The sequence below is a fragment of the Pempheris klunzingeri genome, chromosome 3, assembly GCF_042242105.1.
Source record: "Pempheris klunzingeri isolate RE-2024b chromosome 3, fPemKlu1.hap1, whole genome shotgun sequence".
In the NCBI taxonomy this organism is placed as follows: Eukaryota; Metazoa; Chordata; class Actinopteri; order Acropomatiformes; family Pempheridae; genus Pempheris; species Pempheris klunzingeri.
In genome coordinates this window covers 17,550,725-17,835,085 of record NC_092014.1, presented here as the reverse complement: position 1 = coordinate 17,835,085, position 284,361 = coordinate 17,550,725, and the positions used below count along the sequence as shown (strand labels likewise).

General features: G+C 42.2%; 18 protein-coding genes, 2 long non-coding RNA genes and 1 other non-coding gene across 26 annotated transcripts in view; 8 read left to right on the top strand and 13 right to left on the bottom strand.

Annotated features, from left to right (window-relative positions):
• myh10 (myosin, heavy chain 10, non-muscle) overlaps positions 1-24,140 on the top strand; it is a 55,186-nt gene extending 31,046 nt beyond the window's left edge. The window contains exons 16-45 of the mRNA XM_070828355.1: positions 1-159; positions 355-528; positions 2,100-2,214; positions 4,946-5,139; positions 5,498-5,619; positions 5,710-5,779; positions 6,519-6,679; positions 8,234-8,342; positions 8,727-8,858; positions 8,993-9,199; positions 9,851-9,988; positions 10,089-10,212; positions 10,705-10,876; positions 13,565-13,777; positions 14,366-14,510; positions 14,666-14,872; positions 15,076-15,180; positions 15,617-15,769; positions 16,515-16,763; positions 16,856-17,068; positions 17,319-17,531; positions 17,714-17,875; positions 18,551-18,679; positions 18,928-19,016; positions 19,104-19,227; positions 19,440-19,529; positions 19,768-19,886; positions 20,078-20,186; positions 20,301-20,473; positions 20,853-24,140. The exon at positions 1-159 is cut by the window's left edge and continues 15 nt beyond it. Of these exons, the coding sequence (XP_070684456.1) occupies positions 1-159; positions 355-528; positions 2,100-2,214; positions 4,946-5,139; positions 5,498-5,619; positions 5,710-5,779; positions 6,519-6,679; positions 8,234-8,342; positions 8,727-8,858; positions 8,993-9,199; positions 9,851-9,988; positions 10,089-10,212; positions 10,705-10,876; positions 13,565-13,777; positions 14,366-14,510; positions 14,666-14,872; positions 15,076-15,180; positions 15,617-15,769; positions 16,515-16,763; positions 16,856-17,068; positions 17,319-17,531; positions 17,714-17,875; positions 18,551-18,679; positions 18,928-19,016; positions 19,104-19,227; positions 19,440-19,529; positions 19,768-19,886; positions 20,078-20,186; positions 20,301-20,473; positions 20,853-21,000 (4,518 nt within the window). The 3' untranslated portion in view covers positions 21,001-24,140. The remainder of the gene's footprint in view (positions 160-354; positions 529-2,099; positions 2,215-4,945; positions 5,140-5,497; positions 5,620-5,709; positions 5,780-6,518; positions 6,680-8,233; positions 8,343-8,726; positions 8,859-8,992; positions 9,200-9,850; positions 9,989-10,088; positions 10,213-10,704; positions 10,877-13,564; positions 13,778-14,365; positions 14,511-14,665; positions 14,873-15,075; positions 15,181-15,616; positions 15,770-16,514; positions 16,764-16,855; positions 17,069-17,318; positions 17,532-17,713; positions 17,876-18,550; positions 18,680-18,927; positions 19,017-19,103; positions 19,228-19,439; positions 19,530-19,767; positions 19,887-20,077; positions 20,187-20,300; positions 20,474-20,852) is intronic.
• Positions 24,141-25,305: 1,165 nt separating this feature from the next.
• On the bottom strand, positions 25,306-45,343 carry ubn2a (ubinuclein 2a). 2 transcript variants are annotated; one of them, XM_070827485.1, is made up of 17 exons: positions 44,704-45,343; positions 43,705-43,821; positions 42,543-42,644; positions 41,619-41,729; positions 40,531-40,634; positions 38,257-38,851; positions 36,766-36,836; positions 36,282-36,411; positions 35,069-35,175; positions 34,762-34,872; positions 33,728-33,871; positions 32,927-32,977; positions 32,749-32,791; positions 30,788-32,359; positions 30,435-30,642; positions 29,547-29,615; positions 25,306-27,889 (listed from the first exon to the last, which is right to left on the bottom strand). In XM_070827485.1, the coding sequence occupies exons 1-17, from the start codon at positions 45,004-45,006 to the stop codon at positions 27,843-27,845; spliced, it is 3,885 nt and encodes a 1,294-aa protein (XP_070683586.1). In that variant the 5' UTR covers positions 45,007-45,343; the 3' UTR covers positions 25,306-27,842. The 2 variants fall into 2 exon arrangements, with proteins under 2 accessions (XP_070683586.1, XP_070683587.1); XM_070827486.1 differs by lacking the exon at positions 29,547-29,615.
• Positions 45,344-46,586: 1,243 nt separating this feature from the next.
• On the bottom strand, positions 46,587-55,248 carry ift56 (intraflagellar transport 56). The gene is made up of 19 exons (XM_070827578.1): positions 55,195-55,248; positions 54,975-55,059; positions 54,677-54,820; positions 53,681-53,773; positions 53,414-53,528; positions 52,621-52,670; positions 52,274-52,419; positions 50,966-51,137; positions 50,740-50,814; positions 50,397-50,499; positions 50,196-50,251; positions 49,537-49,590; positions 49,381-49,444; positions 49,197-49,285; positions 48,879-48,962; positions 48,712-48,781; positions 48,254-48,360; positions 47,239-47,372; positions 46,587-46,977 (listed from the first exon to the last, which is right to left on the bottom strand). The coding sequence occupies exons 2-19, from the start codon at positions 54,975-54,977 to the stop codon at positions 46,863-46,865; spliced, it is 1,674 nt and encodes a 557-aa protein (XP_070683679.1). The 5' UTR covers positions 54,978-55,059; positions 55,195-55,248; the 3' UTR covers positions 46,587-46,862.
• A 519-nt stretch (positions 55,249-55,767) lies between these two features.
• Positions 55,768-55,840, top strand: trnar-ccu (transfer RNA arginine (anticodon CCU)). Its single transcript has one exon. It is a non-coding gene; the product is annotated as a tRNA-Arg (tRNA).
• An 884-nt stretch (positions 55,841-56,724) lies between these two features.
• On the bottom strand, positions 56,725-58,333 carry LOC139199282 (uncharacterized). The gene is made up of 4 exons (XR_011584116.1): positions 58,194-58,333; positions 57,837-57,935; positions 56,974-57,112; positions 56,725-56,866 (listed from the first exon to the last, which is right to left on the bottom strand). It is a non-coding gene; the product is annotated as an uncharacterized lncRNA (long non-coding RNA).
• Positions 58,334-62,284: 3,951 nt separating this feature from the next.
• On the top strand, positions 62,285-62,602 carry LOC139199373 (dromaiocalcin-1-like). Its single transcript, XM_070828436.1, has one exon. It carries the CDS (start codon positions 62,285-62,287, stop codon positions 62,600-62,602), a length of 318 nt encoding a protein of 105 aa, XP_070684537.1.
• Positions 62,603-63,132: 530 nt separating this feature from the next.
• slc25a38b (solute carrier family 25 member 38b) lies at positions 63,133-70,953 on the bottom strand. Of its 3 annotated transcripts, none has more exons than XM_070828395.1 (9): positions 70,785-70,953; positions 70,566-70,650; positions 70,336-70,431; positions 67,906-68,030; positions 67,260-67,344; positions 66,556-66,735; positions 65,762-65,930; positions 65,126-65,289; positions 63,133-65,014 (listed from the first exon to the last, which is right to left on the bottom strand). In XM_070828395.1, the coding sequence occupies exons 3-9, from the start codon at positions 70,348-70,350 to the stop codon at positions 64,892-64,894; spliced, it is 861 nt and encodes a 286-aa protein (XP_070684496.1). In that variant the 5' UTR covers positions 70,351-70,431; positions 70,566-70,650; positions 70,785-70,953; the 3' UTR covers positions 63,133-64,891. The 3 variants fall into 3 exon arrangements, with proteins under 3 accessions (XP_070684496.1, XP_070684497.1, XP_070684494.1); XM_070828396.1 differs by having other exon boundaries at positions 70,886-70,953; XM_070828393.1 differs by having other exon boundaries at positions 70,566-70,953.
• Positions 70,954-72,297: 1,344 nt separating this feature from the next.
• Positions 72,298-97,248, bottom strand: myh9a (myosin, heavy chain 9a, non-muscle). Its single transcript, XM_070828033.1, has 43 exons — positions 97,059-97,248; positions 92,690-92,880; positions 92,372-92,512; positions 92,128-92,284; positions 91,567-91,594; positions 91,010-91,103; positions 90,578-90,598; positions 89,243-89,335; positions 88,814-88,877; positions 88,337-88,435; positions 87,858-88,001; positions 87,357-87,452; positions 87,140-87,216; positions 86,677-86,871; positions 85,832-86,005; positions 85,436-85,609; positions 84,653-84,767; positions 84,341-84,531; positions 83,910-84,031; positions 83,462-83,531; positions 83,196-83,356; positions 82,964-83,072; positions 82,181-82,312; positions 81,773-81,979; positions 81,541-81,678; positions 81,287-81,410; positions 80,703-80,874; positions 80,319-80,531; positions 80,044-80,188; positions 79,747-79,953; positions 79,551-79,655; positions 78,997-79,149; positions 78,006-78,254; positions 77,637-77,849; positions 77,183-77,395; positions 76,913-77,074; positions 76,452-76,580; positions 76,176-76,264; positions 75,909-76,032; positions 75,327-75,535; positions 74,911-75,019; positions 74,605-74,777; positions 72,298-73,362 (listed from the first exon to the last, which is right to left on the bottom strand). Exons 2-43 carry the CDS (start codon positions 92,873-92,875, stop codon positions 73,254-73,256), a joined length of 5,886 nt encoding a protein of 1,961 aa, XP_070684134.1. The 5' UTR covers positions 92,876-92,880; positions 97,059-97,248; the 3' UTR covers positions 72,298-73,253.
• Positions 97,249-104,362: 7,114 nt separating this feature from the next.
• Positions 104,363-119,510, bottom strand: map2k7 (mitogen-activated protein kinase kinase 7). Of its 3 annotated transcripts, XM_070827537.1 has the most exons (13): positions 119,349-119,510; positions 117,215-117,262; positions 114,013-114,157; positions 113,548-113,614; positions 112,276-112,389; positions 111,284-111,403; positions 110,981-111,088; positions 110,711-110,890; positions 110,361-110,441; positions 109,575-109,717; positions 109,180-109,225; positions 108,929-109,064; positions 104,363-105,815 (listed from the first exon to the last, which is right to left on the bottom strand). In XM_070827537.1, the coding sequence occupies exons 1-13, from the start codon at positions 119,470-119,472 to the stop codon at positions 105,790-105,792; spliced, it is 1,338 nt and encodes a 445-aa protein (XP_070683638.1). In that variant the 5' UTR covers positions 119,473-119,510; the 3' UTR covers positions 104,363-105,789. The 3 variants fall into 3 exon arrangements, with proteins under 3 accessions (XP_070683638.1, XP_070683639.1, XP_070683640.1); XM_070827538.1 differs by lacking the exon at positions 117,215-117,262; XM_070827539.1 differs by lacking the exons at positions 104,363-105,815; positions 117,215-117,262 and having other exon boundaries at positions 108,660-109,064.
• A 1,768-nt stretch (positions 119,511-121,278) lies between these two features.
• pkn1a (protein kinase N1a) lies at positions 121,279-167,149 on the bottom strand. The gene is made up of 23 exons (XM_070856375.1): positions 166,280-167,149; positions 140,305-140,499; positions 138,713-138,818; positions 137,922-138,070; positions 137,201-137,321; positions 134,129-134,274; positions 133,265-133,478; positions 132,434-132,628; positions 131,762-131,871; positions 131,524-131,667; positions 131,184-131,259; positions 130,629-130,764; positions 130,254-130,338; positions 129,458-129,537; positions 128,843-128,918; positions 128,301-128,392; positions 127,776-127,952; positions 126,511-126,573; positions 124,321-124,397; positions 124,056-124,198; positions 123,699-123,806; positions 123,387-123,467; positions 121,279-123,055 (listed from the first exon to the last, which is right to left on the bottom strand). The coding sequence occupies exons 1-23, from the start codon at positions 166,298-166,300 to the stop codon at positions 122,852-122,854; spliced, it is 2,799 nt and encodes a 932-aa protein (XP_070712476.1). The 5' UTR covers positions 166,301-167,149; the 3' UTR covers positions 121,279-122,851.
• A 2,234-nt stretch (positions 167,150-169,383) lies between these two features.
• On the top strand, positions 169,384-172,215 carry c3h19orf67 (chromosome 3 C19orf67 homolog). Its single transcript, XM_070828435.1, has 7 exons — positions 169,384-169,510; positions 169,669-169,861; positions 169,948-170,092; positions 170,580-170,680; positions 171,332-171,553; positions 171,751-171,903; positions 172,089-172,215. Exons 1-7 carry the CDS (start codon positions 169,384-169,386, stop codon positions 172,213-172,215), a joined length of 1,068 nt encoding a protein of 355 aa, XP_070684536.1.
• Positions 172,216-172,727: 512 nt separating this feature from the next.
• prr36a (proline rich 36a) lies at positions 172,728-204,991 on the bottom strand. Its single transcript, XM_070856228.1, has 6 exons — positions 204,741-204,991; positions 189,450-190,130; positions 189,194-189,287; positions 182,413-182,594; positions 179,436-182,090; positions 172,728-177,288 (listed from the first exon to the last, which is right to left on the bottom strand). Exons 2-6 carry the CDS (start codon positions 190,030-190,032, stop codon positions 176,183-176,185), a joined length of 4,620 nt encoding a protein of 1,539 aa, XP_070712329.1. The 5' UTR covers positions 190,033-190,130; positions 204,741-204,991; the 3' UTR covers positions 172,728-176,182.
• A 2,736-nt stretch (positions 204,992-207,727) lies between these two features.
• mcoln1a (mucolipin TRP cation channel 1a) lies at positions 207,728-224,361 on the bottom strand. Its single transcript, XM_070828102.1, has 14 exons — positions 224,221-224,361; positions 218,114-218,391; positions 216,830-216,997; positions 215,877-216,033; positions 213,829-213,910; positions 213,460-213,556; positions 212,465-212,564; positions 212,075-212,181; positions 211,746-211,895; positions 211,514-211,615; positions 211,188-211,310; positions 210,238-210,444; positions 209,984-210,114; positions 207,728-209,826 (listed from the first exon to the last, which is right to left on the bottom strand). The coding sequence occupies exons 1-14, from the start codon at positions 224,249-224,251 to the stop codon at positions 209,790-209,792; spliced, it is 1,770 nt and encodes a 589-aa protein (XP_070684203.1). The 5' UTR covers positions 224,252-224,361; the 3' UTR covers positions 207,728-209,789.
• Positions 224,362-226,138: 1,777 nt separating this feature from the next.
• On the bottom strand, positions 226,139-228,337 carry trappc5 (trafficking protein particle complex subunit 5). Its single transcript, XM_070827877.1, has 2 exons — positions 227,872-228,337; positions 226,139-227,305 (listed from the first exon to the last, which is right to left on the bottom strand). The coding sequence occupies exons 1-2, from the start codon at positions 228,139-228,141 to the stop codon at positions 227,009-227,011; spliced, it is 567 nt and encodes a 188-aa protein (XP_070683978.1). The 5' UTR covers positions 228,142-228,337; the 3' UTR covers positions 226,139-227,008.
• A 1,362-nt stretch (positions 228,338-229,699) lies between these two features.
• On the top strand, positions 229,700-234,071 carry LOC139198821 (N-acetylmuramoyl-L-alanine amidase-like). Its single transcript, XM_070827778.1, has 5 exons — positions 229,700-229,772; positions 230,789-231,649; positions 232,535-232,745; positions 232,834-233,157; positions 233,898-234,071. The coding sequence occupies exons 1-4, from the start codon at positions 229,700-229,702 to the stop codon at positions 233,135-233,137; spliced, it is 1,449 nt and encodes a 482-aa protein (XP_070683879.1). The 3' UTR covers positions 233,138-233,157; positions 233,898-234,071.
• Positions 234,072-238,226: 4,155 nt separating this feature from the next.
• On the bottom strand, positions 238,227-239,555 carry LOC139199371 (lysozyme g-like). Its single transcript, XM_070828434.1, is given in 4 exon segments — positions 238,227-238,615; positions 238,618-238,789; positions 238,885-238,996; positions 239,503-239,555. Coding segments are annotated over 4 exon segments (540 nt in total). The 3' UTR covers positions 238,227-238,412.
• Positions 239,556-239,596: 41 nt separating this feature from the next.
• Positions 239,597-241,699, top strand: LOC139198700 (lysozyme g-like). The gene is made up of 6 exons (XM_070827626.1): positions 239,597-239,906; positions 240,508-240,549; positions 240,643-240,720; positions 240,827-241,041; positions 241,137-241,287; positions 241,377-241,699. Exons 1-6 carry the CDS (start codon positions 239,654-239,656, stop codon positions 241,511-241,513), a joined length of 876 nt encoding a protein of 291 aa, XP_070683727.1. The 5' UTR covers positions 239,597-239,653; the 3' UTR covers positions 241,514-241,699.
• A 1,923-nt stretch (positions 241,700-243,622) lies between these two features.
• Positions 243,623-244,214, top strand: LOC139199150 (uncharacterized). The gene is made up of 2 exons (XR_011584113.1): positions 243,623-244,066; positions 244,156-244,214. It is a non-coding gene; the product is annotated as an uncharacterized lncRNA (long non-coding RNA).
• Positions 244,215-245,349: 1,135 nt separating this feature from the next.
• Positions 245,350-246,832, top strand: LOC139198754 (lysozyme g-like). Its single transcript, XM_070827687.1, has 5 exons — positions 245,350-245,485; positions 245,808-245,885; positions 246,042-246,256; positions 246,357-246,507; positions 246,598-246,832. Exons 1-5 carry the CDS (start codon positions 245,482-245,484, stop codon positions 246,732-246,734), a joined length of 585 nt encoding a protein of 194 aa, XP_070683788.1. The 5' UTR covers positions 245,350-245,481; the 3' UTR covers positions 246,735-246,832.
• A 2,948-nt stretch (positions 246,833-249,780) lies between these two features.
• On the bottom strand, positions 249,781-253,446 carry LOC139198687 (zinc finger protein Gfi-1-like). Its single transcript, XM_070827608.1, has 5 exons — positions 253,185-253,446; positions 252,695-252,903; positions 252,385-252,498; positions 252,094-252,259; positions 249,781-250,161 (listed from the first exon to the last, which is right to left on the bottom strand). Exons 1-5 carry the CDS (start codon positions 253,444-253,446, stop codon positions 249,983-249,985), a joined length of 930 nt encoding a protein of 309 aa, XP_070683709.1. The 3' UTR covers positions 249,781-249,982.
• Positions 253,447-262,231: 8,785 nt separating this feature from the next.
• evi5l (ecotropic viral integration site 5 like) lies at positions 262,232-279,933 on the bottom strand. Its single transcript, XM_070827607.1, has 19 exons — positions 279,692-279,933; positions 276,664-276,853; positions 275,554-275,778; positions 274,620-274,694; positions 274,215-274,340; positions 273,897-274,040; positions 273,716-273,805; positions 272,832-272,929; positions 272,216-272,276; positions 272,045-272,098; positions 271,464-271,496; positions 270,662-270,802; positions 266,588-266,704; positions 266,132-266,272; positions 265,874-266,050; positions 265,464-265,610; positions 264,877-264,972; positions 264,592-264,687; positions 262,232-262,549 (listed from the first exon to the last, which is right to left on the bottom strand). Exons 1-19 carry the CDS (start codon positions 279,931-279,933, stop codon positions 262,232-262,234), a joined length of 2,571 nt encoding a protein of 856 aa, XP_070683708.1.
• Between the last annotated feature and the right edge of the window lie 4,428 nt (positions 279,934-284,361).

The window sequence follows — 284,361 nt, the reverse complement described above, 5'->3', positions numbered from 1 at the left end:
CAGCTCTGTATCAACTACACCAATGAGAAGCTGCAGCAGCTCTTCAACCATACCATGTTCGTCCTGGAGCAGGAGGAGTACCAGAGGGAGGGCATCGAGTGGAGCTTCATTGACTTCGGCCTCGACCTGCAGCCCTGCATCGACCTCATTGAGAGGCCGGTCAGTGTGAATGATTAGCCTGTATCTATCTATCTAAGAAGAAGAAGAATGAAAACATACCTATTTAAACTCTTGATTCCCACTTACTCTTTAATTATTAAGCTGTGCTGCCTAACAATTTAGCAACTAAATGATAATGCAACATTTACTGTTCACACTCTCTGAAGTCTCTGCCCTGTGTTAATATTACTTCAGGCAAACCCTCCAGGGGTGTTGGCTCTGCTGGATGAAGAGTGCTGGTTCCCCAAGGCCACGGACAAGACCTTTATAGACAAGCTGACCCAGGAGCAGGGCACACACACCAAGTTTCAGAAGCCCCGCCAGCTCAAAGATAAGGCCGACTTCTGCATCATGCACTACGCTGGCAGGGTACGTTAATTTTATCGATTTGAAAATCACACTCAGCATGTTTCTGTCTTTGCTTTGCTGAAAATACACTATTGGAGTGTGTTTCTTTTCCAGTCCACACCTGGTGGGTTTTCAAAACAAATAATAATAATAATAATTAGGTCTCCCCTTGGAAATTACAGTTTACTGAAGGTTAAAGATTTCATTTTATGGAGCTTATTTTTATGGCACAGGTCAGGCTCTCACTCACCAATACAGACTCATAGGAAGAAGGCAACTGTATTCGTAGCTGTAGCTGATATAACTGATACCATCACTCTAATGTTTCATTGTTACGGTACGCACTTAGACTTTAAGTTCAATTTACCATCAACTTCTATGGCACATAGACACTTGCCTTTAAATGGTGGCATTTCCTGTAAGGCCGGTACGCATTAGAATGATCAATTTCACCTCCATATTACACAGACTTCCTTACTACTTATTGTATTTTTTTGTGTTCCCTGATCTTCTTCAAAAATGAAACAGCAAGTGAAAAGTTGCTGCCAGTCAGTGCTCGGATTAAACAGTGACACACGATTCTCTTGCGGTGGGATTTCAGGGAAATACTGAGTACTGGTTTGATTTATATGACATTGTATGCAAGTGGATTTGGATGTTTTCAGTGGCGTTATGCAGTAGGACTCAGCATTTTTCTTGCAGAGAGACCTGCCAAGTTACACATCTGCTTATCATTACAGCACGTGGACTGTTACACCGCAATCAGTCAAACACTGAGAGATTTGAACTCTGCTGTGGAGAAAAACTATAAACACATGTATGCAGTCTGAATCACTGAAATACCAATATGGACATTTAAGAGTTAAAGTACTGTATATCGACTGATATTCTTTTTTTTTTAACACAGATCTATAACAAATATTTTCCCAAAATCCTTTAAGGGTTTAGATTCTAAACCCTTAAAGCTCGACACGGGTGATGAGTCAGTATTATTGTTTCTTTCTCCATAAACATTGATCAATAATGAATAATGTGTTACATTTGGCCCAAAATCTGTCACAGATTGACGACTTGAATAGCCAAGAAAATATATATTTTTAAGGCTCTCTGGGACTTCGATTTATGTTTTGCCAGATGATTTTGAATGGTGTTAAATATCACAGCTTTTCCATTTTAACTAGATGCGATAAGTTGACTGGCCCCATCTATTGGCCAATATTAGCTTCTCAAAGATATATTGGTATCAGCTGTATAGCTATACTGACATATATGCATCATATTTATTATATTCTGCATTTTTCAAAATATATGTCATATGCCAACAACAACTGAAGTACAGAAATGCTAAAACTTTGCTTTAGATCCTTGTCACAGTTATTTAGAACAGCAAATAGAAGGAACATTTTATCAAAAATGTTTGTTCCCTTGTGTGAATGTAAACATTTTATCATGGGTATATAGTCTCTGGATTGCTCATAGTCTCAAACATCAATTTCGTATTAGCTTCAAAACTCCAGCATCAGTCAGACTCTAATAGTGGTAGAGTGTTAGTGAGATCCATGTTGCTGAGCTGTACCACTTCATTGTTACAGGTGGACTATAAGGCAGATGAGTGGCTAATGAAGAACATGGACCCCCTGAATGACAATGTGGCCACACTTCTGCATCAGTCAACTGATAAATTTGTGGCCGAACTTTGGAAAGATGGTAAGCTGCTACCTACGTATCTCTGCACACATAAAACAGTACTACATACAAGAAGGAATCAATTTTAGTAACACATCCTTTAAGATTCATTATGAATGTACCTGTTTGCTTAATCAGTTTACAAGCTCATCAATCCAATGTCTCCCATTCCCAATACTAACAACAGCTGTGTGCCTTGTTGACTCCGGCCTACACATCTACGATTTCTAAGAATTAACTGAACATCACCCTCCCCTCCCTGTCTCTTTCTCTGTGTTGTAGAGATTCAGACCATTCAAAGGGCTTCATTCTATGACAATGTCTCTAGTCTGGATGAGCCGGCAGGTGAATGACTGGGTCGTGCTGTAGCAGACCTGGGCCAAAATAATAATGGCTAAAACTTAACAGTTTTTGGTTGTGAAAACAAGTTGCTCAAGGTGCTTGGTTGGCTAAATATAAGTGCTTGCCAAGCAGGTTAACCTCTACAAAGTGTATTTTTGCCCAGATCTGGCTGTATGTTTCATGCTTCAGCCGGTGCCGTGTCCTTCATAGCTACAGTGGCTCCCATTTGCTTCCAGGCTGCATGGCTCCCTTGTCTCAGCCAAAAGAAATGGTGCCTGATTCCTGAGGTTCAAGTAGCATATAGTCAGCTGCTCCCTCTAGTCAAACTAATGTGCTTTTATTTGTTTCAGTACTTTAGTAGGCTGACATGTGTCTTGTGATCGTTGTATGGTCAGCAGCCCTAGAGAAAGCCTTTTGGATCTAGTGCAGCTGTTTAGACTCCTTAGCTTATTTCTGTCTTTGTCCCCCCTGATGTGATACATCCATGAGCAAATTAAGGATTTGGAGCTCGACTGAAGAAAATTTAATGACATTAATTTCCCGCCTTCCTCCTTCCTAGATAGGATCACAGTAGTGGGGAATTGAATCCAGATGTTGTTCTTGGTATTTGCTTTGGCTCTGAGCTTAGACGTCAGTGCAGAGGGTCCAGACAACAGGCCATACATCACTTCACTTTAAATGTTGAAACAGCAGCAGTCTGTGGCTCATCAAATACTTGTAAATTTAATTTAGTTAACTGGACTTTAATAAGTCACATATTTTGTATTTAATTGTGCGTTAAGTCATAACTCTTGCTGTCATTTTGTTAAGCTTTTTAAAGAATAACTCTACTGACATTAGGGCCAGATTATAAAAAGCTGTAATGTTTGATGGATAACCCTTGTGATATTCTGTATTTTTCTTATTATCATCAGTTCCCATGAAAAGACCAAAACCAACAATGAATTGACCTCACAGCAATGATTGTCTCTGTATCCAAAGCCTGATTAATCTTATTCTTTTGTGCCAGAGAGCCCTATTGTTGTCTGAAAATTATTAAAAGCAATCGGTGAGTCACACTGTTGCACTGGCTGACATGTTTCTGCACAATGAACTCGGGCAGTATGGTTTATTCTGAGTGAGTCCCACAGATGTGTACGCTTCCAGAAATATTCACTATAGCAGCACAATTTATTCCTGCTTAAATTACGTTAAAAATTGTCTTTTTTTTACAAATGAAACTATATAATCTTGACTACTTTTTCGAAGATTTTTATCTTGGTATGAACAAGTGGACATGGAGCTAAGAGCCACAGAGCCACAGACAGGGTAGGGAAGTCAAAAAATATTTGTCCTTTCAAAGGGATACTCTGGTTTTGTATTGCACTTTCAAAAACAAAATTGTTAGATCCTGACTTTTACTCACTAGTTTAGATCAAAAACTATAAAATGCAAGATCCTACAGTTTCTGTAATGCTGATATTTGCCCACACCCTTGAAATTTGACACAATGGTTTCTGCTTAAACAATTTCCTGTCTCCAAGCCCACGCTGAAGTAACACTCAATTAGTTGTTTGGTCTACAATGCATCAAAACTGTGAAAATGGCCATCACAATTTCCAAAGTGATGTCTTCAAATATCTTGTTTTGTTCAACTAACAGTCAGAAACCCAAAGATATTCAACTAACTTTAAAGAAAAATAAGAAAAGCAGCAAAGTCTCACATTTGAGAAGCTGGAACCACCAAATGTTAATCAAGTCATCATTTAAGTTTTTTTTCACGTCAAATTTTCTTATTAAAATAGTTGAAGACTAATAGCTGCAGCTTTAGAGGGGATTTAGATTGGGACTGACCATGAATAGGTGAAGTTCCTCTTTCATCTAAGTGATGACCAGAGATGTTGCATTATTTTTGCATTCAGTGTTTGTAACCCCTGAAATGATGCCAAATGTGTTTTACATGCTGTGAGGAGAGCATGAGAGATGATTTTCCTGGCAGTATGTTGATGCAGGTTTTGTGTCATGGGCAGTAAGTGTACATCAAGCATCATCTCTTCCAGTAGGACCAGAGAAGGTTATTTCAGTTCTTGCCTTAAAACTTTGTTAATGATTAAGTGAATTATAATAAAAATGCATCCCTTCATGGTAGCACAATGTGTAGAGCGCTGTATGTAAAGACCCTTAGTCTTAGGAATTGATAGGCTACACGCTCCATCTCCATCTGCAGAAGCTAGTGATAGTTCTAGACTTTGAATGCGACTTTGTTAGACTGCTGTTGTTTGACAGTAGTGCATAATGTCTCTGTCATCCATTTGCATTTGGTGATGTAGCTACGTTATGTCACTGTGTTGCTGTGGCTGTTCCTACAGTGTTTCTCTGCTCCCCGTGAAGTCCTCCCCGCTCTAACCAGTTTTTCTCATCTCCCCTCCAGTCGACCGCATCGTGGGCCTGGACCAGGTGGCAGGGATGAATGAGACAGCCTTTGGAGCCACCTATAAAACAAAGAAGGGCATGTTTCGTACAGTGGGACAGCTCTACAAGGAGTCCCTCACCAAACTCATGGCCACACTGAGGAACACCAACCCCAACTTTGTCCGCTGCATCATCCCCAACCACGAGAAAAGAGTAAATACATAAACTTACTTGTTAGAAGCTGTTTGTCACATGAGGGGCCTGTAACTCTTTTTATTTTATTATGATTGATTGTCTCAGTAGCAAGTTATTTCTACTGTAATTCTATTGTTTCGTTATCACTGGATTCTGGTCCCAGTCTGAAGTGTGTATTGCAGCAATAATTGTTTGTCTTTTTCCTAAAAAAAATCTAGTTATCTGAGAAAAGTCTATGACCTTTGTGTTGTTTTCTCATGCTCAGACTCTCCTTGTAGAGGTTTTTTTTGTTTAGAGTAGAAATTGTATGATAGAAATGTGAAAAATATACATATACTTGTTTTTGTTCTTAATGGCCTGTTTGTCGTCAACTCAGGCAGGAAAACTGGAGCCTCACCTGGTTCTGGACCAGCTGAGGTGTAACGGAGTCCTAGAGGGGATTCGCATCTGCAGACAGGGCTTCCCCAACCGCATCGTCTTCCAGGAGTTCAGACAGAGGTGACACAACAAAGAAGTGTTTTGAACTCTGTAACACAGGGAAAAATGGCTTCTATTTCGGTTTATATTTATGTTTACTTTTGTTCACAGATATGAGATCCTGACACCAAATGCTATCCCCAAGGGATTCATGGATGGGAAACAAGCGTGTGAGAGAATGGTAGTGCTTTTTATTTCGCTGTATTTCAGTTTTAAAGTGCTACTGTAGAAACGATAGCATAATGTGTATTCTGCTGAGCTGGTGAATTTGAAGAACGGATTATAAGCCCTTTTAGACCAAAACAATCCAGAGGAACTAAACGTGGAACTAAAAGTCCATGTTGCCTATTCGTGTTTGCATCCCCACAGCGTTTGAAGAACCATGAAGATTGAAGATTAAAAAATGACGGCGTGTTTGAAATACAATTTTACAATTTTTTACACGCGAGGAAAGAACAACATAGTGATCCAGAAAATTAATTTAAATTTTTTTCATTCACTCTCTAGCTTTCTAGTCTGCCTCTCTCTTGCATTTGTCTGCTTGCACTCTCAGCTCTTTACTTTGAACATGAGTAAACAACAATAAATGTTGCCCCTTTGGTTATTGCACCAAATGCTGATTACTTTGTTGCTTTGGGAATGAAACTGCAAGCTAAAGCAGCAGTGATGTCTGTGTTTGATCAATCAGCGATGGTCAAGGCTGCAATCTCCTTCCCAAAGGCCCTAAACCATCAGAAAGTAGTCTTATCTTACCGACACAAAATGTAGTCCTGGTCCCTCCACTCAAAAAGTGGTTAGTTAGTTCCTCCAAAACGTGTCCTTGACAAGAGACATTTCCTGAATTCATTAAAACACAATGTGATTTTGACTCTGCCCATAGAGATAAAACCTTAATAACTCATTAATGAACGTCTTTATAGATCCAAGCGCTGGAGCTGGACCCCAACCTGTTCCGTATTGGTCAGAGCAAGATCTTCTTCAGAACTGGTGTTCTGGCTCACCTGGAGGAGGAGAGAGATCTGAAGATCACAGACATTATCATTTATTTCCAGTCTGTGTGTCGTGGATACTTGGCACGCAAGTGAGTGTCAAATCTTACTTATTCTCCAGTATGAACCTGTATCTGTGTGAAGAGTGATGTGTAAATGTATCTGTCATGTGAAGTCATATTGGTGTATTTGAAACTCCCCCTGGTTGTTCCTGCCAAATAACACTGAAGCATCAGCATTTAAATCAGATCATAAAGCGGCACAATGAGGGAAAAGGCATTTGGGTGTTGACTGTGAAAGACACATTCTTAGTTCCTCAATTAAAGCTGTTATTATATGTGAAAACAATATGTCAATGTGAAAGGGGTCGCTGGTAGTGATGAACCTACAGATAATTATTCCCAAATCACCCTAATGACAGACAGGCTGACCAGCTGGTGAACTTAATGGAACATTTAACAGCTAAGAACCAGATACAGTGCTGTGAAAAAGTATTTGCCCCCTTACAGATTTCTTCTGTTTTTGCTTTTTTGTCACACTTACAGGCCAAAGGTTTGGACACACCTTCTCATTCAATGCGTTTTCTTTATTTTCATGACTATTTACATTGTAGATTCTCACTGAAGGCATCAAAACTATGAATGAACACATGTGGAATTATGTACTTAACAAAAAAGTGTGAAATAACTGAAAACATGTCTTCAAAGTAGCCACCCTTTGCTCTGATTACTGCTTTGCACACTCTTGGCATTCTCTTGATGAGCTTCAACAGGTAGTCACCTGAAATGGTTTTCCAACAGTTTTGAAGGAGTTCCCAGAGATGCTTAGCACTTGTTGGCCCTTTTGCCTTCACTCTGCGGTCCAGCTCACCCCAAACCATCTCGATTGGGTTCAGGTCCGGTGACTGTGGAGGCCAGGTCATCTGGCGCAGCACTCCATCACTCTCCTTCTTGGTCAAATAGCCCTTACACAGCCTGGAGGTGTGTTTGGGGTCATTGTCCTGTTGAAAAATAAATGATGGTCCAACTAAACGCAAACCGGATGGGATGGCAAACCCTCCAATGTGGCTGAATTAAGACAATTCTGCAAAGAAGAGTGGGCCAAAATTCCCCCACAGCGATGTGAAAGACTCATTGCCAGTTACTGCAAAAGCTTGATTGCAGTTGTTGCCACCAGAGGTGGCACAACCAGTTATTAGGTTTAGGGGGCAATTACTTTTTCACATAGGGCCAGGTTGGTTTGGAGAGCTTTTTTCCCTTAATAAATGAAATCATCATTTAAAAACTGCTTTTTGTGTTTACTCAGGTTATCTTTGTGTGATATTAAAATTTGTTTGATGATCTGAAACATGTAAGTGTGACAATAAAGCAAAAACAGAAGAAATCTGTAAGGGGGCAAATACTTTTTCACAGCACTGTATTTCGCTTGGGAGTTGGTTGAAACCAAAAACAGAACTAAAAGAGAGGGAAAACTAGACTTACATTCATCAGGTAGACAAGAACCAACTCTAAAAAATCCTTAATGTTGCTTCATAACCACTGAATGTGTAAAAAAGTTGCTAAGAAGTTCATCAAAAGGAAACACATCTATACAGAGCAGAGACATTGATTTGTTGCCTGTTAATTTACTGTTTTTTCTTCCCACAGGGCCTTTGCTAAGAAGCAGCAGCAGTTGAGTGCCCTAAAGGTCCTCCAGAGGAACTGTGCTGCTTACTTGAAGCTGCGACACTGGCAGTGGTGGAGGCTCTTCACCAAGGTGACAATCCTGACTTCTGCTTGATTCTCTTATGTACTATGCAGATGATGCTGAGCTTTTTTTGGAAATTAGTGATTGGATGCCTCAAAAATGTATTCAGTTAAATAAGGACTAAACACACAATAGACAATAATGATAAAGTACCACTAATTATATAGTACTAGGAATTATTATCTACTGCTGGGAAGTACTGACAAAATGTGATATGTGTGTCAATAAATTCAATTACTGGTTTTCCTTCATTCTTTGACCAGTATGACCAATAAATTCGTATTAAGATGTGTTCTTTGTGATATTAAAAAGGTCTTTAAACTGTTGGATCTAATCTGGTGAACACTGTACAAACCCTGTAGAGATTTATTTATTTGTTTCCCTCTCTCTCAGGTGAAGCCTCTGCTGCAGGTCACTAGGCAGGAGGAGGAGATGCAAGCCAAAGATGAAGAGCTGGTAAAGGTGAAGGAGAGACAGCTGAAGGTGGAGAATGAGCTGGTGGAGATGGAGAGGAAACACCAACAGGTAAACATGTCCTCTGTTATGACAAGTAAATATTTTCTAATGACTGTACTTGCTGTATGCTGTACATCTTTGACAGACAGTTGAAGAAATCAAGAAGGTTGGATATATTTTTACAAACTGTTGCCTCTCTCCAGCTCGTGGAGGAGAAGAATATTCTAGCAGAGCAACTACACGCGGAGACAGAGCTGTTCGCCGAGGCCGAAGAGATGAGAGTCCGTCTGCTTTCTAGGAAGCAAGAGTTGGAGGAGATCCTTCATGACCTGGAGTCCAGGGTGGAGGAAGAAGAGGAGAGGAACCAGAGCCTGCAGAATGAGAAGAAGAAGATGCAGTCACACATTCAGGTTAATATGTTATGTAACCTTAACATCTACATACCCTAGCATCTGTCCTACTTTTGTTTTGATGGATTGATGCTTTGACCCGAGGTGTAGCAAAGTTTATCCTCATTTTGGTGGAGGATTATTTTAAATACTTGGTGCACTCAGTGAGGAAGTGAAGCTGTGTCAAGTCACAGTGACAGCACAGCCTCTCCGCTGTTGGTAGCCATTTTTGTCTATGTCTACCTGTTTTGATGGCCAGGCTGTGCTCCCTGAGTCAATGTTTTCTTCAGCTTTTTCTCATCTTTAGTGCTGAGATACAGGTGCCAGCGTACATCTGCATTTTAGTCCCAAATAACAACTGAACGTGCGTTGTGTTTTGGTAATTTTATTCCAATAGATCAAGCAGTTTTGGTTTCAGTTGTGTATAGTTTGATCTCGTCAGTTTTTTTGCGCTGATGTTCCTTTGTGTGTTTATTTCAAATTTTTCTGTCGGTCCATCTGACTAAAATTGAAGGAATCTGTGGTTATCTGATTTTCTTTATCCAATCAATTTTTTTTCATTTGATTGTTGCTAAATTTCCATTTCTTAATAAACTTCAGTGTTCAGATTTCAACATCATTGCATTAGATTAGTTATGAATCTTTACATGTGAGTATGTGATCTTTGGACAGGATCTGGAGGAGCAGCTCGATGAGGAGGAAGCTGCGAGACAGAAACTACAGCTGGACAAAGTGACAGCGGAGGCAAAGATCAAGAAAATGGAGGAGGACATTCTCCTGCTGGAGGACCAAAACTCCAAGTTCCTCAAAGTGAGTGGATTCATATCTGCATATGGTGGCTCAAACAAGAACCAGAAAGCAGTTGAAGTTCTTGAAGTTGGGACACTCACACTTTGATTTTACCCAACAGGAGAAAAAGCTGCTGGAGGACAGAATCGGCGAAATGACCAGCCAGCTGACAGAGGAAGAGGAGAAAGCAAAGAACCTCAGCAAGGTCAAGAACAAGCAGGAGCTGATGATGGTCGACTTGGAGGGTAAGAGACTCACAGCGACTCACAGCAAGCTGCTGTTACTGGCTCCATTTTGTGTCTGAGAGTAGGGAACACTCATTACAACAGACTCAAAGTCAGCTTCAAAATGGTCAGCTGAAAGTGTAGTTGGTTATGGATGCTGTGCTAAAATGAACTGTCCTCACAGCAAGAGGAAGAATAAAGGTTTTATGTTTGAGCCGAACAACACATAGGTCAGACATAGGGCATCCAGTCTGACTGTTCATGAGCCCTAATCTGATTACCGACAGTTGTATCAGACTGTCAGCAGTCAGGTGTTTGTGGTTTGTCACTTTCTGTGACCTCTTTGTACCTCGTACCTTCTGTAACATGTGCTTCTGTCCAGTTACCTCTTAAGATTAACTTGAGCTAAAAGTTGTTGTTTTTTTATCAGTTTCATAAATTATTGGCCATTTGATTTTTCATTATGTTTCTTTGCGTCTTGTTTATGATACACATGACTGTGCATCCCTGCAGAGCGTTTAAAGAAGGAGGAGAAAACACGGCAGGAGCTGGAGAAGGCCAAACGCAAGCTGGATGCTGAGACAACGGACCTGCAGGACCAGATTGCTGAGCTCCAGGCTCAGATAGAGGAGCTGAAGATCCAGCTGGCCAAAAAGGAAGAGGAGCTACAGACCACTCTGGCCAGGTCAGTGATGGACAAGAAGATCTGTAAAAGTACAAACAACTGTTGATACTCAAAGAGTTTAAGATATAAAACTCTAATGATTTAAACTCACACATGAGGCTTTTGTGAGTGTACTGTACCATCAGATGAGCTGTATAATCACCACTTAATGCTGAAACAAAAACACTGAAATAACACTCTAATTTGTTCATTCTGTACTTTGGCAGTGGACATTTGACTCTTTGAGTGTTATGAAAAAACAGTTATGAATCCTCATATTTTCTCTTTCATTCCTTCTACTGGTCAAACTGGGAGTTACACTGAATACACAACAAATATTAACATCCAGTGTATTTTTAAATTTATTTTTATGCTCGTCAACATGCAGACCTCTTTATCTCATTACCTTCTCCCTCTCAGCCTTGACGTGCAGTTCCCATTGACATGTTACAAAAATAAGAAGTCTTTTCAAAACCCAATGATACAATTACTGAAATGGAGGAGAGGATATAAAAAGAAAGAAAATTGAGAGGAATTGAATAAAGAAAATGTAAATCAATTTTTTTATTATCAATGGATTGGATCATACGACCCAAAAACTCTAAATCGAAAACTTCATTTTCAAGTCTTGAAGCCAGAAAAACGCTTTTAGTGAAGACTGATGATGAATTCCAGTTTAATATATTTTTTGTTTTTGCCAACAATGAAGCAAATACTATTAAATCCTTAATTTATTTTTCAGAGCAGCTGTCCAGTGTTTGGCCTCAAGCCTCAACACAAAAATAAGAAGCAGATGATGATAATGTCTCTTACATCTTTTTTTTTTCAAATTTTATGTAACATGTTAATCGTTGTGAAGGCTAAAGTATTATACTTTTGTACATTTGTCATCATATCTTCTCAGTTCTTGTATTAACTTAAAATCTAACTTTATACAGCCACTGCTGTGCAGATGTACTTCTCTGAACTCACAGCACTGCAAACCCAAACTGGTGTAGTTAATGTACTGTTGTATGTAATGTACAACTCCTCATACATCTTCTCATTTGGCGCAGTACATCTCATTTCCATGACAACTGCACTCCGCTGTGGTCCAGCCAAGTCAGTAGGAAGACCTAAAATAGATGTTGAAACAAAGACGACACACAGACGAACACTGACTCAACTCTGACTTAAAGCAGCTAACATCTGCCTCAGCTGCTGCAGTCAGAGTTTCAGCACACAGACACACTCCTCCGTCTTTCACTCACTTCAGCCTCTCTCTGCTCACAGCTGCTGTGTTTTCTCTCAGCGACACTGGCTGAGTCCTTTCATCTTGGAGGCGGCCGTGTCTGATTACAGGCAAATTGATGTTGATTGATGCTCTCAGTCTTGAGCTTTGCAGTATGTATGTTTTTCCACATGAAGCAATAAAGAGCGGAGCTAAATCAGGCAGTCACTTCACAGTGGAGGAGAAACCACTGACGAGGCTGCTCTTCATCGTCAGAAGATTTCTGTCTTTTGTGTCCTGACTGTGAAAAATGTTGCTGGTTATGGCAGTAGAAGACCTGCATCTTCCCACTCTATCCCTGTCTCAAAATATTGTGACACATTTATCCCAATTTTCCACACAGTGGGAAAAATATTCTGAGCAACACTTTTTCTGCCATATTTAATTAGCTTCATGATTAATATGCAGATGAGGTAAACAGCTGTGGAGGCTATTGCTCTGACTTTGGAGGTCAGCTCATATTATTTTGATGTGGCTTCTCCTCAGTTTTCTTCCTCACCCCAGGAAAACAGTCCCGACTACAGAGCTCGATGGTGAACGTTTGTCTGGTTAATTTCACACACAGAAATCATCATTTTAGTCACAGTCCAGATAATTAAGCTTTCATTAAACTTGATGTGCCTCAGTCTAAATTCAGCAGCTATTTTGAGAGCAATTGTCCTATCTTTGTTTTGAAAACGGAGAATTACTTTAATGTGGGAGTCATTAGTGGCCTTAATCAACGCTGTAGCATTGTGTTAATTATATGACTGAGTCATTATGGCATTCTATGTATTTAATCAGTGGGTTTCTACTTAAGAGAGGATTGTTACAGGAGTGTTGCAGCCAGCAGCAATTTCACTTGTATTTACAGCAGTAAACAAATCAACAGTCTCATTATGGTGTTCATTTTCTGATGGAGAACACACACATACACACACGCCTTATGTGAACAGCTTCAGCAGTGAACAGCTCACCACACTGCCACCCTGTGTGCACAGGTGGCCTCATTTCAGTTTTTAATGTAGATATCATTACATTAGGTAGACAATAAAAGTTTGAATAACCACACACTGAACAAAGTTTAAATGGTTGAAAGAATTTCATATTATCACTGAACGAAGCTGAAGTGTCAGTTAAAGTGTGAGTGCTGAGTGAAGCTGAAGTGAATGTGCTAAAAGTTTCAGTGAAAGATCAAGTACTGAAAGAAACTTACATGTCAGGTGCTAAATTGATCTGGAAGGGTCAGTTGAAGTGTAAAAACAGAAAGTAGTTGAAGTTAATTGTGTCCCCATAGATTTTTATGGTAAAACCGAAGATGTTAGAATTAAAAAATAAAGATATCGACTTTAAGACTCTCAGCTGAAGGTCTGAGCGAAGGAGATATTTTCATTGTTTTCATTACAAGACTGAGTTAAATTATCTACTCTGAAAGACTGTTCTTCTGTGTTTCTGATCAGGAGTGACGAGGAGACCATCCAGAAGAACAACGCCTTGAAGCAGGTTCGGGAGCTGCAGGCCCAGCTAGCTGAGCTTCTGGAAGATCTGGAGTCGGAGAAGATGTGTCGAACTAAAGCCGAGAAACTTAAGAGGGACCTGAGTGAGGAGCTTGAGGCTCTGAAGACGGAGCTGGAGGACACACTGGATACAACCGCTGCCCAGCAGGAGCTAAGGTGCTTGTTTAGAGCTGGTTTACCAATAATGATGACGGAGAACTCCACCATCTTTAGACTTCAGAGTCTATTTCCAGGTCAAAACTATACAGCCTTTTATGGCGGAGGGAGCTGCACAAAAATAAATTGCCTCAACTGTTGTCACTAGAGGCAACGTCAGTTGGGGATGAAGACTACAAATTTGAAAGAAAAAAAGAATCGGATGGTGTGGAATTACAAAAAAGTGAGCTGACCGGGCGTCTGCAGCTCACTCTTCATCTCTGATTGTGGCTAAAGCTTGAGGCTGCGTTTGTTATTAGCATAACACTCCTGAATCTCTGAACTGTCTGCAGCCGTGTTGTATTGTGGTGTCCACCGTGAGTCTGACAGTATTTTAGAAGTGCAATGCTTAACAGGATTGGACAAAAGCTTTTATTTTTATATTATTAAATTACTGAAATGACTGCAGTGTTTGATATTTGCCATTAATTTACTTTATGCTTCCAATGTTTTAAAATTGAAGTAAAGTAAAGTACGTTAGATGTTTTTGTATTGTATCTTGGAAGGTGTCTTATCCTCTTAACCTTCTTCCTTGTGGCCGAACTCCAGGTCAAAGCGAGAGCAAGAGGTGGCAGAACTGAAGAAGGCCATAGACGAGGAGGCCAAAAACCATGATGCTCAGATCCAAGAAATGAGACAGAGGCACGCCACAGCGCTGGAGGAACTGTCTGAACAGCTGGAGCAGGCCAAGAGGGTGAGTGGGTCGTACCTGTTTGCAGTCATCTGCCCATACTGTATACATTAGTTCTATGATAGATTTATCCAAGTCTAAATTCATGGTATTACACAGAAAACGTCTATAACTACAAACATAAAACCATGGAAGCTTTATTTTTTTGCCCTGCGCAGTTCAAAGCAAACCTGGAGAAGAACAAGCAGAGTCTGGAGAGTGACAACAGAGAGATGGCCTGTGAGGTGAAGAATCTCCAGCAGACAAAGATGGAGTCAGAACACAAACGGAAGAAACTGGAGGCCCAGCTGCAGGAGTTCATGACCAGGGCCTCTGAGGTAGAGAGGACCAAGGGAGAGCTGGCTGAACGCCTACACAAACTCCAGGTAAACACCTCCGTAGGCAGTGACCCTCACCAGAGAAGATTTGGAGCAGTTCTGCTATAAAATGAAGGGATAGAGCCCTGATTATTCGACTTCATTTTAAAATATTTGGTCTCTAGAGTTTTGAGGACAACTGTGTTTTTCTTGTAATTTTCATGGCATGCTTTGGATTAGTTTATTGTGTAACCATGTTTGTCTTTTGTTAGTCGGAGATGGACAATGCAACCACCTTGCTGGAGGAGTCGGAGAAGAGGGGCGTCAAACTTACCAAGGAAGTTGACAAACTGAACAGCAAACTGCAAGACTCAGAGGTATGAAAAACAGCATCAACAGCAGCCTTTCTGTCAAGTTTAAAAGTTACAAAAGGTAACAAATATTTGTCGCCATAACTTGGTCTGAAGTCCAAAAACCTGAATGAAATCAAGGTCTATGAATAACTTGAACAACATAAAGATGTCGTCCGGCCAGAGCAAGAGCTATAACAGGCAAATAAGATTGTTTGTTCAAGGTGTTTAATTACTTTAACATAATCTCAGCAAAATTCACAATTTATTTGGGGAAAAAGTCACCTGCTGTTGAGTCCTATAGAACTGTTACACGCTGTCCTAAACCCCAATCAGTTTTTGCTCTGTGATCTTATCTCACTAATTAGAACATTGAAGGTATCGATTGTATATGAGCATACACAAAATGTCTCCTTGCTTCTGTTGTCTGATCATCATTTCTGGTCATGGTCCGGTTTTGTAGGAGTTGCGGCAGGAGGAGACGCGTCAAAAGCTGAACCTGAGCGGCCAGATCCGCCAGCTGGAGGTGGAAAAGAACACCTTGCTGGAGCAGCAGGAGGAGGATGAGGAGGCACGACGCAACCTGGAGAAACAGCTGCAGACGGTGCAAACTCAGGTACAGTCGTTAACGCATGCACACACATCTGAAGGTTTGACGCGCACACACCTTTCAGGTACCGCTGATACTCCGCTGAGTGCCAACAGAAGGCCCAGGCAAAGTTTCCAGCTGTTTACCAGCTGTGAACACCTGTCGTTGATGTGCAGAGCAGCATGCAGACAGCTGTAAAGCTGTGAGGTTTTGCAGCAACCAGAAAATCTGAAATCAGCTCAAGATGTGTGGTTCAGATTAACAAGGGGTGAGGGCAAAGGTATACAAGTTGAATGGGGGAAGAACTTGATGATGGCCATTTGGCAAACAGCAAAAGCACAGCAGATGAGGCAGTCCAAACTTCTAATAATTTATTTTATGTAGATCAACGAGGGTAGACTAAATCCAGCCACACCTCAGTGTAAGAAAAATTCAACTACATAGTAGGGTTTAGGCGTGTTATTTGGCAAATGAGCCTCTGAATAAAATGATGGTCCAAGCTCTTCTCCTCATATTCCTGGCAGCTGCTGGTAAATATTTGTTTGTCAGGAGGCTGATGGATCTCAGTAGTGAACTGAAACTTAACAGATAAACGCTGAGTCGCTTCTGAGATTGCTGGTAAAAGACAAATCACACAGCTCATTATTTCGAATTAGCCGTTGTTCCCCTGGCTTTGCACATCTCAGTGACCACAAGAGGGCAAGATGATGACTTGTTGAAATGTTGTCTTGTTTTTATGTATTCACCGATTTAAAAAATGGCCGTCCTGCAGCTGTTTGAGACAAAGAAGAAACTAGAGGAGGATGTTGGAGCAATGGAGGGCCTGGAGGAGGTGAAGAGAAAACTGCAGAAGGACATGGAGCTGACCAGCCAGCGCCTGGAGGAGAAGACCATGGCCATGGACAAGATGGAGAAGACCAAGAACCGACTGCAGCAGGAGCTCGACGACCTGACAGTGGACCTGGACCACCAGAGACAGATCGTCTCCAACCTGGAGAAGAAGCAAAAGAAGTTTGACCAGGTACACCGGACTACCACAATGTTTCAGAAATGACAGATTGTGGTCATTGTGTGGTGTACTGAGGACAGTTGTTTTTTTTCTGTCTACACCAGCTGCTGGCCGAAGAGAAAACCATCTCGGCTCGCTATGCTGAGGAGCGCGACCGTGCGGAGGCTGAGGCCAGAGAGAAGGACACCAAGGCTCTGTCTATGGCCAGAGCTCTAGAGGAGGCCTTGGAGGCCAAAGAGGAACTGGAGAGGTTCAACAAGCAGCTCCGTGCTGAAATGGAGGACCTGATGAGCTCCAAGGATGATGTGGGGAAGAATGTGAGTGACCTTTGACCTCTTAAATGATACTTCTGAATGCTAAATTTGCAATTTTTTCATTTAATTTAGTATCAGAGCAAAGTCTGACCAGCCGGGGTAGTTTTAACATCGGGTACACAACACTCACACAACAAATCTCAAAAAGCATTACTCTCTGAAAATCCACTGAGGGCCTGCGATCTGGTTTTGTTCAGCTTGTTTTGCTAATGTTGTTTGCTAATGGCCTTGCTCTTCCTGATGCTGCTTACAGGTTCATGAACTGGAGAAGTCCAAGCGGACGCTGGAGCAGCAGGTGGAGGAGATGAGAACTCAGCTGGAGGAGCTGGAGGACGAGCTGCAGGCCACAGAGGATGCCAAACTTCGTCTGGAGGTCAACATGCAGGCCATGAAGGCCCAGTTTGACCGAGACCTGCAGGCCAGAGACGAGCAGGGGGAGGAGAAGAAGAGGGCGCTTGTCAAACAGGTACACAGGGCAGACGCATGACGACCATCATGAATCGGCTCCTTTTATATTTGTCTTTAAATACAAAACGTTGAGTATGGAACGATTTGAGAAATGAATATATTAATCTACAACATTCGTTAATCTTAGAATTCCAAAACGTGTTTTACCCAGACATGCTGGATGCTGTTTTACTCCTGCAGGTGCGTGAGATGGAGGCAGAGTTGGAGGACGAGAGGAAGCAGAGAACGCTGGCTGTTGCCTCCAAGAAGAAGCTGGAGATGGACCTGAACGAGGTGGAGGGACAGATCGAAGCCGCTAACAAAGGCAGGGACGAGGCTATTAAACAGCTCCGAAAACTACAGGTACACACTCCAAACACACACACACACCTCTGTTCCGTGCGTAGAAACATATTTTGATGGCGGAGAGTCATTGAAACATGATAGAAGTGATTTTTCTCTAGTTTTACCAGCGTCTGACTAGACCAGAGTCTTACACCTGCTCCACCATCAGACAAAACAGCTTTTCAAATCTTCACAGGTTTTCAACACAGGACAAATATTTGTGTATGAGTGGACGGAGGAGAGCGTCGGCTATCTGGGAATGTCAGGACCACATTGATTTGACATTCTGAGCATCAGCACTGTCGACAAAAAAAACATTTGTGTTATCACCTTACTTTAAGTTTTGAACTACAGCTCGCATGATGCTTTGGGGCATGTAAATAGGAAGTATAATGATGCCATGGAGTCTCTGAGGTGCCACCACTAAAACTATGCTGATCAGTTGTTTTTTGGTTTTTATATGATACTGAAGAGAGAAACTTGAAATGTGGCAATTCTCAGACAAGCTCTGGCGTTAGGGAGCATCTGGTTTAAGGACGTTCATGCACAATGGAGATACAAACAAAGATGTTTAGAAGTAACTTAAATGCCTCCATGTTGCCACTATGGTTACTTGGACCAAACTATAATGACAAACTCTATTGTTTTTCCACCTGTGTCTCTGACTTGATCCACATCGTTTCTGTTGTGAAGGCTCAGATGAAGGACTATCAGAGGGAACTGGAGGAGGCCAGAGCCTCCAGGGACGACATCTTCACCCAGTCCAAGGAGAATGAGAAGAAACTCAAGAGCCTAGAAGCTGAAATCCTGCAGCTACAGGAGGTCCAGACTTTATTTTAAACTGCTTATTTAAACTGCTTTGAGTTAGAGAGAGCTAATTGTCTGATATGTGCTGCTAGTAAGTCTTTCATTCATGACAATTAAAGCAGCAAACATAATTTCTTTTTATCAGACTTGTTCCAGTTAGACTTTACTACAACATATTTACTGGCCAAGGATGGGAGTTCAGATCATACGAGACCTTCTTCATACCGACCCCAGTGTGTGTGTGTGTGTGTGTGTTTGCACAGGATCATGCAGCGTCAGAGAGAGCCCGTCGACACGCTGAACAGGAGAGAGATGAGCTGGCTGATGAGATCTCCAACAGTGCTTCTGGAAAGTTAGTGTCACCATATTTTTTATATATATATATACACATTTTTTTTTCTCTGAGAGGTTTAAATTAAAATGTGTGTGTGTGTGTCAGGTCGTCACTGCTGGAAGAGAAGAGGAGGCTGGAGGCTCGCATCGCCCAGCTGGAGGAGGAGCTCGAGGAGGAGCAGGGCAACATGGAGCTGCTCAACGACCGCCTCAGAAAAACCACCACGCAGGTAAACTGATGACACACGACTCATCATTATCAAACTGATGTTTCCTTTACGGTCACAAAAAAAAAAAAAGACGTTGAAACATCCTCATTTACTGACATTTTTTAGTAGCTTTGGCAAATTTTAACCATTAAAATTCCCAAACATTTATGCTGCATCACTCCCTCGCTCATCAACCATCTTTTTTTTTTCTCACCTTCATCTCTCTTGTTCAGGTCGACAGCCTGAACGCTGAGTTGGCCGGAGAGCGCAGCACTGCACAGAAGAGTGAGAACGCTCGGCAACAGATGGAGCGGCAGAACAAGGTCTCATTTCGTTTCTTACCACATCAGCATATATGAATATGTGCTTTTGTGCGTACAGGAGTTAGATAAAATGAGAAAGTAAATTATCACGTTCAGAATCTGGGCTTTTTTCCCCACTTCAAGTAACATTTGCTATTTCCATAACTGTGAAAGCACTTGAACATGTAGGAATTTACAGTAAATGAAAAGTATCGTATTTAATGCTCACAATCGTAACTGTTCCTTATTATCAATGCAGGATTTGAAAGCCAAGCTGGCAGAGCTGGAGGGGACTGTCAAGTCAAAGTTTAAGGCGTCCATCACTGCCCTGGAGGCCAAGATCCTGCAGCTGGAGGAGCAGCTGGAGCAGGAAGCAAAGTGAGTGACCGTGATTCATTATGAGTCATTACAACATCAATAAATCATGATGATACTCATTATTTACTCATCAGTGGTGGAAGATGGACCAAGTGTGAGTCAAGTGTGGAAGAATTAGCACTTTTTAGCAAATAAAGTTGGATAAAACAGTAAGATGCTAATTGTCTTACCTTTTTCTGCTAATATTCCAGGGAGAGAGCAGCAGCCAATAAAATCGTCCGTCGTACGGAGAAGAAACTGAAGGAGGTGATGATGCAGGTGGAGGATGAACGTCGTCATGCTGACCAGTACAAGGAGCAGGTACAGACTCGAGGAGCAAAGCTGCACGCACGGAAAGATTAATTTCTACTGAGGACGGTCACTTGACCTCTCACTGTCTCCATCTGTCACCCCGTGTGTTCGTCCTCCTCGCAGATGGAGAAGGCCAACTCTCGTATGAAGCAGCTGAAGCGTCAGCTGGAGGAGGCCGAGGAGGAGGCCACCAGGGCCAACGCCTCCCGCAGGAAGCTGCAGAGGGAGCTGGATGACGCCACAGAGGCCAGCGAGGGTCTCACCCGGGAGGTCAACTCCCTCAAGAACCGCCTAAGGTACGAGGACGACTCTGGAGTCAGAGATCGTCAGATACCACCTCCAGATAAACTTAGAGAAAAATAAGAAATAAAAAAAATACATCACAAAAGGGTTTCCACGATTCCACAAACAGAAATGTAAAAACAAGTTGTGATTTCATGGCGAGTCACATTCTTTAACAGTTTTACTGCATCTGTCTGCTGGTCGCCAAGAAATAGTTCCTGCATGTAACTCCACCTTTTTACATTTCTGTCTGTGTATAAATTAAAGAAACAGGATCCAACTGAGTCCAGTCAGTGGTTCTGTAGACAGGGCCATGCCCGCAGTAGTCTTTCATGCTAAGCTAACCACAGACATCAGAGGTTTAAACTTGTTTTCTCTTTTTGTTCTGACCAGACGCGGCGGTCCGGTCAGCAGCTTCTCCTCAAGCCGTTCGGGCCGCCGCAACCTCAATCTGGACGGTGCCTCTGTCGACATGTCAGACGACGACGCCGACAGCCGCGCCGGCGACTTCAACGAGACGCAAACCGCCAACGCTGAATAAACTTGGCGACCCTCTCATTCCTCGCTTTTCCCCTCTCCTCTTCTCTCCTCCACCCACCACCACCCATCTCCACCTCATCCACCTGAGCCCAGTTCTCCCCTGAAGATCCTCTGCATCACCGTTGTCTTTATTCATTTCAAACCACTGACTGGACAGAAGATTTGGAACGATGAGCCGTTTTTGGTAAAGGTGGGCGGAGTGCACCGGGCAGCACGCCTCTGCCCTTTTTTTTTTATCAGTTAACACTGCAGGGAAAATCCAGCGCCCTCCCCTGACGTGAAGCCTCCAGCCCCGGAGAGTCACAGGGGCAAACGGACAATTCTGCCTTACTCTGCTCTCCTCCGGCAAGCTGCTAGTCCTGGCTCGTCTGTCGGCCATGTATCATCTCAGCTTCCTAACCTAACACCCCCCCTCCCCCTCCCCCTCCCATCAGGCGTGAAGTTATCTGCTCAGCTTATTGAGAAAGTATGCATAGGTGCAAAGTGCTTTTTATACGTATGAAACTCTGCGTGTGTGACGTAGGCGGAGGCTGAGAGGTGTTCACACGTGTATTATGTAACGTATGTGAATGCACTCCATACTGGAAATGCAGGACTACAAGGAAACGTACTTCACTCTGGTGTCGTCGTAACTGTTCCACTCACTAGTTGTGTAGAAACCATCTCGTACTCGACACGCTCCTGCCTTCCACTCTTCAAACAGACTGTCCTGTCAAAATGGAGAAGCCCCAAACCAAACCAAGGTCACGGCGGCCTGTCGAGTGGCTGCTGTTGTTGCATGAGTCTCCCCCCCGACGTACAGCTCTCACCACAGCACCACAGGAGCGGCTGACACCTCGGGACACACAATAGAAGAAACACGGACTGTGAATTGAAAGTGTTACTGTGGAAGAAAAAAAAAAGAAGGTATTTTATTTTCTCTGTTGCTTCATCTCAACGTCCAGTGCAGGAAATTCTAGCTGGGTTTTAACTGCACAGCTCACAGCCTGTTTAGTGTTGCTGACCACACTGTCAGGTTTTTATTGTCCTCTACTGTGGATCGATGCCAAGATGCTGGAAAATGCACAGAACTGCATGGGAAGATTTGACTGGAAACCAGCAGGGAGCTCTTACTGGAAGCACTAAAGTGGCGCTCGGTCCACGTTTTCAATGTGACACTACATGGTTACCGCCGAGCTAAAACGTGTAGTTTGATTAGAAACTGAGGCAGACTGACAACAGTTGCCTTCTCACTACATTTCAGTGTTTGTGCCTAGCCCCAGTTTGTATTATGTCGTTACACTGGAGTCACTGAGCTGAAGCGTTGCTTTTTCTGAAAAATAAGCTGCCGATCTTTGGAAAACCACAAGGTCATTTAACAACACTAACCACTGCTGTGACTGCATTTCCAAAATCCTAAAACACTCTTCTAACCACCTGGGTGAAAAGAATATCCAGTATAAACCAGCATGGATGAGAAGTCCTTAAAGTGCTCAGAAAAAAGCTAATTTGGCAACTGATTTTTAACCCGTTTCCCAAGTTATGACGATATGAAACAAAATTAAAGTGTTATTTTTAGTTACTTGTCCATATTCTCGCCACATTTCATTGTTTTATATTTTCATACTGAACGACATGTCGATATTTTTCTTGTGTTGTACTTAACAAGCTCGGAGACGTGTTACTTCTGGCTGCCTGGAGAGGAAAATGGAGAAACGGGTTAAAAATCTGATGACGAAACAAACTCACCACGAGGTCCGTTGTAACGCAGCTTTGATGGAGTTGTGTCATCCAATCTGGCTAGAAGGTTAAAAAGAGGATAGAAAGGCCTGATATTTTTAGAAACATTAGAGTCAGAGGAGTCTTTGGGATTTGAACAGTACGTTGAGAACAGCGGTCTGAGTTTTTCAGAGATGCTCTGTGGTCATTTTTCAGGAAACCTCTCAGAGCAGCTCGGTGACTTGAATGTGACGCTGACACGTGGTAATGAAGAACAAACGAGGGCTGGTTTGTGCCATGATTGTGAGTTGAAGCCCGACTCTTCAGACCACCGACAGCCCTGATCAAGCACTTAATATTCACAGGTGACCGTCGTCTGAAAATAATGTTTTGTTTGTCTGTTTGATTTTAGTTCCTTTAATAGCGTTTTAGCAAGCTGGAGTACGGCCCTGTGCTGAACAGCCACCGCCTCAACAGTTAAACCACTACAGTGTGAAAACTACATGCCAGGGCACCAACATTCATCCATCCACTCTTAGTTTAGTCTTTTCCTTTCTTCTGGATGTACGGATTAGGATGGTTGTCTACAGCGGACTCCTTCGCCCCTCTCCTCAAATGTAACAGTATGTTTCTTTAAAAGTGCCTTAGACACTAAATAAGAACATAAGCGGGCAAGGATTTCATTACAGACCTGAAACAGTGAACAGGTACACCAAGGAGATATTCAACACTAAATCTTTTTTCTTTTTTTCTCGCTGTGCTTCATATCATGTCCGCTGTGTACGTCTACGTTCATAATAACCTGTTTGGCTCAAAATCATTATTCCAGTATGATTAACTACATGAGAAGCGGAGCTCGGCAGCTGCGTTTCCCAAAATGATGTTTGTACCGATGATTTTCCCCTGTGAGCACTCACAGGGAGAAGGTTTAGTACGCAGGTTATTTTGGGAAAAGATGCACTGCATGAGATTTCATTTGGTTGGAAGCTTTATCATCCACAAGTAGTTAACTCATTTTTATTTTATTTTATTATTATTATTATTATTATTATTATTATTATTAAGCTGGCTGTTGACAACCAGGCATTCAACTGCAAATACGCCCATCATATTATTTCCTGTATACCTGTATTTCTAGATGGTAATTTTTTTGTTTTGTTTTTGTAAAAGGAAAATAAAGCATATTCATTGTAGCTCTGATGCCGTTTGGTTTTGTTTCTGGCGGACTGGACCAGAGGGTCAGACAGGTATGTTGAGCCTTAAGCCTGAAGGGTTTTCAGTGTTATGAAGGTGTCTCTCTTTTAACCAGACGAGATCACCATGGTAACCTAGGCTGCAAACTTAACCTGGTGTGGACCAGGTTAAGTCCAAAGTTTCAGCTTAAATCGCCTGTAAAAATGGCAGCCTTCCTTTTTGCAACCTTATTATTCTCCTTGAGCAATGCAGATTTTCAGCCTTATTCAGCAGCTACAGACCTCTTGTGGATCAGATTCTTATGTTTGTTCCTGAAACTGTTTGTATTTATCACATAATATTTAATAAGTAAAATTCATTTCACTTTGATTTGGCCAATAAATAAACTGATTTCCACGCCTCCATGTCAAAAACAGCTGTTTTCAGCCTCACGTCTTTTTTTCCTGACAGTGTAAAGTGAATATTTGGCTAGACAACACAAGACATATGAAGATCAATAATGAAAATAACTGGTAGCTGCAGCCGTCGCTTCCTGTTTCTATCACATTTATACTTTTCTAAATCCACAAGGGCCGTACAGACTGATGCAAGTTAAACCACAGCTCACTCTCAATCTTTTGGTCTCGCCTCAAATCTCAAAACTGCTCAGAATTCAATTAAAAGATGATTCTCATCATATTATTACATGTATTTATCACTCAACAACTGCTGCTCAAAGACCAAAACCAGCATTGAGCTGATTTTACCGATAAACTAGTACAAATGTCTTAGTATCTAGTGCACCAAACATGTATGAATCCACTGCTGAAAGTAGTCCCCAACAAAGAGTCCAGACATTTTAAGAGAGGACTTTAAATTTTTAAAGAATAAAACTTTGATCTGAGGTCAGTTTAAAGATTTATTTCTTCAGCAGGAACCAAAAGAGGGCAACGCTGCTGAGAAGAAGTGAATAGTTTGACACCAGTCACGTCCTGTCCGGCTGAACCAAACTGAAATGTGGCTTTACCTGGTTGGAGATGACACCTGCTGATCCCCGGGGTCCCGGCCTCCTGCTGCTCCAATGGGTCCAGTTTCCATGACAACCGGCCAAGCAGAGACACTTTCTAACTCATAAACCTTCAACACTGCAACAGAGCCTTTTCCTCCGAGTACACGACACCAAACAAAACCAGAATGACACCAGGAGAACAAAGCCTCCCTCCACTCTGGCCCACAGGTGTTTCCAGTTCACCTGACGCTCCCGCCCCCTTCATCCAGTCCAGCCAATGAGGACGAAGCACATGGGCAAAGCGTTAGCAGGAGCATGAGAGCTTGCTGGTGGCACAGAAAATGTGCATGAACAGTGATTGTTCATGTGTTCAGTGACTGAACGTTTCAGCACAAGATGGAGGAAGAAAAAAAAAAAGAGCCGTCATGAAAACCACCTGTTGTTTAATTTCATAATTGACACACAAAAATAATCTACAAAAGACCAAATTAAGTAACCAGTTAACCACGAAATGTCATTTTTATCCTGCCCCAACCCCAAAGAAAGCACAATTTATAAGATGTCACCCACTGCTCCAGTCACATGACTTCACAATGACATCCTGAAGAACCACACGTTGACACTCATGGGTTACATTAGGGGGGAAATAATCAAACACACACACACACACAGAGACCAGCAGCACCCCATCTTATACACTGTGAGTGTGCTACAAGAACAATCTTTGGCGCCATTCTCGGTGCCGCCGGTCGGTCAGTCACACTCACACACACAAGGGGAGGGCGGGAACTAGTCAGAGGAGGACAGCGAGAGACCCAGGAAGAACGGTTTTGTTAACAGAGGTATTCAGCAGAGGGAAGGTATCTCTACAGGTGTGCTCAGACAGACAGTGAAGGGGATTTTCCTCTCATGTTTGCACGTATATGAAGCAGACTGATAAAACCCGGAGTGCTGCATTCATGTACTATCAGCAGGACGGGAAGAACAGGAAAACAGTAGCCATTAGGGAGTGTTGACACTTCTTTCCATGATGTTTAGCCCTGCTGCTAACCTTGTAGCCGCACCAGATAAAACTGCCTAAATTCACTTCTTTTGTCTTTGTAACAGTTCATTATCAAGTGAAACTAGATACAAACAGTGTGCGACTTCTGTTAAACTCACTCAACATATTATATTAATGTTTTAAAATTTTAAATTCTATTTTGATGCAACTGCCGTAACTTTTGCAGCCATTTTGCCAACAGTTCATCTGCAGTTCTTTCACCAAATGGGTGTCAGAAATTCTTCACGTCTCCAACTCACAATTACAAGCTGGAGGCTTTCCACTCTTGTAATTACACTTTAAATCGTATGGCGTGCACGTGGCAAAAGCGCCACTTTACTCGCTAAAGTTGAAACACTTTCAACACTCCGCAACTCAAGTATGGAAGGCCAACAGCTCAAATACACACAATGTTCAACATGTTGAGAACACCTTAAATAATAATAATAATAATAAGTTTAAAACACAATATAAACACACTGACATTATGCTGAGAACATTTGACTGATAATGTTAAGAACGTGCTAATTTTTCCCTCGTCAACGTGTTGTCACAGTGTGAAAACTCAACATGTTGACAACACATTAACACGTTTGCATGTGGGTAACGTGGTGTGTTGACCAAAATAAAAACTTTTTTTTATTTTTTTTTTTTTTTTAAAAAGGCGTGTATTTGAGCTGTTGGGCTTTCCGTATCCGTCACCTTTTGTAGGCCCGCTTTTAAAATTCGCTTCGCTCTCTGTCTGAAGACACACCTGGAAAAAAAAAAAAACGGAGTCTCAAGTGACGTAATAACATCTACAAACATTCACAACTCCAGAAATGCACTGACAAGTTGAGTAGAGGTTGAAAGCCAAGCGACGACTTGCACTTTTGCATTGAGCGTTTTACAGTCCTGCATAGATCTTTTTCATACTTTTTCAATATAAACTAAGGCGTTGTGTTATATTAAGTTGGTTCGAGTCAATAAGCAGAGAAAGTAAATAAAAAATCTTAACCAAAAAAAAAAAAAAAAAGTTTCAAGTAGGCTACAATCTTGACGTTTCTCCCCTCTCTCACAGGCAGCTCCTCTCTCCTGAAGAGGAGCCCAAAACTTTTTCAATTCAAGTCTTTTTTCCAGAAAAGGTCCAGTGTGATTAATCAGCACCAAAAACACACTGAGCAAGAGAGGGGCATCAAACTTACACTCGCTCATTATTGTGAAAGGGGGATACACGTCTTTACCCATTCATACAGAGTAATCTGGAAAGAAATTAACAGTATATTGTGTTTTCTTATGTACATACGCACATTCAAATCAGCCTCACCGCTCACACTCTCTCTCTCACACACACACACACACACCACAACATGTTTTTGTCCCTGTGTAAATTACAAATAATTTATCGATATTAATTTAAGCTACTACTTAACAGTCATTTGTGGGAGCAGAGGTGACCAACAATAAAATTTCTACGGACACGACGATTCCCACATCTGAGACAAAAGACAGAAAAATAAAAATCCATTACTCCGTCTGTTTTTCTTTTTTCTTTTTGTACTGCAAGAAACAAGAGTCCTGTTATTCCACATAAGCTTAAATACAAATTATATTACGTAGCGTTACGACTACTCTCATCTGTACCACACCTCGCTCACACTCATTCCACAGTGATCAAGGTCGGTCGTATGTAAACATGTTGACAAAAATAAAAATAAGCTGAACAAAAAATAAGTTTTCTCGTCATTCACGCCGTCTTGTTCTCATACCCGGTTCTTTAGAAAATACAGTTAAATTAATTCGTCATTGCCACTTGTAGCGAGGATTAACTCATTCTCCTTTAGGTCCGTTTTCGTGCCACGTCACTGTGTCAGTCATTCAAAGTGAAGATTCCTATTGGTGGAGGCGTCCAGGAGGCCACGGTGTCCTGCGCTGTTATTGGTCAGTGGGATTTCCTCTTCATGTCTCCACCCTGGCTTTGGTTCGCGTCTGAGCAGAGAGGACAGAGAGGATTTTTAACGACTTTGACTTTGTCTGGACGAGAGTGAAACGTCTGACAGCCTGCTGCACCAGCTCAGCGCAAACCTTCGACTCACTCACCTACTACCTACTCATGTCTCAGTGTTTACTGGAATATTTGACTTTAATACGACATCTTGATGATTAAAATGTCATCATTTGTTTCTTTTTTGCTGCCTCTGTCTCACTACTACCTCGTGTCTGAGTCCTTATTTTTATTGTTTCTGTTATCAATTGATCTGCTGATTATTTTTGAAATTATCGTGAGATAGTGTAAAATGGCCGCCACTATAACCTCCAACACAAGCTGCATGTCTTTAATGTCCTTTGTCATACGTTCAATGATGAACAGTCACCATGAACCAAAACATATTCAATCGACCGTGATGTAAGGCTGAGAAAAACAGCAAAGTCTCACATTTGAGAACCTGGAACCATCCGTGTATTTCACTGAACAATAAATAATGAAGAAAAGACAACAGTCTGCAGAGAGCAAATATAAATGTGCAGGAACCTCTTGTCTTTTTGCACTTTTTCCATCACTTGATGAAAGATTTAGCCGGGCAGAGCAGTGGTTACCCTTCATTACTATTTCTGCCTTAAAAATGACTTAAACAAGCAATCAATTATCAAATTGCTGCCAATAAATTCTTTTGAGTTCTACATTACTTTATCATTTATTTACTTTACTTATTACTTTGCCTTTTTCTCTACATGCACATTAATTGTGCTCATTTATATGCATCTGGTCAACAGTGGGCCTAATGTTTGTTTCTTGTTTATTAGCTTATCGATCAACTAAAAAAAAATATTCTTCTGAAAAAGACAAGTTTCAGGCTTTTTTATGTACAACTAATATTTTTTTAAATTCTCACCAATTGATATTGGCCTCAGAAATTAGAAATGTTTAACAGCTGTTAGCATGTTGGACACATTTCATTAGATTAAATTAGCAGGCAGCACGCTGTACCACAGCCTCATTACTGTGTATGAACAGAAGAATATTTAGATGACGTCCTGTTATTGAGGATGCACCTTTTAATCTCAAGCACTAATGTCTTTGTTCAGTTACACGTTTTAGTGTCAAACTAGCTTGATTATGATATTCAGTGTAAAGTTAGTTTGTGAGTTGGTGCGACAGGCTGCTGTTGTTGCTGCTGGTCTGACTGTTTGAGTTGTATCTCCTCGTTCAGGTGTTCAGGCGTTCTTTGACTCTATGATCCGGGTGGGACTGGACTGAAATCAGCCGCAGCCCACTTACCCCTGGAACATCAGCAAACAAGTGCTTTCCCATTTTTCATAATTCATACGGTCAAATCAACACACTGCAGTTTCTTATGGTAATCAAGCAGCTGCTCTCGAATCAAAGAACCATCTGTTCACCTGGATCCTTGCTGTGAGTTCAGTTAACTGCTGAAAAATCTCTGAATGGCTTCAATAGCTTTTCTGCATGCGTCTACTGGCTACAACCACAGAGGGCAACCCAGAGGCATGCCAAACACCAAATACACTGAAGCAAGCAGAAAGTTACAGAGCAAACAACAGAGCAGCCGAACAGAGGACGACAGGTCGACTTGACACAGACAGATGGAGAGGGAGCACGAAGTGGAGGAGGAATGCAGATTACCTGAGAAAGCAAGCTGCAAGTGAGGAGGTAGGGCAGCCTGCGACCCTGACTGGAGACTCTTATACAGATCTGAGGAGAGATGGAGGGAAGATGAGAGGGAAGAAGGCAACAACAACAACAACAACAACAACAACAACAACAACGATAAGGGAGAATATGGAAAGATGACGGGTGGATGGGGGGGGGCAAAATGGAAAACCAGCAACAAAAGAGAGGAGCGGATCAAAGTGAAGTGACACCGAGGCGCACAAGTACAAAAGGTTGAGATGACAGAGACGGACACAAAAGATGGAGAGAACAAAGGAGGGAGATGTGGTTTATGGAGGAAAAAAGGAGACGGGGTGAGAGGGTCACAGTGAGAGATGTGGAGCACAGCAGGCACAGAGGAGGAGGTACTGCTGGTACACTTCAGTATGAGCGCACACAAACACACAGAGGCTGGAATTAAAATATAAAGACTATGAATATGTAAATAGTTCCTCTTTATCACCCTCAGCCCTCTCCTGCTGTATAAACAGTAAATCTGTTTCACACAGGGCTGAATGATTTGAGGAAAATATATGATTTGCTATTTTTCTAACAAATGTTGTTATGTTAATTGTGGTTTTTACAAATTAAACTCCAGCCCTGTAATGGCGGCTGACATAATATTGAACTAAGGAAGTTTGTGCCAAACACAATCAAACTTATGTCTCCATGAAAAGATAAAATGATAATTGCCAAGTTTCCAACTGTTCCTGTCTGTTCTGTGTCCCCTTGTGTTGTTGCATGTGTTTTGTAAAAAGGCCCAACATTTATTTGTCTTTGCGCTTCCAAAATGTTCAAAAGTCAGAAATGGCTTAATGTTAAAGGAGAAACCGTGTTTTAACGAGTTGTGTGTCCACTCACCCATTAGGTCGCTCTGTGCTAGGGGGTATCCTGAGTTGGAGCTGGGGGCTGAGCCCATGCCAGCGGACCCTGGGGCTCCTGGCGGGCTGAAATTGAGCAACGAGGGAAACTGGAAGGGCAGCGAGACGGGCACCAGGCCTCCCAACATCCCAAAGCCCAGGGGCAGAGCGGAGGGGCCGCCCAGGATGGGAGTGCCTGCTGTTGAAACCTGCAGAAAAAAGATAAATGAACTGCAATATCAAAGTTTGTTTTTCGCATTTACTCACAACTGTGACTCTGCTGTCCAACGCAGAGTGAAGCTCAGTATAAAACATCCTTTGTCTAATGTTCTTCTTGTTTCCCTGGAAACTAACCTGTGAGAGGTGTGACGTTGTGGAGGACGTGGCCAAAGTTCCTGAAGCTGCCCAACCGTTTCCTGCCTTTGAGATCTGGTTAGCCCCGCCCACCACCCTCTGCCTCTGCCCATGATTGGCTGAGATTGAAGGTGCAGGGGATGATGGAGTTTTGTCTGGGTGACTGCAGACAGCTGATACCACTCCCTTGTTGGAGCTGTTGTTGATGCTACCGATGCTCGTGGTCGACTGAGCTTTCTGGCCTCCAGCGAAGCTGCAGCTGCCCGGCGTCTGCTTCACCTGTCCGCCACCCGATATACTGAAGGGGGGCCGGAACGATTTGGGGGTTTTGGGAGAGTACTGGTGTTGTTGCTGTTGGCTGGGTATCATCTGATGGGAGAGCGGGTGTGAGGGCGAGGATGTCGGAGAGGGGGAGGACGAGGAGGAGGAGGGCGGCGGAGTGGGTGCAGGAGGCCGAGGAGTGAGCTTGATGATGGGGGAGGAGTTGCTGCTGTGGGAGGACTTGGTGAGGGTGGCCTGCATGGGCGTGATGAAGTTGGGCTGGTGGTGGTGGTGTGTGTGGGATTTACCTTGGGAGGAGTGGGAGGAGTGGGAGGAGTGGGAGGAGTGGGAGGTGGGAGACGGCGAGGAAGCTGCAGGGGATGGAGGGCAGAAAGACTGCAGGTGGGTGGTGGAGTTAGAGCGGGAAAGTGAGGAGGGTGAGGAGGAAGGAGTGATGATGCTGCTGTGGCTGCTGCTCACGGTGCTGCCGTTGCTGCTGATGCCGCTGGGTTTAGCGCTGCTCTTAGCCAGTCCTTGAGGAGCTCCCATAGTTCCCAGAATCCCAACTGGGCTAACAAAGCTCTTCTGATGGGGGGGCAGCAGAGGGGAGGCCGTGGGTGGGGGCCGCTGCTTCGGAGGCGATGGGGAGGGATGTGGATGCATCTTGCCACTCCCGCCCATCACCAAGCTTGGCCTGTGATTGGATGATGCCATGGTAACAAGTCTCTGAGTCTGGGTTTGGCCCATGGCGCCAGATCCTTTGATCAGGCCGTAGGGACCATTTGCAGTCCTTGAGGCGAGCGACAGGCCGGCTGCCTGCACACGAGCCAGGGAGACGACAGTGGGAGACGAGGAAGAGGAGGTAGAAGAGGAGGTTGGTAGTGTTGTTGTTGTTGTTGTTGTTGTTGTTAAGTTCCCGGCAGACGCAACTGCCAGTTGACCGGTCTCCACCTTAGACAGGGAATGTTGCTGCGTTGTGGCTGCGACCGAGGCTGAGAGCTGAGAAGCTGAGGGGTAGTGAGGGGTGACGGGAGGAGGAGAAGAGGTGGGCATTTGCAGGGGTGGAGGCGACAGGGGGCTGTCTGAGGGGCCCAGGCCCTTGGATGCATTGCTGAGGAGGGCCAGCGCGTGGGAGATGGAGTCCAGAGAGGGAGCAGTCAGGTCCTCATCCAGAGAGTCCGACAGACAAATGGGCTCCGACGGCGAGGAGGAGGAGACCGGCTGGCGGTTGGAGGTCAGAGCAGACGTGGAGGTGGGCAGAGACTGGGTGGAGGTCATGGCCGGAGATGGTTTGTGGATCCAAAGACCCTCCTAAAGAACAGAAGACACCGTCAGTGTCAGTAACCCATAACATACTGTAAATTCTCAAGTTTTCTTCAGAGGCAAAAAGAACCAGGCCTTCATTTCTAGCTTCCTCAGATAATGCAAAGATTAAGACAAGACATGGAAATAATAAAATAATACATACATCAAATACTATAGATTCATTTCAGTTTTGTTATATAAAATCAAACTAAAGTTAACCAGCAATTCTGTCTTCAGAATTGAGCAAATATGATTCTCACAGCCTAAAAGGCTGCATGGTAGATTGTGTTCAGATTAAAATCATTATTGTGGGTTTAGGAAATACTGTTAGAAAACAATTACTTTGGATATTTTTTTTAAATCGTATACAGAACGAGATCTGAGTAGTCACTCACCTTGGCTTTGGCCTTGGGCCCTGGCACCACTCTCCTCTTGACTCTGTGTGGAAACACGGCAGCAAATATTCAGTCTTTTCTATTTACAATTTGCATTCAAGCCCAGTCTCGCAGAAATCCCTGAGTAGTTAGTGTTATTGAGGAAACACCAGCTGTGTGAGATAAAGAAAATACTTACAGGTTTCCAGTGAGGTGACTGTGAACGGAGAGACTTTCCTTCAACAGAATCCTGAGCGGAGGAAACACACAGCGATTACAAACACACATTGTTCATGCCAGAGGACAAAAATGGCAGCCAGAAACTAGGGCGCAGGCTAATACTGGCACATTTACAGAAAAGTCTATCACTTCCAGTTGTCTTTACAAATAAAGAAACAAAATAAAAATAGATAATCAGCAACCTCAGCTTCTGCATTAGCAAACTTGCCGTGATACAACCCTGACAAACGGTAGTTTCCTCTTAAATATCCTAATACAAATATCTCGTCTAAGTGACCTGTGTTTGCCTTTTAAAACATTATTTTTGCATCTTGAAATACAACTTTTAATACACACACAAAACTTTCTGATTAAGTGTTTTCATACTGTACAGCTACTGTACACAAGGTTAAACATGCTCATAAGATAAACCCCACTCACTATATGAGAAACCAGTAGGAGTAGCAGAACCAGTGCAGGTAGTAGAAATGAATAAATTAACAATAAAATTATGTCAAAATTGGTTTGATGGGTAATGAACACACACTGACTAAACTAATGAACCTCTGAACAGTGATGTATAAACAGCTGTGACTGTCTCACTCACACACTCAAACCTTACTAAATTCTATTTTCAAGGTTAACTCCTTTGTTTTCACCCTGGAGAAATTTCAGAAATTGTCTCATCACCACAAAGGATTTTTTCAGCAGCTGTTATATATATCAAGACTATGTAAGCAAAACTACAGACAGACAGACAGACAGACAGACAGACACAGACCTGGCCTGCATCCAGCCCTTGGGCCACAGTGGTTTGACCTCATTCTCTAAGAAGGCCTTGAGGTAGTCCTCCACAGACAGAGAGCACTGGTTCTCCATCTCATAGCAGCTCAGCTTCACTCGCACCAAGCTGCACAGCAGGTTCCTGCACAAACACAAATGTTCATTCAACACAAATCATCCAGTACTGAAATCTAAATTAGGCTGCAGGTGTTGAGCACATAATGCCTGAGGAGGCTGTTATTCTTCAGGGAGTCAGGAGTAATAATGACTGTGTAAAAAAAAAAACTGTGGAAGCTTCTGTGAAAATGAACAATGATTGAAAAGAAGCTGCGAGTCAGTCCCAAGAGTTTTATCATGTCATCAGGACACTAATTCTTCATCATCCAGGGTTTCCACATTCGTTCAATCCTGAGCTTTCCACAGTAACTTTAAAGGGGAACTCCACTGATTTTACACATCCTGCGTCTGTTTTTGTGGCTAGTGGGCTGAGGCTACGTTAGCCAGTACTCACGCAAGTAACCCAAATCTCTGACAGAAATGTCAGAGGTTGCGTTGCATTGTGGGTAATGTTAGTGTCAGGTTTAGACATTGAAGTAGCATGAGTGGAACAAAAGAATCTCCGGTTCTGCTGCATCTATTGTTCACGTTTTCTTAAATTGTTCAATGTCATAGGAGCGTAGTGCTAAATCAACGGAGGACTCTTTTAAAGGTCTGTTGTTGAAATTTAGGAACAATATCGCATATTTTAAGCAAAAATCCCATGTGACAGATTTTCATGCATGATGAATTGAAGAGTGTTAATCCAAAGAGTTCCAAGCAGAATAAAAAAATATTCATGACACTTTGCTATTTTCACCCCTCATTCATTCTTAAAACTTCTTCATGGCCTTTGTAAGCTCCCTTTACCAGATTAAACACTGGCATTGGAAAGTCACAGGAGAGATGAAGACAAAGGGGAACAGTGTATAAAGAAAATTTGTCATGAGTCAAAGTCAAATCAGCGGCACGCCATCCAGCGTCCTGGATCATTACCTGAGCTTGTCATCCCAGACAAACTTCTTCCGCGGGCCCATCACTCTTTTCCCAGGCTTCTCCTCATCTTCCTCCTCTGAGCCATTCCTGTCACCCTCTTCTGACTGCTGCCTGCAGGACAAACACGCACACACAGTGATCAGTCAGTGATATACTCTGGTTGGTTGGTAAACATCATGAAACAGCCATAAAGTCAGACCTGATGAGAGCGAGGGGCAGAAGACAAAGGGTGCAAAAGGCTTTAGTTAAAGTTCATCTGCTTACTTTCTTCAGTGTCTGTTTTCTGAAACAAAAAGGATCAACTTACTTTGCAACCTTAGCCATGCAGTCCATGTTGTATCTGGCTATCTGCTCCGGCATCACACTGCACACCGCCAGCTTCATCTTCAACAGTGGCGCCCGTAGTCGATCGTCCTGAGACAGACAAAGAGAGAGAGAGAGAGAGAGAGAGAGAGAGAGAGAGAGAGAGAGAGAGAGAGAGAGAGAGAGAGAGAGAGAGAGAGAGAGAGAGATGGGGTGCATTAAGGACAGAGGACGACAGAGGGGTAGAGGGAGCAAAACAGGAACAAAAAGGTGGGGAGAGCAAAAATGTTGGAGGGGGGAGGAAAATGAAATCAGAGTGAGGAGAGCGGGAAAAGAGAGAGTCAGATGAGCAGTGGGAGAGAAGGAAAAGAAAAGAAAAGGAAGGAAGAGAAATGGTAGACAAAAAAAACAGGGGTAGTAAGAGTAAGTAAGAGTAAGAGTTGAAGAGGGAGAGAGTGGAGGAGTATGTAGCTGTATTTTATCAACAACGCTACTTTAATGATCCATGACAAAAGACATTTGGAAACCTGTTTTCAGTGGCAGCCTACACTGAGATCCCTGCACATTAACCACTGAAGCAGTGAAGATGGCTGAGGATTAAAAGCTGCGTGAAAAGGCACAAATAATGTGGAGAAATGAGGATCGGTTGTGGGGTTAGACAACAGAGGCTGAACGAAGCAGCTGAACTGCTAAGAAATATGTAAATGCATATGCAAATCAGAAAATAAAGACCTCGAAGGAAAAATCACCAATCTCCTAATATTTCATGGTTGCACTGGGTGAGTGTGTGGCCAAACAAGCAACAAGGGGATATAAAAACCTCTGGTATGATGCAACAAAAATCAACAAATCAACAGGAAGTAGTTGAACAAGTAGAAACACCAGAAACCTCACCTGCCCAAAACATGACAGACATGTATGTTGTACAAACTTGATGGTGATTTATTAAATACTTTCATGTGCTAAAACCTAAAAGGTATTTACGGTATAGACTGTTTTTAACCAAGAACAGACAGAGGGTTCACATAAAACCATTTTTGCTGTGATGAGTTTTGATAGTACCCTGGCACAGAAGCTTCAGTTCTTCCTTAATCTGGCTTTTTAAGACCACAAAGGAATCAAAAAGGCTGCTGTGGGAAAGATGCTTTCGAATCAAATTCTAGATCGATTTAAATTGAAGGGATTTCTCATTTTCTGCCCAGATAAGTCGCACTCACCTGGATGTTAAGACTGAGCTTCTTCATGCGTTTGAGGAGGGCTTCTTTGTTGCACGGTACGAATGCCTCCATGTGCGAGTAGATGCCTGAACGCACCTCGGGAGGCTGCTCCTGGACCTGCAGCTCAATACTGAGAGGAGGAAGAGGAGGGAGAGAGAGTCATCATTGTGAGATTCAGGGGGACTGATAAATAAAGGGGAGGGATGGTTATGTCGGTGGAAGGGGAGAAAAGACGGTGGGTTACAGAAAGACAGAATGGAGGAGGAGGAGGAGGGTGAACATGAAGTTGAAGAAACAACAGAGGAATGGGAATGAGAAGCATGCCATCAACACAGATGATGAGACGGAGAGAAAACAAAACACTTAAAAGCCAGCAGGCGAGGTAGCGAGGGAAATCTGTTTAAAATGAGTGAGAAGGAGTTTAAGGGAGGAGGAGAGCAAGCTGGGATTTGGCTGACGGTGATTTGAAAGCTGTCCTACTCACTCCAGGAGAATGTTATTCATGTCCAAGGTGAAAAATTTCTTCCTGCCCTCTTGATCAAACTGCCTCGAGGCCTGTGGGAGAAAAGCTTGAGTCAGCACAGCGGCACCGTTTCATACAGCACAAATGCATACATGCATATCTGTGACTCTGCTCAGAAACACATTTCCTTACGTCTCCTCTACTTGGCTGACATGGACCCTCATCAGACTCTAATTTTAGCCACAACCTTTTATCCTAATTGATGTGGCTGGTTTGCCTGTTTTGGTTTGGTTAATTTCGGCTGGTTCAGACTAAATTAAAACATTTTCTGATAGTAGATGTCAGAGTAGATATTTGTAGTAGATATTTGATTGTAACTTCGGTTGAAAAGTAGAACCACTGTTAATTCCACCTGTGAGTCATGAGAACTGTTAAGGATTTCCTGATCTGTGTGTATGAGTGATACCTGTAGACAACGTCATGAAGAAAACATGGCAGTAACTCACATGTGCATCACAAAGTGAAAGCACAAGTTTTTGCTGGTCAGTCAGAAAGTGTAAACAAAGCACAGGCAGCATGTATTGTGCTTGTGTTCTGCTCCGTATTTTGTCAGTTCCTCAATAAAAAGGGAGAAACATTGCAACCACACAGTAACAATGACATCAGGGTACAAAAATGGCTCTTTTTGATCATTACTTAGGACATAAAAGGTCCAGCTGCAATCTTGACAAACCATGCTCATGATAAACTATGATCTATATTATACACAAGGAAAGAAAAATAAACACAAACGAGGCAGTAAAGTGCAGCCAGTCTGTTACTGGTAATTATTTCCCCCTTGTGTGTCCACAGAGAGCTGATAACAGTGAGATAACAGACACCAAGAGTTTCCTGTTGCTCTGTATAACTTTGTAAAAAGTCAATTTGAACACAAAACGGGACGGAAACTAAAAGCCAACAATATTTTTTTACGTTTTTTCCCCTCGACTAAACCAAACTACAGGTCATGCGACTTAAGTGACACTTCCATTAATGAATTGAAGTAAATAATTCTTACTTGTGTTGGATCTCCCAAGCTGTCCTGATATGTTGTCTTTGTAGGCAACAAAAATAATCCACCATTTCTTTATTTATTTCTCTGCCTGCCTCCTTTTCACCCCTGCATGCATCATCTCCTTCAATTGCTTCTCTCCGTCTCTCTTTACATTTTTACCAACATCTTGAATAATATTTCCTGTAACGGATTGACTCTGTGGCTCCGAGATACGAGAGCAACGAGAAAAACAAGAACTTTTTCAAAAGGCTCTGATTCAAGCCGTGCTGTTTTAGTTACATAAAACCCCTCAGGGTTCTGCGTGGAGCGATGTTCAGTACTTTTTTTACAGACTATTCTCGTTGGACTAAACAATAACAATAAACATTTCCTGAGATGATTGGCGTTTGTGTTTAACTTCAGTGAAGCGGCTGCACAGGTAATTGCAGCCACCTACAGACAGGCTACAGCTGACTCACCGCCCGCAGGTCCTCGATGCGTTTAATAAGAGGGGCAGGCAGTCCATCAGGCAGCGGGGGCGGAGAATACAGTCCACTGGAAGACCCCAGGCCTCGCCCTTGGCCCCCGCCCCCTCCTCCTCCTCCTCCTGCTCCTGCTCCTGCTCCTCCTGCTGCTGCTGCTTTATGAGCCGGAACGCCGACTCCCAGAATGCCGTTCTCCCTGGCCGCCACCATGGCATGCTGCTGGTCAGTGTCCAACAAGCCGAAGTCCAGGTCGCCAAGGAGATCCTGCAGCTCCTTCTCATTGGCCGAGCCCAGCAGTGACATCACAGCGGGGTCTGAGGTGAGGTCTGCCAGTGAGAGGTCGTTGCTGGCAGTGTTGCCCTGCGTGTGGGTGGAGTTAGAGGCTAACAGGTGGTTCGTGGAGTTGTTGGAGTGCAGTTTGTTAGCCACGCCTCCTGCCAGGCCAGGGTGAGCCATGTTCGGGTTTCTTTTCTTCAGCTCCTCCTTCTCCCGGGTGAAGCGGCGGAGCATGGCCGCCAAGTATAGCGAGTCCTTCATCAGCTTCTTCCTCTTCTTCTTCTCCGGCCGGTGGAGGTTGAGGACTGCCACTCTGTTGGAAGGAAACCATTTTTAGCAAAATGCTGAGTGCTTGTTTTTGCATTTTGTTCATTCATTCAGTCTGACACAGAGTACACTTACATGCACGTTTGTGTTGCATTTTGAGTCTTAACCTGGTTTTGGTAGTCAAACATCATATATCATCAAATATCATTCATATTCAGGATATAACGTGTACACGGAACACGAGAAATCCAGATATTAATCTCCCTGTTTCCATGATTTTTACAGTAATATCAATAATATCATCTGTTTGCAGCTGTGTCGTGATTCCTTAACATCTCAGCTACTATGATCAGAAAGCTGGATAATGTGTTTACGTGCACAGTATCCCTCTTTCTATCGGAAAACTCTATGGAGAAAATCTGCTACCAGGATACAATGTTTACATGCACAAATAGGGATACTCTTAAAAACTGTGCAAATGAGTGTGCATCTAAACGTACTCGTGTGAACCAAGAAAGGGGTACTTTGTTTTGCCGTAACCAATCCGCAGTGAGTGACATATAATCCGCTAACATCATTTTCAGTTGACAACTGAAGTAGTGGTGTGATGATTGTTTATTAGTTAATCAACGTTTTCCGCACTGATCAAGATTTACAACTACGTCAATCTCAACCACACTTGTTGCCATTTTTCTGTCACTATTTCAAATCAAAGGCACTAACTAGTGATATGATATTGCCTGTCTTAGTCCTGCCTACTGAGCCGTGATTGGTCGATTGTTTCTCCAACTGAAAGAAACTACCATAAATCAGCACCACATTAAGCCAATTTGAATTGCTGAACAAATGTGAGAATTGACATCCCAATAAAAGACAGACAATTTCAGTGTCAAGCAGGTAAGAAGATAAAGAATAAATGAAACTCATGTTGCAAATAAGAGACAGTTTCACTGGCAAACTGAGGCATCGACACACGCTGACAAAGACGACGCAGAGACGTGGGAAGAGCGTGGAGCTGTGGGGATTCTGAGAGATTAACCTGCAGTCTGTTCTGAAAGATCTGACACACACACACACACACACACACACACACACACACACACACACACACACACACACGTATATAACATCATCTGTTTCATAATGGCACAATTGCAATAGCTGCTGCTATTTTTGGAGGTTGTTTTCAGAAAAGCGGCATGACTATTCGGCCTATCTGAGCGTAGATAATGGAGCGTTTTCTAGAAGGCGGCTGGCTTGTCACAGCAACTAAGAGCAAGTCAGAGTCAGCATCCCTGCCTCATGATAGATGTATGAGAGGATCCGCACAAAAGCCCAGGAGTATAATGTCACACAGGGAGGTGGATTATTAGCACGTTAAAGAGTGGACAAATGCGTCATGACATATTCACAGTTGCCCACAAATCCACGGGTGTCCAAAAGGTCAACTTTTGAAGCACTGGAGAAAAACTTTCCCATTTACATAACAGTATCTGTGTGTTTTTGACATTTTAAAGTGACATTTTTTCAATAGCTTGGCTTAATGGTAATGAATCATTTGATTAAGTGGGACATTTTTTAAAGGTCTATTTTACAGATGCGTGGAAAGCGATGGCCTCCTGACGAGAGACAAGTAGCTTGCTCAGCTACTCATTCAGCTTACAAATTGCACTATACTATACTACTTCATGCAGGGACTTTTGGAGTCATATCAATGATTCTCACCCTTGTTTAGGTACTCTGTTCTTCTTCGGGTTCTTCTCTTCAAGATTGTTCACTTCCTTCTTTTTCCTCTTCTTAATCACCTGCGCTTTGGCGTCATTCGGCTTCTGAAACAAGAGCAACTCAAGTAAGCTGATGACGACAGTGCACAGTGGCAAACAATCAATGCTGTCTGAGGAACACACACAGCGCTCTGTGAGTGAGCATGCACCATTATGTCCTTCAGAGATTTCTCTTGATGTGGTGAGAGATAACATCTACATCACATCTCACTAAAAATAATGAAAGTCAACCTCCTGTTGGGAGGACATTCATACACTTCATCAGGACTGTTGACATCCTGCTGTGTCACGGTTTGCAAAGATCATGGGACAATTAAGATTTTAGTAGCCATACCATTTATCAAAATGACACACACAGAAATGCTTTATTCACCACTGAATAAAGCACCATTTGGCACTGAAGCTCACACTTCTCAACGTTGCAAAATTAAACCACATCATACATAACCTCTATGCAGCATTACAATTTCCTGGACCACCGTTTGTCCACAGGGTACAAGGCGCTCTTTAGCTTCACTGAACTTGGCCCGAGCAGATATGGTTTCTTGCATATTTGGAAGGTGAAGCATTAAAATAAAAAAAAAAAACACATAGTCCGCAGCCATGCTAGCGGCTCTGTTAGGCGCTACTTAGGCACAGCAGTGTTCTGAGTTAGATGTTAACGTCAGTGCGCCAACATTCTCTCAATGACAAATATCAACAACATGTTATATATTAATATCAACAACATGTTGATATTTGGCAGGTTTTGTATTTACCCTTTTAGCACGCCAACATCTGCTAATTAGCAAAGGCAGGAAAAGAGATTTATCTTCTGAGGAACATGAACATCTGAAGTTTTTGTGTCAATTCGTTCATGAGCTGTTGCAAGATTTCAGTCTGAACCAGATTTTTACCAACATGGATACTTGATTCTTTACATCCTGTGGCGCAAATGATTACCTCTGCATATCTACCTAAATTACAGTTTACCATTTGAGTTTTTGTTAGTGTGTATCATTCCTCATGTTCTTGTTAAGGAAGCCTCACCTTGTCCTCCTCTCCGTCAGAGTCGGAGGTTGCTCTGAACTGCAGCGTGCCAGTGTTGATGTAAAATCCCCCCAGCTTTGTGGTCAAAGAGGCAGGCACCAGCTCATCGTACTGAGAGAAAACAACAACATAAGACATTTTGTGGTATAAGATCACAGGAATCACAGGATCACAGAAATAATAATATTCTCTTACTGATAATGCTTTTTGTTAGCATTTCACAAAGCAGCCTGTGCTCCTCTGTTGGTCAGTTAAAATGGATGACTTGTAGTGCGCCAAAATAAATAAATCACCAAAAAGAATCACAATCCCCACCCCCAGGCCACAGATGAAATAGTTTCCCATCATGGAGCATATCAAAGCAGAAAAAAAGGGTCAAACAGGCGCTGCCAATTTGTGAGTGCAGAGAGGACAGTTATAAAAACAACAAAACAATTATCAGATAACGGCAGAGAATCCACACAAAGAGCAAAATGCTAACTGTTACAGTCGGACTGAGCGATATCCTCTGAATACTGAGCAACAAACAAACTGAGAGAATGACATATTCCTGTGTGGACACAGGGAGCACGTATATATTCATGAGTCATGGGGATGATTTTAGACCGTAGTCTCAGGTTGGTTGTAAGAAGGGACACGCATCTATCTTTAGAAGTGGCACTGAACCGCAGTATTGAAACATCAAGCCTGGAAATAAATATTTAACCATAGAGGAATAACGTCGACCGCAACACAACAAGACAAGAGAAATGCAGCTTAGAAATGTGATGTGGATGCAAATTAATCAGTAGATAATAAAGGGGAAAAGAGAGTGATGTCCAGTGTTGTTAGAAAGACTAAAGTGGGACATGTGACTAAACTAAAGTGACATTCTGGGGGAGGGGGGGGGATCACCTCATTATTCATAAAGTGTGGGACACTCACAGCTTCTGAGTTATCGATAAAGGGGTCCGTCTCATCATAGCCAAATCCTATATCGATCAAATCTTGCATTCGGTCCTTCCTCTTCTTTTTCCCTGTGTTACCCTAAAAAACAAAAAAATATTCAAGATATTAAGTTTTGATTTTGACTCCTTACGTTTATATATACGACCCTTTTTCAGAGCGAGGACTGAAAAAAATGTTGTCACTTTCCCCTGATTGCTGTTGTTTTAGGGACACGAACACGCATTAGGTAACGAGAGCCTGACTGACACATCGAACACGCCAATATATCGGCCGATATCAGACCTTACAGATATGTTGTCATTGGAGTATGTGTTGGCCAGTATGTGAAAAAATACTGCACTAGAAAAATGCCAAAGTCGTGTTTAAGATCACACAGAAAGAAATGTTCACAATTACAGAGTCTATCCACCAGAGAGCACCGACCAGTTTATTTTTCAACCATAAAATGTCCCACCATGAATCTCACTCACATTTCCTTAAAAACACAGACAAAAATGTGACTTTTTTTCTGATTTGTGTTAATGTAAAGTGAATCAAAAAAAAAAATCTGACATTATATTGTTATTGGATATTTTAAATGTTCAAATCAGCCTCAAAAATCCCACATCAGTCGAGCTTTGGAAACAAACAATAAGTGCCTCAAAATATGGTTAGACGCATACAAAGGTTTCCCCCCTTGTCTCCTCATGAAAAGGTTTCTGTTGTTTGAATCTGAATTGAGGGTCTGAGGGCGTCACCTGTTGTACAGACTGTAAAGGTCTTTCATGCAAATCTATGATACTAGATTAAATTCACTTGACTGTAACAAGTTACTAAAGTAAAAAAGCACAGTACTGATGTATATGTTGGTCAATGAGTGACGAGAAACTGCAGTCCAGAAATACCAAAGACAAACATAAGAGGCCAATTAGAAACAGAGTCATCGTCGCACCGTTTGGCCCCCAGAGAGAACAGACAAGTTCATTTTTCCAGCTGTTAAAAGAAATTCTCAACTCTCAACTATCGATATTGGTGTCAGCCTCAAATATCCCGTATCGCTCAGGCTATATTAATAATAATATAATAATTTCAAGATGATCAGATTAGAAACACTTCAAATTCATAAATAAAAAAATAAGATAAACAAATAATAACTCACATATTTATTTTCAAACTTTTTAGCCAGGGCCTCAACCTTAAGCCTCTCTGTCTCGTCGTCGTTGAAGGGATCGTTGGGATTGTGGGATGAAGTCAGCCTTGCAGGATTATTCTTTGCCTGGAACATATAATTAAAAGGGTATTATTAAAAGATTATGAATAGACATGATCAGATGGCAGCAGAGAAACACAATTAGCTTCTGTGTAGCAGCTTGTTACTGACTCTGTGTTCAGATCAATATGCATTACCACGATGTTGGCTGCAAACTTATATAAACTGAATCAAAATAAATAAATAAATAAATAAATAAAAACAATATGCCAAACTTGGTGATGGCATGAACACATATACGAAATATTTTATTGTCCTGTGGTTTGCAAACTTTTCCCTCCACATATTTCTCAGCCATGTTGAACAACACCGGAGCAAAAGCAGCTGCACAGAGTCAAAATGAGGCGAGCTTGTGTGTCTGATCCCTCAGCTCTGACATTTGCCTCGCTCCCCGTGCTACATCCTGGTACTTCCATCAGCTATGCTCTCTCATCTATCTATCACCCGCAGCCAGAGGGCCAAACTGCATGTGGCATTTCCAAGTGCTGTAATGGCTGTGTGACTGGGCTGTTGCTGGGCAAGTCTGAGTGAACAGGACACAGGTAGCAGCGTGAAGACGAGCTTCATCTCTGCATGTGCATTAAAGAGCAGCTCCAACAGTCTGCTGCTGAAGTTGGAAAGCACACGGAGTGGACCGGCTGGCTGCGTGGCCAAAAAATAAAAAAAAAACACAACAAAAAACCCCCCACTGCCGCTCGTCTTTTGTGTGGAGTCGCACTATAATGGTCACTTTCAAAGCACGCCAGTCCACAGAAGGACAAGGTGCATTTCCCCTCCATTACTTCGCAATGACAAGTCCGCACAAACACTTCCACAGGAGCGATAAAAATCAACTCCAGCTCCAGTCTCCGCCGGCCTGGCACTGCTGGCCAAGCTGCGCGGTCCTACCTGGAGGTTTTGGATGAGTTCCCCGTAATTAAACTCGACGGAGGAGCGGTCGTCGGGCTCGCAGAGGGACAGGTTGAGCCGCACCGTCGCCCTCCTCTCGGCTGCAGCCTTGTCCCTGTCGCCGGCTTTACCGCGACGATCGTCGCTGGCAGCACCTCCTGCCCCGGTCGCCGCCTCGACCTCCCCGGCTCTGGCGAAGTTGAAGTCGGCCTCATCCTCCAGCCGGCGTTTCCTTGACTCCGCGGCTGCTCCAGCTGCGAAGGCCGAGAGGGTGACAAACTGCACTTTTCTCGGTTCGGCCATTTGGATGAGCAGCCTGCCTGTCTGAACCTCGCTCCGGACAGACAGCGACAGCGAGGAGAAGAGCTACTTCGCGAAACTACTCCAAATTGGAGGCTTGAAGAAGGTTTCGCGGAGCTCCGACGGCTGCTCAGTGCCTACACGGACCACTGGGCCTCCTCCGCACCATACGAAGTGAACTCCAGGGGATGCGACGGTCGGGGGAAAGTTGTTTTTTCGGCAGCTACTCGCATCCTCGATTTGCTATGGGACCGAGACATTCACAGGGGCCATCTTGGGTTTCGGGAGTAAATAAAATATCAGAAGAGAGGGGTCGCTGCGCATGCGCGTACGCACGGAACGGAAGCATCGTGACACAGGGGAGGTCATCACGTCCAATCAGCGCGTGCCCCGATCCTAGACCCGCCTCTGTCACAACAGGCGATAATAACAACACTATCAGGACTATTATGACCTTTATAAAGTGTCTGGGTGAAGGACAGGCGGCGGACACACACACCACATGTCGTGTGTGTACACGCGTCGACCAGCAGCTACATTTCACAGTCCTCAGCCTTCATTTCAGGCCCTTTTCTCTCCGTCTATTGAGGAGGAAAATGCTGAATTGTGCATTTTTTCCCTACAATGGCACCAAGCACACACTCAAACATAAAATCCTAAACGGAAGAAAGCGAGGCAGGTGATTGGCTGTGTCAGTGAAGCAGCCCCACAGGGCTGGTGTGGCATTAATGGCCACCTGTTGATATACTGTGTAAGTGCAGCATCACAATGAGCTGCGAGAAAACACAGTTACCTTTGACATCAATGCATGTATCTGTGCTGGTGTGGTAGAAAACCATTGCTGGATTAACCTGTTAGAGAGTCCCTGAACATTGTTTTACTGTTGCATTATGGGGATTGTAGGATCTAGTGTGTTTGGAGCTGGACTTACACTAGATACTAAAATTCACAATTTCTCGGCCTGTGCTGCTTTGATTGTGACCATTCCTGCTTTAATATGTCTTTTCCCAAACCGCTAACTTTACGGAAGTGCAACACTAAATCAGCAGAGTGGTCCTTTAACCTTATTAACCGGAAACAGTTCATCTGATGCACCAGTAATCAAACTGCAACCTTTAGATGCCAATGCTGAACAGATTTCACAAAGAAGAGAGCTTAACATTTCTCCAGAGATTTACTCCTTACTAAGGATTACTTCTGTCAGTTTAGTAGTTTTTTACGAATATCTGTCTGCAGCTGCTTCACCAGCATTCCCAGTTTATTATCATGTTTTGCAGCTGTGAGCAACTTCTCCAGTTTATCTGTTCACTGCAGTTCAGTGTGTCAGCCATGCTCCTAATTTCATTAAACTGTGTGTGGAAATCTAAGTCGGAGGTGAATCCTTTAAACAATTGAGCATCTGTTCCCTCAGTACATATGCATGCATTTTGAAAGTGTGCGTACATTTTTCCCCATTTTCTATTTCTAAATTCCACTGGATAATTATCACATATGCAAGTAGACAAACAGATGCTTATTTTTTAAATTCATTTCTACTTTATTGTAATTTCATTCATATCATATGAATAGAAAACTATGTTCAACAGACAAAAACACAAGTCATTTAAAAAAATACATTGTCACATTTTAACACAAATATACAAGAACATAGAGAATTGCAATCCTTTAAATCTTTCATTTTTTCAATGGTGTAGCAGAGATGATAGCTCAATATGTCTTTGCTTCACGTGGCATAGTTATCATTCATACAATTCATCACGTCAAATGACCAGATGCGCTCTGATGACTGCTGATGTCTGCATAATGGAGCTACTCTTGATGTCGGCCTGTAGTGAGCTGCAGCCCGGTGCTGAAGGCAGTCAAGAGAGGAGGACTCTGTTGTCTTTCGCCCACTTCCTCAGAGCTCGGATGATGTATTCAACCTGAGGGTTTCCTGAATTTCGCAGCAGGAGCACCACCTCTTTAAGTGTCTCCCTAGAACACAAACAGGATATATGAGGAAACAAGATTAGATCAAGAATGCACCATCTCCCGTGTTTCTTCTATTTCACCAACCCGCCCACTGAAACAGACCACAGAAGATGTGAGTCCTGAAGTTATTCAGTTTGACTGGGTAATGACAGGGTTTTCTTTGACAAACTACGACTATAAAAAACACTACAAAACCTTTATTGAATGCATAACGCTGAAATTAAGATCCACATCTTTGCGCAGGGAAAAGAGACACACACATACTTGGACTCCTTGTTTGCCAGTATGAGCTGGAAGATGCCGACACATGCCCCTCTCTTGCCCTCCCAGTAGTTGGAGCCTGGGTCCAGTTTCTCCAGTGCATCAAACGCTTTGGCTGCATAGTAGAACTGACCCATCTGGAACGACAGGCTGTGATCATGAGCACTCATGTGCAACATACTGATTTCACAGGCACAGAGTGAACCCCTGCAGTGAAGGAGTTTACCCAGAATACTACACGTCTGCGACGTCTGCTCACACTTTTGGGTGTATTTCATAACAACATAAACACAGCTAAATGCTAAAATGTGCTTGTGTAAGATGTGACAACAATAGCGGAGCCAAAACTGGTGAGAGTAGAATCCCACAAAAACAGGCAGATAGAGAATGAAATGTGCTGCTTTCTCCATTTAAGGTGACATCTGGGAATAAATCTTACATACTGTAAATACATTTGACAGCATAACAACAACAACATAATGTTAAACAATATTATTGTTGATAATATTTCAACAAAGGAGCAACTAGATGGAGACACTGGTGCATTTGTATTTAAAATGTAGCTGAAACAATTACTCCATTCACAGGAAAGTCTCCTGCAACTATTTTGATAATCAGTCAATTGTTTGAATCACTTCTCAAGCAAAAATATCAAAGATGAGATGGTGCAAGCTTCTTAAATCTGAATATATTCTGCTTTTCTCATTTTGATCCTGCTGAGGATGTCACCTTGGGCTCTGGGAAATTTTTATAGACTAACCAATAACTGATTAATTGAGACAATAATCTGCAGATAAACCAATAATGGACATAATGTTTATTAGCTGCAGCCCTAATACTTACCCATACTTAAATCTACAGGTAAACCTGACCCTTAAGGATAAGCGATGTGGATAATGAATTACTGAGTAAACTACAGAATTAAGTGACTAATTGTTTCAGTGGTACTTCTCACATGTTCCCACTACAGCAGTCACCACAGATGACGTGCGAGGCAGAGGACAGAGGATGATGTCACCTTGTAGCAGTCGTTGGCGATGAGCTGCAGCAGACTGAAGGAATCAGAGGACGTGCCCATCTTCAGGTAGAGCTCCCAGGCAAGCCGACCCTTCTGGTTCATTATGTCTGACAAGAACAAGACCAGTGTTCGATAATCCATCATTAACAGCTACGGAAACCTTCAGATTCAGATTTAGGACGTATTAAACACCTGTTATTGATGTGGATTAAGCCGACACCAGAAGAGAGATCTCTTAATGGACATATCCATTTCTCAGTAAGTGTAACACTAGCTAGATGTAAGAGTGACCCTTAGTTCTTGAGGCTAGCCTGAGGCTAGAAACATCTCCTAAAAATCTTGTGCATGAATTGTGCTACATAAATGAATTTACCTTACAGAAAGATTTTTATAATGAAATAGTATATTTAATATTTAAAAATAGTACAATATAGGTAGATTAGGACTACTATACATACAGCACCGTGCCAGCCAGCTGAGGTAAACGTAATCATTCTTGATCTTTTCACTCTGAATCAGCAGAAAAACCTGAAAGAAATATTAAAATTGGCCCAAAACTATTGTCAACAACTTAATAAAAGTCTTTTGTGAAGCAGTTGTGTAGATGTGTGCTGGAGTAAAATACCTCCTCTGCTTCTTTGTAGTTGCCAAGGGCTGCTTTAGCCTGAGCATAGTTAAAGTTGAATGTATCGTCATTATAGAAGTAACCCTGCACAGAGAGAAGCACAATTAAGCCTAAAGAAGAAGGTTAAGTGTCCAAAAAAAAGTGCATTCAAAGTGTCTGCCTTTTATTGGTAGAATAAATCATGGGGGAGAAAGAAAAACTGTGTCTTTTTTTCAACAGTATATACACACTGACACCACAGCTGACACAAGTATTATCACTGTGATTCTTCACAGCATTATACAATATAATGGAGGCCTTGTATTGAGCAACACCGACCTTGACTGAGTTTAGATATATGAGAACATCTTCAAACTGTCTCAAGAGGAAGAAGCAGGAGGCCATGCACTGTCTGCCAGGAATAGTGTCTGAAAGGGAAAAATATGTCACTCACACACACACACACACACACACACATTGCTGCTGTAAAGGATCGCATTGATCAGATTTCTTTTCATCGTACCACATTCACTGGCCGAGCCTCCAACCAGCTGAAAGAACTGCTGAGCAATTTTCAGGTGATCTCTCTGAAATATAAAAGCACAATAACAAACACTTGTCTCAGGCTCACCGTTATCACATTTGCTTGCATGTGCATTTATTTCACAGAAATACTCACTGATCCAATTTCTTGTCCCAATGCGGCATTTACCACTCCTTTTAAAATATACTCCTGAGAAGATAAATGATCAAAGTCAAAAGACTTCATATGCTCGCTCTCTCTCTCTCTCTCTCTGGTTAAGTCCCTTTATTGTGAAAGAGAGATAAAAGACAGAAACAAGAGAAATATTTCTTCTAAGATATTTGTCATTTTATCAATCATTTGATGCAGCTTTTCATCACAATCTTCCTCAACAAGTAAAAAAATGCATAATAGAAACACAAAAATCAAACACTTTGCTTTCAAATTCAAGCGACACACAGGTGCTTCTGAAGATAAAAAAAACTGGCTACATAAAAGAAAAGGCTCTTCAGGAGCTCCTCAATAAGTCAGGATAAGAGGCTTCTTAACATGCTTCATTCAATCTGGCATGATTCCAGTTTTTGTTGCACCTTTTGTTTTTAATAAAAGAACATAACCTGAAAACCTTTGAGCACACAACAGTCAATACTGGCACTGGTTGTGGTTAAACACGGCTACTGCTCACGTTATAACTACTAATGTTAGAATGAAATGAAGTAGATCTGGAGTCTCTTACTGAGGCCAAATGTCGGCATCGAGCTTTAGAGAACGAGTGCGATATCACATTAAATCTCAATGTCACTTTGACTCATTACCTGAGGTGTCGTGGGCACCAAATCTTGGATGAGGTTGTAGGCCTCCTGGACGTCATCTGGGACATGGAAAAAAAGACAGTGATGTCATTGTGTTGTATACTATTTCATCATTAGTTTATTTCAAACTTAGACTGTAGACTCTATTCCAAAATAAAGTCTAAATAGCTTGTTTCAGAAAGCCACAATGCCATGGACACACACCTTGTCTGAGATAGTAGATGACCAGGTTGAGTCTGGCCTCAGGGATCACATCGATCAGTGGAGGCAGCACCTGCAATGCCCCCTCCCCGCCACGAAACACCACCTACAGCACACAGAGGACAGATTCACAGTGTGGAGAAGTAGCATGTTAAGTCACTAGTGCATGCTCACACGCACACGCACACGCACGCGCACACACGCACACACGCACACACGCACACACACACACACACACACGCACACACGCACACACACACACACACACGCACACACACACACACACACGCACACACACACAGGCACACGCTTACACACTTACTAGTAGAGCTTGAGAAGAGCTTACCAGGTTGTGTCGGATAAGCTCCTTAGCAAACTCAAAGGAGCAGGAGGAGATGTCGATTAGGTTCTTCAGCTCAGCCTGAGAGGGAGGGAGTGCACACATAAGTCAGACTCTCACCACAGAAATGAGCAGGGAGAGCAGTTACTGACTCCACCGAAATGAGAAACTAGAAAATAAATGCAAACAAAGATATCCAGTAAAAACGGGCAGGATGTGCAGCAATCAGTACCTCAGCTGCCTTGCCATTGTAGAGTCTGAAGTGGTTGCAGGCCTTGAGGTTGAGGGCAATAGTGGAGTCGGGCATGCTCTGCAGGTACACGGCCAACACCTCCTGGGACACATCGTAGTAGTCCAGCTTGTAGTAACAAAGTGCCACGTAAACTTTCAGGGCCAGGAAATCTCTGAGAGACAAGATGTAATTTGATGACTTTCTTTTAAATTAACAGCAAATTCTGCAAATGTTACCCATGTCATGAATTTAATCACTCGCCTTTTTCTTATATTGCTTGAAGTAGTGGCATGTGTACACTAGTCATTATCAGTGAGGAAATCAAGAATATATTCCAATTCATAGCTTAGTAAAAGTGGTTGGACATTTGATGGTATGGACTCAAATGTGATCTGTTTTAAGTATTAGATTTGTATCTAATGGGACTCTGCAGAGCGCTCCTGCTGCTCCTCTGCACTGACGTAGTGTATCCCAGCTGGCTCAATGGTAATTTATAAGAACTGTCTTCGCTTAAGAGCGTTAACCTGTTGTTCTGTGACCTGTGGTACACACAGCATTTCAGCGAATGACAGATCTTGTTATAACTATTTAATTATGACAACTAATATCTTTATAAATGAAAAGATTATTATTTTCATAATAGGCTTTCATTGAAATCCTGCATAGTGCGAAAAAGACAAGAGACAAGAGGATATCACTGAAACATCTGAATGCAAAGGAACGTATATTTGCAGGCTATATTGCACCCAACAACACAACAAGGCTTTGGGAAAATGGGCTGGTGCTCTGGGTTTTTCTGCAGTCTTCTCTGAGGAAAATACACAAATAGAACTTGTTTTGGATATTTTTGCATTATTTCTGTTAGCATTCAGAAGAGGTACAACCAGTAATAAGGCTAATTTGCATTCCAAATAATGTGTTAAGAGCTGCAGCTGTGGCCCGCTACTAAAGCTGCTGTCAAGCTAGTAAAAAACCCCAGATGCACGTTGGCCCACAAATGCCACAAAGCCATGAAAAGATCTGTGAGTGAGGAGGCGCAGAATATCTAGTCATATCAAAGTCTTTCATTTTCTTCCCCTTGCTACTACAGATACAGTATATCATCGTTAGAGGAAGCTAGCTCAGCAGGTCTGCGGCAGCGACACTTGAATTATCTTTATGGTTCCACAAGGCACGAAGCACATGAAATCTAACACTCCTCCATTAACGGCACACACCTGTCAAGGTGGTGTTAGGGAAGCAGCGGCGCCCAAGTGCAGCAGGACTGTGAAATTAATTTAAGACTAAAAGGCAGCGGAGAGCACAGACCTGTTCTGCAGCAGGAGACGCTTATAGATGTCTATAGCCTCCTGATAGTGGGAGCGCATGTAATGGATGGATGCCAGGCTCAGTTGGTCCTCTGTCACATCCTCCAGGTTCTGGTGGAAACCCATCAGCTTCTTCTCATCATTGAACTGAGACACAATATGAAGACACGATGACACAGAAAGCTAAAACATCTGAGGGGAATAGCAGGAAGACAAGTTCATAAAAAGTGGCAGAGAAGGGTAACCCAAGGGATTTCCTCAGGTCTGTGTTGAGATGAAAATCAAGACACAAAATGTTCCTCATTAGAACAGTAAAAACACATTAATATGATATATTAGTTTTCCAACCTTATGAGCCAAGTGGAAGAGTAGTCGGTTTTGGAGGGGGGACATTGGCCCTACAAACGGCAAGAGACACCAAATTTAGTTCGATAGCAAACCACATGAGAATTAGAGGCACAATTCATTAACATCCTAACCTTGCTCTCAGCAATCACTGTGTACAAAAAAAATCTCTTCCCTTTGTGAACGTCACAATAACAGCTGCTTCACAATAAAAGCCTGCAAATAATTATTAGACTTCCTGAATGAAGCCCGGTCCACAATTTCTGTTTTAATTAACTCTGTGAACAAAAGTTCTTCCTTCCATATGTGCATATTTTGGTGACATTTGGATCATGTTTTGGTGAGCTAAAAAAAACTCAAAATTACATTGTATAATATTGTATATCAGTTCAATTCATGTTATTTTCACTGAAATGGCACGAGTGAGTACATCATTGAAAAATGATCATTATCATTATATTTAGCACCCACGACATCTTGACACCAATTTGGGCCATATCAATTGGGAAAATATGATATCAAAAATATAATATATATAATAATATATATATATAATATAATATAATATAATATAAATTTGGTATGTCAAAAATGGTTGGCATATTAGATATTTATACCATATTTGGTTCAAATTTTGATAATGTTCTGATGAGATACAGACAATCAAATGCTTAACACACTGTGCTGGTTAGCAGGAGGGTTGTTTAACAAAACAACACAGCATAAAATGTGGGTCAAGTGGTTGGCATACAGTACAAAGGACGCATGTACTCGTGTGCTCAGCTGGAAAGCCTACCCTTAGATGCAGCCTCCTCAGCCTCTTTATAGAGGCCCAGAAAAAACAGTGCACAGGCCAGATAGACCCACACATCAGCAGGGCACTCAGGCTTCACGGTCAGAGACTTGTACTCCTGTCAGAGTGCGATAATGAAGTTATAGAGACATGATCTTTCAAATAACTGTCAGTCACATCCTTATCCATTCAGCCAACAGGCACTCAGAGTTAGTTATCTAAACAGCTAGACACACTCATTCAGACACACACATACACAACAACAAATACCTCCATAGCTCTCTTGTAATCACCCAAGTGAAAGGCACAGTAGCCAATCCAGAGGTCTGCATGCTCCTCTTTCTCGCCAACACTTCTCTGAAACTGGAGATGACACTGCATTACTGAATGCTGCTAATGTGCTGCTACGTTATCTGCAGCATAGATGTGTGGGAGTGAGTGTGTTTCTCCAAATGTTCATTTGTGGGCATGACACAGAATAATCTGCAGGGGGCATTGTAGTTAAAAAGATAGTTAAGTTCAAGTTTATTACTGTCATAGGCAAAGCAATTACAGTGATGACGTTGTTGGCCATGCAATTCTTTGCTCGCCCCTCTGTGAAAGTGCAGCAGTTATTTATTCAGCCACAAGAGGGAGGTCAGCCCAGTAGTCCCATTTCAGTCAACAGAGCTTGTCAAACTGAACCATCACATGTGGATATTTTTCATAATAGGACAGCACTGCTGCCCACTGCAGCATAGCGGACATTTGAGGCAGATAACAAAATTAATATTTGAGAGTTTCAAAAATCCAGTAATGATATAACGGCTGGTAATAACTTTTTACAATATATTACAAAACCTTTGACTTAACCATTAGACTTGTTTTTGAGTTGACTTTTTTGTGAGCATGTGACATAGTGAGCAGCTCTCTGGTGGACAAATGTAGTATATAGATCCGTATGTGATGGTGAAGATGTTTTTAAATGATCTCAGACCTACTTGCCGTCCTCTAAGCAGCCCTGTCTGCTCTTACTTCCCCAAACCACCAACATGAATTTGGAGCGATGTGAAGAACTGATGATAGACTGGACTTAATGTATTGGAGTAAATTTCACTGAACCAATTTCTCTGGCTTTTTAAAAAGTAATTATGAGGTGACACTTTTTGGTGATCTTTTGGTGCGTTTCCTCTAACTCTGCAAACAGTTCATGCCAATATTATCTACTTATATATTACCTACCCATCATTTGGAAGTCTGTCTTTCAAAGTGTGTGTTTGTGAGTACCTCTAACAGCGTCAAGGCCCCAAGGTAATCTCTCTGTTGCAGGTATTCCTCCAAACAGGGAACTTTTGTCTTGTTCTTCTTCTTTTTCTCACTGATGCTCACCGGTGTCTCTCCTCCCACGGCTGGCTTCACCCGAGACAGGATCTGAACAGGTAAATATTGTGATTTTCTCAAATGATCACCTAACTTAGAGTGAGTCAGGGTCAACATGCAGAGCAATTTCAGAATTAGGTTAACTTTTGAGACAGCTAAAGCGTCATAATGGCCTAACATGAGGTATGCAATAAGGTTTACTCACCATCCCGACGGATGTTTGTTGTCTAACAGCTAGCTAAGACTCGTTTATCACGAACCAAGGTAACGTCCTGTCCATGAAACACAAACTGTTAGCTGTTACGTTAGGTTTTAGCTGCTAGCTAACTAAACTACCTAGCAATATTTCTCATTTATACCAGCTAGATTACACTACCAACGTAAACTTAAATGCCTTCCGACTAACATGGCCGTGGTAAAAGCACAGTTTAACAAGTTTTATCCCCGTGTCGTGGTGGATGTTGCTATGTCTGAGATGGGGTATCGTTAGCTAGCTGATAGTTTGCTAGCAGCATACATTAAGCCTTCTGCTCTCATATTTTCAAATTAAAAGCACGAGCAAATTACCTCACACTGTAGTAAGTCATTTCAAGACCCGTTTGGGGTGAAACGGTGACGTAACCCCTATCATGGCCCTTATTTGAAAACATCTGAGTGGGCTGAACCTCAGGTCACAAATGCCAACTAAAAGAAAAGCTCAGACATCGAGACCGTTTTTAAACACTGCTTTCGAGAGGCATTTATTTTGTAGTTAAAGGGCGTTTGGGGCTGAACAGGAAGCAGTTCGACTCTTCCGTGTCGAACTTGATTCGATGTTTTCTTTGTTGCCTAGCAACTGGGCAGAGCGATATGGCTGCAGATAATTTTGGACAAAAATGATTTCTTATACAAGACACAACCATAAAATATATTGATAAACCACTTACACATCCAGGCACTCATATTTTTCTTATTTATGTTTTAAAAATTGTTCATAGTTCTTCCATATTTGTACGTTTGCCCCAGTGGCCTAATGGATAAGGCACTGGCCTCCTAAGCCAGGGATTGTGGGTTCGAGTCCCATCTGGGGTGGATACTTTTACAGGCTATGACCTTGATGTCACTATAGTTTCATGCATTGGCCCAAATACTGCTAATATGACTGTTTGATCATATACAAAGAACAGAGAATTCCTAAATAGGTTAGTGCAAGTGGCACTAACCTATTTTACTGTCTTCATGATTGAATCAGTTATTACTCAGAGTGCAAGTACTAAAATACCATTTGGCATCTAACCAGGAGTGCAAAAAGCAGCGAAGCATAGAGTAATGAACGATATAGTGCAAGTTTAAGTACAAGCATAAACAAGTAAAAGTATGAGAACTCTACAGGTCTGATATGGTAAGATTAGTAGTATAACTATGTATGGACATGTGAGAGCACACACACACACATATACACACATACACACGTGTATATCTATATACACTTGTATATAGATATACACAAACATATATACATACTCACAAGTCCATACATAGTTATACTGTTCTTACCATATCAGACCTATAGAGTTCTCATACTTTTACTTGTGTATGCTTGTACTTAAACCTCCACTATATATACATTGTGTGCGTATTCATATATTTATACACATACACAGGTGAGTGACAGTGATTTAGTCAAGATCTCAGGCTTAAGCAGTTTTGTCATTTTTTCTGTGTTTTGGTTTGCATTTCATATCCTAGTGTACAGGTCTTCCTATTGGGTTTTGAACTAATAAAGTAATGACAGGTGTTGCAAACTGGCCCAGACTATGAACACTGTAGTATATAGAGTTTAAACATCCTATGCACTTGTTTGTGAAAACATTAGACATTTAAAATATTATACTTGTGTAAAATACTTGTATAGTGCGTACATTATGCATATTCACTGAAACAAAATGAAACAAGACGGTTTTAAGAATAACCCAATAACTTTATTGATTTCTCAGCTCATAGTTCTGCGCATTTCTCATGCGTTGATGGTGATGACTTATGTCCGGTGACATGAGGCACCGCCTGGGCCTGTGCAGTCTGAGCTGTAAGCCAGTCTTCAGTGGCAGTACTCCAGCCCTGTAGGAACAAGAGGTAACCGTGAAAAATATTTCACTAACAATGTTGAGCTAAACACAAATGGATCCCTGTGCACCATACCATTATACAAGATAAGCTTCTCTAACCTTCAGTCCCACTGGATGGGCAGAGAGGGCACCTGATCGTCAGACCAGTCGGTCACTCAACTGGAGCGCAGTCGGGGTCTGGGGTGGTCCACTCACTCAAGTGCCTCTTCAGCTGCTGCCAGCTCTTCTCTCTCCCTGTCTAAGGCAGGAATCAGAACTGTTTTACAAAGACACCAACACAAGCAGATACATGAAAAACATAAGATGGCACCTGGTCTCACCAGAGAGTCACTGGTTTGAATAGTTTTCTGAAAATGTGTCTACTCTGGCTAAAAGCTCAACTTGTTGGCCTTCCCAACTTTCATCTTTCTGTACTGAAGAGAGTAATGTCTGGTAGCAAAGCACAGGTGATTGATGGGTAATTATGCCACATGAGGACGATTTTAATCTGCTGGTCTAAATTTTATAAACAGCTGCAGGGGAAAAGGATGACAAACGGCCTCATGGCTCTAATCCTGTCAGTGAAGAATCTGCTGATTCAGCGAAGCCAGAACAATTAGTTCTGGAGACAGTGCTCTGGGGGCTCCGCCTGGAAACATGCTGCCGATTTGATCTGAAGAAGCATGGCAACAAATACTGCAGAGGACATAGCATTGGGTGCAACTGGGCCTGCAGGAGGTACCAGGCAAGAGAAAAAGGACGTGTGGCTCAGGTCACTATCAAACCCCAGTCATAGGACAGCAGTCCTCGTGGTGTTAGCGAAAACCGGCCATAATCACTCTGGCACACTTCCGACACCTCAACACCGACAGGACCGGTGCCAGGCTTTAATGGTGTGCTGTGAGGCCATACAATCAGCGCAGCATTATCAGTACACAGATCATATCCTGAGAGGTGTTTGGTGGTTTTCTCCATAAACCGACCTGTTCTGAGCTCCTTCAGGAGACGACACACACACAAGCAGCAGCTGGATCCTCCATGGCAACAACAGCTGGCAGCAGTCAGGTTAATGATTTATACATCTGGAGGGGGACAGACAGACAGACAGAAGGGAGGAAACATTACTGCCTGCATTCATCCCAAAGTTAGAACAGACGGCTGAATGAACCTCAATGAAAAGGTCAAGCCTGTGTGTCCACTTGCTACTAAAACAAGAGTTAAAATGTTTAAAACCAAGGATGAACCGTGAGGAAATAAAGATAAAGATAAGAAAACTTTTTATTGATCCCTCAGTGGGGAAAGTTCAAATCAAGACTAAAGAGAAATAAAGTTTGACTCACCATCTGTTCAGATCCTGCAGACACCCTGCTGGGTGATCAGCCTGATCGATAGTCACTGATATTGTTTAATGACGGATTGAATTTAGTTAGTTCAGCCATGTTCGTGTCTTAGCACGAGGCAACACCGCGTGGTGACTCGTAGTTCACAGCAAGAGGGAGACGGAGCGGAAGCTACGTCACATTTATAGTGTAATTTACTTCCGTTCGCTAAATCGGCCCTGTGCTGTGTCTGCCAGGTACGCTGCGGACAAGTGGGCCAGGCATAGACTGTATAAAAGGAGATATATATTTATATATATATATATATACACACACACACACACACACACACACACACATATATATACATATATACAGTCTAAAGAGTGTATTTATACAGTCTTATACGTCTATGGGACCAAAACAAAGCCTGAGAGGCTGAGCTATGCAGTGTCACTTTTTCACATATCCTCATCTCCATATGTATATAATTCTATATTTCATTTTATATTTATTTCTATATTATTGCATCCTATCTTATATTATTGCTTTCTTTGCTGAGCTGACTCTCTCACCCTCCACATTTCATTGTACCGTTGATCCCGTGTTAACCTGCATTTAAAGTGAAACTTGAAACTTGTGTGGGATAATATACAGTAAGGCTGTTATTGTCATTGAAATTCAGCTTCTCTCTGTTAAAACAAATGCACATTTACATTAAAATATTACATATTCTTTTATATATTTATATTCCAGTTGACAGGACTATCCCTAAAATTTTGCCAAAACCATAAATTTATCACAAAAAAGTCAACTTACCAGCATTTTCTGGTTTTTAACTGTATCTGCAGCACAGTTAAGGAGATTTTATTTAATTCTGTTTTCAGTGTCAAAAATGAACTCCGGAAAATTTTTTTCAATTTTCTTTATCAATGGCTCAAATTGAAACTCTACACTTGGTATCAATAATTATTATTATTATTATTACAAATGTCTTCATGAGCCCCTCTTTAGTTATTCTTTTTTCTTGTCATTGCCTCCTGCCCCCGACCAAATAATTTGTGCAAATTAGTCGTTTTTTAGTGGCAAACAATAAGATCTGCTCACCATCCGGCAGAAATAACAACAACAGGGTAACAGGTGACTCCATAGGCAACAAGGTCAGCTTTAAAACACTAAAACAGGTTGAAGGTGTATGTAGCAGATTATCTGTATCGTAACTTTTTTTTTTTTTAAATGTACTTCATTGTGGGACCACAGAAAGTCTCATGTAATTACAGAAGCTCTCTTAACATGCAGATGCTCGTTCTTTATTCTTTGTTTGGCATTTGGATCCTTACCTTCCCGGGGTTAACACAAAAGCAATAAAAACAATAAAAGCAAGCAACAATATAAAACAGAAACCACAAGAAAAGGCAAAACAAGAAATATATACAGATCAGAAAATAAGCGTACTATGAAAACGAATTAAAACAAAAAAACTGTCACTTATAAATAACAACAAAATATAAATACAAGCAATGAAAACGGTTCAATAAATAACTTAAGTAACATCTACGCTCATGATGACTGACAGCAGGACTGTAATTTAGTTTCACAGAATTCTAATTTCTATTTTAAGGTGACAAATTCTTGACCTGTTATCTTATCATTTGGCCTGCAATAAACCTGTATGGGCTGTTGTTCTGTTGTTATGTGCAGTGTAATGTTTATTCAGACTGTCTCAGTGGTCCTGGTTTGACAGGAAAACATGGCGGCATGTGTCACTCAGTGTCACAGTGTCTCGTGAGGCTTCAGAAACACTCACCGCTCCTCATGCAGCTCAGGGCTCATCGGCGGACACAAGGCTCTGCAGCTGTCACTCTTAGATGATAAACCGTATCAATACTTTGATCTGTAGACCACAGTCTGGTGCACCAGACCTGGTGGCCTGGCTCTGGGGGTGCACATGTTGGTCAGTCCGCCACCTTGGTCCAGATCTACTGGATCTATTGGCTAGGCTGCTTCAGTCCGTAGAGAGTGAACCCAAAAGTTCCAGTGACTCCTCCTCTAGCGCCACCATCAGGCCAAACTGCACTTAATTTATCCAATTTGTATGACCAGTGCCTGCAAAATGATTGACATTCCCATCACAATCTAATCTACTAACACAGTTAACTAAACTAGAAGTATCATAAACATCAACCTGTTAGCTTTGTCTTTATGAGCATTGCTGTGCTTTATGTACGGCCTCACAGAGCTGCTAGCGTGGCTGTGGACCGTTCGTCTTGGTAACTTATAAATCTTTTCTTTCCAGTGTTACAACATGTGACCCATCAGAGACTTTTCATTCCATCAGAGTTTTGGACCATGACTATGAATTTAAACATTTTTACCGTGATCACAAAGCTAAACCATAATCTAACTGCAGGCACCACAGGCTGTAACATGCTGCAGCTGTGAAAGCAGACACTCTTGGTAGGTAGGTCTGTCTGTCTGTCTGTCTGTCTGTCTTCACCCCTCACCTCTTCAGCCCATCAGGCTTTTCATCCAAAGCTGATCCTCTAACATTAATGAATCTGATTCTCCACAAAGTTCAAAAGACGATACAAAGCATTTGACTGAAGTTAGTAAAGTCGTCCAAAGTCAAAAGGCAGCCAGGATGTGGTAAGTTTAGACAGGACTTGCTTTCACCTTTTATTTCTCAAGGTCAAATGGAAATTGTTTAGGAAAATACGCAGAGGCTTCACTGACTTCAGGTGATGCCTTGCAAATGTAGTAAAACCAATGTCATGGTTTCTTGCACAGCGAGATTAACCCATTGCATAGCCTCAGCTGATTATTGTACCCAGGGGTCTTCTGATTTCTGCCTGTTTTGTTTGCTACATAATCCAGATTTGTGTGTAAACATGGTGCAGCTTCTAGTCTGTGCTCCTGCCAGCTCATACAAAAGGCTGTTAATGTAATGAGAGGCAATCAGTGGCTTTTATCATAAACTGCAGAAACACACCGAATTGCGTGCCTCACCCAGAATATTTTACTCATCATTTGATCCAAACCTTCATTCATAAACATCATACTTCACCAACGAGGTGATTAGGTGACTCCTGCTTCACTCATACTTTCCTCTCTGTATATCGAAGATATTAAGGTACATGCACACTTTCTCTAAAGAAAATTCCTTGACATTTATTTACCTTTTGGGGGCAAATGTTCAGTCACAGAGCGCAGTATATTTAACAAACTCATTCCTATTCACATTTTCCACTTTTTCATCAAGAATTCCTGATAATAGTGTCAAATGTGCCTCTTCTCCCTGGTTCTGAGCCTCACCAGCAGAAAACAGAAAATGTCAACATACAACTAACTAATGAAGCAACAAACTAATCCAAACCGTAGGATTCTTCTCTGTGACTATCTATGCCTGCGCTCAGGTAAAATTAAGATTTTCAATATTCTAATAGTAATGTTTTATGGTATTTCATTTGGTCCTTTTTGATGGTAACAGACAGGAAACATGGGAACAGAGCCAAGGATGTTGTAATCACATGGTTTGTTTCCCAGCCACGAGGCTACCAGGGTGTCCCGGATATCAAGGTTTAGGCAAATTTTTATGCAAATAATGATACAAAGTCATTATATGAGGCAACATGAGGATGGACCACTGTGATAAACAGGCTTCACCTCGAACAGAACCCTCTAATTACTCCTTCACTATGGACACTGTGGTTTTGAAAATGCTCTTTATTGTAAGTGTGTCAGGACAGTATGGAAAGCATGTATACGTGCAGAGTAGGTACGAGTGGCCTGATGCTCAAAAGCACTGCAGAGATCATTTCACTGATCTTTCCCCCATCACTACAAAATTGGAAGAAAGGAGGCTGCAAAGACAAACAGAGGGGAAAGTCAACAAGTTCTGGATCGGTCTCTACAGAAATGTGACACACTGGAGTTGGTCAGGAGGAGGACTTGCGAAATACATGTCGTGGGATTTGGGGGAACCAGAAGTCGATCCTCATAAGATCTCTACTTGTGTTTGTTGGAGCGGCTGTGGATGGAATGGGTGGCACAACTACCCATTTAGGGCAAGGCTACCCTTTCTGTGCCTAAACCTGATCTTGGTGGAGACGACAATGACCTGGGAGGACGCGCAGTGGTACTGCAGAGACAAACACACCACACTCACGAGCCTGGTCTCTGAGACCGAGAACCTCCTGGCTCTGCGGAAGATCCGGCAAGACATCATCACTGAGCGGGTGTGGATTGGCCTGCGTTACCTGAGCGACCGCTGGCTATGGGTGGACAAACACCCTCTGGTGTACCAGGCCTGGCCCCAAGGAGGAGATCAGGACCATCAGTGTCCAGCGTGGAAACGCTGTGGAGCTTTAACCAAAGGGGGACTGTGGGAGAACCGGGACTGCCAGGAGAGACTCCACTTCATCTGCTACTAATTCTCATTCATTCGTTATTTGACTTAAAATAAAATATATTGTTACATTTTGTTTAAAAGCCAGTGTGTTAAATGTTATTTTTATATAAGCTAAAGGGCATACGTTTATGAAGAGCCATGAGACTATGTCAACATCTATCTAATTCTCAAACCTAAATTTTATATTATATTATATTTCGTATTATTATTATATTATTTAATATAAATTATATTAAATATTTAATCAGAATGTGAAAGAAACTAAGAATGTACAGCAAATCAGACTTAAATCTATTTCTTTTACAAACTTTCTGCTTTTTAAACCTCAGTTCCATATATTCTTGCAAATGTATTGTGATTTTAGTGGTTGATTTTGTAGTCATTTTGTAGTCATATTTAGTGACAATGTTTAGTAGCAGCTTGTGGTAGCATATGCTTTGGTTTGTTAATAACACGGCAGTTGTTATGTTTGATTATTATTATACCAGTTGCTATCTAGAAAGTAAAATCAACAATAAAGCAAAGCCAATCTCTGAAAAAAGTTGAAATTACTTAAAAAAAAAAAAGAAGACTTTATTGACGTTAAAAACCAGGCAGGCACAGCGTCTGTCTGAGCAAACACAGGCACAGACCAAATATCTACAATAACACTGACCATGTACAATATAGCTACGACAGAGGATCAATGAAGACTACAGGAGTGGTGTGACGGTGAAGATGACTGACGTGGTAAAAGGCGTGAATTACGGCACATGTACTGTAGAGCACAGTTAGACACACAGTTTGTGTTACACAGCAAGCACTGAGGCATTCACAAAACAAATCATGTCATTAAATTCCTCTTTTTGCTAACAACCTTCCCGTTATTTCACAGGTCACAGTCTAACCTTTCTGTCCTGTTGCAAAATATGTGCAGTGTGTTTTTAGGTGGTTTAGGTGAGTAAATGATCCTTAAATAATATCAAATATTTCAATCTTCCATTTGGCATTATGTCTATAAACACATATATATTATTTGTATATATTATTTTCAACGCATCACCTCTTTTGAGCTTTTTTATATCAACAATAATAAATACTATTTATAGTAAAGGGCACACTGTAGGGGCAACAGAAAAATATGGCGTTCATCTGTAACAACCAATAATTCTGCATTTAGTCTAATATTTACAAAGCCAGGAATCTCCACAGTTTAACTCTTAGAAACATATTAGCACAAGGATTAAGCAATGCTTCATTTGAATGCTTTATGCTCTGGAAATATGCTCAGAGGCTACTCATTTAATCACGGGGGGGGGGGGTAACTCACTTTGAACAAAACAAAATCTGAAATATTTCAAAGACTGCAGTGTCGTAAAATATAAACTTAATGTGTCCTCAAAAAAACAAAAACAAACAAAAAGCAAATGTCAAGCATTTCAATTACAAAACTCATGAAGGACTGAGATGTTGTCACAGGTCTGGAATATTTTATCTTGAGCCCAGATGTGACTGACTATCATTACTTCTTTTAAAAAAAAGCACATCTGGTTTCTCCATGCAGTGTCAAAAACGCACCACAGTCGTATATAAACTTTAAATTAGCATAGTTTAGAGCAATATGTCAACAAAGGCTTTATTGTGATTTATTTCCCATAATGCAGCTGTGTGAGTATTTGTGATTGTCAGAGCCTGAAACTAACTAAACATCTGAGTCTGCTTGTTAACTGGCAAGTAAGAAACATTGCCTGATCTTGTGCATGTTTCCTAAATATGGCAGAAGCCAGAGCTCCTCTCTGCAGTACTTTGTTTTTGGTTACCTCAGCACGAGTACGTGCTGAGCGTCCCCTTTGTCTTGACAGCGTTTTCTCAAAGCAAACAATGCTGCCCAGCACAGGCCCTCTGTCAAGGGCATTTTATTTTAGTGGCAGCCGAACCTCAGTGTGTCCAAATATAAGTGGTGAGAGGAAGAACAGGTTCACTTCACAGCAGGGAGTGTCACTTCAATCCAAGATTGACGTAACACTGTGTCAGGTGTAACATCACAATCTCAAACTCACACACCTACAGACACACACAGGCACATTTTCACAAACAGGATACAAACAAATATCAACAAAAAAAACACTCGATCACACAGCATTCTTACTCTCTTTTCTTTTCTTATCCACTTGGTTCCTCTTTTCAACATCTTGGCAGTGCTGGTTCACTGTCTCTACGAGCTCCTCGACTCCCTTTTCTTCGTTCATGGGGCGTTCAGTGAGAAAATGCTTCATATCATTATCCCCTCGTACGTCATCCTGTTTTCGTGTGGCTCAGCTCTGTTTGCTCTTCAGGATTTGAGGCCCATGCGAGCCATCAGCTGTTCGTAGACAGTCCAAGCCATAGCAGCCATCAGAGTGCGTCGCAGAGACCTGGGAACGGCCCCGCGAAAGAACCCACCCATGCCGTGCTCCTGAGGGAGAGGACAGAGCGGGAGACTTCAGTATGTTTCTGAAGCGGCGGCCAAGCTGAAAGTGACACGGACATGCAGTAAGACACACATCGCCATCAAATGAGCACCAACCGTGTAGATGTAGCGAACAGCGTCTGTCGTTCTCCAGTGGGACGGGCTGACTTGAATGTGGGTCTTCACCACGTCTGCGGGCTGTGTCGCCAGCGACGCCATGACACCTGCCACCATCCCACAGCTGAAGTTCACCAGCGGGGCGTAGGCTGTCGAAGTAACCTCTGAGAGGAGAGGAGCGAGTTATCAGGGGAGATATATATGGCGTGAACAATACTGGACTTTTAAGGCTGATGCCAATATTCAGTTAACATTTTTTATGTCATGTGTTACATGTTTTGTACTTGAGGAATGTTACAGTCTTGTTGCTCCACACAGATCTAATGATAATGAAATCTGATGCAATTTTGGTCATTAATTGAAAATGAGCATAAAAAAACATGTGGATGGAAACTCACTCTGTGTTGCTGGCCATCAGGACGCATGAGAAAACTTTTAGGTTTGAGACATAAAAACACTGAAAAGATGCTGTTGGAGGCCAAAGATTCAAAACACTAAGCCGTTCACTGTACACTTGATGGGCTCTCTGTAGCATAATGGCAACACTTATCCAGCCCTCTGCTCATCAGATCAATAGAAAATGATGATTCACATTGTAATGAGCTCCACTGATCTGCTGATGCAGCGTGGCCTCACCTTGAGGCAGCGCCTTCTTGGCCTGGCTGTAGAACATGACGTAGATGCCGGAGAACGGAGCGTCACGGAGCAGCGTGGCTGTCAGCCCTGAGAACAGAGCTCTGATTCCCTCTGTCTCATACACACTCCTCAGAGCCCCCGCCACACTCACGTAGTTGTAACAGCCACTCTGAAACAACACACCAACATATACAATGAAAATGGAGCACATTTAGTTATGACAGTTAGTCAACAGACAACACAGTCTTTGAGGTGGAGACGTGATTCATTGGGTATTGAGTCACTTATGCAGTGAAACTTCATGGTTCATTCACTGGTGAGCATCACTGTTATGCAGTGTCATGTCAGTCAATAACTAACGCTTTCACCAAGCACAGCTCCCAATAAGTGAATAAGCTGGACTGCTTGTATTTCAAAATAGTTAAAATGCGAATGCTACTTTTGTTCTCGACTCCATTTTTGACTAAAAGAGGGCACGAGTCATACTTATTATTATTACAGGCATAAAATGAGACTCCACCTCCATACTGGTGGGCCAGTTGCCCCACAGACAGTAGCTTCCTTTCATGCAGCTTGAGCGTTCATAAAATGGTTTTGTTGGATCAGTGCATTAAGACTTATTGTCCCTTATTTTCAGCATCTGTCTGTTAAAGGTCTTTATTATTCTCACCAGACAAAGTCAGGACAAAATAGATCAGGACAAATCACTAATCATTGCCTAAAACTGTTCCACTGATTAAATGCAGTCATACATTAACAACGGCCACTCAGTAAGTCAGTAAACTGTCGCTCACCTCAAAGCGCGTCTTGATGACTGTGAACGGCAGCATGCAGACACCAGCCACAGCTCTGGCGCCCGCTCCAAGCAGAACGGCCTCGCCAGCGTTGGGTGCCCGGTCCAGGAAGTAGTGCTGCTTCAGGGTGTAGAAGGTGCTGAAGTAGATGCCCACCCCGGGGATACAGCGCACAAATGACTGCCGGAGAGAAATAAGAGTGCTGAACAATTCAACGTATTCAGCTTTTTGCTGAGTATGATGGTGTTAAAGGCTTTAGTTTAAAAAAAGACTGCAAACTAAGGCTGTGATGGATATTTTGAGAATTAAAACATATTACAGTCATACTATAATGTTTAATTAAGATGTCACAATAATGTGTCATCCAATTGATTTTTTTTTTTTTTAATAACTAACTTAAGTACTAGTGTGTGAATAGATTGAACTGGATAAATGTTGCCTCTCTGATTTGTCTCTACGAGCAGCTTTGTGATATTTATAAGCAGACTTGATTTGGCTGAGTGTCTGTCTGGTTCTTAGAGCCAGACACAGAGGTAACACTAATGTAAGCTGAAAGACAGAACGAGTGCACGCGGATTGGTGCAGGAGAACAAACACCCTCACTGACTACTGACCACACACATACACACACGCAAAACAACAGGATTTATAACAGCAGGAATAATTGTAAATGCTGAAAATAATAACCAACTTCAGTCACTCACTGGTGAAACTCCCTTCCACAGACTGAAGAATTTCTCTGTCCTAATAACATTGATGAAAACGGTAAACATCCCCACCTTTGGTGCCCTGCAGAATGAAATTTAGGAAATGGTCACAGACACATTCGAAGGTGCACACATGTAAATACATACAGACACTTACAGACAAAAACAGTTTTTCAAGGTGTGAACATGGAGAACAATAATTTAATCCAGAAACAGTATTGGAAATTGGTACTAAGAGCTGGTCTCCACCTGTGGAACGTTATTTAAAATAAAAATCCCCTTTTAGCCGTTAACATTTTCTGTTCCTGTCGTCTGTGGAGCTAATTGCAACCCAGCAGCCTGACAGTAAGATTACATGGTGCTGGTGTGACTAATTGTCCTATATGGGGCACAACAGCAGATTCAGGCAGGCAGTCGCTGCAAATGTTGTCCTGCCAAATTGTGTGTGTGTGTTTGTGGTTTTGTGCCTGGAGAGCATGTTGCTTATCACGGTGTGTGTGAGTCAAAGTCGGACAAAACATAACACCAGGGGCATGCTGATGTACATGCGTCTGATGGTGTGCAGGCAAAATGTGTAGCGTGCGTGTGTTTGCATGTTCATACACATGAGACATGTCTGTGTGATATGTGCGCGCAAACGCACCCCGGCTTGGCATTGTTCTGGAGGGTCTGCAGCCGTGTCTTGATCAGATCCAAAGGCTGGAAGAGCAGCGTAGAGCAGGTGCCGCTGAGAGAGCCACACATAAAGGCTTTGAGAGCCGGGTGAGCCTGAGGACGATGACAGGGACAACGGAGGACAGAGACCGAGGGATGGAAAGAAGGAGAAGATGGGGGAATGGCAAGGAGACAATACAAGGGAGAGAAGTGACAGGAGAATGAAATGGCGGACCACGAAGAGAAGGAAAAAGGGGGAATGAGAGAGAAATCAGAATTCAGGACAGAGAGGAGAGTGTTGGACGATAGGGAGAAAGGGATGAGGGCAAAGAGAAATGTAGAGGATTAGTCACAGTGTAAAAAAACATGATGTGAAAATGCATCATTCAACATCTTTCTCTGCATTGGTCTCCTCTTGTTGAATGCCACAGACCCTCTCGAAAGAGCAGGGAAACACTATCCAAAAAACAATCGCATCCAAAGCCCTGACACAACAGAAATGTGCTCCCAAAATAATGAATGCTGCCTCACATACATGGGCTGGACTTTAATTTGAATATAAATATGCTTATATGACATTTCCAATAAGAAAAACAAGCCTGTAGCACAGAGCAGAGGTCAGGTTCCCAGAGATGATGGAGATGTGCAGTGACTTTCCCCCCACACACACACACACACACAGGGGCTGTTGGGTAGAATTAAACTGAGACTCCACATTATCTGTGGTTACATGCCTCATGCACAAACACAGACATGGACAGAAATTTAGCTGCATTTGAAGGTAAACAATTACGCAAAAAAAAAACACATGTAAGCAGTGGAAGAATGCTTAATGCATAATGTTATAACAAATAATCACAGTGGCAAAAACAAAATAAAATTTCTGCAATGCACATAAGCTGCTATACAAGTAATATTCAATACATTATTATACGTAGCTTCAACACACACACATGCCACTTTAATGCACACATTACGCACAAACACACACTCCTACCTTCCCCAGGCTGCCCGGGGCTCGGCTCTGAGAATCCTGTGTTTCCCGCATTTTGCCCTCTTTCACCTCCCTCTCTCTGTGATGCTGCTATTACAAATAGCATATTACAAAATAAACCTCCATCTCTCCCACAAACCTTCTCCCTCACCCCCCCCCCTCTCTCTCTCTACCTCTCACTTGCTACTGCCCACAATGGCTCTCTCCTGCTTCTCGTCCTCCTTCCCCCCCATTTCACAGTTAAAGCAGAAGCTTAATCCAGGCTGCGATTTTTCTACGGGCTTCTATCTTTATCTTACAGAGACACACTCACTCACTGTATTTCTCCCCCCTCTGCAAAGCTCACTGCTAAATTGCATCTTTGTCAAACAGCATGAGTCATGAAGTGGCTCTGTGTGTGTGTGTGTGTGTGTGTGTGTGTGTGTGTGTGTAAGGGGGGGGTGCTTAAGTTATTAAATGGCAAATAATGTATTTGTAATAAAGTGGCAAGAAAACACAATTTCCCCACAAGGATGAAAATAATTAACATTTTTATCTAGAACTAATCTTCTCTTAAAATAACCAAAATCAAAATGTGAGAAGAAATTATGGTGATTTTAGACACCGGATTTCAGAGAAAAATCAATCTCAAGTTTCCACAATCCGCTCCACGTGAGCTCTGTCCCACCCTCAGTGAAGATCGATCAATCATGAACCACGATGACTCTGGATTTTATTTTGTTTTGTGGATCAGGTGGTTTCAGACACCTTCACAAAATTGGCAGCTAACATCTTTTGAATTTCAAAATGAAGTGCACAATTTAACCATTACCATGGTCAGTCAATCAGTTTCTAATCTTAAAGGGCTGTGGTGAAGAATTATGCATTTATGACATGCAGTGTTGCCCTGAATAAGGATATGTCATTAGCAAAAGGGAGCTGATTTTGTCCTTGGCAAATGCTTCCACATCAGAGACTTGGCCAAGCTGCAGCTATCCCTAAAATTACTGTCTGTGTTTGCAGGACTGCTTTATGGTAATATTGTATTTTAGTGTGAGTTTGACAAGTGAAGTTTGCTGATTTGTCAGGAATCAAATTCACAGGAACAGACAAGAACAGACACAATGAATAGGCTACTTGACAAGTTACCATACCTCAATATAAACTGACATCACAATATCAAACTATACACGCGGCGTCAGAGGATTTTACAAGCATTGTCCACGTGTAGTTATAACCACTGTGCCATCACTAATCGATCACGGCTAGCTTGGTGATTGAGGTGATAATGTGTCACTGCAGAATATTATTTTAAAGTCTCTCTCACACAACACGGAGTATTAGATCTGGTTGATTTAGCACACGGCTGTATTAGCAGACAGACCGAGTGTCCTGGCTGCATGATGACCATAACAGACTGTGGCAGCAGCCAGCAGGTGCACTCACCGCTGCTAGCTCCATCTTTGACCTGGATGCTGAGCCGGATGAGTCCTGTTTCTCCTCTGCTGCCGCCGTGACGGCGGGTGTTTTCAACCAACGTTACTAAAAGTGGGGAAGAGAAATCAGACGGAGATCACGAGTGACATATCAAAACAATAAATGGTCCAAGAAGCCAGTTAGCAGCTGGCTGGACTAGCCACTGAAGCTAGCTAACTTAGCATGCTAGCTCATCTTACCAGACTTTGAACTCCGTTAAGGAGAGGAGGTGGAGGTGGTGGTCGTCACCCTTGTCAGCCCCAGGAACACCATGATTTGTATTTGCTGCGGACGTTTCGTGGAAGTTTAACGTCAGTAAATACTTAAATTGCCTTGTTAAAATACAGAACTTTCTGGCAAGGCTAGTCAGCTAGCTAAGGTTAGCGTTAGCTTGCTCCAGTAACGTTAAGTTACTCAACTCATATTAATTGATTGATATTCATTTCCTAACGCAGGTCGTGTACGTAAAGTTGTTTGTCCAGAAGTAGAACTATAACTGCAGTGATACCAGAGGACCTACATTGACTGCTCCGGGACTCTTTGCTGATATTTGTCGCTCAACACTGACTGCAGGGTCGTTATCGCTACTCGCTGTGCCGCTGCTAATGTTAGCATGTGGCTAACAAAGTTCACCTCCAGTGAACATGGACGCATCATCACAACACCAGCTAATCACCAACATTTCACAGCCTTACACCGTGTGGCTTTGTCAGACACTAAAACTAGGGTCAGTGTGCCACGTCCACATTGCAAAGCACACATATATGTAGAAAATTGAGTTTATATTCTCCTGTTTTAGTTAGAATTTCTTCCTAAAACCAGCAGGTATGTGTATAGCACTTCTAAAAGAGGCCTCATGGTGTCACTGTTGTCAGTCCTGAGATTAAAAGTAGGGCCACCATTTATTTTTCAATTAGTCACACAATCTAAATCTGTTAGCAAAATACTCACAAGTGTAAATTTTATTATTGGAAACCTATCTGAGTTAGAGTCCAATCATTTGAATAAGTGAGCCCATTTAACATCTCATTCAAACACTTTGTCACCATAGGATTTTTAAATGATTTGTGTAAAGTATAATCTACATATATGGATCTGCTGGTGTGGCTCAGCATGCGGTGTTACTCACACACCATGTGTTTTGATTACATTATATTAAATAATATATTAATAACATATAATATATATATATTATGTTCAGGTTCCATACTTAATACATAAACTCCATACATAAACTGTGACACATATCCTCCCATGACACATTAACCAGCTGAATCATTGTGCTACACATTATTATTACTGACATAATTCCTACAGCACAGAACCCACAAGAAAAAATGACTGGCTGTATCTGAAAGTGCAACCTCACACGGTTTACAGTTCAGAGACATCCATTGTTGACGGCATTGTTGCTGAGACTTGAAGATTTTATGTAGCATTGAGTTTCAGGCCTCCCTCATGACAGCATCATCAAATCAACTTTATTGGCCAAGTTTGAATAGGCAAACAAGGAATTTGACTCAGTGAAGCTTGACACTCCGTACAATGACGAAGTAAAGTAGAAATAAACTACAACAGTAGGAAATCATTACTTAAAATGTGAAGTTATGAGTTTCCCTGACATATTTGTAGAACCTGTAGAAGAGGACAGCTTGTCTGAACTTGAATGTAATCTGTGTGTAGTATCATTTTTGAAGCTTCATTTGGGATATTCATTCACTCAGGGTAATGAGGTAATTTTGTACTAAAGAGACCAACTTTGGAAGACGTTCATGTTAAAGCAGTTTAGTGAGATTGCATTTAGTCCTTGATCGCTTACATTAAAAAAGGCCACCACCACACAGACAGGAAGAACAAAGGCAGATAATATAAACTGCTCCTTAAGCCTACAACTTTTTAAACAGTTAACTCATATGAGACGAGGAAGTCAAATGCGTTTGATATTTTGTCAATTTATTGCATTAAGGCATTTGATAAAATACAGAACAGCCTTCAAATATTGGCATCAATATGACATGTAATTTCCTTGATAACACGGTGTATGGTTAGGGTATTATACTTAAAATATGCAGGATTCAAATCTGGCAAAACACTCAGAGGCTAATGTGTTGATAGAAACCCCCTCTGCTGTGCAAAGCAAAGCACAAAACATAGAACAGAGAGAGACAATACATGTGGACCCACCACCAGCAATCAATAAAGTGTAAAACTAGTGAGAAATAATACATCAACCAAGCTATCACAGATGATGGTACCCAACATTGCTGCATTTTGACTAGACCACTCTGATGGCCTGAACAATTTCCATTTTGTTTGTGTCCGTTTCGTTTGTGTTGGCATTGTGCAAAACTGGTTGAGGTAATAAGAAAAAGCATAACACAGTGAGAGGAAGAGTGAACAGTACAGAAACACACATTTATACTGACACTAGCAAATGTGAAACAGTTTGTAACTGCACCCAAACTCCCAAAAGACCCATGTTTGTGTGCAAAACGAGCATAAAATGTCCAGTGTTTTTCCCCCCAAATGGTACAGTAACAGCACATAAACCTCAAGCAGTTAAAATGAATTTGCAATGGCTTGTTACAAGAGCAATATTTTCTGTCATAATTTACCCTTTCAGTAGAAAAATAGACCAAGAAAAGTATGTTTAGAAGCCTTTGTAGAAAAACACCACTCACATTCACGGAGATGAATATGGTAATTTGGCCAAATACAAGTGTGTTACTTGGAAAGTTACAGTAAGGCTACAAGATGACGGTCAAAGGGGGGTACAAGGCTAATCCTCTCAGAAAAAGTCCTAATTGATAGCTTGCATGGCTAATCCTTTAATATATCTGCATGCTGACTGTGGTCGTTATAATATTTCGCGCTTGGCGCTCCTGCGATCACTCAGCTGCAGGCTCAGGTGCTTCAGTCTTCATGTCCACTTCCTCATCGCTGTCCAGGCCAGAGCGATTCATGGTGCGCCGCAAATTGAAAGGCATTTCCCCACGTCTTTAAAACAAAGAAAGAAGAAATCAAAGAGTCAGGAGCTGCACAAATATTGCACACAAGTAGCAAAGATGAGACATACAGTATTCATGAATATATTAAAGACAATAATTGACATTGATAGAATGGTTAGAGTCAAAACAACAGACATTTAATGCCAAAACTAGATCAAACTCCAAAAACCCTTTGCTTCCCATGTAGCAACTTAAGAGTACTACACTGATTTTCATCTTTTATTTCACGCATTCTTCCTCCTTGTCAAAACCTGATGCCTACATTACCCACAGTGCAACACAACTGCTGACGGTTTGGTCAGAGATTCAGGTATTTAGGTTAGTAGTGGCTAATGCAGCCGAGACCTGTAAACAGGCTTTGATGCATAGAATCTCAGCTGCTCAAAAACACCTTCCCTGATTGGCAATTGCCAAAATTGTTGAATATCCACATCCCAGCATGCAACAGAGGCATTCCATTGAACATTTGCAGTCTCCATGCCCACGCCGAGATAGCCCTGCTTACATCACACAGGTTATTTACAGACGATTGATAGAGCCCTTTAGCGGCCGCAGAGGGCACCATACAACTGTTATCACAGTGACGTAGCTCCCCTTTAACTTATTAAATGCTGTACTCTATTATACACTAAGAGGAAAGACCTCTGCATGAATAAGCTGCATATCCAACCAAAGTATGTTAGTTTCGTGAGAAAAATTCTACGCATTGTCTGTGTTTTCACTGCAGTGGTGATCGAGTGAGCTAGAGAGTGAATGAATAGAGGAACCAGCGTCAGCTACACAGATAGTAGAGGGGAGAGACAACCATGTAACCTGGTCACTACGTTTTTAAGAGTCCCAACCTCACACCATAAACACTGTTAGCCGCTGCCTAAATATGCCCAGAAAACGTCCAGAGAGAAGAAAAATTATAAGAAAAGGAAGAAAATACAGGCAGTCCCTTCTAGTGGGTCAAAAGTGATGACAGAGAGGGATTTCTTTTACAGTCCATACAATGGTTTGAGGAAAGTCCTACTCATTCTGTCTTTAAACATGGTGGCTCAAATAAAATGCTGCAAGTATGTGACTAATTAGAAATGTTCTGCCCCACCTCCTAAGTTCATGCACTTTTGAGAATGTCCCCAGATTTTAATTATGACCTGGTTCCTGCAGTGGAAACGTAACAAGTTCCCCCAAAGGCTACTAGTCCCTGGGGGAAAGTTCCTGCAGCGGAAACACTTGAATCCTCTACCTGAGCTTGCTCTTCAAAGAGCTGACTTCACGGTTCATAGCGTCTGCTGACTCAGTGGCGTCATCCAGCTCCCGCTGCAGCTTCCTGCGGTAGGCGTTTGCTCGTGTCACCTCCTCCTCTGCCTCCTCTAGCTGACGCTTCAGCTGGCGCATTCGGCTGTTTGCCTTCTCCACCTGCAGGGAGAGGGTTCACTTAGTGCCAAAAAATCAATACAAGCAGATCAGCATGGATTCAAGTACCCAGTAAGACTCCTCTCCCTTAAATGATCTGGAAATTAATAGTTGAAGCAGATTTGTGATGGCTGACCTGGTCTTTGTACTGCTCCGTGTTGCGTCTCTCGTCATCGACCTGTAGCAGCACCTCTTTCAGCTTCTTCTCTGTCCGCCTGGCCAGCCTGGAGGCCTGCTGACGCTCCCTGAAATGAGTAGACCAAGAAAATACAGTGAGGAATCAGTGTACTGTCTCTGTACTCGGTACAAATCCCTAGATTCTTTAAGTTTAAAGAGTTCTTTTTTTTTGGAAACTTTTCTGCATTTTCAAAAGGAAAAAAAACAAAAAAACATCTCAAACAATAACAGCAACTTGTCAAAGAAGATAAAGCAGAAACGGAGCGGTCATGACACACAGAAAAAAGTTCTGCTTTTCTTTGAAACACAATCCACCATACATTCTGGTTTACTGACCACAATAGTTATGAAAGGGTCCATTGCGCTGGCACTCACTTTGACTCTATGTCGAGCTGCTCTTCCAGCTGAGCGATCTTGGCCTCCAGAATGGTGATGGAGGATTTATACTTGGACTTGATGGTTCCCTCGAGCTCCTGCAGCTTCAGTTTCAGCTCCTTGTTCTGACGATCCAGCTGCGAGCGAGCACCCTCCAGCCGTTGGGAGGTGCTGCGCTCTGAAGCCAGCTCTGTGTTCAGCTGCTCAGTCTAATGTCAGACACACACAGTGGATGTAAAACATGTACTAAAGTAGTGATCAGTCACCCTGGGTGTCTATTGCTTCACATTTTCTTCATCTTTGGCTCTTGTGGTGTTGTGTCTTCACTGGAACCCACATGACAATAACTGGAAAGCCTTTTTCTGAGGATTTTGTTCAAATAAAATTAGGTTTCTTTTCTTCATGTGTCATGGTGGCCGTCACTATTCCAACTCACTCAAGTGTTCTGTAATTTCTAGAAATATATATATATGCATGCCTTCCCTTTTGAGAACACCAAGTGTTTCCTCCTTGCTGCAAACAAAGGTAAAATTATCCCCTGCTATGATCAACACATCTGAGATGCTGTCTGTCTTACTGTACCTGCAGAGTGGTTCTCTTCAGACGGTCGTTGACCATCTCGGTGTTGAGCTGCTCTTCCTCCAGCTCCTCCTCCAGCTGGGTGATACGCGCCTCCAGTCTCCTCTTCTCATCTGCCATCAGAGAACTGGCAACAACAGGTGAGGAAGAGGAGTGACGATTAATGTAGAGAGACAAGCTGGTAGATTTCCTTCAACAGCATACACCAACCTGGCATTTTTAAACAAAATGCATAATCTAAATTCTGAAAAGTCGAAAAAAGATACATACTTCTTGGCGTTGCTGCTGTTAATCTCGTCCTGGAGCTCATCTCTCTCAGTCTGAACTTGTCTTTTGAGTCTCTCTGCAGTGGCCAAATCCTGGAGGAAGCAGAAGACACCAGAATATTTAGACTTTGAAGTCTGATACTGCAGAGGCTGTTGGGGCATCTATAATATTTGGTTGAGTCTATGACACCAAGAAATTGGATGTGGTGAAAAGCACCATTGGTTTGTACAGTCAGGTTTCAGAGTTTTGTGTTGTTATTTTCCATTGTTACTTAAATACCTCCTGGAAGTGCAGGACGTCTGCCTCCATGGCCTTGAGCTTCCTCTCAGTCTCCTTGGCCGCGTTGACGGCCTCTTCTCTGAACAAACGCAGCTCATCCATGTCTCTCATCTGTTCTTTCATTTGGGCCTGGAGACACATGCAGACAGCAGTGCTGATGTTAGACACACATCACTGTGAGCAGCTTCCTTATCAGCGTACAGTAGGTGACCACGATGACCACTTTTGTCAATGTAAAAAAACAGCCAACAAGACTGCCTGCTCACCAAAGTAATCAGGACCAAAGTACAGATATAAATTACTGGTACGTTCCCATGTTTGAGCTGTAGATGAAGGCTCGTTTAATTTTGTTGTGATTGATATTCATTTTTCAATTAAACTAGTGATTCAGATTTTGGATGACCCAGCAGAAATCAATATGACTTTGGCAATACTTGTGTGCGTGCACATGTTTATGTTACCTGGAGCTTTTTCAGCTGTTTGAGGGCCTCATCACGGCCCTTGTTGGCAGCATCGATATGGAGTTCAAGCTCTCCCAGGTCCAACTCCAGTTTCTTCTTGGATGAGAGGGCCTGAGTACGTTGCTTGCGTTCATCTTCCAGTTCGATCTCCATCTCACGCACCTGAAGGAGAGTAGAAGAATATTTCAGTCAAACAATGATTCAGTATTTTCCTAAGCGATTTTACGAGAAAACTAAATTTAATCTGCAACCGTGGATTGTGAATGGTACCTGTTTAACCAGCTGTTTCCTCCTCTCCTCCCCCTGCTCGTCTCTGGCCTGCAGGTCTCGGTCAAACTGGGCCTTCATGGCCTGCATGTTGACCTCCAGACGGAGTTTGGCGTCCTCCGTGAGCTGCAGCTCGTCCTCCAGCTCCTCCACCTGAGTTTTCATCTCCACCACCTGTTGCTCCAGACCCCGCTTAGCCCTCTCCAGCTCATGAACCTGCAGACAAGGAGGTTGCCTTGATACACATTCAGCGACTTTAAGACAGTAAAGAGGAGCAATGCAGCCAACAATGTACTCTAATTTCAATTTAACTGATTAAATCTTTATGGCTTCAATAGAACATAAAAATGTTTCAAGGGCTGACATTTTTAATTAAAGCAGTGTCCAATCTAATCCAGACCCAGTTCAACTTATTGCACCCTCTGTGCACCAAAAGATGCCAGCATGTCTCCCTTACACTCTTGCCAGCATCGTCCTTGGAGGAAACCAAGTCTTCCATCTCAGCTTTGAGCATCTTATTGGCCCGGTCAAGTTCATCTTTAAGGCTGGTCATGGCTTCTAGGTCACGGGTCAGTGTCAGTGCTCTGGTTTCCTTCTCCCTGGCCTCAGCCTCGGCCTTGTCACGCTCCTCTGCGTATCGAGTAGAAATTGTTTTCTCCTCGGCCAGCATCTAGCGAAGAGAGAGACCAGGAAAGGCAGTTGGGGGTCTGCATCACACTCATGTGGTGAAACAAACAGTGCAGTATTGATATTTTATACTCGATTAATACTTCTTATGACAATATTTTGTATGATAGATGCATAAAATACACTGTTGACACGATACCTGGTCAAACTTCCTCTGCTTCTTCTCCAGGCTGGAGACAATCTGCCTCAGCTGGTCCTGGTCCACTACGAGGTCCTCCAGCTCCTGCTGTAAACGGGTTTTTGTTTTGTCCAGTTTGTCGTAGGCTGCAGTCTTCTCCTCCAGTTGCTGCGTTACACTCTCCAACTCCCGCTGGGTTCGCTTGCGGCCCTCCTCTGCCCCCTCCAGGGATGAGACCTCCTGTTCCAGCTTCTTCTTGAACTCTCCCAGCTGAAGACATAAAAAAAAAAAAAAAGCGGGTATTAGAAGGACAAGAATTAAATGTGTGCAAGTTGTGGGGCAGTGTGGACCCCTGATTAATCTACAAGACTACAGTAGAGAGGAAGTCCCTCTTTTCTAATGGCCGAGGAAGACCGAAAGAAAGGTAGATGCATGGTGCAAGTGCTTTGCTCTCCTCATTCTATGAATACGTGTTTCTGTTTCGTTGCCTAAATGTTAAATGGAAAATAAAAACAAATGAATCAATGTATAACCATGTTCAGAAAGAGAGACGAAAACGTATTAAAAAGTTATTACAATTTATTATGAGGAGGACATGAATGAGGACGTTTCAAATCCAATAGTTATTATAAACAGATATTTCATTAAAAGACCAAAAAGGGTCAACCTCATTGTGGCACTAGAGGAAAAGTCAGGGGATTCATCATCTGGGGACCATGAATACCTGTACAAAATTTGGTGGCAGTCCTTTCACTGAATAAGGGAAAACTTTGACTTGTTGGTGTCGCTACATGAGAAGTTAAAGCCATCTGAATGGGACTTAAAGATCTGTAACAATGGCAATCCATCTCATAGTTGTTTGGATATTTCAGACGAACCACCACACCAGTAACATGCCTAAAAATACTACATATATACATAAAGATATCAATATGACGTGTCATTGTTGATGTGAAACAAAGATAAGGGCTGTGTTTAGGTGCAGATAGAGAGCGTGACGCTGTGGGCTGACCTGGGCCTGCAGAGTGGAGACCTGCTTCTCCACATTCTTCTTGCTCTCTTCCTCTTCCTCCAGCATCTCCCGCAGGCTATTCTGCTCGTCCTCCATCTGCCTGAGGCGGGTGGAGAGGGACAGCTTCTGACGTGTCTCCTCTTGGAGCAACTCCTGCAGTTAAGAGGAAGGGGTAAAAAAAAAAAAAAAAAAAAAATTATTAAAAAAAAAAAAATACATGAGCAAAAACAGAGTTTAATGAAGGTTTCTCAGTTTTTATTCAATTTATCGGTTTCCTCATTTTGGTTTATATTTTAGTAAATGTGTACCATATAAAGTCATGCTGAATTAGCTGTTGGCAGTTCCTGTTTGCAGTGTCACCATGGATGTATACAAAATAGAAGTGGAAGTGGTGGCTTTTGTTGTTTTTGCTAAAAAATGAAAACAATTAATTGATCATCAAAACAACCGATTAAATCGACTAGTTGTTTCAGCTTTATTTGCGGTTACACCACAGACAAGAGTGCAACACGTAGCAATAGCAGCAATAAACATGTATGCATTTGTGTTTGTACCTGTGTATCCTGCAGCTGAGACTCTGTAGAGGAGAGGTCTTTGCTGGACTTGATGTTCTTTCCCTCTGCTTCACTCAGGAGGCCGTTTACGTTGTCTAGCTCCACCTAGACAGAAAATCAAAGAAATAAAACTGGGTTCCTTTACCTCCCTCGAAACATTCACTCAGTGTGAGAGGCCACTCTGTCCGTACTGTACCTGCATCTTGGCCATCTTGTCGGCCGTCTCCTGCCTCTGTCGTTCACTGTCTGCGTATTTAACCTGTAGTTCTTGAACCTGGGTTTCGGCCTTCTTGCGACGGTGTTCAGATTCCGCTTTGCCTTGTGTCACAGTCTTCATCTCGATCTGCAGCTCGTTCCACTCGCTCTCCAGCGCCTGCTTGGCTTTGTCCACCGACACCTTGTTCTGCAGGAGTGGCACACATGACCATGTTACTGGTGTTATTCAGATGTTTGTTGTCAGGCATCTTTGTCCCCTGACCACCCCATTCATTACCCTTTTGGCCTGTTCGAGCTGTTCATTGAGCTCTTCGAATGACTGGTTGTGTTTTTGTCTCATGTCAGCCATCTGCTGCTCGTGCGTCTTGGCCTCTTCTTCCAGAGTCTTCTTCAGCTGGGTGACCTCCGTCTCACGCTTGGACCTGGAAAGACAGAATGAGGAATTGAATGAGCAAAAAGAAAAAAAGATGTGAAAAGACGTACTTAACAAATTAAGTCTTTTAAGTCAGCGTTTTTCCATAAAGACCCACACGACACAAGCTTGACCATTACCTCAGCTCCTGCTGTGCTGCAGTGGAGTCCAAAGTGTCCTCCAGCTCCGTCTTGAGGGCCTCAAGCTCCTCTGCCAGGTCCCTGCTGCATTTCTCAGCTTTTAAACGTGCATGCCTCCCCAGCTCCAGATCCTCCTGGAGGTCAGAGATGTGAGCCTCCAGCTCCCTGATTTTCTTCTGGGAACAGTTCTTAGCTGCAGCCTCCTCCTCGATCCTGGAGGTGAGATGAGGAAGAGGGATGGCATACAGGAAAGGTAGTCCGTGAGAATGTTTTTGGAAATGGAAACAAACCGCCTTATCATCATCCAGCTTTTGAGATCACAGAGTTCCATCAAATCAAAGGAACATATTTGATGCTGTTAAGTTTAAACTATATTCTTTAAACCTGGCCAGTGCAGTGAGGAGTTCCTCCTCCTTTTTAGCCAGCTGAGCTCTGAGTTCAGCAATCTGGGCCTGCAGGTCTGCAATCTGGTCATGGAGTTCAGTGGAGTCTCCCTCGAGTTTACGACGGTTCTTCTCCAACTCCTGGCGCATTTTCTCCTCTTTTCTTAGACGATCTGTGTGTGAGAAGACAGAGAAACACAAATCTGTTATATATAAAATAATTTGTGTGCATGCGTTACTAAATTTGCACTCTTGATTTGTTAATGTTTTTGTTGTGACATTTCAAGATTCCACACCGTCTCTCACTGCCTCATGGAAGACATACAGTAGCTATAAAAGGTGAATTAGTGCCTCTGCACACAGGACAATGTCTGGACGTCAGGCTTTTTTTTCTCCCCCTACATTCCAGCTCTCAAATTGGAGAAATCGCCATATTAAATTGAGAGCACTCATTAAAAATTCAGGAGCAAAAATTGTTTTAAATCACCCTCATAATTGATTTGTGAAGATATCAAAAAGCACCGGTACATCATTAAAAAAAACCAAACTGAAATAACAAATACTACAATTTAAATAAATACTTGCCCTCTATATCTGTGATCATGGCTTCATGTTTATTCTTGAGTTTCTGTAAACTTTTTGACTTCTCTTCCTCCTCAGCCAAGTTGGTGGTGAACTCCGAGATCCTCTCCTCCATCTGCTTTTTCTCCTGATGTTAAAAAAAGCAAACAACATTTATTTCCTCTTTCATACAGTTTCACAGTCACTGGAATATTGGCTGATTGTACATTGATCTGTACTAAAGACTGTTGGGCTAAATGAACACCAATGTCTGAGACCTTGTTGAGCTTGTTGTTCTGGTCGTCCAGCACCATGACGTCCTCCTCTAGCTTCTTCAGTTTGGCGTCCGTGGTCACTTTCTCCATCTGAAGCTTCTGTCTGGCTGCTTCCTCCTCATCCAGCTGCTGTTCCAGGTCCTGGATGGACAGACAATTTGCAGTGTTAAGGCTTTTTTCTTTAAAAAAAAACCCAACATATCTCACACTCTGTATCCCACAGGAATTTCCTGACCGTGATGTTCTGCTGCATCTTTTTTCTCTCTGTATGCAGCTGGGTGACCCTCTCTTCCTCCTCCTCCAGACGAGACTCCAGGTCGTGCAGGATCTCCTCTAGCTCCTGCTTCCTGGTGGCCAGCCGGGATCTCATCTCCTCAGCCTCTGCACACAGCTCCGTCTCAGCCTGCAGCTGCTCCTGAAGAGCTAACTTCTCAGCGTTTAACTAGCAGAGGGGAGTAAAGTCATGGATGACAGGTCGCCTTATTTCTGAAAGATTCAGCTCTCACTTTGTTTTTTTATGAATTAATTGTTCATACTGTTGCAATCAACATAAAGTAAACCTAATGTACATCTACAAATAAATCAGATTTAATATAAGACTGACCATCGATTGAGTTTACGCCACAGTTTTGTAAACTCCTACCTGCTGCTGTTTGGACTCATAATCTCTGAGCTGCTCCTCGGCCTGCAGTTGTCTCTCCTTCACCTTGCTCAGCTCCTCTTCTTTCGCCAGCATCTCCTCCTCCTGCCGAGTCACTTGCAGCAGAGGCTTCACCTAGAAGAGGAGACACAAATTAACCAAACATTATTAAAACAGGTAGTGATGTGGACTGTCTGGGGATGGATGAAATGGCACCATAATGAAGACAGACTGAACAAAAATCTCAAATGATCATTCAAGAGTAAAATTAACTTCTTTTGCATTTTCTTAATTACCATGACAGTAGTGCTACAATAAAATGTGAGCAGCTCTACAGATGCTCGTTTGAGATGTTAGCATCTTATATATGATGTCATGGTTTGTAGTCAAAGCGATGCCCAAAGATAGTTTAGACTACAGACTTGGACCCAACAGAGTTGTAGCTGCAGCTACACCAGAATCATGTGGAAAAAACTCCATATTCACACAAGATATTAGCCTCATTTAAAAAATGTTTTATTGGTCTATAATGGTGCATAAACAAATAGATACTTTCCATATCACAAGTTTTAATAAGTTTGGATTAATTTGATTAGTATTAGTGTGTTTTGCTTGTCAGACAGGTAGCATGATTTAGCTGCCACCCAGCTGCTGACTACTATCTTGTTTTAGTCTAAATCAATACTGAAATAAAAACGAGTTACTTTTAATTAATCTGGCTATTCATGTGTTTTGATAGTTAGCAGAGGTCAAACCATGTTAGTGCCACTGCCACTATTCTCTTACCTTGGTGAAAAGCCTCCACCACTGCCAGTTCCTGAGTTTGAGGTAAGCAGCACAGTTCCTCTGGATAACTTTCATGGCAGTCAGCTGCTGCTGTCTCTTGGCAAAGGCTCTAAAGTAAAACACATGCATAATATATTGGCCAAAGAGAAAAGCCTAGTGACAAACTGCAGGGCACAAATATGATGCCTGATGAAATATTTTCACTATAATGGATCCAGTTAATCCTTCGTACTTGCGGGCCACATATCCTCTGCACCAGGCCTGGAAGCTGATGATCACGTCGGTGATCTTCATGTCTCTCTCCTCCTCCAGGTGGGCCAGCACTCCGGCTCTGAAGAACACTTTACTTTGACCGATGCGGTACAGGTTTGGGTCCAGCTCCAGAGCTTTGATCTGACATGAAGAGGACACGAGTCAGTCAGTGACAAGTCCTGGAGCTCAAAGTAGTCATTTTCTTCTGATGAACTGCTTGCTTCTAAAATGACTTATTGTTCTTACCATGAGCACACAGGCTTGTTTGCCGTCCATAAATCCCTTTGGGATGGCATTTGGAGTGAGGATTTCATACCTGAGAGACAGAGGAGCAGAATGAATTTACTAAAGTAGTTTGACTCTTTCTTCTAAATGTTTCAATAAGGACGTAGGCATTTTCTTTGGAATTTAACATGCCTATTTTATTATCTTATATGGTCTTCCATTTTTCCTCCTTACATTTGTTACATTTGCTTGAGAGCTTGAACTTTAAACTAGGATGGAGATCTTTATTGGGTGGGTAACAATTGTGTCAGTTATACATTTTGTCTCAAAATGGTCTGGTGGGAGGAGGATTACTTTAAGATAATTCATCAACACAAAGGCCAATTCCTCAAATACTCCCCCCCCCCTCTTTTCCTCTCACACTAAATATATACTAGGGAAAAAAAAAGACATCGTTGTTGTGGGTCACCTCTGTCTGAACTCCTGGAAGACAATGCGGTTGGGGAAACCCTGTCTGCAGATGCGAATCCCCTCTAGAACTCCGTTACACCTCAGCTGGTCAAGAACCAGGTGAGACTCCAGTTTACCCGCCTGAGGGAGAACACAGACAATAAAAACACCTTTAAAGAGCCGTTTCTATCTTCTGTCTTTTTTACCATAATGTATAGTCAAATCATTTGTAATGGTCCAATAACTATTTTAATGTTTTTGTTGAGTTTTCTCCTCATCTGAATTGAGGGTCTAAGGGTAGAGTGTCATGCGACCAATCTACAACAATACAATCTCTCACTTTTCTTCTTTGTTATAGTGAAACGCGTGTCTCAGTATATTTAATGTTCTTTTACTTGTACCAGGACACAACACTCTTGCATGACTTTTCTGTCGTTCTTTGTTCTGTACCTTCTTCTCGTGGTTGGGGATGATGCAGCGGACGAAGTTAGGGTTGGTGTTCCTGAGCGTGGTCATGAGGTTAGTCAGCTGCTCCTTGTACAGTTGGCCCACAGTACGGAACATGCCCTTACGGGTTTTGAACGCACCGTGCATGGAGTCCGACATTCCTGCCACCTTATCCAGGCCGACGATGCGGTCCACTGCGAGCAGAGAAAGTTTGTTTTATAACACTGAAATCAAATCCATCATTATTTCTCATAACAACAACGTGCATGTCAAATCTTTTAGACAGAAATGTTGAAATTCAGTTATACCACTTACTGTCTCTCCACAGGTCAGCAGTAAATTTATCAGTAGACTGGTTGAGCAAAGTGGCCACACACTCATTCAGAGGATCCATGTTTTTCATCAGCCACTCATCTGCTTTGTAGTCCACCTGCACCACAGGAGAGCTTCTTTAATACAGAGGAACTGACAGCATTGTTACTTTAGGTTAATGCATCGATGACCCGTCTTACTCTGCAGCACAGTGCAAATATTTATGATGACGATTTCAGTTACAAATTCAATATATAAGCCATGTCATTGGTAAAGGAGTTCCTCTTTTGTATTCTCTTCCAAATACAAGGACTGTATTCGAACTTTAACTTTATACTTCTACTCTACTACAATTAAGAGGGAAATTATGTTCTTTTTACACTTAAATTTTTTATGACAGAGATAAATACAATTAAATTGCAGCTTAAGATACGATTACTTGATAAAATGTGACTTTTATAGTTTGTGGAGCTCATTTCAGCTGCTTCATATGTAATATTATCTATAACATCAAAATACTACATTCGTGTTAATGTATCAATAATGATAAGTCACAATAGTATAATCATCAACATTATTATTATCAATAATAATAATAATAATAATAATTCACTGTGGAAGAGGCCATTCTGCATAATGAGTGCTGTTACTTTAGATACTTCCAGGCCTACACCCAAAGTAAAACACATTCCTAACTGTAAATCGGTATATTCAAAGTGTTAAAATTCAAATAAAAACATCCAAAAGTAAATGAATAAATTACAAATGTAAAGCAGAATCAATAACCTTTCCAGCATAGTGCATGATGCAGAAATCAGCGTCGTCCTTGAGTTTCTTGGGTCTCTGGAACTTGGGGTGTGTTCCCTGCTCCTGAACCACCTTCTCCACAAAGCTCTTGTCTGTGGCTTTGGGGAACCAGCACTCTTCATCCAGCAGAGCCAGGATGCCTGGAGGACCGGCCTGTGACGAACAGTGGACAAACACATGTCAGTTCAGAGGAATCCTAACCAATTTAATGATCCATGCGCATTCACATACATCTGCACGTATTACACAACCATGGATTCTGCAGAAGGTTTGTAACTGATCCTTAATCTCAAGTGTTTTTCCAGGTTAGGACAAATACTGTTGGTGCCAACTGTTTGAGTCTTAAGGAGGAATAATAACTGAGAGACATCTTACATGTTTTTCAATGAGGTCGATGCAGGGCTGCAGGTCGAGGCCGAAGTCAATGAAGCTCCACTCAATGCCCTCCCTCTGGTACTCCTCCTGCTCCAGGATGAACATGGTATGGTTGAAGAGCTGCTGCAGCTTCTCATTGGTGTAGTTGATACACAGCTGCTCAAATGAATTCAGCTGTAGGAGAGAATTAGAGAAACCATTATTCTATTGACAGGAAATTAATTGGCAAAACAGAAACTGGAGGGAAATTATAGAAGACCCAGAGTTCATACACCTTTAATATAATCAAGAATTAGACAGGTTTGTTCAACATGTGAATTTAGACCTGAATGTTTAGATCTACCCCAGTTTTAGGTCTAAGCCATAGTCAAAGTTGCTCACTGTGAAACCAGCTCCTGGGCCACATCCCTGTTGTGTAAGAATGGTTTATCTGTCTCAGGAAAGAGCTACTGCTACACTGTTCATGGTCCTCTCATTTCCAACAAAAGAGAACCACGAGCAGAAACTGCCAGTGCCCCCCCACGCACACATCTGGACAGTGGCTGGGCTGCAGGCTTTGTTGTCCTAATCAACAGCCTGCCTGTTAATCAGTCTCTGAACATCCCCACAGGTGTTTGTGTCTGATTGGACCTCCTCTTCAAGAACAGTCCCACTGGAATTTGCTGCACATCAATGTCTGAAGAGTTGGGCAAGATGTATTCACTTCTGAAGCCACATCGTTTGATCAGACCGACACCACTCTATAGGGTGCAGCATTAAAGAGACTTCTTATGACACAAAGAGGCCAACAAAGCCCCGTTAGTTATGATGCACACCTGCCAGTCTGTCGAGTCCTAAACTCTCACCTCAAAGATCTCAAATCCAGCGATGTCAAGGATGCCAATGAAGGAGGCTCCCTGTCTCTTGGTCTTGTCCAGGGCCTTATTGATCCTCAGGACCAGCCAGCGGAACATCCTCTCGTAAGAGGCTTTGGCCAGAGCCTCGACAGCAAACTCAGCCTGCTCCTGGGTCTGGGCCTTCTGGACATAGTCCCTGCCAACCTGGAAAAAGAAATATGCCACAGTCACCCTGGGATACTAAAGTTGGCTAAAACTGGCTCATTGACAAGCTCTTGCTTGTTTATTTGGGATTGAGAAACAAAATACCACCAGGTTTAAACATGAGTGGGAAAAAAAAAGCATAAAAAAAGTCCAGACATCAACTGACAGTTTGGGATGTAAATTTTCTTCTTAGTCATTAGAAGAAAAAGGTAAAACATTGCAAATCATTAGATGCAATGAACATTCATGCACTGATTGTCATGCAGACCTTGATTCTGGGAGACAGGATGGCACGTGTGAAGTCGGTCACATTGATGCTCAACAGGTGACACACCTTCTGGGCAGCTGATGGTGGGACATGAAGGGGACATTGGAGGATGTGAAGGTGAAATTTGGATGAGTTGGAAAGATTTGAGCATGTGGAGCGGGACAGACAGTATGTGGAGAGGAGATGATGAGTGGTGTGTCTGTGTAAATGTGTGTACCAGTGTCATCCGGCATGGAGGCCTGGTCAGAGTGACGCTCCTTCTTAAAGGTCATGTTTCCTAACTGCAGCACGGCCGACACCACCTTCAACAGACCTGACAAACAGGCAGAAAAGGTCACACACAAAACTTTTATCCTGTTTTACATTCATGTATGTTACTTAGTCTCTTAAAATAAATACCATTTTATTAGAATTGAATACATCCAAATATGTAAATACGTAGAGCTGATACAATTGGTTATTAATTGATCAGTCAATGGAATATGCGCCTTTTCTGCAAAAATGTGAACATTTGCTGGTTCCACCTTCTTAAGTGTGAGAATCTGATGCTTTTCTTTGACATGATCCCATTGGTAGTAGTATGTATGGCGTCACCTGCGCATGTACTCATTAGAAATCCAGCTCCAAAACACTACTGGAGGTCAGAATCTCCCACAGGGAATATTTAATTAATAGGAGAAATAAATCTTTAGTCACAACTTCACAGCCCCACAAGTACCGATTCTTTCTTCTTCTGGGATGCTCATGATCTGAAAGGCTTCCATGGTCTCAGTGAACATGTCTTTGTCCTGCTGGCCAGGAATTGTCACATTTCCATTGGACAGGAAACGGTACTTGCTGTAATCCTCCAGACACAACTCAGCTAGATGGTGAAAAAAAAAAAAAAATTGAGAGTTATTTATGGTGAACTTCAACTGATTTGTTAAACTGAGACAGCTCTGGCATTACATTTACATGGGTTTGCTAATCTCTGCTACAATGTACACATTTTCAGCACTACTGTACTGCAGACACCAATATCTGAAACGAGAAATGGAAGCTCTTCATTAGAGGACACAGTCAACTACTTCCTGTGCTACTTATCAAATGTCTACTCTTAATCTGCAAGTCACAGCCAGTCATGAATAAACCACATTTGTTCTTCTACTTTCTATGTAGCTCAGTTTGATGCATTCATGTTGTAGTAAAATGTCTCACAGCGCAGCTTGTCCCCTGCTCCTGTCAGCATGTAGTAGAAGACGTGGAAGCTCCTTTCCTCTTTAGCTTGTCGGACGGCCCGAGACTTCTCCAGCAGATCTGGTGACGTTTCAGTCAAGGACAAGCCAGTGCAATTATAGCAGGACAAAAACAGCTTCTTTAAAAAGAAGAGCAGTAGCAGGCTGGACTATCAAGGCCCTCAGGGGCCCTGAAAACTTCCAGCAGTCTTTGTGGTCCTCTCAGGTAATGTGATTAATTGCACTATTAAACTGAAATGTAAGGCTTTTAATGAGTCGTATGATCACAGACTGACAACAAACCTGAGGCAGAGAGAATGGCAGCATAGTGCCTGGTTTCACTCTTGGCAAAATGGAAGGCGGGGGGGCACTAATTTTTACGCCGGGGGGTATCTAACAGGTTAATCTACTCCTGTACAGAGGAACTGAGAAAGTAATTGGCATATTTAAAAAAGGATACAAGTTTCAATGTTGGCTCCAACGATGTATCCGTTGACATCAAAGTTGATCCTGATGAATTTTCCCTACAAGAAAAATATAAATCAAATAACTCTGATGTGAAGCACTAAAACATATGTTTTTACAGCTGAATACATTTAAATGCCCTGAAAACCTATTATCTCAATCAGCCTCTTTCTATGAGTGTTTGGGTGCTACATGAACGCAAAATAAACTGCTAAAGATTTTTTATAAATGAATATGAATATTAAAATTCTCTGTTTTAAACTCGTACTAAATAATACTTAATAATACTATTATTATACTAATAATACTTTGGCATTTATTCCACCTTAATGTTTGACTTGTGACTATTAAACGTGATTTTGATCTTATTTATAGAAAAACTAAGATTTGAAGAAAGCTTTCAGGGGCTTCAAGTCATTCTTACGAATCTTGAGGAGTTGTCGTTTTTGACGGTCTTTGCGTTGCCGAAGGCCTCCAGGATGGGGTTTGCTTGTAGCAGCTGTTTCTCCAGTTCCCCCTGACAGAGAGGTCACAGTATCAAGGCCAAACTCCAGACTCAGGAACATTTTATCATGACTTTAAGCTGGACATTAGTCGGGCAAGCGCAATTTTAAATCATGCATTTTCAGATTTGTCATTGGCAAATACAAACATAGGCTCTGTGCAATGCCTCTTCTGACTTTCAGTATAAAATCATTTAGGCTGCGTAGTGAAAAGAATGACCTCAGGGGATATTATCATTGCCCAACCAACCACACGCACAAGCAAATACTGGATCCTGCACATTCCAACACACATTCCCGCAGCACAGCAAGCCCACTCAAGCACAGAAACCCTGTTAAGACCATCCCTGTCCATGCAGGCACGAACAAGAGAACACGAGAAGCACACAGGCTGGTTAGCATAGATCCCCAAAGGAGATGCAGGAGTGCACTGAGACACCCCAAACAACCTACATACTGCTACATAACAATGACAAAATCAAGACTGACCAGATTGAGTAAAAAATAGCTGCTGGGTGAAGTGCGATACTTTCACCTGATACAGCTTTAAAAGCCCACACACAAACACTGAGGTGCATTTTGGCATTTTAGACAAGCCTGAGATAAAGTTACTGCTGAACTGCTCTGCTGTGTTTGTGTGCAGTTCACTGGCACAAGGAAATAATCCTTAAGGTAGACATATTCGTTTATCCTCTGAACCCACACCAGGCTCTTTAACAGGCATGGGAAACTTGTTTTTGAATTTTAAAAGAAAGTATTCGACTCTTAACTAAAACTTAGAGATAAAATGTCTTACCATTGCAGTTAAATAAATAAATTAAAATAATTAAAAATAGTTTGACATTTTGGGAAATCCGCTTATTTGCTTTCTTGCTATGATTTTCATATCTGAAGGTTAAATATGATGCTAAGCCATGAGGGCTTGAAAACGTCTAGTCTGGTTCTGTCCAAGGCTAAATGTTTTTTTTGTTTTTGTACAGATTAAACAAATGAGGGACATAACATGTTAAGAGGTGATGGTAGGCGGACTTTGTTGCTTCGAACAAAGCCAGGCTAGTCGTTTCCAGTCTTTAATGCTAAGCTTCTTCTCACTTCTCAAAATGTCGAACAATTCCTTTAAAAGCCACGGGCTATATTTAAGTAAATTTAAGGCACTTCCTTGAAAGCCAAAACAAAGACAATAAACATTTCCTGTTAGTAGAGTAGTGCAAAAACAGTCAGACACCATGTGTATGGAGTCAGAGAGATGAACTCACATGTGACAAAACTGCACTGCCCTGGAGAGGAGGTGAGAAAGGAGAGTGTTCAACACATTTGATACCAGCGTCAGCGCTCAAATTACATAACAGCACAGGAAACCTGATGAATCGTGAAGATTTATCGAACATTTCATGTAAAGCCTTGTGAAACAACCAGCATGTAAAGAACACTAATACAAGCACACACACACACAATCGCATCCGCTTCACTGCAGAGGGGTGAGGCAGGCACGTCGAGGCCTGAAAGAGGAATGTGCACGAGTCGCCACACAGCTCGTTCAGGTAGGCTACAACATTATAGAGATGGACTGACACAGATGGAGAAAGGAACATCAGAGGAGGGGAACAGTACATTTTCACTGTGGTCAATTCAAATCTTCAGACTAACAGTCAGGAGGGAATCAGCAAAACAAGCAGAGTTTTACTGACCTGATCCTTCTTGGACTTGAAAGATGAAGCAACATGTGCAAGATACTGAATGACTTTCTTAGTATTTTCTGTTTTCCCTGCTCCTGATTCACCACTATAGAAAAAGGCATGATACACAGAAAGATTTAGACACCTACTATGTGTCAGAGGGGTCAGTATACTGGACATCAAGGCACAATAAAGGCAAGGTTTCCAATAAATACAACTCAAGTCTTTTCTCACAGCCTGCAGGAAGAAAAAAAAAACAAGAAAGACATTTCCAGGCCAAGAACAAACTTTGAGCCAACAGTTTTTAACCCGACATGGGGAGAAAATCTGCACCCAGAAATCAATTTAAACATCTACAATTTCATTACAACCTGGCAAACTCCATGTGCTGCTAAAGATCATGTGATATGATCAAAAGCTCTGCACAACTGGAGTGACAATAAAGTGAGACCCTATGACCAATAGAGACTAGACTGTCTGTATGAATCTGTGCAAACAAGACAGATCAGTGTAGAAAGAACAGGACTCTGTGTTGAACCAAGACATGGTGAAGACACAGAGTAACCTACGTGCAGAGGATGGACTGGTCCTCACGATCTGAGAGGAAGAGAAAGAGAAAAAATGTCAAACAGCGAAAAAAGTTCACATAGTAGAAAAACACAAGCAGCTGAGTTGACAATTATGCGGCATGTGATTGTTTAACTCTGCAAGTCATGTAGGGCTGAAACGATTGGCTGATTATTCAATTTGTCCATCTATAGAAAATCGAACTGTCAGCTATATACCAGCTAAGCCATTCACAAAGGAAGAATTCGCTGGATTCAGCTGATCATATGTGAAGATTTGTTTCTTTTTATTTGTTTACATCACTGTGAATGAAATATATTTAGTATTTAGACTGATGGTCAAACAGAGAGAAGTCACCTTGGGTTATAGAGATGGAAATTTGTCACCATTTCCTGAGATGTTTTAGCCTCAATTATTTCATAATTAATTGATAATGTAGCCAATTGTTAGTGGCAGCACTAAACCCTTGTGTGCATGAACATATGAAGACCATTTGTTATATATACACACATACACGAAATAATGTCAAACTGTTTTTCCTGTACAGAAAGTGTCTGTGGTACCCTGCATCATGCTCCTGTAGGCCGTGTCTGTGATGGCGTAGATGTGAGGGGGCATCTCATGTCTCTTCTTGCCCTTGTACATGTTCACTATTTCCTCGGTGTAGATGGGCAGGTACTTGTATGGGTTTACCACCACACAGAAGAGGCCAGAGTACGTCTGGGTAAAACAGAACAGTTACTGTCAGAGAGTCACAGCAAAACATGACATTCTCTGCGAGTACAGACTCATGGCGCTCAAACTCACGTAGATGAGTCCAGAGTAGTATCTCTCCTTGAGGTTGTGCAGCACAGAGGCCTCATTCAGGCAGGTGAGCTCCGCCATGTCCTCCACCTTGTTGAACTTGGGTGGGTTCATCTTCTGAATGTCATCCTTGTTTACCCTCACCTGAGATTTACAGACACAACACACCTGTCAGAGGCTCTTCCTGGACATATCCGTGAGAAGTAAACTTCAGCATTATTTTTTCAACATTAACACATCACACACAAACCGCTGCTTGGTTGCCTGTTAAAGACGCTGTTCGACAACTTCATAACACTAACAAACATTTGTCACTTTCACCTTCTTGCCGGAGTCCGTCAGCTCCACCACACACTCGTCTCCATGCTCCTCCTTGACGGAGCCGGCCTCGAAGCCCAGCTTCTCAGAGGGGACCCACACCAGCTTCTTGGTGGCCCAGTCGGCCTGGGCGAGAGGGTTGTTCACCCCACTGCGGTCCCCATATAGGAACTTGTCTGCATCCGTCATGATGACTAAAGGACAGAGTGTGAGAGAACATTTTAAACAAACATGAAGCCATTTTGAGTAGTCTGAACTTTCAAAAACAGAGCTAGCATCTAAAATTATTGATATTTTACTGTGGTAAATTAGATTGATGATTAATTAACTAATCCATAGACACATGGATATTACAGCTGTCCCAATTGACCTCAAAGTGATCCTAAAAAAATTTGATGATAGAATACAGGTTTGATGGTGCAGGAGGTGCAAAAACATGATAAATTCATATTTATCATATTCATAACTCTTCTCACTGTTGAACAAAGCCCTTTTACTTATGTATGAAATCCAATGTCACCAGCAGCCAGTCATCAGTTCTTTCCATCTCTATGTGCTATGTTGATGCAGATTCAGATTTCGATCAAAAGTTTCTAAATATCAGATGTCCACAGCGTAGGGTGGGTTTAAGACGCTGACAATGCAATTGCATCATGTCCAGCTTTGCTGCACATCATCGCTCCTCTGCTTCCTCATTTCCTGTCACTTCTGGCTCTCGCAATTCTGTCGATTGCAAGAGCCAGAAGTCTCTCGCTGACAGAAAATCATCAGAGCACCTTTAAGTGCAACGGAAGTAAAGTACACTTTGTGCGTCCTGACACTAAGCCTGTTATTACTGCTCATCATTCGTCATGTGTGTAATAAGTCTGTTTGATGAGTTGTGTCTGTATGAGTTTTAGCTTTGACAAGAGAGTAAAACTTTTCAAATAAATATTTAGCTGAGGTGTGTGCACCAACACAAACTTTCACATGCGGACAAACAACGCTCTTCACTTCCTTGTCCGACAGTAACAGGAGGTACGGTACAAGTTTGGGCACATGATCGTCACAACAGCTGTTCTTTCGTCTTAGTTCACTTTATCATTATGAGCTCGTATCCACTTTACTGTGCGGTTGACAAGCCTGACTGAGTACTAAAGCTCTCCGGAACAGATAAATGTAGAGAAAAATGGTGAGAGAAGACGCAAAAACTCAAAACTATTTGTGATCAGAGGAAAAACTCAAAAAAAAAGAAAAAAAAAACAGGTTTAATTTCAATCCTTGCCAGTGTGTTTATGACCTGAGGCTCAACACAGTCAGACCAAACAATTAGTCACTTTTCATCTGAGCTCTACAGTACGACTCCTTCCTTTATTCCCTGTCTGACCCACATTCCTTCCTCACCAGCTCATTACACAGAATTCCACAAATTCCCAACTCCTTCTCCCACTCCTCATTATCCACGACCATCTCTTTAGATCCCCAATTTCCGCCACAGGTAATAAATGTGCAGCGATTATGCCTCATTCTGCATCAGGAGAGTGAGGCCCTACCAGTGCGAGTTATGTAAAAGTCCTGCTGTGGGCTGGAGGAGCAATGCTCCTCAGTAAAAGAGGCAAGAAGGAATGTCGGGAGCAAGTCTGGGCAGAGTGAGTAATATCATTATTCCCCAACCACACCCAGAAAAGTTAGAAAGATAAAATCCATCACCTCGATTCACAGCGATCCTCATTTTAAGAGGGCATCACGACAAATGACAAAATAATGACTTTAATTAGTGAACTTAAAAGTAAACATTACAAGTAAGAGCTGCTGTTAGCGTCGTAAAAAGGTTTAATGATCTTAAGTAGTGTTCACAGATGTAATGCATGACAGTTACATTATTCCAATTAATGGGCAGCTTAAAAGCTAATGTTTTTCTGCCTGTTTGTGTTGGACAAGGGTGGTGTTTTTTTTTTATTCTAACTCTTTAGAAAAAGCCGTGGCTTCTTGTGATGACTTTTGAGTGGACTCAAAATTAATTTTAAAGAATAACAGATGAGTGTGAGCAACTCTACTGGAAGAAAAAGTTAAGTTCTCTCTTTGGATTATTTGATTTGATGTTCAGTTTTTCACACTTTAAAAAAAAAAAACAGCCAAGATTAGAGAAAAGTCACAGGTTATGTAGCAAAAATCCCCTTCTTATTTCCTGTAGTGTTAATCATCTTGCAAACCCCCTCGGTTAGGAACCACTACAATAAAAGGAACAGAAGATATTGAAAAATATTGCATTTGAACATTTAAAGAGCACCAAATCAAAAAATATAACACACATAAACCTGCATAATCCAAAATAGGTAGCAACAGTTGGATGGAACAGTTAGAAAACAAACAATGTCCGAGCCTTTAAATAATGTTGCTTGAGTGAGGAAAATCATCACTCTTCAGGATTCATACACGTCAGATTGTTGTGTCAAAGGGGTTTTATAATCTGTACAGAATACAACGGCCCCTGTCCTCAGACACTCGGTGTGGAGTAGGATATAAATTATATATAAATCTTTCTATATGAATGTTTGTACAGTGGATGTTTAGAGCAGCTGCCTCCTCTCAGGTGGAGGACAGCTGATGAGAATGTGTGTGTATTGAGAGCGATAAAGACATAGTGTGAGTGTGTGTATGTTAACAGAGCCAGGGATAAAGGGATCAGTGCACAAGGTGTCATCTGCGTCCCTCTTAAGTTCATTATGTGCTCAGACTCTTGAAAATCAGTGGGGGCAGGAAGGGGAGCACACCGACATTACTTCTCCCATGTAGAATCACGTATTCAGGACACTGAATGCATCATTAGTACCCCAACCACAAAACCATTAAAACACAAAGCCGACATTGAAAACTTGTGACATTCACATGCATGTGGCCTCATGGTTAATGCTATCCATGGGCCAACTTCCTCAGGGAAGTTGCACAAAAACTGTGGTTCAAAGTGACAAGACGAACCGTTTCAGTCTTCACGCCCTCTCTTCTGTATCATTAGAAGTCAGAGAAAACATGCCCCACACGTCTGTGGAGGTCAGGATGAAACAGAAAAGTCCAACCAAAGTGAAAAGAGTGGTTAGATTTAGCTTTGGCTTTGGCTGCAGCTGAGTCCCTATTGTCTGCACGGACCCGTTTAATCTGCATCTCCTCTGCTTGACGGTCTTATCGTGCACGTTTTCAACAGCATCCCCTGTTCTTGGCTGCCAGTCAATCCCTGCTTTATCCGGGCTTCCATGGCTCTTACCAAATGCAGAGAGCACGAGCCCTGCCATCTGCAGCCCGGCTGCTGACACCAGACCAGCGGGGTGAGAGATCGATGATGCTGTGGCACTGACGTTGGGGGGGGATTAGTCAAAGTAGGAGAACGGTGGATGAGAGGTGGTTTAATTTCAGGATGGGTCAGACAGCTGCTCTGAATGTTACTGATGTGAAACAGGTGGAGAAAAGTCTGCATGTTCTGCATAAAAACGGTGAGGAGATGAGCTTTTATGGCTCCAGATGTGGCAGCATTGTTTTATTTCCGGGCTGAACCAAAAAAAGAGGAACACTAGATTCTGGTCAGAAAACAATTTTCACGAGTCACAAATTCAAATATCATGTCAGACCAAAGTGCCTTGTTTTCATCACAAAGCCAAATCCTCTTTGGTAACTACCTGCCAATTATGTATCCTGAGGACACACACACACACACACACACACACCCACACCCACACCCACACCCACACCAGGGTGTGGGCAGTTCGTTTTATCAAAAGCACAAAAAAAAGAAAAAGAAAACTCATCTCCTGCAAACCACCTGACACACTACACTGCAGGATCCAAACCAGGTCCACATGACAGACATGAGCTCATGTCTAAACACCTGAGATTAAAACATTCATCTTCAGGCTGATTTTTATGTCCAGTTGAGCTGCTTTTGTCACTTTTGTGCATATTCTTATAAAGGAAACGCAATCTATCCTCAAAAAAATCAAAGTTATGTCCGTAGAGACGAACTAAACAGTATTGATTTAACTTTTATCCACCTGTTCTGACTCCAAAGTAACCTCTCAATATTTTTTATATTGCTTATGAGAATCTAAGTGTCTGATGTTGTTCGTAAAGTCCTACTGGAGGATTCAATCAATTTATGTGATGCACAACATGTAACATTAACACAAATATTCAAATAATTGAGCATGCGCAGTTTAAAGGGCTCCTTTGATGAGAACACCTGGCCAGGTGCGCCACATTTCTCATCTTTAGCAAAATAAAACGATTCTACTCGTCTTTCCTCCACTCAAACAGTCTTTTTTGTTACTAATCGGCTAGAGACACAGTCAACACCACCGAGCTCTCTCTACTCTCTACCTGCAGAAAACGAGCGAGGACACACCTGGTTTTCAGCTGCAGGCACCGTAGGTGAGCTTGTGTCCGTGTTTGTCCCGCTCGACGACACTTTGTTCACTGAACGAGGAGCCTCGTCCGTCTGTCTGTCCGTCTGTCTGTCTGTCCGTCTGTGGTCTTCAGCCGCGGCTCCGCTCCGTCATGCGGTCCAGCTGCTCAGGCTTGGCTCGGTGGGGAGGATGGACGGGCTGCTCCTTTAATCCGCCCAGTTTTATTTTTCGCAGGTAAGTTGAAGGCCCCGCCCCCTTCACCGAGGGCTGTGCTGCGTTCATGAGCCCCGCGTAAAAACCGGGACTGATGAGCTGTCGCTGTAAGTGCTTGTCAATCAAAAACGTATAATTTATTTTACTTTTTTTTTTTTTAAAACTGTTAACATAATGTAACTTTTGCACCGGGTAGTGTGTCTTTGTTTGTTTGTTTTTTTTATCAGTCAATTCTGAAGCCTTTTTTTGCTTCTTTTTTAAGCTCTTCATACAGTCTCACTGCCACCTCCAAAACTCACACAAGCAACCAAAACACCTCATACATGTCTCACAATAAGCTCACAGTCATCAGTCCTCATACTCATAACACACTTTGACTTTAATAGAAATCATCTATTTCATCACAGAATAGCACCTTTTCATCCTCCGTTGACTGTGTAACTAGAAGAAATCAGAAATAAATCACATCATCACTTGTGCTTGTTTGATAATGAGACTAAAAACAGGACACCCAGCTTTCACCTGAAATTGCCATCAACTGTGTTTAGAATAATAATTATTTCATTTTATTCCAAGATTTTCTATATATATCTTAATGTGGGCACTGCAGAAATGATATTTGCCATTGTTGCTTTTTTTTTTAATGAATGTGCTTTTAACAGTTGTGAAAACAGTGTGTTAGCATTAAAACATGTGCTGCAGATATACAGTGTTTTACAGTTCATGTGTTTTGTGTGAAACAATGAAAAATGATCATTGAGTTTGGTCCACGCAGACTTCTGTATGGCTGACTGTGAAGTGTGACAATGTGAATTCAGTTTTGACAGATACATGTTAGCAATCGCAAATTCACTCTTTTAGTCGTCAAAAATGAACAAATCTTTGTTAACATCTTCTCAGATGTGAGGATTTGCTGTTCTTGTTTGTTTTATATCATTTTAAACCAATTGAAAAATAAATGTATTCATCAACAATGAAAATAGCATTCAGCTGCAGCACCATTCTGAATAAATATCTGAATGTAGCTTACAAATATTATTTCATACTTTTATTTTCAGACACGTCTGGAAAAGCTAGTCTGACGTGTCCAGTGTGTGCACTTTTTTTTCAAAATGACTAACCAAGATTTGCTCACTGATAAAAGTAATAAAACACAATAAAGATGGAAACAGAAGCCACTGTGCTCTCATTCTCTGAAAAGTGATCAACAGCTTCAACGACTGTAGTTACACACAGAGGGAATAAAGTTCAGAGAGTCGGTGATTATCTGTTGCATTACAGGAGCATCTGGTCAAATAGTGTTGGGCGTATAAAGTGTGTGTGTGTGTGTGTGTGTGTGTGTAGGAATGCAGAGCCTCGTCGGTACCTGCAACAGGAGCAGGGGTGTGGCACTGCTGATGTGTCCAAGGTGGAAATATGACACAAAAGGAAGTAATTGTATAGAAAGGAAAGTAAGTTTGTTGATATATTCATGTTTTAACAAATCAGTGGCTCCAGTGTAAGTGTGTATGTGCAGCACAGTATCCTCTCACACAGGATGTCTTGTTTTCTGGTGTTTATTCTCTCTGGAAAAACAAATTAGAGACTAACTAATATTCACTCAACAGAAAACCCACAAATGAAGCAGAAAAAAAAAAAGCCATGATCTTTGTGTATCACCACAGCAGATACCAAACAAGGGGAAGACTCTACCTGCACTTTGTCTCCCATCCACCAATGAGCATTTGGTTTAATTTCCTACCATATATGGTCAGAGAGAGGACACAGAGAAAGAAAAAGATTTCCAGAGAGAGAGAGAGAGAGAGAGAGAGAAGCGGGAGGGAGGCGTGGTCTATTGTTGTGTTTCTGCCCTGGTGTAAAGTTTCTTTTTCAAAACCCTGTCATTACCCGGAGCCCCGGTGCTCCTGCTGCTTCATATCCGTCACACATCAAAGATGAGCTGATAGGCGCGTAGGGGCGGCATGTTGCAGCATGAAAGAAACAGAGCAGACACGCACACACACACACACACACACACACGCACACACACGTTGTTAGCATTATTAAGGTGTGTACACGTACACTAGTGACTAGTTTTCACTGTAATGAAACAGTGGTACAGACAAACTTTAGGTTGTAGTTGATTCAGTCCTTGTTCTGATGCTGTTGCTTGTTTCAGAGGAGTAATAGAGGAGACGACATGTTGGTAAGAATAAAACTTGTTAGACACAACCCTCAAAGAATACAGTGGGTTCAGGTTTTAAAACAATAGTCACATGGTCGTAGGTACATTGAAAGCAGTTTCGGTCACTGTCCTTGGCTGCACCAGGATCCCTCCTTTAAATAATTTCAATGTAAGAAATAGATGAGAAATCCTCAGTCCACTTCTATCCAAATTTTCCTAATTTAATTCTAAAGTTCAACCAAAGCTAATGTGAAGATCAAACAAACAAATCCCTCTTTGTGTTTCTATTATTCTGTTGGAAAGGAAACTCCTCGTGCTGAATTCTGCTTAATGCATTTTCACACAGAAGCAGGTCTGCCTTTGTCCTTCCTGCTTCACACACAAAAACCTCACCTGTAAAAACAAACTAACTTAACCACTTTTGCTCCGACTGTACCTCCTCTACACTCTGAGCTGCCGGTTTCTCGTCCTTTGTCACTGGATAAAAAGGAGACTCTCTACGTAATGATACCGTATCTAAATTCACCTCAGCTGTTAACACTGAAGATGAGTTTTGCTGCCATTCTGCATCATATTCAGTGTGTGTGCATTTCTGCTCTAAACAGTTAGTGAGCTGTATTATGGTGTTTTACTGTGCAATCAAAAGGAGGTGTCTAATAGTTTTTTTTCACCCAGTAGTCGTCCTGTTGGTTAATTTCTGTAGACACAGGGGCACGGTCTGCTATTACAACACTTCACATGTGACGCAGCTTCCTGCGGCTTGCTTCAGGATGGGGAAACTGTCTCACACACCTCAGAAGGGCCTCAGTGTAAGATGATCACAGTGATTTTCTTTCTGCAGAACACACACCAACTATGTAGATACAGTAACACTCCCTAGACCAGAAAGAACGAGTGTTTCCAGTTAGTAACCACAGTAAAAATCTATATCAGCTGGTGTGTAACATTTCAACGAGGAGCAAAAGCCAAGTCATGTTAAGTCCTGTCGTGTCATGCAGGTAATTGTGTTAAATTTCTCTGTGGGGGAAAGAAAGCACTGCTGTCAGAGGTCTGCATGGAGGTGTATTCTGACGAGTTTGAGCACCTCGGCCTGCTGTGTTTGACGAGCGGAGGGCAGATTTTACATTATTATTTTAGATAAATGAGAGTTCAGTGGCTCACAAACACATTATGATGCTTGTGGTATGAACTAACCACGGACATACTTTAAGGATTATTTGAAACAGTGACAGAAGTTTGGACACATTCCGTGTAAAACAAGTTGTTGAGAGATTAACAGTTGAGAGATTTGTCATTTCTTTCACTTTTCCTCTGTTGCGTCACATCAACCTGAAATCTGCAGTCTCAGGTTAAAACACTGAATGAATAGTGCACCCTGCTGTGGACAAAACAGGCTATTACAAGATGGTGAGTGTCCACGTTTGGATGATTTCAGAGCTGCAACTTTTTATTTTCATTATTGGCAAACATTCATACACGCATGCATACATCTGTGGAAAGGCCCCACAGTCTTACTCCCAGACTACAAACACAGTACAGGGCTATAAAAAAAAGTAAACTATTCTGTATTTTTTGGGTTAAAAATATTATTTGTCATATTATCAGTCAATATTCTTCTAAAATATAAGGCAGTTAAACAGATTAGTACATGGTGCCCATATGATATAGTAAACTTGATCTATTATGAAGTATCAGGTCTCTGAAAACTACACTGAAATAGTTTGTGTATTAATAACACTGCAATTTATATGGCATTTTAAACTATTAAACTTAATTAAATTATTAATTGGAAAAGCCTTTTGCAATGTGTTATTTGTTCTAAGTGTCAATTGTTTGTCCCCCTTCCTCTAAAACCAAACCTACACCATTGACTAACTGCATTATGGGAACTTTTTCTGCTGGAAAAAATTTCAATAATGATAATAAAATACCACCATGACACAAACTTTTTATGAGTTTTTATTTATTTATTTATTTGATTTTTAGGTGTTTTATTGTTTTTTTTCTCCAAAAAAATCCTGAGGTATTCACAATATAATGGCATTTATTCTGTTTGAAATGAGACTCGGGGAGGGGTGGGGGGGGGGTGGTAAAGCGGGAGGGGGGGATAAAATACAGCCAAAAAACAAAACAAACAAAATAAAATAAAAACAAACGGGCAGTAAAGCTGTGTTGATTGATACAATTGTCAAAACAATAAATCCATGGTGTCGTACATACAATAAGCCTCTGAACTGCAACAGCGGAGACAGAAGTCCGTCCCCCCCCCCCCCCCCCCCCCCGCAAACTAGCAAATTCATGCAATCTAGACTCAGAACTGCATTCAGAAAAACCAAGCAACAAACCTCAATGATATTTCCAAGCAGGCGTGTCCCACCTCGCTAACAAGGAGTGCAGGTTAAGAATAAGCCAATCAGTCCTCTATCATAGTAGTTATCATCAGCTGAAATAGCTAAAACTTAGCTAAACCCCCCCCCCCTCCCAAAACAAATGTAGTCTGCTCTGTAGCGGGCATTCAGTACTTACTGATAAAATCCATCCAAGTTTCAAACAATACAAGCTTTAACTGTGAGTTATTAGCAAAGCACTAGAGTTCAGATACACCATGCTGTGGCTTCTCAGCTTTACGCCACGAGCACTTTGTTTGTCGGGGCCTTTTGAGAGGGTAAACAGTAAACAAAATAATGGACTTCAGGAAGTAGGACAGTCACAGTAAAGCCACAAACGGTGACCCGTACTGTGCTGTGGGTTTCTATTTGGACTGTTAATCTGTTACTTTATAGACTGCACGTTAGTGTGATGGTGGAATACAATATTTTGCTTTCTGTACACTGTATGATAAAATGCCAATGAGAAACTACTCCTCTACCTTGAGTCCTGTTTGCCCTCCTCAAAAAAGCTTAATACATATAAACAAACAAAAAAAACGTACAAATGACAATAAATAAATATCAGTGAAAAAAATACACTGTAGAATAATTTTCTTGCTCTGTGTCACAGATCTATGATTGATAAAATAACTGCTGTGACTTAAAGAAAATAAGGAAAACACCCAATATTCTCCTCTCTGCACAACAATCCCAATCTGCAACACAAAACAAAACAAAATAAAACCCATCACAAGTGCAACATCAGTCACGACAGTCTCAGCATTAGAAAAAAATAAAACAAAAAAAAAGCTCTGGTATTTGACCAATCAGCTCACTACTACAGCATCAGACAAACCAGAAAGAATGAAAAAAAACATCATTATTAGGAAATAAAACAGAATAAAAAATAAAATCCAAATGCAGTGGGCAGGGATGAAGGAAAAAAAAAAAAAAATTAAATAACAGCACACAATTTATGACCCAAACTGGGGTAACAAGAAATTGATCATGATATCTGATCAAAGGAAAGCAATATGTAGTAATAATAATAATAATAATAATAATAAAAAATACTATTAGAGGTTATCTTTATGTGGCTGTTTAAATAAGGTGGACAGACACTACAGCGTAACGGTGAGTAAAACGATTGCTCCACCTCGCCAGTAAAAGTAACCTTTAGAAAGACAGACAACACTGTCCAGCTCTCAGCGCTGTCTGGGATCACCCATTTGTTTCTTTGTTCAATTTGGTGTCATCTTTGCCCTGAATAATAATAACAACAAAAATAATAATAATAATAATAATAATAAAAACAGTAATCATAATAATCATAATAATAAAAAAAACGAAACAAATGGACAAAAATAAAAGCTAATAGTAAAATCACCATCAATAAAGACTTTTGGTAGACGAATGAACATCACACACACTCTTCACTCGCACACACACAGCTAAGTGAAAAGAAACACACACGGCACATGAATGAGGGAGAAACAGGACGTTTTTCTAAGAAACACTGTCTGCTAATAAAGATACAGCTCCTCCTCCTCCACGACTAGTGACGGGTCCAAAGTGAAAAAATATATTGCAAAGTTGACGAAGAACATTAAAAAAAAAAAAGGCAAAAAAGTGTGTCTTTTCCTAAGTACACAATAATTCAACATTTTTGCAAAACAAAAACAAAAATACAGACTATATGTGTAAAAATTATAAATAAGGATAAAGTTTTGTGCATCCCCGCCCCAACCAACCGTCGTCTTGAAAACAAAACAAAAACACATAAAAACAATGGCAGTTACAACGGTGACAATAACATGCAATTGATATACTTTACAGCATTGATCTGCATCTCCCCCAAACTACAAACCCCAGTCTAACCCCCGTCCCTCCCTGACCCCGATACAATCCTTAAATATGTGTCAGCTCATTCAAAACATCTCTCTGGCTCTCTCTTTCCTCTACGAACTAGCTGAAGGCGGTGATCTTCATCACCCACTGGGAGGGGGGGGCTCAAAAAAAAAGAAAACACACACTGTCGCCAACTCCAGTTTATCTGTAAATCTGTATGTATGTACAGGAGGCTTTTTTCCCATCCAAGCAAGCTGACATGGTTTGAATGACTGCATAGTGAAAATGATATTTGGTTTACTTACAGATGGGCTCACCACACACACACACACACACACACGCTCACTCACACACACACACGCGCACCAGCTTCCCCTCGGCGTCAAGGCACAGCGCAGGTTCACGCTATGATCCAGCTGTTTTTACACACCCCTGGCCTCACACCGGACAAGCTAATATACACATAAAGCCACTATTGGCAGTAGCAAACATTGCTGTGGGTTAACTTTTTACACGTGTGTGTGTGTGTGTGTGTGTGTGTGTGTGTGTGTGTGTGTGTGTGTGTGTGTGTGTGTGTGTGTGTGTGTGTGTGTGTGTGTGTGTGTGTGTGTGTGTGTAGTTTAGTAATCGGATGTTTTGTTTTCTCACACACCTGGCCTGACCTGCTTGGTTTCAGAGGTGTAGCGTGGCACCGTCAACCAATCAGGAGTTTGGATGGAAATGCCCGCCAACAGCAGGGTCAAGCGAGTGTGTGCGTGTGTGTGTGTATGTAAAGTACAAGTCAGCTTTATAACAGAGAACCTTGACAGTGGGAGACCACAGTGAACGCTGTAGTGGGAGCGGGTTGCCCCGTCTCTACGAGTTTAGAAACTGCACCAGTGAGTACTCCTCAGCAGTACAGCTGATGGATGCTAAGCACCAGATTGAGGTCTATATACAACCGTTCTAGCAGGGAGGCTGAGCAGGTCTGTCTCCATCAGCCCTGAATCCTGTCATCTGGAGAGCAGGACAACCAACAACAAGATTCCCTGCTCACTGCTGGAGGCTAAATCAGTTCCAGGTCATACCCTGGTCTGCAGATTAAAACCAGAGCTAATGGAGTTGTGCCAACTCGCCGCCACGTCTGCTCAGGGGCCTGTGTCACGAAGCGACGTGAGCCATCTGTGGGCTTAACTCAGGTTTTCTGGTATCACAAAGCTGCCTTAGTTTTTAGACGTCATGCAGAAAGATTTACCAACATGGATCCAAGCACAGAGTTTACGTTAAAGTAATAAAGAGCAACAGAGACGCACACGTACAGAGAATCTTAACGTCCCAGCAGAGTTAATGATTTCAGATAAAATGTTTTTTACACAACCGTGTGACCACTCTGGGTTTACAGCAGAACTCAAGTGATTATAGATTAGCACAGTAACAGCCTGATTACTTATTATCATAACAGCATATTATAAGTTACACCAAACAGCTCCACCTACAACCACATTTAAAGGGACATCCCACTGTTTTTAACACGTAAAGTTTATTAAAAGTTGTGTCTCCTGTGGTACTGGAGGGAGCTTTGCTAAATTTGAAAATGTAACCCTGACGATCATCAAGGTTATTTTCATGAGAAACGTATTAGAGTTAGACGGATGTATCTACTGATATCAGCTTATTGCGGGTATATGTTGGCCGATAACTAACGAGCCATTGTGATTATGAACTGGATTTGAAAATCCAGAGTTAACGGAGCCAGTTGATGAGCAGCTGTGTGACACCAGTTATCCCCGGTCGCTTGTGTTCGGTGGCTCGTTGAAGCCAGACCGAAGCTGGACTGCCTTCCTGAAACAGGCCCACAGTGGGTTGATTCACTGAGTAGAAGGATGCGCTGGCTGGTTTTAATGCTGGGCCCTGGTCGTGTGTTAGTGCAGCAGTCTCCCCCTGTACAGTATGACACACACACACACACACGCACGCACACGCACGCACACACACAGCACTGCTACACTACAGCAACCCCCCCTCACAAGCTATAGAGAGATTTCATATATATTATAGCTGAGAGTAATCATTTATAATGTCAATAACAATAGTCAGAACAATAACAATGGCGCTGTTGTATTCTTGTTGAGCTGTGGACACCTTTGGTGTGAACTGTCAAGGTTGTTGAGCTTGCAGGCGACCTGTGGACAGATGGAGGGACGGATGGACAGAGTAAAGGATGGATGTGACAAAAAGCATCCGGACAGACAGACATCCCCTCTGATCTTATCTACACTGTGCAGAGTTTAGTGTGATGCTGGGCTATAAATGATTAACTACTTTTAATACACATAGAGCTACCTTTGAGGTGAGGTGTGTGTTTATATTTTGTGTGTTAGTACTTTTCATGAAACCGACCTCCCTGCGCTTTCTCTTCTAATCCATCTCACCATCTCTCACTTGCTTTTGCCCTCCTCAGACTTGCTCTTCTGTATTTGGTAAAAACGTGTTGACATTGCATTATTTTCACTTATTTGGCTTAAAAGAAAAAGAATAAAGTATTTGTCCTTTGGGGAAAAGAAGTGACAGCAGCGTCTAAAGCAATAAAAAGTAGCAGCAGTAGCAATGTAAATAAATAACATTGTTTGAACAGAACAGTAAACATCATAAACACGACACACTAACTCGCTCGCTAAAATCATAATTGGTAGGTTGGTGTAACACCATGAAAGCTTTTTTACAATAACCAGCTAGCCTCAGAGCTCGGCAGTTCTGTGAAACTTGGGCCGATGTTTTCCATCCCCCTTTTCCTCCCATTTTTTTACACACTTACTTGCTGACATTCAACTGCAGTTTGTCTAACTTTTCTTTAACTTTCCATCCGACTTTCTTTAACACTCTCTATCTTCCTTCTCGCCTCACTCTGTCCTCTCCTCTCGATTTCCTGTCATTTCATTTTCTCTCATCTTTTCTGCCATCTTGACAACATGTCTGGATCTCTCGCTCTCTGACACTTGACAGTTTCCTCTCTGTATCGTAGCCGGTCCTCTGGTCTCTGTGTCTAGCAGTGATTTGGTTTGGTGCGTGACGGGGCGTGGAAGGTTCGAGTCTGCACATCTAGCAGGCTTTGGCTGTGGCCCTGAAAGAGGGGAGGCAGCACGACGCTAGTTGGTGAGTCTCTGAAGACCTGCGCTCATAAAGTACATCTATACATCTCAGTTTCAAACACAAGTTCAGGCAAGCCTGGTTCATTACACCTGACACACTCAACTTTAGCTGAACACTCCTCTAGTTCAGGGGTCTCAGAATTAAATTACCTGGGGGCTGCTGGCCGGGTTACTTTCTCTAGTGGGGCCGCAATAACACACTCATTAAACACACTTAAGTGTTATGTGCATTTCGCTGAATCTAGTTGGCCTTAAGTTATGGTACATAACATATAGTACATCACTTTTTCAAGCAAAAATACTAAAATTTCACTACTTTCTGTACCTCTAAAGCAAAGATTTGCTGCTTTCGTTTACCTTAAATGATAGCAAACTGAAAAAAATTAACCCCTCAGAATCTGGAAACATCATATTTTTCTAACACTGAAGACTTCATTGATAAAATGACGAACATATTGAAACACTTCAGTTTACCCCTGGAAAAAAAGAGTAAATGATTACTTTAAAACGGACCTAAAAAGACTAGAAAGAATATAAAGGCCAATTTAACGATCAATTCTAAACATGTGGGCGGCTTTATGACCTTGTGGGTATTTTGGACTAGTATTGTGAGACCCCTGCTCTAGGTTCTAAACGTGCTTTTCCAGGCTCGTCTGTGTGGTTCCTTAGTGTCTGCGGGGGCAGGTTTGAATCTCTTGGCCTCCACCAACAACAACCTACACGCAGCCTTTGGTCTGGTAACACTGTGGAGCACTACATGACACTAAACAGCAGAGGCAGACAGAGAGGTGGATGAAGAGGAAGAGGTAGACAAACAGAGAGTGAAGTAAAGAAATGCTCCACAGCTAATAAGATCTGCTCTTCTTTGTACAAGATAAACTTCTGTTCTTTTCCTTCTCCATGAAAAAGCGCACTGCTCCCATTTCTACCTCCAACTTCTCTCCTTTCTCACTCTAGTAACAGTTAATCTTCCAAACACTGAGAGCACAACTCTCTTCTTCTTCTACTTTCTTTGCTTTTCTCTCGCACATCTCTTTAAAGAGTTGGACAACCCTCCTTTCCAATTCATCTTTCCTAATCTTAATATCCATCCTTCTCCTGTAGCGCCCTTTCAGTTCCTTTAAGTCATTCTGAATACACAAAAACAAAACCACAAACGACTCCGTCTCTACAAAGCTAGAATGCAACACTAATTTTTTTGTAATTTTTTTTTCCAATTATGCAGCTGCTAGATACGATGATGGGTAATTAAACATATTTCGTAAGTTAATGAGGATTACGTGTTAAAAGTGAAGCACAGCCAACAGATTAATTCATTCTCATTCGTGTGTTACGGCTGTGGTATGAAGGTGAATAAATGACTTGGAAATATAATCTAAATTTTAAAAACAACCAGTGACTGTGTCTTGATATTTATCCACACACACACGCACGCGCGCACACACACACGCACACACACGCGCACACGCAGAGATACAGCCTGAGAATGTGTGATAGTCGAAACACCTGAAGAATTATAATTGCACCGGACATTGTTGTGTCCTCCATAACGTTTATGTACAAGAGAGATTCAGGTTTGCTAATGTAGCAGATGCTTTGTTCCAGTGTGTAGTGACTACGCTGTTGACTAATCCAATGGCTTGGATCAATGCTGGAGACAGACATGTAGGTGAAACACTAATGAATAGTGAATGAAATGTAGAAACACATACAAGATACGCACATAGGTTGTATGTGAGTGTGTGTAACAGCTACACACACTGTGATGTGACATGATATGATATGATAGTGTGACGAGACGTAACAGTGTGTAAACAAGTGAAGCTAACTACAGTGTGCACCTTTTTCTCTTCCCTCCCTCCCTCCCTCCCTCCCACGTCTGCCTGTCCAGATTCAACGCACTGATAAACTGAGCCACCCGTAGCATCCATCCATCAGTCCATCTCTCCGTCCACAGTCCTCCCCCTCCTCTGTGGCCTCTTCAGGTTCTCCGATGGACAGATGGACAGGCGGGCTGGGTCTAACGCTAGGCTTAGCTGCTAACGCTGGGCTAGACTAGGACAGACTGAGTCTGGGCTTGGCAAAGCTAAAGCTAGGCTAGACTAGCGTCTGACTAAGCTAACGCTGGACTGGGCTAGGCTACCTACTGAAGAGTGAGTGGAGCTGGTGCTGATGGCTGTAACACTGGCTGCTGCGAGGCGACTCGGTGCGATCCATCACTGTCTGGAACCAACCGGCCACGTCCACCTCCAGCACCTCATAACGCTGGATGAAACTGTGCTCCTGAATGAGGGAGACGGACAAGAACCAGAGAGAGGGAGACAGGTTAGTTAAATTTGACATTTACTTATGTAATTCTGGTAAACAAACAAAATGTTTTTTATGACTGGTGTCTCACCAGCAGCCGGTGGTATTTTGGCCTTTTTCTGTGATCCTTTGTGAGGCTGCGAAAAGAAATACACATGAAGTAGAGCTGTATAATTGATTTAAATCTTAAGGTAATTTTACTCATATAGCACATTTCTTCACAAGGAAATTCAATGTGCATACAGCACACAACCACCCCACAGACACTCACGCATAACAAGACATGAAAGTGGACACAGTTGACAGTGACATATCTAAAGTCATCGGGCAGAACGTTTCAGATACACAGGACCAAAGTAGCTATAAAAACACCCTCACCAGATTTGGATCTTATTTTAGTTAGAAAACCAGCACCTGACGACCTGAAAGCTCAGACAGAACTATTTGTCAGTGAGAATCGTTTTGTAGAGGGAGATCTGTGCTCACCAGTCTTTGACGAAGGACTGGAAGTCGAGGGAGAAGCCCATGCTGAGAGGCAGCAGAGGAGGATCTTCCTGCAGCACTTTGGTCAGAACCTCAAAGTCCGTCTTGCAGTTCTTGTAGGGAAACTGTCCCGTGGCCAGCTCCACCTAGAGGACACACCAACCCGTTAACATCCACTGTCAACAAGAATAATAACCACCGTCCCCTGCCAGGGAATGTGATTTCTACTGATAAGGTAGATAAACTAATAATTTATTAGTTCATTATCATTTTAGTGTTTTTATCCATCCATGTTGAATGCATGTTTCCATGTCAAACTGAAAGAGGCTGCTGATCTGAGGTCTGCTGCGTAATCATAATCACTCATGTCTGTTCACCGCAGCAGAATAATTACTGAAGCTACAGTGGGAAATTCAGATCAGGCAAAAAATTCCTGACATAAAAAAAAAAAAAAATTGTCATTGTGGCTTTCAAACAGGGAACAGAAAACATGCTAAGCTAGAAAGCTTTGATTGTGAACTCTGGTCTGAGGTCAGTACATCACCAGCTGACAGGAGAGTCCGTTTACACATTACTTAATTTCTTCCATTTTAACACATGCATGTTACATACAAATATAAATGATGTAATTAGTGGTATTTTAAATGCAATTAAATGTTTAAGTCAAAAAATTATAAAAAAACAAAAAAAACCAGTACATCTTGTGGCACCGTAGACTGACCCAGTACCCACTTTAAAAACAAGTGCAAGTACACTTCTCTGATGGTGATAAAATAAAAGCAGTTATACCAGAGAGATGCCAAGGCTCCACACGTCTGCTCGGATGTCATAGTCAGGTTTGGTGGGATCTGGAGGGTCTATTCTCTCAGGCTGCAAGAACATAAAAGCAGGTGGCATTTGGTTTAGGGAATCAGTGTGAGTGTGTGTGTGTGTGTGTGTGTGTGTGTGTGTGTGTGTGTGTATCGTGTGTAAACATTTTTTTACTTCTGATCATTCATTTATTGATTGAATATGACAATGCACAAGGCTACAGCCACAAATATGTAAGACTGAATGTATGTTTAACTTTGTGTGTGAGAAACTTGTAGTGTTTTGAAAGTGGAGTGTGTGTGTGTGTGTGTGTGTGTGTTTACACTCACTGCCATGTAGGCAGCACAGCCAGCACTGCGGGTCTTGGCCTTGGAGTCAACGAGGCGTCCGCTGATGCCGAAGTCGCAAAGTTTGATCTGACCTTTAGCGTCCAGGAGGATGTTGGAGGGTTTGACATCCCGGTGGATGACACCATGTTTCTCTTTCAGGTACAGCAACGCCTTCACTATCTGAAGCAGAAACACACACGCAGTAAGAACAAAACCATTGAGTGGGCAGTGTTACACTTTCCCATCTGTGTGTGTGTTTCTCCCACTTACTGCCACTGTCATCTTTCCAAGGATTCGCTCTGGGATGGGGCCCTGGATCCTCTTCTTCAGCTTCTCGGCACATGTTCCCATCAGCTCCATGGCAATGAATACATCCGTCTGTACATATATACAAACACACACACATTCAGCTTTCACCAGTTCACTTCAGGAGGCGCCACAGGGAAGTGAAATTTTAGTTTAAGAGTGGTCAAGTTTGGGGTGTTCAGACGGAAAAAAAGTGAATTTAGCAGTGGAATATCTTATTACGACTGGTCCTTTGGTGTTAAGAACATAAAAAGTGATGAAACCCACGTTGGTAACTATGGCGCCGTAGCACTGGATGATGTAAGGGCAGTCATGACTCTTCAGCACCACATCCAGGTCCATTAGGATCCTTTTGTTCTCATCCTTGTTTCCTGTACGACGCATTTGCTGGTGACACACACACACACACAAACATGTAAGATTCCTGCCAGCATTTGAAAGTATAAAATACACAGTATGCTGGGTGTTGATGTTAAGCAACGAGCCATTAGGAGATCACAAAACAAAGACTCCTCTGGTGAGCTGATTAACTCTGTAATTGTTAAACAGCTCAGACGGCTACAATTAAGTCATCTAGCAAATAGAAGGGTTGTTGTTTGGGGCTATTAGTGCCACTGTGCTGGTTAACTAGTCACAATTACAGCACAAGAGAAAATCAGAGAGCTAAACTGGGCTGAGCATCAAGCTCCTTCTTTACTTTTAATGCTGACTGATGCTTTTAATTTATGTCTTTAAGGGAAATTTTATTGTATTTAAAAATGGGATGTATCTGAGTGAGTCATTCAATGTCATTTTTAGTGTGTTTTCCAGTCCAGAAAAGGGCAAATGACCCTGTGTTATTATTGAACCACAAGGTGCAATGGGCCTCAAAATACTTTTGGAGCCCATTTTCTTGGGGCCCTGTGCAGTCTGTTCAGTTGTTAGACTGAAAGAGTATAAAATAGTGATTTGTCGGTCCATAGTGTGTTCTGCTGATGATCAGCATATGAACTGATGATCCAGTTCCAATAGTGCTAATCCCCGGACTCACTAGAATAGCTTTGCTACAGCTACATGCCTGTAGCTCTGTAGAGGCATTAATGTGCACTTGATACTGAATCGAGAACTTGTCCTATTCAAATCTGCAAGGATTTTGATGTTAATCTTTCTATATTTACACTATATAAGTGTACATTTTAGCAGTCCATCTTCCAGAGGAAAGGAAATACAGATGAATGCGCTATGTGAACAGAGAACAGGTGAGTGCAACAGGGTCTTACCTTGACAGCGATGACATGGCCGGTCTTCTTGAATCGCACTTTGAAGACCTGACCACAGGTCCCGCTGCCGATCTCCCCCTCACTGATCAGGTCTGTCACCTCTGCTGGATACCGCTGTGGACGGACAGGAAGGAACAAACACAGACAAATTCATCATTTAGATATTTGTATTGGTTAAACTGGTAAACTGAATGTTGTTTCTGTAAAAACTCTTCAAGCTAAAAATAAGACGACAAGCTCTTTCTGCATCGTAAAGCAACAGCAAACCCCTCTGGGCCATTTACTAACAAATGTTTGGATGTGTAATTATGCTGCTCCCCCACCGGCAATGTCTGAGAATACCAGCACACAGCGGGGAGATGCTTAATTTTCCTGCGTCGTTAAAATTAAATCATTGGTGACTGAGATGCTGTGAGTGACATTTATTGAGTGCATGATGCAGCAGCCCCTCTGGGCTGATGAGAGGAAGTAAAAAATAATCTGGAGAGCAGCGATGAGTCAAATCATTTTCTGAAGCATCCTCATCCCCTGACTGGCTATGATACTGGGCCTGAAGGCCAGATGAGGGATGAAGGAAGCAAACCAAATGAGGCCACCTATAATCAGTCTCCTGGATTTTACCTTGGTAGACAAAAACATCTCACGGCTTTTGGGTTTCCATAATATTGTGATTGATGTAAAAGAGCAAAGAAATGCCGGGGGGGGGGGGGGGGACGACACTGTTGTGTGTGACTCTCTGATCTGCTTAAGGACACTTCAGTGGTGTTGCTCTGGTTTAACAACAGTCTCCATTCTCACTATACAAACCCACCTGCTTTTCAGCGTAGTAAAATAGATTAGATTTTTTCAGAGTTTCCTTCAGAGTGAAAAAACTAATTTAGGATTGAGATTTTGTAAAGGGATAAGTCTGGCTTATTCTCTGTTTTTCTTTGTTGTAAGAGAAGACCAAAATCACCAATGTCTCTGAATAACTTCCTATTTTCCCTCCCTGTCTGTAGCACTCAGCCTCTCTGTGGGACTGATTCAAAATAAACCACAGCGCCTATGTTTATTGAATGAAGAACATGTGACCCAGTGCTACAGTGTAGCACATTTATGTGTTTTTAATAGTTCTTGGACAACAACTGCGGGCAATGACACAGAGGAATAAGAGATCGTCTTTTAGTGGGATTTGAGGACCATGAGAAAAATATCATCACCTCCCTCATGACATCTCACTCTTTCAGTTATTTATTACATTTCCAGACTAGAGAGACTCATCATGTGTCTCACCTGACCGTCGATCTTCAGATAACCCGTCTGTTTCATGATCTCCTGCAATTTCTGGTCAATTTCTGCACTGTGGGGACGAAACAGAAGCAAACACAGAATGTCAGGTAGCGAAAATGCTGCATGAAGCATGTGTCAAGTCCATAGCGAGATGAGAAAGACTTCAGACTCATAAATAGATGCTGTGTGTTTCTGTACAACACTGATTCAAAGTTTAGAGTCAAATGTATGAGACTCACTAAAAAATAATGCTATTAATGCTATGTGTCACTTAGCTTATTTGGTTATTATTTATTCAACAATGTACTGAACATTGTTTTTATTTTCAGTAATCTTTACCACCATTTTACGATAGCAGAAAATCATTCATTTCTATGCTGTATGTTTACAGACGCCACATAAACACAATTGTAATACTGTAAATACAGTTTGTTGTGAATCAGCGCTCAGATGAATGTGCTCACGTACTTCTCTAGACTCTTCTGCAGGCCGTACGGAGGTGTGGGCAGGGTGAGCATGTGTCGCGGGCGGCTGGGGTATGGGTGGTGCTGAGGCGAGCTCTCTGAAGACGATGACCGGCTGCCTCCATCGTTGGCCAGGGGCAGCTGGAGTGCTGGGGGGGAGGGGGGGGTGACATATTAGATGAATGGTGCTGTACGTTTCGCACCAGAGGCCAGCATGCTAGAAGGTGTAAGATGGCTTTGTTCATTCATGCATTCACTGTCTCCATTATTTTAGTGTTTAAAGCTGTTGTGCACCAATAGAAAAGGTGGTAATGAATTATTATTTGTGCTTTCTTTACAATTTTCAGTGTTCTCTTTGGCTGCATTTCCTTTCTGACATCTGCGGGTCATTTATAAGCAAAGACTACATTAAAGTGTCTGATAGGAAAAGAATGTGATCATATCCTGTGTAGTACCCATGAGACACCAATAGAAACTGGCCGTGACGAAGTCAAAGAGATCTTTCACTACAGCGCTGCTATCTAGACCCCGTGTAGTATTAAATCAGCGTAGGATGTTTTTCATTTCCCCAAAGTCACAGCTTTGTTTTTGTTTCGCCGTTGTCCCGAACTATCGTTAAAACAAACAGGACCGTTATCTCAGAGAAAAAGCAAAACCATTCTCAGGCAGGGAGAGCCAGCACAAGGTTAGGCCACAGCTCAGGAGTTACAGGAGGTACAGTTTAGGGATGTGGACATCCACAGTTCATTTTTTAAGAAAAAGTAGTTTATTAACACTTGGGTTTTATTTTACTATCTCCTGCCATTACTTTTATTAGTTATGATGGCACTGTACTCGCTAAAGCGACTGCAGAGACCTCAGGGCACGGCAATACTACAAAAAACAAACAGGGAACGAGTATGAACAGCCCATCATACAGGTTTTTAACAACCCAGCAGTTTATTAGGTCTGTAATATTATTATTAATCCCTTGCTGCACAGGAAAACTGAATGTGCACAACTATGGCAAGCACGAGAGGTCGAAGTTGAACCAGGAAGTCAATCTGTGAAATGTAACGGACGTTACAAATGATTCGGTGCGATCATTTAATTGCTTGTGTTTGTTTCCCTATTGGACATCATCTCGATGTTTCCATGTTCCCAGATCACAGAGGTTAATTTGGTGAGTACAATGTTATCATAGCCGACAGGAGTGACATAAAACCAAGTCGTAATAAACCGAAGTATGACTTTAGAGCCAGTATTATCCGCACACAGCCGTACGGCCAGATTGACACCCCTTATAATTACTTTGTAGCCCTGGATGCCAAACTGACAGTCGTAGGTCCAGTTCAAACCCAAACAGATGATACAACATGCTTCTAGTCACGTATAAACATCTAAATCATGCAATCTAGGACACGCTAAAACACCTGGTAATATCAAGTGCATGTGCAAGCAAGCACTGACTCATTTTAAAATGGAGAACAATCAGAAGTAGTATTAGCACAGACAGGAAAGTCAGCAGCTGTGATGACCTCCCCAAGAATGAACACTACATGTGGGGCTTCATGGCCCTCTATATGAAGAGCTTAAATCCCTTCTTATTGTCAATTTCACATCAAGAATGTTTTAAAATGCTCAAAACCAGTTTGAAAAACATTGCGAGGACCATGCAGCTGTTTTTATTAACATGATTTTTTTGTAGAAGCAGACTGGCAGCTCCTCTGTGAGACCCAGCAGGTGTTTACATCCATGAGTCACCTGTGGAGGGATCAGCCTGTAAGGGGAGAATCAGTTAGTGGAGGGGAAGAGCGGTTAGTAAGGAGAGGAAGGAAAACTCAGGCAGTCTTTGGCACAGATCGCATCTCCAAAGTTTGGCTGGCTCCAGATGGATGGATGAGAGGATAGACGGGCAGACAGAGCGGGGGGGGGGGGGGGGGGGGACTACAAATACTGGCAGGCACTGCTACACCGCCTCCTGCTCACACAGTGCTGCTGCAAAAGGATGAAGGAGGAGGATGTTAGAAGATGAATAACAGGCAAACAACATCAAACAGTCCGATGTGAGAGAGAGGAGAAATTTGGCCAAAACTGCATAGCACAGACTAAGCTGGAAGTCGGACAGTCAGTCAGTCGGACTCGGACAGGAAGGCAAGTCTTCAGTTGCCACACAAAGAAAACAAAGAGAGAGAAAGGGAAGCCAGAGTGTTCGCAGCACTCCTGCAGACGGACCAGTGGGGATGCTGGATTAGAGACTGTGTCAAACAAAACACAACCCAATACATCGTGTCGTGCAGAAAAGCCACATGCACCGTGATTCTCTGCCTCCAGCAAAACGAAGGTTAATCATCTGACACACATCCACACACACACACACACACAGTGTGAACATCAGCACACACCAACACTGCCCTGCCACTGGCACAGACACACACACAGATAGAGAGAGGAGTGGGGATGGAAAGATGGAGAGAGGATGTGATTTGAGGGGAGGTGTAAATAACTGCTGGGCGAATACATCAGAACTGGTCTAGCACTGGTTTCACAAACATGAAAGCTCAGTGGAGACTTATTCAGTAGAAACCTAATCAGGCCCTGGTGTGAGATACAGAGTGAGACATGAAGTGTGAGAGTGTGAGAGAAAAAGTGTGTGTGTGTGTGTGTGTGTGTGTGCAGCGATAAAGTTTGAAATGAAACAAACTTTGATGTTTATAAGCTGGCACGTAAAAAGGTGCGGTGAATCCTTGTCGACTGATGCTAACATGAGTGAACTCTTATATGCTACTTAAAAGACCACCTAGTCGGTCTGGTTTTAACACAATATGCCCGTATATTTGCTGGAGAGACTAAACTTGACTTTTACAGCCACTTGTCAAAGAAGTAATAGATCTTTTTCTAAATAGTTTGTGCCTTTTTAAACTCTAAATCACACTGGATACAAAGAAACTAGCATTTAAGCATTAAGATGTGAAAAGTGAATAATAACAGTGAGTGAAGTAGTAACAGTGAGAGGCCTATTAGGCTCTACTGGCAGGAGAAAAACAAAATTCACGAGTGTCGGGGATGGCCTGTGTTTTTCTCTGGTATATCTAAAGGTGGTATAGATTGAAAAAAAAAAAAAGCAGATATGAGGGAGGAGGGGGTGGGAGGTGAAATGGGGTAAGAGAGGTGTTGGGGGTGGAAGAGAGGTGCAGTGGCAGAGAGAGCGATGGATTGAATGATACCTGCACGCTGGGAAGGGGCTGGAGCAGGACTGAGCTGGATCACGATGACTAGACAGAGGAAAGAAAATACACACACACACGCACATTACTGCACTGTTCTACTGAGACGACCACAGGTGCACACACACGCTCCATCATGTAACTAACTGAGGGAAAAAAACCCACAAGATTTTCTGTCCTCTATAATTCGCTCGTTCCTTTCGTACATGATCAGAAGTGGTGACTATTACAGGATATGGCGGGCATTACTCTGTCTTTTTCTTATAGTGAAGTGAATAAATCCTATTAAAAGACCAAGATCAACAAGGCGCTGGTACATCTTTTAGTACTTTCTGAATTCCCAACTACTTACTTTGTTAAAAAAAAGGCTCTGTAATTTCCTTGAACAGTTGGGTCTGTGTTTTTTTCTTGCAAATGTTACTCAATCAAGAGTAAAAATTTCTCATGGACTATTTTTGACTGTACATTAACACGCATTTGGTGCTCTAATGAGTATTTACGGCAGGAGCATGGTGGACCCAAAATAATCAGTGCCAATGAATGCTCACTGTAATCAAACAGCATGTGACCCAGTATGGCACACTGGTGTGTTTTTCCATAGCAACGCACCAAGACAACGTTTTCTCTTCCAACACTGATTCCTCAACTCAAGAGTATCTGCAGATACAGACTACTGACCCCATACCTGCGCTCTCTTTCCCTCCCTAGTTTTAAATCTGTATGACTCACAGCATGGAGCCAACTGGGATCACTTCACCTTTGGTGACTAAAAGTGAGGGACTGCTGGTGAACGCTGGTCGGCTCCCACTGTGAACTGATGCTGATGGAAAACGCTGAATTTTATAATAACTTTGACTTTGTCGTGGCTGTTGACTGATCAACGTAAGACTACAATCACATTTGGAGCATTGCTACTTTTTGGACAACAACTGAGAACAGAAGGATTGTCATATTAAGCTTTGGATACACCGTCAACACTTGGCGGTAGGATCAATTTATAGCCGGTTTTGGTCTTTTCATGGGATTTGTCCACAGTGAGAAAAATGCAGAATAGCACCAGCTTGTCCTCTCACACTCCCACTCTTACAGACGGCTAAGATCACCTCCCAGTACATTTTCTAAAGACCAGAAAAGGAGGAAAAAAACAAGTTTGGAGTAGATGCTTCTCAAACCTCATATGAATGAACAAGTAGTGCTGATCTGTGGGAGAGAATGATGATGAGTGTGGTCTCTTACACTGTACTGATGGGTGACAGTGAGATAATAACAACAATAATAATAATAATAATAAAGAGCTTCGTGTCCCCCAGCTTATTTCATTTATGTCGGTGTTACATGTCAGTCACGGCACGTTTGTTGGGAGACTTTTCTCCCCTTACAGACGGTTCAAGGGCCCAACGTAACTGTTTCACTTCACATTGACTGAAACCTGTGAGATACTTTATTCAATAAGTGTGCAGGAGGTTTAAATGTCACCTCTAAACGCGAAGGACCAGGTTAGCTGTGTTTGTTCAGGTTAACTAGAGATTACATTAGTACCGTTACCAAACGCCTGGTAACGTTAGCTTACATCTGATAGCTTTGCACGAATTAGCGTCTGTTTCTCCAAGAGTCAAAACTGGCTGTGAAAAACTGAGTTTGCCGCAAGAGTCACGGGCAAACACGCTGCCTGGTAAAGCTACGAAGCTACAGATGCGCTGCGGATAAATGGCACCTGCATAATATTACCTAAACAGGCTGGAAACTACATCAAATTTTCAGATTGACGGCGGGCCTGCCACCGACTATCACTCAGGCTGCTAGCGGGTTAGCCTAGCATGTTTGACAGGACAGAATCAGAGCCGATTTCGGGACGTGACTGGCAGTGAAATACTTCATGACAGCGCTTTATTTCTTCTACATTTAGCTTGACCCTCTGTAGAAATAGTCCCACTTGTTAGGGGAGTGATTTGACGGTAAAATCGACCGACCGAGCGCAGTCTGTGTTTGTTTATGTAGCTAGCCTGTTAGCATGTAGTAGCTAGGAGCAGCACAACACCCCCGCTCCTTCCCCTCCCTCCCTCCGCCTCTCCGATCTTTCCCCCAGCTATTCTGGCCGTTACCGACTCCCCGGTCCTCCCCGGTGGACACTCACTCGGCCTCGGACGTGACCGCTGCGGACTCATGTCGATGTTGAGGTCGATTCTCCGGCGAGCTTCTTCATTTTCCTGCTTTAGTTTCTCCTCGATTCGCGACAGCCTCTGTTCCAGCGACGACATCTTGAAAAATTGAGCACCATGTAGTTCCCAGCAGAGCTCTCGACTCCCCTCTCTGGCAGGCAGGCGGGCAGGACCAGCAGCAGCAGAGCGCGCACACACACACACACACACACACACACACACACACACACACACACACACACACACACACACACACACACACACACACACACACACACACACACACACACACACACACACACTACAGTCAATAATAATTACCCAGATTATACAGGTGGGGTGCGTAAGTAAAACCAGCTGACGAAATAATAAATAATCTCAACTCAAGGGCCGCTTACTTTCTTATTCTGGAGCTTTCAGATGCATCACATGGTCGTCATCATTGCATTCAGTTTGCTCTTGGAGCTGTAGACATTCAGATTTCCCACATTTTTGAGCATCTGTAGGACTTCGACCATAAAAATGAAGCAAAAATGACCTTGCTTGTCTGGTGCTTTCGACCATATTGCAAGGTCTTCATCAGCAAATGCAGTTTGCTCAGTTTATTTTTCAATGGAGCTGTGTCACAGTCAAAGGCTCTGGAAGACGAGAGTAAGTAGACCTTGAGTTTGTTGCACATTATACTTTTTAACATGTTTGTCAAAACCTGCTGCACTGCACTGAATGGTTCAGTCCAAAAAAGCTCACATAATCCATCAATGACTAAATCCACGTATGCAAAATGAACCTTCATCTATTGTCATAATCAATCATTTAAAAAAAACAACTTCAACAGGGAGTCCTGGTGTTGTTTAGCAAACTCTGAGAGCATGTGATGAACATTTTAATAAATATTCTGGCATTTTATAAACCAAGAGATTAGTCAATTAATTTTAAAAAATTACAATTTCCTGTCTCTACTGCATCTCTAAACAAAAGCACTGATTCTATAAGAGTAGAGAAATCTGTGCTTGTTACATAAGTATTTATTTATTTTTTTTATATGAATTGTCTTCACTTCTGGATCAATTTTGGAAGTATTTTCTACATAGAAAATGTATCTCCAGGTGGCCTCTTAAACTTGATCACTGAAAGAAGAGTATGTGCTGCTTTCACTGACTGTGCACAGGCTGTTATACTGTGACTATATGACACATATGAGCAGTGTGGTGTGAATCCCAACCTGCAGAGGATGCATGTGTGTGTTACACAGTATTTAAAAGGTGGTGTGTGTGTGTGTCAGTATGTGCCGACTCCACATACGGTCACTGCGGTGATCCACTTTCTCATGTTTTTCCATGACCGACAGAACTGGACCCTTTACTTATTTTGGCCATACACTCAGGGGCCACGCACAGCTGTATAAACTCTATTCAGTGACCCTTTAGTGATGCACAGGGAGGCCAAAGGCTCGGCTACATGGTTGTAATCACAACTTTAATTCTCCATTATTGATAATCACGTGGAATGTCAATTTTAGCTGATGCTCCACATAAATGTATTCTAATGTTGTGCATTAGTACAGAGCTGAAAGATTAAATCAATCACAATTATGTGAAGATTTACCGTTTGTCATTTTAAATTATTTTTGGGCCTTTGCTCTGGCAAGTTTGGAGAACAATTTTATAAATGATTAATAGCTTGATCTCTAAAATAATCAGACAAATCTATGATAAAAATGATCCAAAATCGTTAAATGATTATAATCTAGAAAAAAGATGACATGAGATCTTATCAAAAACAGATCAGTGACAAATTTAAACTTAAACACTACATGCTAGTTTTTGCCTTTCTGGTACCTGTACTTGGCCCTTCTATGGTTTGAATATACTCCCGCACCCATAACAGCAACAAAAAGACATCATATTCACTCCAGGTTTTCTTTATAAAATAAGTCATCTCATACTCTCACATGGTTTTGTTTTGTCATACACAAGATAAGTAGAGTCCACACCATCATACATACAGCTTCACCACAAACCTCTCCTGTACTCAGAAATGGTGACATCTTATTGAAGTGTATCCCACTGGCTCATATTTTCCAACATGTATTGTTCCGTTTACCTAAAATGATTGTTCACTTAGAAACGTATTGCCAGGAGAACGTGTTAGCTGGGACCAGAAAGCTCTAATGGGGGGCTAATGTGGTTTTATGTGCTTGTGGTGCGACCCAGATTTTCCAGAATCAGTAACATATCAGTCAGTTTCGGCCGAAACTAAAAAGCCACTGTGTTGGAAACCAAACAGACACTTAACCAACTGTTACAGACAGTGTTTGTTGAGTTTAGAGTCAGATAATCATCTTGGAGGGAAATTACTTACTTCATGTTCACAAAACTCTGGCAGCATGTTAGATGACTGGATGAATGAGTCTCCAACCCACAACAGACAGACAGTCTGTTACTTGTACATGAAGTCTTAGTGTTCAGATTCTTTTTCTCCAATTAAAAACCAATGCAATGACCTGCTTGCCACATAGCTTTTCTGCTGGTGGTTGTGATTCTGAGTCTGCTACAAATGTTTGTATCAAATTGCGTATATCCAATTAAAACAAAGCCTGTGGTGCGTATTGAATAATGCATCAAGGAGTCAACTTGTAACATTTGTTGTAGAGATTAAAATCCAAGCAGCGAACATTTAAAAAAGTAGTTGGTCAAAGTCCAAACAAAAGTTAGACAGTGGTTCTTTACCCCATAGTTAACTCATGATTTGCCGAGCATCGGTCAGCATGACTGAAGGTCATCATCATACGACTGCTGGGAAAACGGTGAGTACAAATTCATTCTGAACGTCACTATTTCCACTCTAACAGGCAAGTCCTCTTAAGAAGAAGAAGAAGAAGAAGAAAAAAGAAGTAGAAAAAAAAAAAAAAAAAGTACAGTTAAGAGTGTTTCTGCAGCACGTGGGATCACTCTTCCTGCTGCTGTAGACAAAGGGCCACAAAATAAAACCAAAATGCTTTTCTGTGGATCAAACACAAGTACAAATGTAAGGCATTGGTATGAGAGGCCGTTAAGAAACCTCCAAACAGTCGACAGTACAAAGAGACGGCGAGCTCCTCCCCTCACGGCTGCACCGGTGACTACACTGACACAGAGAGGATGGGAGGAGGCATTTTAAGGGCTAATTGAAAGATACACAAGTCACTGGTGTGTTGTGCAATTACTGCAGAGGGAGGGCTTTGTTTGTAATACAACGCTTTACCCCATCAGCTATTTGTCCTGGCTTTGATTTTCTCAATCCTCCATTTTTAAAACCCTGCAGACACACAAAACACCGACCGACTGCCTCTGGTCTCCCCACATTCATTCACAGTGTGATTAACGGCAGCCAAACAGTCAGTGGACAGTCAGTAGAGACTCGGGGGTCCGCTCTGACACGGCCGCCGTGAAGCCTTCAAGATCACAACATTCCTGGAGGGCTGTGAGCTCCCAGCCCACTAGCAGAGGTCAGAGACGTAGTCAAAGTCCCGGAAGCTCTCCTGGTCTTTACGTGAGAGCACGCGAGGCTCTCGTGGAGGCGTGAGCGTCGGAGGCTCAGTGGTGAACTCCTCGTCGAAGTTGCTGACGTCTTCCTTGCCCACAATGGAAGGGACGAAGGGAGGGGCCACCTTCCTCTGCAGCAGTGCCTCCCAGTCCACATTCTGGATGGGAGGTAAAGAAAAAGGCGAATTAAGTTCTGCCCATATTTTCTTCAAAGTGAAGGAAGACAAGCAAAGGCAAAGATAGTCTGCTTTAAATCGAACCAGTCATCATACAACAGGGCTGTATGACAAAATGGAGGTTGTAGCCCCTTCATGCCAAACACAGAACACACAAACAGTTAGGACTAAAAATGTACATTATTATTTATTACATTATTATTATACAGTATTTCTGCATAATGTATATACATGTATGCAAATAGTGCATTTGAATGTAAGCAGCAGCAACAAGATGGAGGTAAAAAAATGAAAAAATAAATAGTGTACGTACTCTGAAGAATGGCTGCTTCTTCACCTCCTCTGCATCTTTTTCACCAGAGCCCAGTCTTCTCTCTGGGTTCCTCCTCAACAGCTGCTCACGATAAACACACACACACACACACAAAAAAATACAAAATTATAAGGTGATATTATAGTCAGTGACCTTTGTTATTGTGAGCAAGTGTCAGTGTGTCGACTACGTTGGCAAATAATGGAGTTTCAGTAATGTGTGTGTGCAGCATTTGTCATGTGTTGTTCATGGGTGACAAAGTCAGCGAGAGGAGGAGGACGTCTGTGTGTCTCTGTGTGTGTGTATTCTCACCCTTCTCATGATGCCAATAGCCTCAGTGGACAGGAAGCGCGGATAGCGAACCTCATCATTCACAATGCTGTCAAACACCTCCTCTTCATCGTCCCCTGGGAATGGAGACTACAAACACATATACACACACACACACGGTTAAATACAATCCATTTCAGAGATTTGAAGTTCACCAATTCATTGTGTTAACCACAGTGAACATGTTAGGGATTTTGCACTGTCCATAAAGGTGAGTAGGATATAAACAAGGCATCTAGGACTGGAGAACTTCAGCACACTTGAAATATGCTTAATTCTTTTATTTACAAACTTTAAGGTCACATTTTTACACCATGGACAGTGTGCATTAGTTCTCACCTCTCCCACCAACATTTCATAGATGAGGACCCCCAGTCCCCACCAGTCCACTGCCCTGGTGTAGGACGTATCTGTTAGGACCTCTGGGGCTAAAAACTCAGGAGTCCCACAGAAGGTGCTGGTCCGGTCCCCGAAGCCCATTCCTACAGATAAAGACAGATGAAAAGGTTTGTGGCTGAAAGCTTTAAGGAACCTTTGTGCAGCAAGCTGACAGGATGTAACAAAGAATAAAATGAGCCCATCTGTCCATAACGTTGATATCCACCTTCTTTACACAGTCCAAAGTCGGCGATCTTCACATAACCGTCTGTGTCTAGCAGCAGGTTGTCAAGCTTGAGGTCTCTGGAAGAGAGGGAAGGTAAAAAGTGTAGGTGAGGCTCGTTGTCTCTTCACGGTATCTCACTGAGCACAGCTGAGAGTTTACAAGACACACAAACAAGACTAAGAGTCTACAGCCGCTGTGTGAGGCTGCACCGAGGCACAGTGGTGTTTTGTTGCTAACGTGGCTAAAATCAAGACCTCTGTCAGTACAAGAATCAGATATTTGACTTCAGAAGGGACTGATGGAAGAGATGGGTGCATACGAAGACTCATTCCTTAAAAACTCTTGTGACATTTTTCTTCTATTGTGTTTGTGTTCATTCTTTTATTCTGAACCAGAGTTTAGCGGAGGTGTTGAACACCATTGGACTTACTTTCCGTACCCACTGTATGTGCAAAACATGTTCAATAGTATTCAGACCCCTTCACTTTTTCCACATTTTGTTATGTTACAGCCTTATTCCAAAATGGAAAAAAAAAATTTCCCCTCATACACACAATACCCCATAATGACAAAGTGAAAAAAGTTTTTTAGAAATGTTTGCAAATGTATCAAAAATAAAAAAAACTGAAATATCATATGTACATAAGTATTCACATCCTTTATTCAGTACTTTGTTGAGGCACCTTTGGCAGCGATTACAGCCTCAAGTCTTCTTGGGTATGATGCTACAAGCTTGGCACACCTGCATTTGGGGTGTTTTTCCCATTCTTCTCTGCAGATCCTCTCAAGCTCTGTCAGGTTAGATGGGGAGCGTCGCTGCACAGCTATTTTCAGGTCTTTCCAGAGATGTTCAATGGGGTTCAAGTCTGGGCTCTGGCTGGGCCACTCAAGGACATTCACAGACTTGTCCTGAAGTCACTCCTTCGTTATCTTGGCTGTGTGCTTCAGGTCGTTGTCCTGTTGGAAGGTGAACCGTCGCCCCAGTCTGAGATCCTGAGCGCTCTAGAGCAGGTTTTCATCCAGGATGTCTCTGTACTTTGCTGCATTCATCTTTCCCTCTATCCTGACTAGTCTCCCAGTTCCTGCCGCTGAAAAACATCCCCACAGCATGATGCTGCCACCACCATGCTTCACCATAGGGATAGTGTTTGCCAGGTGATGAGCGGTGCCTGGTTTCCTCCAGACGTGACGCTTGGCATTCAGGCCAAATAGTTCTATCTTGGTTTCATCAGACCAGAGAATCTTGTTTCTCATGGTCTGAGAGTCGTTTAGGTGCCTTTTGGCAAACTCCAAGCGGGCTGTCATGTCCCTTTTACTGAGGAGAGGCTTCCGTCTGGCCACTCTACCATAAAGGCCTGATTGGTGGAGTGCTGCAGAGATGGTTGTCCTTCTGGAAGGTTCTCCCATTTCCTCAGAGTAACGCTGGACCTCTGTCAGAGTGACCATCGGGTTCTTGGTCACCTCCCTGACCAAGGCCCTTCTCCCCCGATTGCTCAGTTTGGACGGGCGGCCAGCTCTAGGAAGAGTCCTGGTGGTTCTGAACTTCTTCCATTTACGAATGATAGAGGCCAGTGCGCTCTTCGGGACCTTCAATGCTGCAGAAATTTTTCTGTACCCTTCCCCAGATCTGTGCCTCGATACAATCCTGTCTCGGAGGTCTACAGACAATTCCTTTGACTTCATGGCTTGTTTTCTGCTCTGACATGCACTGTCAGCTGTGGGACCTTATATAGACAGGTGTGTGCCTTTCCAAATCAAGTCCAATCAATTGAATTTACCACAGGTGGACTCCAGTCAAGTTGTAGAAACATCTCAAGGACGATCAGTGGAAACAGGATGCACCTGAGCTCAGTTTTGAGTGTCATAGCAACGGGTGTGAATACTTATGTACATGTGATATTTCAGTTTTTTATTTTTAATACATTTGCAAAAATTTCTAAAAAACTTTTTTCACTTTGTCATTATGGGGTATTGTGTGTAGATTGATGAGGAAAAAAAAGAATTTAATCCATTTTGGAATAAGGTTGTAACATAACAAAATGTGGAAAAAGTGAAGGGGTCTGAATACTTTCCGTACCTACTGTACATACATGGATTCATTTTTTTTTTTTTTTTACAGCAGGCACACTGTAGACCTGTATGTCTCTTTTACACCAACTTTAGGTTGAGGAAAAGGATTTGTGGGCTCACCTGTACACAATCTTATGGTCATGGAGGAACTGAAGTCCAAGAACTACACAGGCTGAATAAAACCTGAAGTCAAACCAGAGAAACATTATCAGTAACCTGCAATAAAAGGGCATTAAAAGTCAACCTCATTCTGAGTATATAACTGAACAAACAAGAACAAAAATGGACACCTTAATACCACCACTACAGTAAATACAGGAAAGTTTGAGGCTTTTGGTTTACTTCATATTAATGCAGTTCAAAACAATACCACTGTTAAAGGATAGGTTCATAACTTGTAAAGTTTGTTTTAAAACACACTCCATGCCCATGTGTAGATTGAAACAGTTTCCTGTAAACGTTCCTCCTGTCTGTGCTGGTTGTTTAAAGATCTTTTCTTAATAACATGTCATCAGTCTAAGGGATGGGGGACAAAATCCACAGTCCTCTCTCTGTGTATAACTGTATTCTTAAGCTCACCTGAAGCTAATTCGAGTGTTCAGAAGTCTAAGTTAGCAGGGAAACGCTGTCAAAGAAAAATGGAGTGTACATTTAGTACTAAAAACACTAACTATGGAAAATGTCTGCTTAATCTCTGTCCACTAAGATACAGCGGACTGACACAAAGCCCACCCCCCAAAAACAGGGAATTTCTTACTAAAAAGGCTGTAGCTTTGGAAACACTCGTACTACTAAAGCCTCATATAAGCTTTGAATGGATTAATCGACAAAAAGACAACTGTGGATTTTGTCCCCCATCACTTTATATTAAATTAACCTTTTTCACAGAATACATTTTTGACGTTAATGTCATTAATTCCACCTCTGCTTTTCCTGTTCTAAGAAAAAGGATCATTTCTTTAAGAAGGGATCTCAGTATGGACAGAAGGAACAATTACAGCCACCAACAGTGCTTTCAATATACATATGGGCGAGTAATAGTATTGTTTTAAGACACACTGGGAAAAAAATGTGAATCTGTTCTGTAACTACTGCCTCCAAAATGGCTGTAATGGTAGGACTTACTGGAGCAGTGGTTACATAAAATGTGCATTTTTGAGTAGAATTTGTTACTGTACTTTGACATTTAAAGTCATTCTCAATCCTCACAAGCCCTGAAGACAATTAAACTAATCTCATCTCCTATCAGGACTTTACAGACTTGTTTGGGAGCCTTTATTTGTGGGACCATGCAAAGCGTGTTAATAAACTCATTTATGATTAAAAAACCAATCTCTATTTAGCATTTTCTCTTTCTCAAACACACTTAAACAGGCGGTACGTACACGGCTCGTGGCTCTGTGAAAACGTCTGTGTGGATGTGCATCATCAGGTCGCCTCCTGCTGTGTACTCCATAACAAAACACACATGCTCTGGAGTCTGGAAGCATGCAAACAGGTTGACCAGGAAGGGATGGTGGGACATGTTCACTATCTCAAAGATGCGCTTCTCGCACATGAGACTGCAGGAGGAGGGAGAGAAAAGGATACAGAGGCAAAAGTGGAACAAGAGAAGGAGGAGAGTGATGAAGGAGGGGAGGATGAAAAAGATGAGAAAAGAATTTAGCAGAGGAAAGGAAGAGGGAGGAGAGAAAAATTAGAGACATTTACACATAATTAGATGGTATTTATTTTGGTAGATGAGACACCCACACTCATCCCACAGATGAACTGTAATTATGGTGATTCAACTCACAGCAGCAGCACAGATTAAATACAATGAAATGTTTTATCAGACAGAACAGATCCAGACTAAAAAACAGCAAACAATTACACAAAAACGGCAAGTAATAAACACACAAAACACACACCTTTCCACCTCATCCCGAGCTACGATATCTCCTTTCTTCAGGGCTTTAATGGCGTACATGGTGCCCGTCTTCTTGTATTCTGACAGCAACACCTGGAGACAACAACAACAACTCATTTTGTTCATGTTTAGTGAGGACGAAAAAATTAAAACTTTCAAAGACATTTCAAATCTGTCTTTAAACCTGCAAGCTCAACTCACTTTTCCCGTTTACATTATTGGTGCTTTAAACTTTTCATAATCAAAATGCATGAAAAGGCTTTCTATTGGGTTTTTAAGCTCCTGCAAATGTTGAACGTTTCACAAACAAAAAAGCAAGTGAGGAAGTTACACAAACACAGGCACTCGTTGGCCTAAAGAACACAAAGAGCTTCTAACAATGCATTGAAATGCATCAGTGTAAACCTTTGATGCTGACTGAGGGACACACACAGTATTCAAACCCCCCTTCTTTGTTCTTTGTGTTACAACTGAAGTTGTAAGTTGAAAGTTTCATTTATTAAAGAAAAGCAAAACAAAATGGACAAATTGTCCAAACTATACCTTCCCAAAGTGTCCCCTGCCCAACACAGCGATCAGCCTGAAGTCCTGGAGAGACAGAGGACCTTTCCTCTGTTTACTGGAGAGATGGACACACCCATAGTCAGCAGGAACATTTATAACAGGGACCACAATATTAAATAGCAGATTTAAAAATCATATGAATACACGACAGCATGATTTGTCGTGGCAAACATGGGAACTATGAGCGTGGATAGAGTTCTCTGTATTTTAAATATAATATTCTCATGGTTAGGCCTTTTTCACACACACAAGTCACACACTTTGACTAGTCATAGTAGGAAAATCACAGGCGTTACTAATAATGGTGGCTCTGTCCCAGTAAACCATGAAAGTGTGAAAGTGAGCCAGCATTCACAATCAGCTAAATGGACTTCAGCCATGACTGTTTTTTTAAATTCACCTGTGCTTTTCTGCAGTGAAAAGTTAAAATGCTTTTGGTGGAAATGGCTTATTAAAAAACAAAGTATACTGAAGAATCTGCACAGAAGAGGTGACTGAAAGGACAGTCTTGTTGTCATTATATTTAAAAAATATAATGCAGATAATGTAGAAAATAAATGGACGGGGATCCAGTGTTTATGTGCGTGTGTGTACCTGCTAATAGACGGGGTTCGGACAGGGCACTCAGGGGTGAGGTCTGGGGGGGAGAAGGGCTCGATGACTGGCAGTCGGTCCTGATGGGGGACATGCGAGGAAAGGGACACAAAGGAAAAGACACAGAGAGCCACACAGAGACAGAGAGATGAGATGGAAGACAAGAGACAAGTGATTCCATGACAGTTTGGACACAACATACAAACAGCAGGATTCACTTTCTGCCTGAGCTCTGGGCTTTAAACCCTCAAATAAATAAAAGATAAATAAATAAAGCTGTTTCCTGCTGTGTGCTCCAATAAGTGTCTTGTGTTTGGTGAATCTGTTTGGTGAAGACAGTTTGGCTGTCTGCTGTCCTTTCAACATGTCTGCAGCTGTGCTGACTCTGAGGACAGCGACACCCCACAGAGGGGGAAGTGTACGGAGATAAAACGGATAGAAGTTTCAGTAGCTCATACGGGGCAGACTGTAGAGTTAGGAGGTCCCCCATGTTCACGTCATCAGTTCTTACATGATTACAGCTCAAACTGTGTTCTCTCCTATTAACAAAGAGCAGAAATCTCAGCAAAATGTGCCTAAACTTTACCTAAACCTATTATTACCCATCTATTATGATCTGGATTCCTGAGTATTACATTACTCACTGATCAAAGTGATGACGTGTCAACTGTCCATGTGTTGATTTCATAACATTTACTGTATTTGTCTTTACTTGTGGATAAAGATTGGGACTTTAATGTCATGTTATCCCATGGCTAACAGAGAACATTTACTACAGTAGACCTGTCTGTCTCACCGGAGTGTGTGTGTCCGTGTCTTTCTTGTAATCGCCTCTTATCGGAGAGTCGCTGTCCAGACTCAACTTCTCCACTGAGACCTCCCTGAAAAACGCGCACACACACACACAAACAAACAGACCAACACGGTGATGCAGGCGGACAAATGAACAGAGACAAAAGGGTTGTTAGACGTGGGGCAGAGAAAGCATCAAGTGCTTTGTACTTTGCCAGGAAACACAAGGAAAAAAGGTTCAAGGAATGCTGCCGTGTTTGATAGCAAAGTCTGATCGACAACTATCAAACGTCACACAGAGTGTTTCCCCAGTACGATTAAGTGAAGTGTGTGTCAATTTGTTGTATTTGTGCTTTCTCTGTCTGAGTGTGTGTCTCACCCGGAGTTGAGTGTCAGGCTGTGGGCGTTGGGACTGTAGGTTCCTGAGTTGTTGACAGTAGGGATGGCGTTTCGCAGCAGCCTCACCCATGTCCCAATATCCACATTCATCTGGCGAGCCCGAAGGAATGCCTTACCTGGAGAGACACGTTCATACACACACCTAGACTCATTAATATAGGTCTCACAAAGCAGATTCCCATCCCTTTCTCTGAGCATTATACAGTTCCACCATTATCACATCTACTTTTATAGGTAATTGCTATTCTTAATGTCTCTGTTTTACATCTTGTTGAAGTGAAGTACTTCCTGTCTTTGTTTAGAGGAGTGCTGGACAATAAAGTTGATGTATTCACCACTAGATGGTGCTGTGGTCTAAATGAAAAAATGGTAATGTTTCCTCCTGTCACGTTCTTTTTCTTATTAAGATGAAGCAGATTTTAGCACAACTGCTGTTTGTTCATTTCAAAAGGTCATTTATGTAAAATGTACCATGACTGCAGAGCAACCAGCATATTTTTCTGTGTTTCCTCTCCACTCTGTCTCACTTCCTCACCTTGCTGCTTAGAGAAGACCTTTTTCTGCCTCTGGAGGCGAGGAACTCTCTCAATGACCGGGTTGAAGAAGGTCACCTGGAAAACACACACACAAAAAACATGAAAAACATGGACACTACACAACAGTTATTTATATTCAGACATCACACTCACCTCACACACCTTTCAAGTACGATATATCAAAGCAGTGTTTTTCAGCACAGGTGCATGTGACAGCTTGAGTGTGTGGGCATGTTTATATGCGCACATTAGAATATCTTTGTGTGTATTTATAGCACTCGCATTGACAAGTGTCATCTATGTGAGGACACCTGTGTCCACCTTTGTGTGTGTGTGTACCTCAGCCAGCAGCAGGCCCTGAGGCTCCAGCTCCAGCTGAACGGTGTGTTTTTGGTTGTCCAGGAACTCCTCCAGCTTCAGGTACTTCAGAGCACACAACGAGCGGTAGTCCTTCCAATAAACAGCAATCTCCATCTCCCTCGACTAAAACACACACATGATGGTACATCAGCAGTTTTACTTGGCTAAAAGGGTACTTAAATGCACTCTGTGTTTATGTGCGTCTATATGTTCTCACCCTTTCCAGCTCCACAGTGAAGGTCTGGTTCCAAGCCTGCTCTCCCACAGTCCTCCAGGGTGTCTGGCCCACCACGGTGTTATCCAGCTTCAGCACAGCACTCACCTCAGCTGCGCACACACACACACACACACACACACACACACACACACGCACACTCAGCAAATCTGACTTCCTCCAGGTGACGTTCCTTTACAGTACCCTGGCACTTTGGTCTTGACCACTACAAAAACTGAAAGCTACTGTATGCTTACAATACAATAATACAATTTAAGTATTGATTAATGATTGTCATTAATTTCCTTAGAGACACTGCAGAAATTGCAAGACCGTAAAAAAGCTGGAGTGAATTGTCTGCTCAGGGCACTGAGGCAATTCAGCCAAATCTGCTGATGCTGCTGATGCCACCATGTAGGAGCACTGACCTAGTACCTAGTCTATCGAGTGTATGAAACCTCAGTGAACAAACCTAAAGTGACAGTGACAGAAAGTTAATGTACTTATTATAGACTTCCATTTCTATATTCTGCTGAAAGTGACAGTGAGCAGTTTGTGATGAATTAAACCAATCTACATAAACTTAAACCTGCTGAACATTTTATATAGGTGAGTATTTATTAGTACTGAACTTTTTCAGATGAAACCAAGCCCAACATGCACAGATACACTTACAGGAGAGCTCATCTGTCTTGCTTGGTGTCTTCCCGCTGACTGAGCCACTCCGTCCGTAAAGTCCCTTGCTGCCTCTCATGAAGGACCTGGTGTCTCCAGGGCTGTAGCATGGCAGCATGACGGCTGTCCCTTTACTGCGACCTGAGACCACCTCCAACAACCCCACACAGCCCAGCAGCTGCACCTGTAAGGTACCTAAAAACAGAGGACAACAATTCAGTTACAGCCAAACTAAAGGCCACCAGAGACCAGGGGAGACCAGATGAATAATTTAAGACTAAAAACAAAACAAAAAACAACAGGTATGCATTTACAAACTGATTTACAAAAGATCATGTGCAGCTGCAATGCCCTCTTTCACAAATAGCCATAACTGGTTGGACATAAACAACAATTGGCATCACTGGCCTGAAAATCAATGAGCAGCCAGCACATATAGACTTGATGGTGACCACAATAATTGTATTCACTCATGGTACAATAAAACTTGTCTCCCAAAGTCTTTGGTGTTACGTCTTTTTGTCACATGAATGTACACCCCCTCATGTGAGATATTTAAGTGTCTGTGTACACAATGACAAGTTCTAAAACCCCAAATACTAAATGTTCCTTTAACAGTATTCATCCTTAATACCAAATGCATGTCTGTGGTACTGTTGGTGGTTGTCTTAAAATGGTTTCTTTACATCAATGAGAAAAATCTCCTCATTCTACCTCTACTAATAAGAGGTTTATTGTCAGCTAAGTTTTCACTTTGCAGGGAATTTGCCTCGGTATAAGGTCTAGGTTTGTTTCATGATGGCCTGCATAGCTTCGTTCTGTTTAACATACCAGTCAGAGGTGAGGGCTTGTTGAGGGTGCTGTACTGGTTGTGGAGGTAGGGGGCGCCGTGGCGAGAGCTGAAGGCAGGTGAGGAGGCCAGGACTAGTTCCTCCTTGATGACGCTGGCCTTGGGATGGTCCTCCGGCAGCTCTGCCAGACGCTGGTCCAGAGAGTCCCTTAGCAGGTCTAACCGTTGAGACGCCTCGCTCAGACGAGACTGTGCCTGCAGAGCATCGACACAAAGCAGCTTTAATACACGTTCACGCCCTTTACCTGTTTAGCGAATCTCACGGCCCACATAATCCATCCTTTCAATCATATTTTAGTCAACAAAGTACGAGTGTTGGTGCAACAATGCAAAAATATCTATATCATCACACACTGCAAAAAATACTGCTTTGATATTTGCTTTACGGCTTTTGAATTTTGAATATGTAATATTTGTTTGCAAAACCATGCTTCAAAAAATGCTTGAAAAAAAAGTGAATGTACGAGTGATGGGTTTCTGTTTCAGTACTGAAGAGAGATGTTTTAAAAGCTTGAAAGCTCAACACAAGTGGATCCCTACTCCTGTCAAAAACCCTTCTAACCCTTTCACAGATACGGTTATTTTGAGTTGTTAGGCCAAATGTGAGTTTTCAGCTGCTCTTGTTGAGCTATGTCTCAAAAGGCATTTAGAACAGAGAGCATAAAGTAATTGAAGCGTCTTTAGTATCTTCCATCTATGTTGTACCCAAAAAGAGAGAAATTCACATTCAGACGCCTTGTAATGTCATGATGCTGTAAAAACAAGTAACCAAAAGAACATTATAGGAGTCAACATGTGAGTCTAAGGAAGGGTTTGCTGTTGTGTGTGTGTGTGTCCAGTCTAACCTCAGACAGGGCTTTCTTGTCCTGGACCTTGCTGGCCCCCAGGAGCCTGAGCACATTTTTGGCCCCCTCAGCGACAGCATGTTCCACCCTGTAGTGATGCCTCAGCTCTTCAATACGCAGCTCCATCCCACAGAGGTCCTGGTTACCTGCAGCATTGGGACAGACAAATGACGTGACATGTGCATCAGAGTGGACACAGTGAGGCTTCGATGCCAAATGACGCTGCTTTAATCACCTGCGCTTTTTATCCAGTTATGTTTTACAGTTTGATCTTGGCAGGAGCACGTTGATGCTTCAGTCTTTTGTTTTGGCAGCAGCGTGTTAGAGGGAACTCCCCTGGGCATACTAAGTTAGGTTAATGCCTTAATGCATGTCAGGGATTACACAAGAGTCAGACATAAAAAAACATTAGCAGTGCCTGGGGGGAGGTAAGCAGCCTCCGAGTGTTTACCCCACTAAACAACATTAACTCCAGTTCAAACCTCAGTTTCCAAATGGCTTTTTTATTTCCATATTCAATTTAAATCATATTGGCATTATCTTACAAGCTTGTAAAGCCAAAAAGGAAACTATATAAAATATAAAATACAATAAGTGTGTATTTTTTGACATTATATATTCACGTTCATATGTCAAGTTGCTCTCCATTGTAGACTAATGGCAACTTCAAACTGCAACCAATGAAACAGACAATTGGTTATTTCACCCCTGGTGGGTAGCTAGATTCAAGCAGAAATTAGGTGCCATGCTTTACGCCAAAGGGCGACAACATATAACCTCCCTCACTTAGAAAATCAGACATGGGGTCAGTGTCAGAGTAGCACCCGTGAAGCACAGTTACAGCCAAGTGGTTAGCTTAATGGCTCAGTAGCAGCCGTTAACAACAAACACAAAGGAGCACACAGATATGGGAAGAAGAGGCGTGGGATGAGGAAAAGAACAGGATAAATCACATTCAAAAAAGGTGCATTTGACTTTCAAATGCCTGCTTAGAGAGGAGGAGGGACAAAAGGACACAGAGGAGTGATTATAAACTATTTTTATGACTTATGAGCTGTCCAAAATGCTGCATGAAATAGGAGGAGAATGAAAGGAAAAGAGGGAGGTAGGGGTGGAAATGGATGTGGATGCTTTTATCTCCTAATAAGGTGTTCTGCCTGGAGCCCAGACCCTGCTAGATGACCCCTCCACCGGGTGTGGTGCCTGGAGACTGTCTGTCTGTGTACACTATACACACAACCCTGTGTGTGTGTGTGGTTTAAAGGAGAGATACAGATTAACCAGGAAAGATCCAGAGACCATGTGGGAAACCAGCACAAAAGACACCACAGAGGTCTACAGAGGTCTGGTGCACTCTTGTTTTTCAAACTCCACACCCCTAGATTTGGTCTTCAGTCCCGACCAACTCTGACTCAGATGACATCGACATTAAGTGGCAATTTATTAGACTTCACACAGCTACCTCAGGAGGCTTTATACAACTTCTTCCACCTGTGCCGTAGTACTCCCCACGACCTGTAAACAGACTCTGATGTGTAAAACTGATGGAGTTGCTCTTCAAGTACAAAATGCTCCTCAGTCTGGTCATTAACATCTACAAAACTATTTTTATCACATTACAGCTGTGGAAGGAACTTCATAGTACTACAAACCAAGCAAGTTTTTCACACACAGGACACCGAGAGATAGAAGTACAGCCCTTAAAACGCCCTTAAATAATCATTCCAAATGGTCATTGTCTTCTTTGCCTTAAAAGAAACCCACTTTTTCAGTAGCCATCAGCTGCCTCAGTCTGGATGTATGACCAGAAAGATTAGATTGCCCCAAAGGATGTGCACCATCTTTAAAATCTGTTTTTTTTTTTCCTGCGATAAATCGATTTGTCCAATTAATTCAAATGTATGCCCCCTCTCACTGCTCTCTCCCGGCTCTCCTGCTGTATTTTACCAAACTATCCCATGACCGTAACCAACCAGCCTGTTTTCCCAGAAGAGGCGCCATAATGGTCTACAGCACTCAATCGCTCCACAGAGACTCATTTGCCTGTCCTGAACTGGGACCGACTACCCTGCCAAAACATATAAAGACCATTCTTCTACATGCGATCACCTGCCCATACAATGTTTTTGCTCTGCCTCAACACACAGCACATCAATACTGTGCGCACTGTGTGAGTGTGTGAGTAAGTGCTTGTGTGTGAAAGAGACTTTTCATCTGCCGATCCTTTTGTTGGAGGGTTCGTTTTTTTTTAGTGCATCTCTGTGTGAATTTGATTGATTGTGGTAATGTGCCAGGTGGGCCATTTCACAGGCTTCGTATCACTCACCCACATATTTGTCCAGTGCCTGCACCCCCCCCCCGTCTCTCTCTCACACGTACACAAGCCACTGTGCATCACCTCTTCTTCTCCCCCAGAAAACGAAGAGATGTGAAAACACGGCTATTTATTGATCCGTTTGTGCTACTGAGTCTGCTATCTGCAGCTGCTGCTCAGGACAAAATATATGACATGCAGAACAAGAGCACGGCTGCACATCACATAAAGAAAGATGAAAAAGACCCAGCAGCCTGTCAGTGCCAGCTGACCACTGTCATAAACCTCACAGTGTAATTTCTGAAAGTATCTGCCATCACAGACAGTATGTGAAAACAGTTTAGCTCACTGTCCTCTGACAGTTGAACTAAAATGTTCAGGCCAGGAAGAATTACAGCATGCTGGTCAGAATCATTGTTTTATGTGCAGTATAGCTCTTTGACAGTGTGCGGGGATTTTTCTTCCTATGTTGCAGGACTGAAACTGCATTTTGAGGGACCTAAATCTAACCTTTTACAGTGCAACCAAATATTGAAGAACAGACCAAATAATGTAAACATTTCAATGTTATCGTCTGCAAAATTTACCTGCCACCAGAGTGAGCAACTCTTACTGATGAATTGTTTAAAAAGCACATTTTGAATAGTCCTGGAACTGGGAGGGTTGTTTAAAACCATAACCACGGGTGTATTTTGCACTACTGGTAGCACAAGTGTCATCTATTCTTTGCGTGTGCACATTTAGCCAATTGAACTTACCCTGCGTGTCGTCATTGTGCTCGGTGGCCTGCACAGCCTTACGGATTTGCATGCGGATGATGTCAATCTTGGTCTTACTATCCTGCAGCATCTGCTGGGCTGTCTGCAGCATCTTCTTATCCTGATTTGAGCAGAGACCAGACAAGACAAGAAATTACAGGACAGGAAGCAAACAGGTAAATGCCATAATGTTAGAAAACTGTGAGCAATAGAGAGGAATCCTTAAGCCGTTTTTCCTCTCTGTTGCTTGATTGCTATGGGCACTTTAAGGACTTTAAGCAATGAAACATAAAGGGAGGTGGGGGTGTTTGTGCAAGGTCAAGGTGAAACATGCTGCGTAAAACAGGGGGGAGGGAATTGAAGTAATCAACGGATGAGGTGTGCACATAAGGGAAGGGTTTTTGTGCAGGCCCTACATATTTAGAGATTATCATCCGAGTCAGCAGATTGCAAGGTTATAGATCATCAAGGTGCACACACAGACACACAGTCAGTTATCAGCCAGCTGGGGGTGGGGTGTAATGTGTACCATGCCCTTCAAAACTGCTCTTTACATTGCCCTGTGTGTATTGTGTGCATGCGTCTGTGTTACTACACTTGTGGTCCATTGTTGATGTTTAGGCATTGATGAGGACATTGATTATATGTGCCCTATATGCTGTTCTGTTGAGCTGCGTTCTGGTGTGTGAATGCGTGTGTGGATTAAGTCGATGTTCTGTACCTTGGTGGATCCATTGGAGTAGATGGGGATCATGTTTTCAACTCCTTGCTTGACTTTGAGCTCAATGTTGAGCTGTCTCTCCAGGGCAGCAATGCGTTCCTTGTGGGCTGACGTACGGCTCTCTGCCCCGGGAGACTGAGGGCACTCATCTGTGCAGGGAACGAGAAGGTGGGAGATGATATAAAAAGGAACAAGGCAAGGCCTCACATGGTGAGTCCTAAAGTGAAAGTACTCATTGGGGAATTTCATGTAATGTCAAATGATATTTTTATCTAATATAGGAGCATGTGTGGGGTTAATATCCTGCATCTGTCCTTGGTGTATGATCAAATAAAGATTCACTACAGCATTTAACAGCTGGCAACAGACAGAAAGTTTGAAGGGATTCTTTGGCTTCTCCAAGTGGTTTCCTACACAGATAGAAATAAATGAAAGAAATATTGTACAGGTCCGAAGTCTCAGGCCCCATTTCAATAAATTTGTTAGAAAGGATCTAAATTCAGGACAAAGATAGTTAAGTTATTTTCCAACAACATAATAATGTTCACTCTAATTTTCACTCTTAAAAAACGTGGTACTCACAGAGAAAGAATTCATGCATCAGATGGAGATTTGCTGCCCCCGGCACACTGGCTTTCAGATAGTATCTTGTTTGTGTTTGTAATGACAAACTTTGCAGCAGCTATATTAACTCCCTATTAACTCCCTTAACCTTCCCTTCTATTATGTCAAAGCAATCACAGCGCAAGGTACGTTTGACAGCAGGGGTGACAGTTTTCCCACAAACATACCTTTATTCTCCTCTCCTCCTTTCACCACAATGTGAGCGTCCAGTTCTTGCAGCTGTGCATGAAGGTTGTCCAGTCTGCGGTTAGAAGACCGCAACTGGCTGTCCACCTGCGGGCAAGAGCGAACACAGAACAATATTATTTATTTTCATGGAGAAGAAATTAAGCTTTGGCATCTTATTTTGAGTGTGAAAACATCAATGTATCAACCAAGCAGTGCAGTAAGAAACTTTGAACAATGTGCCATTTTGAACTGAACCAGCAAATCTGTTTAATTCTGAAGGTGTTGCTATAATGTTTCCTATTGTTGACTTCATCTAAGACATATTGCCATTCTGAAAGCTGAAGCAGGCAAGTAGCTCATCATATCTGTCAAACTAAATAAAACAAAGTGCACCCCTTCTTGAGAAGCTCTCCATAAATAAAACACCTCTATAAAAATTATGTCTTCATAATGATCCAGACATGATTCTTGAATGAGCCGTTGCTTCAATCTTAAAATTCTAATTCCAGATAGCAGGTGGTGTTCAGGAAGTGCTTCTATTAAACGAAAGCGCAAAATGAAAGTATTTTGCATACATTTTACAGGAGCAATTGTGACCTAAATTTTTACCACTTCCATCACCCACACTGACAAGAAAAATCTGGGTTGCAAAGTCTAGGTTGACTTCTGTCTCATGTTCCATTAAATGTTCCTTTTCTTAAAAAACAAACAAACCTTTTCATCCACTTATTGTTATTGGGAATTGAAAATTGAATTGAAAATGATGTAAGCATGCAGAGGAATAAAGGGTGTTTAGGGACTTTAGAGAAAGATACTTTAATGGAGTCCCAGTGGTGATTCTTTTACTTTGTTTGAAGTTTTTTGTCCTTCTCCTGGACCCAATAGAGGTTGGATGTGCATACTATCTGACTCATTCCTCCCTCATTACCTAGAACTGCCTGTGAGCAAAACATTTGACGCTCGAACTGCTTGAGTCTCTGTCTCTTCTGGTGCCCAGCTGCTGTAGTGTGCAGCTCCAGAGGTAAACGTGTGAGCCTGTGTTGCATTCCTGCCCTGCCTCACAATGTAGAAAATGTGTGCTCAGTGAATCTACTGGGTGAATAAAAGGTCAAAACATTCACATGAGGCTTTGAAAAGTGCCAAAAACTTCAGAAGGTCCTGACGGGATACAAGGTTTACATACCAGCACATCTACCCATTTCCAGTGAACTGAGAATGATTCACCAGCCACTGTTCCAGATAGCACTCATTAAACTGGTTTCCTACAGTGCTGCTGATGTGAAATTCACTGACTTTCTAACTTGAATATCAGAGCTCTTCCGTGACCTTATAATTCTATTCCTGTCTTGTTCCTGATGTTTTGTGGATGGAAGGTGAAAACATGATGTATATATGTTGTATTTTTGCCAAATCCATGGCGTTCTCTTTGCTATTTAAGATCATCCATTACCAGCTGGAAAGCTGTTTAAATGCTTGGTTCCACATAAATAAGAAATTTGACTTTGTGACAAAAATAGCTGGAGGCTTTTGGACTCCAACAAGTCCTGGTGGATGAGGGCTTTGAGTGAACCAAAATGTAGCCGTATCTAACCTGCTGTGCGTTCCTCTTGTCAGTCGTCGCTCTGCGTAGGTTCTCAGCTCCCTCCTTGATTTTCAGCTCCTTTCGAATTTCCCTGCGAATCCTTTCGCGCTGCTCGTCCAGAAGCTGCTGGACACTGGAGTCTGAGAAATCAGAGTTCTGGTCCAGACCGAGCTGCTCCAGAACCGACAGCCCACCTGGGTCACTCTAGACAGGTGAACAGAGAGGGAGAGCAGGAAGGGGAAAACAGGGAATATGGAGGAGGAAGGATAAAGAAGTTAGGCAATGTGGTTATGAACAAAATACAAATCTTTGTCATGACAATAAATGGCTTAGTATACAACACAGTCAGTCTGGTTAGAGGAGGTGTTGAGACTAATGTGGACTGAAGAGGAAGAGATGGTGAGCAGGATAAGGCAGTAATGGAAGGAAAGAGATAGAGAGGGAGAGACGATGGGGATGAGGGGGGTAGAGGAAAAAGGGCAAAGTTGGGTAAAAATGCTAGAAAAGGAAGCAGGAGGATGGGAAAGGAGATGAAGGAAAAGCAGAGAGGAATGACAAAAATCTCATTTGGCCAGTGTTTATAATATTTCAAAACAAATCTCCAATGTCCAACCTGCTTACAAGAAGAGCTTTAGGGTTACCAAGGTTCCATTAGAAAAGACATTTTCAGGGTAGTCTGTCTGACAAGTGGGCTAAAACTCTACTATACACCAACATCAAAGTGAATTACAAATCTGTCCCATGACCTGTGCCGTTAATTGTGGTTTTACAGGCCGTCTCTACTGGGATTGCCATAAACCTAAATGAAAAACAATGGCACGAACTTAAACATCAGTAAACAACTGCTCACGTTTCCACTCACTTCCTGTGTCTTTAAAAAAAATTAAATAGAAAAAAAATCACTTCTAGCAGAGCCACAATTCACTACAGAGTGAGATCTGGAGCCAAGTCAGACACACAATCAGGATCACAGCAGGAGAGAGCGCGTCAATCACTAGAAATCACAGCCACTATTACAGGAACACACAAATCAAACAAACAAGCCAACAACACTTCACCTCCGAGCTGTCCTCATCCTCCTCGTCACCATGCCAACACATAGTTCACTCAGATATGATGGCCCAAAAAAGCGGCAGAGGAACAGAAATCTTTGGTACACTCCTGAGCTCGGCCAAACGCTTAATGCCACACCGAAAGCAAAATGGGCTGGGGGGAAAAAAACGATAAAAAGAGATAAAGAGAGGGAGAGTTAAGTGAGGGAGGAGGGGGGAACGCCTCCGAAAGAGGATATCCGTCCCGACACCAAGCTGCTCAGGCCTTTCCTGTTTCCTCTGCGATTTTGCTGTCAGTGGAGAGTGAGACCCAGAGGAGAGAGGGACAGAGACTCCATACATCAAGAGCACATTCTCCCTCTCAAAAGGTTTTGTATCTCACTCCTGGATCTGCAGCAGAGAGGCTCTATGATGTCCAGTCTTCCTCAGCTGCACACGTTATTAATCAGATCTGGCTAGAGGTGAATTTTTGACAGCTTTTTTTTTGCTCTCATTTGGGTCGGTGATATAATCTTCAGGGTGTAAACAGGGGAAGGATGCGTTTTCTAAGTATTGGATCAGAGCCAGAAAGTAAGATTGGGACGCGTTTCTGCTGCCTGCTTGACCTCTTATTTCCTTCGGGCTCCACATCTACAAACCCCAGTGGTGATTGTCCTTCCCCTATAGGAGACAGACTGTGGGACACATATGGGTCACATCTGAAAACAAGATAAGGTCTCTCAGCAGTGGGTGGAGTTAGCGCCCCCAATGCTAGCCTCCAACATTATCCTCCAACAGTGAAATTGAGTCTACAGTTTGAGGCCCCTTTACACTGAACAACAACTAGGATCTTACAGGTGTATCGCACGTCACACTGCTCCACATGGATATTATCAAAGAACGGTTGTTTTGAAGATGTCAGATTATGGCCTGAATGTCTGGTGATTTGTAGCGATAACACAAAACAAATTAAGCAAGCAGAGCCAAAGCATATAATTATACTGCTGACTGAAAAATGGAGCTGCAATGATAGTTGTGAACCATCAAATTAATTGCCAACTATGTTGATGATCAATTAATCTTTTTGAGTAATCTTTTAAAAAGGAAAAAATATTCAAAGTTCTCCGATTTCATCTTCTTAAATGTAAATATTTTGCGGTTTCAGTAAATATGTAAATGTGTTGAATTGAAAAGAATTGAATGATTGAACAGTGGAAATCATTAGTTGCAGCCTTACTAAAAAATATTTGAATGTTGACAGGATGCCTGCAAAATTGTATAATAGTACAATAATATATTTTTGATATAATGCGGTTTACTCATCATTGTGCGACATTATCCTCAATATCTTTGAGGGAAAGCTTCAACTGACGCCTGCAGTGTCTCGTCTGTATGTGACTCTTTGCAAAGATGAACCTTCCTGTGTTGTTATTCATCTGACTGTCTGCTTGTTTTTCAGTCTTGGATGCCTGGAGGCTCCATCCATATAGACTCATGTGAGCAGCAGCCAGATGAGTGAGCAGAAAGCTTATTGCAGCAAAGACGTCACTTTACCATGACACAGTTAATCCTCCAACTCCCAGTGCAAACTGTACATACATGTGATCCACACCTGCTGCTGGAAGAACCACAGATGAAACGTTTTCTTGCACTTACAGCATCGGTCGCAGTGGGAGAGACGGCTGTTAGAGTGGGAGAGTGTTTCAGTATAACTGGATTGTTGTGTCTCTGCTGAGCTGAAGCCTTAATGCCGAGTGACTGCGTGTCAGATGGCAAACTTGTTGTGTAACTGAACGGGAGAGAGGCTGTTCGACTTCTTTTACTTCGCTCATACCCTCTTGTTCACTACTACCGGGCTACTTTTTATTTGAGCGAGTAAAACTTATTTTGGCTGACGTGGTAATCTAATTTACTTTTCAGCCATTTGTAACAGCAAGGCTCTAGGAAAGTCGGTTCACCACTTTGGTCCTGACAGAAATGTCTTTACAACTATTGCATGGATTGTTGTGATATTTTTTTTTTCCCCAGACATTTCTGTTTCTCAGAGGATGAATCCTACTGATTTTGGTGATGCCCTGATGTTTCCTCGAGCAACACAATAGTTCATTCATCCTGTGAACTATTTCAGCATGTACAAGATGGATTGTCGCAAAATATCACAATTTGGTGCCCAGGTGATAAATTCAAACGACTAGGACTCAGGTGTGTCCTGACTTTTCCTCTGGCACCACCATGATTTTGATTTTTTTGTTTTTACTGAAATCTCTCACGTCCATGAAAATTGTATAGACGTTCATGTCTGCCTCAGGATAAATTGTGCAATTGTGTGTAACTTTGGTGATCCTCCGACTTTTCATTTAGTACCAACATCTGGCCAAAGGTGTCATTTCTCGAATACTTTGGTTTATGACCAAATAAATACCTGCAAAACTAAACTAAACTAAAAATCCCATCAGCCTCAGCTGTTGCGTGCTAGTTAGCGAATATTAGCATGCAACCCCCCAACCTAACATGGTGAAGATGTTGTCAGAATATGTTCGGACACACATGTATGTTGCATTGGAGAGCAGCTGCAGATAAGTCGTCATAAACCAGTACTGCAAAGAAACGGACACACTTTTCTTAGAACACCTCGTCAGTGACAGAGAGGGAGCCAATACAACACAACACTCAACTTCATCCCTCAATTGTTGACCCAGACCCAACACTACAAAGATGGCAACAGCTAACAGGCATAAATGACTCATCCAATGCAGCTTGTTAGCAAACTAGCCCAGGGAGGAACATTCACCAGCGGTGTCCAGGGAAGTAATGACGGGCTAATTCAATAGATAGCGGTGCCAAGCGAGGCTAATTCAATCAGACTGTGTGAGCAGTGCAGAGGAGCCTAGGGCAGGATGAGGAAGGACAAGACAGAACATGGGTTAAAGTGCAGTTTTGTGCGCGTGTGTATTAACAATGTCCTCCACTGTGAGGACAATGCCTCGAGTCCTGAGTAATAATGACCACTCCGTACAGAGATAGAGAGTCCACACAGAGGATGAAAAGGCGTGGTTGTGCAAGCGTACATGACACTGACAAAAATAGGAGGACAGCACTCACTCACTCACTCACTCACTCACTCACTCACTCACTCACTCACTCACTCACTCACTCACTCACTCACTCACTCACTCACTCACTCACTCACTCACTCACTCACTCACTCACTCACTCACTCACTCACTCACTCACTCACTCACTCACTCACTCACTCACTCACTCACTCACTCACTCACTCACTCACTCACTCACTCACTCACTCACTCACTCACTCACTCACTCACTCGGAGTGAGGCCACAGAGCTCAGCCCATTTCTGACCAAAGCCTGTGTTATTGTAGAGGGTGTGATCTGTGTACTCTTTGGGCTTCAGTACACTCATTTCAAAATCGACATTGGTGTGCACAGTTGAATATGACACTTGGTGAAAATGTCATTGCAACTTTGAGTGGATGTTTGTTAACACGAGAAAAGGAGGGGCGGAGGAACTCTGGCTGAGCTTGAAGTTGCAGCTAATAATAGAGGAGGAAGAAGGAAAGGTTCTGGTATTTTTTACATGACTAGCCATGAAAATGAGAAAGCATTGGTAATTCCGTCTTGATAAGGAGACAGTGTGTGGCCCATGTTATAGACCCAGGCATATGAGCCTTTCAATTGTCTGTAAACTTAAAATTACCTGTACATCTATATGACTTCACGTATGCAGTGGCACTCCTCAAGACCTATAAACAGACTTTGATGTGTAAAATTGGTGGAATTCCCCTTGAAATTCAACCTATCATTAAGCCATGCATGTCAGAAACAGAAAACACAAATATACAATGCGAACATTTTTTACATATTCTTCTTGCCTGGCTGCACAAGCTGTAGCCAAAAAAACAAAACAAAAAAAGAACTTTGCATGTACTCTAGCAGGGAATGTTAAAGCTATCAGGTTTATCACGCACACCAATCCTTATACTTCTATACTTGTGAGGACCCTCATTGACATAACACACTCTCCAGCCCCCTAACTCTAACCTTAACCATCACAATGAAAAGCCTAACCCCAATCTGTACCCAAACCCAATTCTAACCTCAACCTTACAACCAATTCCTTTTGTGGGAAGTGAGGACATTTTGGCAGGTCCTCACTATGTAGCAAGAACACCCACACACACACAGTATGACAGAGGCATGAGTCTGCAAAGGGTTTCTCTGGATAGATTTACAGTAACTTGCACATAATTTCCTGTAGATGTCTTCCACTGCCACATGGGCCACTTTGTATCATTCTGCTGAAAAAATGAACCTGCAGGGAAAAACAACTTCCTATTCTTGTCAAAGTGACTGACTGCATGACAGAAAGGCAGGGAGAGCGAGCAAGGCGAAGTAAGACAGTGTGCAGTTCCAAGAAATAAAGGGGACAAGGAGGAAGAGGGAAATAAAAGAGAAACCAAACATTCACGGTTTTACTCAACGGGGGCCTTTACGTGCTGGGAAAATACTATGACCACTAGCATACACTGTTAAATTCAAGGACATCTCATTTTGCTGTTGCTAGCAGCACAGTAACAGTCAAATACAACTGAACCATCTGCAACAGACTGGAAAAAAATACAGTGGCAAGAGCAAAAGCCAGTTTGTCCAGTGACACTCATGAAACAGACCGAGAGAGAAGTGGTTAGTGAGGGGCTGAGGGAAAGACAGACGAAGCAAACAAAGGGAGAGCAGCATGGGGACAGGAAGAGAGGGAGGAGAGAGACGGATGAGGCACAGCTGAGAGGGTCACCGGGTTGAAGCAGACAGAGCAGACAAATAAGCAGAGAAAGAAGGAGCGAGATACAAATAGGGCAGAGAACAGCAATGATTCAGCACATGGCTTGATTTTACCAACAAACAGCCCAAAACACAAACGTTGGTTTCACCCTATTCTGTGGTTTGTCAGTTGATGGCGGTATCAAACCAAGAGACACAGCAATGCACCAAGAAAGACAAGGAAGGAGCGCAAGGTTAGCTAGCAAACATGGATGTAAACAGGGCAGCTTTAATCATGTAACTGTTTCAGCTCTACACAATATACATTATCACAAACAGGAGGAGGCAGAAATAGAAAAGACAACAGGAGAAATACATGGTCGTGATGGCTAAAACTGGGATACAGTGCCCTGACCCTCCCCAAAAACATCCACGTACACGCTCATGAGAATGAGGGCAGGACCGCGTTAACCACCTCTCAGTCTTCCTACATCACTTCCACCCCTCCCACTCCTTGCTTTTCTCTTCCCCATCTTCACTTTCTACTTCCTATCCTATCTATCGCTCTTCATCTTCTTCATAGGCTCTCCCTCTTAATTAAACCCAGTTAAACAGTTTCCCTCCCAACTCCCCTCATCTTGGCTTCCTGGTTAAAGCAGAACCATACTGAAGTTGTCTGGCTCTTTCCACAATAACCTCCAACTTCAACCTTTAGTCTCACCATCCCCACCTTCTAACAGGAATTCACGTAAAACAAGTGGCACTTTTGGCAGAAACCACTGAATTTCAGAATAACCCTTGCTCCTGTTATGGCAGCTGGATCTTACATGACAGCCATTGTTTTCACCCTCTATTGGCCACTTCACTCTGTATGAGCCTCATAGCTTGGCAGTGGTGGAGGAAACCTTACTCTTTGTGACGTGTCCAACTTTTTAGTGACAGGACAAGCATGGCTGCCAAACACATTAATCTTGCACAACACTTATGAACTCTTACAAAAAGTTGTCTGAAGTGCAACCACCAGTGTACAGTCATGTTGTTTCATTTGATGCGCTTCAACTGAGTCATGTAGCACAGACTGGACAAACCATACAACTTTTACAGGCAGGAAGTAGTCGGTAGTTTTTTCCTCAACCTCAAAATAGAGGCAGTGTATACAGAGCAGACCACCTCTGCATCAGAGAGACACTCACTGCCTCAGATATTGTTTTGTCTTGAACAATACAAGTGAGATGGGCAGGTAAGGGAAAAGAGGCAGCCAAAATGCTGTGAAAAATATATGGAGTGTACAACATGACGTGCAAACTATTTCACAGAAGATATTTATCAGATTTTATTGCCGTCAGTATAAATAACGATGGTGTAAAAATACATATGACTGCTTTCACTTTGTCCTCCCAGGGGAACTGTACACTTAGGACAGGTACACAATAGACAACGAGTTCAAGTTTCTCCATGGCAGCGATCAGTGCTCCCCGGCGCCCAGCTCAGCAAACTACATCAGTGGCATTACAGGTACAAACAAAAATCACATTGTTATGATGATAAAGGGATAATCATAATTATTAACACAAACAGGTGGATCCCTGTTAACGTAGAGACCAATGCAAAGCAGGCCAACTTCTCTATCAGTTTAGTTAGTTCATCCACAGTTAAGTCAGACTGATACATAATTGAGGCCAATATTGAAATAAAATTTGAAAGTTTTAAAAACAGGTGAAATATAAAATTGTCAATGTTCTCTGGCAGATTTTCTTTGTGGTACACGACAGAGGACTTAATATTTTTGGATTTTGTTCTGCTGCAAAACAAGACATTTTAAGATATCACCATGAGCTCTGGGACACGGTCATGGAAATGTGCCATTATTTTATAAACAAAACGATTACCTGACAGTGAAAAATAAAATAAATTAGTTACGGCCCAAAGCACAACAACCTGACCAGTATGAGAAGCAACAGGTGAGAACTAATCTTTGGGTAAAATGGCTAAATCTGAGGGAGCTTGCCAATGTTTAGAGAGGACGAGCACAGGAAGACTCAGTGATGTTTAAATGATAAACATCCCCAGGTGGGAATGTAAACAGTCTATCGAGGGTGAAGTGGCTCTCTATCAATAACCGCTGCACCTTTTCTGGAACAGAGAGGTAAAAGAAAGCAGAGGAACAAACCGAGACTTTACCCCTCCTCTCTCTGGAGAATAATAAACACACAGAGGCTGACATTCACACCAACAGGGGGAGGACCCTCAGCTCAGCAGGCCATCTGTCAATCACTATCTGCTCCAGACGTGCTTAGTAAGCAGACCAGACACCCATCAATCATGGCCCAATCCCTGCCCTGCTGAGTCAGTCAGGATGTAGAACAGCTGTCAGTCTTCCTCAGGACAGTACGCACAAAAAAGGCCAACAGGCTGACGGAGGAGTTTACAAAAAACAGGATCCAGTTAAAAAGAGAGAACACAGATGTAACCTTTTCAGTAAGAGTTTGAAATCAATCCAGGTGGGAATGTAAACACACACCGGCTTCAAGTGGAATATTTGGCTTTACGACATGGCTTCATTTCTTAGGATCTATTTATCCCGGGAGAGTTCAGTGAGCATGCAGGCTCTCTCCTCAGAAAATCATAACACACACCTCTGCGAGCAGATGAACACCAGAGCAGCACGACAAAAAGAAACACAGCCAGTTTCAGTCAAACGCTGCCGTGTTAAAAAAAAAAAAAAAAGAGGCAGGTTTAGACATTCAGGTCGTGTTAACTGTGGCTGATGGAGAAAACTAGACAGATACATCCTGTATGTTGTTTAAACAGGGAGAGGAAGACATAAACATATGCAATTATTTACGATCAGTGATTAAAAAGCGCCCACACAGACTTTAAGGGGAGGTCAAATCAGACAGCATAATTAGAATTGTTGTAATTGGAACATGAATTTTTAAGACATTTTTACATCACATTAGATTTTACAGGCTATCAGAGGTATTTCTGACTGAAGTCTAGGTGTTCAGCTCAACATTCAGATTAACAACTGATTAATTGAAGCCATAAACTTGCTGGTTCCAGCTCATCACATATGAGGATTTGCTGCTTTTCTTTGAGGTACATGATAGTGAACTTCACATCTTTGGATTTGGTTGGACAAAACAAGACATCTGAAGACATCATCTTGTGCTGTGGGAAATTATAATGAGTGTTTACATTTTGACATTTCATAAACAAACCAATTAATTGGAAAAATAATTGAGTTTAATTACTAAGAGAATCGTTAATTTCACGTTAGATTGTAAAAAAAAAAAGAAAAGAAAAGAAAAACGTTTCAAATTTAGATTATGTCTGAACAATACTTTAATTACAGTTTCCCATTAGTCTTGCTGCAGGCTAGCTGTTAACTGCTAAACTGTGATCATCCTCATTATGTAGTTTGGTGTGCGTGTGGTGTGTGTGTTATCCAAGCAAATGATATCCGAGTAATAATACAAGCTTTCACACCATGTTGTTCACTTACAGCTGGAGCATGCATGCAAGTTAACACTTTTTGCCTCAAAGTGATTTACAATGAGTGCACCCAGCCTGGAGTTCATATTCTAATTAAGCTGCACCGTTACCACACAGATACATCAAAAGGCCTAAAAACCCGCAATAATTTACAGTAGCAATCAAAGTGGGTTTGACTGGGGTTTCACTTTGACTGTCAGGTGAATTCTTCGCGTTATGTCTGACTCAGAGTAAAATTATCACAAATGTTTCTGGTATTAATCCAGTCATCCAGATTTTGAGATGAACAAAGACCACACACCAACTTCCTATGTCACCTTTTAAAAATGTAACAGAAGTGTGTTTATATCTAAAGATCAGGAACTGAAACTTGCAAACTTGTTCCAGCACATCGGCTCATGTACTTTGCTGATGCACTCTTGCAAGCCAACAATGTGCAGATAGAGATGGTGATTATCAGTAGCCCTGTAGAGTTTATGGTTTAGTGGCTGGCTAAAAGGCGCTCGTTCAATTAAAATCGTTAATCAGATGTTGATGCCAGTAACAATGATAAGTGTTAGTTGAGATGAAAAAGATAAATCACAAGTTCGAGATGAACTACGATAATCAAGCTGTAGTGCTCTACTTGTTTCTGTGAGAAGTTTGTCCTGTATGCGTGTTATTAGACTACATGAGCGTCTGGGTGTAAAAGCAGCCTGAGCAGGGATATCTTTATAATTGCTCTGACAGGTCTGGGGAATCTGCCTAGATGAGCTCCATGGAAAGACAGTTCTGCAGAGCTGCACGAACCACACTGATATCCCAGAGTGTTGTGTGCGCGCATGTGTGTGTGTTAACTCTAAAGTAAAGCGATAGAAATGGGTCTGCATGGCTGATCGGCTGTGAAGTGCGGCTCTGATGTCAGTTTGGGTTTGTTGCTCCTCATGAAAAGCATGAATGTAGAAGGGGACGTGGGTTGTTCACTGCGAGGGGATTTGAGTACAAAAGGTTAGATACAGACTTCCACCTGAAGTCAAAACAATCTCTGCTTCACGCTGTTTATGTGCACAAGAAAGGAAATGTATGTGTGTGTGGCTGAGTCATGTAAAGAAAACATCTGTAGGCATTCCTGAGACGCCTGAATGGTGACATCAGCCAACTTGGCAGGAGAGAGGGGGAGGAGAGAGGGAGGAGAGAGGGAAAGGTAAACTAAGAGTGGGGAGCATCAGAGGGAGAGTCGTAGAGAGACACTAACGTCACTGATCTATAACTGCACTCCCTACAGCACATCTCCACCTAATCTGCACTGATGTGTTATTTTAAATACCACATAGATGAGACTGAAGTTATAAGGCTTTCACCAGACAGCACCCCTGTTTTAAATAGGTTCAGAGATTTGTGTGATAACAAGAATAAGAGTTGGCGATCCAGCTTATTTTCTGTAACAACCGTACGACTCCAAATGAATGCGTTGATGACTTATGTGTATTGCTAAATCATATTATAATAATTCGATAGAACAATTATGTCATTTTATAATTTTTTTGGAAACAGTGACATCAGACCATTTGATTTTCCCCTGATGTCTTGAAGACGTTCATCTGCCTGCATCCATGTGATCACAGCTTTACACGCAGCTTATACGAATAAAGATGTGTGATATTTAACGACTGCCCTACAGATCGACCATATTGAAACGTAGCTAAACACAAAACTCACTGCCTTTACAGTGAACTCCTCCTCCTCCTCCCTCTGACAAAACTAGAACGGCCTTTATGAGGGGAGAAATTTTGCCCATTTAGTTTCACAGGGATTTAGTTCCCTAGTTGAAACTCCTCCTTTTCATCTAGCAGAGGGAGGGATGAGACTGCAGGGAAGAAGAGAAGAGAGACAGACACCACCCTTCCCCAAGAGATAGACAAAGGCCAAGAAAGCCTCTGAGCAGGGAGAAACAGACTGAAGGAGGTGGACAGCCAGGAGTAAGAAGAGGGGAGGGGGTGAGAGATAGAGAGAGAGAGAGAGACAAAAAAAGATAAAGAAGCAGGTGGAGGAGAAAAGGAGGGTGGTCAACCCACAGCGCCAGAGGCGACGGATGGATAAAAGAGCATGTGAGAGCATGCTGGGAGGCCAGACTGACTGCCAAACAACAGACATCAGACACATGAGGGGAAGGAGGAGGATGAGAGACAGAGCTTGTGTTCATGGGTGGAGAAGAGTTCATTGAGAGCACATTTGGCAGAGTCCTACGGCTATAAACTAGTCCAACACACGCAAAATAGGCCTGCACATTAAATAAACCCCCCAAAAATAAATGCCCAATTCAGGAGGTGCTGGAGTTTTCTTTTCTTGCACCTCGACATGTTTTTCAGCTTTTCTGAGGACTTGAATAATTTTCCTAGAACGTATCTTGCAAATGATTATCAAAATCACAACATTGTCTCTTTCAAAACACACTTATCACTTATGCCCTCCAGACATCTGGCAGCTCTAAGGCATAAAAAAGCAAGTCACACTGTGCATGTGTTGGACAGAAGGAGCGAGTGTGACAGCCAGGGAGGGAACAAGAAAAAGAGGAAGAGAAGGATGAAGCCTTGGGAGGAGGAGGGAGGAGGAAAAGATGGAGGCCAGTGGTTCACAAATTAATTAACAAGCAGTATGCAAGAGGTATTTGTGCTGAATATTTAGCTGGACATGAAGCTTAAGGTCAATGTTTGCAGTATGTATACACGTTACATTGTTAATACTAAAATGGAAAATAGAAAGAGCAACAGTACAAAGTGGAGAATGGCAAAACAGCTGAGGCGTGTCATGAATAAAAGGATTAAAATCATTTTGATATAATAAATGAATGTAAATTACAACTGAAACTCTGGTTAAAACTAAGGACATGAGAGAAGTACATGACAGTGTGTGTGTGTGTGTGTGTGAAGTTGGAGTGCTGGTCATGAGGCAGTGGGTTTAGCTGAAGAGATTATCACTCTGAGCTGTCTGATGGCCAGAGACACAGGGTCTACCACTGCCTTACAAACAGAGCAAGAGAAGAAGCTCGAAGCAAGGCCATGTGACAAACATCGTCTGATGTACATCTCCAGAGGAAGGGATTGATCTGTGGCTTACAGCAGTTCCTGTAGGCAGATAAAAGTTTCATGCATGGTGTCACAAGCTGCCTGTATAATGGCTCCTTCTTCTATAGTGTCTATAATGTTGTCTATGATATGATTTGATTGAGGAAAGTCAGTCTAGTACTGCCAAGGAACTCTGTGAGGCTGTAGGCACAGCAGTTACTTTATCATGTTAGCATGCTAACATTAGCTAATTGGCACAAACATAAAGCACAGTTGAGACTGATGAACCAAAGTATCAAAGGAAATGCATCGAAAACAGCCAGTTGGGAATGTTCAGGCATTTGGTTAGGATGCCTCCCTGGCCAAATTTAGCGATGGATTTGGAGTATTGCTTAGTTTATCATATAGGACATGATTAGAAAGACAAAGTTTTTCCAGTCATGAAGAAGACTGAGTTTTAATTCTTCAGAAAACTGGCTGTCCGTGTGTTCAGCTGACTCCAAGCAGGTCTCGCCTGCACTGTTTGCCACAGTGTGTGTGAAAAATCGTGTACAACCGAGTGTGTGAGCATGTGGGTAGAGAGGCAGAAACTGAATACGAGTACATCACATTTGTGTTTTAAGAGCACCCAGGGGAGACTGAGGATGTGGCTGTACTCTGAATCTAACAGAGAAAGACGGAGCGTGGAAGCACGTATTAGTGTGCTGCACCCTGGGGCTTCACTGGCGTTTGTATGTGTGTGTGTGTGTGTGTGTGTGTGTGCGCACCACACCATTAACGGTTATGACAGTTAGGCTCAGGTGTGGCAGCAGCAGCAGAGACCAGTGCAGCAGGTCTGTTGCTCTGTGTTCGTCTGTGTTTACAGGACCTGCAGAAACAAGTTCAGCTCACCAACAGTGATTATGCGGTCGCAGCTGGAGGGACATTACTGACTTGGGATTACAACTTATCATTATGCAACCAAGTTAGTTGTCTTTGGCGCGAAACATACACCGTACACTCTGAGTTATAACTCAAAGGAAAATGTGGGGTTTCATTGTAAGAATTTCTATTCATTTTGCCCACATGGGTATACCAAAATGGAACATTAGTGATTATAACGGTATTAAAAGTCATTTAATATATATTTTGTATCTCAGATCGGCCACTTACTGAAAGGCCTGGTAATTTCCCAGTTGGCTAGAGAAATACAGTATTAGTGAGTTAGTTAGACTTTTTTTAATCTGTCAAATTTACCAGGTAATTTAATTCGCCATGTGTCATCTAGGTTGTGCAAGAGCAGTTTTGGGTACAATAAACAAGCAGCCGTTTTCATGTTAAGATTTACCCATTACATCATTTTAGTTTAATCAGTTATGTCTGTCAAAGCCCAAGCAGAGTTACAGACAATCAGTTGAAGGTTTGGCTTATAAATAAAGTCAAACAAGTGGATGAGAGCGATGCATTACTTGAGACAGCAGATAAAATGGATAAATTCTCAGGAAATCAGGCGTGGTAAGTGAAGTACAAGCAATATAATCAAATTGAAGGTAGGGTGAGGTTTGGATTTGGGTTTGAATCAGGTTACATAAAGTATTTGGGGATAATGGAAAGGTCCAGCCCTGATTGAGTAACCATGGTTTAATCAAGTGGGAAGGGAGAAAGCATTTCAATCCAATCTCTAATTACAAAGCCAAATATAATTTTACAGCCTACACTTAGTTAATTGTCCTCTGAGAGACCACTCTCATTAAAGCTTCCAAAAAAGTGGTTTTATGTAAATGGAGTTAGGAGGACGTTCTGTCTCTGTTCCTTTTAGCACGACACATTTAATACATGAATACCAAATGCCCTATTGATTCTAAATAGTTAGGACTTCGTAAAGGGTGTAAAAGTTATTAACTATGACCTCATCGTGTTGCAAGCAGTTTCTATGACAGCATAACCTCCAGGTATCACACCAGGAAACACCTGTCTCCTCCTTTTCTTCAGCTGTCTATTTGTCCCACACTCCCTCTGTGTTCAGGCTTGCTGACATTCGAATGAGCAGGAGCTGAATGAAGGCGCAGCCGGATGTCATATTGACTGAGTGTTAAATAACTGAAGTGAGCCGTGCAATGGGAGCTCTGCCTGCTGAGGACGACTCACAGTCAGATATAAACTGGACAGTACAGCTGCAGCAATTTATTGATTAGTTGTCGACTATCACATTAATTGCCATTTTGATAATCAATTAATTGGTCTTAAACATTAATATTTTCTGGTTAACTGAATATCTTTGGGGTGTGGACAAAACAACCCACATTTTAGGGCGTCATCTTTGGGAAACATTTTTCTCAACATTTTTCCGGACTGTTTAAACCAGGGGTGTCGACACTTTGTCGGCTTGCGAGCTACTTTTAAAATGACCAGGTCAAAATGATTTACCTACATTAAAAATGCTATACATACACACACATACATATATATATATATATATATATATATATATATATATATATATATATACACACACACACACCGAGTATACTTTATATATACACACAATATATGTTGGCGTACACTGCATAACTACAACTAATGTATCCCTTGCTATTACACATCAACATTGACAGCAGTAATGCACATAGGTGACAAACAGTGATGTAACCATCAATATTGCGTATCACTACTTTACTCTGATGACTTGCACTGAGTCAAATATCCCTTCCTATCCTATTCCCCATCACAGAATATCCCTTCTTTAGTGGATATAAATTGGAAGGCTAACTAGGTCACTTCGCTAGCTGGAGTTTTGCAGTAGCTAGCGTGTTTGACCGCACGTCCCTGCCTGCGACCCGTAGCAGAGAAGACATCTCAGACTGGCCGCCCTGTACGTCAATCAAGTCGGAAACGCCATGGAGAGGATACATACATTCATTAATTTTCTAAAGCACTTAGTCCTAATTAGGGATGATAGATGGACTAAAATAAACTTTTTTTTTTTATTGTCATGCGATCTACCTGCTCTACCCTTGCGATCTACTGGTCGATCGCGATCGACGTATTGGGCACCCCTGGTTTAAACCATTTACAGACCCAGATCAATTATAGTCATACTGGACAGGCAATACACAAACCTGGAGGAAAACTCCTGACTCACGAGTGTGTGTGTGTGTGTGTGTATGTGTGCGCGCGCTCTATGGCTTCATATTGTTCATGTATTTACACTGCAGTGGGAGTGCACAAGGAAACCATAATGCAGCACTTTGAACAGTATGTGTTTGCAGATTCAACAACAGTAAAAGATAGAGCTGTGTGAACTGAGACCATGAATTTCCTTTTATTCTTAACTAAACCATCCAAAAACCACCAGTTGTTCTTTCTGGTAAAAGAAGCTGAAAATGTCCAGTATAATAATTATGCAACACTAATAAATATACAACAAAAGTCTATTTTACATTTTGAACCAATTCAAAAGTAATTTGACTGCAACTCCACCCAGCTATGTAACCATCTAAACACCCATCCAGGCCTGAGTTTTCAGCCCGAGCTGGGAGACGTCCCAGTAGGCCAAATGTTATCAGTGTAACTCGATCTCCAACCCATTCTAATGAGAGGGACTGTTTGTGGGGGACTTTAATAACTCCCATAGCCTATTTATATCTTATAAGTCACACCCTCTGTGCATGACGCACAAAAATAAACACAGAAAACTTTGACAAAGACTGTGCTCATATGGAAGATCTTATCAAAATCATGCAAGCAAATGTTTGTCTTCTTTACCCAGTCAAAACAAATATGAAATACACACTTTTTTTAATTAAATGTTTACTTAAGTAATCATACAGTGATCTACTGTATTTAATATTTGTGGGTGGAGTGAGTCTCCAACAAGCATAAGATAATTTCTGACTGCAAAAATGCCAAACCGCCGTCTTCAGCATTCACTCACCAGGTTTGAGCACGAAGCAGACAGTAATAACTTATTCAGTAAGGTGACCATGTTTAGCCTGCTAGTTTGTGCTGTGTTTGGCTGTCGGCTGGTTAACAGCATCAGCATCAGCCTTTTCCTTCTAATTATCCCCAGTGGAGGAGAGTTCTTGCGGTCCCATACCCAAATGGGAAAACAAGAGGGAGGGCTGTAGAGGAAGAGGAGGAGGAGAGCAGCTGGTGCGTAGCCTGGGCAGGAGGGAGATATAGAAGGAGAGGGTAGAGGAGATAGGGAGGGAGGGGGCAAGATAACAGAAGGGCAACATGGTAGATCACTTTACACTCATGAGTGTTGCTGGTCCAGAACGATTCATCAGGGGGAGTTTGGTCAAGCTGCACCGCAAAGGCCAGAAAATGTTTCCTTAGAAATGTTGAGAGGCCTCTGACACTGCAGTGGAAGGAATAAAAACTACAGTACTACACTGGAAGATGACAAATGAAATTTTTCTGATCTGCCATGTTGCTACAACATCTAGGAAGTGTTAGTGTGAATGAAAAACTTCCTCCAACACATTAAGTTAAACTGCTGAGAAACTCTCAAATTAGTGAGTTTTATTACTACAGAATAGAGGTCTTCTGATTTTTAATGGCTGATATAATATCAATAGTTTGGAGCAGAAAAAAAGCTGATAGCCGATTAATCAGCCAATATTTGAACTAGAAAAAACAAAGCTTCCGCCTCAGAAACAGAAACACAAGTAGAAATTTCATTGACCATTTACAGATGGAGGAGGATAGATGGTGAAAAAATGTGACAAGGCAGAGAAACAGGTGGAAGAGAGCTAGAGCAATATCACCTTATTGTAGATAAATATATATAAAAGTATCGGTGTACATCGGCCAAAGTGACACAAAACTGTAGTAAAGAAACACTGCACTAGGTTTGAGGGTCACCATTACATAGCTTCTCCATCAGAAAAGGCTTATCAGCAGAAACAGTTATTGGATTTTTAAAATCCAGTGGAAAGTACACTGTTCGACATGAACACAGCAAATCTAGCTTTCCTGGAAAACCATTTACAAAACAAGAATCCTTGGTCAGCAATAAGCAATTGCTTATTGCGACAAAGTATATGCTGTATATATGTATATGCAGTGTCGTATGACCAGAACACCTGTGCAACATGTCCATGTACTCTTTTGGTATTCATCCGCCCCTAAACTGACTAATGATGCCATTAACATTATGGTCATCATTACACAGAACCTAACCTTACAAGGCAGCTGGATTCACAAGATCACAATCACTCAAGAATCTATTTTGCCAGGCTCCAAGTTATTAGCGGGGTTTACAGTAGGAATGATGACAGTGAGAAGCAACAGTTTGTTTGAAAACAACAATGGCAGCAGTGGTTGCCGTAGATGCTGCTAAAACATCGGTTATCTCTGAACTGGAGAGCATTTCCTCACTGAAAGAAGAGTAAAGAACAGCACCTCTCAGTTTTAACAGTGTTTTATGGTTCGCTGATCGGATTGGTTGAAGTTATCCTGTGTCAGACATATAGTCCATCCAGTTGTAAGTATTGTTTGAATGCACTTACACCTTTACAAACAGCTTCTATGGACGACTTCCCTGATACTTCTGTGTAACCAACTATGTGGCACGTCAGGTTACACAGGACCACTGTTACTTTAATTCTATACATTAAAAAAAGAAAACTGACAACCATTCTGCCAACCTTGGCAACCAAAGCTGAAAGCCCATTGTCAGCATGGTGACTAACTCTATACTTAGTGGCTTACAGTTACAGGCCTGACTTAAGCACGCTACAGATTGTGTGACTGATCATCGGATGTATTTACTTCATTGCAGATTATGTATGATGCAGCTTTATGCTGACATATATACACTGTATATAAATCTTATCTGCCACGTGCACGTTTCAGCCTGGTCACAGTAAGAGGCACAGCATCCTTCAGCCACCAAGCTTGTTTCCACCATGTGCTGCATAATATGCACCAATGCCTTTTCACTTTGTCATTTTGTCACCGTACATTAAAAGAAAAAAACTTAATGCCACCACATCCTGACACTAACCGCACTACATGGTTAGGCTGCAGAATTTTTTAAACTAACAGAAAACTCTTTGAAGCCTGTGACATGGCATAGGGAAACTCCACCACCAGTCTTTTCTCATGAAGTCACTCAAGACTGTATCCAATCCACTTTATTTATATAGCACATTTAAAAAAGAAAAAGGAAAACAACTGTAGAACACCCTTTAACTCTATAGACAACAGACCACATGTTTATGTCAAATCATGCCAAACCTGATCAGTGCACCAGGGGCTTTCTGTGGCAAATTTAACAGTAAGCTTGGTTTAACCCAGGAATGAAGGGTTGGGATATCATTTAGGGACCAGTATTTCCGCAAAATCTGCATTTCAATTCCAAGATAAACTTTTCCCAACTACATGAGAAGGGTCTTAAGGCTGTACATTTTTTTTTGTTTTTTTTTTTAGATCAGAATAACAATCAGTGAATCCTTAATTATGATTTATTAACTGTTAAGCTTCATTACTTAAACATCTGAAACAACCACATGCAGAATAAACCAGCAGTTGACTGGTTTCAAATGTGGGGGTAAAATCATCCTCAACATAAAATAATTTGATGAGCCAACCTTGAATATGGAGGGATCCCCCTGACTGCCTAATGAGGCTTACACACATATTAGCACTTGTGCTTTCTCGTTGCAGTGTGAGCTCCAGGGAACCATGTCTAGTTTATCCCATTAAGTTGGCCGATATTGCTTTGTTCATGAACTATTTACCAGCCGACCCCCTGCTGTGAGGGAAATTGCTGTGCTGGAATCACCATAATGTGTGCAAACAGATGAGAACACCGTAAACTTCAGTGGAGGGAGGGGGAACAGTTTATTGGCCGTGTCCTGCATTGCGACAACTTATGCACCCTCAAATATCATGTCCTATTAGGGGAAGAGAATACTTCCCCCACGAGAGAACCCTTCCCAGAGATTACAACATAATAGTGTCTGTTTATTTATATATATTAAAAAAACACCTTGCATGTGACGGCTCAGTGTTGGGTTTTCCATGCACAGTATTTTGAGGCAGACTAAACAATTGTGTTTATTTGCTGGTTAAACTGGGAAGTTCACTAGAAGAGCAACAAATGAGTTCTTCCAGCCTCTCTCTTCACTCTGTTTATCCAATTCTCTCATTTAGGACACTAACAGAACTTTGGTTTAAAATCACTCTTTCCGCCTTTTTCAAGATGCATTTTAAGCTGTCAATGTATGCAACAATTGTCCATCAGCTACAGAGATAGTTTGCCGAGTTGAGTGGCTATTTAAACAGCACGGCAGCTCTGAGCGCTGAAGCTGGGATCAATATATGTGGCCCAGGGGCCCTGCCATAATGAGGAGGGGTCAAGGGTCAAGGCATGTTAGGAGCTGCTGGTGTTGACATGGACTGCACCAGAGCCCATGTGAGAGGGAACGTGAGGAATTACTGCTGTTAAATAATGAAACTTCACAGACTAACACATGGGAGTTGTACTGAATTTGTACCAATGCAGCCGTGAAGACACGACCTCAGAATCTGCCATCTTTTCTGCCTCATAAGACGGAAAACGGAGTGACCCACCCTGACCTACTTGCTCCTGCACATCCTCTGGACCACTCCTACTTTTTCCAGCCCTCCCAGTGCTCTCACAGAAAGCTGGTGGGGTTCACTGGCCAAGGCTGATAGGTGATGTCATGACAGTGTGTATGAGCTCAGTGTTGCTCTCTGTGTGTGTCTAGGGGGGAGGAGGGGTCCATCCCAAGCTGGAATGCAGGAGTACATTGCTATGAGAATTATGAGCTGTTTGCACAGAGGGAAGGCGAGATGTGAACGAGAGATTAAAAAAACAGGGCAAAATCCATGAAGACCGAGAGCAGCTGCTAGGGCCAACTCTGAAGAACAAACACGGTTAAAATGGCAGATTTCACTGCTCATGTAGAAACGAGAAGCTCAAAGCCATCCTCCACTGACAAAAAGGATTTAAGCACCATTACCCACACTTGGCATATCTTTACCACCCAGCCTAAGGGTGGGCAGCTGGGTGGCTTGGTTGGTTGGTGAAGGTGTGGTCACTTAACCATGCTCCAGCCAGGATGAGGAAAATGAACTCACAGTGAACTGAATGTGATCTGGGCTGCTGGTGTCAGACAATACAACCTATTGTACTGCTGCGGCTGTAGAGCCTCATCATCAGCATAATGCCCTTTAGACCTCCCTTTCCCTCTACCCTCCACCCTCGGGCCCGAGCAAAGCCTTCCCCACATTTGAACCGCTCCCATCAGAGCAGCAATGATGCAGCTACAGCACTGCTTTCCAAAAGGCAAAGTCACACAGCAAAAGATTGGGCCAATACGAACTTTAAAGTTGCTTTAAAGTGCTTGATATTTTGATAATAACCATATCATCAAATGACAATATTAAGGAGGTTACTCTTACAGAGAATAGTTGCCTGAACCTGCAGCTCCCCTTGGCCTTCATAGAGTGTTTTAACTCACCGTTTTCCACTTGTCTATGCAGCACAGCAATATTACTGCTGAAAGTACAGTCTGCCTGACATGATGTGCATGTCAATGCATATCGAATTGGCACCAAAGTATCGGGATCGTATCGAATAGGGAGATAAGTGTATTGTCCCAGCCCTGTGCAGCAGGCAGATGTTTGCCTCAAAAAAGCTCTTAAAACCTGCTGACTATGACCTGCTCAACACCAAACAGCAGACAGACACAGTTAGCGACTTGCGGGGGTACAAATGAAGGCATTTAGCTACTAAAGAGCCAGATATTTCTCTTTGGAATAGATAGAGACCAAAAATAGAGCTAAGAGAGAGTGGATATTAGGCTTCAATTTGCATCAATTTTCATGTATACTTTCGACTTAAAAGGTAAGAATATGTCAAAGTGTTGCAGGTCAAAGGACTTCTTACACATGCTAGTTTAAAAGTTGCAACTGAAAGCCCACCCTTGACCTTGTGGTTATTTTTTTGCAGGTGACTGTATGAATTATCTGCCATTACGGTAAATATACTTCTCAGTGAGGGGATTCTAAATATTTTTGTTCCAGTCTCATTAAAAATAGGAAACTAAAAATTAAATGTAGTTACTTAACACTTTAATTTCACTCATACACTTGAAGTTTTTTTTTATGTTTTAATTTTTATACCCTAGTCTGGAAGTAACTACATCAGTTCAGCTCTATGATTTTCTAGGTGAAATGACAAACAAACTTGCACTGGAAAATGATGGCTGCCCGACTGACTGTAATGTAGACACCATATGGAGACACTGAATAGGGCCCATCAGAGCAGGACAGAGGCCCAACTGTGTCCAACATTGAGATGCAACAAAGATTACATCTATAGCACTGGTTATGTGGAAAGGCTCTTTTGGTAATCATGACATTAAAAAAAAAAAAAAGATATTTTGAAAAAAAACCAATCATGCTGCCATTCACAGTCATAAGTGCTAAGTGAGAGCATGCCTACTTGACTTTTTTCAGCCTCTTAGCCGTTAGTTTTCAAAAGCTAGCTGTGCTGGTAAACAAGTGGATGGCATTGATACAATTTTAAAAGAAACCATTGTACAAAGTGTTGGTGACTGTTTTCTAAATGCTGCAGTTTCCTTGAGGGCCAGGCATCATAAAGCATACAGTCAGCAGAGCCAATATGAGGTTATGATCATGTGTTACAAGAATACTAAATATGGCATTATTCATGCGAGAGATCGAATCACACGACAGGGAGCGTGTAGTCCTGTTAGACCACATTGTTTTAGTAAACCGAGAGGTCTGACATAAAAATGAATGAGAATATCAGCTCTCTCTCTCTCTAAGCCTCCAGTTGCTCAACTGTTCCTTGATGCATTATTGTGGATTCTGGCTGCCTACATGGCCACAGGGCAGCGCTGAGAAGAAGCCTACTTTGTGCACATAGCTGTCTCCTTACGTCATGGTAAGGCTTATGGGAAGGACTCCTATGCATTCCCTGGAGTGTCTGACTCTGGATATTTGTGTCAGTTGTTAGATCTCTAGGTTAGGGAGTACGAACATGAACATTAGTGCTGAAGTACATTTTGTGAAACCACTGGAGTGTGTCTCGGTTGTCTGGGCTTTTCCAGTGAACACCCACTATGCAACACATGCCACACAAGCAACGACCACCACAGATTCCTCAGTATACTGTACAGAACAGTGACGACCTCCCCCTCCTCCTCCTCGCTGCCCCCCCCCCCCTCCATTCTTGTCTCCCCTCTTAACCTTTATGAGGAAGTGTGACGCAGTTGGGTTCAGACTTCTATTGGGGCTGTTTAATATCTTCTTCCTGTGGGGGGCAAACAAATGGTGCGCCATGGGATGGGTGTAGAGCTCCACTGCCTGCCTCATGTTTACAATAATGGAAACTTTAAAGGGGAACACCACCGATTTCATACATCAAAGTCTGTTTACAGGTCTTGGGGAGTACTACTACATGTGAAAAGCCTCATATGTGGTCTTTTGTGTTTCCGTCATGAGACCAACAATGTTATCAATGTGCAGTGCTAAATCGGGGGAGTGCTCTTCAAAGAAAGCATAAACAAACCCACATTAATATCTCCGTTACAGTTACAGTCCCACTGAGCTGCTTCGTTTCTACAGTCTCAGCTTGACAATGTCACGGATCAGAGACTATGCTTGTTCCTGAGCACACCCATGTTAACTCTGGGTGAGAAAATGCACCACAATTCACCTACTACAGTCTCCACCCATACCTAGCTTGCTTAAATAAAAGGACAACACTCAAAACATTAATCTAGGTCTGTAGTCCTTAAAACCTGTAAAAAAGGAAAACCATCCCGCTAAGTGAATTATAGAGCAGGACAAAAAAACATGTCGATGTGTCTTCATATGTGGAGACCCACATAGAGGCTCAACCCTCACTGTTGAGTCAGGGTAAGACTCCACATCTTAAAATGGATTCCCAAGCTAAAACAACACATCCCATAAGTGTCACAGCTTCATCTTAACTCATGCTTTAAAGACACACAGTGGAAAACAGTGGTGGTATGATGACGAAGTGCGAAAGATTGTGGTGGGATACTAGTTCTCCATCCAGTAGCCACTGACAGCATCCTCTCTCCTTTTCCATCCTACGTCAGATCAAAGGAAGAACTCAGGCTTTGTCCATCTCCGTCTTTCCTTGAGGGCTTGACCAAAACAAAAAGAGGGAACATGCCACTTGCCAAAAAATGCCAGAGCTGCTCTAAAGCTCCTTGGTACTGTTGTTTGTCTGCTGATGATCAGAGTCCTGTGGCGTTTTTTAGGACATCAGTACTAATTTTGGGGTGCAGCAAAATCAGCTGCCCTCATGTTTGATTAACATGATTAACAAGCTCCAGCTTCACTGCATGTTTGATTCAAACACACAACTCAAATCTCCCAAACTGGTCACTGGAGCAGTCAAAATAATGAGGAGTGGCTAAATTTAGCTGCATTTGTTTGGCACCAATTTTCCAACCCTGGTTGCTTCTCATATGAGGCTTTCTGACACTGAGCGAGGGTTAAAGCATTTTTACATCTCTTTAGTGGGGAGCCGGGAACATTATGGCACAAACGCTAGAATTAAACCTGCTTGAAGTGGCAAACTAACCCAGCCAAACATGGTGGAGTTAAGTGGCATAATTAAACACAGCCTGCGGCTCATTTTACTGTGGACACGTGCTGCAATTCATGACTTCCTGAGGCAAATTAAAGGAGGAAGAAAAGAAACTGATAAGGGAACAGTCAGAAGAGATATTGCCCATGTGTACAGAGACATTTAAGATAAGAAAAATGTATCAAAATGTAAAATATCAAAACGGATGCTGATGAATTTGCTGTTGACTAATTATTTCAGGTCTCAAGTGTTGACGTGGACTAAAACTGTGAACAGCCCTGAGGACAAATACTTGACAAAAACCAACCACAATTAATGATTTCCACCAGCTATAAAATGATATTTATAACCCTGAGAATCATTAATAGCAAACGGAGCAACAGGTAGAGTTATGACACCAGGCAAGCTCCTCTAAATCCTGTGAGAACGTGAATTCTCACAAAAATCAAAACAGAAACTGACATCAATCCATAAGCAGGACAACTTGCTCATTACATTTTATTTTTTTTATTTCTATTATTAAATGCAATGGAGGAAAAGGCCAAATATGGCTCAAACAGTTGAGGAAGAAGAGGTGGACTGTTAAGTGTTTTAGTAAGCATTTAATCCCGTCACTTAGTCAGCTTAAAACTGATTCCCACTACTGTATTTTCATGTGTGCCTGTTCCTCACTTGGTCACATCTAATTATAGCGTATATGAAGCTAACTTGTGTTGCATTTCACTGCCTGCACTTCCCTCTCAACTGAAGGACATTAGAGTTCCTATAGTGCAAACAATAATGTATGATTGCAGAGCAAACAGGTGAGGTGTATACGCCTGCTTCACCTGCATAACAACTAGTACCTGCATTTCTGAACTGTATGCAACTCCATACTTGCATGTCAGCTGATACACGACACTTGCTCGGACTTAAATGTCAGTGTGTCAAGCTCTGCTAGAACAATGGCACGCTACGATCAGTGGTATGAATGTCATGATGCTCATCTGCCTCCTCACCTCCCCCCCCCTCACACTCTCTGCTGTAACAATTTCAAAACAAATGTCACGTAGATGCTTTACTTGATAGTGTCACTCTAAGCTCAGTGAGAGCAAAGCGAAGATCAATTCACCTCTGGCCTACATGCTACATCAGGAAAATGTGGACGTTTTAGCTCAACTATACCAAGCAAGATGCAAAGTAAGCAGTCTCCCTGCCTGCTAATGGCTTCATGAACAAATAATCCCAAATGGGAGTAGGGAATGGTGTGTGTGATGTGCGTTGAATTACAACACGCACAACTGTTGTGCCTCCAGATACCTGCCTGATCTCTGTCCACACACACACACACACACACATCATGGCAAACACAATCCAGTACACCACCAAGGTGACTGAGCACTGCTGGAGCTCTCTCCAAAACCAGCAAGTGTCCCATCATTCATTATTAACAAGACAAACTATCCATTTCCAATTCAACTGAGTGGTTGATGGCTCCTCACAGTGGGGGCCCAGGGCCACCGAAAGGTCCTCTGTAAACCTCCACGAAGCCCCCCAAAACAAATTAGGAAATGCATTAACAGACAGTCCTGCTGATGCTTTCCTCAAGTTGTCTGAACCTCCTCACTGGCGGTGCTCGACCGCTGCAGTGGAGTTTTGTAGTTGCATTTTAATACAAACCTGTTCCTTGATGGATTTTTGTTCTACCTGTGGCTGAACCCACCGGTTCCCAACTCGAAGAGTCAGGACCAGAAATAACAAGATGATTCACAAGATGACTATTGTTATATAAAGTGCGTTGCCTTTTCTTACGAAATACTCAGTGCTTCTAAAGAAATCCCTCTTTGGCCTGACTGCTCACAACTGAGGCCATGTGATGAGGGAACACCCGCAGATATCACTTTATTCTAAGGGGTCACAAGCACAAAAAAAAATGTTGGGAGCAACTGGTTTCAGGTGCCGATTTGAGGAGGGAAGTGTTTCACATGAAGAGGAAGAGTTTGACGCCCAGCAAAGATCCCAGATACAGACAAGTCAACTTCATTAACTTACTTGTATGGAGTCGTTGGCCATCGTTGTCCCTGGTGCTGTTGTCAGACAGACAGTCTCACAGACAACCTGTGCGCCTCACGGCAACGCAGCGTCTCCTTCCCACGACAGAGAAATAAAATTATATTTGGGGGGGAAAAGGGGGGACCGGCTATTTGCCCTGTTGTCTGAACTTTATACAAACAGTCTGTATTGACACAAAGGCAAACAGTCAAGAGCTAATCCGCATTGTTGGCTCGCCTGGCCGCGCCTGAATTGATCCTCCGTGTGCGCCTCAGTGTGTTCACACCGAAGATAGCAAATAAAACTGCGTTCACTGTCCAGGCGTTTAAAAACACGTGCATAACGGCGTCGAAATAAAACTACCAAGCTCCGCGGTCATTGTTCTTCTTGTTCTTTGAGCGCCTGCCATTCAACAGCTAGCAAGAGCCCCGTAAAATCCACCGGCGGCGCTCCTCCGTCATGTCCTGCTGAGCCCGGGAAGTCACATCCACAGACACCGCAGACGATGAAAGAAAGACCCTTTCTTCCCTCTCTCCTCTTCCCGGCTGCACGCCTCGGTCTGCTCTCTCTATCACATGCCACACACACACACACACACGGCCGCCTGTCAGTCCTTCACGAGCCGCACACACAGCCACGAGGGACAAAAGAAAGCTAATCAGTCCATTAAGTCTCCCGCTAGCTGGAGTCAGGACCGCGCGAGCACACAGACACCGTCCTCGGTCACGGTGCACCGGGTGTGTGAGGTCACCACATCCCGTCACGGTCAGACAGCGGGTGACTGCCGGGAGAGGAGCGCACACACACACGCTCACTCACTTACAGAGACCAACACACTCTCACTCACTCACAAACACACACACACACCACTTTATACACTAAACCCGCTGCTGCTGCCGCTGCTGCCGCTGCGCGCTCACGACGCTCGACCGATGCCGCCCGGCCGCTCATTGGTCCAGCGGCTGGGCGGCGGGGGCGCGCCCGGATGTGTCATGTGACCTGCAGCAGTTAAGGCTGTCAACTGTGGCGTCTAATGAGCCAACTGTTGATTATGTTAATGAGAACAACATGGAGGACAGACACACCCTGAGCCTGTCTGTCTGTCTGTCTGTCAGTCTGTCAGCAACACCACAGTACTGACTAAAGACCACAGAGCCGGCACGAGGGAAGGGTTTTCAGAGCCTGTACTGAAGTAAAAGTACTACCAGTGTACAAGAAGTGCAAGTAAAAGCCCTGTATTCAAAGTGTTACTTGGAGGTAGCCAGATAATATAACATAGCACTTTATTTTTCCCAGGGTTAATTATTACGAAAGAGCACAAATATAAACAAACACGACATGGGTAAAAGATCGGTAATGTACAAAAACCAAATGTACACAATGCTAGAAGTGTAACAGGTTAGAGGTAAAGATCCTGAACATTAACACAAGCGTTACAAACAGTAAGATGCAAATCCACAATCTACAATATAACACGTTAATGGTAAAGATCACAGAAGTGGCGTGCACTTTGTATGAACAACATCAAATCTGGAGTGCAGATAAGTCTACATGGTTCATTCATTATGTTCGATGGTTATGTCCGTGATATTTCACGAAATGTCTCTTTATTGCACACTGACCCAAGGTCATTTATTTGTCATTTTACAAACACAGGGTTGCACAATGACATTTAAGCTGCAGTCCCTTAATGCTACATAAACACATAGAATATATGTACAAATGTTACATGTATAATACCTATACATCTCTACCATTACGTATGGTGATGTGCAGTATTCTATGGTAACATATGGTAATCAATGGTAATGTACGGTATTCTACGGTAATATATGGTAACGTAAGGTAACATACAATAACGTATATATACGTAATGTACAGCACAACTGAAGTAGATCTCATGCAACAGTTTGTCATGTATTATTACAAAGCTTGCGTGTGGTGGTGTGTGAGAGAAACTCAGGTGATGATAGGGATGTGTGAGTGGGTGTGTTTTGGAGATTTGATAGAGAAGTTGACAACATTTGCATAACTGGTTTGCATCATGAAAATCAGCCGGCAGAGAGGACCAGAGAGTGAGCCCAGCGCACACTACCTATCGTGTGTGTGTGTGTGTGTGTGTATATATATATGTATATATGGGACAGGATGAGATGTGTTAAAATTTGTATTTTAACACACAGGGCTGCTGAAAGTTTTCTGGTCATAACTTTTATATTCTTCCTAAATGGTGTCACATTCAGATGTTTATTTCAGGCAAGCAAATTTGAAGTAAACAAAATCAGATATCCTGCGTCTTAATAAACTGCTGTAATATTTCTCAACAAAACAAATGTTAGTTATGGAAGTTTAAATGGCCCAGTGTGTTAACATTTTAGAGGTTTTACTTAATAGGTACAACTGCGTTTGTGGGAAATAGCCCAAAAATGTTAAACCGGGAGCAAATGCATGTGGCAAATGTATTTGATACACTGACTTGTATTAAGGTATTTCCAAATAGCCCATTTTGTCTAATCAGCAGCCCATAAGACAATTAATTATTTTTCTAAGAATTCAGCTCAACAAACTAATCATGTCAACTCTAAAAAAAAAGAAGAAAAAAACCTTTAGCTCCATCTACTTGTTTAGCACTGAAGCACAAACAAGAGCAAAAATGAAAAGTAAAAACATATTTTTTATAAAGTTTTGCTGTTTGTGGCGGAGCCGCAGTGACCTTTGACCTTTCACACCTTTCAGCCAGAGGGCGCCTTGACGATGGAGGCACGCTAGCTGTTAGCTCAGCCAGGTTAGCAAACACAAAAGTTTGCTCATATTTTATTAAACCTGCTTTAATGACCAGACTGCAGCGTGAGCAGATTTTCTATTTACTTGTAGATCGATTCGGCCGAATACCCAAGTAGCTTACTCGTTAAACATTCTTTATTTCAGGTTATTTCTGAGATAAAACTTTCTTACGTTGTTAGCATCGCGCTAGTGAAAGCTAATTAGCTAGCTCTTTAGCACAAGTTACCAGTTGACAGGCCATGCTGTTCATGTTCATGTTGCGCCTTATTTTCAGCAGCTTTCCTTTAAAAAAAAATACCAAGTCATCCACAGCAGAGAGTATGGCAGATGTTGAAGTTCAGCTCACCTCAAACTCTGCATCGGCTCAGCATGAGGTCCTACAGGAGGAGGACATGACCAAGGAGGAGTCACTCTGCACGGCGAGTCCCCAAAACGCTGGACAAGGAGGTCAAATAGATCCCAAGCATGCCATTAAAACATGGATGTCTCACTTTAACTTGTACCACTCAATATAACCACTCAGTCACTGCTAATGAACCCACATTTGAGGTTACAGCGTTTGAGATAATTGTTGTGATGTGCATTCATTTGTGTCTTTGATGCAGAGGAGTCGCTCTCGCTGTTGGCGGACGTCGCTCTGGCGCCACCCTGTGGTGGTCATGTCACCTGCAGCAGTGACTGTGAGGCCTGCAGCTGCCTGGAGCTCAGACACATGGAGGAGAGCCTCCAGTCCCTGCAGCTGCAGCTCCAGTTCCTCATGAGCAAAGCAGATGACCTACACGACTGCCTTGTCAATGAGTAGGCTCGTCATTATACGCCAATGTTACCTGGGTGTTTCTGTTGTTTTGTGATTCTTTCTGTGTTTTGTGTTTTGTGTTTTGCAGACAGGATCATCTTGAGAGTGAAGCTCTGGCTGCTGCAGTGCCAAGTTTCCTGTACACCTGTCAGCCTTTCTTTAACCACCTGGAAGCTGCAACCAGGAACTTCATATCCCAGTACACCCCTCTGCCCTTAGACATCTACATGAGGGTAAAGGTGTTTTTTTTGTTTTTTTTTAAAGGACTGGTTCACTCAAATTACTCGATATGTAACCATGTTGACAGTCGGGGTTCTTAACTAACATTGGAACTACTTTCTACTGAAAAATGTGTCCTCATGAGGCTCTTTATGTATCTTGCACGTGACTGTTGTACTCTGACTTATTGTGTCTGTGTTTTTACGAGCCAGTGGACTTGGATTGCAAAAAAAAAAGAAAACATGTTCAGCTGCTCTCAAATATTGACACTTGTCTGGATTTGTTGTTTGTTTTGATACTCGGATTCAAACTACAGGAAATACTAATCGTGCCTGTTAGTATAGTCCCAGCTGTAGTAACACAGGGGTTCTGCACCTGTTACTAAATGAGAAGGACATTTGTGTTCACTCTATGAGGATATCATAGTTTAAAACAGCCATAAGGTGATTTTAAAGTTCTGCTCTTTGTGTGTGGGTGTGTGTGTGTTTGCAGCGCCTGCAGCTGTTGGACCTCTCTCAGCAGCTGTGTGACAGGTTGGAGCAGCTGGTGCTGACCTACGCCAGCTACAGCCTCCTCTGTTTGGACGAGACAGAGCCTAACAAGTACACACACACACATTTCTACTAATAACAATAACACAACATAACCGAACAAAAAGTCTTGGTAGTGCACTCAGACATACATTTCTACATTCATTTATCTCATGTTGAAACTGCTAATCTACTCGTGCTACGTTCTGCTTCATGTAAATGAATGAAATGATCCACTTTTCTCCATTAAAAGCATTCCTCTTTTTCTAGAGGGGGAACTTCACGCCAGTTTGTTGTTGTAGCTTTTTGCCAGGTGTCTGTCTGTCTGTCTCTGCCTTACGCAGCTTTGTGAATGCTCTTGAGGTGCATCACAGCACAGTTGTCATGTTTGCTAGCTTCAGTCCCGACTAAGGTTACAGTAAAAGCTTTGATCGATCAGAGAAGGTCGTAGCAGAGGAAACACACGCTGTGAGTCACACCGTCGAGGCTTCAGTGTGCTGTAAACCAAGTGTAGCTGCACAAGCCCGTCATCATTTTGAGGCTTTGCAGCGGCCACATTAAAAACACAATAAATGAAATCAATATGGCCTTTTCCCCCGTATATATTGGTATTTCCTGTTTGGTTTTGGTTCTTCTCTAGCAGCTGAATCCTGAGCCCGCTGCCGCTCTGACAGTCCTCTGTCGTGTCCTCTCACGCTCCGTCTCTCCCGTTTACGTCCCTAGTCTTTCTCACTTCTGCATCGGCCAGACTCAGCTGGGTCGACTGAGGCTGACCGTTTTCCTGTACTGTAAGCCGACGCCGTACCTGGCCCGGGTCGACACCGGCCTGCACAAGCGCATGCGCTGGAACGTGGAGAGAGTCAGGGATGACGAGCAGCAGCAGCAGCAGCAGACGGATGAAGAGCAGGGCAGAGGGAGTGGGGAGGGGGAGGCAGACACAGAGTAGTAAGTCTGGATGATTTCTCCACCTTCTGTTTCTATTTTACTTTCACCGTTTCTACAGTTTTGAGAGTAGATGAAATGGAAAATAACATTTTTCATCCTCTGGCTCCCTGCTGTTCCTCTGATATGACCCGTCCATTTTACAGGATCACTTATTGAGTTATTAATCTCTATTACCGACATCCCAATGTCTCTGTCAGTTACTTCCTGTGCTGTGAGGATATTCTCAACACAGACGCAGAGGCTGTCGAGGATAGCCAAGGCGTCTCTGACTGCGACATGATGAGGATGTGGTCCATCGGTCAGTGGGTGCAGGTGAACCCTGACCCCAGCACAGAGGACATCGACGACTGGTATGCAGTTTCTCCGTAGACGCCTCTACTGGAAGACTACTGGAAGACATTTTTCAGGATAGATCTCGCTAAAGAAAGACATTCCTCACATTAAACAGTCAATTCTGCGACATGTTAAAAGTGTAAAACATCTGTAAAGTAAAGCAGCGGTTTTCTTAGGTCGTGTGTGCTCCCATTTGTTTCAGGATCACGTGCGAGGTTCCTCAGGCCACCTATCACAGGCTGCTGTTTCTGGGCAGCAACGAGCCGTCTGCCTGCAGCGCTACAGACTACCTGCTGCAGCAGCTGCTGTCACACTGCACGACGGACTGACGCTGGGCCCTTACGAGTGTGTGTGTGTGTGTGTGGATTAGTGCACAAGTGGCATCTGTCTCTGCAATACACAGCGTGTGGAAAGTGACTCTGCCAATTTAGATCAGACAGGGCAGAGCAGATAAATCCTCAAACCTCTTAATGAGCAAATATGTGTGACAGGTTGAGTTCAGTGAGACTCTTAAGGTAAAATATGACACTTTGAGCCAGAGTGACTTGATGCATTCAGGGCCTGTTGGATTTTCCATATTTAAAGCTGAAGAGGCTCCAGTTGTCATGATATGCTGAGACTAGTGTTGGTTTCAAAAGTTTTATCAGCATAGTCGTGCTGTGAGAAGTCTGTTTGATGTTTGCAGAACATTTTATCACTTTATTCTGTTCTGTGTGTTGATGTTGTACATTTGAAAGATTTTATAAGAGTTAGTATTTTGTGAAGTTTTAAATTTTTCTACACCAGTTGATACATTTTTAAGAGTTTTCTGTTGTGCTGTGAAGAACTCCAGGAGCATCGCTTTAAAAAAAAACATCATTTTATTTACATGAAACATTCCATTGAAATAATTACACACAATCACAGATTTCTGTCTTTCAGAAAGTCCAAATAAAACAAGGAAAACTTTACATATTAAAACAAGCTGCCGTGATTTGGGCTCCACAACCGAGAGCGCCCATTTACTTCATTTAATCGGGTTCATCAAGCCATTCAAATTTGTTCACTCACTCACTTCACTTTCAATAAATATCCAAAATGTGAGAGTAAGAAATGAAAATCGTTCACTCATAGTTCAGTATGCTGTGTTCAGTTTGACCTTGTTCAACTCATCAGTTCTGTTAACTAGACAGAAAGAATAATTAGAAAAAGAATAAAGGCAATTCACTTACAGCAAATAATAAAATCTACCATTTACAACCAATGTCCTTCATTTCCTATTGAATAAAAATCTATATATGACTCTTAGAGGGGCTACTATACTTCTCTAAATCTCTAAAGTACAAAAGTAGAGTTTCCCTTCATTACAGTGAGCAGTCTTTTGAAACAGTGAACACAGAAATTGCTTACAAAAACACTACGCAGACACGTCGAAGAAAGCACATTTAAAAAGTCCAGCTTTGTGAGCATCACGTGTCCTGCCTGGAGACACGGGAATGCAAACATACAGAAGTGTAAACACCTGCTTGCTTCTCAGCTGCTACACAAAGGCTCTGGTAAGACAAAGCAGCGGCGGATGGCGTGGAGGCCATTATCTTTGCTGGAGTGAACAAGGATGAAGAAAAGGTGAAAATCTCTTAAAAGTCAATTCATGTTAAAGCTCTGGATCTCCTCAGTGTGAAACTACTGTTAAGCGTCATCCAGCCTTCCTGCCATTTGACACTAAAGCAACAAAAAAGCTATTCAAATGGACATGAGTGGAAATTAATGATTTCTGTGCCCTCCAGTTAGATTTAAACAGGAAGATTTACAGTCAGAAAACTACTGAATTTCTATCTTTAAGCTTGCGACATTACAGTCAAACTCAACGTGACGGACAGACAAACACACACAGTGTTCAGACAGCAGACCAACATGAACACACAGCACAGATATGAACATTTACAACCACTGTCACACCATAACTCAGCACAGTTTCAACAACACTAGTTAAAACTCAGACATTACACCTTCCCAGCACTCTCCCTTATAATAATTGTAATAATCAAAGTGACTCTTGACCTTCACAGAAGTATCGGCTAAAACCCAGAGTTACTTTAATGTCTTCTAAAGTAAAAATCTGTGAACTGGACCAGTGTAGAGCGACTTCAGTAAGAGCCTGCTATCATCTGTCTGCATTCTGTGGCTGAAATACCATCTAACAATGTGAGCATGAGGACCTAAGGAAGATTCCTACAGGGCTGTACAACAGATTTGTTTAATCATGAACAAATCAAATCTCTCAACACGATTATTTGCCTGCAGCTACAACCTCATCAGTAGCTGTCTCCAGTGTTTCACAGGGACAGGTTTACATGTCGCACTGTCCTTTGGTAAGGGACTGTGAGATCATGTAACAAGGCTCAAAATAACAGCGGTCCTCCTCATCTCTAATCAATGCATTTCTTTGACCCCCACTTTGCAAACAAATTAGTCAGCCACAGCGTCTCTGTAGGCCTCCATGATCGAGATGTTTGAATTGATTGAAATTAGAAGACTTTACTTTGATGAAATGTGGGAATCATGTTGTCTGATCACTATTCAGTAGCAGGAAATCTCCAGTGTATCGTCTTGTCAAAATAAGGTGATAAAGACGTGTGTGTCAGTATGTAGAAACAGTCATGGCTTCCATTTAAGGGGCTACAGGTGAGGAACACAACATGACCAAAACAGTCAGTTTACCTTTGATCGGTAGAGACCATTTGGCAACGGCAGTGTGTGAGTGGGCGTGGCCACCCATGGCACAGAGATTTGGCATAAAGAAAAAAAGTGTCTGGTTCCAACCCTGTTGGCCAGTAGTAGTGATGCATCATGGGATTCTGTCACTGATCGTGTGGTGGTATTGTGGGTGAGTGTTTGCAGTGGTGTAGGATATCAGCGTGAGAGGTGCTGAGTTTCAGCACGGTGTCGTGTTGTGTTTGTCCACTTTGAATTTCAGGTTCTTCACTGGCAGCACCAGAGACTTTGTTGCCCCGAGTAGAGACTCTCAGGCAGCGTCATAGCAACCACTGACGATATCATGTCCTTGGTCGTTCTGTTTTTGGGAGTTTTAACAACCTGGTGGTACTTTAGATTCTGCAATAAAAATGCATGTTGTACAGGCTGACTCCAATACGTTTACAGTACATTCAGTATACTTTGACAGTTAACAAGCCAACATGACTAAATACTTGACACTTGCTATTTGGATACGGTAATGAAAATATATGGGTAGAACTTGGACTCCTGACCTTAGCATTTCTAAAATCCCTGTCCTGCTCTTAGTCCAAATTAAAACCATCCTGCTTCACTGACCTAGCTGCAGCCACGACCTTAATCCACCCCCACTTTGTATGTCCTAAATCTTGACCACTGTGTTTGGAGGGGACAAGTACTACCTGAGAGTCTTAATTCAGAGAAATAAAGTTTTTTTTCCCTCTTTTTTTTTTTTTTTGCATCAATAAACAGGATCCGTGCTTGGAGAAACAGCCAATAGTTGAACTGCAGCACCACCAAGCCCTGGTATCTGTTGTTTGTGCTTGCTTTTACAGTACAGTTAGAACTCCCCATCCCTCCCAACCTTTTTCTTTTAATCTTATGCCATCTTAAAAACAAAGCTCTGTCTATTTGCGAACCACATCACAGGTTACAACTGACTACAGGCCGTCACTGTTCCTTCTCAGACTGCTGCATCCGAGTACTGTAAAGCGCTAACAGGTACATTTATTCAGTAGTTTTAAAGAATTCAGTAGTACGAAGAAAAAAAAAAAGTAGAAATGTTTTTTTTTTTTAAGCTCTTCTGTCTTGTTACTAATCTTACAACCCTTCACATTTATTGTGCGACTCCTTGCTGGTTGGGAACCACTGATGTACAGCACCATAAGTTTATGAGTCTACCTAGAGGGCCGGGCAGTATATAAGTATCATCTATCCATTTTTGTGATCCTATCATGGGGTCGTCTTTTTTTTTTTTTTAAATTACATGTTGTGAGCTGTGGTACATTACTCATTTCTTTTGTTTTTCTGAGATACTGAATGACAGTTTCCAACAGTTTCTTGTGTTTTTTCCCCCCCTCACATTGCCCAGCTCAAATATTTACTGTTATTTTAAATTTGCTTAATTGTGTATAACGTGTATATCACCCTGTTTGTTGTCTGGTTCTGTGTGTGTGTGTGTGTGTGTAAATAGTCAGCACTTGTTTTATCTTCCCTGTATGTGTTTTTAATGTTTAGCAGTTCTCCAGATGTGTTATTCCTAGTGTGTGAGTGAAATCACACACACACACACACTCACGTCCCTCAGTGATGTGTCTCCAGCTCTACCACTGTCCACTCTCCCTGTGGGGAGCTCCCAGTGGCCTCTGGGGAGAAACTGCTGACAGATGTGACGGTGGCAGATGGAGGCGTGAGTGGAGGCAGCAGACTGGGCCACAGGCTGCTCTCCAGGGGGCTCAGTGTGCCTCCTGCCCCCCCTGGCAGCAGCAGCAGGGAGGAGCAGCCATCTCTGTTCAGCAGCAGGGTCTGATTGATCAGCTGCTGGACTATGTCCACCTTCTTCCCCCAGTCCAGGTCCAGGGGTGGAGGCCGCTCTGGAGACTCAGGTGGGCAGGGGGAGGAGCTGTCTCCGTCCTGGGAGGGGTTGCTGGGTGTCTCGGGGGAACCTGGGAGAGGAGGAAGGGTCTCAATGGACGGTGAAGAGTCTTTATCGTTTTTATCTGATGTCAGCTCGTCGTCCATCTCTTGGTTTGACATGGCTCGTCTGCACTCCCTCTTCTCTTTAGTGGGTTTGAGCTCCTTTATTCCCTCCTCCTCACCTTCATCCTCGTCTTCATCACTATTCTCCAAGGCTTCATAGATGGTGCAGAGGCCGGAGGACGGGGACAGCAGCACTGTCTGACCTTTATTGGACTGCTGCAGCTCTTGTTGCCACTGCATGATTTGCTGCCTTTGCTTCAGTTCCTGTTGCTGCTGCTGCAGTTGCAGCTCGAGGTCTCTCCTCTGCTTAACCTCTTCCTCCTTTAAATTTTCCTCTTCTTTCTTTGTCTCCTCCACTTGCTCTTGCATCACCCTCTCCACCTGTTTATTCCTCTTAATTTCTTCTTCAGCTTCCTCTTTCTTCTTCCTCTGCTCCTCTTCCTCCCTCCTCTTCCTCTCCTGCTCCGCCTCCTCCAGCGGCCGGTTCTGTTGCTCCCTACGTTGCTGCAGCTCCAGCAGCTGTCTCTGGTGTTGCTCCAGCCTGCGGAGCTGGGGGCTCAGCGCCTGCTGCCCAAGGCTCCTGGGGGGGAGGTCAGCACAGGTCAGCTTCGGCGGGTTGACCACGTCGACTTGAGGTTTGACGATGTCACAGTAGGTTCTGGGGTACGCTGCGTGATCGCGGCGGTGAGGTTGCGGTAGCGCAGTGAAGCCTGTGTGTGAGAGGAAGCGGGAAGGAAGATTACAGTAGCGTGATGTTATAAAACAGGTCACAGGCAGCAGGATAGTGACAGCAGTGCAGTGTGAGTGACAAGCAGAAGGGTGTAGAGGGAAGGGGGTGGCCTTCAGAGGCTCATACTTGCTGAAGGGACAGTGGAAGCATTGTGAAGCCAAGCCCAAACGTCTGCCAGTATCCTAACTCTAACTGACCGACAATCATTTGTACTTTTGTACTTTGAACAAGTGACAGTGGGACATTGTTTGAAAGCTGTGCAGCAGTGACAGATACAGCTTGCTAAGTATTCAGAGGGGTGGAGGCACAGTATTTGTGTAAAAAACAGTGAATACACCAGAAAATAGTGACCCAAGGTGAGGTGACTGGGGGTGGTTGTGGGGCAAGGGTAGGGGAAATTTATGCAGAGAGCAAATGTGCATACGTTGTGATTTTTTCCCCCACTTAATGTAACCTTTAAGAAAAATGATACCCAGAAAAAAAAGACATTTATGTGCAAAAAAAAAAAAAAGCAGCCAACTTCCTGTATATGCAATCACTATCAACTATGGTGAGATATAAACCACAGAAAAGCTTATTGCGAGCTTAAAAACAGTCATCACCCGTGAATGGAGTTTATAGTTAGTCAACCAGTGATACATGCAAAAGCTCTACATGCATTCATAGACATCCAGCATCACAAGAAGACTCAAATAATAGCTTGGCTTTAGAAGGAAGCTATAAGACATAACTCCAACATAAGTACATAGAGTTCTAGAGCCAAGCTATCCGGCTGACCCTGCACAAAACCAATCCAAAAGTAAAAAGTCGAGTCATTGTGCAACAGTGACATGCATAAGCACAAGTTAATATTAATACAGTGCTGTAGAACAGTGCAGCAAGAATGCTGAAAAAAGGCAGTAGAAAGGAGCTAAAACAGAGACACACCCACAGTGGACTGGAGTGAAATTAAAGTAGCGGCAGAACGAGCAGGGTTGGGTTCTTCAGGCTGGACGATGAGACGTCAGACCGCTTTGCTGGTTGAGACGCCGAAGTCTGATCCACGTCAAAGAAGGTCTGGATGTGTAGATGATCCACTCGAGGCAAATCCATTCCTGCGACGTGGTTTTCAGACCAGTGAAGTCTTTGGAGGTAGGGCATGAGTCCCACTGTTCGTGTCCAGTTTTTAAGAGGACAGGCCAGAACTTATTTATGAACGTCTGTGTGAGTGTATGTAAGAGCACAGCAATGATAGTCTGCATGCTACATGGCTGACTGAGCGGAAGTGTCTAAGATAACGACATGTGTAGAGCTGCTGGTAAAACTGGAAGTTTGGAAGACCTTGAAATGAATGCTAGTGCTGTTGGAGGACTTGTCTCGCACACAGACTATAAGCATGCCTTACACTCCACTCCCATTTCAATAAAACTGTACAGTGAGAGTACATCATGGTAAAAATCTAATCTTTATTTAAAGTTTTAAGGTTCATTACTCCAAAAGATGGATTAACACAAGAAAAGCTGCAGTACAATTTAAAGTGCAAGAAGAGAGGAGGAGTGATTGGGGATAAGGAAGATTGCCTGTATCGTAAAGGTAGGAGAGCGAGAAAAATCAAAACAGGAATAAACAATCAAAACTCGTTTTCAGTTATCAGCTTCGTTCAGTAAAAATTATCAGGATAAATACACATGGAAATATGTTAAACAGTTCATTCCACATTTCTTTTGTTAGGCTTCATTTTCTTGTTTTCCCTCTTTAAGAGCTGTAAACAGACAAGTCAAATCCATGCCAGTTCAAGGCAACCACATTATTCTGTGTTAAATAAAACAGAAAACAAAACCCAGACACGCTCACACATTAGGAGTAAATAGTAGTAGCTATTGCACATACAGGAATTTAAGCCATATACTCATCATGGAAATGTTATATCAGAGGGAAGTGCCACTGCTGTCCTCTCTTTCTTCCCATTTTTTTGCTCTCTGTGTGTTTTTTTGTTTAACTTTGATTACGTCCACCCCCAGAGATTTCAGGACAAACACTGACGACAGGAACTATAACAGTGAGATATTGTGGGGAGGCTGGAACAGGACCAGTGGGAGTTAAGGGACATTACATGGGCTGTTAGGGAGATGATGAACTATACATTACCTGCAAAAGAGTTCTCAGTCTTTTCACAGATAGCAGAATAGTAGGGAGGCTGGATGTCATCTGGGTTTTCCTCCGGTTGCTGCAAAGTGTTAGGAGTCGACGGCCGATTCAGGGCATCCTCTGGCCCGGGCACTTCCTCCCCGACTTGCTCAGCAGGCTCCACTTCCTGTTTCCCGCATTCGATGTACTGCTGCTCTGCGAGGCATGGTTGGGTGTGAGGCTGCGGGATCAGGCAGGACTCTTTGGCCTCCTCAGGCAGCTCCTCCAGGGAGAAGATGCCAGGGCTCCGGATGCAGCTCTCGCCTGTGGACTGGGCGTTGGAGTTTGAAGCTGTGGTCATGGTGTCAAAGCCGTAAGACGCCAACGATGTTGCTGAAGGTGGCGTGGTGTCTTCAGCCTCCTCTCCCTCTTCCACAGTAGAAAGGCAGCGCTGGGCTGGAGGCTGGCTGTCAAAGGTCATGTGGCTGACTGCCGGACACTCCAAGGACTCGTCCAACTGAGCTTCTCCCTCTGTGTCGCTGGCCTCGTCTTCGGTTACTGAGGATGAGGACGGGTTCGAAGTAGGGGCAGTTGCAGGGCCTCCCAGGACTTCATCTGCAGGCAAGGTCTCCGCCTCAGCCTCCTCTTCCTCCTCCTCCTCCTCTCCCGCCTTGTCTCCTCTCTCAAACTGGATGCCCAGTCCCTGGTAGTGTGGGTCCGACTGTGGGTGAAGCGCCACAGCCAGTGCATCTTGAGGCTGGAGCTTTCCGTCTCGATTGTAGTCACCGAGTTCCTCGGGTGTGCTGGTCCCACTGCTAAGGGTGCTTGACAGAGACATCCCTGGGGCAGAGAGGGGAGCTGCGGCCAGGTTCTGCATTGGGGCTGGACTGGACTGATCCATGTACATTTGGGCCTCTAGATTTTGTGGCCCACCTTTGACTGAGGAATGATGGGAAAGTTCTTGGTTTTCGGGCACAAAAGGAACAGAGCCTAGTTCTAGCCAGGCTTGGGCTGAGGTCTGAGTTGGGGTCTCGGAGTCTGCTTGCCAGGGGTCTGCCAGGGGGCTTGCTGCAGCCGCTCCTGCCAACTGTGCAGGCTGAGGGAGATGCTCAATGACCTGCTGTGGCTGAAAAGGTTCTGCCCAGGGGTCAGCAAAGGGGTTTGGTTGGTCCCACTGAGCGGCAGGGGCAGAGGGCAGCACAGGAGGTGGAGGCGGCGGCTGAGCCACTCTGTTCAAGTTGTCGAGCCTTTCATCCTCTGCAAAGTCATCCTCATCTGCATTCCCATAGCTCTCCAGCCCACTCTCAGTCACCCCCTCACTAGCCATCTCGACATCTTCATCCTCCTCCTCATCATCCACATCATTGTCATGCCTCGGTCTCTGCGGTTCATCTGCCCGCTCTGAGCCCACATCCATGTCACACACCCGATCGTTGTCATCGTCCTCATCCTCCTCCTCATCAAAGTCATTAACTGGTATGTCAGGAACCTTCTCAAAGTCAGGTGAACCTGCTGAGGCTCCTTCCATGTCAATGGCTCCTTTGAGACTGCCGTCTCCCAGATCATCCATGCTCTCTGTGCCCTCCAGAACACCAGGAGCACTCAATTCAGAAGCACCCTGCTGGCTGCCGCTTACATCCTCGGAGTCCAGCTCAGAGAGCAAGGCGCCACCAGCTCTCCAAGCAGACCCTCCCACTGGTCCAGCTGACCCAGGGCGAGACTCCTCTGTGGGCTGTGTGGTTCCACTCATCTCAGACACAGAAACCAGTTGGCTTCCCTCCCTCTCCTCTTCATCGTCTTCCTCATTTAGATTTATGGGAGGAACTATCTGTGGGATGTCATCTGCTGCTGCTGGGAGGGCAGTAGATGTGGAGGGGGTTTGGTCTTTCAACATGTAAGCAGGCTCCTCAAGTAGCTCTGGTGGAGAGGCCACTGGTGGTAATGTAGACTCAGCTGGGGCAGGGATCGGCTCCTGAGTTGTTAGTAAGGGAGTGCTGCTTTCTGGCTGCTCCTGGGGTGCACATGTTAGTGGCAAGGCTGTCCTGACAGGGCTTTGAGGAGGAGAGGAAGTCACTGCATGGCTTTGAGCAGTCTCTTGAGGTGCCACCTCGGGTGTCACATCCTGGGGCAAGAGTAGGGAAGGGCTCTCTTCTGGTGCAGAGGCAGCAAGGGGTAATCCTTGTGGTAATGACACTGTAGACTCTGGTTGTGTGTCTGCCAGCACAGTCACTACTGTGGCAGCTGCTACCGCTGCAATAGCAGCACTCTGTGCTTCTACGGCAGGTGCAGTAGTATTTGAAACCCCTGTCTTCTTGACGGCAGTGAAAGGTGGGACAGCCTGAGTGGGTTTGGTGCCACGCTTTGCCTGAGAGGTGCTGCTGTGTGCAGGTTTGTTGGCAGGAGAGGCAGGAGGGGTTCGGCCAAGGGGTGGTTTGTTAATGGCGGGGAGCCGAATGGCAGATACAGGTTTCTTTTGTGGAGTAGATTTCACCGGCTCTTGAATTTTGGCCTGTGACACCTTGGGATCTGCTGCCTTCCCCGTTGCGGACCATTTGGAGGTCGAGTTGAGCTTTGCGGAGGCCGTGGGTTTAGAGGATTCTGTTTTTTTGGTAGAAGCCGTTGTTGTAGCTGCTGTAGGTTTCTTAGCCACTGCAGCTGACAGTGGTCGACTCGCATCTGATGCAAAGAGAAAAAACAAAACAGCAAATCAAATCAAAGTCTCAGTATTGAAAACTGATGGTAAATAAAACATTTTTAATGTTGTAAGTGACCAATAATGTTAGCTAAGCATGTTTGTATACAGAAGATACAAACATCAGATTGACAGGGTAGCTAAAATCAGGTATCAACTGCTAGGACCTATGTCAACCAATCCATGCTATGTCACAGACATTGTCACAGGCTGATAACTTAAACATTTTCAACTAAAGCTATGAGATGCATTTCTATTAAATCTGATTAATAAGACCGCTGGTCAAAACAAGCTGCAACTTCTAACCTTTCTTAGCAGCAACAGTTTTGGGAGGCTGTGCTGCTGCTGTCCTGCCAGTAGAGGACACTGTGGTAACTCTGGAAGCAGTGGTTTTGGCAGTAGCAGTGGTGGAGGGCTTGGTTGTAGATGTGGTGGGCCTGGATGTGGTGGATGCAGGTCGAGATGTCGAGGGACCTGGACCTGGAGGCCTGGAGACAGAAAAATAAAGTCATGTTCAGGTGCCACACGTACACTGAAGAAAGAAATGTAGCAGCCCAATTTGTGGTCAGTTCACTTTGTTGGCAAAGATCCAAACATGAAATGTGATGCTCCACCTCAACATGCATTTACGAGCATAAATAAATGACATGTCCTAATGTAAACCACAAAAGCAATTTCAACAATAGGAACCCATTAACACAGCACCATCCATCTACTGCCACACAGTAAAGCCTCCTTCGTTTTTCAGTCACTTCTAGAAAGCGACGACAGGGTGTAATGAGGAGGAGGATGACAGGGGAAAAATACAAGATGGATGGGGAATAAAGAGCTTGAACAAGGGAAGATTGACAAAGAAAATAGGTAAGGCAGAGTTAGACAAAACGAAAACTGAACAATGAACACAGACTGGAGCAGGACGGTTAGCAGAATGAAGAGGAAGAAAATTGAGAGCAGTGAAAGAGCATGGTTTAAGAAACAAGAGGAAAAGAATAGGTAAGAACACATACAGCAGGTGGGGGAGGAGGGAAGAAAACAGTCTTAAAAATCAATCTTGTATTAAGCTCCCAGTCTACTGCTCAGTCTGGAGGAGTTCTTATGTGACATGACATTAATCTACTCAGTCACTCCAACTGCAGCAACAACGAGCCAGAACTCCTTTAGCCAATCTCCTCTCTACTTCCATCGGGCCCTGCTCCTGGAAAAGCAAAAGGATTCAGTGTGTGCTCTGCTCTACATAAAAAAAAAAAAAAAAAAAAAACTGAACCCAATGGTACTGCTAAATTTGACACCTACACCACACTATAATATATATTTGATTTACTTAACTACCAACTGTTCACTGTAAAAATTGTCTATGCTCCATCTATTTTCTGCACCACACTGGGAAATGTCAAGGCAATTCTACTTGTTACACATGATGCATATGGGCCAAGTTGAGAGAAACAAAAACCTAAATCCAAACCCAAAGCAACAAACGGCCTTAACCTGAAACCTGATGCTTTGTTGTGGCCAGGTTTGGGTCAAACCCTCAATCTCATGTCAGCAGTGCTGGTAAAGCTGGTTAGTGTTCCTCTCACAATGATATTCGACTTCAGTGCATTGCTTCCTGATGATGCGTTTGGATCTGTGGCCACATATTTTCTCTTTTGCTTAACTAAAAGAGAATAAACACATTGTTCTTTCAGCAAGTCAGTTACTTGCTCTACCAAGTGCCCATATGAGACACTTGGAAAGGTGCAATCTGCTGGATTTCTCTGTTATTCCAGTGTGGACCTATTAAATTTTGACCCTATAGCACACAGCACAATGGGGTATAGAGTGCAATGCCAAGTTGCCAACCTTTTCAATCAGTATTCAATTTCTTATGCAGCATTAAGCAATATAGCATCTGTAATATAGCTAGAGGATTCTTGTGTTACAAAGGTGAGACTCATTTGTGATATTGTTCAGTTATGTATTGTATTTAAGGGCCTGACTGAGGGCCCAAAGTCTTACTCTAGACAACAGTCCTGCTTTGAACAGCTCAACTAGGGCAAGCAATTATTAAAGTATTTTCATGCGCACACACAATGTATCAGAGAAAGTGACTTGTACTGAGATGACTGAAATATACAGTCGTATCTGTGGATGAGACTTAAATGTGCAGTGATATGAGGAGCAGTAACCTATATAAAAATCTGAATGTAGCTTATGCTGCGCTATACCGGGCTGTGAAATCTCCACACAATACATTTGCCTAGTCAGCCTCCAAGAATTTGACGTAGTCTGTGCTGCAATGCACGCTGCACTGGCTAACCTACAAAGTCCTTCATATAAATGAGCGACTCGTCAGCAGCAGGCTGCACTAGCCCTTGTTTCTGCACTGTAACCCTGGTGTGCAAAAACAATGCAAAACCTCAGCATTGTAAATAATTTGTTTTACATCTGTTTCTACTAAGACCGATTCATTTACACAACAAGAGCTGCATAATCAGTTGTAAATTGCCTTAAAAGAACTCTGTGACCCCACGAACAATTACAGCAATCTCCATTAGGGTCTTCTTTTGGACTTTCTAAGAAGACATGGTAGATGATGTAGACATGAACTAACAAAGACACAGTGACTTTAATGGCTTCCAGAGGAGTAGCATGCCAGCACACAGATGCCGCTCCCACATTACAATAACCATTACAATGACCATTTGTTTCCTCAAGATCAGACGACCGCCGCACAGATATGGACTCAGGGGCTCGTATGGTCATTGGCTGCCATCAAACAGAAGATTTGGATTGCAATATGATGAGCAGCCCAAACACTGGAGACTGTAAGACACTGAGATAAAATCTGCCCTGAGTGAATGTTGGGTAATGATGAACAACAGAGGAAAAATAAACAAGCAAATACATAATACAGGAGGAAAGCAGATCTGAACTTTTGAGAAGAACAACAACAGAGTGGAGTTAACGGTAGGAAAAAGGTCCATTAACTGAGGCTCTTCATATGCAAGCAAAATACAAATTGACATCACCACTCAATTATAGCAGGAGTCAAGGCGGGCAAAATTGAATGAATGACTTTCTGAGGGAAAAGTGAGTGAGACTGAAGGATGAAATTAGACAGAGACAGAAAAGAAGAGTTAAGACATGGAATGAAGAGGGTAAGGAGAGGTCACAGACACAATATAACCCCAGCTCCTCCCTCCATTGTTTTATGATGAATCATAACTCATAATGGTTTGATCCAGAGGGACAGCACAGAGAAACCGCCTAATGCCTGTACTCCACGCACTGCCTGTGGGTGGTGGCTATGTTGTTGGTGCGTTAGTATGGATTACACTTCCTGCCAACAGAGGGCTGAAATCAATACAAATCACAGTCCAAAGGGAGGATGAGAGGCATTACATGGCCATCTACAGGATTCTAATGGCCCAACACAAGGTTTTCTTGAGGTAAAAGGTCAGTACAGGGACAAGTCACCAATACATTTTATGGCTGACTGGACGGTCAATATTCACAAATGTTTACGGCAGATGCAAACAGCACGCCTGTCGCCTATGCTATGAGCCGTTTGGCCAAAAATCAAAGCGTAAACATGAGCCAGGGGACTCTTGAAGTTGTCCACTCCATCTATTTAAAAAAACAGTTAGGAGATTAGACTCCTTTGGTTGGCATACAGACTCCTTTAGAGTTTTTACTGTTTGAATTAAGCCAAACAGAAAAGAGGGGGCTTGGCCAAGAGGTACAGGTTACCCCTGTTCCAGTAAGCTCATCTTACAAATAAAATGCAGTCCGAGTACACATTCTTCTGTTCTCGCCCTTTTTCCCCTAATCACTTCAAGGGCCCCCTCCAAGACAACAAGTGGAAATGGAGCACCCTAACAATACCTTGTTTGGCTTGTAGGCTGTCCAAAACCAGCTGCTTTACTCCTTCCCGAGAGGAGCACACATTCCTAAGGTTTGTGTGGGCTTACAGTTATCACCCTTGACAATACAGACTGGAGGCCTGAATCAGGTCAGTGGTGAGTTTAGATGAAGTGTTGCAGCCTAGCAATAGCATGGCAGACAGTGTTGGCCCCGAGAACCCACTGTCACTGTGATGGATGCCATGGGCCTTTTCTGTTAGGACAGTAATCCTGCTCACTGCCAAGACCGTCGGGGAGAAATGACAGTTTTATCTCCAATGGGACAACACAGAAGCAATCAGGAGAGGAGACGGCCAGAGAAAATGACAGGATAATAGTGAGAAGAGTGGATGTTGCGCAGAGCCATGTCATTCTTCTAAGGTCAGTGCAATTCTTTTCATGTAATTTTGATAAATTCTCCCTTACACACCATTTAGTTTTAAATAATGAGGGAATATCCTGTATTTGAGAGACCAGAGAGTACTGTCCATCAGCAACTCTGTCCCTTCCAAATGGTGACCCTTTGAATATTAATCATCTCGTGATTGTTCAGCACCATGAAGGCATAATCATAATCGTTCCTGTGTTACACAACCACAGAATTTTACAGTCTCTGCATGCAGCTAAATGATGAATGAGGTGGAAATACCAGGACAACTAGATGGAAGTCGGGCTGTAAGGACGGCTCGAGGAGATCCTGGCCAAATGCCCAGCACAGTACAGGCACAGACGGCAGGGAAAAAAAGGGGGATGAGAAGGGAGATTGAAAGAGGGGGTGGGGTGGACAAAGACTGATTGCTCAGTCAGTGCAAGGACACCATAACCCATCATTGGAGGCGAGCAGAGCAAAGCAGGTGCCAGACTTTAAAACATTTGGCTTGCACACCAGTTATCGTCGACCACTGGGACAGAGACACCCTTCTGTCATTCAGATGGATTGTCCACACAGTCGTGCATTTCTTAGTTGCATGCTGTAACTAAAAAAACACAGAAATAAAACACACAGCTGTAACGGTCCTGCCACATTACTGCACACAATACGTGTTTAGCGAAGATCCAGCATTTCCTACATTTTCTATAATATCCCATCAAATCTTATTCCCACCTTCCCTAAGTGCAAGCCAAACGGAGCCAACAGATGAATGCAATCACTCATTCTAAATGAGGCTTTGGTAAAAGTAAAATAATTTTTTAAAAACCCAATATGTTCATCATTTCTCCCTTTAGGTCTAATTGGCATCAATAGTTCATAAGAGGCTGGTCTTGGCCACAGGCAGCGTATGCAGCTACACTTTCAGTGGTATGTTGTCCTTCCTTACAGTTATCCTAACGGTCTATCCTGTTTACCTCAGTAGGTCTACAGGAAAGAGATTATTTTTCAAGTCAAGTATCTGCAGCTTAATGTGCGTTCCTGTGCATCAATGACTGCTGTTGTCGTAGCAACACGAGAAACAAAATGGCAGGGCTGGAATAACCAGGAGGAGGCAGCCATTGTGTTGCAGCTAAATAAGCTCATTAGGTAGTTTGACAAATCCTTTAACACCATTAAGTCTGTTGCATGTGTTGCTATAGATCGTTAGTGCTATCGTTCTCAGTGTCATGCAAGTCACCGCCTGAGCTGAGTGAAGGTCTGTTGGTTTTACTGCCCGACTCTGCCAGAGAGCCAGCACGAACACCCACACTGACTGAAAAGCACACCGCTGCTACTGTTGCTACACAAAGGATTCGACACGCCGCTGACTCTGCCACAACACGCAGGTGGCATGAAATGCAACACGCATTATCAGTCACAAGGGCAGATGCCTGCTGCTGCTCTCCTGTTGTCCTCTGTGTCTCAAGCAGAGAAGCAAGTGCCTGATGTCACGTCCTGGGGAATAAGCCAGGGAGCAGTCACATAAGGATGATGTGCAACTGTAATCAGACTCCTTCACTTGAAATGCCTCATCTGATTAATTCATAGGACGAGCCTTTCCATGTACACACACACACACACACTGTATAGAACATAAACACAAAGTCTACATAGGGCCACAGTGTCAAATACACATTTGTTGCTTTTCTGTTTTCTAATTGTAGACAAAACATTCCCAGTCACTTTGGGAACTTGGGATATGTTTCATGTTCTTTTTTAACAGTTTTCTGACTGAAAGTATGGAAATTGGCATCTGTTATACACAAACGGGCATATATTTTATTTCTTGTAGAAAAGACAGAATGCAATGCCAATGTACTGCCTCAGAAAACTGCAGCACAAGGCAGCAGATTATTACCTTATTCAATAAGGGGTCATTAAGAGGGACGACAAGTGAAGAGCGAATCTAATCAGGCCTCAGAGTACAGAACACTGCATCCTGTGAGAAGATGTTGGATTGGTGCATCATCGACATGACTTTCTATAAAGACAGATCACTTCATTTACACACATATCGCATTAAATCAAGTTCAAAACTTATAATCCTGGTTCATGTTTTGCATTTATTGCTTGGGCTACCAGGTGATTGAATTATGTTTGGCAACAGATTATAAAAGCCTGCAGTTCACCTGCATATCTTGAATTTCTTTCGGGTAAAAAGTCTTCACTAACAAAAGCTTTCTCGTCAAAATTGCAGAAAATGACCAGCTCACCTATGAAGTTCTACAACAACCAAGATGATTATTAAAGAGAAGCACTTTCAGCAAGTTTAGTCCAACTCCAACACTCTCTATCCAAACCATCATCTCAGTATGAGAGGGATTATGATCCAATTCAATAGCTCTCTGCCCTGGTAAGGTGGGGCCAGTTTCTGCCAGGGGGTCTGTTTGGGACAAAGCAGTAGTTCTTCAGTATCGCTGCCTCTGGTAAGGCCCTCTGTCTCAGGTTATTTCTCACAACATGGCGCACACTCTTGAAGTGAAATCTGACACAATAACGGCCCAAAGACCACAATGGACGTTGTTCTCCCCTGCTCTCTTTCAGGGCATCGAGACAAAGTCTCTCTCATTCAGTTTGTAAAGGGTATTAGAAAAGCCCAGACCTCAAACAAGGGGAAAACGTTTGAATGACAAACAGGGACAATGTGAAACAAGGAGAAAAAAAAAAAGACTGAATTTCTCAACTGCATAACTAAATTCAAAAAGGTCTGTGATTGAGCGCTCTGTGGACAGAGCATTGTTGGCCGTTTATATTTCTTTATCGTTGGCTTTCCGTTTATGATAGGCATGCTTACCTGGTGGTCTTCGAACTGGGAGCAGGACTAGCTTTTGTTGTGGTCACAGTGCTGGGTTTTGGGGCAGTGGAAGCCACTGGTCTGCTGGCAGGAGCTACAAAAAAATAGATACATAGAAATCAGACAAAGAAAGCAGCAAAAGAAAAATTATATAGCAAAGATTGAAAATATTTCATGCATCTTCTCTGCTGTCTTTGACAGTGACTGATGAGAATTCATTTCAACTGAGTTTTCTGAGTGTCCAATTCAGACTTACCTGTGGTTTTAGGTTTAACAGTCTCAGCCACTGGTCTCTTTTTAAGGGTGCCATTCGCTGTTGTTGGTTTAGTACCATTTGTTACTGTGGCAGCAGCAACAGGGGTGGTCCTGGCTGGTCCAACGGGCTTCTTGTCGGGCACTCTAGTTTGGTTCTTGACCATGGAAGAAACTGCTGCTACACGTGCTGGTCTTTTAGGTACAGCCCCCGCTGTTGATGCTTTTGCCGTAGCTGCTGTTGCAGTTTTCTTGACTTGATTGGATTTGACGTCATTCAATGTGCGGTGAGAGGCAGTACCTGGTCGCGAGTTGGAGCCGGAGGAACCTGTGGATTTATATCCGGAGGCTCCTGCAGGTTTGGCTGTGGGCTGTGTTCTAGTTGCAGCCTTTGGTTTGACTTTGGGGTCTGCTGCCACCGGTTTGCCATTGGCCTTGGGAGGAGCCGTGGGTGCAGCGTCATTTGCGGCTTCCTCTGGTTGCGATGGGGCTTGCTCTGATAAGTTTTCCTGCGATGAGGAAGGCTCTGCTACTGCTGCAGCTTCAGTGGGATCCGTGGTTTCCATGGTAACCCCATCCGGTTTCATTCCCTCCTCCTAAGGTATGGACGCCGACGTTGCTGCTGTTGATTACAGGGTCCAAGGGCTCACACTTGAAAAGCCAACTCCTCTCACACTTTAATGTCCTGTAGAAGAACAACAAAACAAGAATCACAACGATGTCGATGATTTTCTTTTAATGGTGAATGGTCTGTATTTGTAAAGCGCCTTTCTAGTTATTTCAACTACTCAAAGCACTTTACATCCTCATTCACTCATTCACACATCATTCATACAGGAGGAATGTAATTTGGAGGAGACTATTCTTTCATACTGAAGCCATGCTTCAGTATAGTATGTCTTGCTACACTTCGACATGTTGACCCATAGGAGCTGGGGATCGAACCCCCGACCTTCTGATTGAGGGAGGACCCACTCTACCACTGAGCTACAACTGCCCCTTTTCAATAGCACCAAAGTGCACTCTACTCATGACGTTATGAGATAAACATGTCACTGTTTATGGTAAGGGACCTCCAAGGAATTTTGGGGAGTCTGAAAGAGGAAGTGAGCAGTGGGAAATGCCAAAAGAAAATAAATAAATAAAAAAAGCCACACCATTCCTCCTCCTCCTCAGCGACTAGTCCACTAACGCAACAGAAAGATAATAATGCATCATAATGCCTGTGGCACCAAATTAAACTTCAAGAATCACTATTAAAAGACCACAATAAAAAGCAACCCTGGATTGTTTTAACTGCACATTTTATGAGGCAGAAATATATATTTTTTTTAAAACTGATCACTTGTGAGTGTGCTCCAAATGGTTTCCAACATCTTGAAACTGAAAGGGAAAAGCTGTGGTTTAGAGCACTGAAAGCCAAGAGAGGCTTCACGATCTCCTGACATGACACACAGCCCACAGAGGACGAGGGAGGAGCAGGAAAACAAGGACCAAATGGCCCATTGGTAGGCAATCGTCTCTTTCTGTTGACCAGATGCATAAAGGAGGGGGGGAAATTCCTTAATTGACACCAGTGGAAATCTTGAAATTAACGAAAAGTAAGAAGCTTTAGTGAGGGACTGGAGAATATGAAGCAGAAGTATGAGATACGGAGGATGTGTGCGTGAGTATATAAGCATCTTGAACTCACCCCAAGTCAAGTTCTCTCTTCTCTGATCCGTTATAGGTTTACCCCCCCCGCCTGCTTAGTCATTCCCTCCACCCATTCCTTTGCCCCTCTGACCACAGCGGCTTCTCCCCCACCCCCTCCTGATTACTCCTCTCCCTTTTCCTTCAGCCACTTGTTCCTCTTTACTTCGCGGTCACATCTTCCCCTCCTCCCACTGCTTATAGATCTGCTTCCAGTAAATTGCTACACAGATGGTCTAGCCAGTAGAGGCACTGCATGACCCAGGAAACAAGCTGTGCAGGAGATGTTTTGAAGAGGAAACACAAATAAAGATGGACAGAAAAAGAGACCATGTCAGAATTTTCATAAAGAGTTGAATGACAGGGTAGAATAACTACAAGGTGAGAAAGACATGAGTAATAATAATAAGAGAGCAGACTTTGCCCTTTCACTGCAAACTAATGATAAGGTCATGATCCTAGACGATTTGATTATATGCAAGCCACTGAGCCATGAGCAAAGTTTTCCACAGACAGACTACCAAGTGCATTAATACAGCCTCACAGTGCAGAATAATAATCAAGGACTTTGTTGGTTAAAGCATCTGTATTCATCTCCAAATCACAAATTTCCATCCCAGACATTTTAGAATTAAGTCTTTTGGAGAAGCAGCAGTCATTGTTGTCCAAAGGTCAGGAAACATTTGTTTCTAGTTACACATTAACATCTGTGCTAACACGATACTGTGGCACCCTCAGTCCCACATCCAAAAGTGTTGTCACTTTGTGTTGGCACCCATGTCTACAAAGTAAAAAAGGTTTATACATGTCTCAACTCTTTGGTCTCAGTGTACTGGGGGTTAACTGAGCAAAGTGTCATCACCAAAAAGGGCAAAAGCATAAATGGACCAGTCTTTGCAGATTATGAGACAACTTGTTTGGCCAGATAAGCATTAAATACACCTTCACAGGGTAGTCACCTGTAGCAGAAAGGAAGCAGAGGAGTGGAGAGTAGCTAATTACCCAGTTTGCTTTGTCTTTGGGGCAGTGTTGCATGAATCAAGTCCTTCTCATTACCCCATTTATATGAATAGGAATCAAAACCAAGTACAAATCTGTCTCTTTACACACCACTGATGGTAAATCTGACAAGACACAGAAGCATGTAGAGAAGTGGTTAGCAAGGTCCTTACCAGTTCTGATCAGTTGAAACTTGGAGTTAAAAAAGTATACCAGGCCAAATTTTCTTTTAAATAAACTGGATGGATTTTATCAATAAGGAGAGCCACCACCTTTCCTCAGACAGGAAGGAGCAGCTCCAAACGTGAAGAGCAGTGAGACAGGCAGTTTGACTGGCACTGTGACATGCATGGCATAGCATAGTTTTGCCAGTCCAGCTGCTAATGCCAGGGGCTTAGCAGATAGCAGGATGAATCACATTGCTCATGCGATGACCCCCTTCTGGACAAGTAAAAGGCATCTCTAACCAGCTGACACTATGCGATGCTGCACAGACAGGAAGCGAGTGGATCATTAAAATCCCATCAATGCACGCACACATGCACAAGTGATGTTTTACTACATTACAGCATGACTGCTCTGCAGCTGCTCCTTTTCATATCCATTTGAACACACTGGACTCCAATACTGTACACAATTGGACAATTCCTCAAGCTGTTGTCACCGAGATGGGAGCATGTCGAGTCACAGCTCCAGATTTTATGTTCCGAAAAATGACTACACAACAATACCAGCAGCATTTTTAAAATAGTCAGCCTGGTCAAGCCTCATGAATTTTGATGATATTCAAGAAAACCTCTTTTGTCCGCCGTTCTCTTGGTCCATATTTGCATAACAAAGCCTGGTTCACTGAAGATTTAAAAACACTCATTCTAGCCTGCCCAATACCCCTGGTGACAATTATAATGTGTTGCAACTATTATTATGAAGAAGATGAAGGCCTACAGGCTGGAAAAACAGCAACAATGCATGCTTAGCACAAGAGGGAGAAGAGTGCATTTATAAATGCAGACACCACTTAAAGATTGTTACAGGGAGTCTGTCTAGACGGAGAAAAAGAACTCCATGGCCTCTGTGGTATTTACATTCCACTTCTTCTAATAAAGAAATATGGCCTTATGCATCATTAAATCTCACGCCCGACCTCTGTCTTGAGGCAGCTTAATTACATCTGTCGTACCCCATCTCTCAGTCTCTCTACGTGTCCAGACATCAGAAGTGGTGCCTGACAAAATGGGTCACTTTTAATACTGTGTCTAATACAAGCAGAGGGGGATTTAGCTGTTTTGAGAGCATGGCAGGGGTTTGGAATGCATTGTGCAGACTGCTGGAGGTGGCGGTGGAGGGGGGCGGCGTTGCTACTGATGCTGGGGCTTAATGTCATCTGTAGATTTACACCAGGCTGCTGTCAAAACACTGCAATCATCAAAAATAGCAAAGAGACAACACACATATATTATATTTGCATTTACCCACAGGTTTAGACACTCAAACACAAGCCGTTAAGGGAAAATTAGGACATATTTCAGTCATTTCAAGGTACTTATTTTCCTTGTGTGTGTGTTTTTGTATTATAGCTGAATCAATTAGCTGATACACAGAAAAATCATCGGCAACTCTGTTGATCAATCAATGCTTTAAATCATTATTTGAGCACAAATAAGACATTTTGCTCTCTTAGATGTGACCATTTTCAGCTTCTCTTTGTGAAAAGGTAAACAGTAAACTGAATATCTTTAGGTTTAGTTTGTTGGCCAGACAAAAAAAAAAAAAAAAAAAAAAAGCCATCACTTTAGGCTCAGTCATTTTTTGAACAATTTTATAGACCATTAAGAAAATGATCAGATTGATAATGAAAAAGGATATTTAAGTGCAGCCCTTTTTGCTTTTTAAAACTTGCCATTTCAGTTGTCTGATGTTGAGTTTCTACTTTAAGATTCATGTCAATGCAGCATCTGCTCCAAGATGATTAATGGTAGAAAGTGCATGCCTAAAGCAGCAGCAGTATCAAGAGCACATCCGACCCATCCACATTCCAGCTCTGTCGACTTCCTCCAGTCTCCTCAGGGCTGCACACTGACAGCTGGCAGTGTGTGTGTGTGTGTGAGACTGAGTAGGGAGTTAAAGGGTCACAGAGACATCCATGAATGTGTAGGTGCACTGTGTTTACATGCATCAGATGGAGTGCTGTGTGAGTGAGAATGTGTGGGATGAAAGTGTGTATGATGTTAAAAGTAATTTGCACAAATGTACATGCAGACAAAAAAAATGGGGGGGGGGCACAGAATTTAGTGGCCCGCCACTTCCTGCATTCTTTCAATTCCACAGGCACACTTGATTCATCTGTGCACTTACTACTAGAACCACGCCTTTAGATATTCAAAAACAAACTAAAACTGCCCTGGTGAACCTGAACATGGCTGACGTCTGGGAGTGGTTCAGCAGACAGTGCAAAGTAGAGTGAAGTTTGACAATGTTTACGAATGAGACATGAAGCCGCTCTGATTGTTCATTAACTTTCTTCTGGTGTGTGTCCGAGGCGACAGGCATGCACACGGAAAGAAACACAGGCAGCATTCAGTCCAAATGTGGACACGAATGCATGTGTGTGTGCATGCAACTGTGAGACAAGAATGAAAGGCTAGGAGGAAGAGGGTGGATGCAGTGGAATGAAGAGCAAAACAAGAGGTTTAATCGTGTTAGGAAAACCCCTTCCTTTTCCAAACAGTGAGCAGAAGCTTCTCAGTGGAACAGACCAGATGCACAGAAAACTTTACTTTCACTCCAATCTCCTACATTTATTACTCTTACTACTACTTTCAAAAGTGCAGAACTGCTCTTCAAAGTTAAATGAATAATTCAAAAAAATATCTAAAAAAAGGTGGGTAGATTAACTGACTCAGAGAAATCAGAGGCTGTGTGTGTGTGTGTGTGTGTGTGCGTGCGTGCGTGTAGGCTCGCTGCTCCGTCTGACCATACAAGGCAGTAGTGCCGTTTCTGCTGTATCACCAAGTGAGTGTTTAGTTCACACACATACAAAGTGACAGAGAGAAAGAAGAGAAATTCAGTCTGCTGCTGGAACACATACGTCTCAAAGCATGCAGACTGGAGAGGCAGGGTGCATGTGAGCCGAGGGTTTGTGAACATACACACTGGGCTCAATAGTTGCCTCCATCTATGCACTCCAGAGTCCTCGCTCTGACGACAGGAATCACCAAAAAAAAGTTACAACATTGTCACATGTAATAACATTATGGGAAGTAACATTGTTGTTAGTAATATTGCCACGCATTTTGCTCAAACAGGATTAAAAACAAGACCGGACAGCTCTCTCCAGCCCTGCCTGGTTTTTAATTTATGAAACATTTTCTATCTGCTGTAGTTATTTATTGTGGAGAAGAAAAAACATCCTGTTGACTGAGCTCAAGTAGAAGGAGGTTTAGCCACTTTAGACCTGGTATGGCTGAACTGAACACAGAGGGCAAAAAAAAAAAAAAAAAAAAAAGGAATAAAGAAACCTAAATAAATGACTGGAGAAACATAACAAATGCAAATGTTTCCACACAGGTGCATGGTATGATACAATTATGCAATAAACATCCAATCGTGCTCTGTAGCATGGATAAAAATGCCCAGCAGGTTCTGATTTTGTATCAAGATGGCCAGAGGAAAAGAGCCAAGTGACTTTAAAAAGAGAGTTTACCGTTCGGGCTTGGACGGCAGACGCTTCAGTCACAAACACTGATCACTTGACTAGTTGCATTTGGATCTATGGGGAAAATGTCAGTAAATGGGAGCGGAAATTGTGGTCTACTGTGCATATTTGATGAGCACGATGTTCATGCATTAGTGTGATATGTAAGGAAAGAGAAGAGCAACTCTTCGCAGAATGTTAATGCAGGACAGATAATCCATCAACAATTACGCATGGGGGGGGGGTATTACAGGAGGTTTGCAGTGCTTAAACCCCTCATTACAAAGATGGATGCACATCTGAGAGTTCAGTGGTGCAAAACCCATCAGCTCTGGTCTAAACTGAAGAAGTGAAATGGTCAGATGAGTCATCCTTCACCATATTCTCTAAGTGGGTGAGTCAATATGTGGCACACACAGAGAGGACGGTATATAGGCCTGAATACTTGGCCCCTACAATGAGGGGATCCTGGGGCCCTGTTATGCTGTGGGGGGCATTTTGCTGCCATGGTTTGGGCTATACAAATCCAAACAAACTTTTTCTGAGTGATCACCTTTATCCTGTGAGGAAACATTTCTAAATCCCGATGGGAGTGGTGTCCTCCAGGATAACAATGCTCCCATCCGCAGGGCACGAGGGGTCACTGAATGGTTTGTATGAAAATGGTGTGAATCATATGCTTTGGCCTTCAGTCACCAGATCCCAACCAAGGTGAGCACCTATGGGACATTTTGGACCGCCATCACATCAGATGTGGTGGAAGTAAAGTGTCCATCCGTCCAGTAGAGTTCAGAGACTTGTAGAATCAATGCCATGGCATAGTGACGCTCATAGTGAAGGACCTTACCAACACCTTACCAAGACACTTATTAGCTTTTTCTGTCATTTGTCAGCTGTCTGTCAAGTCTTCTTTCATGTTAAAAGCTCAGTGTGTGAAACACCCAACTCCTCTCCAGCAAACTGATCACAAACATGCTCTGATCTTAAAATGATGCTGACAGCTTGCACCTGGTTAGAAACAACCAATAAACATGAAGTCAGTGAAGGATGATGCAGCTTGTCAGCTACCATCAGTGTCCATGCAATGCAGCCATTGGATTATTGACTTTTGGCACAGTGTCTCGCTGGCTGTGAAAACACAGAAGTGTTCAAATGGAAATTCCTTGTATCTATGATAAGTCTGTTGAGTAAAAAAACATTTTTCATACCATACCTGAATTCTAGATATCCTTTGACCTGAACAAGGAGGATTTATCCGTTCAGATTCTTGCCCTGTTTTTAAACTTACTGCCACCTCAGACGTGTGGTCTGTTATCAGAGACAGTCTCCTCCTTTTTAACATTATTCAAAAGACATATATAAACAAAGCACAAACTTCAGCTGTTCAGACCCTGACATTTATCCACCTGTTGTACCACATAGATGAGACATGTACAAGGTGAGTAGGCTGGAGATTAATCACACCCATTAATTACACATGCATCCCTCAGTATGCTGCCCAACAGGCAAGAAAACACACAAAGCACCGAAAGCAAAATGCCATTCCACGTGGGACACTGAGGGAGGAGGGAGCAAAGCAAGGAGATATCCCCCCCCCCATTTCTCAATGTCTCAGTAAAACAAAAGCACAGAAACACATGCTGTGTGTACACCCAATCTGTTAAAGATCACACATCTGCTCTTCACAAATCAAGTTTGTGCCACGTGGAAGAGGGACTGAATTGACCTCAATGATTTTATTGAGCAAAGTGAAACCAAAAAGAAGAGCCCGCGACACTTTCCATCTGCATTAAAACGTGACTAAAAGCACAAATCTTCTGTGGGTTGACCCAGTTCTTCTTGACACCACACATGGTGAACCTGTGTACTTAGTTTTAACATTCAGAAATCTACACTGTCCATTCGTCACCATGCAAATAATGTCACAGATTAATCATCAACACAGGCATTGCCCAACTACAGGAATGAAAGAGATGAGGCGATGTGCTCTTTTGAAGTATAACTACTGGCCAAAACGCTGGGAACAATGTACAGACATGAAGGAATATATGAAAATAAAAACTTGTACCGAATCATGTAACTATATAACCCACTTTCAATACAATAGCTAGCCAAAGAAGGAAGCACTAAACCATTAATTACATGTTTTTGACTTCTGTTGTCAACATCCTGTGTAATGGATGATGCATTCCTGTAATCTAAGCACATAAAACACCCAAATCCACAGCACTGCTCAACACCGTCCCTCCCCCATCTAATGGCCTCCTTCCTGGAGGAGAAGGAGAGTTTCAATTATTTCTTTGTTTCTGCCCGTCTCTGTTGATGCCAGTCGATGGACCTTTTATTTTCATATACATGTGTGGAGGGTAAGGCTGCCTACAGAGGCCCCTCACCCCTTGCAGAAAACTATTAAGACACGAATGGCACTCCACGCATCACATTATCTGTAGACAAAGAAACACATTAACCCTTAATGACGTTATGTTAGGATGCTCCATGGGCCACAACTGTCAATGCTCGAAGCGCGAAAACCCCCCCCAAAAAAACACTTTCATCAAGAGGGGGTTGGGCTTCACATTAAGCACGCAGCTTATTCTAATCAATTCCATACGGGACACTAACATGTGCTAAGTGACTGTAAGCTACTCAATAAGGCCATTAGGAGCAGGTGGTTAAGTGTGGATACAAGTTAAGTGGACTAAGCCAGTTAGCCTTTAAGGGAGTGGCAGTCCAAACGAGATGGACTAGCAGCTACTGGCAGCGGGGTGGTCCAAAAGGCTGCAGGGAAATGGGTTACAATCTGTTCTAAACCTGGCAGTGTTTTCAAAGAGTACCGGCCAGGCCCTGCTGCCAACCAGGACAGGCTGATAGCGGGGCGAGTAATGTCAGTAGGGTGGCATCATCATCAGCCAGGGAGGGAACGAGTAAGCGGATGCCTTGTGCATGTGTACGTGATCCGATCTGGTCAAAAACATCAACCATTAACATCTTACGCGTGTGCATGCATAACTGAGTAACATTAGGGTACTACGAGGGGGAGGGAGGGGCGTCCATTGTCTGCACGGTGCACTGTGTAACCCCCTCAGGCACGGTGCCGAGGGGGAAGTGGGGGTGGGTTTTGAGTGGATTAACTTGTGCAATGGGACGGAGGAGCAGCTGGTGTGGGTAACTTCACCCAAAAGAACCCTGGGATATCGCGTGGGCTGCAGGGTGAAAGAGGGGAGGATGGAGACATGCATGTCACATGTGCCGAACGCACAGTCAACCTAAACTTAAAGACTAGTCATCTGCCACTGATTAAAAAAAAAAAAAAAAAAAAAAAAGTACATAATGTATACTGTAAATACCAAAATAAACCATCATTGTCGGGTCAGGCTTGCTTTTGATCACTTGCCTTTTCTGTCACACTTTTATATTAGTGAAGGCATTTAAATGTTGTTCTTAATTACTAACAATTAATTATCCCTAAAAGATATACCCGTTTACAAAAGATATCTGCGACCAACCCGTTTCCCTCATTTTAATAGAGGTTGTGTGGTAGAAATGAGAGGAAAGGCTGCAGGAGGATTGCTCGAAATGGATGGAAAATTAAAGTACGGAGAGAGTTTTAGAATGAAGCCATGGTTATAAAATAGATTTAGACCAGGCATACTGCAGTATAAAACTCAGTTCCCTGCCAATGACCTTTGTCCCATGTTATCTCCTTCTCTTTTTCCATATTTCCTGTTGCTTTCCACTGTCAACTAACTAATAAAAGTAGTGTACTAGAAAAAGTTAAGTAGTAGACTATGCAGGCAGAAGAGAAGTTAACACTATTTCATTATTTTTGTGTTTAAAGTCTTTGGCATTTTCGGGAACTTTAATTCAACAAAAAGAACAAAGTTAAGCAGTTTCATCAAGGGTAGTCCGCTGTGGAGAAGCCAGAGCTGACATCAATTTTGCCGTTAAAGCCAGCCAGCAGCACTTTCCTGTGCACCAGCCAACTGGCTACAGACAGGCAGGCAGATAGTCAATACAACGCTGCAGGCAGGCGAGCCAGATAAGTTACCATGCCTGTGACTGGGCAGGGTGAGCTGAGGCCAGATGGGTGGTGATCCCACACCTCGCCTGCCTCTCTCATTGCCACCCAAACCCACAGCCACACCCCATAGCTGTGAGAAACACACACACAAAAAACCCAATTACTGAGTACACAGAATTTACTTTCTCATGCACAGGATATCGGGACATGCCCAGCCTGCTCATCACAAACAGACACACACCCTTATAAGTGTTGCACACTTTGATTCACCGCAAACAGCCTCGGATCAATAACTAAATAGATTAAAACATACAACTCTGCTGCAGCAGAGACAGCTGCTACAACATTGACACCATCCGTTGTCAAATCTAGTTTAGTTAAAATATACTAGTTCTTTGCCACACTCAGCTTTTTTAATTATGTTCTAGGGATGTCACTTTTTATTCAATTCATTTGAAACACAGAAAGAAAAAGTATGTATTCGAACTGTAATGATCTGTTCCAATTACAAAACCTTTGAGTTCATCAGCACAACAGAATGCACTATATGGGAACTTGACTTTTGAAAAAGCCATTTTTCTGCAGATCTCTCCTTTATCACCTGTAAATGTAACTGCACTCTACAAGGCTGCAACAAGTATCACTGTAAATATGCACAACACCGCAAAATATGCCTTTGTTTGTTAGTTCACTTTGGGAGCCTTGAATGCCATACCAGACTATGAAAGTGCTGAATTACTCTTTCAATAATTACAGTGCACAGAGCCCAGCTTCACGGTCCCAGACAGACAGAGTGCCGAAAAATGCAGCGCCAGCGCTCACCACTTTATCCTAATGGGCAGGAGAGTGCCAGCCTCCAAACCACAGTGACGAGAGTTAGAGCACCACACCGTCTCACCATCCCACAGCTGGTGCACAACAAACCTGAAGGGTGAATGATGAAATATAATTTTAAACCCTGAATATGAAACCCTAACAGATGCAGAACAGCAGCCAGGAGTTGTATTTCCATGGGTGTGGGACTGAGACTGACACTGGTTGCAGGCTGTAAAAGCAGCTGACTCCCAGGCAGATACAAATGCTCGGCACTGTACAGGGGTTGTGCTTTCCATTCAGCGGCACAGATTTTCTGAGTGAGTTCTCAGACAAGGGGCAGGCTGAAAAGTGCCAACGTCTCTGTGGTACAGATGATAGCCTTCACAGATTTAAGTTCAGCAATATCTCTGACAGACTGAGAGTCACTAAACCAAACTAGAGCTGAAACGATTAGCTAAAGATTAATCAATAAGGGCATTTCATAGCAAAAAGTTTGCTAGTTCTAGCTTCTCAAATGTGAACATTTAAAGCTTCTCTGACATGATAGTCATAGTATCATGTCATGTTGGGTTTCGGATGCTTGGTCAGACACAGCAAGCATTTTCTCACACAGTTATAGAGTAATCAATTAGTTAAATCAAGAAATATTAACAGATGCAGCCCTGAACCCAATTTAGAGCTGCAAAGATAAGTTGAAGAACAGATATTAGCAACTATTTTGAACAACTACTTAATAATTAAAACAAACAATTAAAAGCAAAGTGCTTGCTGATTGGATTCCTCGTTGGCAGGACCATTTGCTCCATGACTTTCCCCACGTTTCCTTCTCTCTCTCCACTGTTGCTGGAAGTTAAAGACATAATGCCCCCAAAAATAATCTTAAACAAAAAGAAATCTGATCCGTAATTGCTATAAAAAATGTCCAAAGTCTGTTGCTTGTTGATGAGACAGTGAGTAATAGGTGAGTACATTCTGTTCCAACACTGGGATCATGGCGGCGAATAGATCTGAACCCTTGACCCTGACATCCATAACTTATCATAACCTCTCAGCTGTTGCAGTAATGCACATGAACCCACGCTAAGCTGAATAAATAGCACAAATCGTCAGCCCTTAATCCAACTGAGTGTCACAGCATTTAACAGGGTGAAGCGGACACTAGAAACAGTAGATAATAACTAGTTGTCATTCACAACAAAAATCAAATTCTGGGCAGGCTGGCTGAGGTTGCTGAAGTCTGACACAGCTTTACAAGCTTGCAAGTAATTGAGCAGAAAGTATTCAGGGTACTGAATGTGTTTCAGCAAAGACACAGAACAGGTATTTTTCCTTCTCAGTCACAGGGCAGCAGGCTCGGTTGGTTTCCCAGTGTGTGGCATCCATTTTAAACAGTCACACAACTGCAAATGTTGCAATGACAACCACCTGCATTTCTCTCAGACCGTCACGCCTGAAATAAACAACAACTGTGGGCCCCACATTAGGTGCCACAGACCTGCCCGAGTCATAAAAGTAGGCGATTTGAGGCAGAGGTGCTTACCGAGAAAAGCAACAATGAACTTGAACTTTAAGCAACCAACAGATACAAGAATAAAGTTTTGTGGTTTAACAAATTCAATCTGATTATTTAACAGCAAATCAACTCCCTGCCAAACCTCATACTAAAAGTTGAAAATAATTCAGTTCCTGTACTTGTGGTCATTTTATGACTGCCACTGTCCAAGGAGTTGAGGTTTTTAAGTATGAGAACTTTTCTGCATAATGCTTGCAGCTTCCTCTTTTTTTTAAGCCAATCCCTTGAGCCCTCTCAAGGTTAGAGGATGCACCGATGCAAGAGAACTATTTTGAGCTACTCTTCTGGTTTGCTTTGGCCTTTAAGAACAGGAAAGGGAAGCAGAGGTGCAGACAGCAGGAGTGGCTATGCAGTATGAAAAAAAAAAAAAAAAAAAAGTAACCAAATGAATTCTGGCAAAGGCTATAGATCTTTCAGAGAGCCTAACAGCCAGGCGTATCTTGTTACAGCTCCTCTGAGACGAGGACAGACCAAAACCAACAGTTTGATGAACCACGATGCTTGCCTAACCCTTAATGTTAAGTTTAGGGTCCTAGAGACACGTCATATCTCAGCATTAACCCTCCTAAATCACAAAAGAGGTCCAACAGGAAGTTAGACCTCTCTGGGCTCCAACTGACAATAGATATAAATACTTTATTGATCCCTGGGGGGAAATTCTGGAATATAAAAAAAAGTGTAGAATATAGACGATTGTATGCGTCTTTGTCTGTGAATGACATTTTGGCAAACAAAAGCGTTCACGTATGTTCATTCATTGCCCTTATAACATCTAAAACATGAAATATGTCACTTGTTTGGTGTACATACCGTGCTTTGTGGTAATTTGTGGCAAAGGGAAACTTTACCACTGTGACTTTTTTCCTCCTATTGGGTTTCAACAACATCAGAAAGAAAAATAGCTGAGTAATTTCCTAATCAACATTTTTCACTCATCTTGTTTGTTTGACTCCAAATAAGGAAGTAAAGCCAATAACCAGAACACCAGAGTTAAGAGCCAAGAACGGTAGTGAAAGTAACAGAAGTTGATGAGCAAAACGCTGGTCACAAGATATCTCCCAACTTTAATTGTATATTGATGCGAGCCCTCTCAATAAACTATTGACCGGTGCACACTGGATTGTGGGATACTGAGGGCCACTAACAATACACCAGCTGATGCTGCATCCCCAAGTACCATGAAACAGGACACAGCTCGCCTGCAATGAGCTATTGGGGGAGAGTGAGAGACAGGCCATGCACGAGTGTCATTCACACTTGGTTTCACACCCAGGTGACGATAAACCCCTCAGTAACAGCAGCACCAGGGCTTTGAGGAGGCGACACACTCTCCAGTGCATGTCTGCATGTCAAATACCAGTTTGAAGCCAAGTAGAGAGTAACGGCTCCCACACCCTAACCCTGCCCACCACACCCACACAGCCCAAAACACACAGATTATGTAATGCAGAGTGTGAGCCAAAACAGCATCCTTCTATCGCGGAGATCTGCAGACGGTGCCGTCTGATAGTCTGCCTCTGAGCTCTCTCTGTAATGCTGCTTTTTCTCCTGTCACTCTGCCAAGTCAAGAACAAGATCAGTCCATGTGCAGGGATGTGGATATGAAAGCAGAGACAACGTTTATCTGGGCAAGAAACAACAGGGGAGGTGTTGACGGACTTGGTTGTGCAGGCAGGTTAAGGAACTCCCAAGGTGCAAGCCATTTCAAAATTGCTTTTGCATATCCATCAGTTTATCACTGATTTAACACATGCTTCGTAAGTTTCAGCAAAGTGCCTTCAACTCATCTAATAAGCACATATGAGATGTTTTTGACAGGCCCATGGTCAATCTTTTCAACACATGAGACACGTTTTATGGATTTTATCCCCCAAACACACACACACACACAATGAGTGCCCAATATCTCAACATAACCAAGCAGTGCCTGGTGTTGTCAAAGACCCCTAGGTGGTCCCAGCACCCCAGCTCACTGTTTTGAGAGTTCCTCAGTGTGTTTTCATGCCTCAAGTGGAGCTTTAGTAACATCATTTGTCTCTGGGCACAGACACGCTGATTTCTCCCAGGTTTAGCGAAAGGCCCCGTTCAGCCCCACAGAACAATAGCTGAGGCAGCCGGCTGAGACGAGCACATGAAGCCAGTCAATAAACTGAGCCCGATACGGCTACGAGCAGCCACCTGAGTCCTGTTGCTCTGCACACCCATGTAACAAAGAGGGTTTGAGCGTAAAGCCCAAGTTTAGCCCACCGCCCGGCCGCTCCGTGCCATGCTAGCGTCAACCACATCCATCACCTCCTCCGGCTCCGCGGTACAAAGAGGGCGTCTGGCTTCAAAACAAATAGTGCTCGGTTAATTCAAGGGACACGTGAAAAGGAGGCCGAGTCCCCCAAAGCAAAACGGTCATTTTTAGGCAGTCCAGGATTAAAATGACACAAAGAGACTTGAGGGTGATGTAGCGGAACTTAAATAATTTCGTTACAGCGTAGTAAATTGTCCGTACCTTTCTGCCGCCGCCTCTAGTCTTGGAGACTCCGGGGAAAAACCAACAGTCCCTCCCTGTCTGCCCACCACTGGGGTAAAATGCACTAAATATGTCGGCGGAGCCGTAAATTTCACAACACTAACAATGGAGCCGCGCAGTGGGCAGCGGGCGTCCCTCTCCGTGTCCTTCCCTCCGCGTCTGAGCAGCGGCAGGCGGCGGGCTGCACCCCCTCATGAAGGATGGACCCGGGCGGGGGGAGTGACCAGGAGTCCGGCGGCAGGCTGAAGGCGCAGCGTGCTGCTCACTAGAGAAACACGGACATTAAATCCCGCGAGCGGTCCAATCAACAGCGCGAGACTGGTGGTTATGCAAAGCAGCGAGTGACGTCAGATTCAAACCGAGCTCGAGCTCTGTCCCGTGGCGCGAGCGGTTCCCAAACTGGGGTCCGGGGACACCTAAGGGTGCATGACAGAGGGTCCTGCGGGGCGAGGAGCACCTTAACTCCATTATTATTATTATTATTATTATTATTATTATTATTATCATTATTATTATTATTATTATTGTTATTATGGGGGTATTCCATCAATATAGGATTGCATTTCCATAAAGTTCACTCACAAGGCTCACAAGAGACAAACAAGAAGAAGAAAAAGTTGTCTGTCCCTGGTCAAACTCCAAAAACACAGGATCCTACATTTCCCATGATGCAGCCTCGGGGCCCAAGCTGCGGTAACCCTGATTTGAGCCTCTAGGACAGACAGGATAGACAAGAGAATAACTTAGGTTCACTCCTCTCAGCCCTTTCAACAACAAAATACATCTCAAATGTAAATACTGTCTTTTTTTCCTTGGATTTGTTTTTACTGTATCCTTTGTTTCTTTGTTTCTCCTCATAAAATATTTACATAGCTGGGAAAATCATATGGAGCACCAGCTCAAGCTGTTTCACATGGAAATCATGAGTATTTTAATTTGTGGAAATCACTTCAGTGAGGTTTCAGTATTTCCACTGTTGCACGGCCACCAGCTGTGTAAGAGCAATGCAATGTCATCAAACAGGGCTTTTCAAGAACCTCCATTTGGGGGCTCTGGGCATGAAGAGTTCAAGAGCTGTAGCTCCAATAAAGCACTGTCACTCCACATCCACTCCCTGCCTGTTCCTCCACCCATATGTTTATTCTCTGTGCCTAAAAATGAAATTTGAGATATTAACTTGCACGGTTAATAGTCTTCCTTCCTCACATACACAAAGGGTTATGTGTTTCCTTTGCGCATGCTGGAATAAAGCAGGAATAAACCTTTCAGAATGAAGAAAGTTCCTCTAAAATGTACACGATTTATTTGCTGTACTTGTATTTTAGCATAGTGTCCACTTCCCTATGGTACAAGACCACAATAGCTGTGAGTTGAATGGTTTTTTTTTTTAAATGCTGCAGCTGCAGGCTCCACAATAGAAATCAGTGAAAGGGGAGAGGACATACAAAGACTACTGCAACTCACACAGAGAGAGAAAGAGCAAATGGGTCAAGACATCTGACATTAACTGTTGTTTTCTCTGATAAAACTCAGAGACGAGCAGAAAGAATGGAGACGTTTAAAAGAAAAAAAGGCTTCTAAAACTCTGAGTGAATGGAGGAATGAAGGCTTACCAGAAATCGCCAATCACAGACTTGTCGTTGCTCACCATCTCAGTGAGGAGAGAGTGTGTGTGTGAGTGTGTGAGTCATGTCTCAGCCCTGCCTCTGCATCCCTGCTCTGTACAGGACTCTGGCAGATGTTTCATCAGCAGCCTTTTCAGTCTGCAAAGGGGCCCTGTGCCACAGCGAGGGGGAAAACCCAAAACTCTCACACATTCGTCAACTTAAACTCATTGTTAGTGAGCAGTTAGCATGAATTTGCTGCAGGTTTACGCCCTCATATTTGCAGAAGACTCGTGGCTCTTGGGTGTGGATCCATCAGGAGTATGGCAGTAAACCATTTTAGGCTCCCTCTTTTATTTGACTAAACTGGGCACTAATGGCGCCCATCATTACATCTCAGAGCTGAAAAAGCTACTAAATCCCCTCACATCCGGCCCATCCATTTCAGATTGCTACATAATGTTGTTACACGAGGGTGTGGCTCAGCACTGCGCTCTGGTCCTTAACAGAATTATGACGGATGGATAATCTACGGGGCTTTTTATGTACAGACTGACTTCTTTAAAATCTCTTTCTTTGATGTGGTCTGGTGCCCAAACACATCGTGGCAAAGACAGCTGCACACACCGCCCGTGGCACAAAACACACTCTGCAAGCCCACACACAGACAAACAGACAAAACCAAACACAAACCCAGGCAGCTGCAGATTCAGTGACTCCGTTTGAAAGATATAAGACAGGAAGGAACAGGAAACTGCCGCTGCTGCAGGCCTGAATTTTTTGATCTGCGGTGCTTTGCTAATAGAAAAGACTTTGCACTTCAAATAGCGAGTCACAAGTGAGTAACTGGAGCGTGTTTCAGTTCGAGCTGAGATCAAACTGGCATCGACAATCCGACATCAACGCAATGAAAGTACAGCTGACAGACCATTAGCAGCCTCTGGGGAGAGACTACTGAGGAGTAAGAGAAGTTTAGACACACACCATATGAAAAAAATGTATCACACATTTTGTGAGTTGCTTTCAATGATTAACTTTACCTTTCATTCCCGCTCACAGAGTCTGAAATGAGCCAACAAGCAGTACATAATGTATGATGATATTAGGTTAAGTGGGTGGAAGGCAAAGATGTGCTACATCGGCTGCCAAGCCTCGCTCGAGAAGCTCACTAACAAGGAAATGAGCTCATCATATCGGACTGTTGAGAAAAAAAAAGGAGAAAAAAAAGGCACAGAATTGTAATTTCCTCTATGTGGACGCTCCGCGCTTTTACATGCACCATGAGTATTCACGCCAGCTGCCTTTGGGTGTGTGTTGGACTGAGGGATTTATTTGCAAAAATCAAGAATTGCAGAGTCGTAGTTTCTTTTACATCATCCATGTGTGTTTTTTTTCTTTTAATCTGCCAACAAAGTAGAAGAATAAACATGTGGTCTAGTTGTCCTTTGGACCCTGTACCAGCAACCATGGACAAATTGCTCCCTCTATTGACAATCAAAGGCAACTACACTCCAAGTCAAGCTACTTTGGATCAAATTATATCATGACACAGAATCAAACTATGATTTAATATCAAAGATGATCTGGGAAACTTTAATCAGGCGACTGGCAATATTTATGCCACCAAGCAGCTGACTTGAGGATGTCTCTAATGTTTGTATTCTTCGATACAAACAAACAGTTCAAGTGCAGATCATTTGTATAAAAAAAACAATAACATGACAACATCAAAATGTAGGAAAGGCACACAGTGTTAACTAATACTCCATGATATATACATGCATGTCAAACCATTTAAAGTTAAGGCCAATGATAAATTTGGCACATGTTTGATGTCTTGATCCGAAGCCTATCGGCACATTCAGCTTAAATGTGACACTGCTGGCTAATTTGACAGAATGTAAGACGACTGGAAAAAATACTGTCATCTAACTCGCCATTAACCCGCTACTGCTTGGACCAGAGGGACATCTGTCCTTCATAAAAGAAAACTATTTTCATAAAAACACCTTTGGGAGTCCAGACTGTGACACCCTTTGAGTAATTGTGCGTTTTATGCGGTACAGAGAGAAAGAAAAAGAAATTCAAGATCCAGCCAGTGGGCTACAGTTTTAAACACGTCATTGTTCTGAAAGACAACAGACGGACTAAAAAGCGATTTGATTCAGTGCGACAATACATTATTACAGAGCTACAAATACGTCTCTGCTATCATTAATTTGTCTACCCGAAACTCTGCTCCGCATTTTAAGGCAATTACAGTTTGTAGACTGCCATCAATATTGCATAGAAGTAAAGAAAGGGGGTCAACATTTCCAACTTCTTAACAATGGATGAACACTTTGTTTTCTGACATACTTTGGCATCATTAAAGAAACATGCGCATGGGTCTGGAGAGCAGCTTTCCTTGTTGTAGCTCACCGCAGTCAAATGCCGAGTGCTTCATTAGACCCTGATTGCAATCCATTATGCTGACCACTACTCAGATAAATGCAACACACGATCCAGTCTACTACAGCGAGCGTAGCAATAAAAACAAAACTAGAGCATCCACGTTTGGCGGCGACATGCTGATCGTGCAGCAGAGGAAGCGGTTTGAAACTTTATACTAGAGGTGTAGCTCGCGGAAGAAGAAAACAAATCAATTCCACACCTGAAACCTCACACTGTTTGTCCGTGTGTGTGTGGTCCCGTTTTCTCGTATCTGTTATTCTGTGTGAATGTCCCATTGTGACAGAAATGACTTACAGCCAGACTGTTTTAGAGCAAACAATGTGTTCAGAGTATGAGGGGCGTTATGGTATTTCAAAATAATGAGCAGGGTGTGAGAAAAAGGATTGAAGTTGTTGGATATGTTTTGTGAGATGTATAAACGACTCCGTTTAAGAGCACTGTCCTCAAGAGGTAACCTATTTTGAAAAACTATAAAAGACATGACAGGAAAATAAAAACAGTCAGCACCATGTGTGCACTACCGCAGTCCTCATCACGGCACCTGCACCCACTTAGTATCTTTGCAATAGATCCTGTTCCTGATTCACCATTGAATACAGCATTAAATAAAAGGAAAAAAAAAATACTGTTTTGAAAAAAACAACAACAAAAAAACTTCAAGGAACAGGGAAATATCTGTGCATCAGTCTTCAGTGACGCTGCTATGTCCTGTTCGCTCAGAGGAAAGGTCCAGTCCTGCATCAGCCTCCGGTTTCTTCTTCATGGAGTCGAGGAGAGGAAATAATAAGACGTCCGATAAGACGACCGCTGTCACACGCTGCTGGTCCAGCTGACGGCGACTCATCCTTCAGATGAGTGCTGAGGTTTGACCCAGATACAGTGTGTTGGTACAGAGCATCTGGGTGTCAGGAGCTGTGCAGTGTATCCCTACGGTCAGCAGGGGGGGGTGGAGAGGCCTCTGAGATCAACTTCAGTTCACCAGCAGGACATCCTCATATGTTGTCGTTCTGGAGGAAATAAAAGAAAGACGGCTCGCGTCATGATATTCATGTATCATACTCATATATTCTTATTTAGAACCAGGTAATAGCGCTGTGTAGTGGAACATACTTCAAAATTACGCTAGAAAAGGGTAGATAATTCTACTCTCCCTCTGGTCCTCACCTGTCACAGCAGCAGAAGAATGAGCACGGCGAGGTTTCCAGACCCCTGAACTTCCCAGAGTTCGGTGCGTCCGTACACTCTGCTATGAAGGCGTGCAGGTCTGTGATGTGCATGGGTTCTTGGGTTTGGTGCTGTGAAAAAGAACAAGATTACATTTTATTTTTCGTTCTATTTTTCTTCCCTGATCTACGGCCCTGACACCAACCTGGCAGTCGGAAATGCAGAGCCAGGTTTAAGTCAACCATGTTTCCTACCTTGATGGTCTCATAGGCTCCTGTAATGAGAGCGATGAACAGCGACAGCACCATGTAGATGAAGAGGGAGATGAAGGTGTACAGGTAAACTTGGCTGAAGAGCCACACCAGAGTGCTGCTCTCCTGCATCTCCGAGAACGTCACGAACATGTCGTCTCCGTTGATCAGCGAGAACAGACACTCTGAGACCATGGACAGAGAGCGGAACTGAGGGGGAGAAGACAGCAATCAAAGGTTAAGAAATGAAAGGAAACTGTTTTTACAGTTTTAGTAAAGCCTGACAGAAAACAATGTTTTACAAGTGACAGTAAGAGGAAACTTTCTGAAATGTATTTAAACAAAAGAAGTCTGACTTCAGTTTGCGCATAATTCACCAACTCGTGATGCCAACTAGGGGAAGAGAGGGACATCAGCTGTGAGTGAGTCCTGTTTTCTGCACACACACTGCACGGGAACATGACCTCGGTTATTAGGATGGAGACACTGTCGCTGGCTGCTAAGTCAACTTTAAATTCTCAGATGAAACCGATGGCTTTATGCTTTATGGGTCAGACCGATTGGACAGGTGTCTTACTTACCATTTTTCACAAGAGCAATGCATCAAATGAAAATGTGATCTCAGCTCATTTAGCTGTCTGGGCACAACTTTACTGTGTCATCGCTCTCACAGTGTTGTGTTTGGCCGCCGCTTTCAGAGAAAAAACTTTAAAACCCCACAATACATTACCTGCTCAGCACGGCAAAAGAACGTGAATGTTGGATTTAAATTCATCAGGTGGCCAGAAACACAAGTCTAAATGAGTGAATGTAAATCTAAAAAATGTATGTAAATTTTCACACCTTGTTTCCGCTGCCCCCCAGTGTCCAAAATAACAACTCATGCAGGTTTAAGGGATTTAATGACACCCGATTATCACATCTCTGTCTACAACAGTTTCAGTTTTGTTCACCTTGACGTGGTATGGTCCCAGGACGATCCAGCCACAGAAGCAGTAGCCCAGATAGATGACGGCCACGCAGCAGCAGAACCGAATCACATTGGGGAACGCTGCTCGGAGCGTCACAATCAGGATCTGTGGGAGGCACAGAGACATCAGACAGATCTAATTAGAATCTGAGAGAGAGAGCGCACAGGCTGGATTAACAGATTAATTACATTACATTAATTACATGAACCCATTAACAGGAACATTTTTGCACCTTCTGACGAGTAATTAAATCAACAGGATCTTGCAACATTATTAGTTGATGCACACCGGTGTTATCTGTGACTTACATTGTACTTCTGGAAGAATGTGAGGTAACGAATTACTCCGACCCACACCAAGAGCGTGGAGGTTCCCAACAGGATGCCGCACAAGTCATACGAGGACATGTTCTGTCGGGAGAGAAGAAAAGATACTTATAGATACAGGCAGCACAGCTTCACGGCCTGAAGGTCGCTGTGTCGATTTCATTTACTACAGCAGACGCTGTCACTTAAGGGTGTGTTGGTAAGCAGCACGCACCTTTGACTCGATGCCGATTTTGATGATACTGCCGGTGATGGTGAGGATGTCGCTGATGATGAGGAGGATAAACCAGCCGTTAATGAACTCCATCCGGTCTCCCCAGCACACTTTACGATCCAGAGTCTCCCTAAAGAACTTCACAAACTCCTGACAAACACAATAAGAGAGAGAATTAGCAAGAGGTAGTAGTGAATATACAGTAAATTAACATGATAAATAAACAAGCTTTTAAAAATATCATATCCTCAGTCTCTACCTGAAGTGTTGCCCCTATATTTAAGCCTTTCTATCTAAAAAAGGGCATTGTCTTGCTAGTGTTTTCATACCTGTTGCAGTATGATGCCTCGCATTATGGAGCGTCCACACAGCAGCAGTGACAGCATGCACAACAGAGCCACAGCCACATCAAATGCTACACGTGTGTAGTTCTCAGCTGTGGCTTTAAAGGAGGAAAACAGGGCTGTTAGCAGAGTTTCAGATAGATGTAGTAGTAGTAGTAGTAGTAGTGCCACTACTAGCGATGCTGTATAAACAACTTCCTGTTGGTTCAGTGATTGAAAGCAACTTTTAATACAGTTGCTTTGCTAGCCTTTTGGTGTTGTCTTTCACTTGCCTACAAGTGCTGCAGTGTTTCTATGACTGCTATGAGTCTTATGTTACTTGCTGCTCTCTCCTCTGTTTAAGAGCACCAACCGCTCGCAGATCTGCTGTCTCACCGTGTCCAGAGACGCTCGGGTCTTTACACTCCTTTATGGATGCCTGGTTTTCCAAATGGATCTTCACCTTGCCGCTGTGAGCCTTGTTGTCCAGGACTATCTGGAGGAGAGAGGCGGCCAGCAGACAATTCATATGCTTTGAAACTGTACATTTTCAGAAAATGAAGTTTGTATAATGAAATAAAGATATAAATATGGGGTTTCAGCATTTCATTAAAACAGTGTTGTACAGGGCCGCAGCTACCATTGAGAACAGTGTGGTCAGGAATATGTGGGGTTTAATGACATAAAGAGGAGCCCAGATTGTGCACTTACACACATTTTGTATTTTAAAAGATTTTGATATTTTTCTGACAAAATACTTTAAAGCTTTTCATACAATATCTACATTAAAATAAAAGAGATTTAATATTATCTAGAGAATTCATTAGCTGCTGTCAGTGTAGAGGAGGCTTTGAAAGGACATTTTGACCATTATGTTGGGAGACAGCATGCCCAGAAAATATAACTTAACAGGTAAAGCAATAAATAAACTATGAAATGGTTGATTCCTGAGTGGGTGGATGAAAAAGGGAAAGAAAATGCAGGAACATTTGTTGTCAAACCTGCTTTAGACTAAACTAAGAACAAAATACATGACTCAAAACTACAAACCGGTCTAAAACATCTTTGTGGAAACAGGTGTTGCATTATGAAAGGCAGACTTGACAGTTAATGAGAATACTTCAACGATGATAGATCCGTGCTGAGTGACAAGTAAGTGCTGTGTCCTCGGGAGTGGCTGCAGACTGATGCAAATATGCTGGTTGGAGGTGCCAAAGAAACTATAATATAACTAAAAACAAATACCCAAATAACTAGAAACATCTGCTGTTATTCACTCCCATTGTGATAAACAGGACTAAACAAAAACATTCACATAACACAATACTCTTTGCTGAGTTCAACCAAACTCGTCACATATCACCTCTGGATCAAGGACGCACGCTGCTCACCGTTATGTAAAAAGTGTAGCAGTCTGGGATTTCGTTGTTGATGATGGTCTGTATGTTGATCGCCTTCAACTGGAACTCTATAGTCACGTTAATGAACCTTGTAAAAGGAAGATAGATGGTAATCGAGAGGCAGAAGCAGAGATTTCAAGTGAAGTAACTAAAGACAATGACCTGAAATACACACAAAGCAGAACAGGAAACTTGGCGTACCTCTGTGTGTGTTTTCATATTGAAACCTGTGTTAGTGTCCTCGTATAGATGCTTGAGTGTGCGTGAGCAGCAGAGATAAGGGACTTGTTGAATGTCGTCATCAGATACAACAGAGATGAATCTCAGCAAGTTGAAGCCATGTGAAAAATGAAGCCTTACTTGTGGAACTTGAGCGTAAAATTCTTGTAGCTGCTGCTGAGCGGAGCTGGAGGGACCGACAGCGGGTTCACACCTATACAGTCTGAACATGGAGAACAGACAGAAAGCGCTCATGTGGAGGGAAAACTGGAATAAACTTCGGTATACGAGGATAAAAAATTTCTGTCATTTTGCTGTTCGTCTCTATGTGGTGAGCACAAAATAAAACCCAACTAAGAATGAGTAAAGATAACACAGAAGCATCTGACATATGTATGATATGAGGTGAAGAAAGATTTTAAGATGAGGTTGTTTCCTCTGTTCATACTTCCCCTAAATTTGGTCAATTTTGACTGACACACATATTCGTTTGAGGAAGTAAGAAACTCTGAGGGTATGCCACACCTTCTGTCCCTGGAGGTGTGTGTGTGACATATGAATAAAGTAAACAGTACAAAAATGCTGGTGATAAATGGTAATCACTAACAACTTTAACCCGACTAATTTAGCATTTTTAACAGTGAACAAACATTTAATAAATGGTTTAAATTCAATATGATGCAGTTGCGAGCAAACAGGAGGCCATTTTAAGTGTTTATTACTGTACAGTATTTGTCATCACTGCTTATAGTGTTATAAACCATTCATTAAATGTTTACATACTGTTATAAACCAAAGACTATGAAAAGGACAATTATTTAATAACAATAAGAAATGAGTTCAGTCCTCCTTTGGATTTTTAGGGTAAATTGACATAAAATGTCGTCACAGGACAAAAACATATGATAATAAAGTATGCTGTATGACAAAAAATAGCCATTCAGCAGTTGGCCACTTATTTGATAGTAGAAACTATTCTATAAAACACAAAATCTACATGAAGATGCATGTGCAATGTTGACATATTACACATTACTCAGTGACATTAATATCTCCAAGTGTCTTGAGCCAACTAGCAAATTAAATAAAGGTAGCCCCATCATCATGCTTCCAAATAGCAATGATTAATAATCTTTTCCAATTACGAGAAAACAATCTCATAATGACCAGATCCGGACATGAAAGTCAGTATTGTAACTGTTAACTGGAATTAATTTTGATATATCTAAAAATGCCTTTAATAGCATTTTGTTTGAGAGAACACTGCAGATCTGACATCTAGTTGTGTGAGAGCCAGCATGCATCCTCAAACGTTCCTCCCACTCAGACGTTCCGCTTTGAAGTGATGAAAGAGGCTGTTTGTGTTTCTCCCTCAGGCAAACGACTGCCACCCTGGATAGTCTGCAGATAGTTGTACTCTGCCTGACCTCTGACTATTTAAAACAAAATACAAACTACAAAAAAAGTGCACTCCGTAGAATGTAGATCTCCTCCTCTCTCTGCAAGGCAATCTCTTCTACGTCACCAAACCATCTCCCAAACCCGAACCTGACCTGACCTGACCTGACCTGATCACAGCTACAAGAAGCACGATCTGATAAGGTGAACAGACTTCAACACAACAGCTGTTAACACCAAATGACTTACAGACAAGAAGGCGGTGAAGATAACAGAAATGAGGACTTATTTATGTTGAACTGTGCAAAACGTAAGCAAATCATAACATATCAGGTGCGGAATTAATCTGCAGATCCTCCAGTTCAAAACGAGACTAAACTTTTAAGATTTTGAGCCACAACAGAGGCCAAAATGTGGCCTGCGGTGGATGAGGTATGGCCTGTTTTTAGCCTAGCCGAATGCTGTTTGCTCTAAAGGATCGCCCTTCTCTTGTTTTTAGCCTTGACCTAGAAATCACTACCAGACCCTTGCTGGAGAATCTCATAAAGACTCATAAAGGGTTAATAAATCAGTGACATAATCAAAACCCCACATGTGCATTTGTATTTTTCAATTAAGTTATGAGTGGCTATCATGTGCTGTTCATTCATAACCATTACAGCTCCCACTATTCAATTCAATTTGTATAGCCCAATATCACAACAGAGTGTCTCATAGTGCTTTTCTAGACTATTGTCCCAATTCTATTACTGTTATCCTGCAATATCTCTTCCACAGTGTAATTCATGTACCTGTGATGACGTGGGGGTCTATGCTGAAGGTGTCATTGGCCGGGTCGATGCGCCCCTTCTTGTAGTACTGTTGGCAGAGTGAGAGCGCACTGCCATTCACACCAACACCGTAGACGTATGCATAGCGCCCCACTGTGGTCTCTGGTAGGGCCAGATACTGAGGGAGAAGATGGGAGATCAAAAATCAAAATGTTTCAGTTTGAGGGGGGAAAATATTGCACATATCTTTAAAGGAGGAGTGAGACTGCAGGGAAATAATAAAAAGTTTCTGCTGAGTTTTCACTTCAGTCAGAGGCTGAGATGCATAAACACAAACGGTCCAGCGCTGTAATTCCGCTGTGAATTCGCTTTGCTCCGTCTAGGCACACTAGAGCTCTGATACACTCAGAATAACACAGAGATGTGTTACAACCCTGGCTCATCATTGTCCTCATACTCTGTGATCACTTTGTACAACACACCCTCTGAACTCTGCTTGAATCTGTAGACTTTTAACTTGTATCGTATGGGGATTCAGCAAAACGGTCTTTTCTTTATTAATTAAACTGTTAGTTCTGGTTTTGATATCTCACTAGTTGTTGCATCAAGCATTTAATCTAGTGTCACTATGGCTTCGCTGCACTGAAGATGTTTTGGTGCCAGTTACATTTTGTAGGACTGTCACAACAGGCTCTCTAGCGCCACCGTCCACCCAACTCACATTTGACCTGTGACTTCATTTTTAGCTCTTGTTTATTACAGCATCTGCAACGTCACCTAGAGATGCCAGTGACATGCCACAACTTTGTTCCAGACTGAAATATCTCAGAACTTTTGCATTTTACATTCATTGTCCCCAGATGATGTATCCTAATGTGCTTAAAAACAAAATAAAATAAAACAATTAATTATTCTAAAAGAATTTAGATTGTTCGACTATCGTAACAAGCTTTTCCATTTTCCCCAGGGCTTACCTGCTCCACGGCGTAGAAGATGTGGTCGTACACGTCGCTTTGAGTGTAAACGGCAAATGAGTCGTCTGAGGACTCATCGAAGTCTTTGAGGAAGAGGTGCTTGAAGGTCATCGTGTTCTCCTCCTTGAAGGTCACCACCACCTGGTTGCTGAGGCCGAACAGCACTAACTGCAGCAAAGAGGGGAGGGTGTTTAAAAAAGTTGTCGCATGGAAGGAAAAGCAGACAGGAGAACGAGAGGCAGGAGATGTGGGGACAAAGAGAAACCCCTGAGGCTGTATGTTCCACACTCACTTCTAAAGACAGCAGGCTTTGTGTTTTAGATGCATAGCTAGAATTTATGGCTCATCTATCACCTCTACATCTATCTACCACATAACAATCTATCACAGGAGGCGTAGATGAGTGTTTTGTGCTGACAAATAAAATAAAAAGGAATTCCTCTATACATTTCTAACAAAATGTGCATCTGTGTTGGTGAGAACAATGTTGACTCTTCCATGACCACACTACACAATTCACTAAAGAAAGCCAGCATTATTTATAGTAATATAACTTTATTTATATGTCATGCAGAGCCAAATTCAGAGTTGAAAGTGGTGATGTGGGATTTTTACATAGTATCTCTAAACACAAGAACACTAGAATATTTCTTTAAAACTATAAATTATTATTATTAGTCATTTACAATGATATATGTAGACTTTAGATTAGATAAAACAGAAAAATAGACTATAATACTTTGATTTCTTACAATTTCTGCTGTCTTATAGTATGCATTTACAGTATGTATAAATAATAGAACAATATTTTTTTACAACTTTAAACTGTTCAACATTGCGAGCCATTGTTACAAAAGCAATGTAAATTTGTATAGGTGCCTGTATCATTTTTATCTTATTTTAGGTTCCTGCAGCTTAAAAATGCATTGAATTGACAAAAGTCTATTGAATTGAAATGTCAGATTTATAACCGGGTTTCTACTGGAAAAAAGCATGTCATGCGTGTGGTGAAGCTGAGTTTTTTAACTCACACACGTGTTTATTTTTGTCTTTGTTTCGCACCTTTTTTAAGGTGCTAAACAAAGGCAAAAATAAATGTGTAGAAAGTCAGCAGACATGAACTAAAATGAACCTGTGCTCCAGAGGGGCCACAAACATTCATGTACATTTGTCACACTAACTGAGTGAGAACTTAAACCTTACACATATTCACCTAAAAAGAAAAATAAGGCGAGACTTGGGCAGGAAAAGACGAATTCTGTGGTGAGAGCCGGCGTGATGTACCTGAGCCGTGACAATAATGATCTTGAGCAGCTGCAGGATCAGCTTGTAAGGCTTGCGGCCCTTGGCGTGATATTTATCACATGGGCTCATGAAGAAGTATTTCAGCTTCCTGCGAATGGCCTCCTCTTCCTGATCAGCCCCGACCCAATGACCTGCTGTTGCCGTGGGGAGCTGATGGTTGCTATGGTTGTTGCCATGGCTGTTATTATGATGGTCGTGCTCCCCGCTGCTGTCTGTGGAGCCGTAGCGAGTCACTGAGCAGGACAGGCCTCCTCGTTCTGAAATAAGAAAGCTAGTTTAGAAACAGTGACTTGCAACAGCCCATATCAATTTATTGGATTATTTAAACTCTCACATATCAATATTATTATCCACCTTAGAAAATCCAGTATTGGTCAGGCTGTAGTTGATGCAACATGTATTTGGATTTTCTTTATTCAGACAACCACAACATGCAGCAATTCACAAACTCTAACAACAGAAAGATTCTTTTAAATTAGCATCTCTGATTTTCCCTCATCATTAAAACTGACATTGTCTGAACTGTGTCACCTCAGTAGGGCTGGTATTTATTGAGAGTGGCAGACTTCTGACTCTCTATTATTGCTCTCAGATTTTTCTAAACAAACAATTCAGAAGTAATTAGTCACTGATCAGCTTCACAGAGTTGTTAGCATGGCTTTAATTTCATTATTAGTGTTTTTCTATATATGAGGCATGAATAAATGGAACTGGGTCATGGGACTGTCACACTAAAGACCGTCAAGGAATGATGAATCAAATGTCCATTGCAATCAAGCGATTAGGCAAAACTAAGAAGTGAGAACCAAGACAGGAGTCCCTATTGTGCAGTCCAACTGTTGGCTGGTTGAGAGCGAAAGCACCAATGCCGAGCAGAGAGCACACCACTTATTGTGTCTCTTTTACAGTGCAGGAAATGAAACCCCCAAAAACCATAAAAAAAAAAAGTCAGTTCCCACACTGTCTTGAGAAAAGTCCTTTTGATAGACACACTGACTCGTATTGTTTTAATAAATCAGTGCAGAGTTGAAAAGTTTTACTTTACATTTGAAGCTACTAATTTACCACACGGTTCGAGCTGCTTTCTCCAAAGTGCTGACCCCAAGTCTTGTCACTTCTTGCAAAATTTGGCTGCACCGTCCACTCACTTCACACCGACTACCTCCAGTGACAGCATCCTGTCAGCACCGCACGTGTGCCCGAGCCTGAGCAGCCTGACAGCTTGTCTTTTGTCTCTCAGAGTGAGTGGCTTTACTCTTCTCTGGCCCCTCCGGCACTTTGAACACGTGCTCAACTTGGCCAGGCATGTGATTTGACCCATTTAGCTCCACGTCTACAAGAACTAATGCAAATAAATTTTGCTAAAGGAAGTCTGTTAAAATACAGGCCATAAAATAGCCAATATTTGATTTTTATAGTTGTATATTTAATTAAATTAATTTCATATCATATTAAATCTGGAAAGAAGTCATACTTTCTTCTTTCTCTCTTCTGCTCTGAATATATAAAAGACACTGATGTCAATGTGTGCCTGTGAGCCTTACTGTAGGTGTAGAAATGTATTTCAACCAGTAACAGTGACCGCAAGAAATCTTTTTTTTCTGCATTATAATAAAGCTGAAATTAGTGTAGTGACTGGCAGTGGGAGGAGGGATGCAGATTCCTGGGAGTCTGGCCTGACTGGGTAGGACAATAAGTGACACACTACTTATGAGGTTACACAGAATAAACCCATAAATCTTCAGGCACAACTGGGAAATACTAGCAACTACCACTTTACCAATAATGTCCTCCTCAGTGTAAGCAATAGACATGATTTTTGTCACACAAAATAAAAGGCAAAATATAATAATTGGATATTTTTAAGTTAACAGTATCTGACGGTATTTAGCATTTTCAGAAGAAATTACACTAATGTAATGTTCAAGTCTTCCTTTGTCTTAAAACTGCTTTGGCCTCTATTCAAATGGCGCCTATTTGTATTTGGCAATGACCACAAAAGCTTTGGTATAGTCACGCTGTGTAATTTCATCACTACTAAATAAGAAAGTGCTGAATTTTTGCACACCGTGAACCCTAAACTCATTGAAGATGCTGTTTTCATCTTGAATCTGCCCCAACCAAAAGAAAAATGAGACAAATAACAAAGACCTAAGAAAATTATGACTTCAGGAAATTCAAGGAAGATTTCTAAAATGAGCCAAAAATATACTGTATATACTGTGTAAATATACTATTGAGTTTTTTTATCAACAAGACAAGATCAGCCTAAAAGAATGAATGTAGGACTTTTACTGTGGTATTGCTTCTTTTACTTCTGAGCACTAAGATCACCACTGGGAAGTGAACACATCGTAGGAAAGCCCAAAATGAGAAAGTAGGCTAATCGTGCTTAACAGTGGTCACATGCTTCAGCTGGCTGGATGGAGAAAGGGGTCACTCAGTTTGTTCACTCAGTTTACCCTCAGGAAATGACTTTTGGGGTTTGCAGTAAGCTCACACTGGTCGTGGTGGTTACTTTCCTTAACAAAACATGCAACTTCAGAGCACTTGATTCCTGTTCTATATACTATTCAGCCAAATCAAGTATTACTGTGTAGTCAAAGTCAGCACGTGCAAGGTCAGAGAAACTGCTGAGTCAGGATGAATCCAAAAACAACAGACGCAATAAGTCAGCAGAGCAAACCAGCTGCTTAGCTGAGCTGTGTAATGGAAATGAGAAGTGAAACAGTAGAAAACCACCACTTTTGTTCAATATTAGCCTGCTCGACCTGTGCACAAGATGAAACTTAAACAGAAAAACACGACAGAAAATTTAGTGACCGTCTCAACTCCAAATTCCTGTCATGCGCTATTCTGCGACACTGTGGTCAGACAATAAAAACGAAATGGTCTCTGTCAAGTTTTCCTGTTTTCCGACTAGTTTGTTAGAGGCTCGTTTTGGCTGCTGCGCCTAAGACAGAGCTCGTTCCTTTTTCGAAATAACCATCTGTGACACAAACCTGAACTAATGTGTGGCCTCGCTACCAAAACAATCAAAAGACAGGACCTGCTCTCTTTGGACACACTATACCACCATTACACCTAAGGAATGTACGTTTTCTGCGACACTTTCACAAGCAGGTTAAAAACCTACTTTTCACTTCATTCTATGACAAAGTTCTTAGTGAGTGTGTTGGGAAATGTACATATTCTGCACTAATTTGTTGTATAATTGCACAAACACCTGTTTGCATAATTACAGTCTGCACTTGCACTAGCATGATTGTGCTTTGATTGCTTTACTTTATACATTGCACACTATGTTGAGCTGTTATCGTAATTTAGTAATTGTGCTTCATGAGACTGGCCTGTTGCTGTTATAAACTAAGATGTAGGAGTAGCTCTCGTCTAGTGTGTGTTAAAATACCAGTCAGTCTATTTGGGGACAATTGCAGATTCCAATCCTGTATTTTTGATCTTGATCTCTAAAACTATGAGAAACTATGATTCATTCTATTTTTTAGCTGGTCAGACACTTATATGGCTCAAGTCTTAAATCAAGTCTATTGGTCTTTGTTGTGCTTTATCTGTACGTTAAGTCTACGGTGCATGGCTCACCTTAATATCTATGTTATAACCTGAGGTTTTATGATGACCACATGTGGCAAGCCCACACTCACAGGGATCAGTTCCTACGTTTTCCAACACCTGCTGTTTACCTGTAAGAATTTCTGAATAACATGAATGAATAAAATCCAGGTCAGCGCTTGGCTTCAAAAAGATTTGCTGAGAGTGACAGCATTTTAATTAACTCTGCCAGGTGAGGTGCCCTGGCTTTGACAGGGGTTGCGTGCCTCGGTGAGAAGAATGAAAAACAGCCAAAAGAATCCAACCACTTCACATTTCATGCAGACAATAGGCAGGAGCCCAAATGCAGACATATCTTTAAGCAGAGGAGTGTGTCGCCCGTCACGGCAGTTAGCAATCAGACAAACAAAAGTGGGCGCACGCCATTGACCGTGCCACCAGATTTGACACAAGCGGAGTAAATCTGTGCAAACATCTGGCTCTTCCGGTTCACGGGCCGTCTGTGGAGTGCTGGCTGAAACACCCATGTAGCTACATGTCTGTCAATCACAATCTTTACTGTCACTGGAAATCTGTCAACAACTTGATATCTATGCTTAGATCTGGTCTGACAGTCCACAGCACAGAGATCATCGACAGGTTAGGAGTCCAAAACTTCTACTTATACTGAGTTAAAGGAAGCATTTGAGCAAAAAAAGTCGATAAAGAGATAACCGTGTCTGGGGTTATGAGAGGGTGGGAGGAGATACTTTCTTTGGACTGAAACACATCCTTCTTTTGCAGCAGTGTATGTAACGTCACTTTACAATGAGCATTTGGTGCAGTTTGAGAGTTATTATCAGGGAAAGAAATAAAGGCAAGAAGCATTTTCTTTCTTACCCCTAATGGCAGCAATTAGTGGAGATAGTTTCGGTTTAATGTGCTTAGGCTTTGAGATATGCATCCTGGTGCCACCACAACGCCACAGAGAAAAGCACTACACCTTTTGGAAAAGCTCAACAGCAAAACAATGTCCCAGTTACTCAGGAAAATGGCGGCACAAATATATTTTTTGCAGAACAGAGTTCATAAGTCTGTGAGTAAAAGTAGTACCAGTGTTCACGCAGAGGTCAGGTCAGCGGATTATCCTGAATAACTGGGGACTGTCTTTGAAGCTTTTCAGCATCTTTAACCCTCTAATGTGCTTTGGTGGCTGGGCATAAAAGAATGTTTTTGACCCTTTAACATGAAGCTTACTGAACTCAGTGAGTATGATGCCACATACAGCAGGCCTTAATCTCTGTGTCTGTGTGTGTGTGTGACTCGTAGTTCCTTATTAAAGCAGCAGCTGGAAAACACCAACTAGTGAAAATCTCAACTCAATGTCCACTTACTTCTCAGAGCTTTCAATTACATTTGACAGTCAGAGGTTGAGATCTTTCACACAGAGTTAAAAAAAAAATCCTTCACAGTACAGAGGAATACTATAATTAGTGGAGCCTTACTTCACCCACATTAACTGCAGCTCTCACGCAACCATGCGTGAGAGGAGCTTATGAAATGGTGTTGGAACTATTATTATGCATGACAGCATCAGGCCGTTTACACGAGCTTGACTTAGTAGATTTGCTGAGAAGGTGTCTGATGGTGGTGGCAGATCTACCTCTTATAGACCAGGAAAACCCAGAGTCACTCCAACCTCTGCAGGAGTTTAGGTCAGTACTAATGTTAAGTCAGCGGATTCAGTTTAAAGGTGCATTCTATCAATTATAGCCTTCGATGCAGGCAGGTGAACGTAAACCTCAAATCACACAAATAGGAGCACAAGTAAAGGTTACTTTTAATTTTGACTAATCTGACAATTTACGTAAACGTTAGAATTTATTACAAGCAAACCAATTACATATCGATAAATGTCTTGTTTTGTTAGACCAACAGTCCAAAAACCTTTTTGGGTTGAAATAGGAATCCAACGACCACTTGATTGTCAAAACAATAAGACATTTTCTGTATTTGCAGGCTGACAGAGGGTCTTTTTCAGTAGGAGTAAGTGATCATTTAATAGCCATCTCTACCTGATATTTATCAGTTTGTTCTGCTGTATTGTGACCAACTTTTTGTTATTGTAGTGCACTTACTTCTCTGTCTAAAGTTTCTCTGTCAAGACATGACTGGGGAGGACTAGCAAGAGGGAAAACCCCATTTTGTCAACAAGGATTAAAATATAGAGTCATCGCGGAAAATAGCCCGACGTTAACTGATGCAACTCTGGCAGAAAAACACACTTGACAATGACAATGATTACCGTAAAGACAGAGCTGAAACTCAGTAATGTTGAGGATGTCTCAACAACCACAGCAACAACTACGTCCAAGACACCAAAACATAGCTCTGTAACAAGTTAGAATTTCGGAAAACCAAGGAAAACTGCGTATTTATACGCAAAAACATCATCTAATAGTAAAAACACTAATGATTCGTGAGTAACGACTGAGTGAAAGGTTGAATTTAAGAGTTAAATATCGGCACTACATTACCTGAGGAGTCCCGCTGTCCTGTCGCAGCCATTAAGTTAACCGTTTAAGAAAATAAATATGTAAATCATACAGCTAAAACTCGCAGTAGCCGGCTGTTTATTGGCTGTATTATTTCACTGTACAGCTAACTGTTTACAGCTCCCTCTCTCTGCTCCCCTGAGCCGCTGTTAGCCCCGCTCACTTCCGCCCTCTCGGGTCATGTGACTGACACCATGTGACCACGTCTCTCCCACCTCGGGGCCCAAGAGCCAGATGAGATTTACTGCACGTGTTTTCTCTCTAAATACGTCTAGATATTTTCAATCATGAGAATAACAAAGCTAGAGAAAGCAGCCTTGACTTGATATCTGCTTTTCCTTACGTGCAAATTAAGCCGTGGGAATGTTTAATTAAAAGCCTTGTCAAAAAGATAGTATTCATTACTGGACTGTTGTGCTGGATTACATTACATTGTATTAGGGACAGTTTAACCCGTAACAAAGATAATTTTCAGTTCAATTTCCAGTCAGTCAGTTTGACTATGTTGCTTACAGACAGTGGTGTAGCATGTTGCGGGCTCCTCCTCTCCTCGTCCAGCATTTATGAAGCGTTGTTCATGTGGGTCTGATTATTAAAAAGGTTTTTAGCCCTTCATACCATAGTTTCTCTGTAGTTCAGCTCTGACTAAACCAATGCTACAATCTTTGGACCAGTGTGCAAACCAGTGTTCTGCCTCATTACTGTGCTGTCTGATCATTTTAGAAATAGCAACCAAGTCTTGAATATAAAGTGACTCAGAAGCTCTTAAATACAAAAACCAAGGCCTAACTTCAGTGGCATTTATTTATCCAGAAATACTCAGATCCAGTTTTTTTTTCAATTTTTTTGATCCACTGATGTTTGTCATCACACCGAAGCTCGTCCTCACAAAACTTTGCTCTTAAACCAATTGTCTTCGGTGGTTAGCACTGTTGCCTCACAGCAGGTTCCAGAGAAGGTTCCAGGTTTGAATCCCGGTTTGGACCTGGGGTATTTGTTCATGTTCTCCCCATGCTAGCGTGGGTACTCTGGCTTCCTCCCACAATCCAAAGACATGCACATTAGGTTAATTGGTTTGTGTGTTTGTCTGTCTCTATATGTTGGCCCTGTGATTGGCTGGCCAGTCCAGGGTGTACCCCGCCTGTATATGTGTAGATCTCGCCCGAAGTCAGCTGGGATTGGCTCCAACTCCCTGCGACCCTGACGGATACGGTATAGATAGACAATGGATGGATGTTGTCAATGTGATAGCAGCATGGAGCTGGTAGATTCTTCTTGGCATCCCTCATTGTGCATCCTCAGCCTCCACATACGAGCTCTGACGGTTCTCCATACTGGAAAAAGCTTGTCTATCAGTTGTGTGTGTAAATACAGGATTAAACAGGCTTGTACAGTGTTGACTGCAAAATCTGCATCCCTTCTGTGGCTAATTATATAATCATCCTCACTCCCTTAAGTCAAGCAGCAGAAGTGAAGTGACGGTGTGCAAATGCTACTGGCCCATTTTTGGATGAACTGAATCATTGTCAGAAACCATGACACACTCGTGCACTCTGGAGCCACCAGAATAATTGCTAAACCCTCATCCTGGATGCAGCTGAGAGGCGATGAAAAATGAAATGTGGGGAAAAGGTGGAGGAGATCACTCCAGAGGAGACTTTAACTTTACTATTAGCCTGAAACCTTGCCATCACACATCTGTGGTGCTCAGAAACAGGAGCAGAGAGAGACATCTCCACTTGTCTTCTCTTGGGCAAGCGATTCAACTCCCTGATTTCACAACACTTAACTTTCCAGTTGCAGCATCCTTCATGGTAAGCACACCCATGATTTCTGAAAACACAGAACTAAAATACTGCTATTCACAGACTTCAAGAAAAAAACCATCTTCTTCCATAAAACATCCCATCAGGTATTTATTTATACAGGTATCTTTATCAGGTAAAATACAGTTGTAAACATTATATTGCATAAACACACATGCCAAACATACTGCTTAAATGCAGGCTTAACATGTGACACAAGTAAAGCTGCCCCACCTTTGGTATACATCCCTGTCAGACTGTTGTGGTGATCCCACAATAAAAACAAGCAGAGACCGTCTGAGACAGATACAGCTATTATCCCATCGGGCTAGTCAACAAGGAGGCAGTCACACGTATGAGCTCACTAATATGTTAATATGGGGAAACGGAAGATTTTCCATCAGTTGTTTAGCCTGGAAACTGCTGATGTCACCCAGATACTCTGTTCAAAAAACAAGAACCTCGTCTGCAGCACAAGATGTGCCAGATAAATAAATGGATATTTAAGCAGAGAGTTCATCTTTTCCACTGCAAAGGAGTCAACAAAAATCAATAAATATATACGTCTGAGTAACAGATACATTCAACACAGTACATTCTTCTTTGGGGCTGAAAGGATTAGTATATTAATCGACTAATCGACTGAGGGGAAGCTAATTGAAAACTAAAATGACAAAAATAACTGATTCCAGCTTCTCAACTGTGAAGACTTGCGAGTTTTTTGGTTTTCTATGAGACGAAACTGATAATCTTTGGGTTTTGGCCTGCTGACAGACTTGTAGTACTACTTTCCTTACATTCTACAGAGTTCTCCTGAATTGGTGAATTTACAATCCACCATTCTTAAACTAAATTATTACACTGCTTTCACCACAGTCAGCAGCGCTACTACACACACTAAAGCAGTCAATTAATCCCTCCCACACATACGAACCCTGTCACAGTCTCATGCTCCCATCCCTCCTCTATCTGCCTTCCAGGGCCTTGTCTCTGGCGATCACCGCCTCATCAAACTTGATCATGAGCGTGGTGCCTTTGTGCCAGTGGACGGTGACCTTGGCGGGGAAGCCGCTGTGGGTGAGGATGGCCTCTACGATTCCTCCAGTGAAGGCTGCACAGTTCAAGCTGCTGTTCTCCTTGGGAACGGAGATGTACGTGTTGACGAGGGGCTCCTTTTCGATGATGTAGTAGGTCTTGTCATCGTCGTTGGCCTGCTCCAGCTTGTCCGCCTCTTTGCCGAACAACGCGGTCCACACAGATACCTGAGGAGGATGAAGGCAGCGGTTCATACTGGAACTATCTGAATTTATTTCAGTGTTATTACATACTTGGCCAATAATGTTGATTCTGACTCATTTTCTTTATTGTCATTTTAATGGGCAGCACAATTTTGTTCAGCATATATACATTTGTATTAGTTTCTTTCACATCTGTTTTTAAAATTTTTTTTTTTTTTAAAGTAAAAGTATTAATACTCCCATTACATGCCACAGCCCTGCATTTAAAGTTTTACTTGTGTAAAAGTAGCTTCTTGTAACCGTATCTCTATTTCTATCTCTATTTCTATGGGAACTGTGACTGACATAACATAACAACTGGAGTCACACACTTGGTCAGTAAATCTGATTCTGAAGACTATAACGTTTTTGAGCAATGCAAAATCTCCCAGAAAACTAAAATGCTAAAATACTAGTAGCACTTGAACTAGTACTACTAGTAGTACCAGCAGCACTTGAAAAGTGTTAATCCAGGGTTCGGACCTGAAACCTGCTTGCAATCTGTAATCATTAACACTACTGGTACTACTACACACAGAGTGAGTGCGTACCTTGATGAACAGCAGTATATTCAGCACCCTGGTCTCCCTCTTGCCGTTCTTCTCCCTCAGCACCAGCACGTCCAGCAGGCTGCCTCCCACCCGCTGACCCAGGCCGGACAGACGAGCCTGCAGCTCGGACACCGAGTACACCCGGCTCTGGCAGTACTGCACCACCTCCGAGAACAGCAGGGCGAAGGCGCTCACACTCACCTCGGTCTTGGGTCGGCTCAGAGGCCGCTCCAACAAGGCAGACTTGCCCCGGGTGAAGCGAGTCTCCATGACTGTTTTCACTAACAGCTGCGGCGCCGCGAAGACAGAGGCAGAGAGCGCGGTGGCATTAGAGGGTATAAATGCTTCAGACTGCCGCTGGCCAGACCAGGCCGCTGCTGTGGTGTGCGGAACAACGAAACCGGAGGCTCAGAGTCCACATGAGCGCTTACTACACCTGCTGCACCTGCTTTTGTTGTTGTTTGGATCACTTCCTGGTCCGAGTGTAAACGTCACTTTGTCACGTGACGCCACTGAGAAAATCAAAATTAAAATGTGTCTATGTTTATATGAGTAGTTTACGTTATTAGACGATAAACCCCTTGTGATGGATCATCTTATTTTCCAGGGGGTCCACAAACAGAAAACATGAAGGTTAACGAACATTATTTACTTATACTACAATTTTCAATTAAGTATGTCATAAATACTTAATGGAGTCCAAAGTTTGCACTATTAGACCTACTAAATAATTAAAGTTTTACTTAATGGACGTATAGCGTAGAATAAATGTAGACATTTTGACTTGGCATATCACAGTTTCTATTTACCATTTTTTTCACTCCTAATGTATCATATGTATAGATAAGCTGGGTCTTTATTGATCTCTAGAGAGGAAATTCAGGTGTTGTAGCAGCACAAGGAGCTAAATAAGTATGACACATAGAGTTAAAATAGAAAAATAAGAAACTATACAAGAGCAAAAATGCTCAGTATAGTATATGCAGTATATGGACATAGTTTCATATATTTATAGTACAACACTGGTCATATCAATATATCTTTATTGGTTTTTATATTGTTTAATGATTTAAAATGTTAAACCGCTAACCTTTGTATCACCAACCTACAAATTATAACAAGGTAGTTTGGTTTGAAAATCAACATGCTTGTTCATGATTGTGCCTTGTAATCACGTGTTTATGGTTTAACAACAAACATCCACCTCAAATCAGGACAGTTTTTCCATTAAAAGTTCCTGTCATTGACTGTTTATGTGATCACCAGTGACTAAAATGTTTCCTGACCCTGGTGAGTAGATGCACACATCACGAGATGGTAAACATTAACCATAAATTTGCTCTATATTTGCTCTTCAGTTGTGTTTATTGAATGATACTACATGCAAAGGAGGCTGTACAAGGCCGTACAACATACGAGGAAAGAGTGACACAACGCAACATCAAAAGAAAAAACATTTATTTGTAATCTGTGTGATGGGCCGCATGCGGGGGCCCAGACTTTGTTTTGCTTGTGACACACTTTAACTTACTGTAGGCTGAATCAATATTTGGAGCAATCAGTGTACAAAGAGTACTCTTCCCTATTGGGACACTGCAGTCATGCACGTACACCCACACACAAATACACCTAAGCAACTTGTCTCAGAAGTTGTGGGTAGCGCCACTGTGCTATTTAGTTTACTTTTGTGGAAAGCCTGTATGCTGAGGGTTATTGTAGAGATCCCTTCATACTGTCTTTTGTTCATTTGGCTTGGATAAAATCCGAATTCTGTGTTTGTCAACAGAAAATTGCTTTTTTTTGAGAGGAAACAAGCAAGAGATGCAACATGAGTTTGTTTGGGCTGTCGTTTTTTGTTCTGGCTTTATCCTACTTCTTAACTGTTTATAGCAGACCAGCAGGTAAGTGCAGCTTTTTTGGTATTATTTTTTTTATTATTACTTTCAAGGAAACTTCTTTCATCAATTCCCTGAAATCAATAATTTAAGAAAGTGCAGTTTTTTAGAGTGTTTGCCCTCTATTTTATTATTCAAACATTGAATATTGAATTTCCATATATGCAGATACTAAAAAATTCCTACACCATAAATAAATATCATACAAATGATTCAGAATGGAGAGGATACCATCACACTTGGTAAAGAGACTGTATGAAAACTATTAGATGTGGGCAGGATGTCAGGCTGCATGAATCAACAAGGAGTCACAGGAGGCCATTTTAACGGTGACCTTGATCACTCCATAACCTGAGCCATGAGTTCATTATTGTAACCATGATGACGAAGGTCCCCTAACCTTAACAAAGTAGTCACTTTAAGCCTAACCATGACGTTGTCCTAACCTTGTACAGAAGTTATTTCAAACCAAATCATGATCTTTTCCTAAACCTGCTGTAACCACGTTGGTCTTGTGCTTGGACCTAAACACTGCGGTGAAACATAGTGACCATGTCATCTTGTTGTTAGTGGTGTCAGATCAGAAAACACTTAATGAGTTGTTCTGTAGGTTGTAGATAAGCAACATATTCAGTTTAAGTTGTAGGCTGAGGGGAAGGTAGTCTGACCTTTATCAGGGGAGGGCGCTTAATTTTTTCTCACTTATTTTTTAGCCAAATTTAGCCTTAATTTTATTTTGAGATAAAACAGATGAGGGATCTAGTAGTTTTAAGTCCAAAGGGTCCAAAGGAAATATTAATGATGCTGGGGAGGGCCTTGCTTTGTTAGAAATCAATAAATAAGGTCCATTCCCATAACTTTTGGCCAGTCCCTAACTTAGTTGTGACCTGAATATTGCCATCAGCCTCATTAGCTGAGCCTCATACATTAGGGAGGGTATTAAAACCCTGGCCAGTAACTGAAACTCATTATTCCACCACAATGTTGTTCGTTCACTTCTTCTGTTCCTCATTTGGTGTCAGGTGTCCACCTGCGCAACATGGACAGCTTCATCAGAGCCGTGCGGCAGGTTGAAGACTCCAACCCTGGTCTGTCCCCCCTGGCTCTGGTCAGGGCCCTGCGGAGGACCGCCGGCCACGACGACATGATGACCATCCATTTCTTGGGAGCATCATACAATCACAGCGATGCTGAGGTCCTAGAAACAGCCATCCTCAACGCCTCATCCTTCAGCTTCTTTGACAAGGCCGTCCACCACATTGTGACAGATCACGGAGACGAACGAGGGGTGGTCCTCGCTCCAGATGGCAGCACGGTGGCTCTAGCACCCTTGCTGCTAGGAATCGAATTGGGATTGAAAACCAAGGTGGAGGGGACACCAGCTGATGGGATCTTCCCTCTCACCTTGGGCAGGACTCTGGGCCTGTCCTTCCTCAGCCTCCAGGATTTCCCGCCATCTTATCGCCTTGGGCCTAGTGGATGCTGGGACAGCTTGGACCACCCTAAGGTGTTCAAGCTGTCTCGGCCTGCCACTCCTGCCACTGATGCTCTTATCAATGGGGGCATGGATGGAGCTATCCTGGGCGTGGACCTCAGCAACCTAACTGCTTCTGAAGAGCTGCCAGCCCTCAGTGAAGTCTTGAAAGGATACTATGGTTTTATTCTGCAAGACGGGCAGGGTCTTGATGCGGTGAGCAGCCACATCAGCCCGAGGCGAAGGGAGATCTCTAGATCCATTCTGGAGCCACTCGATCTTCACAGCCAGGTGATGGAGACTCTAGCATTAGTCTGGAAGCTGGAGAAGACAGAGTGGATTGCTCTGGACGCTGGAGTGGGGAAGGCAGTGAAGGATGGATTACAAGTATTTGTGCACAAGTACTGGGGTGAGAAACATTTTTTAAAAAATTGCATGAAATGATAACTTGATGATTACTTGGGTTTAAGGTAGGGCTACAGCTAGATATTATTTTCATCAATGACTAAACTACAGATTGTTTTTTCTGTTAGCAGTTGTTAACAAATTGTGAAAAATGTTCCATGCTGACTATTTACAATGTCTTATTTGATCAGACCAACAGTCCAAAACCAGAAGATATTGAGTATATTTCCATAGAGAAGTGACAAAACTGAAAAATACTCTTATTTAAGAAGCTGGAACCTGAGAATATTTAATTGGATTATCAAAATTGTTGCAGCTCTTTCCCGAAAGCTTGCCCTTAAGATGGTTAATGAACCCCAGTGTACAATAGTCTTTCTCATTCTTCAGGACTACATTGTCGTTGATTATTAGTCTGGCAAACTTTTTGTGGTTAAGGTCAGTAAACAATAAATCAGGAAATGTTTTGTTTTTATAGCTCTTATTTTACATAAACACTTGACATAAACAAATATTTGATGACGATCCCTTGAGAGAACTTTTCACACCAGGCTGAAAAACACACAGAGGTGCACTTCTACATCACTGGAGGTGAGGTGTTAAACCACTAGAGGTCAGCAAAAATACATTACAAAAAAAAAAAAGGAAGGACACACACAGTGGAGGCCACATAGAGGCTGGTTGGTGAACAGAGTGGAGCACTTAGTAGCCCCAGAGCCAGAGTCAGCAGAGACCAAAGCAGAGCTAAAGGACTCATAGTCATCAGGAGGACCCTCCAAATGAATGATGGTGGGGCTCCATGTCTGCCAGATGTGTAAATGAGCTACTGTTTGCTTACTGTCTATAGTGGTTTTAGTATCCTGACCCTCATCCTCTCTCGTCCTCTCCTCAGACTGCCCCCAAATCATCTCTCGGTGTCAGTGGAGGGCAAAAGCCAACCGGGGTACCCCTCTTCCACTGTCTCTGCCCCTCAGGTTTCTTTATGTTCACCACACCTATGAGCCATCCTCGCCCTGTTTATCCTTCCCAAGCTGCTCTCACAGCATGAGAGCCATGCAGCGTTTCCACCAGGAAGATCGTGGATGGAGTGACATAGGATACAGGTAACCTTTTAAATGCATAAATGTTGCTCATCACATCACTATACACCACGTTCATTAATCATGTGCTGTGCTGTCCTCGTGCCTTCAGCTTTGTGGTCGGCTCTGACGGCTATGTCTACGAAGGCAGAGGTTGGAACCAGCTGGGCACACACACCAGGGGCCACAATGACATTGGGTACGGCGTGTCAATCATTGGTAACTACACTGCCACCCTGCCATCTCGCCACGCCATGGACCTGCTGCGCCATCGTCTAGTCCAATGTGCAGTAGATGGAGGAAGACTGGCTGCAAACTTTACCATCCATGGCCACAGACAGGTGGTGAACTACACCACCTGCCCTGGAGATGCTTTGTTTTCAGAAATACGAACCTGGGAACACTTCAGGGAATGACAGGACCCTCCCACTGCCAGGTCAGGATTCTTAAACACCCCCAATGGATCTTCAGGGTATGATAACGGTCACTGTTTGTTTTTCTTCATTTTTGAAATAGAAACAGAAATGTGTCATCATTTAAATGTAGATGACTCAGTTCACATTCACATTTTCATTGCAGAATTGCTTTAGATCTATTTTGCTTTGAATGATGGCCCACCATAAGTTTTTGCCTGCTACCCTCTCATTCAGGACAATAATGGGTTTAACACTTAGGACTCAGTTCCTGTGGAGATCGTTCAGGCTTCGGTGTCCTAAAGGGCCTTCGGACTAAATCCAGTTTACATCAATGGCACAAAGATCCTCAGCTTGTCATGTACAGTGAACCAGATCGATTTACAAATTACGAATTACGAAACAAATTTATTCAGATTATTCAGCAGATTTTCACAATGTGAAACTCTGAATGTTTGAATCATGGTCATCAATATTAAACTTAGCAAATAAACACAGCAAAAATAAAGTATTTGTGATTATTAGATTTTATTTGTTATTATAACTATTGGACGTTTGGTCTATAATAATTTCTAACAGGGGGTTCTGTAGCTTTTACAAACATTTTAATTCATCAGTGCATGTCTGATGGTGTTAATGGATAATATACATATGCTGTCAACGTCGACTGACTTTCTATCAACTTTCCATCAAATCTAAAAAAAAAAAACACTTATATGTCATATTTTGCACTTATTTTATTTCTCCTCTTTTTACTTTGCAGGAAACTGAGTCTCCAAAAACAGAAGAATAATGACTCTGGCCAAATGTAATAAATGTGATTGTTTCTAAGTTTGTTAAGTCTTCTATCGGCAGGAGTCTTTGTCAGGTACATCTGGTTCAGCTGAAACAAACACACAAAGAGCTTTTTCTGCACTTGACAGATCTTTTGCAGTATCAGAGGTGATTTAAACTGTGCAGTGATTGTTTTACCACAACATTATCTTTACAAAGCAAACTATGAACCTTTAGATGATTGGCATTCTACACTTTTAATGGTTTTGTGAGTGAATAATATTAAATTCAGTCAGTGAATTTACTTCAGAAGTGTCAGCAGTAGTTTCCTACAGTAAAGTGTGTCGCTTGTTATTTGTCTTATCTATTATTATTAGATCATAGAAATTATTAGTTTATTTCAAAATACATTGATGAAAGGATCTTTTAGCTTTTTATGGCCTGAGCATGCAGTGAATCATTTTTGTGACAAACAAGTTCAACATTACCTGTCATATGCAAAAGGGACTTTAGTGGATATCACTGTAGTCACTGTTAGTACGTTGGTTGCTGTTTGTGTTGTCTCTCTCTCTCTCTCTCTCTCTCTCTCTCTCTGTCTCTCTGTCCAACCTACATTGAGCCTGGGTCTGTTCGAGGTTTCTTCCCGTTAAAGGGGAGTTTTTCCTGCCACTGTTGCTCAACATAATATCTGATGCTTGCTCATGTGGGAATTGTTGAATCCTTAATTTTGAATTCCTGAATCGTTGGGTCTCTCTCTAATTAAAAAGTTTGGTCTAGACCCGCTCTTTATGTAAAGCGTCTTGAGAGAACGCTGTTGTGAATTGGCGCTATATAAATAAAGATTGATTGATTGATTGATTGATTGATTGATTGATTGTAGAATCACTACACAGCTAATTAGGAAAGTGACACTAATCACTGGTGAATTAATCTGGTGGTAGAACCTGACTGAGTGTAGTGTCAGACTGTGGGATATTACTGCCCTCTGTGACCAGTAGAGAACGAGTGGAGAACAATATAGAAGTATAAGACTCTTCATGTGAGTTGGTGGTGGATAATTTCATAACAGAGTCTGCTATGTGTCTACTCACAAATAGGGAAGGGGAAAAGGCTTCAGTCAAAGCACACAGTAAATACTCGGATAAGTCAACAGAGCCCATAAAACTGCCCACACAATAACCTACAAACCAGTCAAATCTCAGTCGGGGTGCATAAATAACCAAGATATCTGAAGCAGACGAAACCTCCCAGCACTGGAAGATGCAGGATCGGGGTACAACATAACGACTGATTATCCACTAATCTTAGGTTTTTCTTTTTTCAGTGAATATATGGGAAAACCACAGGGTGCACTGTGATTTTCTGAGCAGAAGTATAATTTATGTTTGCAGTTCCACAGGTCCAAGATCACTGATACAACAACCTGTCAGACCACCAACATTTTCCCATAATTTTACCCTTTAACTTGACCCACTTTTCCTCACGCACTGACACGAAATGACCTGACCCGAGCTGCTATACTCACCAGAGTGTTTACCCTGTAGAGTTCAGTGTACCGTGGTTAGATGGAGCAGACACAGAACAGGAATATACTGAAATACACAACCAGCCAAATCTATACAGTGAGGAGTCAGGGAACCTGGGATATAAAGCTACATCAACAGCAGTTTAATGAGAGAGGTCAGGGTTCATCATTCATGGCAGCTCCACTAGCATCCTGTGGCTGAAAACAAAGAACTACAAATTGAGCTCAACATTTCGACATTTGAAACAATGAGTTGACTGCGTATGGGAGTGTAGTGCAAAATACAAAGCTGCAAAATCTTCACTGGGCGAAAATGCTTGTGTATTGTACCACTAAACCACTTGTTTACACAGCATTAACCCATCAAGCCTACAGTTTTATGTATTTTCATAAGCGATTAAGGGTTTTTCACAAAATCAGCCATCAAGCCTACAGAAATGATCTTTGACCCCTATTTAAGGTGTGCGTAGTCATCATTAGTTACCATCATTTCATTGACATCAGCGCCATCTGCAGATTCCCAGTGATTAATGTTACAACCATCCTGCTCAGGAAGCAGAGCCCCAGCTATCACTGAGCACACAGAGGTCATGTCGAGTAAAATTTATGTAGATTTTTTTTCTGAATGTTGTACAGAGGACCTTTAGCATAGTGGGAATTAGCATCACAGTCAGCAGATATTTCCTCCAGTTAACTACATGCTAGAAGTTGATTCACCTCACTAGTTCACTGAATGTGCATATTAGCTTGGAAATGAACAGTGCTCTCTTTTTTCGTTTCATGGTTCCACACCACCTAACGTTGTGGGCAGGACACTTAGAGGCAGCTAGTTGACTCCAGCTAGTACTCGTACATTGGTAAACATTTTCAAATGTCCTGCCATGTTTATAGATAGACAGTCAAATGATTCATCCTTTAACATGGGCTATTATAATATATTAGTAAGCAGGTTTATGGACGTTTTCAAAAGCTCAAAAGTTCAAATTAGATGTTTCCATACTGGTAAAATAAACTGAGCCCAAAAACATGGAAATAATTTGTGTGGTTTTGCTTTCCCTTATGTTTATTTAACTTGAGTTTGAGGTTTTGAAATGCCTCCCCAAAACAGGCAAACATATCACTGAGGAGAAAGGGGGGGCAGTACAGGAGGAAGTCAGAAAAATCATGACCTTACTCTGAACACGCAGATATAACAGACACAGTTTTGGATCCAGTGTTACATACACTTTCTGAGGATATCAGTATTTCAGATGTCCAGATGTCTTGAATAAACATTTACTTAGAAATCAGAAAAAGGCACTTCTTAGAACGCCAGAACTTGCATGAAAATTGCCATGTTTTTCAGTTTTCTTCCATATCAAAGTGATGAAATATATACACAGAGCCAAAGTTATTGCTCAGTGCAAATTATTTATTTGTGGTTCCATCCATGACAGCTTTATGGGAACTGTAGTTCTTTTGGGACTACTATCAGACTGAAACCTCCAGGAGTTTTAACATATTGCATCCGTTACAGACAGTGTGAAATATATGATTTGATTGATATGAGGAGGTTGTGGACAGCTTCGGGTTTTAAAAACCCCCATTGCTTTGGTACCACTGAGCTCTGGCAACAACATCATTGGAGTAGTCTCCACATGAGGTGTTGGCATCCACATTTTCATAGGAGTGGATGTTCCCGTCACCTGCATTGTAGGCTGCTATCCCTCCGGCAGTTTGTACAATATTACTGTTACAAATGTTCTATGTTTTTGCTTAGTCTTGATTGTGTGTTCACCCATCTTTGGTGTTTCCTCTTCTGATGCTCTCTTTCGAACTGGAATGTGGTAACTGCGACACAGTGTCTCTCTTTCCACTCTTTGGTGCTAGCAATGCAGGATGGCTATATTTATGCCAGCATGTTTACTTTCAGTTTTACTATGACTTCCGCCCCTTGTCCTCTGTACATTCTGTTTTTCTCTCTACATGGTTTATCAGTGAACAAAGTGAAAGCAGCTGATTTATGAGAAATAACCCTCACTGGACACAGGACAGGTGTTCAGTCAGCAGCTGAATGTGGCAGCATGTAAACCAGGCAAAGTCCACGAGGAAACTCCTTCATTTGAGGAGCGAGTGTACTGCCTGTTCAGAGCAGGTTGATGGTTCAGCTCCCGGTTTGGCTGCTTGCAACATTCTCGAGAAGCGTTCGAGACTTCACACTCGACACTGTTCTCCCTTGGGTCCTCAGTAATTCACCCACACAGTGTGAAGTCAATGATCTCACAAATGGGAACAAATCTGACAAAGGATGTCTCAGTCAGCAGTTTATTAAGTGTTGTTCTTTGAAACTTGAAAACTGTGGAATTCATGAGCAAAATGCATTAGAGCTGCAACAATTAATTGATTAGTTGTCGACTATTAAATGAATCACCAACTATTTTGACATTTTGATTTCCTACCTCTATGACAGTAGACTGTGTATCTTTGGGTTGTGGACAAAACAAGACATTTGAGGACGTCATCTTGAGCTTTTGGGAAACAGTGATTGACATTCTTCACCAAATTCTCATATTTTATAGGCCAAACAACTAATCAATTAATTTAGAAAGTAGTCGACAGATTAAGCGAGCAGAACATAAAGAACAGTGTCTTTAATAGACCAACATGGCAGAAACTTGTATGAAAAGAAAATTGAAAAAACAATCATGGGCACTTTGCAAGCAAGAACTGTTAATTGCTTTTTTGACATACATTTCATAGTGCTAATTTGCCAAAGTATAAAATATATATGCATCAAGAAAAACACAGCCAAAGTTGTAGCTCAAATTATTTATTTGTGTTTCCATCCATGACAGCTTTATGGGAAGTGCAGTTCTTTTGGGACTACTATCAGAGTGCAAAACCTCCAGTCCTCCAGAGTTTTAACATATTGCATCCGTTACAGACAGTGTGAAATATATGATTTGATTGATATGAGGAGGTTGTGGACAGCTTCGGGTTTTAAAAGCCTCCATTGCTTTTGTACCACTGAGCTCTGGCAACGACATCGTTGGAGTAGTCTCCACATGAGGTGTTGGCATCCACATTTTCATAGGAGTGGATGTTCCCGTCACCTGCATTGTAGGCTGCTATCCCTCCTGCAGAGACAAATGCACAAATTAGGGCAAAGCCAAACGCAGTGTGAAGGCAGTTTGTCTTGACCGTCTACTAATTCAGTAAAAAAGACCTTTCAGCTGCTGCTCCTTGCTCCAGTGAGGAAATGCATGCTTTATGCGTAGCATGAAGTGGAGCAGGATGTCAGTGGCTTGGCGGAGGTGTTCCTCACTGTCCCATGAGCCCTTTGGTGTGTGCCCACCACCATTTGGATTGACATCAATCTAGGGAAATATTTGTACATGAGTTCAGAAACCACTGCTATTGAAACAAGAGACACTACTAAGATGGCAGGTGAGTAAAACTGTTTCATTATTACCTGCATCAGCCCATAGGTGTTATATTTTTGAGTCTTTTCATCATAGCACCCCAACCCTCCCGTCAGGGTCTTTCCAGCCCTGCACGATCTGGAGATGATGGCCTCAGCACAACTATATCAATGCATCTAAGCTCTGTATCTAAGTTCTGAGATCTCTGTATAATGTCTGTATGTCGACATGCCATGCTGTTTTTTTTATCCTTTCCATCACTTAGGGTCTGCAATCTGCTATCTGCTATCTTTGCTGTTGTGTAGTTTGTAATCCATTCTGATCTCAAAAATGTAATGACATAATGTATAAAAATCAGTGTTCAGTATGCTGGAATAATGTTGTAGTTTTTGGATTTCCATTACTGTGTGGTAATTTGATTACGCACATTTGTAGGGGGACATGCTCCTCAAGAGCACACAACAAATTACACTAATAAAGTTATTCGAAAGGATATGGCCACAACATTAATTAGTAAGACTGATATTGTACATTGCAAATGCCTCTAAAAATTCACGTTGGGCCATTTGGGGGTCTGTTTATGAATGTATAAAAAAAATATATACAAAATTGTTTTCTCTTAAATTCACTGAAAATGTCATAGGGTTTAGTTTCTCTATGGTCAAAACTCTCTGTAGGTGGGGTTTTGTTTCAGCTGCAGCGAGTCATCAGTCCAGTTCATATCTCTAGCTGGTCATTAGTTCTGCCCACAGTCCAGTCATTTCAGTGGATAGACGACACCTAGTCCAGTGTTTTTCCACCTCTGGCTGAGAAGCAGAGATGCCACCCAAGAACGCCAGACAAGCTTTAAATGACACGCTGGAGGACTTGACCCTCGAGCAGTTACAGAAGTTCTGCTACGCTGTCCTGGACCGCAAGGAAGAGCCGCGGGTCAGACGCCAAGCTGTGGAGGGCAAAAACTGTGTGGACATCGCAGATGTGCTGATTTCAACTTACACAGAGGCAGGAGCTGTTGAAGTGGCTCTGGAGACGCTAGAGGAGATTGGCTGCAACGCGCTAAGAGAGAGCCTTGGTGAGTTTAACATCAGGTGTGTTTATTCAAGGGTGTAGGTCTGGTTTGAGTACAGTGAGGTGAAGCAGAACATGGACGATGAGAGGATGGGTGGTGATGCGGTCTAAACGCAGTATGTGGTGCGTTCAGGTGAGACGTTCGGAGCCCGTAGAAACAGCACTTTAGGGAAGCTCAGTCTGAAACTAATTTCAGACTGGTGAAACCTTTCTGTTTCAATTGCTGACAAATTCTTTGAAATCAGAAATATTAGCATAACACAGCATCTTCTGGAGTCAATAATATTTCACATTTGTGGTGAAGTCTAAAAAAGAAACCACATTAATTGAATCTTTATTAAAGAGATACTCCAGCAAGAACATCAAGATGTTTTACAACTGTTTTCAGAGTCATGTGCGGTATCAATCAGCGATAATCTGAACTGAAAACACAAATTATTCCATCCTAAGAAGTTCCTTATCCTCACCATGTCATTTCACCATTTATTTTGACTTTAATTCTGAGCATTATATTTACTATATTACCTGCCTGCACCCACAGTATTGCTGCTCACTGTCTTTCAATGAATTAGTTCAGTCAACATTGTGTCTTTGTCTACTTCCAGTCGCACAGGACATAAGTAAAGGATCACGGGCATCTCTTTTCCGTAAGTGGACAATTTTGTAGTATGGGAAATACCTTCAGGTCCTCGTGCTTTGTGTTCATATTGATGTGACTTTAATGAACTGAACATTTGTAGGTTATGGTGACATCATGATTGTTGAAACTACCGGTGCCTCAGCTGCAACAGCTCAGCAGGACAAGCTGAAATACTCAGGTAAACACTCATCCATCCATCGGTGGTGACATTTATATATCTTTATCTACAAGGTGATAGTTGTGCTGAGGCCATATTCCTGTTATCTCTCTGCTTAATTTTAAAGGTGTAAAGGCATCACATGCCATGGCAGAGACTGATCTGATAGAAATGAACAACTATAAGTCCACCATCAAAAACGTGGCTCGTCAGAAAGGGGTTGATCCAGCTCTCATTGCTGCCATCATCTCCAGATCGTGCAGGGCTGGAAAGACCCTGACGGGAGGGTTGGGGTGCTATGATGAAAAGACTCAAAAATATAACACCTATGGGCTGATGCAGGTAATAATGAAACAGTTTTACTCACCTGCCATCTTAGTAGTGTCTCTTGTTTCAATAGCAGTGGTTTCTGAACTCATGTACAAATATTTCCCTAGATTGATGTCAATCCAAATGGTGGCGGGCACACACCAAAGGGCTCATGGGACAGTGAGGAACACCTCCGCCAAGCCACTGACATCCTGCTCCACTTCATGCTACGCATAAAGCATGCATTTCCTCACTGGAGCAAGGAGCAGCAGCTGAAAGGTCTTTTTTACTGAATTAGTAGACGGTCAAGACAAACTGCCTTCACACTGCGTTTGGCTTTGCCCTAATTTGTGCATTTGTCTCTGCAGGAGGGATAGCAGCCTACAATGCAGGTGACGGGAACATCCACTCCTATGAAAATGTGGATGCCAACACCTCATGTGGAGACTACTCCAACGATGTCGTTGCCAGAGCTCAGTGGTACAAAAGCAATGGAGGCTTTTAAAACCCGAAGCTGTCCACAACCTCCTCATATCAATCAAATCATATATTTCACACTGTCTGTAACGGATGCAATATGTTAAAACTCTGGAGGACTGGAGGTTTTGCACTCTGATAGCAGTCCCAAAAGAACTGCACTTCCCATAAAGCTGTCATGGATGGAAACACAAATAAATAATTTGAGCTACAACTTTGGCTGTGTTTTTCTTGATGCATATATATTTTATACTTTGGCAAATTAGCACTATGAAATGTATGTCAAAAAAGCAATTAACAGTTCTTGCTTGCAAAGTGCCCATGGTTGTTTTTTCAATTTTCTTTTCATACAAGTTTCTGCCATGTTGGTCTATTAAAGACACTGTTCTTTATGTTCTGCTCGCTTAATCTGTCGACTACTTTCTAATTTAATTGATTAGTTGTTTGGCCTATAAAATATGAGAATTTGGTGAAAAATGTCAATCACTGTTTCCCAAAAGCTCAAGATGACATCCTCAAATGTCTTGTTTTGTCCACAACCCAAAGATACACAGTCTACTGTCATAGAGGTAGGAAATCAAAATGTCAAAATAGTTGGTGATTCATTTAATAGTCGACAACTAATTAATTAATTGTTGCAGCTCTAATGCATTTTGCTCATGAATTCCACAGTTTTCAAGTTTCAAAGATCAACACTTAATAAGCTGCTGACTGAGACATCCTTTGTCAGATTTGTTCCCATTTGTGAGATCATTGACTTCACACTGTGTGGGTGAATTACTGAGGACCCAAGGGAGAACAGTGTCGAGTGTGAAGTCTCGAACGCTTCTCGAGAATGTTGCAAACAGTCAAACCGGGAGCTGAACCATCAACCTGCTCTGAACAGGCAGTACACTCGCTCCTCAAATGAGGGAGTTTCCTCGTGGACTTTGCCTGGTTTACATGCGGCCACATTCAGCTGCTGACTGAACACATGTCCTGTGTCCAGTGAGGGTTATTTCTCATAAATCAGCTGCTTTCACTTTGTTCACTGTTGTGCTTTGACAAGTGGTAATGTTCAATTTGGCTATCAGAAATAATTAATAATTATCAAAGATAATTAATAATTATTAAAATAAATGAACTTTGATTAAAGTCCACCTCGATTGGGGCACCACCTCAAAAATTGGGGAAAAGACAGCCGTTTTAATTGATTTAGTCTCATAAAAATACTAAACTATCAATTTGGAATTATGTTTTATAATTAATTTAATAATTACTACCAAAATTACCACATTGATAGCTAGCTGAAGGATTTTGGAGTTCTTGACAGTGTAGAGGTTGGCAGTGTTCACCCTTGTACAACATTAAAGGAGACAGCAAGTATTAAAACATTTATTAAAACAGAGCAAAATTCAGGGACATCATTTGTTACTCATTAAGGTGAAGGACTTGTACTTTGGTTGTAAGTACAGCTGAAGCAGAGTAGGTATTAAAGACATCTGCTGTTACAGAAACAAAATCAATCAAACAATCTAACTACGTCTCTATGACTAAACTAACAAATAATAGGAAGAGTGTAAGAGTGTGTGTGTGTGTGTGTGTGTGTGTGAGATATAAGGCTGAGGAATGTGAGATGGCTCACAAAGGTGGGGGGAGAGCCCAAATGGTGATGGCCAGACCCCCTGGGGTGTGGGGCAAAGGAGACAAAGGAAGCTAAGTGCTGTTAGCTTATCTTTGTCCCTCAGTGGCCTGTTGCAGACTGTGTGTGTGAGAGAGATAAAGGTGCAGGTTAAGACAGGATGGTTAGTTTGTAGACTAACATCAACTAAACTTAATGGCTGCACAGTAATCTACAACACATCACAATAATCAAACTCAATGAACATTAAAGCAAGTCAATACATTAACAGGGGTAAACCATGTATGCAGTAATGCTATGCTAATTATGCCCAGTTAGAGTTTGTTACCAGTCCTTAAAGGGGTAGAAGAAGTGTCCTTGAGGGTGCTGCTTTCTCAGCTTGTTGCTGGAGGAAAGGTGTGGTTCTTGTCTGTTGCTGTGTGGTTCTGGTTATCAGCTGGCAGACTCTGGGTCGTGCCTGCTGGCGCTGATCTGCTTACTTCAGGCAGGACCTTGTGTCGCTACCATGAAGGAGGTGGCTGCTCTGGACAGACCACACTGAGGCAGAGCTTAGCTGAGTTGAGCTGGTCTCTCCTCTGCAGGAGGAGAGGGAGCAGGAAAGAGCTGGTCTCTCCACTTCAGGAGAGGCATCAGAAAGAGAAAGTTCAGTGGGGGTGAACTGGTTTTCTTGGGCTGAGGTCGTAAAATCATGTGTCCCCTTCGGCCAATGGCGACTGTGGAGCTGGGTGCGGGGTGATTTCACACCTATCTGTGAAACTGGGGGCATTGGGGAAAGGAGCCCAATAGTTTCACACAGAAAAGAAACATGCGGTCTTCACCATGTGCTGTTCACCGTATAGTGAAGCCCAACTGCTTGGGACAGTAAGGAACATCTCTGCCATGGTACTGAGATCTTGGTTTATTTCATCAAACGGATCAACAACAAATTTCCTGGCTGGACCAAAGAGCAGCAGCTGAAAGGTCTTTTTTACTGAATTAGTAAACGGTCAAGACAAACTGCCTTCACACTGCGTTTGGCTTTGCCCTAATTTGTGCATTTGTCTCTGCAGGAGGGATAGCAGCCTACAATGCAGGTGACAGGAACATCCACTCCTATGCTGATGTGGATGTCAACACCACATGTGGAGACTACTCCAACGATGTTGTTGCCAGAGCTCAGTGGTACAAAAGCAATGGAGGCTTTTAAAACCCGAAGCTGTCCACAACCTCCTCATATCAATCAAATCATATATTTCACACTTTCTGTAACGGATGCAATATGTTAAAACTCCTGGAGGTTTCAGTCTGATAGTAGTCCCAAAAGAACTGCACTTCCCATAAAGCTGTCATGGATGGAAACACAAATAAATAATTTGAGCTACAACTTTGGCTGTGTTTTTCTTGATGCATATATATTTTATACTTTGGCAAATTAGCACTATGAAATGTATGTCAAAAAAGCAATTAACAGTTCTTGCTTGCAAAGTGCCCATGGTTGTTTTTTCAATTTTCTTTTCATACAAGTTTCTGCCATGTTGGTCTATTAAAGACACTGTTCTTTATGTTCTGCTCGCTTAATCTGTCGACTACTTTCTAATTTAATTGATTAGTTGTTTGGCCTATAAAATATGAGAATTTGGTGAAGAATGTCAATCACTGTTTCCCAAAAGCTCAAGATGACGTCCTCAAATGTCTTGTTTTGTCCACAACCCAAAGATACACAGTCTACTGTCATAGAGGTAGGAAATCAAAATGTCAAAATAGTTGGTGATTCATTTAATAGTCGACAACTAATCAATTAATTGTTGCAGCTCTAATGCATTTTGCTCATGAATTCCACAGTTTTCAGGTTTCAAAGAACAACACTTAATAAACTGCTGACTGAGACATCCTTTGTCAGATTTGTTCCCATTTGTGAGATCATTGACTTCACACTGTGTGGGTGAATTACTGAGGACCCAAGGGAGAACAGTGTCGAGTGTGAAGTCTCGAACGCTTCTCGAGAATGTTGCAAGCAGCCAAACCGGGAGCTGAACCATCAACCTGCTCTGAACAGGCAGTACACTCGCTCCTCAAATGAGGGAGTTTCCTCGTGGACTTTGCCTGGCTTACATGCTGCCACATTCAGCTGCTGACTGAACACCTGTCCTGTGTCCAGTGAGGGTTATTTCTCATAAATCAGCTGCTTTCACTTTGTTCACTGATAAACCATCCAGAGAGAAAAACAGAATGTACAGAGGACAAGGGGCGGAAGTCATAGTAAAACTGAAAGTAAACATGCTGGCATAAATATAGCCATCCTGCATTGCTAGCACCAAAGAGTGGAAAGAGAGACACTGTGTCGCAGTTACCACATTCCAGTTCGAAAGAGAGCATCAGAAGAGGAAACACCAAAGATGGGTGAGCGCTTGTGTTGATTTCCTGTTGATAAAACCTGACTTTCAACTGTGAACACACTTGTGGTGTAGACACACAATCAAGACTAAGCAAAAACTTTGAACATTTGTAACAGTAATATTGTAACACAAGCGTTGACTGTATGTGTCCTTTAACTTTAATCTTTCATATTAGTTCTTTTGTAGCTCCTGTAGTGGGGCTCTTGTCTGCTAGGATCTGTAGATTATGTAACTGTTACGTCTCTTCATGTCCTCATGCTTTGTGCTTAAGTTGATGTGCAGGTCGTTTGCTGAAAAAAATAATCAAATAAACGGAACATTTGCAGGTTATGGAAACATCATGAAGGTTGAAACAACTGGTGCCTCAAGGCAGACAGCTCAGCAGGACAAACTGACATACTCAGGTGAACACTGTAGTGGAGAAAATGGCAGAACTGTAGAAAAAGTATTCACCCATCCACCTCTGTCTGTATCTACAGTGTTTCTATAGCAATGGATTGACAGGGAAATAAATTAATTTGAGGCCATCTTCATGTTTACTGTTTGGTGTCTCTCGAAAGGTGAGAGGGCATCACACACCATGGCAGAAATTGATGTGGGCAGAATGGAAATCTACAGGTCTAAAATCTTCAGTGTGGGGGCTGAATATGGAATCAGTCCAGCTCTCATTGCTGCCATCATCTCCAGAGAGTCCAGGGCTGGAAATGTACTACAGAACGGCTGGGGAGACTATGACTCCAGCAGAGGGGCGTATAACGCCTGGGGACTGATGCAGGTTGCAACAAATGCTACTATTTTACTCACATCCTCTTTGTGGAGCCTTACTGTAATATTATAGTAACAATGCTCATCCCATTTCATTCTCATCCCTGTAGGTGGATGTTAATCCAAACGGAGGTGGACACACTGCACGGGGTGCTTGGGACAGTAAGGAACATCTCTGCCAAGGTACTGAGATCTTGGTTTATTTCATCAAACGGATCAGCAACAAATTTCCTGGCTGGACCAAAGAGCAGCAGCTGAAAGGTTTGTTTTACTGAATCAGTAGACTCTTACGTGCACAACCTCTCTTCAGACTTTGCTTGGCTTTGTACTCATTTGCATTTGTGTCCGCAGGAGGGATAGCAGCCTACAATACCGGGGATGGACGTGTCTATTCCTATGCTGATGTGGATAGAAACACAACAGGTGGAGACTACGCCAATGATGTTGTTGCCAGAGCTAAGTGGTACAAAGACAATGCAGGCTTTTGACAGCTGAACCTGTCCATAACCTCTGAAGACATTTGACGTTTATACACCTGCCCTGTATACAAATGTAAGCTAAATAAACATGATGAAAAGCAAAACCACTTATGATATGGTATATTCTCTCTGTTTACGGTATATTCTTTGGGTTTCTGTGGAGTTCACCAAATAAAATGTAAGACTTCTTAAGAACCTTTTTAATACCACATAAAATGCAATTTAATTCTGATTCAAAATATTAAAGTATGATGGAAAAACAGCGGGGATGATATGGCCTATTATTACATCACATTTTCAATACTTCTCAGCAGGATGCAACAATAATTCTTAATCAGTGCAACCTGAAAATAAATGAATGAATAAATTAATTTAATTAATTATAGATTATTAATAAATCACAAGTTAAAAGGCAGAAAAGTAATATTTTCTGTAGTCTTTATGTGGTTAACTGCACTGCTCTTGAGGCAGATTCTGGATTCAGGACGTATCTGGGTTTAAATTACACATCACTTAATACGGATGGTTAATTTGAACTTGTTTCAGCTGCTTTCAAGGTGAGAGAAGTAATTAAATAATGTCTGTGTCAAAGCTACATTTATACAGTGTTACATCTGCATACCACAAAGGGAAAGTAAAAGTTCAGCCCTACATTTATACCCTCGGTGCACTCATGCGATCACAGATCTGCAGATAATATGGACGAGTCATGTGGGAAACACAAGAGCATTTCTCTTATAAACTGAATGAATATCTTTATCTTCAATATAACAGATACTTATTTAATGTACTCTGTCAAATGAACGAGACTGCTGCACCGTTCAGATTCAAAGTCTCATTGTGCCTGTTACAGTCAGTGGACTTTGTTTCATGCAAATCATGCTTCTTTTTTCCTTCACTTTCCTCACCAGAGCAATACCGAGCAAGATTATGTGGTGATAGTGTGGCTTAAATAAGCCATTTAGCATGCCCATCTTGCAAAGTCTGAGGCGAAAACAGGAAATAGTAAAATCTTGTCCCTTTAAAGCTCAAGACGAGGCAAAACAGATTATAAAACGGTGCAGCTTTAATGTTTGCTTTAACAAAAAACGAGGACAAGGAATCTGTTTTTTAACAGACACTTACACAAAAAATACTTACTGATAGATACCAACCTGACTAGACTCAAAACACTCACAAGAAACTCTCAACACACTGACTAAAGATGCTGGAACGCTAAACATAAGGGTACAAGACAATCTGGCACACAGGGAAGGGAGCACAGGTGGAAACAACCAGGACGGGGCAGAGAATCGCAGGAGTAGGAAACACACAATGGCAGGAAGTCAAGGGGCCTAAAACGAAAGGGAAAAGTTGCCACAATGAAACAGAAAGTAACTGAAAAACACATTAACTCAACTTAACAAACTTGTCGAGACATAACAACTTCAACTGTGATATGTATGTATGTGTGTGATATGTTGTGGTATATAAACCTATAATCTGGACCTCCCTGATGAAGAAACACTGGAACATTTGTATTGAAGGTGCACAGTAGTTTCTTATCACCTTACTATGGATTCTTTTCATATTTTCAAACTCTCCTCTATTGTGATATTTGTGTAATAATCTAATATGAGCCTCAACTACGTCTGTGCCGCTCTCTAGTCTGTTCATTAACCTTTTTGTGGTTGTTTAAACATCATATATTGTCATATGTCATATATTTTGCTGTGCTGCTTTGAAATATGTAGCAGTGAAGTCCCTTCAAGTCCTCATGGTTTGTAGGTGTGTTGATGATGATGATGTAATAAAGTGAAAAGGGTCAGGTTATGCAAGCATCATGAGGGTTGAAACAGCTGGTGCCTCATGACAAACAGCTCAGCAGGACAAGCTGGGATACTCAGATAAACCCAGGGGATGACTGATCTGATGGTGAAGAAATCCACAGTAACCATCTATCTGTATATACAGCGTGACTATGTCAGAGCATAGACAGTAAGGTAGATGCATATACAGTTTGTTGCACTGAGGCCACGATCCTGTTCTCTGTTTTACACACCATGGCAGAGACTGATGTTATCATTTCACACAAGAAAAAGCAAGGGAATGTGAATGCTTGCCCTCGCTTGTCTTATTCGTATGGAAAGGGAGGAGTAAAGTGAAGGATATTCCATTGGTTGCAATCTGCAACCTCACCGCTAGATGCCACCAAATCCTACATACTGCCCTATAAAGACTAACTTTGCAATACAGTAACAGTGTTCATCCCATTTCATCCTCATTTCTGTAGGTGGATGTTAATCCAGTTGGAGGTGCACACACTGCACGAGGCGCAGTGAGAACCAAGATCTTGACTTTTTTTTGGGACTAATCAGCAAACGTTTTCCTGACTGGTCCACGGAGCAGCAGCTGTTGTTGCCAGAGCTCAGTGGAACAAAAGCAATGGAGGCTTTTAACAGCTGAAGCTTTTCATCAACAAAAATCTCCCAGAAATCATGAGGGAAACACTCTGTAATGTGCGCCCTGTGTCAAAATGTAATTTTCTAATACAATCTAATATTCCTATTTATTGTTATATTATCCTATCAGTGTGAACTCTTGCTGTGTTCACCGTAGCCTTGTGCACTTCAGTCCACCGCTGTTAAAGCCTTTCCTGGATTTAGACTGTTAGACTGCTACACCACATTAATTCCAGCAATTTGTTTCAACAGCTTTCAAAGTGAGAGAGAAGTCATGTACAGGTAGTGTCACCACTCCGTATCAAAACTACATCCCTACAACATTAAATGTGTGTACTGGCGAGGGAACGTAAAAGTTCAGCTGCATTTCAACAGCATTTCCCAAAAAAACTCCCATCTCTTCCCCCTTACTCCCAAACTGAATTCGCTGACTGTCATCTTAAGTAATGACATTCATTATTTTGTTAAGAGCCACACCAGCAAAAAATTCTCAGCTAATTAAAAAAAACACACAAATAATGGTAAACATTCTTGTAGATAAATATGAAATACTGTATTTAAAGTGTGAGTCACTCAGAATACTTAACACTATTTGGAATTTTTACAACTGACAGTAGATTCAAGTTAACCTTGACTTCCATATTTTGTTTTCTGCAAGGGTCACAAGGGTCCTAGAATTCTAAAATATAAATCACCATAGCTTTGTAAGGTTTGACTTCATCATAACAACAACAACACAGTCAGCAGCTTTCTGTCCTGAGTGCGTTCGGCTGGTTTTTGGAAAAAGCTGAGGATGTTGTCTTGGCTGTGTCAGAGTCAGTGGTAGGTGCAGTGGTGCTCCTGGTGCTGGCGCAGGTCCAATTTGTGCGGGAAACTGTAGAGGCAGCGAGAACAGTGGTAGGGGCGGTCGTCCCTGTGTTTACGGCTGTGGGTGATGAGGTTCGAGCTCTGGCTGAATGCCTTCCCGCATATCTTACACACATGTGGCTTCTCCCCTGGGACACAAACGCATCACAAGTTATTTACAGGATGTTTTAAACTTAATAGATTTGCAAAGGACTGCTCCGCCCAGTTCATCGAGTTACCCAAGACAAATAAAAGAGAAATAGCACTTAAAGGTGCACTGTGTAGGAATTGGCCACCTGCTCCCAAAAAAAACGGGGCAGCATTTCACCTTATTCTTCCTTAACCCCTTGAAGGTCCTCAGAAATAATCACGTTAAAGATCCTTACACACATAAATGTGTATGCATAAAAACAAGCCATAAAAATGTTAAAAATCTTTCTTTTTTTTTAATTTTTTTAAAATAGTTTTTTAGACCAGCATCAGCCCTAATCATACATATCAAATTTTAATTAGTTTTTTAAAAAATTAACCCTTAAATTGCCATGTTTCTGTCATGATGCGCATCATTTTATGGTCTAAAATACACAAAAAATACATGAAAAAAATTGAGAACTCACCATCTTGCAAAATTATAAGCAATATGCATGAAAAACTGATAAAATATGCTAAAAATAAAAATCATAACACACTAGAAAGTGCTGAAGACCCTCAAAGGGTTAATAAACCAGTGCCCTCAATGAATCTCAAGAGATGGAGCCAAGTCTCCGTAAAGATGTGGGCACAAACAGTCTCTGATTTCCCATTGCTTGGCCAGTCTGGGACCTATTTGGCCAACTACATCTTCCCACGACCGCAGCCAGGTCCAAGCTGTGTAGCTTAGCTCTAATCCTGGTGTATCACAGGGTCTCTACTCTCTCCACTGGGATGGTCGCACCGCCCGCTGTGGTCTTTGGTCTTGCTGGTGGTCGTAAGGTGCCAGCTCGTAATACAAACCCTACACTTCATTTTCAATACCTGAGTATTTGTGTCACACCGCCGATCATTTCAAAGTTCGCTGGTCTTAATCCAACCCGAAAAGATAGCAGGTTGAAACAAAAATTTAGCAATGCTTGAAGGAGCATCACTGTTGCCCCTCAGGTGCAAAGTGGTATAAAGTGAAAGTATGGGCCGGAGCTAACTGATTAACATGCTAACCTCAGTAGATATCTCTGCAACACCAACAATAGACCTCTTTGACATAACGTCAGTGATATTTTTTTTTTAGAAACTCAGGCCTTATCTTACACATTGGTCCTTTAAATGGTTGAACATATCATGTTATCTAATTCACTTATACATCACCCATACATCTTGAAATTGCTTGTTATTTTCCTACTGAAAACAAAATGCACGATTTACAGTAACAGATGGACATTTGAGAGGCTCAAACTGAAAAATAATCTAAAGGTATAGTGTGACATTTTAGGAGATATTCATACTTGTATTCACTTTCTTACAAAGAGTCAAATGAGATGAAGATTAATATCATGTTCACATCTGTATGGTAGATTAGCTGAGTTTAGCATTAAAGACTGGAAATGGGGGGAAAACAGTTAGCCTGACTCTGTCCAACAAAATCCATCTCTTTTGTAACGTCATGTATTGGACTATTTCTTGGACCTGTGTTTGCAGTGACCAAACAAGACATGGTCCAGTGCCTCATATTTTCACGCTGTGATTTTCTACAGTTTAAACAAATGAGATTTAACTTTAGTTTCAAGCAAAGTAGAGGACATCGATTTCCATATGCTTATATGGCAGTTGTGTTTGAGCCATTTTCAAACACAGAATTGAAATAGAAAAATGTTTCTGAATCAATTTTTTTTCATGTAAACGCCAGACGATGATACGAACAGTCTGCTATGGTGACAATAAAAAGAAAACACTATAAATGCTTGTATACACTGATTTTTTAGATTGAAACAATTAGCATCAGTTTTATTTACCACTGTAGGGAAATAAAACTGAAACATTTCATATGGAGGATGTCAGTTTTGGACTTTCATATATTAATAACAACCAAAGATAATTTTTAAACCCACCGGTGTGTATGAAGGTGTGTTTCTTCATGTCGGACTTCTGGTGGAAGCTCTTGCCACAGTACTGGCAGGGGTAGGGCCGGGTGTCTGAATGGATGAGCAGATGAGTGGAGAGGGTGGAGGAGCGCTTGAAGACTTTCCCACAGACTGTACAGCCAAACGTCCTCTCCTAAAACAACACTGCTGTAGTTATGAATCCAGGAGTGTTATGTGCATGACATTGGTCATTTTAGTGTGTATTTTGTCCAAAGGCATGAGAAGATAATTCCATAGAAGAAGAAATGTGGTGCTGACCTTGCCTCTGCATCGTTTCCGCTCAGTATCTGTCTTGCGTGCTGGTGACAGAGGTGATCTGCTGTCATGACTTTTACATATGTGACTCTTTAGACTTAATAGACATGAAAATATCTGCAAAGACAAGATGCACACAGTTTAACAGTACAAAACTAAAGAGGTAATTTTAGACTTCAGGGGAGCTGAGATTATGAGAAACTGGTTAAATATGTGAAAAGGTTTACATTTCTTGGAACTAATGTCCTCATGCTAATCATTTTTTTGTTTAGTTTCTGGTTTGTAATTGTAATCTAATAGTGAGATGCCATACTTTGCTACAGAGTGGACACTCTTGCATCGGACCACTGATCCTCAAGCAGCCACTGCTCCTGGTCTCCCTCAGGATCTGAGGATGCTGGTCTTCCAGTCCCGCAGACAGTTTGTCTGGAAACCATACGGCTGGTGTGGGAGACCGAGACTGGACCTTTTCCACGGGGCTAAAAGTGTTAACAGGACTGCAGGGCTCAGCAGGTCTACAGTCTAAATACAAAGACAAATAAGTTGACTGGCATCCATTTATGCAACCCTGTGAAACCTTGAAATTATACACTTTTGAATAATTTGTTACCATCAAATAACTAATAAATCTGTTCTGTGGCCTCTGCTTTGAACCCATCACTGCTGCATACTGCAAACCATATTGCTATTTATAGTTGTCTGGCAAGCATTTGTGCATTTTCTGTCTTTGTAAAGTCTTGCTTGACATGCTTGTGATGAAGGCCTATCTGAATAAACAAACATGAAATAGGTCTGTCACCCACCATAAGATTTGGCACTTAATGGCTGAACGTGCCCTTTTCCATCAGAGTGGCTGGCAGCAGGAAGGTCCTGCTGAAACAATGTGATGGGCACTGTGTTATTATCTGATGTATCTGCTGTGGAGTACTCCAGGGATGTATCCCAGGACCCCGTCCTTTTTCCTAGCTGGCTAAATGTTACTGGGGTCGATCCAGGACTGGGGCTTCTAGTTGCGGGCCGAAGATGATGGAACCCTCCTCGCTTCACCAAGAATGAACGAGGCATCACTCAGGAGGGAGGAAGACCTGCTCTACATTTGAAATCCAATTATCCTATAGGATTAAAAAATAAAACAAATTCCATTGTTACAGTAAGGATGACAGTTTGGTTTTCTTTATCTGGATCTTACTGGTTATAGATTTGTATAAGCTATGAAAACTAAATGGGCAGTCTATATGTACCGTACCACCTGATCCACCGTAACTTAAATCAAATACTAGAATGACTCAAAAGCTCGACACAAGGCAAAACAGATTGTAAAAGATACAGTTTAATGTTGCACAAAATACAACAAGGACAATATATAAACCAGGGAAGGGAGCAATCTGGAAATAATCAGGGTGGGGCAGACAATCACAGAAGCTAGAAACACATAAGGGCAGGAAGTGAAGGGACTTGATACAAGAGGGAAAAGTTGAACGGCACAACAAAACAGGAAATAACAGAAAACACATTAATTAAACTTAACAAACTTCACAGGACCTAAGGACACCTAAGGATTACGCATGGTATTTGTATTACCCAAAAGAGGGCAGCAGAACTGTACATTCAGTAGTTTTGTTTCCAGCTGTGTAAATACTGCATGAACATGTACAGAGAAAGTTTTTTGTGTTGGTTTTGCCATATGTGTTCAGCTAAAAATGACCCAATATGACACTGTGTGCTCTGGACGAGGTTTTCATCTGTGTTTTATTCTGATCATTGTTGCCTACATGGTGGACCAGTTCAGCAGCCCCTGAGGATTACTTATTTAAGTCAGGGGTCCATTTTTGTCACATCCAACTAGAGAATCTTTTTCTATATTCACACTGCAAGTAAAAGTGGCCCAAATCTGACTGAAACTGACATTTGGACCTATATATCCTACAAACTTGATCTGTGACAATGTGTGCCTGTCATATCAGAATCACAACTATATCACTTAACAGCAACACATTTTGTGACTCAGTGCTAGCATTTGAACAAAAGGTGAAGCTGCAGTGGATTTCAGTGGAGGACCCTGAGGTGTGATACCACATAGCAGTGACATAACTGTTGCATGTTTAAAAGTATTTTAAAATATCAGTAAAACAAGACTCATTAAGACTTGAATGAAAGAAGCAGCTGTTGTACATGATGACAAAATACACGAGTGGCTACATATCTCTGCTGTAGAAAGCATCACTCTGATCAGTTCAGATACTCCAACGAAATCAATAAACACTTGTTTTAACACCCATCTAAACAGATTATGAGGCTGTATTAAACACAGACTGATTTAGTGTTTGTATGGAGAACAAAGGTGGAACACAGGCACAACATTATCACCGGTACCGGTTAACTACTTTAACTACTTTAATGCAGCTAGTTAGTTTAGACCAGTGTTCCAAACCTAGATGTCGGACCCCTCCAAAAGGGTCATAAGGAAAATCTGAGGGGTCGAAAATAATTCTGTATATATATTTTGGCCTTTTCACTAAACCTTGCTTTCTCTGTGAAATAATTGATAAAATGCTATTTGAATGAAAGTTTGGAGCTGAAGTTGAAGTTTAGAGGCAAATTGCTGAAACTTGACGAGGGGCCCTGACTGGACATTGTAAGGGCTCACAAGCCAAAAAGGTTGGAAACCACTGGTTTAATCTTCAACAACACATCGTATTTTAAAAGCCTATCGTATGTTTTTTTTAAATATTTGTCTGAAATATAACTCATATCTTCAGCTATTATAGCCAAGGTCAGGAAATCAGTTAACACGTTACATTTGAGAAAGTATGGACGTTTTTAAGGTGGGGAAACATTTAGAAACCCTTTTGCCCTCAGTCACAAGTCATAATGTGTGTGCATTTGCTCATGGGTTTATATTTCTAATCTCTTCTTTTTTACTTTGAGATATTTTGTATGCAGAGCAAAGTGTGAGTGTTCTTATTTGCATGATATTTGCTTGTTTGTGTTTCTCCATACATATGCACGTCTTTTCTAAAATGGTTTTCAAAAACATTAGATGCCAATTTTAGAACTAGCTAAATCACATTTTATATATTAAATCCAGCTGTGAGGGAGTTAGTTTACTTGTTGACATACAGTATATCAAGTAATCCATTTCATTTGCATACTTCTATGTACGATGGGTATTTTTGGTACTGTTAAGCTCAGAAGGATGACACGTGGTATTCAATATAAACTAGACTGAAAAACCCACTGTGAACAGTGAAACAAAATCTGGCCCATATTTCCCGTCACACTCAGTATGAATGGACAACCAGCTCAAGGAAGGGTAGAGCTGATTCTTTCATTCTATAATGATACGAGTTTAAATTATTTACTTCTACAGTGACGCCTAAGGCTTTGTTTTTGAGCATGTCGACATAACGACAGCTCAACTGAATCTGTAAATGGATTTTTTCTGTAACTCAATCTGAACACAGTTTTAACAATTATTAAAGAATGTGTTTGCTGTCTGTAAAACTATCAAATGTGGAAAAACTGAGATTTGTGAATGTGCCACTGTATTTCAGAAGAGCAAAGGTGTTTCCGTAAAATCGACAGCTCTCTTTTTATTTGATTTCTCCTTTGAACTGATTTAGTAATAGCTCATAAACAATGAATGTGAATGTTAATGAACTCTGATATTCACAGTAAGACAACTAAAAAAGATCTTGTTACAGGCTAGTTGTACATTTATTTTTGCTTTTCCCTCTTTACTGAAATGATTGAGAGAAAGATGAAGAAAAAGATCGTGTATATTTGTTGAATATTGACTATTGCAACATAACATGTTTTAGCATACTCTTAGTCTAAAAACATAGGAAAGGAAAATATACATTGGTAAAACAGCCCATAAGTGTGTTAAAAGTTAAGTTAAAAGAAAATAAACACTAACAGACCAGAACAAAAGTGTAGTAGTTCTCATTTAACCAGAAATATAAAGATAGTTTTCATGAATAAAATGCAAATACTCACTAGATTTTTCCACCGGTGCTCCTTAACGTCACACACGAAGTTCAGGCTAATACTTTGTACAAAGTGAGATAAGACAACGTGGAGTCAGTGTGTCACATATGAGGTCAGTCTTCTCTGAGGTGGATCGTGAGCCGTTGCTGTTCTCTGTCTGTCAGTGTGATGACAAGGAAGGACAAGGAAGTGTTTCAGCTCTGACACCTCTGAGCTGACAACCACACTGTTTCCTCACACACAAACCCAAACACTTCACACTCGCAGCAGCACTAAATCTGTCCAGCTCTACTTTTGTTGTGCAAACCGTGGATACGTTGCAGTGGTTTGCAAACTAAACACAGCATCAGATTAATCTAGGGAAGACAGATGAAGCCGATGATATGAGAGGAAGAGGGTTAATGACTGTGCAGAAAATTCTTCAGAAAGTGTTGACACACTCTGTTGACACAGTTGTATTACAAAATAGACCACCGAGGTCAGGTTTAAAAGAAGCTGGCTGATGCAACAGCATTTTCCGTTTAAATGTTCACTGAAATCATAACGAAAATGAATGAGAAAGCGGCACAGGAAGGGTAAATGTGGGAATGGTGGGTAACAATTTTCTATCCTTCTAATCTGGCCATTTTTTTTTGCATATATACTCTTTTACTTTATATGCATCAACTTGGTATTTGCTGTTCGCTTTAAGAATAAACCTTAAAATACTATATATTTATCTCACTGTCGACAATTACCAATAAAAAGACCTAATAGGACTGATTCTACTAACAATTCGTGAGCCCAAGCCTGATAAAGCTTTTTCCTTTCTGCAATAAAGCTCCACTGTTGTCCAAAAACTAGTTTAAGCACATCAGTGAGCCACATCACTGCACTGTCTCACATGTTGTTGTCAATATTACAAACCTGTGCATAGTAGATCATTTCAAGTCAATTCCAAATACGCCTTCCTGGTACAGTGAATACTCAACAGGTCTCAAAATGTGTATTAATCCACTGCTGAAAATAGTCCCCAACAAATTTACTACCTACTTCTTTTTGAGTGGTGGCCAGAAAGTTTTCAGTACCAGCAAATGGGCTAAGGGGGGAGTCAGAAAGCATTGACAGATCGACTACCACAGTTTTAGTAAATGTCCCATTTGACCTTTCTCCTCTAATTATGTGTTTTAGGAAATATATTCACCCACTGATAAAAAAAACAACACGAGACATTTGCAAAGGTGCAATGTCAAAGTTTATTTTGTATCATTCATAGGATACAGAACACTGAAATGTATTTTTCCCCATCATACTGGAATTTATATAATCTTTACTGTCATTTAATATATTTGATAACAACATCAGTTGAATTGCAAGACAGAAAGAGAGAGGGTGGACAAGGTTCCCGGGTATGATGCTGAGGATATCAAACAGCCGTCACATACAGTGCATAAATCTGAGAAATCCTACACCATACTAACCAGGATGATTAAATAAATGTCTGCTTTTCCTTACCGTACTGTAAGGAAACACCGTTTTGCACTGCATTGTCTTACTTCCTGCTTTAAATCAGGGAAAACATGTGGATGTTCCATTTTCAAGATGACAAATCTGGAGCAACACAGTGTGATTGTATTTCAATCCACACAAAATTCACTTTATATTACATGGCTGTTTCATGAAGGGCTGTAGTGGCGGACTTGTCAATGAAACCCTCGTTAAACGCACATGAAGTCATTTAGCATAGTGTGTAAATCTACCTACCTTTTATGGCACATTATGATGTTTAATCAGTATCATCTTATGTAATGCTGTTTGCAGAGGAAACCAAAGTACTGATGGTAATTATAAAAATAATATTAAGGATGACAGCTTGTACCATATTCAAAAGTAATTTACAAACATATCAAAATGTTTCATCACAGTAGATAGAGTTGTGTTTAGACAGTGGTGAGAACAGAGCACCATCACTGAACAGCAGTGTACAGATGTGTCATAATGTGTTGGAGGATACCAAGTTCTGGTCAGGGTCTAGATTAGGTTTACTTTTGGAGAGGAAACTGAGACTTAGCTTCCTATAATTAGTTGATGCATTTTTTTTTTACTGGAATCCAAACTGAAATATTAGAGTTATGATCCTTAAGATTTCTGTCATGGTAGATCTGGCAGTCCCTGTGATTAGTGGTGGTAACAGCAAACGCATTTTAATAACACAGCTCCCAGAGATAATTCTAAAACATGCTCAGAGTGGCTACTCAGAAACAGAACGGAGGAAAGAGGAGCAATTTGTTTACAGTGCAGCCAAACAAATCATGGGCTTTTCATACAGGATACTAAGGGTCAGGTTATGCTCAAGAAGAAGTAGTTCATATGACGTGCTGTGCAACCGCATCAGAGGGCAAAGATGTTTGTAGCTGTTCAGAGCAGCCACACTTGAAGGCAGGGTGAAAAGCTGGCTGTCATTAAGACGAGAAAACATGATATTGTTTAAATTAGTGACAAGAATGAATTTCAAATCCTGCTTACTTCCTCATTGTCAACAATATTTTCCTGACATGATAATACTGAACCCACCATCCAGTGTTACCCTGAGCATTATATGAAAAGTATATATGCAGAAACATAAGCCTTCCACATAATGTCCAGTACATGCATTTATCTTTTCCTGGAAATCCACCGAATCCCACGAGGAACAGTGTGAATGCATTGACTAGTTATTGCCGGCCAGAAATATTATCAAATGAGGTTTGATAGAAGAAGAAAAAAAAAAATCTTAAGGATTGTAACTTACAGAGAGAAATTCAGCCAGTTATGATCGAAAGTAAACATTTCAAAGAGCCTAAACTCACGGCCAACAGAGCCAGTTTACACTCGGTACATACAAAGAACTAGAAGGAACTTGGCTTCATCTGCTCAGATTATATCCAAACACTGATTTCAGTGTTGATATTTCAGTTATTACACCCACCAATGACCACTAAAAAGCTGTTATTTGCAACAGTATAGTGGGCAAACCGACATCCTCTTTAGCTCTTTGATGGCCATTACTGGAAGATCGAATTTCCTTATTTCTTAGAAGATGGCACTACTTCACCACTCCTTATACGTGTTGGGGAAAAATGTTAGTTAGCATTGTGAAGCAGAAAGAAATTTAGAAAAATCCTCCAACATTAGTTTCAAGAATAATGAAGCACAATACAAAGTTTGGATGGATAATCTTGGACAAAAATACTTAGATTACGTCAAGGTCCCTCTTAAGAGCTGAAGATAATGAGAAATTATCCCACCATGAATCCATTAATCCACACATCTGTCACTGCTTAATGTCATGGACAGTGACTTCCTGGTTCTCTGTAGTGCAAAGAGCAGATCACTGCTCTACATATGTGACCCTGTTTGATAAACTATACACATTCACCATCTTCAGTAAGACTTGACCGACAGTGATACAGCTTTAATCTTATCTATATACTTTTGTTCCTTACACTGTATATTTCAATATCTCAATATCTGTATTACACCCATTTTTTCTACACAGAATATATTTATGTTTGATATGTAAAATATTTTCCACCCGCACACTCCCCAGTCATGACGACAGCCTTGTTGTTGGCGACCTTACAATATCAACTGCTTTCTTCACTTTCAGTGGCCCACATGCTGCAATTTGTAGCTGTCAAACAGTGATATATATGAGCACATGAACTGGTGACTCCAGATCAGCACTGTTGCCTGGATTCCTTTTTGCTTTGTATGGGTCACTGGTACTTAAAAGTACAGTTTGATGTTTTGGGGAAATACCCTAATTTGCTTAGGTGAGAGGACTGACACACTGACATGTGTGCCTGTTAAATATGAAGCTACAGCCAGCAGCTCATTAGCTTAGCATAGCAGAAAGACTGGAGCGAGGCAGACTTAGCTAGCATAGCTCTGTCCAGGGGTTAAAAAAAAAAATCCGCCTATGAGGCGCAAGGAGGTAAAATTCACTAATTAACATGTATCTCATTTGTTTAAAGTGACTTAAAAACTATGCAGCATTTGAAAGAGGAAAGAAACTATTCATTTTCAAGTTAAAGTTTAACTAATGAACAATAAAATGCACCCTTTTAACACACTCAGGGGTTTTGCTGCTACGTTTGGTTTGGTATAACCAGGATCATGTGTTAGCAAACCTTGCATTGTATTTTTCACTAAAATCAGAGTCAGTTTACTGGCTTTATGACTCCCTTCTACTTGTGCTAACTTTACTTTATGTTTTACAATTACATCACTCTGCTGAACCGTGAAGCAAAAAAAAAAAAACTACTCAGTCCCCAAACCTTAAAAGTAAAAACAAGTTGGGATTAGGTGCCTGGCTTGTGACTGTGCACAAGAAGTCACTATGCCATGGAATAATCCAGCACATGAAGCCCCTGCTAAGCTAACTGGCTGTAGCATCATGATTAACGGACAAATAGCAGGGTGGTGTCCATCTTCTCTCCTAAACCCCATTGCTAAAATGCTATTCTTTTAACTCACACGTACACAATGACTATGCTTGGTTTTATAGGAAACCAAATTGTTCCCGTCATTGCTAAATGGTGAAGAAGCTCCAGGGGAGAAATCAAGTTAAACTGCTCACTTTTCAGATTCGATCAGTCTGCACAGTAGTTTTCAACCTAATCTATGCCAGAGTTAACAGGAAGTTGCATGTTCACCTCACAAAGATTGAACAAAACTAAACAAAAAAAGAGAGAGAACAAAATGGAAGAAGTAAATCCAAAATCATAGCAGCACATTTTCCGTCTCTGAAACACTCAGTCACAGTAAACCTGTAACAGACGACTGGTTGGCACAAAGGACGGTGTAGGAAGTTTGGCCTCTGTCGGTATCTCTACACTCCTATAGTTTCATATAGTTTCATATACATATATAAAAAATAAAAAAAATATCAAAATAAATTACAACATATAAATAATTAAAAAAAACAAAACAAAAGATTTGGCAACATTGATTTTTTTCCTTCCTTTTTTTGTGGGTTACGATGCATGCGTTTTGACACGAGCTGCTGTATTAGCTCTCTTGCTTTCTCGTCATCTGCAAATCACAGACACAGACGACACACATATCTAGTGTGATAAAGAGTTCATGATTCATTTATGAATGCCATCTTGTGATGTCCTTACAGTTTGTTGTCTACATATTCCTACACTGCAATTGTCTTTTTAACACTGCTGAGAGGTAAATGGATGGCTGATGGTTTCTTTTTTTTTTGTGTTTGTGTCTCTTCCTAAAGAGAGGCATAAAAAGGGAAAAGAGAGGATAGAGATGTATTTCACTCTGAACCAATCAGGAAGGAGAGTTATATATGGGTAGACAGAGCATACAGTGTGTCCAGTGGCTATTACTCAGTTTATAGGGAGAGTTATTTCTGTCTACCCATGTTTCTCTCTTCGTCACAGTCACAGATTCAGGTCCAGTGGTCGATTTGGAGCAGCGAACAGCAACAAGTCTTGCTTGTCCAGTTTCAGTCCATTTTGTTTGCTTCTGTGTCATATGTTTGTGTTTGGATGGATATGTATTCTGATGGACAGTTTCTGGCGTAGTTATATGTGGGAACAAGGAGAGAGGCTTTTTTTTTGTCAGGGAACACGGGATCAGACGGTGTGGGGAACAAGGTGGTGGAGTCAGTAACAGGAGCGGAGACAAGGGTTAGTGATGAAGAGGTCCAATCAATGCCACTATGTCTGGATCAAGTTAAAGGTAAACACTGGAAAAGCTGAGAATGAGGACTGGATTGGATAATGCAGTCCCCGTCTACAGTAGTAGTTCTGTCCCGTAGAGCTCCAGTGTCTCTTTTGGCCAAAGAAATCCAATGAAACCGTCACTCCTCCTCCAGGCCTCAGTTATCCAGCCCCTCGGCACACACCATGCTGCCGTACAGCTGCTGTGGATCCGGATGTGTCCGCACCCGCTCATCTGCCTCGCTGTCCGTGCTACCCTCGCTGTCGAGGCGGGCAGACGGGTGACACGGGCCGGACAGGGTGGGGTAAAGGGCGCTGGCAGGCAGTGGGCTGGTGAGGAGATCCTCGTCTGAGCTCAGGTAGTCCCCCTCGGCAGAGGTGGGGCTGGCCAGACAGAGATCAGGGTAGTTGGTACTTCCACCTCCACCACTGACCCTGGAGCTGAGGGCTGCCTTGTGTCCTCGCAACTGCCTGATCTGAACACAGAGAAGAATGTTTTACTTTAATCAGGTTTTGTCTATTTTTCAGTGGTATTTACACTACTTTAATTTACTGAAAGCAGGAGGGCTAAGATTTTAAAAGCCTACATTATTGTGTATTTCACTTGTCAATGTTGTGTGTAGTGTGTCTCTCAATAATTAATTCTTCATCCCCACCCTGTCTATACTATGCAAACGTGTATTTTTGCACCCACACTTTTAAGTTTGTATCAAAATTAGTTAAATCTGAATCACTCAACTAAGTAAATAGAAGCAACAGTCGATCATTACTTTAAGACATGAAGGTCAGCCAATCTGAAAAAACTGTATCCTCAGGTGCAGTCACCAAAACCATCAAATGCTATGACGAAACTGGCTCTCATGAGGACCCCCCAGGAAAGCAAGACCAAGAGTTACTTCTGCTGCAGAGGATAAGTTCATTTGATATAGTTTATAGAATTCTATAGAACCTTTAACATCTGCTGCACCCGCAGAGATATAATGACTGCAGATGCCTTCCTTTACATACATCAGAATCCACACAGTATACAATAATAGAGGAAGTCTATTATGTGTTTATCTCAAAAGTGCACACACGTCTTCCAGATCAGTGTTGATGTTGATGTTTGAAAGGCTGATCACTGTGTGATATCTGTTAGATGAGAATTTGCAAAAGCAGGGGAATTTTTTTTTTTTGACAGGTTATTGGGTGCGAAAAAATCCCCCTGTGAAACACACTAATCTGTATTTTGCGTGCCATTTTGAAGTTGTGCAAATAGGCCAATGGGGTCTTTAAGGGTTAAATCACACACAAGTGGTCCTGACAGGAAAGTCAGATGCATGCTTTTGGCATGTCACCTTTGCATGTACCACAGTGACTCATGACAAATCTCAGCGGTTTTTGTTTCCCCCTATCAAACGCCCAAGCTACTTTTGGGGCGGGGGGGCAGTGGTTAACCAGTGGAAATATTTTGTGTCTGACTGCTTGTCAAGCTACAGCAGTTTTTTGGGGTAATTTTTTTAAATCATTTTGTTTTTCCAATATAAACATATTAATATCAAAAGTAGCAGAAAACTGTCAACATGCCTAAATATAGAGAAATGTGGTGTTTTTACAAAATTGCTTAACTCATGTCAAGCTGAATCACAGTGAATATATCTATATATGTGTAAATATGCGTGTAAAGTCATTTCTGCTGCATTATGTACAATCTGTCATCATGTATCAGCACTGTCAATATGAAACTTATCGCTTAGAGTACTGAGATTTTTCTAAATTGTTCACAGCTTCCACATTTGTACTCATGCAAGTTTCGGTCTCATCTATAAAACCACTGCTTTGATTAAAAAAATGGTGGGGGGAGTAGAAGAAAAGAGAGGAGAGGAGCGTTAAAGGGCAGGGCAGTCTCATCACACCCCCTCACTTTGAACACTTCCCTCTTTGTCACGCACTGCCACTCTCAGAATGATCAAGCTCAGGGTGCATTCTGGGTGAGGAACTCTGAGTCTCCAAAACAGGGCTGGAAAGATCTTTACGTCGCTTTTAAGTGAAATGAAAATGTGGAAATCAGCAAAATGCAAATACATGTTTTCAGCTGACAACGACAGTGTACAAAAGCCTCACAGCTGTGGGTTCATCTACGGCAGATCAAAATACCTTCGACTCCTTTTTCAGGATTTGAAGTTCACTGTGACCCAAATGGTGAGAATATGTTTGCCGGGGAGGAGCAGTGGTCTCTTATTACAAGAAAGACATTGGCACAACTGTGAGCGTATCTGGGTTAAAGTGACGTCTGTTATGAGGCTGCATGTAGATGACAAGGTTTTTCTGTGGTGGTTAGCCAGACTGCAGGAGATCAACCTACAGTATAAACGCACTGTGTGTCTGTGTATGTCTAACAGAAGGATACAAACATGCACAGTGCTGTGCACATATTTAAAGGAAGTAGTATGATTCCTTCCTGGGTTGCAGCGGTGAAAGTGACAGTGAGTATTTCTATGAAATAAACAGTGCTGTTCAGTGTGTGTGTGTGTCCAACCTCGTTTTTGAGCTCAGTGATCTGGTCCCGGAGCTGGTTGATATACTGTCTGGAGTCTGAGTGGTTCAGCTGGCCCTGGATCAGCCCTTCCTCCTTCTGAAAAAACACAGTTTACACACACAAACATGAGGTCACAGTCTTTTTACTGTTACATCAATCATCCACATGCAAACGTCAAAACCTGCATAAATTTAACGTATGCACCACCAATACAGAGAGAGACGCACGGGCGCGCGCACACACACACACACACACACACACACACACACACACACACACACGCACCTGTATCTCGAGTTCAGCAATCTTCTGCCTGAGTTCAGCCATGGCAGCCATACTGTCTGCCTCCCTCAGTCGCACTGCCATCACCTCCTCTTTACTCTGAGGGGAGAGCGGGTCCAAACAAAGAGAGACAGGAGATGACACTGACAATGATATACTGGCTTTCAGTGATGGATATTGATGACGCATCATAAACTGCAGGCCCTACTCTGTCTTCCATCTCTCATTCCAGGCCTCCTTCATTGCATCTGTCTGTCATCTTTTCTGCATATGAATCCCAGACTATAAAGACTCTGCACATTTCCCATCCATTTTTCCTGAAACATTTTGTAATTCTGTTCTACAAAATCTCCTTTTTCCCCCATCCTTCTCTGTCGCTCGTTCCCTTGTTTTTTTTTTTGCTCTTCATCTTGTTTTTTTTGTTTCCATCAAGCTATTACTGTCTCTTTACTGTATATTTATATCTTCTACGTTTCATCAAGTTGGACCGGCACAATGCTGCTCTTCCCATCAATCGGCCTTTCCCCCTGCTACTTCTCTCCCCTCCTCTGCTAGCTGCTTTTCTTTTTCTCGTTCCTCTCCAGTCAGACCTTGCAGTCGGACTCGGCTTGCTTCCTTTTCATCTCGTTGAGTTGGGCCTGGAGAGCTTTATTCTGATTGGCCAGCATCTGGAGCCGGTCCTGCAGGGCGGAGCGTTCCTGGTCGTTGCGACCAATCAGCTTGCTGTTTATCTGGTTCTGCAGTGAAGGAAGTCAAATATGAGAGGGTGAGTAGGGCACAGACAAATTATTATTTTGCTCACCAATAAATGAACTAATTAAAGAATCATTTAGTCTATGACATGTAAGAAAATTGTGAAAAATGTATCATAATTATCCGTGCTCTTACAAAGTGCCTGAAACAAATCCAACTGCACTGACTTTAAGGAAAAGGACTTGGACAAAAGGACATGTTTGTATACCCTCTATAAGTGACTGGCAGTGTGTACAGTATGTCTGACCTGGCTCTCCAGCTGCAGGGCTTTGAGCTTGACCTCTCGGAGCTCAGCCTGAGCCTGGGCCTCCCTCAGTCTGACCGTCATCAGTTTGTCCTGCAGCTCATTCATGGCATTCTTCTTTGGGGATTCCTTCCAGTGGCCGCCCCCACCACCTGTGCTGCTGCCACGGGACATGTGATGCTGCAGAAAAATAGTGAGCGCACACTGTGAAACCACACAAACGGGACACATGAACTTGCACAAACAGGTAGTCTGTGTTACCTGCCAGCGCTGGTTGAGCTCAGTGACTGTGTCCTGCATCTCTCTGAATGAGCGCAGTGTCTCCAGCTCCCTCAGCTTCATCTGCTTCACCTCCTCCTGCAGAGCGGCCATGTTGTTCTCATCAGGCAGGCAGCTGCTCCTCTGGGTGGACAAACACGCCATGTTTACGGTTTAAAAACTGGTCTAGAGCCACGCAAGCAATGACAGAGGGATACTGGCTTTTTCAAGCTTTCGGTTTTACATTACAGTAAAATCATTATCAGGAGGAAGCAGAGTGCTCAACACCCCATGAAGTAAAACAGAAAGCATGAAAACTCAACTGCGTTTGACATAACATGACACTTTCACAGTCAGTTAACAGTAAGATAATCTGTGACACATTTACAGCTGCTGTCTCTGCTCATCTTTCTAACTGTTTTCTCTCTCACAGACTAAAATGTGCGTCTGTTAGCTCACCTTCTCCAGATCGAGGACCTTGTCTTGCATTTCCTTCAGCGCTCCCAGCAGTTCGGCCTCGTGCAGTCTGGACTGCTCCAGCTGCGTCTGCAGATTACTCACAAACTGCTCTGTGTACTGAAACAAACATCACTGGTGTTACACAGCCACAGTGTATAACAGGCCTATAGGGAGTGATGCCAATGTTGATCACTTGTTGGTCTGAGCTTTTATGAAACTGTGTTGGTATAAAGATATTTACCAACGACTAGGAACATTAGACTAGCCTTGTCTGGCCTTGGACAAAATTGAAATCCCTTAACACTTTTCACTTTACTGTCATATGCAGTTAGTTTAGTTACAGATGATGGAGTTAGTCATACGTACCACAGTGCTTCAATGACTGAATGACTGAATTCTACCAAAAGCTCTTAAATCTCTTTCTCTTCCATTTCTTTCGCACCTTCTGTTTTGGAAGTCTAACAGCAAATTGAGTTTTCACACACCGAACCCTTCCATGTGTTCCAGTGTTTGTCCTTTTCTGAGGACTTAAACTGTTATCGATTATGACGTGCCACATTAACACCTGATCAGGGTCATCTGCAGCTAGTCTGCATGATGTAACAACATGGAAACTGTTCAAGGCTTTTCATTTTGTATGAGGACTTAACTTGTGCCCCAGTTCTTGTTAAATGTCCGCCTAGTAACCTGTATTCAAAATAGCTGATCAGCAAAGTGAAGATGGTATCATATGTCCCTCCTGCCAGAAGATAGAGAGCTACTGTACATTTTTATGCCACCACAACAAAGTGAAACTACAGGGTTACAGGCGTCAGTGGAAACTTACGTTCCTACGATGCAAAATACATAAGGTTGAAATTGGGCAAGTACATAGCGTGCATAAAAGAGTATCGATTTGTCATTTTGGGCTTCTCAGTCTTGGTTATCAAGGAAGACTGTGAGTGTCTGGAGGTGTGTGAACTGTGATGTGTGACGGGTGCCAGCATTGTGAACTGGAATAAAATCACCTGTCACAATGACGTCATTTAGAGCTCAGATCCTATGGTTAGAAACAAAAAATAAAAGGAGTGATGTACATTTTTTAACATTTGCTTAATTCACATTCACACTATTGCCTTCATTCTGTGCGAGTGTGTGCAGCAGTGAAAAGAGAGGAGTACAATGTATGAAGTTTGTCACACATCATACTCTCACAGAGATGAGATGAGTGTGAACTTTAACTGTGACTCCTTTGCAAAGATCGCTGGTCCAGACCAGAAGGGTTTTGTTTTTGTCTAAGTTAACAAGTCTAAATGCTAAAGGTGTTGTGAAACTTTCATTTTTTACAAACTTACTAGTTACTTATTAGTAAACTTATTAGTTACTTGTCTGTGTAGAAAAATAACTTTGTGCTCTTCACCTTTTAGAAAAGCTGTGGTCTTGTAAATGTGTTGTCATATTGTAGGACCAGAAATCATACAGTACATTGGCAGAAATGACATTCATATGCAAAATACAGAGATGGAGACCCTTAACTTAAAAAAGTGACAATACTAGTAATACTAAGTAAAAACGTTAAATTACAAGTACAAGTCCTGTATTGAAAATGTTACACAAGTATTATTGCCAAAATATACTTGACTTATTTAAAATAAACGTATTTAAATGCAAACACCAACACCACCTATTCACCATAACCTACGACCTGACTTTTCTCCTGCTCTTGCTTTCTGTACTTTGCTCCCTACGTCAAGTGTTCTTGGCTTCCTTGAAAGGCGCTATATGAATCATCATAAAATCATCATTATCATTCATATAAAATGCCCCTGTGGGTGTTATACTATTACATATGATCACATTAGCTTATTATTGCTGATGTATTCATATATATGCTGATATATATTTCATATAATAATGCATTTTATCTGTAGTGCACTTTACATGAGCAAATCTCAAAGTGCTACATAAAACACCAATAGGCAAATCAACAATTGAAAAATCAGTCAGCATCATAAAAACAGCAAAAGAGAAAGGTTTTTAGTCCTTTTATAAAGGACTCTACAGTCTGTGGTGCCCTCAGATGTAATAATTATCCAGAACTGACGGTGTGGTTGTTTGAATAACTCGGAAGAAACAGAGCTGGCAAAATAAAACTCAATAAAAGCAGGATGATAGGCGAACTTGCACCATCAGTCACTATAGGAACGTTTCAATATGTGACTGAGGTGATATCATTATTTAAAATGCATGAGAGGCTACCCTGTGGGGTTTTTGACCCTGTGCAGCGCTATGGAGAAATGTGTCTGTGTGTGGGTCCCTGTTTCGTTTATTTTCAATGTAAAGACACTAAACTGGCACAATAATAGTTTTACTTGAAAATGTATTGCTTTTTTTCCATATTGTAACCTGGTCCCCACACATAAATGGAACCGGCAGACTACTAAGGGAAGCATTTATATTTTGTTTTTTCATCTTTACATTGCTGGAAACTCCCCAAAAACCTGATAGGAAGCCCTTAAGATCACAGGTTGCTGTGGAGTAACTTTCCTATTTTCATGCTGTATTTGCACCTTAAAGCTGACATCTCTGAACGCGTTCATGACACAGAAATCTAAAAATCTGTGACAATCATATTACACCTCACTTTCCTCTGACATTTTCCTGTGAAAATTTCATAATTTGCGGTTTGTGCAGTTTGAGTCCATGCTTTTATCACCCTGTGTACCATCTCCTCCATTTTCTCAGTCTTTTATTTCCTTAAGTAACACACTTTGAAACTACACCAATGACTTCAACTAGGATGATAATATATTTTATCTATAGAGCATTTTTCAAGATAGCCATAGATTCTTAAAGTGACAGCCTATATTAGAAAATGGTGTTGCAATGTTTTTTTAAATTTTTTTTTTTTTTAAATATAATTTCTTTGTAATGGAAAATTGTATTACGGGGTTCAAGAAGCAACAACCTTTGATAAAATCTGTGTAGTGCAAGTGTTTCCATGTAGTTGGATTGCAAAACAGGTCTTATGTTTAGGTGACTTGTGTTGCATACATGTGAACAAATTTCCACCGAAGTTGAAGGCATTCAGTGTTGCAATTAGTTCATTCAGGTCAAACACTGTCTGCTCTAAACCTGACGCAAGACTGACCGGATGCTGCAGGATAACAGATAATCTGTTACTGTTATGTTTTTTCTTATCAAAGTTCAACATTGTGGGAAATACACTTATTTGCTTTCTTGCTCAGAGTTTGATGAGAAGACTGACACCACTTTCACTTCTGTCTGTAAAATAGGGACGGTTAGCTTAGCTTAGCATAAACACCAGAGGCGGGTGGAAAGAGCTAGCCTGGACGTGACCGTTTGTTTACACCAATTTGTATAAAGTTTGTGATTTATATAAATGAAACAAAAGGGAATATAACATGCTAATTAGTGAGCTTTGAGGGTACTTTGTTACCTTTGGACAGAGCCAAGCCAGCCATGTCCCCCTGTTTGCAGTCTTTATGCTAAGCTAAGGTGCTGCTGGGTCCAGCTTTACATTTAGCAAACAGATATGATAGTAGTATCATTGTCCTCATCTAATCTCTCTGACAGGCAATCCAAATAGAAAGCATTTTTTAGAAGCGTTGTCGATGAAACTGTATTGGTGCAGTAACTCCCTGCTGTCAGTCAGTCTGGTGAAAGCAGGTTGGCTGTTCACTCAGCTCCCAGGAGCTGCGGCTTACAGACTTCCACATGCAGCACGCTATTTACAGAAGATGGAGACCGTGTGGATTGGATGACGGAATGCTAACGCGTTGAACTAGTCCTTTAAGTAATTAAGATTGGAGAAAGGGTTTTGTCCTTAGTAACTGTTTTTGTTGTGTCTTTTATACAACATGGTATCAACTCAAACAACCATTACCTAATGAAACCATTCAACAGAAATGCAGATTAACTGCTTCTGCCTTCAGAGAAAATCTTACAACATAAATTTCTTTTTCAACATACACGAGGGCGAGCGACTTTTTGCCCGCCTACGTCCTCTGTGCAGAACAATTGTGTTTGTTGTCACCACACTGTGTCTGTGCACAGATTGTGGGTTGTGTTTACCTTCTGTTGCTGCAGCTCTCTGATGGTGTCCTGTGCTTTCTCAAGGCTCTCGCTGGCCGTGTTGCACTGCTGCCTCACCACAGCCAGCTCCCGTTTGATCACGTAGTTCTCCTCTGCTTCTTGCGCCCTCGTCACCTGACCCTGGAAGAATGGGGTTGAGGATCAGCGTTGAAATTGAAATTTAAAAATACAGACTGCATGACAATGTAGGGAAGAAGCATCCAGGGAATGCAACATTGTTATGCTTACAGGGAACTCTGCTACATGGTGCAGAGTAGATTGTTTAGCATTAAGGCAATAGTTTGACATTTAGGGAAATACACTTATTGACTTTCTTGCTGAGAGCTGGCAGAGAGGATCGATACCACCCACATACCTGTCCGTATGAGGCCACAGACAGCAGCTGTCAGCTGCTAGCTTAGCTTAGCATAAAGACTGAGAACAGTCTTATCTTGAACTACATGGGATATTTCAGTCACATTTTGGTAAACTACGTGTATTTATAATGACCATTTGTAATAGTAGTGATTATAGCAATAGTTTTACATGCCACATGCAGGGATTGTACAACCTTATATTAGAGTGTCCACCATAGATACATGCACGCAGGGATTACAGGACGGTCTTCTGGACTGAATGGATATGCAACATAAATAATACTCTTTCATGCACTTTTGGCTGATTATCATCATGAAGAGGAAGAGAAGCAGTGCAGTAGAGCGGAAACAGGAGGAGGAGGAGGGAGGTGCGAGTAGGACAGGGGACAGCAAGGTCAGTGGGAAAGTGGTTGACAGTACCCTACCTGTATCAGTCTGTCTGCCAGAGCAGCACTCTCCTACAGTGCAGCGAAGGAGAGGAACAAGAGGATGAAAAAAGAGATGAAGAGAAAGTGAAAGACAGCAGGACAACGGGGAGGATAAATCACAACAAAATACCCACAAGGAAATTCAAGGAAGAGAAAGAAACGGGACCACAGGTTGAGGGGTCAATCATTTGAAATGAATTTAAAGACATGTAGAGATTGTGAAGAAAAAGAGGCAGCAGTGAGATTGCTCAGAAAAAAAATATTTCAGAGAGGAAGAGAAGATTTAAGAACTGCAGCGTCTCTTAATTGCAGAGTGCTGGAGCAGAGGAGAAACACAGGAGTGAACCGCAAGCATCCACACCAAGAAACACACATACACACAGGCTACAACAATCTCCTGAGGAGAGGAACACAAACTCAAGAATTTAAACCTGCTTCATTATCTCGCTGCAGTGTTTAACTAGATCTGATCAGAACGCGAAGAGTCCTCCGCTGAGCAATCTGGCTGTTTCGTCTCAGTGAAGCTGCATAGACCTCATTTATTTTAGCATTTAGATAAGCTGGAATCCATCTCTTACCTTCTCCAGAGTCTCTATCCTCTGCTTCAGCAGCCTGTTTTCTGTGCGTAACCGCTGAACAGAGAGAGCGGGGGGGGGGGGGGGGGACAGTTATAAGGCCAACTTTAAAATACTCCTAGAAGTGTTTAATGTAATATCCACATCATGAACAAAGACATAAAATATACGTACCTTGATCTCAATTTGTTCCTCCATTTCTTTGTTCTTGATTGTGGTATATTCTTTCTCAAGTCTGATAAAAAACAAACATTTTGCAATGTTACCACAAAATGTACATGTTTTTTTGCTGCGCCTCATTGATTGGTTGTCCAATTGTTATTGTGACACGTGGATTTCTAATTTCAAAGAGAACCGGGTCGGTGTCTTTAAACATTCAACCATCAGTCTGCTTATTAACTCTTTGATCATAACAGCATATAGTGACTTTCACTACTGCTAAATTTACCACAAGAGAATGATCAAACCCCAATTTCAGTGCAATGATAAAGGCAAAGTAATACATCTGGTTGTGATAATAAATAGGCAGGTTGTGTTATTTAGTGATGAAGTACAAAGAATGTCATTTCACTGACAGAATTCAATGGCAAATAACAGAATTTCACTGTGACAGTAAAGTTTATAGGGAACCAATCTAAATGCACATGGTGTCATTAATCTATAGCACAGTGTGCAATCCACATTTACTTCATAATGATAAGTTAAAGCAAAAAAAAAGTTGCTTACTTTCACGTTAAAAACCAAAAATTAGCCCTAGCCTAGCGGTTAGATGAGTAAAGTGTGCTCTTACTTCTTCATCCTCTTGGGGTTGTATTTAACCTGGTAGGCCCTGAGGATCAGCTTGTCCGGGCAGCTGTCAAACTGGTGGGGGATCACCTTCTGAAAATGCTGGCAGACCCCGAGGGAAACACACACAAGATTAGAGAGACAGACAAAGATACTCATTAATGTTTTATGAAGAAGCGGGCAGACACAATTTAGAAGGGTGAAGAAGAGCGGATGAGGCCCAACGCTGGCCAGCAGCTTCTGCATTTTTGGAGCTTCACAGACAATAAAGTTTAAACAAATATCTTTTTTTGAGTTAGAACCTAATGCAGTTCATATACTGAGATGAGGCTTAATCATTTCAGTCATTTTTCAATCAAAAAATGCCAAAATTATCTAGTTTGTTGGCTTCTTTGTCAAAGTGAAAATCTTGCTATTTTTTGACATTTTGTCAACTAAAGGGTTGATCAGTTAATAAATATATATGTAGTTGCAGCCCTACCTCAGGGTGTGCAATTACCCAATAGCAAGAGAGAGAAGAAATAGGTAAAGCGTATAAAGAGTGTATAAGTGAAACAAATACAACAACCAGGTACAATCTATACTATTTTCTTCTTAGATTTTTATATCTTATTAGAATTCAGATTTAATTCACTAATTTGGTAGATTTTTTACTAAAAAGCAACAGTTGAAGTTTTTTTTTGATTAACTGATCAGTTAATGGTCTCTGAAGACCCTAATACATCATCTCATCTGCCCTGGTTTCTGTTTCTGTTTTGAATTAATGTGAAACAGATGCTGTTCAGATCTCTAGTTCAGGAAGCTTGTGTGCAAAACGGCGAGTGAGACGTGGAGCATTTGACTTGTTGCTGAATCTGTGTTATGAAACTCATTTCTGCAGCTAGTTACCTGCGACATGCCCTCCATGTCCAGCTGAATGAGGTCGGTCTGGTTGTACTGCAGGATGGCCAGGCCCACACGGAAGATGATCTCCAGGCCCTACGGACGGGCCACATATTTCATTAACAGAATGCACACAAAGAAATCCATCTTCAGATACTTAAAAACACAGACTCGAAACGTTTCCTACCTCATACATGAAAATATCGAAGATGCGCGTGGCGACAGGTAGAGGGAGGAAGGTAAGGAAAAGGGTGAGGAACCAGGACGAGGCGTACATGGACGTGTGGAAACTCTGGGATCGAAAATGGACGTTCAGTTCTGGAAGCTGCTCCTAAGGATTAAAAAAAGGAGGATTTAAGCTTCAAGCTAATAAAGTACAGTCAAAATGACATGAAACGAAAGTGATGTGTTGGAGGTAAAAACGAATGATTTGCTGCCCCTTTGTGGATGAAAGTTACACTGCAAGCCTCGTGTTTGTTTATAGACTCTCCTGCTTCCTCCTTACCTGTAGCAGATACTCAAACTGGTAGATGCAGAGGCCGAGCTCGGCCATGCTGGGTTTGAACAGCTCCCTCAGGCGGTACTCCTGCATCAGACGCACAAAAACACAAAACGCCTCCTCCTCGGGCATCTGGGAGGAGGTGAGAGTTCTCAGTAAAGCTCCCTCATTAGGTACAACTTAGACAATGCTTATGTTACACAGCTTATTATACAGTGACTCCCATATTTCACTGGTAACCTTTAGAGACAACTTAATTGCTCTGCAATTTTTCAAAGAATCTGCTACATAATCAGTTGTTTTTGGGAGCAGTAATCAGAGAAATCTGGCGGGACTGATTACAGTGAGCCTCAGACATACTGTACTGAGCCTTAAAGCAAAATGTCCTCATTATGGATAATTTTCCATTACCTGCATAAGCAGCAGACCAACGATGAATGCACTACCTTGGCAGTAGCCCACCTCTCGATCCACCAGAGAGTATGCCTGAAGACACACACACACACACACACACACAACATTTGCTATGTGCTGTATTTATAGAAAGCAGCACATTTGACATCCGTAATCCTGATTGAACATTCAGACTGTGAGCAGCAGGATCAAGAAGTCACCGCAGGTCCCTTCATTTCCTGCGCAGCTGAGCTACCGGGGAGCTGATGTGTAAACGGTCAACAAGGTTGTTTCCATGGCTGTGAACAGCAAATCTTTTTGTCTCATGAACAAAACTACATTAGGAAGGCAACACTCAGCCTGGCAAGTGCAAACAGCCATTCAAATCCCTCCGGTTTGATGCATCTTTTTCTGAATGACTGCAGCAGGAAATGTCTCAAAATGGCTCTCTGACTACTACTACACAGAACTTGATTGTCATGCTGAAGCAAACAATTTAGACAATGATGCAAGTCAAATTATGAAGCAAAAATGCCAAAAGAATACTGGTTCCAATTTTTCAAATGTGAAGATTTGCTGCTTTATTCTGTTTTTATATTATTGTAAATAAAAATATTGTTATGTTGCACTGTTTTGGACTGTTAGATGTTCAAAACCCAACTGCGTTTGGGGCTATGGGTACATTCATGCAGAGCACTGCAGATTCTTGCTGCTGTGTTTGCGCTATTCTGCTGGTCGACATGCAGAGACACAAAGTTAGTGAATGAAGAAGACTGTAAATATTTTTTGAACAATATATATTTGGGGTTGAGAGTTGACAGGAAGATTGAGGAATGACAAAGGTCCGTGACAACATTGCCCTGAACTGCAAGGACATTTAAAATACTGTACCCATGGTCAAAACACACAAACACGTGCAAACCAAGTTGATGTGAAATACTGCAGGGCTCACCTTCATGACGTTGAAGAGGACTTCCTGCCCCAGGCTGTCCTGACCTTTGAAGAACTCATGCTCAGGGTAGGTGCGGGCGATGTCTCTGCGGATGAGCTTCTCGCAGGGGGACGACATCTTTAGCAGCTCAGAGTACTGGTTCTTCACCGGCATGTCAGTGGCGTTGCCCAGCAGCTGCCAGACGATGGCCCGGAAATGGTGAGGGATGCCCTTTCTGATCAACTCCTGGAGGACAAAGAGAGAGAGACATTAAAGAGGATTAATACCTCGCTGCTCGTTTGTGGTGACGGATGCAATTTTAAACATCTCTAAGCATCTCTTAAGGAGTAAAGAGCAGACAGATGAGAAGACGAATCAATTATGGAACAATGAATAGGCATATTTACGAGGACAATTTAGTATGATTTAATAATTATAGCCACTCGGTATATGATGATGTATCACTCTTCCACTCATGTTTTTCATTTAAAACAAACTACGTTGCCTGCTTTGTCTGCTCTCCCATTTTGCCCTGATGTATTTTGCTGTCCCCTCCCTCATCTATCTTCTCTTCCCCTGGGTTTTCTCTTTTTGTCACAGAGGACACAGATAGACACAAAGAGGAGAGGAGGCAAGAAAGAGAGTGAAGAGAGAAGCGGATTGGTGAAGTGCAGCTCAAAGGCATCGGTGTAGTCATATCAAAACTGTTGTACTGACACATGGAACCAGATTCAGGCAAAGATCAAGAAGGTTTTTCTTCCAAAGACGTCCAGTTGTACGGGAACCTTGGGCTCTCAGACAACAGTGAGCTTCATGTTTCTGACACACAGCTAAAAATGACGCACAATGTGACCTCATGAATAAAAAAACACAACAAAGTACCACATTTTATGTGGACCTCTGCAGAAAATGAGCAATAAGTCAGGGATTTACAGGGCCCTTTTTTTCTGTTTTGTTCTGTAAAACAATCATGTAAACTTCCTTGTGAAACGAACTAGATGGACGAATAAAACATCGAGGCTGATAATCTTCTTATTGATTTTTTCATTTATGATTAGAATCAACTTATAATCAGTGACTCGTTCTGGAAATGAATGAATGAATTAATTTTCCCCAGTCTCTGATCCCCACCTTCAGGAGTTTGTCCTTCTTGCGTCTCCACTCTTCCCACTCGTTTACGATGCGGCCCCACAGGATCCAGGTGTCCTCCTCCAGGTGTGACAGGTTGGAGGAGGCAGAGGAGCTGGACACCAGCGAGGAGCCGCTGTTGCGCCTTGAGCCGCTCATCGACCGCATGGACTTGGAATCAGCCTCGAGCAACCTGTGTGAAGAGTGAGGAAGCTCGAATTACAATTGATTATTTCTGATGGGAAAGGCACATGACTATATGGCACAGTATATTTGTCTCATACAATATAGGAGAGACACTGGAGAGTGACGGGGAGGCTGTGATGAGCATTAGGAGTCATGGCAGGCAGATATGACATTGAGGATGACTGTGACATTGCGAGGATCAGTACAGCTTGTGTACAACCTTGCAGAGGCAAAAGAAGCCTTAGGGCTTGTTACCTTAAACTACAGAATCAGAGGCTGACCCGTGAGGATGTTACACACACAGCTGACTGGCTATGAAAATTTAAAAGCAAAAACATGGCTTTGCATACACGATCGGAGCAAAGGGAGTTTTTTGGGCGGAAAATCTGGACTTAAATTTAGACATCAGTAACAGGAAGCAATAAGACACTCTTTTATATCTTTCAAAAGCAACTACAAATCTCAACCCAATAATAATTAATATGCTGCCTTTATGGGCAAAAAAATCCCAGAAATAGTACTTGTACAATACCACAACTTGCTGTTCTTAAACTTTGGTTTTTATGCAGATTTAATACACAAGATGAAGTTAATTACTGAGCTTTACCTTTGGACAGGAAAAGGATAGCGGTTTCTAGTCCAGTCTTTCTGCTAAGCTTAACTGACTGGCTGCTGGCTGTATGTGTCACGTACTGGCATGAGAGAGAAAACGCCCAAAAAGACAAACAAGCACAACTGTTGAACAATTCCTTTGAATGTGTTTTTGAAGTAGGACACACAGCAGGACAGCAGGAAACAGAGATGATGTGATTAAAGAGACTGCTCTTTACCCCGAGGGTGTTAAGGTTCAGTCCCACTTTGACCCCAAATGTCGGATTCTTTTAAGTCACTTGACTCCTACGTCCTGTGTGACCTCTCAGCTGAAACATGGGATGGCTGGGTGGAAAACTGTACAGTATAGGACTGCTCACATTTAATATAGCACAGTGCTGCACTTAATAAGGTCTGATCAAAGCTAAATGTATTTTTCTACAGTGGTGGACCACATTAATGTCAGGTGAACATGTGTACATGTGGGATTAAACCTTACATAACACGGAGATTAACCTCATCCTTGAGCAGAAAAAAATCACTTTCCAAAACATGACAGTGAAACCAACATGTTGAGATATTATCCCCAGAGAAACCGGTCCTGAACTGATTGAATAATAAGCTTCCCGAAAGAACACAGCGTAGCATCAAGGGTACATGGATGGGTTTTACTTTCCAGCAACAATTGAAGGTTGTCTGGTTTAGTGCTGAGGTGTTGCTGTGATGGAGAGACTGACAACAGACGACAGGAAGTTGTGCAGATGAAGTGAATGTCAGGTGGCATTTTGAGTGTGTCAGATATAAAAGTAAAATATTTATAGTGTTGATCTGGACAATGTAAGTCAGCATGTCGAAGTGTCCTTGGGCAAGACACTGAACCTCAACTTGCTCCTGAAGCATAGCTTCACTGTGTGAAAGAATAGTCTCCTCCTGTATGAATGATGTGTGAATGATGTGATATGAAGAAAAGGCGCTATACAAATACAGAGCATTTACCATTTACATCACCATTAACTGTATCACCTGAGATATAACAATTACGTTACGAAATTTAAAATGATATCAATTTAGAGTTTTAATACGATATGCAGTACTGATATGGTACCCAGTGCACACCTATTCAGTGTTTTCTAAAACGCTAACCTACATACCCATTTTTTATTGCCCGGTGTGTATTTCTTGCAGATGTAGGACATACAGATTTGTGATTCTAGGTCAAACTGACAGTGCCTTGTGGTCATTTTACACATATCCCTTCTCAGTGGACACGGGTGTGTACTGTAAACACCTTGAACAATGGCAATATTTCAGGCCCTGTGTCTAAACGCCGCAAAATGCAGCATTACACTATTTCTCCAGATGTCACTGTGACTACGGCCTTAAAGCAGCCTAAACCTTTTATGAAACTCTCATCTCCTGTGTGCTTGAAAGATGTTTCATTTCAATGTTAATGGTGGGGAAAAAGTATCAAACTGTTTTCAAGTGTCACTTTGATTTAAAAGCTCTCACATTGAAGGAGTGCCTTTCTTCTTCTGTGCAGCATATTACTGGCAATATTCTGTTCATTTCCATCAAGGTAATTTACTGAGCAATGCTCAAAAGGTTCTCTGTACTCGATCAGAACTCACACGCTTTGATGTTGCTGGTAAAATTGTTAACATTTCAGGATGATGAGCAGCCATCTGCCAGAATGGCTGTGTTACCCTGGAGATTATACTTTTTCGTCTCCGGTTGAAGAAGTTCTAATTGTCTCCCATATTAGACCATCTCATTAATTAGATGCTGTTTTAACGTTACCTTCAACTCTCACTGTTTTCTGCACATCAGCTTCTGCTACTGAAATAAGGCTACTTTAACTTGACCTATTTGTCCTCTTATTATCTATTTTCTTGAGTTTGTGTTCTTGTTTGATCAATAGATTTACCTCCAACATCAACTATGTACAGTTTATAGACTTTTCATGTCCATCATTGATTCATTGGTTAAAATGTTTTTTTATTTTCGATTTCTTATTCACTGTGCCTTACAGGGCATCTACACTGAGGAGACACAGTGATTACTCCTGTCACGACTGCTTTTGCCCACCCCACTGAAGTGACAGCTGTAACTGTCAGCTGTCTAACTTAACAGTTAGACAGGGAAGAAGTTAGAAAACACTACATGTTCATGTATATTCAAGGTTTAAGGGAAAATTTGATAGAATTTTAGCAGAAAAGGGGCTGTCTCAGGACACTGTTATGTTACTTGATCTCACCTGTTCTGCTCCTCCAATTTGGCCAGCAGCTCCAGTTCATCAGGACTCAGGTTCTCCGAGTCTGCCGGGGAGGCTGCGGGTGCCGACAGCACTGCATCATGGGAAGAGGAGTCTGGGCTGAGCACTGGGCTGCCCGTAGACGGGGGGTCTGGGTCCATGCCGGGAGGGGAAGAAGGACACTCTAGCTGAGGGGGCACCCCAGTAGAGCCCTCTCTTTCTGGGCTGCCGCTGGGTATAGACATAGCGGTGACAATGGAGTGGGATGTGTGAAGCAGTGTAGGTGTGGTGAGAGGGCTTTCCAGTCTCACTGTTGGTGTCCCTCCTCGGTGAGCCTGGCTGCCGCCTGATTGGCCGTGCAGCCAATACGATCAGAGGCCTTGAAGTCTGTCAGGGATGCAGAAAGAGCAGAATGAAAATGGGCACAGAGTTAGCATGATCAAAACATCACTACCAAAAAACAAATATTTAGTTCTCCACTTGTGAAAAAGCACAGCATGGCATGATCGACCTTGTTTAACTGCAGCTTCAAAAGGACAGAAGGACTGCAACCCTCGAAATCATCCTTATGGATCAGTCGGTTTGTTTTGATTATTGTTTAGTCTCTGGTGTCAAATCAAATCACATGTGTGACCAGCAGTTTAAACCCAACAGCATTAAGCCAACAATGATGTAAAACAGAGAAGGGATGAGCTAACTTTTACGTGATCAATGACTTAAACAATGAAATGATTAATAAATTGATGTCAACTAATCATTACGAACACAAAAATAGTTTTTTTTCTTTTTGAAAAAGGCAATTATAATGAGACAGTTCTCTTTTGAACAAAATCTGTAACTGCTTGAGATCCAAGATACTCAACCTTGGACATGTATCATTACAAATGCTAAGATTTTATTATTGTAGAAAACTCTTAATTCAAATTGTTGAACTCTTTCCACACGATTATGAATACTGATTGTTTTGGTGAGGAGTGCCCACCCCCAACAGACATAAAGTAGTCAAACAAATGAGCAAATTACAGAGATGTTATAGTCCCCCACATGCACAAACATCCTAATCCTCTGCATTTCAGCTTGTGCACTTATTTGAGTAACAAAGACACAAGATGTCGCGTTTGGCTTATCAGACTCGTCATACTGGTCCAATCCACACGAAGATGCCAATAATGCCCCTCCACACCCTGACTCAACTAACTGCTTTGAAGGATGTGCTCTTAGTCACTGTAATGACATCATCCTGACTGAGAACATCACGGTTCGTCTTCTTCAGACAGACATTTGGAAACAGTGTTGTTGATGTGATATATATCTTTATAACTGAGTGTTGAGATCTATAGATCTGAGTGAACTGAGATATGATAGAACAAACCTGTCAGTGGCGTTACACACATAATAACCCGACACACTGTTTATCAATTGACATCAGACTGTATGGCTTCCACAACTCCTGCATGATAAATGTGCATGAAGGGATATTGAATCAGACAGGTTATCAATAAGAATAGGTGTAATGGGCTAAAAGAGCTAAAAGCCAGAGGAGGTTTTCTCTCATGTAAACTTAGATGTGATTTCACAGCATGAACATCATTTTTCTTTCAGACAGGGCCGAGAGCATTGAAAATAGATTCTTGTTTTATTGGAGTTGTGTGTGTGTGTGTGTTAGTGTCTTTCAAGTTTAATTAGTTAAGGGCATAAACAGGACAGGCATTTGTGTCTTGAGTGCTACATTTAACTTGCTAATGTTAGACAGCAGCTCTAGACCCTGTGCTTTGCTGTCCCTCATTAATCCATCTTCACAGATACATGCATAAAATATAGAGCTACATATCAAGGAACAGTGTGAAGATTTCACACATACCAGAAAAAAAACAAACATCCCGGAGCTTGGCCACTGTGCTGCATATGGCAGCAGCTCATTTTATTTATTCTATTACATTTTATGTTTGCACACACACATAAGACTGCATGCAATCTAATGCTGAAGTTACCAGATAAGTAACGAGGATGAACACAGACAGACAGACAGACAGACAGACAGACAGACACACATAACCTTGTATTTCCTCATTGACATAATGCATTCCCCAACCCTTACCCCCTAACCTTAACATGCACCTAATTCTAACCTGAAATTCACGTTTGAACCCCAAAATAGCCTTTTGAAGGTCTATCAGAAAAGAGGGATTGGCCAAAATGGCTCACTTTGCGAAAATCTCCTCACCCCCAAGGTCTAAAACTCGGGTCGGCTCACAAAGATAACAAAGAGCTACAGTCCAATCCCCTGACTCTCCCTTTGCTACATTATGGATGGTAGCTCTTTTACAGGGGGAGCGTTGTGAAATTACTTCTGGCCACACACACACACACACATACTGTGTAGCTGGCCAGCTAATAATAACTCAGGAATAACACGTATAATATAATAAATATAGGAGGTGTGCAATTTTGCAGAAGGGAGAAATCCCAGAATGAAAATACACATCAAACACAAACAACAACAACAACACAATGAACTGATCAACAACACAATGAACTGATCAACAACACAATGAATTGATCAACAAATACTATATCACACGGATATCCCACTATAGAATTAAAAACCCAGAACAATGCCATAAAGAACTGACTTTGGTTGTGTAATCAACCATGAAGGTTGCGGGAAACATACTGTGGCCTTTGCAATAGTTTTTGAAGCATATGATGCACACACACACACCATAAAACAAGGAGAGCAGAAAAATAGCCTGCAGGAGAGGAGAGTAGAGGAGAAGAGAGGGGAGGAGAGGAGAGGAGCATAATAACAGTCTGAAGAGGGTAAACACTGCATGGGGAAGAGACAAGGACCACATTCATGCAAAGAAACCAGCCCAATCAAAAGAGCCATTAACAAGCCAATGAGACCAATCACATTTGTAAAAGGGCTCGGTCAAAAGACAAATCTGAAATAACGTCCTTTCTATGATCAACCAACATCCACCACAGACATAAGCTAACGACTGAACGGATTTTCTCAGACACAGTAAATTAATCTGGTAAAACTGAGCTACCTCTCTGAGGCTGAATTTACTGCAACAGTCACTGAACCGGCCATGTCAGTCTGCCTTTTCTTCTGAGATTAAAATCATCTGGCAGATGGGTGAGCCTCAGGCTGAGACGCATCTGCCTAATCCGTCACATATTCACCTCAATCTCGGCAGAGAGACTGAGGTGAGCTCTGTTATTTACAAAACGTACATATAACTGTGCTAGACACTGACGTGCGTTTTCACCTTGATCTCAATACCCAGAAATCCTCCAATAAGTGCACAAAGCTGAGCACAAAAAGGCTCATGTTCACCGTCTGCTGTACCTCACATCAAAGGCACAGGAGAGAGAAACAATATAAAGTTGATGAGACAGTGACTTCACTCACTGCTGCTTCATCTAACTTGCTGAGGGTAAACTATTGTTGAGGGGACTCTCTACTGCAGAGCCACATTAGGATATAAGGTGATGCAGTGGTTTTTTTTCCTCAGCTGCAACACCCATCTCAGAACCTAAATAAATATGCAACTGTGAGTGATACAGAATCACAATCTGTCCAGGAATAATTGCAATAATTGGCAATAATTTACAATATTTCAGCAAAAAAATGATCAAACTGGATAAAAGCATGTAAATTGTACTAATCATAGCACTTCACTGCATCAATTGCATCCAGGTGAAATAAAATCAAACTCCTCAGGCAGCTGTTAGTGCCAAGCTTTGTATCGCTCCCAACGGGTAGCCAAGCCATCTTCACCTTACATCTTAACTTTAGGATCAATAACATAATGGCCTCCCTCCAACAGATTACTTTATTTATAGAGCCATCTCGAAGGTGGTACTACTTGAGCTGGGAAGAAAAAATAACGACCCCAGAGTTGCGATTTATGGCAAAATGTTCCCTAAGCACATCGGCGTCCTCCTTAGCTACCTGCATAGACCTCTCAGTGACATCCACATGACATGGTTAACTACGAGAACAACATTTTCCCCCCCCACTGCCTCCAGATTTTGAACAACACAACAATTGATCGCAAAAATAACTATCATATTGTCATATATTAAGTTTGACTAATTGCACTTAAAAAAAAAAAAAAAAACATGACACAATTGCCATGAAAGCATCTTAAGCATCCGCCTGTTAACAATAACAGGACAAAAGTAGAGCTGCTTCAGAGAGGTTTCTGTGCTACAGAGGGATATTCAGCTGTGTCACTGTGGTCAGACCACACTGTAAAAAGGTGTGAGTCATGCAGCCGAGTGGTACTAAAGTGGGAGTTTTTCTCCCTCTCTCTCTCTCTCTCGCACACACACACACATATAATGGTTAATGGAAGGACATTGTGAAGGTCTCTGACAAAGCAAAACAAGCCAGATTTCCCGAGTGTGCCTGTTGCTCTGTATGTGACGGCAGGCCCGCTCTAATGTCATTGTGTACTTGAGAGAAACAGCAGAGGACTGAGAGATAAAGGCGGGTTGAGGGGGGGGGATTTCATTGTAATCTATTTAAATGTGTGTTTCCAAACATGACGAGTGTGTGCAGCATGAAAGGTTACTGTCTGGCACGTGCACTGACATGTCGCCATGCTTGGTGTGTCTGTATCCCTAATGTTCCATCTCAGTATGTGTGTGTTACCACGTAT

Coding starts and splice junctions, on each gene's coding strand:
- evi5l (XM_070827607.1), bottom strand. CDS start 279,933: ATGTCTATACCCAGCGGCAGCCCAGAAAGAGAGGGCTCTACTGGGGTG. Junction 273,806..273,896: donor TCGATATTTTCATGTATGAG/GTAGGAAACGTT, acceptor GCCCGTCCGTAG/GGCCTGGAGATCATCTTCCG. Junction 272,099..272,215: donor AGGAACAAATTGAGATCAAG/GTACGTATATTT, acceptor CTCTCTGTTCAG/CGGTTACGCACAGAAAACAG.
- LOC139198821 (XM_070827778.1), top strand. CDS start 229,700: ATGAGTTTGTTTGGGCTGTCGTTTTTTGTTCTGGCTTTATCCTACTTC. Junction 231,650..232,534: donor ATTTGTGCACAAGTACTGGG/GTGAGAAACATT, acceptor TCCTCTCCTCAG/ACTGCCCCCAAATCATCTCT. Junction 232,746..232,833: donor TGGAGTGACATAGGATACAG/GTAACCTTTTAA, acceptor TCGTGCCTTCAG/CTTTGTGGTCGGCTCTGACG.
- LOC139198687 (XM_070827608.1), bottom strand. CDS start 253,446: ATGCCTCGTTCATTCTTGGTGAAGCGAGGAGGGTTCCATCATCTTCGG. Junction 252,499..252,694: donor AGTGTCCACTCTGTAGCAAA/GTATGGCATCTC, acceptor TTGTCTTTGCAG/ATATTTTCATGTCTATTAAG. Junction 250,162..252,093: donor ACACACCTTCATACACACCG/GTGGGTTTAAAA, acceptor TTTGTGTCCCAG/GGGAGAAGCCACATGTGTGT.
- mcoln1a (XM_070828102.1), bottom strand. CDS start 224,251: ATGGCTGCGACAGGACAGCGGGACTCCTCAG. Junction 212,182..212,464: donor CCCGAGCGTCTCTGGACACG/GTGAGACAGCAG, acceptor TTAAAGCCACAG/CTGAGAACTACACACGTGTA. Junction 211,616..211,745: donor AAATCGGCATCGAGTCAAAG/GTGCGTGCTGCT, acceptor CTCTCCCGACAG/AACATGTCCTCGTATGACTT.
- slc25a38b (XM_070828393.1), bottom strand. Junction 66,736..67,259: donor TGTGGAAGGGAGTTTCACCA/GTGAGTGACTGA, acceptor TCTCTCCGGCAG/TCATTTGTGCGCTGTATCCC. Junction 65,931..66,555: donor TCATCAAGACGCGCTTTGAG/GTGAGCGACAGT, acceptor GTGTTGTTTCAG/AGTGGCTGTTACAACTACGT.
- ift56 (XM_070827578.1), bottom strand. Junction 48,361..48,711: donor CAGCTGGCTGGCACGGTGCT/GTATGTATAGTA, acceptor TGTTCTTGTCAG/ACATAATGAACCAGAAGGGT. Junction 46,978..47,238: donor CTGGCAAACAAGGAGTCCAA/GTATGTGTGTGT, acceptor TTTGTGTTCTAG/GGAGACACTTAAAGAGGTGG.
- map2k7 (XM_070827537.1), bottom strand. CDS start 119,472: ATGTCGTCGCTGGAACAGAGGCTGTCGCGAATCGAGGAGAAACTAAAG. Junction 110,442..110,710: donor GCTGTGCTGCCTACATGGCA/GTGAGTGTAAAC, acceptor ATGTTCTTGCAG/CCTGAGAGAATAGACCCTCC. Junction 109,718..110,360: donor GGAGCCTTGGCATCTCTCTG/GTATAACTGCTT, acceptor TGTGTCCTCTAG/GTGGAGCTGGCCACGGGACA.
- LOC139199373 (XM_070828436.1), top strand. CDS start 62,285: ATGACCTGGGAGGACGCGCAGTGGTACTGCAGAGACAAACACACCACA.
- ubn2a (XM_070827485.1), bottom strand. CDS start 45,006: ATGGCCGAACCGAGAAAAGTGCAGTTTGTCACCCTCTCGGCCTTCGCA. Junction 36,837..38,256: donor GCATCGAGGACCTGCGGGCG/GTGAGTCAGCTG, acceptor TTTCTCCCACAG/GCCTCGAGGCAGTTTGATCA. Junction 36,412..36,765: donor ATGAATAACATTCTCCTGGA/GTGAGTAGGACA, acceptor TCCTCCTCTCAG/TATTGAGCTGCAGGTCCAGG.
- trappc5 (XM_070827877.1), bottom strand. CDS start 228,141: ATGGAGACTCGCTTCACCCGGGGCAAGTCTGCCTTGTTGGAGCGGCCT. Junction 227,306..227,871: donor ATATACTGCTGTTCATCAAG/GTACGCACTCAC, acceptor CATCCTCCTCAG/GTATCTGTGTGGACCGCGTT.
- prr36a (XM_070856228.1), bottom strand. CDS start 190,032: ATGAAACCGGATGGGGTTACCATGGAAACCACGGATCCCACTGAAGCT. Junction 182,595..189,193: donor CCCAGTTCGAAGACCACCAG/GTAAGCATGCCT, acceptor TTCTGTCTCCAG/GCCTCCAGGTCCAGGTCCCT. Junction 182,091..182,412: donor AACTGTTGCTGCTAAGAAAG/GTTAGAAGTTGC, acceptor TCTTTGCATCAG/ATGCGAGTCGACCACTGTCA.
- LOC139198754 (XM_070827687.1), top strand. Junction 246,257..246,356: donor ACGCCTGGGGACTGATGCAG/GTTGCAACAAAT, acceptor TCATCCCTGTAG/GTGGATGTTAATCCAAACGG. Junction 246,508..246,597: donor CAAAGAGCAGCAGCTGAAAG/GTTTGTTTTACT, acceptor TTGTGTCCGCAG/GAGGGATAGCAGCCTACAAT.
- myh9a (XM_070828033.1), bottom strand. CDS start 92,875: ATGACGGATGCAGACAAGTTCCTATATGGGGACCGCAGTGGGGTGAAC. Junction 86,006..86,676: donor CTGGATTTGAGATCTTTGAG/GTGAGAGTTTAG, acceptor TCTCTCCTACAG/CTGAATTCATTTGAGCAGCT. Junction 85,610..85,831: donor TCGACCTCATTGAAAAACAT/GTAAGATGTCTC, acceptor TGTTCGTCACAG/GCCGGTCCTCCAGGCATCCT.
- c3h19orf67 (XM_070828435.1), top strand. CDS start 169,384: ATGGCAGATGTTGAAGTTCAGCTCACCTCAAACTCTGCATCGGCTCAG. Junction 170,681..171,331: donor GACGAGACAGAGCCTAACAA/GTACACACACAC, acceptor TTACGTCCCTAG/TCTTTCTCACTTCTGCATCG. Junction 171,554..171,750: donor GGGGAGGCAGACACAGAGTA/GTAAGTCTGGAT, acceptor TGTCTCTGTCAG/TTACTTCCTGTGCTGTGAGG.
- LOC139198700 (XM_070827626.1), top strand. CDS start 239,654: ATGCCACCCAAGAACGCCAGACAAGCTTTAAATGACACGCTGGAGGAC. Junction 240,550..240,642: donor ATCACGGGCATCTCTTTTCC/GTAAGTGGACAA, acceptor GAACATTTGTAG/GTTATGGTGACATCATGATT. Junction 241,288..241,376: donor CAAGGAGCAGCAGCTGAAAG/GTCTTTTTTACT, acceptor TTGTCTCTGCAG/GAGGGATAGCAGCCTACAAT.
- pkn1a (XM_070856375.1), bottom strand. CDS start 166,300: ATGGCCAACGACTCCATACAA. Junction 138,071..138,712: donor AGGAGGAGAGGAGAATAAAG/GTATGTTTGTGG, acceptor TTCCCTGCACAG/ATGAGTGCCCTCAGTCTCCC. Junction 129,538..130,253: donor ACACGGACACACACACTCCG/GTGAGACAGACA, acceptor GTCCCCCATCAG/GACCGACTGCCAGTCATCGA.